This window comes from Neoarius graeffei, chromosome 12 (assembly GCF_027579695.1).
Source record: "Neoarius graeffei isolate fNeoGra1 chromosome 12, fNeoGra1.pri, whole genome shotgun sequence".
Classification (NCBI taxonomy): Eukaryota; Metazoa; Chordata; class Actinopteri; order Siluriformes; family Ariidae; genus Neoarius; species Neoarius graeffei.
In genome coordinates this window covers 62,575,483-62,863,840 of record NC_083580.1, presented here as the reverse complement: position 1 = coordinate 62,863,840, position 288,358 = coordinate 62,575,483, and the positions used below count along the sequence as shown (strand labels likewise).

The following is a 288,358-nucleotide window of genomic DNA, read 5'->3' as shown; positions in this document are numbered from 1 at the left end:
AGCTTTGCTCCAAAGAGTGTAGACCATGACAACATTCAAATAGATAAAGAATATTGCCAGTAAGGTTGCAAAAACAATTTTCATTATTGGTCCCTCGGCCAGTACAAACTGAAATATTTGTTGTACAAACAAAATCTCACTGCTTTCATTAGTAACTGACATTATATAATTGCAGAATATTTACAGACATAAAATAAAATATAAAGCCCCTACAAAATAACACCACTTCCCTACAGATCAGATTTTTTAAACAGCAAACAGAGTAGAGTGCAATTATACATCATGCGCATGTAAATTATAAATCACTGCATACAATTCCAGTCATAAGTGAATTTAGCTCTGAATATGAAGACGACTGTGTACTGATCTTTATAACGGGCACTTTGTGGGCCACAGGGAGAGATGACATATGCCTTATTGGATACAACTGGTCTGACCTCATCACATCTGTCTATTATGTTTCTCCATACAAGGGCATCTCAAACAATTAGAATATAATGAAAAAGTTCAATATTTCATTACACATAAACTAAAATGTTTCAAGCATTTTTCTATTTAAATTTTGATAATTATGGCCTACAGCACAAAACCTCAAAATATGAATAGTTAATTTCAAGTTTGAGTAAAACTGTCAGTATCAGTACTGAGAATGACAACGCTGAGCAAACTACAAACATGGCCGCTCAAGACTACGACATCCATGAGCCACAGCGCCCCCCCCCCCCCCCCCACCAGAGTATTGAGCACAGCTGAAGCTCATCATTAATCATGACCACACTACTTAAACCCCTCTCACACAAGCACTCACTATAAAGTATTGTTCTGTGTCTTTCCAGTGTATACTGAGCCATGGTTTCCTAACTGCTTACTGGTCTTCTGATTCTTGCTATCTTTCCTTGATTATTCTTCCTGCCTTGCCTACGTTGTCCAGCTTGCCGATCGATCGACCCTTGCCTGCAGTGGCGGCTGCTGGTTTTTAAAACAGGGGAAGCCCATTTTACGCATTCATCGTAAAACCTGTAGGCCGGATATCAAAGCATAGAAAGGTGTGCCCCATTAGCATAGTGAACTAGACAACCCTACCTAGTGGCAGAAAGTATTTTTGCTTTTACATTTCATGTTATAGTCTGGCTTGCCAGGCTAGTGCCTCATATCCTTAATCAAAAAATATCAAACATCCAAAAATCACTGGCTATTCAACGAAGAGCCTTGAACATCATACCCTGATATGCAACACAGAGTCTTTAACACAACACCCAGCTGTGCAACACATCCTTGAACATCTTCTGCAACACAGTCTGGAAATTCATAACCAGGTAGGCTATGCAACACACAGAACCTTGAATATTATACCCAGGTATAACCTATAACACAGAGCCCACCATTCTCTTAACATTACTGAACAATATACACACTTCAGATTCATGAACATGAACACTATTTATACACAAATTCTGCCCTCCGCTCCTTTTCCAGAAAATGGTCTGTGACCCTGTCATACCAGCTGGTTGTGCTTTCCAGAGACTTTACCAATTTCTGTTAGCAGCTAGCACTGCAGATCCCAATAAGGCTCAACCTAGCCTACAACCAGATTGAACTACAAATGAAATAAACGAGTGAATTCACGAATGATCAAACTGATAGAATGGATGAAAGTTAACAGAGCACAATGAGTAATATTTACATTTATTTACAGAGTAATGTACAGAGACATCAATGAGAAGAACCGTTTATATGAAAAGAAATTCGGACAGCACTTTGGCACACGACTACACTTTCTCGACATCCACTAGGGACTGACTGATCATACTTCCGTGTTCCTCGCCGAAGTACCGCCCTCCTCATGTCTTTCAAACACTACCTCCAATAATCCTTTATCAGCCCGGCTTCTTGTCCCTCCCACTGTCTCGTTTAGTCCCAGAGAAGCCCGGCTTCCCTCGAAGTGACGATTTTGTTGATTTTAACCAATAACAACTAGCCGAAATTGGCTGTTCAGAGCCGTCTCGTAGACTGCAATGGATACCCGGCCGCCAGTCAGTGTTGCCAGATACTGCTGACGTTTTCCATCCCAAAATATGTTCAAAACCCGCCAAAATGCACTTAAAACTGCCCAATCTGGCAACACTGCTGCTAGTCCATAGAGCCCATTGAAATAAGAAAGGTTACAGCCTGGCAGCAAAGGTGATTCTCGTAGCGAACTGCAAGTTCGTCAGACATCACTCAAATAAGTTACAGGATAGTTATGAACATAAATACAATCTTGGGCATATATTATGTTATGCAAGTTATTGTTTTAATGAGAATTCAACGTCGTAGATGCCGCAGTTTGGGGAGAGAATTTTAGGGGAAGCTTGGCTTCCCTTGTTATCTCTGAGAAATCGCCCCTGCTTGCCTGTCCCTGACCATGATTCACATCTCACAATTTGGCTTCATTACTGTTTGTTCCCTGCTCTCCTCTGCAATTACATCTGTAAGTGCCTGCACTGTGATAAAAACCATATAAATACCATATATCTCTTGGGCTAGTTCAGTACACACAATTATGGGAAGACTGCTGACTTAACAGTTGTCCAGAAGAAGATCATCAACACCCTCCAAAAGGTGGATGAACCACAGCAAGTCATTGCTGAAAAGGCTGGCTGGAAAAGGTACATAAGCAACAGGAATGTCCTCAGCCTTGAGAGGACTGTCAGGAAAAGTAGATTAAAAAACTTGGGAGAGCTACACAAAGAGTAGACTGAGGCTGGTGTCAGTGTATTAAGAGCCACCATGGATAGATGTCTTCAGGAGAGGGGCTACAACTGTCACATTCTTTAAATCAAGCCACTCCTGAACCAGACACAACATCAGAAGCATCTTACCTCAGCTACGGGGAAAAAGAACTGGACTGTTGCTCAGTGGTCCAAAGTCCTCTTTTCAGATGAAAGTAAATTTTGCATTTCATTTGGAAATCAAGGTCCTAGAGTCTGGAGGAAGAGTGGAGAAGTACAGAATCCACTGTATTGGAATTCCAGTGTGAAGTTTCTGCAGTCTGTGATGACTTGGGGTGCCATGTCATTTGCTGGCATTGGTCCACTGTGTTTTATTAAGTCCAAAGTCAATGAAGCTGTCTCCCAGGAGATTTTAGAGCACTTCATTCTTCCATCTGCCGATGAGCTTTATGAGATGATTTCATTTTCCAGCGAGACTTAGCACCTGCCAACAGTCCCAAAACTTCTACCAAATGGTTTTCTGACCATGGCATTACTGTGTGTGATTGGCTAGGCAAATTGCCTGACTTGAACCCCAAAGAGAATCAATGGGGTATTGTCACAAGGAAGATGAGAAACACCTGCCCCATAAAAACAGACAAGCTGAAGGCTTGAATAACACCTCAGCATTGCCACAGGCTGATCACCTCCATGCCACATCACACTGATGCAGTAATTTGTGTTAAAGGATCCACAACCAAGTATTGAGTGTATAAATGAACATGCTTTTCGGAAGTTGGACATTTCTGTACTATAAATCCTTTTTTGATTGATCTTAGGAAATATTCTAATAATTTGAGACACTGGATTTCTGATTTTCATGAGCTATAAGCCATAATTCAAATCGAAACAAAAAAAAGGCTTGAAATATTTCACTTACATGTATTGCAAATAGAATATATGAAACTTTTTTTATTTAAATTATGAAAAAAAATTATTTTCACAATATTCTAATGTTTAGAGATGCACCTGTCTATGAAGATTTTTAAAATGTTCAAACCACTGACATACATCTACATCTGAACCAATCACCTTACATTTACGTCACTCATGTTTCCTTTTGTGCTGGGAGAGTACCTCAAAACAGTAGCAAATACCCTTCAAAATAGTGTTCAAAGAATGATGAACATTCTCAGTTCCTGAAGTAAGGACCCAAAAAAGAGGGTACTCCATCATTTCTAGGAACTACGAAATGCTTATGTCACTCATGCTTCCTTGGGTGTTGACATCAAAATAGTAGCAAATACCCCTCAAACTAGTGTTTGAAGAACTGTGATCATCCTCAGTTTCTGCAGTGAAGACACACAAAAAGGGGTACTCCCTCCAGCAGTTCTAAGAACTACAAAAAAGTCAGAAAGAGCCTTTTGAGTCTGCTTTAATGGGAAGGGTGTGCAGTTGCATGTGGATTATAAAGACATGCACACCAGATCTGGCATTTTGCTCCCCAACATCAACTAGTAGTGAGTTAGGTGTATGTTTGGGAGCTGTGCCAGTGAATAGGGATCACCTGGCAAGAGGAAATCTGACAGGGGCAGGGTCGCCCTGAGAAAGGACTCATGGTGAAATGCTCCCAAAGGGAGGCACTTCAGGCTGGGGACAGTGGAGCTGTTCAGCCTCAGTCAGAAACAGGTTCACTCTGTACTATTGTATCACCATCTATTTCTTGTTTTTCCTACTTACACAATAATTGAATGAATGAATGAATTAATGAATTTATTTTTATTTCGAACATGTATACAAAAAATGTATGTAAGTATTTGTACATACAAAAGAAAGACAACAAGAAAGTGACAAAAAAAGAACTAAATAAAATGACATAAAGAGCTAAGACATTACAATACACCGCACATTGTTCGAAAAAGGAGTGGGAAGAAGTACAATACTTTTTTAATTTCCCACCCCTTTTTAACTACCCCAAAATCCAAACTACATTAATACACCTATAAAAATATATACCATATATACACTTCATAAATATCTATATAAATATTTAATTACAAAAATAAATATAAACTACATACCATATATACACTATATATATATATATATATATATATATATATATATATACACACTATAAACCATATATACACTTCGTAAATATTTATATAAATATATAATTACAAAAATAAATATCTACTACATACCTATCCCTGTAACTATGTAGATATAAACTATCCCCATAAATAAATATATACCATATACTAAGTTAGTTCTAATATAACAATCAACCCTATTCTATTTATCCCTCATCATTCTCCGTTAACATACCTCCTCTTCTATATACTTGTTTAAAAATATTTTTTGTACCTTTTTTTAAACAGATTTATATTTGCACTTTGTTTTATTTCTGTCTCCAGTCTGTTCCATAAAGTCACCCCACAGCTCGATACACACATGTTTTTCATATTTGTTCGAACCTTTGGTTTTTTAAAATTTAGGTCTCCCCTTAGATTATATCCCCCCTCTCTCTCACTAAACATTCCTTGTATATTTTTTGGCAATAGATTCTTTCTCACTTTGTACATTATTTGTGCTGTTCTGAATTTGACCAGATCCATAAATTTTAACATGTGTGATTTTATGAATAGTGGGTTTGTGTGATCTCTGTGTCCTGTTTTGTTTATTGTCCTTATTGCTCTTTTCTGTATTGTACATATCGGCTGCAGAGTGGTTTTGTAGGTGTTTCCCCAGACTTCGACACAGTAAGTCAGATATGGCAAAAATAATGAGTAATATAGAGTATGCAAAGATTTACAATCAAGAATATGTTTTGTTTTCCACAGTATTGCCGAGCACTTTGCCAGTTTTTCTCGTATGTATCCTACATGAGGTTTCCAGCAGACTTTATGATCCAAAATCACACCAAGAAATTTAATTTCCTGTACCATTTCTATCTTAGTATTGTCTATTATCAATTCTACATTACAATCTATTTTGTGTCTCCCAAACAACATGATCTTTGTTTTGCTTAGATTTAATGATCATTTATTTTTGTCAAACCATAGTTTTAGTTTATTTATTTCAGTTGTGATTGTCTTTAAAGTCTGCTGCAAATTCTCACCGGAACAAAAAATATTAGTGTCATCTGCAAACAAAACAAATTTCAGTACTTGTGAAATTCTACATATGTCATTGATATATAATATGAATAATTTCGGACCTAATATTGACCCCTGTGGTACCCCGCATGTAATGTTCATGAAATCAGATTTATGGTCACCTATCTGCACAAACTGTTGCCTATTTCTTAGATAGCTCGACAGCCAGCTCCACCCAACTCCCCTAACACCACACTTTTCTAGTTTACTTAATAATATACTATGATCAATGGTATCGAATGCTTTTTTTAGGTCCACAAATACTTCAATTGCTATTTTTTTATTGTCTATACAGTTTGTGATTTCCTCTATTAGTTCCATTAGTGCCATCGATGTTGATCTGTCCGTTCTGAATCCATATTGACTGTCTGTAAGGAGGTTGTGTTTTTCAATGAATTTGTCCAGTCTATCTGAAAAAAGTTTTTCGAGAATTGGGGGAGTAAAGAAACAGGCCTGTAGTTTGTGAAATGGTGTCTATCTCCGGTTTTAAACAATGGTATCACTTTTGCAATTTTCATTTTGTCTGGAAATGTACCTGATTGAAAAGATAAATTGCAGATGTGGGTGAGTGGTTTCACAATTCCCTCAATAACTGTCTTTACTGTTAACATGTCTATATCATTCTAGTCTGCAGAGGTTTTGTTTTTACATTTTCTTACAATTTGGATAATTTCTTCCTCATCAGTTGCAGTTAGAAAAATTGTACTTGGATTTCTGTCCCCCATATCTTCTATTTCCCCACATTGTGTTGTCTCGGGTTCCTTTATTTTTGCTGCTAAATCTGGTCCCACATTTACAAAGAATTGGTTAAAACCATTCACCACATCCTCCATATTATTTATGGTCTTATCATTTTCAGTGTAGTACTCCGGGTAATTTGTAGTTTTGGATCCATTTCTCACAATACCATTTAGTACAGTCCATATACCTTTAATATTGTTTTTATTTTTCTCCACTAATTTATTATAATAGTCTTTCTTACATATCCTCATAATATTATTAATTATTTTTGCTTGATTGTGTCCAGTATATAAACGAGTAGCCTAATTTAAATGACCACAAGCCTGACCAGGTAGTTACTGAGCATGAATGAAGGTATGAATGAATGACCCTTTGAAATGCATTGCACAAAGATTCATGTTCACATTAATGAATGTGATCTTTCTTTGTCCTATGTTCTTTATATCTGATTGCCTACATGACATTTAGTTGTCTGTAGTCTCATGTTGCACACCCCTTGTCTCACCCAGATGCTCCAGGAACCTTGCTGGCAAGTTTGTGAGTTTTGATCCACATTTATTAGCTGCCAATGTATAAAAGAGCAATTGATACCACAGTGGTATAGAGAAGATTTTTATAATAATAGAGAACATAAGAAGGAAACTATAGCCGTATATTAAGCTTTATATCAGTGTTTATATAATTTGACAGTTTATGACCTCTCCATACATATCTTTCCTTGTCTTCATATGTCTTATAAAACAAATGTTGATGCCAAAAGTCAAATCAAAGTGATTTGCACATCATTTCTTCCTCAAAGAGAGATAGCGTCTTAGTTTTAACCCTTTATATTCATGAAACATTAAAGCTTAGTTAAATACAGGTAGGAGTTAACTGCGAACAATGCCATCATTTTACTGAGAGTTATGAACCACAGTTGATGCCAAAGAAATACATTTACTCCAACACTGAAATGATCAATTAAATCTGAAAAGGCATTAATTGGTTCTTGAAGCATATCCTTCTTGGTCAAAAAGTCTACTCCTGGAAATGAATCTGTTGAAGCTGCTTGTATCCAATGCAACACTTTCAAGTTTATTTTATTCAGTCACAAACTTTCAGAAACTTTCACAAGAGGAAAAATAAATAAGTTAATTCACTGACTCAAAAGGGAAATTTACCAGTATATTTTAACGAATCTTTTAGATACTGTCTCTGCAGTATACACACACACACACACACACACACACACACACACACACACACACACGTGTATATTTGATGATAGACCAGAAATGTATTGAATATTATTTTACCTTATTCCCCTACTTTTGCTGTATATTAGCCGTCCAGCAGAACAGAGATTTTTATTATGAAAGAAAACACAATTTAATGGTGGTTAGCTATATCTGAGTGGGTACACAGACTGATGCCCAGCTTGAAACAAATCCCTCACCAGAGTGGGGTTACAAGCGATGCATAAACATTAATTTTTTCAAACACCAAAATATTACATTTAACAGGTTGATGTATGCAATTTGTAATTCAGTGTACATTAACAGTCGACCTTCGTTTGCCAGTGACAAAGCAGAAATAGTAGATGAATAAAGGCCGTACAGCATCATCTCTCAGACCGTAGATGAGTGGGCTGAGGCAGCGTGGCAAGATAAGCACAAACAAATAATTCAGAAAGCGCAAGTCCAAAAAGAGGGCACTATTGCCAACTTCTGCTGCAGCACGCTCTATGAAGTTGTAGAGAAAAGAGGAAAGACACAGGCCCAACTGAATGAGGTGCAGCAGCACAGTCTTATGGGCTTTTGCAGCAGAGCCTTTATTGGAGGAAATGGACCTGGCTGTGATCACAATGTTGATATAAGTGAAAAGAATAATCACAGACACTGACACAAAGTAAAATATGCTAAAGCCCTGTAAAACCTTCGCTTGCCATGGCTTAATGAAGAGTGGCTTTCTGTCACACGATATTTGTGAGGTTAAAAACTCAGAATCCATTAATGCGCCATAAAGGAAATCAATTATAAAGTTTATGGAACCAATAAACCAAACAACTCCAATAGCAATACAAGTGCTTTTTTGAGTGGCTATTTCTGCATGTCTTAGAGGGAAGCAGATGGCCACATAACGCTCAAGTGACATCACAGCCAGGTTTAAAGGTGCATTAAGGAAAGTTGTAACAGACACAAAAACTATAATAGCACAAGCAACCCTGATTAACTTTAGTAAAAACAGACTGAAGATGAACAACATGGAGGTAAAGAGAAGTTGAATCGAATCATTGAGAAGCATGTGGGTAAACAGAATGTAGCGTGGAGTCTCTTTAAAAACAGCCTTGCTCCAAAGAGTGTAGACCATGACAGCATTTAGATAGATAAAGAATATCGCCAGTAAGGTTGAAAAAACTATTTTCATTATCGGTCCCTCAGCCATCGCAACTTGAAATATTTGTTGCACAAACAAAATCTCACTACTGCTCTCATTAGTAACTGACATAGTATAATACAAAATATAAATTGCACAATACTTACAGATATACAATAAAAGAAAAAGCCTCTCCAAAAAGACACCACTTCCCTAAAGATCAGGTTTTTAAAACAGTAAACAGAGTAGACTACATTTATAAATTATGTGCATGTACAGATCTACTATGTCCTGCTTATACCGGTAATTCCATTCATAACTGAATTTAGCTCTGAATATGAAAATCACTGTGAACTGATCTTTATAATGTGTACTTTGTGGACCGCAGGGAGAGATGATGACATACCTTTTGGTGGATACAACAGGTCTGACATCACATCTGTCTATTATGTTTCCCTATACTAGTCTCTCAAAGCAATTAGAATATCCTGAAAAAAAGTTAAGTTTTCCACAAGCTATTTAAGAAAGTAAAATATAATATATTCTAGACTCATTACACATAAACTAAAATGTTTCAAACATTTGTTTTAATTGATAATTATGGCCTACAGCACAAAAAAAAGAAAAACACATTCAAAATATGAGTAGTTAATTTTCTGTTTGAGTAAAACAGTAGAAAAACCATGCATCTCTCAGTTTAGTTCAGTACATGCAACCACAAATCATGGGGAAGACTGCTGACTTGACAGCTATGCAGAAGACAATTGTCAACACCCTACAGAAAGAGGATCTGCCACAGAAGGTCATTGCTGAAAAGGTGCACAAGCAACAGGGATGACTGCAGCCTTGAGAGGATTGTCAAGAAAATTTGACTCAAGAACTTGAGAGAGCTTCACAAGGAGGCTGGTGTCAGTCCATCCAGAGCCTCCATGCACAGATGTCTTCAGGAAAGAGGCTACAACTGTCATATTCCTAATAATATAATGTAATATCAAGCCACTCCTGAACCAGAGACAACATCAGAAACGTCTTAGCTGGGCTAAGAAGAGAAAGAACTGGACTATTGCTCACTGGTCCAAAGTCCTCTTTTCAGGTGAAAGTGAATTTTGCATTTCATTTGGAAATCAAAGTCCTAGAGTCTGGAGGAAGAGTGGAGAGGCACATTATCCAAGGTGTTTGAAGTCCAGTGTGACGTTTTCACAGTCTGTGATGATTTGGGGTGTCCTGTCATTTGCTGGTGTTAGTCCACTGTGTTTTATCCAGTCCAACATCAATGCAGTTGTCTACCAGGAGATTTTAGAGTACTTCATTCTTCCATCTGCTGACGAGCTTTATGGAGATGCCAATTCCCTTTTCCAGCAGGACTTAGCACCTGCCCACAGTGCCAAAACTACTACCAAATGGTTTTCTGTCCATGATATTACTGTGCTTCATTATCCAGTCAACTAGCCTGCCCTGAACCCCACAAAGAATCTATGGGGTATTGTCAAGATGAAAAACAGATGAGCTGAAAATCAGAGATGTGAGTGGAGATCTATGTGTCAGAAGGAAGAAAAGAGAGAAACAGTTGGGTGTCATCAGCATAGCCATGGTAAGATAGACCATGAGCAGAGATAATTAGGCCAAGAGACTGGGTGTAGAGGGAAAAGAGAAGCGGAACAAGGACTGAACCTTGAAGGATGCCTACGATCTGCTCTGCCTCTAGTAGAGGTCACCATTCCTCCACAAACATCTGAGTCCCTAGATTTGTCTTCCATTCCTTTTGAGTATCATGATCTGAGTGAAGTTTTCAGAAAAGATCTAGCTCCATCTTTGCCACCACACTTATGATTGTGCCATTGATCTGCTACCTGGTTCCCACTCCACACTAGTCATCTTTACGATCTCTCCCATCCTGAAAGAGATGCTATGGAGAAGTATATTAATTACTCTAGCTGCAAGCATGATCAGGCCATCTTCCTCTTCTGTTTGTGCTGGCTTCTGTTGTGGTAGTCTGTACCTCAAAAGTAGCCACAAAAAAAAAAATTATATATACTTACACAAAAGAACTTACCTTAAAACATTGTTATTGCACAGAACAATACAAGCATGAGTGAATCCCAGAAAGCACTGAGCTCTAAGTTTCTTACATTAGTTTTTAAGTTGGATTCCTTTTTGGGAAACCTGCCCTAGGACTTCTCCAGGACTGTCCCAAAACAAAATGGCGGCTCCTATTAAAATCACTGTAAAAGGTCTTTGTTTGAAACACAGACTTCTGATTGGCTAAAAGATTTCCTGCTATTTTTCAAAAGAAAACAGACATACTAATTGTAGTATAGTTATAAAATGTGAGCTACGGGGGCCGGGAGAGTTCAGTTAGATTACAACCAGGCGTGCACGCCATGTCATGTTATAGGGTTCCAAATAAAGGAAACTAAACGAAGACAACATGTTTCGTTAGTGACCAACACTACATTTATGGCGACGAGGATAAACAAAGAATCGAGAGACATTGAAATGAACAGAAGAATGACACGGATTTAACGTTCCAAACCGACTTTGAAAACTTTTGGATCTGACTGGATTCCGCTGGCTAGCAGAGTTAGCTAAGTTGGAGCAGCGAAATTACGGACGAAGCTGGTGGAGATGTTGCTGCTGCTGGCCGTGGTCAGGGAGGTGCACCCCCTGCTCCTGCCCCTACGCCTGGACAAGCACAGCAAGGTGGGAATATGATTGTACAAATATCACCGCCCAACCCTTTGAACATGGGAGCTGCAGATCTGTACACGGAATATATGCTTTGGATGGACTCTTACAGGATTTTCGAAATAGCCAGTGGATCCATATGTAGCACAGATGAGGTGAGGAGAGCTACTTTGCTACATTGTATAGGGACTTCAGTCCAATGGATTTTTGCCAATCTATAAGGTCCGAAAGATACTTATCAACAGACGATAGCCACGCTAGACGCATACTTTACACCACGCAGAAATGTTGTGCTTGAGAGGCATAAATTCAGGCAGAGGACTCAGACTCAAGACGAGACTATTGATGCCTATGTAAATGCACTCAGAGAACTGGCTAGATCGTGTGATTTTGGAGCACTAGAATCAGACATGATATGTGACCAAATCGTGGAGAAATGTGTAAACAGAAAGCTACGTGATAAATTGCTGCAGGAGGAAGGGCTCACATTGGAGAGAACGCTTACAGTTGCAAGAGTTTTCGAAGCTGCACAAGCAGAAGCCAAAGCACTGTCAGACAGCACTAGACAAAAGGATAGCACTGTGAACTTCACCAAAGACAGATGCACACAGCCTCGACGGTCTGAAAAGAAAGGCGTCAGGAAAGGTAAGAGTGACAGTGAAGACGGTAATATGTGTTACAGATGTGGATTGACTAACCATAAGGCAGATGACTGCGGGGCCAGAACAGCTAAATGCATGTACTGTAAGAAAGTGGGTCATTATGCTCGAGTTTGCAGAAAGAAGAACAATTCTGCTACAGACAAAGAGAGCAGTAAGAGCAACACTAATTCAAAACAAAGAAAATCAGAGTCAGACAGAACCAAATCGGAGAAACTAAGAAATGTGGATGAACACAGCTCAGACAATTCTGATGAGTTTGTTTATTCAGTCGACCCTGAAGGAAAAGAACCAATTCATATTAATGGACAAAGAGTGAGAATGGTAATAGACACAGGAAGTAGCAGAAATTTCATAGCTGACAGTCTTTACCACAGACTATTCAAAACAAACACAAAGCTGAAAGTGACAACGAAAAAGTTTTATGCATATGGGCAGAAAACACCATTGCCATGCATCGGCTTTTTCGAAGCTGATCTTTGCTGGAAGGGAAGCAGAATAAAGGACGATGTCTATGTGATCAGAGGTGATGTTGAGCTACTTTTAGGAAGGATGTCCAGCTTTTCGCTGAAAATACTGAACAAGAGAGAGACAGTCAATGCAGTAGAACATTCTCAAAGATTTCAGAACCTGTTTGAGGAATATGGAGAACTATTCAAAGGATTAGGAAATGTCAAAGGATACGCACACAAAATAACTGTGGATAAATCTATACCACCTGTGGCACAGAAATTAAGACAAATTCCATATCACATGAAGGAAGCTGTGAATCAAGAATTAGACAAAATGATTGAAAAAGATATAATTGAAGAAGTTAATGAAGGATCTGAGTGGGTTTTGAATTTACTGCTTACACCAAAGAAAGACATGGCTGAAATGAGGCTCTGTGTAGACCTTAGAGAGGTGAACAAAGCTGTGATTAGGGAAAGGCATCCAGTACCGACTGTCGATAGCATTTTGCAAGCAGTCCAGGGATCTAAAGTCTATGCAAAACTGGATGCAAGGGAAGGCTTCTGGCAAATTGACTTAGACCCAGAGTCAAGACACCTGACCACATTCATTACACACAGAGGCTGCTACAGGTACAAAAAGGTACCGTTTGGATTATCTTCAGCACCAGAGGCTTATCAGAAGGCTATGGATTCTTTGCTTAGTGGTATGCCTGGAATTGTATGCTACAGGGGTCATCAAACTACGGCCCGCGGGCCGACTCCGGCCCTCCACCCCCCTTTGACCGGCCCCACAGCCCCTCTGCCCCCCACCACTTGAACTGGCCCTATGAGGCAATCCCCAAAAGTGGACATGGCCTATTTTTTTAAATTACTTTTTGGCAAATAATAACATGTCTGCATCTTGTATTTTGTTGATTTTATCAATTAAAATTGATATTTAGTTATAAAATGAACTATTCATATTTTCCGAATTTTCGTCATATGCTTGCGATCAAGCAGTGACAGGCAGCACACGCGCAGAGAACTGTCAGTGTTCAGGACAGCAAAATGGCTAGCAGTCAGCGAAAAGCTGACAGAGAGTGCAGAGTTTTTAAAGAACAGCGGACCACCGATTATTTTTTCGTTCAGTGTAAGGACCGTGCAGTTTGTCTTGTATGTAAAGAAAGTGTGTCGGTTTTCAAAGAATATAATCTGCATCGTCACTACGAAACCAGCCACAAAGAGTATGCTAGTTTGCGAGGGCAAACAAGAGAAGACAGGATTCGGAGGATGAAATGCGGACTGGCTGCACAACAGAATGTATTCCTTCGCCAACCCAGATCAACCAGGCTGCTGTCCGAGCTAGCTATAAGGTAGCTCACCTACTAGCTGCCCATGGAAAGCCGTTTACTGATGGGGACTTTGTTAAAGTATGCATGCTTGCTGTGGCCGAGGAGGTGTGTCCCCTACAAGAAGAAGACTCACCGCTCAACGCGGTGAGTCTCTCCGCACCTGCTATGACCAGGCGAACCGAAGATTTGGGGGACACCGTGTATGACCAGCTGAAGGAGAAAGCATCAGAATTCGAGCTTTTTGCTTTGGCCATGGATGAGAGCAATGACGTGCAGGACGCAGCACAACTGCTGTGATCTATTGATCTATTGCTCATATTATTATAATTTCACTGTTTTTTTAAATGTATTTATTTTATAGGCCTATTTATTTGACCTTTATTAAGTGCTGCACACAATTATTATTAATAATATCAACAGGCCTACCTACAATTTATAATTTTCCACTCACCTTTGCCAGTGTCAATCACCTCAACTAGGCAGATGTTTCTTACCTTGACAGCTTTGATGTTATTTTTATTAGAAAATAAATAAATGGAATATCTGTGGTATTTCAAATTAAAACAGTGTGAAGACTCGATTACTACTTTTGCAAACCACTAGTAAATATAAACAAATATGTGCCAGGAATCAAGTGTTGATATAGTAGTGTGGATATAGTAGCGTGGGATATAGTAGCGTGGGATATAGTAGCGTGGCTATAGTAGCGTTGATATAGTAGCGGGGATATAGTAGCGGGGATGGCTGTGCCAGGCTAGTAATCTCTACTACACAATGAGGCCTGCTGGTGGTCATATTTGTCTGGGTCATACAATTCTATGTTATATAGCTGACCCGACCCCGGCCCCCCATCACAGTCAGGAACAACAATGTGGCCCCCAGAGAAAAAAAAGTTTGGTGACCCCTGGTATGCTACATGGATGACATGGTCTTATATGCGGATGACGAGGAACAGCTGGAAGAGAGACTGAGGAGAGTGTTCAAAAGATTTCAGGAGAGAGGACTGACACTTAACAAAGACAAATGTGTGTTAGGATTGAAACAAATTGAAATACTAGGTCATGTGATCTCAGGAGAGGGAATAAAACCAGATCCAAGAAAAGTGAAAGCCATAAGCAAAGCACCAAGACCCGAGAACATTACACAGCTACGTTCATTCTTAGGCACATGTGGATTTTTGATGAAGTTCATACCAGATTATGCAAACCTGTCAGAACCACTCAGACGACTGACACGAAAAGGCAAAGAATGGCAGTGGACCACAGAGACTGAAAAGTCCTTTAAAGGCATGAAAAGAGCAATGGTAAGTCAACCATGCCTAGCTTATTTCAAGTTAGACGCCCCGACCACTGTAATTGCAGATGCCAGTCCAATAGGATTAGGAGCTGTCCTACTTCAGAAACAGTCCAATGGACAAAACAAACCAATAGCGTATGCAAGTAACTCACTGACCGCCACAGAAAGATGCTATTCACAAATCGAACGAGAGGCTCTTGGATGCATCTGGGCCATAGAGCACTTTAGAACATACCTATGGGGCGGCAAGTTTACCTTACAAACGGATCATAAACCACTGATATACATGTTCAATCCAGAAAAAGCAACAATGTTGCCACCACGAATTCAGAGACTGGGGATGAGACTGCACCCATTTGAATACAAAATACTGTAGAACACATGGTAGGCAAGTGTAACATAGCAGATTCTCTCTCAAGACTGCCTTTGTCTGCAGCAGAAGACAGTGAGTATGTTGACACATATATGGAGAGGGTACTCTCCATCATCACAAGTGAAGTACCAGCCATGACACTCGATGACATTAGAAAAGACACACAAGAGGATGATACTCTGAACCAGCTCATCTCAATTATCGAGACAGGACAATGGCCAACACAAATGACAGAGGAGTTGCAACCATATAGGAGATGTGCAGAGGAATTGTCAACACACAATGGACTGATCCTTAGGGCACACAGGATTGTGCTGCCCAAAAGTAAAATAAAGCAGGCCATGAACATAGCACATGAAACACATCAAGGAGTAGTGCGGACAAAACAGTTTTTGAGAAACAAATTTTATTGGCCAAACATGGACATTGAGAGATTGATTAGAAACTGCAATGCATGCATTCTGAACCAACCTTTGCATGAAGATCAACCGCTCCAGCCACTAGAGCTACCCCCAAAGCTGTGGACAAAGTTAGGCATAGATCTAGTAGGCCCAATTGACAACAAGCATATAATGACAGTCATTGATTACTATTCGTCTTACCCAGGAGCAGTTGTATTGTCAGATATATCATCACAGACAGTCACTGGAGAACTAATGAAGAAATTTGCAAGATTTGGATACCCCCTAGGGCGGCACGGTGGTGTAGTGGTTAGCGCTGTCGCCTCACAGCAAGAAGGTCCGGGTTCGAGCCCCGTGGCCAACGAGGGCCTTTCTGTGCGGAGTTTGCATGTTCTCCCCGTGTCCGCGTGGGTTTCCTCCGGGTGCTCCGGTTTCCCCCACAGTCCAAAGACATGCAGGTTAGGTTAACTGGTGACTCTAAATTGACCGTAGGTGTGAATGTGAGTGTGAATGGTTGTCTGTGTCTATGTGTCAGCCCTGTGATGACCTGGCGACTTGTCCAGGGTGTACCCCGCCTTTCGCCCGTAGTCAGCTGGGATAGGCTCCAGCTTGCCTGCGACCCTGTAGAACAGGATAAAGCGGCTAGAGATAATGAGATGAGATAGGCTCCAGCTTGCCTGCGACCCTGTAGAACAGGATAAAGCGGCTAGAGATAATGAGATGAGATGAGATGAGATGAGATGAGATGAGATGAGATGGGATACCCCCTAGAGGTAGTGACTGATAATGGCAGGCAATTTGTGTCCAATCTTTTTGATTCTTTTCTCAGAACCTGTGGAATCAAACATATCCGGGCATCCCCTTATTACCCAAAGAGTAACGGCAAGATTGAGTGCTTTCATCGTTACCTGAAGAAAGCCTTCAGGGCATCTACGTGTAAGGGAAAGAATGGGACAGAAGAACTGTCAAAGATCCTGATGGCGTATCGTACGACCACTCACAGAGCATCAGGAGAAACCCCAGCCTATCTCATCTTTGGAAGGAATATGCGCACCAAACTACCAAATTGGGAAGAGGAAGAAAATGAGAACAGCGACATCAGAAAGCATCATGACGAATACAAGAACAAAATGAAAGAGTATGCTGATAAGAAACACGGAGCAAAAGAACACAGTTTTAAGATAGGAGACGTTGTATACATTGCAAACCTGGAGAACAACAAGTTGGATTCAAAATACAAAGATGTGCGTTATGTCATACTGAGAAGTACCTCTGACACTTCTTTTGAGCTAGTCAATACTGACAATGGAAGTCATGTGAACAGGAATGTCAAGCACCTCCGACATGCACCCATGCCATTGGAGGTCAGCATCCCAGAACCAGAGATTCCGGACGTGGACATAAGAGTACCCAAGGATACACTACAGCCACCACACCTGCCGACTGCAGAGATACCACAAGAGACTGTCACGGTCCCAGAACCGAAACCTCCAGATGAACTTACCACCAGATCTGGGAGGGTTATCAAGAAGCCAGCTCGTTATAGAATGTAGCACTTGAGAAAAAAAAATTGGGGTTGTAGGCTCACAGAATTTATTTTTGTTTAAGTATAATAAGTTAATGGCTTGTTTAGAAGCATTTAAATAATACAAGATTTAATGTTGAAATGTTTTTAGGTCTCAGTGAGTTTGAATTTATTTAGGTTATGAGTTAAAATCTACAAGGGGAGGAAAATGTAGTATAGTTATAAAACGCGAGCTACGGGGGCCGGGAGAGTTCAGTTAGATTACAACCAGGCGTGCATGCCATGTCATGTTATAGGGTTCCAAATAAAGGAAACTAAATGAAGACAACATGTTTCGTTATTGACCAACACTACACTATTTACCATATGGCATTCTAAGTGTTTTACTACTTGATGACGAGTCTGTGTTTGTCATGCGAAATGCCTTTACAATGAAAATCAGTGATTGAGAACACAAATTTAATACATTTGAAGTTCTTCATACTCATATAATGTATGTAGCCTCGAAAAATAAGTCTACCCAGTTAATTCCATTGCTTATTATTTACCGGCCCCCGGGGCCATATTCTGAGTTTCTTTCTGAATTTGCAGATTTTATCTCAGATCTGGTTATTTCCTTAGACAAAGCTTTAGTTGTCGGAGATTTTAATATTCACTTCGATAACCCAGAAGACCCTTTAAAAACAGCGTTTGTGTCCATCATAGATTCAGTCGGGATTAAGCAGAATGTCATAGGACCGACCCATAATGGTGGTCACACCCTTGATCTAATACTAACATTCAGATTAAACGTAGACAATATAGTCATACTTCCACAGTCTGAAGTTATCTCAGATCATTATCTCATCTCATTCAAGATATGTCTGAGTAATAATATATGCACCTCACCACGCTACTGTATTAAACGTACTTTCACGTCAACTACTACACAGAGCTTTATAAATGATCTCCCAGAGTTGTCAACTTTGATTGGGTCACTGTCACCCCCTGCAGAACTTGATCAGGCAACTGAATGCTTAGAGTCAACATTCCGCCATACTTTAGATAATGTAGCTCCTCTAAAAAGGAAAATGGTCAGAGACAAAAAATTAGCACCCTGGTATAATGATAACACTCGCACATTAAAACAGACCACTCGAAAATTGGAACGTAAATGGCGTCAAACAAAATTGGTAGTGTTCAAATTAGCTTGGAAGGAGAGCTTCCTGAAGTATAGAAAAGCTCTTAGTGCTGCGAGATCAACATATTTCTCCTCCCTAATAGAAGATAACAAAAATAATCCTAGATTCCTATTTAATACTGTAGCAAAATTAACCAGGAATAAGTCCACTATCGACACATGCACACCTGCAGTATGTAGTAGCAACGACTTCATGAATTTTTTTAATGACAAAATTGAGAATATCCGACAAAAAATTTAACTACTAATTTAAGGTCAGACAATGAAAGTGACCTTGTAGTTAACTATATAACTGTATCAGATCATCAGTTAGAATGTTTTACTCCCCTTAAAGACACTGAATTACTTTCATTAATCTCTACATCAAAAGCCTCAACTTGCGTACTAGATCCCTTACCTACACATCTATTCAAACAGATAATGCCTGGAGTAATTGAACCGCTTCTAAAAATAATAAATTCTTCTCTTACGATTGGCTATGTACCCAAATCCTTTAAACTAGCAGTTATCAAACCCCTGATTAAAAAACCTGACCTTGATCCCTGTCAGCTGTCCAATTATCGGCCAATATCAAACCTCCCCTTTATCTCCAAGATCCTTGAAAAAGCTGTGGCACAGCAGTTATGCTCATATTTACATAGGAATAACATCCATGAAATGTATCAGTCAGGATTTAGACCTCATCATAGCACAGAGACAGCACTGGTTAAAGTAGTAAACGACCTACTGTTGGTGTCTGATCAGGGCTGTGTCTCGCTACTTGTGTTGCTTGACCTTAGTGCAGCATTTGATACCATTGATCATTCCATTCTTCTGGATAGACTAGAAAATGTTGTGGGAGTTAAGGGAATGGCCCTCTCCTGGCTCAGGTCTTATCTAACTGATCGTTATCAGTATGTTGATATAAATGGTGATATTTCTAGACGTACCGAGGTAAAGTTTGGTGTTCCACAAGGTTCTGTCTTGGGTCCACTGCTTTTTTCTCTATATATGTTACCTCTGGGTGATATTATTTGTAAACATTGTATTAGTTTCCACTGTTATGCTGATGGCACACAGTTGTATGTCTCTGCAAAACCTGATGAGAGACACCAGCTTAATAGAATTGAGGAATGTGTTAAGGACATTAGACACTGGATGCTTATTAATTTCCTTCTGCTTAACTCTGACAAGACTGAAGTACTTGTACTAGGACCACATACAGCTAGAAGTAAGTTTTCTGATTACACAGTGACTCTGGATGGCCTTTCTGTTTCTTCACGTGCAGCAGTAAAAGACCTCGGAGTGATTATTGACCCCAGTCTTTCATTCGAAACTCACATTGATAACATCACCCGGATAGCTTTCTTTCATCTCAGAAATATTGCAAAGATAAGAAATTTAATGTCATTGCATGACGCAGAAAAACTACTCCATGTTTCGTTACCTCCAGGTTGGATTATTGTAATGCCTTACTGTCTGGATGTTCCAATAAGTGCATAAATAAGCTCCAGTTAGTTCAAAATGCAGCAGCAAGAGTCCTTACTAGAACTAGAAAATATGACCACATCACGCCTGTCTTATCCACACTGCATTGGCTCCCAATCAAATTGCGTATTGATTATAAAATACTACTATTGACCTTTAAAGCACTAAATGGTCTCGCACCACAGTACCTGAGTGAACTTCTGCTCCTCTATGACCCGCCACGCCTACTTAGATCAAAAGGTGCAGGCTATCTGCTGGTACCTTGTATAGTGAAGGCTACATCAGGGGGCAGAGCCTTTTCTTACAAAGCCCCACAGTTATAGAACAGCCTTCCAAGTAATGTTCGGGAATCAGTCTCAGCATTTAAGTCTAGGCTGAAAACATATCTGTTTAGTCAAGCCTTTTGTTAATGGTGTTTATGAGGTAAAGGTGTAGATCTAGAGGGTCCTCAGACATAGAGTGTTTTGGTAAACTGGGATGTATGGATGCTGTCAGTCCCCACTCGCTTGCTCACTTGAGTTTGTTGATGGTGTAGTGGCTGGCTGCTTTATGTCCCGGGGCTCCCTCATGCCTGTGTTACCTTCTGGCTCTCTACTTTTAGTTATGCTGTCATAGTTAGTTGCCGGAGTCCCTGCTTGTACTCGGTGCAATATGTATACTGCTCCTACTTATTCAGGTGACATTGGGCATACCTAACAACCTGTGTTTTCTTTCCCTCCCCCCCACCCCAAATCTGTCCCTCTGAGTTACATGGAGTCAACAGGAAATCTTTTGGTGGAGAGGGTGGAGACCTCGACTGGCTATCGTAGCCTGCAGGGAATCGGCCGTCAGACTTTCTGTCGCATGTCTCAGACCCGGTGAAATGTAACTGAATTGTCTTGGCCAGCCCTAAGGGTCCCATCTGCATCTCATCATTGCTGAGGAGTGTGCTCCCATCACCCAATCAAGCATCCAGCCAGAGCAGGTCATGATATATTTTTTACCATATTAACATGCCATTGTTGTGTGTTATACCTGATGTAAAGACTCTCGTTTCTGCGAGCCTACCACACAGATTTAATACTTGTCATTTTTAGGGCATACCTAACAACATGTGTTTTCTTTCTCTCTCTCTTCCCCCCCCCCAATCTGTCCCTCTGAGTTACATGTTGGTCCTGGGATTGAGATGCTGGCCTCTTCTGCCCTTCGGACCTGCTTGATCCATCCTGGTGCCCTGTGTCTGGTCAAAGTTTTATCGCACCGCTCCTGTGAAGGATGGCCCCATGAGGACAGTTGAGGGTTATACCTGGAGGATGCTCTGGACTCTTACAGTAATGCTTTTATGGCTGAGGACTACAGTCGTCTTGCTAACTTTAGGACTGCAGTTATCATGAACAGTTTTGCACTCAAGTTTCCATCAATGAAGAGTTATAACATCAACGAAACTGTCCTCATGTTAAAACTGTTAATATTATAGTCAGGCTGTCTGTTGTTGCCCAAATGAGGCTGGGTTCCCTTTTGAGTCTGGTTCCTCTCGAGGTTTCTTCCTCATGTCGTCTGAGGGAGTTTTTCCTTGCCACCGTCGCCACAGGCTTGCTCACTGGGGATAGATTAGGGATAAAATTAGCTCATGTTTTAAGTCGTTCAAATTCTGTGAAGCTGCTTTGCGACAATGTTTATTGTTAAAAGCGCTATACAAATAAAGTTGACTTGACTTGACAAGATGATCGCATATACATGAGGTCCTCGAAACATTTAAACTCAATGTACTTAGGCTCAGCTTAAGGAGCTTGATGTTAAAATACATCCCAAGTATGTCAATCATAAATTCATGCTAAATAATACAACAATTTCACCATGATCTCAAAAAAAAAAATCATACACTCCAGACCTAGAACCCTTTGCTGGAGACATGGATAAATGCAGAGGTTTCCTCCTCCAGTGCTCCCTAGTGAACCATTTTGTATACCTTGACAGTATTCTGATCTTCTCTCAGAACATGTCTGATTGTGTCTGCCAGGTTCTCCAGAGGCTGCTAGAGAATACACTTTTTGTGAAAGCTGAGAAGTGTGAATTCCATGCTAATTCTATGAGCTTCCTGGGCTAAATTATTGAGAATAGGCAGGTGAAGGCTGACCCAGAAAAGATCAGAGCAATGGCAAAGTGGCCCAGACCCTCCACCTGAAAGCAGCTTCAGCAATTTTTGAGATTTGCAAACTTCTACTGTGGATTCATTTGAGACTACAGTAAGGTAGCAACCCCTCTCACCAACTCAATTCCTCCTCTGCCCAGTTCACTTGTATCCCTGGGGCTGAAGACAGATTTTCCAAGTTAGTCTCTTCATCTCCACTCCCATCCTGGTCCAACCTGATCATTTACACCAGTTCACTGTTGAAGTGGATGCTTCTGACACAAGAGTAGGGGCAGTCCTCTCCCAACACTCAGATCTTGACCAGAAACTCCATCTGTGTGCCTTCTTTGCTCAACGTCTCTCCAGCTGAATGCAACCATGATGTTGGCAACGAGGAGCTGCAAGCTGTTAAATTAGCAATAGAGGAGTGGAGACACTGGCTAGAGGGGGCAGAACAACCATTCATGGGATGGACTGACCACAAGAACCTGGCATACATCCAGACAACAAAAAGTCTAAACTCCCATCAAGTATGTTGGGCATTTTTTTTTTTGTCATTTTAACTTTATTCTTGCCAACAGACCTGGTACCAGAAACTTGGAACCTGATGCTCTCTCCCACCAACATGTCGCTGATGTGACTCCCTCCTGTCCAGATCCTATCCTCCCTTCAGCCGGTGTTGTGGTGGCAGTTTCCTGGGAGATTGAGTCCTTGGTAAGAGAGGCACAGCAGATGCAACCAGAGCATCTAACCACCTGTTTGTCCCAGACCATGCTCATTCCCAGGTCCTCCAATGGGTGCATACTTTTCATTTCACCTGGCATCCTGGGATGAACTGCACCCTAATTCTCCTCAAGTGGCATTTCTGGTGGCTTACCATGGAGACAGACACTTGTGCTTATGTCTCTGCTTGCACTGTCTGTGCTCAAGGAAAGTCCTCTCATCTCCCGCCTGCTGCGCCTGCTCCCTGTCTCCAGTCACCCCTGGTCACACATCAGTCTCGATTTTGTCACTGTTTTACCACCTTCACAAGGTAATACAGTTATTCTCACCACTGTTGACTGGTTTTCTAAGGCAGTTCACTTGGGGCTATTCCCATACTCCCCACAGCCTGTGAAACAGCGGATCTCCTGGTTCAACACACTTAACAGATTCATGTTAATGAATGTGGTCTTTCTTTTTCTGATTGCCTAAATGGCTTTCAGTTGTACAGTATAATTCCATGTTGCAAACCTCTTATCTCAACTAGATGCTCTGGGAATATTGCCAGCAAGCTTGTGGGTTTTCATCCACGTTAATTACCTGCCAATGTATCCATCCATCCATCCATTATCTGTAGCTGCTTATCCTGCACAAGGTCACAGGGAAGCTGGAGCCTATCCCAGCTGACTATGGGTGAGAGGCGGGGTAAACCCTAGACAAGTCGCCAGGTCGTCGCAGGGCTAACACAGAGAGACAAACATCCATTCACATTCACACCTACGGTCAATTCAGAGCCACCAATTAGCCTAAGCTGCATGTCTTTGGACTATGGGGGAAACTGGAGCATCCGGAGGAAACCCACGCAGACACGGGGAGAACATGCAAACTCTACACAGAAAGGCCCTCGTCAGTCACTGGGTTTGAACCCAAGACCTTCTTGCAGTGAGGCAACAGTGCTAACTACTACGTCACCATGCCACCTGGTCAAAAAGTCTACTCCTGGAAATTAATCTGTTGAAGCTACTTGCATCAAAATGCAATACTTTCTAATTTATTTTAAACTGTCACAAAATTTCAGAAACTTTCACAAGAGGAAAAATAGACAAAATAATTCACTGACCTGAAAGGAAAAATTACCAGTAGATGTTAATGATGCTTTTTATGTACTGTCTTTTGAGAAAAAAAAAACTATCTCTGTCATGTTTAATGATAGACTAGAAAATTATTGAATTGTACTTTACCTTATTCCCCTACTTTTACTTGCGAGAGCTTTACAGTGACTGAGGCTGGTGTCAATGCATCAAGAGCCATCGCACACAGACATCTTCAGGAAATGTGGTAGAACTGTCACATTCCTGAAATCAAGCCATTCCTGAACCAGAGACAACATCAGAAGTGTCTAACTTGGGCTAAGGAGAGAAAGAACTGGACTATTGCTCAGGGGACCAAAGTCTTCTTTTCAGATGACAGGAAATTTTGCATTTCATTTGGAAATCAAAGTACTAGATCTGGAGGAAGAGGGAAGACACACCAAATCCAAGGTGTTTGAAGTCCAGTGTGAAGTTTCGACAGTTTGTGATGATTCGGGGTGCCATGTTATCTGCTGGTGTCGGTCCACTGGGTTTTATCAAGTCCAAAGTCAACGCAGCTGTCTGTCAGGAAATGTTAGCGCAATTCATGTTCCATCTGCTGATGAGCTTTATGAAGATGCCAATTTCCTTTTCCAGCAGGACTTAGCACCTGCTCAGAGTGCCAAAACTACTACCAAATGGTTTGTTGACCATGATATTACTGTGCTTGACTGACCAGCCAACTTGCCTGGCATGAACCCATTAAAGAATCTATGGAGTATTGTCACAAGGAAGATGAGAAACACCCAACCTAAAAATACAGATGAGCTGAAGGCCGCTATCAAAGCACCCTGGGCTTTAATAACACCTCAGCATTGCCACAGGCTGATCGCCTCCATGCCACACCACACTGATGAAGTAATTCATAGTAAAGGAGCTGCAACCAAGTATTGAGTGTATGAATGAACCAACTTATCAGAAGTTGGACATTTCTGGATTGTAAATCCTTTTTTGATTGATCTGAGCAAATATTTTAATAATTTCAAATACTAGATTTTTGATTTTCATGAGCTATAAGCCATAATAATTAAAATTAAAGCAAAAAAGGCTTAAAATGTTTCACTTTACGTGTAATGGATATTGAATATATGAAAGTTTACCTTTTTGCATTAAATTACAAAAAAAAAGAACTTTTTCACGATATTCCAATGTTTTGAGATGCACCTGTATATAGAGATTTTTTAAATGTTCAACCAATTGACATACATCTACATCTGGACCAATCACCGTACATTTACGTCACTCATGTTTCCTCTTGTGCTGGGAGAGTACCTCAAAATAGTAGCAAATACCCCTCAAAATAATGTTCTAAGAACTGTGATCATTCTCAGTTCCCTCAGTGAGGACACACAAAAAGGGAGTACTCCAGCAGTTCTAGGAACTATGAAAAGTCAGAAAGAGCCTTTTGAGTCTGCTTTAATGGGAAAGGTGTGCAGTTGCATGTGGATTATAAAGACATGAACACCAGATCTGGCATTTGGCTCCCCAACATCAACTAGTAGTGAGTTAGGTGTATGTTTGGTAGCTGTGCCATTGATTAGGGATCACCTAGCAAAAGGAAATCTGACAGGGGCAGGGTCGCCCTGAGAAAGGGCTCATGGTGAAATGCTGCCAAAGGGAGACACTTCAGGCTGGGAACAGTGAAGCTGTTCAGCTCCAGTACTAAATAGGTTCACTCCATACTATTGTATCACAATCTGTTTTTATTTATTTTTCCTACTCACACAGTTATTATTATTTTTGTATGTGTCCACTATATAAACCAGTAGCATAATTTAAATGACCACAAGCCTGAATTCATTGCACAGTGATTCATGTTCACGTTAATGACTGTGGTCTTTCTTTGTTCAATGTTCTTTATATCTGATTGCCTGCATGACTTTTAGTTCTGTCGTTGCTCACCTCTTTTCTCAGCCAGATGCTCCAGGAACCTTGCTGGCAAATGTGTGGGTTTTCATCCACATTGATTAGCTGCCAATGTATAAAATAGCAATTGATACCACAGCGGTATAGAGAAGATTTTTATAATAATAGAAAACATACAGTAAGAAGGAAACTGTAGTCATATATTATGCTTGGTATCAGTGTTTATATAATTTTGGACAGTTTATGACCTCTCCATACACATGAATCCTTGTCTTCATATGTCTTTTAAGATAAAACAAATACTGATGCCAAAAGTCAAATCAAATTGATTTGCACATCATTTCTTCCCCAAAGAGAGATAGTGTCTTAGTTTTAACCCTTTATATTCATGAAACATTAAAGCTTAGTTAAATACAGGTAGGAGTTAACTACAAATAATGCTACTATTTAACACGGTTATGAATCACAGTTGATGCCCAATAAATATATTTGATCTAACACTGAATGATCAATTAAATCTGAAAAGGCATTAATTTGTTCTTGAAGCATATCCCTCTCGGTCAAAAAGTCTACTCCTGGAAATTAATCTGTTGAAGCTGCTTGTATCAAAATGCACGACTTTCTAAATTATTTTAAACTGTCACAAAATTTCAGAAACTTTCACAAGAGGAAAAATAAATCAATTAGTTAATTGACTCAAAAAGGGCAAATTACCAGTATATTTTCATTAAGCTTTTATCTACTGTTACTTGAGTAGAAGCTATGTCATGTTAAATGATAGATCAGAAATTTATTGAATTTTACTTTACCTTATTCCTCTACTTTTATTGTATATTAGCAGTTCAGAAGAACAGAGAATGTTTTTTAAATTGTGAAATAAAAGACAATTTAATAGTGGTTAGCCATATTTGAGTGGGTACACAGAGTTGAAACAAATCCCTCAACAGAGTGGGGTTACAAGCGATGCATAACCATTCATATCTTAACAACACCAAAATATGACATTTAACAGGTTGATGCATGCAATTTGATATCTGTAATTCAGTGTACATTGACAGTAGACCTTCGTTTGCCAGTGACAAAGCAGAAATAGTAGATGAATAAAGGCCGTACAGCATCATCTCTCAGACCATAGATGAGTGGGCTGAGGCAGCGTGGCAAGATCAGAACAAACAAATAATTTAGAAAGCGCAAGTCCGAAAAGAGGGCACTATTGCCAACTTCTGCTGCAGCACGCTCTATGAAGTTGTAGAGAAAAGAGGAAAGACACAGGCCCAACTGAATGAGGTGCAGCAGCACAGTCTTGTGGGCTTTTTCAGCAGAGTCTTTATTGGAGGAAATGGACCTGGCTGTGATCACAATGCTCATATAAGTGAAAAGGATAATCACAGATACTGACACAAAGTAAAATATGCTAAAGCCCTGTAAAACATTTCCTTGCCACTCCTTAATGAAGAGCCTTTTTCTGTCACACAATATTTGTGATGTGAAAAACTTAGAATCCATCACTGCGACATAAAACAAATCAATTATAAAGTTTATGGAACCAATAAACCAAACAACTCCAATAGCAATACAAGTTCTTTTATGAGTGACGATCTCAGCATGCCTTAGAGGGAAGCAGATGGCCACATAAAGCTCAAGTGACATCACAGCCAGGTTTAAAGGTGCATTAAGGAAAGTTGTAACAGAAACAAAAATTATAATAGCACAAGCAACCCTGATTAACTTTAGTAAAACTAGACTGAAGATGAACAACATGGAAGTAAAGAGAAGTTGAATCGAATCATTGAGAAGCATGTGGGTAAACAGAATGTAGCGTGGAGTCTCTTTAAAAACAGCCTTGCTCCAAAGAGTGTAGACCATGACAGCATTTAGATAGATAAAGAATATTGCCAGTAAGGTTGAAAAAACTATTTTCATTATCGGTCCCTCAGCCATCGCAACTTGAAATATTTGTTGCACAAACAAAATCTCACTACTGCTCTCATTAGTAACTGACATAGTATAATACAAAATATAAATTGCACAATATTTACAGATATACAATAAAAGAAAAAGCCTCTCCAAAAAGACACCACTTCCCTAAAGATCAGGTTTTTAAAACAGCAAACAGAGTAGACTACATTTATAAATTACAGTGGTGCTTGAAAGTTTGTGAACCCTATAGAATTTTCTATATTTCTGCATAAATATGACCTAAAACATCATCAGCTTTTCACACAAGTCCTAAAAGTAGATAAAGAGAACCCAGTTAAACAAATGAGACAAAAATATTATACTTGGTCATTTATTTATTGAATGAAAATGATCCAATATTACATATCTGTGAGTGGCAAAAGTATATGAACCTTTGCTTTCAGTATCTGGTGTGACCCCCTTGTGCAGCAATAACTGCAACTAAACATTTCCGGTAACTGTTGATCAGTCCTGCACACCGTCTTGGAGGAATTTTAGCCCATTCCTCCATACAGAACAGCTTCAACTCTGGGATGTTGGCGGGTTTCCTCACATGAACTGCTTGCTTCAGGTCCTTCCACAACATTTCGATTGGGTTAAGGTCAGGACTTTGACTTGGCCATTCCAAAACATTAACTTTATTCTTCTTTAACCATTCTTTGGTAGAACGACTTGTGTGCTTAGGGTCATTGTCTTGCTGCATGACCCACCTTCTCTTGAGATTCAGTTCCTGGATAGATGTCTTGACATTTTCCTTTAGAATTCACTGGTATAATTCAGAATTCATTGTTCCATCAATGATGGCAAGCTGTCCTGGCCCAGATGCAGCAAAACAGGCCCAAACCATGATACTACCACCACCATCTTTCACAGATGGGATAAGGTTCTTATTCTGGAATGCAGTGTTTTCCTTTCTCCAAACATAACGCTTCTCATTTAAACCAAAAAGTTCTATTTTGGTTTCATCCGTCCACAAAACATTTTTCCAGTAGCCTTCTGGCTTGTCCACATGATCTTTAGCAAACTGCAGACGAGCAGCAATGTTCTTTTTGGAGAGCAGTGGCTTTCTCCTTGCAGCCCTGCCATGCACACCATTGTTGTTCATTGTTCTCCTGATGGTGGACTCATGAACATTAACATTAGCCAATGTGAGAGAAGCCTTCAGTTGCTTAGAAGTTACCCTGGGGTCCTTTGCGACCTCGCCAACTATTACACGCCTTGCTCTTGGAGTGATCTTTGTTGGTCGACCACTCCTGGGGAGGGTAATAATGGTCTTGAATTTCCTCCATTTGTACACAGTCTGTCTGACTGTGGATTGGTGGAGTCTAAACTCTTTAGAGATGGTTTTGTAACCTTTTCCAGCCTGATGAGCATCAACAACGCTTTTTCTGAGGCCCTCAGAAATCTCCTTTGTTCGTGCCATGATGCACTTCCACAAACATGTGTTGTGAAGATCAGACTTTGATAGATCCTTGTTCTTTAAATAAAACAGGGTGCCCACTCACACCTGATTGTCATCCCATTGATAGAGTCAGGTGCTTTCAAATTTCCCCTTCAAATTAACTGCTAATCCTAGAAGTTCACATACTTTTGCCACTCACAGATATGTAATACTGGATCATTTTCCTCAATAAATAGATGACCAAGTATAATATTTTTGTCTCATTTGTTTAACTGGGTTCTCTTTATCTACTTTTAGGACTTGTGTGAAAAGCTGATGATGTTTTAGGTCATATTTATGCAGAAATATAGAAAATTCTATAGGGTTCACAAACTTTCAAGCACCACTGTATGTGCATGTACAGATCTACTATGTCCTGCTTATAATTCCATTCATAACTGAATTTAGCTCTGAATATGAAAATCACTGTGAACTGATCTTTATAATGTGTACTTTGTGGACCGCAGGGAGAGATGATGACATACCTCTTCATGGATACAACAGGTCTGACCTCATCACACCTGTCTATTATGTATCCCTATACTAGTGCATCACAAACAATTCGAATATCATGAAAAAGTTCAATATTTTCCATCAGTTATTTAAGAAAGTGAAAATTTAATATAATTCTAGACTCATTATACATAAACTAAAATCTTTCAAGCATTTTTCTCTTTTACTTTTGATAATTATGGCCAACAGTGGAAAAAATTTTAAAACAATCTCAAAATGTGAGTATTTAATTTCAAGTTTGAGTAAAACAGTAAAAATACCATGTATCTCTCAGTCTAGTTCAGTACACACAACCACAATCATGGGGAAGACGATCACTGACACCCCCCAAAAGGAGGGTAAGCCATAGAAGGTCATTGCTGAGCAGGCTGGCTGGAAAAGGTGCACAAGCAACAGGGATGACTGCAGCCTTGAGAGGATTGTCAAGAAAATTTGACTCAAGAACTTGAGAGAGCTTCACAAGGAGGCTGGTGTCAGTCCATCCAGAGCCTCCATGCACAGATGTCTTCAGGAAAGAGGCTACAACTGTCATATTCCTAATAATATAATGTAATATCAAGCCACTCCTGAACCAGAGACAACATCAGAAACGTCTTAGCTGGGCTAAGAAGAGAAAGAACTGGACTATTGCTCACTGGTCCAAAGTCCTCTTTTCAGGTGAAAGTGAATTTTGCATTTCATTTGGAAATCAAAGTCCTAGAGTCTAGAGGAAGAGCGGAGAGGCACATTATCCAAGGTGTTTGAAGTCCAGTGTGAAGTTTCCACAGTCTGTGATGATTTGGGGTGCCATGTCATTTGCTGGTGTTAGTCCACTGTGTTTTATCAAGTCCAACATCAATGCAGTTGTCTACCAGGATATTTTAGAGCACTTCATTCTTCCATCTGCTGACGAGCTTTATGGAAATGCCAATTTCCTTTTCCAGCAGGACTTAGCACCTGCCCACAGTGCCAAAACTACTACCAAATGGTTTTCTGACCATGATATTACTGTGCTTCCTTATCCAGTCAATGCACCTGCCCTGACCCCCATAAAGAATCTATGGGGTATTGTCAAGAGAAAGATGAAAAACAGATGAACTGAAAATCAGAGATGTGAGTGGAGATCTGTGTGTCTGAAGGAGGAAAAGAGAGAAACAGTTGGGTGTCATCAGCATAGCAGTGGTAAGATAGACCATGAGCAGAGATAATTAGGCCAAGAGACTGGGTGTAGAGGGAAAAGAAAAGTGGAACAAGAACTGAACCTTGAGGGACACTGGTGGTAAGTGGGAGTGGTGCTGATACAGTATGCCAATCTTATGCCAATCAAGCATGGACTTATCACCTGTACTGCTGTCTTTCGTGTTGTGCTCTCACCGATCATGAGACTGGAGTGACCTCTCTGAGGCACAGGCCTGGGCAGGGTGTATGGAGGTCTAGTGTGGCCCAATCATCATGGCCCTATTCTCGTCCACACCAGCAAGGTCCAAGGTGTTACAACTGGGGCTGTCTAGGCTGCAGGAGTTGCCGGAAGGAAGTCAAAAATGACAACCAACCACCTTCAGGTCTCCACTCTAGATTTTCTGTCTGAATTTATTTCCATAGCCTTTTCCATGTGTAGACATGGCTGCAAGCCAGCAGAAGTTTGGAGTCAGGGTTCCTTCCCTGGGCTAACGAGCTCTATCTGCCTGAAGCAACTGGTTTTAAGGCACCAGTAACCTGCCTTTTGCCCCTTCTCCTTGTCTGTGGAAACAGTTCCACCAAGTTAAGTCCAAAAGTTGGACTTTTGGTGTCAGGGGTTGTTTGGGATGCATGCTGTTGGGAGCATTTTATGACAGAGGGAGCTCAACCCTGCTGCCACTCCCAACTATGACAACCTTAGGAACTAAGCCATAAGCCATAATAATCAATTTTTTTTTAAGAAAAAAGGCTTGAAATATTTCACCTTAAGTGTAATGAATATAGAATACATGAAAGTTTACCTTTTTGAATTAAGTTATGAAAAAATTACTTTTTCACAATATTCTAATTGTTTGAGATGCAGTAGTATGTGGTCAAACGTATGTGGACACCCAACCAATCACACCTATTTGTGCTTTTTAAACATCTCTGTTGCAATGGTTTAAGGGAGCACAGAAGCATGGCAAGCCAGAACTGAGTTCTCAAACTCTATTTTTGCTTTTCAGCTGTTAATTACTACTCTCCCAGTCACACACACACACAAGTGTTCTGGTTGGGGAGAGCTCTCTTCCTCTGCTCTCTTTCTCCTTTTTATAGGGTGTGGTCACTGGGGTAGACACACAAACAGGTTAACTAACATCAGGTGTAGTGATTCTGCCACTTACCTTCCCTGACTCCGCCCTCCGTTCACAGACCGACGCTTGACCACGCCCCCGCTGCCACATACCCCCACCGCCCGACTCAGGCCGGGGAGCCATCCGGCCTGCAGCCAACCCCCCCCCTTGACGGGAGAGGAAATCTACCACGACCATCCCTGGCCTGTGGATCACCTTGAACTTAAACAGCTGGAGTGCCAGATACCAACGGGTGATCCGCGCATTGGCATCCTTTATGTGGTGGAGCCACTGGAGGGGCGTGTGGTCTGAACACAGGGTGAAAGGGCGTCCCAGTAGGTAGTAGCGGAGGGCGAGGACCGCCCACTTGATGGCAAGGCACTCCTTCTCTATAGTGCTGTAGCAGACCTCACGCACTGACAGCCTCCTGCTGATGTACAGCACTGGGCGGTCCTCCCCCTGAACCTCCTGGGACAGAACAACCCCCAGCCCTCTGTCCAACACGTCCATCTGCAAAACAAAGGGGAGAGTGAAGTCAGGGGAGTGTAATAGTGGCCCCCCACACAGTGCAGCCTTTACCTCAGAGAAAGCCCGCTGGCATTGCTCCATCCACTGGACCGGATCTGGTGCCCCCTTTTTAGTCAGATCAGTCAACGGGCTGGTGACATCCGAATAATTAGGTACAAACCTACGATAGTAGCCAGCCAGCCCCAGGAACTGTCTCATCCCCTTTTTGGTCTTGGGCCTCGGGCAGGCTGCAATCACTGCCGTCTTATTAATTTGGGGACGCACCTGCCCATTGCCCAAGTGGAAGCCCAGATACCGTACTTCCACCCAACCAATCGCACACCTCTTCAGGTGGGCTGTAAGACCCGCTCGCCTCAGCGACCTAAGGACGGCCCTCAGGTGTTGTACATGCCGTGGCCAGTCATTACTATACTGTAGATAATAATGTCGTTGAGGTATGCGGCCGCATAGGTGGCATGGGGGTGGAGGACCCTATCCATCAGCCGCTGGAACGTAGCGGGCACCCCAAACAGCCCAAAAGGAAGTGTGACAAACTGGTGTAAGCCAAACGGTGTGGAAAAGGCCGTTTTCTCTCGGGATAATGGAGTCGAGGGGATCTGCCAATATCCCTTTGTCAAATCCAGTGTCGAATAAAAACGAGCCGTGCCTAGTTGATCAAGCAACTCATCAATATGAGACATTGGGTACACATCGAATTTAGACACTGCGTTGACTTTTCTGTAGTCCACACAGAACCGGACCAACCCATCGGCCTTGGGAACCAAGACCACCAGGCTGCTCCAGTCACTGTGGGATTCCTCGACGATGCCCATGTCGAGCATGGCCTCGAGTTCTTCCAGAAACACTTTTTTTTGTGTTCAGGCAGTCTGTAAGGGTGGCTGAGCACTACCACCCCCGGAGGCATCTCAATGTGGTGTTCTATGAGGTGGGTGTGGCCGGGCAGGGGCGTGAATACATCAGAAAATTCTGTCTGCAACTGGGCAACCTCCGTGAGTTGGGTCGGAGAGCGGTGGTCTCCACAGGGGACCGGAGTGGTGGGCGATGTCAATTTTACTTTTTGAACCTCCGGCCCCAGCTCTGCCTTCTCTAGAATCACCGACACCAATGCCACAGGGACCTCCTCATTCCAAAGTTTTAACAGATTGAGGTGGTAAATCTGTAACGCCCCACCCCTGTCCATTCGCCGCACCTCATAGTCGACGTCCCCAACTCGCCGTGTGACCTCAAAGGGTCCTTGCCACTTGGCAATCAATTTGGAGCTCGACGTGGGCAACAGCACGAGCACTTTATCTCCCCGTGCGAACTCTCTAAGGTGTGTGCCCCTGTCGTACAGGCGGATTTGCCATTCTTGAGCCTGCTGCAAATTCTCCTGGGTTGGGTGTGTGAGTGTGTGGAGTTTTGCGTGCAGGTCAATAACGTATTGAATTTCATTTTTGCTCGGGGAAGGTCCCTCCTCCCAATTTTCCCGCAGCACATCTAGGATGCCACGCGGCTTACACCCATATAATAATTCGAACGGGGAGAACCCTGTGGAGGCTTGTGGGACCTCTCGTACTGCGAAAAGCAGGGGCTCGAGCCATTTATCCCAGTTACGTGCGTCCTCGCTTACACATTTTTTAATTATGTTTTTGAGGGTGCGATTAAACCGTCCGTTTGTGGGTGATAAGCGCTGGTGCAAATCGGCTTGATTCCTAGTAACCCATATAGTTCGCGCAGTGTGCGTGACATAAACGTAGTGCCTTGATCAGTCAGAATCTCTTTGGGGATTCTGACTTGGGAGATGACGTGGAAGAGTGCTTCCGCAATACTACATGCGGAGATATTGCGAAGCGGCACTGCTTCCGGATATCGCGTTGCATAGTCCATCAGAACTAAAATAAAGCGATACCCTCCTGTTGACCGACCTAATGGCACGACGAGATCCATCCCAATTTTTTCGAACGGGGTCTCGATTAATGGTAGAGGGAGCAAAGGTGCTTTTGGGATGGCCACTGGCTTTACTAACTGGCATTCGCGGCATGCCGTACACCACCTACGGACATCGCTGTGAATCCCTGTCCAATAGAACTGGGCCATTATCCGGGCTAGTGTCTTATCCTGCCCTAAGTGTCCAGCCATGGGATGAAAGTGAGCCGCCTGGAATACCAATTCCCGGCGGCTCTTTGGGATCAAAAGTTGTGTTATCGGCTTCTTAGTCTGAGTGTCCTGCGTCACTCAGTATAATCTATCCCTCATAATGGAGAAATAGGGGAAGGACAGGGTGGCGTTTGGCTGGAGCGTTTGACCATCGATTACTCTCACTTGGTCAAACGCATGCTGCAGAGTCTCGTTTCGTGACTGCTCTAACAGGAAATCTGCAAGGGATTCCCCGAGAGAGGGAGGAGGAGCCGGCGGCTCCTCACTCTGACACAGTGATGACGTAGACGGCTCTGTGACAGCTGGTCCCACCAATGCCACACTGGGACCTCCCCCCACTAAACTACGGCAGGACCCACTCTTCACTAAATGAGTCATTAGCTCCCGAAATCCCGGCCAATCAGTCCCCAAAATTATCGAGTGGGTAAGGTGAGGATTAACCACCGCCTTTACTCTAAATTTCTCCCCTCGAAATAGAATGTGGACCGACACTAAAGGGTAGTTGTGAACATCCCCGTGCACACACAACACCTTCACCAATTGTGCTCTCCCCAATGCCTCATCTTGCGCCAGGCTTTGGTGGATTGGGGTGTGATTACAGCCGGAGTCCACCAAAGCCTGATACATATCCCCTTGGATACTCACCGGTATGTGATACGCTCCGGCCCGATCGAGGGCGGTCCCTGGCACATCGGGGATCCAGACCACCGCGCCCACCTCCATCGCTGAGCACTGATGCTGGAGGTGCCCCGGCTCCCCGCAGTGCCAGCAAACCAGCCCAGGCTCTCTCTCTGCACCAGTGTTTTGGAGCTCACTCACCTGAGGGGGGAAAGACACAGACATGGAAGTAGGAAACGGTAGGGCACCGTGGGTGCGGCGGGCCGGCTGGGGTGGAGCCGGCCCCCGCCTCCGCGGTGGGGGAATGGGGTGAGGACGAGAAACAGAAGGGGAGAGAGAGAAGAGAGGGGAGAAGAGGAGACATGCTGTCCTGCCATCGTAACAGCCACCATATGGTCTTCCGCCAGCTCAATGGCCTGATCCAGCGACGCCGGGCGATGGCACTGGACCCACTCCGCTGCTCCTTCTGGAAGTCGGGCGATGAACTGTTCCAGCGCCACCAGGTCGATGATTCCCTCGGTGCCGCGGTTGTCGGCCCTCAGCCACTGCCGGCAGGCGTCCCGGAGTTGCTGGCCAAATGCGAACGGCCGGCCGGCCGACCTCCTCCAGGTGCAACGCGTGGAAGCGCTGCCGTTGCTGCTCCGGGGTGCACCCCACACATTGGAGGATGACCCTGCGGAGGTTGGCATAGGCCAGCTGGCTGTCAGCGGGGAGCTGTAGTGCAGCCAGCTGCGCCTCGCCCATTAGCAGGGGGAGGAGGCCAACCCCACACCTCTGCTGCCTGCTCAAACAGAGCGAGGAAGGCTTCAGGGTCATCATGCGGACCCATCTTCATTAGGGTGAGGTGGGGAGGGTCCGCGGCGGTGGTGATGGTGGACCCTGCTGACGCGAGCAGGTGCCGGAACGCCTGGCGATCTTCCTGCTGCGCCAGCACCAGGGCTTCAAACCGTTGTCCCTGCTCCTTCCGGAGGGTGACCAGTGCCTGGTGCTGGCTCTGTTGGGCCGTGGCGAGGGCATGGATCAGGTCCTTGAAGGGGGAGGACTCCATGAGGCTTTTCTCTTCTGTAGTCGGTCCCAGGTTTCGGCACCACTGTTGCAATGGTTTAAGGTGGGTGGAGCACAGAAGCATGGCAGGCCAGAACTGAGTTCTCAAACTTTATTTTTGCTTTTCAGCTGTTAATTACTACTCTCCCAGTCTCACACACACACACAAGTGTTCTGGTTGGGGAGAGCTCTCTTCCTCTGCTCTCTCTCTCCTTTTTATAGGGCGTGGTCACTGGGCAAGACACACAAACACAGGTTAACTAACATCAGGTGTAGTGATTCTGCCACTTACCTTCCCTGACTCCGCCCTCCGTTCACAGACCGACGCTTGACCACGCCCCCGCTGCCACAATCCCATTCCAGAATTAGTCCCCCTTTGCTGTTACAATAACCTCCACTCTTCTGGGAAGGCTTTCCCTTGATATTGAAATATTATTGTAGAGATTTGCTCATGCAGCCACAAGAGCATTAGTGAAGTCAAACACTTATGTCAGGCAAGAAGACTTGGCATGCATTTGGCATTCCAATTCATAGGAAAGATATTCATTGGTGTTAAGTTCATAGCTCTGTGCAGGCCATTCATGTTCTTCCACAACTTGGCACACCATGTCTTTATGTAACTTGCTTTGTGCACAGGGGCATTGTCATGTTAGTACAGGCTTGAGCACCATAGCTCCAGTGAAGTGAAATCTTAATGCTACAGCATACAAAGACATTTTAGACAATTTTGTACTTCCAACTTTGTGGCAGCAGTTTGGAGAAGGGAGATGCATGTGATGGTCAGGTGTCCGCTTTTGGCCATGTACTGTAGGTTGTTGTGAAGCTTTGGCAATAGTACAGTGCCTGGTTCCTCTCAAGGTTTCTTCCTCATGTCATCTGAGGGAGTTTTTCCTTGCCACCATCACCACAGGCATGCTCATTGGGGATAGATTAGGGATAAAATTAGCTCATATTTTAAGTCATTCAAATTCTGTAAAGCTGCTTTGCGACAATGTTTATTGTTAAAAGCGCTATACAAATAAACTTGACTTGACTTGACCTTAGAGGGAAGCAGAGAGCCACATAGTGCTCCAGTGACATCAGAACTAGGAACAAAGGAGCATTCTGGAAAGTACATGTAGAAATCAAGACAAACAGTGAGCAGATGGATTTGGCTGGTGGTTTTCTCATCAAGCAGAAAAGAACCTTGAATTTCTGGTCTTTTGTACCCTCCAATAGTTCATCAATTTCATTCATTGTGGGAGTGCAAGTGAAAAAATATACATGTGTATGTGTACCAGCAAGTCAAAAGCATGGTGATCATTTTTAACAACAGTATGATATGTAACTTGTAAATTAAAGATTGGTGAACTTTTACTTATTTGTAAATGAAAAAGGGAAAACAGTAATGTATATACAGTAAGGTCCATATATATTTGGACACTGACACAAATTTTGTTTTTTTACCTGTTTACTGAAACATATTCAAGTTATAGTTATATAATGAATATGGACATAAAGTCCAGACTTTCAGCTTTCATTTGAGGGTATCCACATTAAAACTGGATGAAGGGTTTAGGAGTTTCAGCTCCTTAACATGTGCCACCTTGTTTTTAAAGGGACCAAAAGTACTTGGACAATTGACTCAAAGGCTATTTCATGGGCAGGTGTGGGCAATTCCTTCATTATGTCATTCTCAATTAAGCAGATAAAAGGCCTGGAGTTGATTTGAGGTGTGGTGCTTGCATTTGGAAGACTTTGCTGTGAAGAAAACATGCGGTCAAAGGAGCTCTCCATGCAGGTGAAACAAGCCATACTTAAGCTGCGAAAACAGAAAAAAAACCCATTCGACAAATTGCTACAATATTAGGAGTGGCAAAATCTACAGTTTGGTACATCCTGAGAAAGAAAGAAAGAAAGAAAGAAAGAAAGAAAGAAAGAAAGCAAGCACTGGTGAACTCATCAATGCAAAAAGACCTGGACACTCACAGAAGACAACATTAGTGGATGATCACAGAATAATTTCCATGGTGAAGAGAAACCCCTTCACAACAGCCAACCAAGTGAACAACACTCTCCAGGAGGTAGGCGTATCAATATCCAAATCTACCATAAAGAGAAGACTGCATGAAAGTAAATACAGAGGGTTCACTGCACGGTGCAAGCCACTCATAAGCCTCAAGAATAAAAAGGCTAGATTGGACTTTGCTAAAAAAACTTCTAAAAAAGCCAGCACAGTTCTGGAAGAACATTCTTTGGACAGATGAAACCAAGATCAACCTCTACCAGAATGATGGAAAGAAAAAAGTATGGCAAAGGCGTGGTACAGCTCATGATCCAAAGCATACCACATCATCTGTAAAACACGGCGGAGGCAGTGTGATGACTTGGGCATGCATGGCTGACAGTGGCACTGGGTCACTAGTGTTTATTGATGATGTGACACAGGACAGAAGCAGCCGGATGAATCCTGAGGTATTCAGAGACATACTGTGTGCTCAAATCCAGCCAAATGCAGCCAAGCTGATTGGTCGGCATTTCATAATACAGATGGACAATGACCCAAAACATAAAGCCAAAGCAACCCAGGAGTTTATTAAAGCAAAGAAGTGGAATATTCTTGAATGGCCAAGTCAGTCACCTGATCTCAACCCAATTGAGCATGCATTTCACTTGTTAAAGACTAAACTTCAGACAGAAAGGCCCACAAACAAACAGCAACTGAAAACTGCTGCAGTAAAGGCCTGGCAGAGCATTAAAAAGGAGGAAGCACAGCATCTGGTGATGTCCATGAGTTCAAGACTTCAGGCAGTCATTGCCAACAAAGGGTTTTCAACCAAGTATTAGAAATGAACATTTTATTTACAATTATTTAATTTGTCCAATTACTTTTGAGCCCCTGAAATGAAGGGATTGTGTTTAAAAAAATGCTTTAGTTCCTCACATTTGTATGCAATCATTTTGTTCAACCCACTGAATTAAAGCTGAAAGTCTGAACTTCAACTGCATCTGAATTGTTTTGTTCACAATTCATTGTGGTAATGTACAGAACCAAAATTAGAAAAATGTTGCCTCTGTCCAAATATTTATGGACCTAACTGTATGTTCACTGGAAAAAGGAGCATAAATATTTTCTAGCATGACAATGTCACTGTGCACAAAACGAGGTCCAGAAGGACGTGGTGTGCCAAGGTTGGTGTGGAAGAACCCGAGTAACTCACACAAAGCCCTGACTTCAATTCCACTGAACACTTTTGGGATGAACTGGAACACAGACTATCTGCCAGGCCTCCTCGTCTGACATCAGTCCCTGACCTCAATCATGCTTTCATGGCTGAATGGGCAAAATTTAATCGCCTGTTATTATTATTATTATTATTATTGTTGTTGTTGTTGTTGTAGCAAAGGGGGACTAAATCTGGAATGGGATGTTCACCAAGCATATATGGGTTTAACTGGTCAGGTGTCCACAAACATTTATCCATCTAGCATATATAAATGTTTCAGATAAATAACTTATAACATTAATCAAACTAAAAAAAAAATCTACAACACTTTTAGTGTATTTTCTAATTCTATGATTTAAAAAAAGACCTCCACGTTATTACTTTCAACGCTGTTACTCATTTAAGAAAAAAATGTAGCCACTGTATGCAAAGAAACCTTGTTTAAAAAAAGAGAGATATTGTTATATGAGATGGGTTCACACATGTTATGAACAGTTCAATGAATGTTTTCTTAGATTCAATGTTGAAAATTATGTTTAAAAATAAAGTTTAATTTCTAAGAATTACAGGGGCTAAATGGAACTCTAATCATGGAATGACCCACCTAAGGCATCTACAGTCATGCGCCTGCAAGACCAATATCAAACCTGGCTTTCCGATTGAAAAAACATAACAGACTGTCAGGCTTCCATGTGTAGCAGCTGCTCGTCTCCCATCAAGCAGAAAACAGCCTTGCATTTCTGGACTTTTGTAGCCTACACAGGACAAATCTTCATTCCTTGTGGAAGAGCAGCGTGTGTGTGTGTGTGTGCGTGCGTGCGTGCGCGCGCACATATGTTTATGTGTGTCAGTGAGTTAACAGCATGTTCATTATATTTAACCAAAGTGATAGTTTCTGATATGTAAGTGATAAATTAAAGACATGTGAACTTTTACTTATTCATAAATAGTGTGCAGAGAACTGTAATGTAAATACAGTGTATGTCTTTATGGACGTTTTTTTTGTGTCATGTTTTGTGTAATAAGCTCAAACAAGCAATACATTTAACAATACTGACATGGCATACAGAAGTATTACAGCTAAAATATGAATTACTCTGGTTAATAATAACTGCTGGCAAAGCCACCTCCAGTAAGACTTCAAAAAATATATACAATGACGCTTGAAAGTTTGTGAACCCTTTAGAATTTTCTATATTTCTGCATAAATATGACCTAAAACCTAATCAGATTTTCACACAAGTCCTAAAAGTAGATAAAGAGAACACAGTTAAACAAATGAGACAAAAATATTATACTTGGTCCTTGAATTATTGAGGAAAATGATCCAATATTACATATCTGTGAGTGGCAAAATTATGTGAACCTTTGTTTTCAGTATCTGGTGTGATCCCCTTGTGCAGCAATAACTGCAACTAAACATTTCCGGTAACTGTTGATCAGTCCTGCACACCGGCTTGGAGGAATTTTAGCCCATTCCTCCGTACAGAACAGCTTCAACTCTGGGATGTTGGTGGGTTTCCTCGCATGAACTGCTCGCTTCAGGTCCTTCCACAACATTTTGATTGGATTAAGGTCAGGACTTTGACTTGGCCATTCCAAAACATTAACTTTATTCTTCTTTAACCATTCTTTGGTAGAACGACTTGTGTGCTTAGGGTCGTTGTCTTGCTGCATGACCCACCTTCTCTTGAGATTCACTTCATGGACAGATGTCCTGACATTTTCCTTTAGAATTCGCTGGTATAATTCAGAATTCATTGTTCCATCAATGATGGCAAGCCGTCCTGGCCCAGATGCAGCAAAACAGGCCCAAACCATGATACTACCACCACCATGTTTCACAGATGGGATAAGGTTCTTATGCTGGAATGCAGTGTTTTCCCTTCTCCAAACATAATGCTTCTCATTTAAACCAAAAAGTTCTATTTTGGTCTCATCCGTTCACAAAACATTTTTCCAATAGCCTTCTGGCTTGTCCATGTGATCTTTAGCAAACTGCAAATGAGCAGCAATGTTCTTTTTGGAGAGCAGTGGCTTTCTCCTTACAACCCTGCCATGCACATCATTGTTGTTCAGTGTTCTCCTGATGGTGGACTCATGAACATTAACATTAGCCAATGTGAGAGAGGCCTTCATTTGCTTAGAATTTACCCTGGAGTCCTTTGTGACCTCGCCAACTATTACACACCTTGCTCTTGGAGTGATCTTTGTTGGTCAACCACTCCTGGGGAGGGTAACAATGGTCTTGAATTTCCTCCATTTGTACACAATCTGTCTGACTGTGGATTGGTGGAGTCCAAACTCTTTAGAGATGGTTTTGTACCCTTTTCCAGCCTGATGAGCATCAACAACGCTTTTTCTGAGGTCCTCAGGAATCTCCTTTGTTCATGCCATGATACACGTCCACAAACATGTGTTGTGAAGATCAGACTTTGATAGATCCCTGTTCTTTAAATAAAACAGGGTGCCCACTCACACATGATTGTCATTTCCATTGATTGAAAACACCTGACTCTAATTTCACCTTCAAATTAACTGCTAATCCTGATTTTTGATTTATTAGCTTTGCCATAGCAAGATTTATATATGTACGTACATTATGGCTGGGAAACCACTCCAGCTTGCGCCAATTACAGTGTCCCCATTGTACCAAATCTGCATGTCTTTGAACTGTGGGGGAAACCGGAGCACCTGGAGAACATGCAAACTCCACACAGAAAGGCCCCTGTCGGCCATGAGGTTTGAACCCGGAACTTTCTTGCTGTGAGATGACAGTGCACTATGCCACCATGCCACCCAACTTCCTAGAGATTCGCATACTTTTGCCACTCACAGATATGTAATATTGGATCATTTTCCTCAAAAATTAAAGGACCAAGTATAATATTTTTATCTCATTTGTTTAACTGGGTTCTGTTTATCTACTTGTAGGACTTGTGTGAAAATCTGATGAGGTTTTAGGTCATATTTAAGCAGAAATATAGAAAATTCTAAAGGGTTCACAAACTTTCAAGCACCACTGTAACTCACTCATTGCTAATGGACACATGAGACATTAAAAAGAGTTCTTGTTTTAGTAGGCAAAGATGAATTTGTCTGGCATAATCTATCCATATCCAGATTTCTTCAGAGCTTCTTTGTGACAATAATTATTGTTAAAAATAAAACTCAGTTGAATTTGAGTCTGTACATTATGTTGCTTCCCTTTCTTCACATATGGCTTTGATGTTGTTTAAATGGAATGCACCGATGCACATGTACGGAAAATAACCATACCTTTTCTTGGATTATCTTACACAGTTTTAATGCTTTTCAATCTTGACAGTGGCAATGTATACAGTATAACCTGTACCTACAACCTATAAAATAAATTGAATGACTGAATAAAAAGTGTTTAGAGGCGAAAAGGTTTGATTCAGGTCGGGTAATTTCAGTTACATTGCAGCGCCTTATTTAATATGTGGAGACATTACCATTAATGATTCTCTCAGTGGGATCTAATGTATCTGGGAATGTGAGCATAACGTGAATAGGGGAAAACTTCACTTTTAACATATCAATAAAACATGTTAATATTCTTTTCTGAATACCTTTTTACTTCATTTCAGTCTGAAAGAGTGACTCACTAGCTTACGAGTCCTACACTTGCCCCACTGATCAAACCACATTGACTACAGGTTTTATTTTGTGAGATCTGTAACAAAAATAATATTTGAATAAGGGTCGCACTGCCTCATCTCGAAGGCCATAGATGAGCGGGCTCAGGCAGCGGGGCAGAATCAGGATGATGAGAAAGTTCAGATAGCGCAAGTGTATGAAAAGAGCACTACTGTTTCCAGTCATCATATAAAGTGCTCTCTCTATGGTGGCAAATAGAAATGAGGTGAGGCACAGGCCTAGCTGAATGAGGTGCAGCAGCACAGTCTTGTGGGCTTTTGTAGCAGATTCTTTATTAGAGGAAATAGACCTGGCTGTGATCATAATGCTGATGTAAGTGAAAAGGATGATCACAGTCACTGACACAAAAAAGAGAATATCAAAACCTTGACTCTTATCGGCCTGCCACTTGGCAACAAAAAGTTTCTCTTTGGTGCAAAATGTGATCTTAAGCAACTGACTTGGATCAGTGACTAAGTCATATGTTATGTCTGTCACAATATTCAATGAACTGGCAAACCAAACAATTCCAAGAGCAATGCCTGTGTTTTTCCGTGTGGCGATAGTGCAGTGCCTCAGAGGGAAGCAAATAGCCACAAAGCGTTCCAGTGACATCAGAGCCAGGGTCAAAGGAGCATTCTGGAAAGCACAAGTGGAGATCAGGACTAACAGTGAGCAGATGGCTCTGGCTACATTGGTAAGGGCAAGAGACATGGCGTACATTATAGTTGTGACCAGGAGGAGGATAGAATCATTGAGAAGCATGTGGGAAAACAGAATGTACCGGGGTGTTTCATGGAACATGGACCTACTACCTAATGCAAAAAGCATGATGCAGTTTATATAAACAAAAAACAGAGACATCAGAACTGCTACCACAATTTTAGTCACAGTAGCAGCATCAAAGTCCACCTTGTAGACCTGCTCATACATGAACGACAGCTTGGCATCTGTGATGTTGATTGTCGCCATATGCTGCAGAAAAACAGAAAGGCTCATGAGAGTTTACTAAATCTTCCAAAAACAGATAGACATATGGGTTATTCCACTACTGAAGTACCATTTGTGTCCCACTGATATTACATTTACAAATATACAATGTATGCATTTTGTTTGTATGCACAAGACATTTAAAACAGGTTGTCCTTCACAACAACATATGTACGGTATGTGCATGTTTCAGATAAATAACCTCAAACATTAACACAATAAACAAAATCTACAGCACTTTTTAGTATATTTTCTAATTCTATGATTAAAATGTTACTCATTTAAGAGCAAATTGCAGCCACTGTCAGCAAAGAAAACCTTGTAAAAATTGAAATATTGTTATCTGAGATGGGATTTTTTAACCATTTTTGAAAGGTTAAATCTAAAAACAGCATTTGTCAGATCCAAGTCCGCTATCCATACACCTTGTCTTTAAATATTATAATCATTAAAATACTTTTTTTTTGCATTATTGTATGAATCTATTTAACGTGCCTGAAACATGCTACGTCTTTTTTTTCATGAGTCATCTATTACATATTATGAAAAATGTAAAAAAAAAAAAAAGTTACCTCAAAACAGTCACCCCTTTGAAATGCACTTTAAAGCCAAAAGTATGTGGACACCTGACCATCATACCCATATGTGTATCTATTCTAAAACCATGCATATTAATACAGATTTTGCTCTCCCATTGCTGTTATAATAGCCTCCACACTACCGGGAAGGCTTTGTACTAGATCTCAAAAATTTTTACTAGATGTGATTTTACTAGATGTGGTTGGGGGATTTGTGCTCATTCAGCCACAAGAGCATTAGTGAGGTCAGAAACTAAGGTCAACTCAGAAAAACTGGTATGCAGTCAGCTTTCCAACCCATCCTAAAGGTGTTCAATGGGGTTGAAGTCAGGGCTGGGGCCACTTGACTTCTTCCACATCAGCCTTGGCAAACCATATCTTTATGGAACTTGCTTGGTGCACAGGAGCATTGTCATACTGAAACAGCCATTTAGTTAAAGTGAAGAGAAATCTTAATGCTACCAAAGACATTTGAGACAATTGTGTGCTTCCAACTTTGTGGCAACAGTTTGAGGAAGGCCCCCATATAGGTGTGATAGTCAGCTGCTCACATCCTTTTGGCCATATAATGCATTTGGAATATTCATCAAGTCACAAGTCATTATTTTTTCTTTATTTTCAATGATATTGTGATATTGATTGATGAGGTTACAAATTATAACCATGTTACCTAAAATAAAGATTACATCTAAATTATTAATTAAAAAATTTATTAATACATTTTAAACAAATCATAGAACAATAAACCATTCATCCATAATCATGGATGCTACTTCATCATATTTTGTGTATTTTCTAATTCACTGATTTAAAAAAAAAATCCTCAATGATGTTACTTTCAACCTTCATTTAAGAGCACAAGTAGCCACTGTTAGCAAAGAACCTTTGTAAAAGAGAGAGAGAAAAAGAAAGAGAGAGAGAGCTTGTTATCTGAAATGGGTTAACAAGTTGTTGTTTTTTAATGGTTGGATGCATGTTTTCCTAGATTTAATGTTGAAAAATTATTTAAAACAATAATGTTTAATTACAGCCTTGTGATAACCTGGCGACTTGTCCAGGGTGTACCCCGCCTTTCGCCCGTAGTCAGCTGGGATAGGCTCCAGCTTGCCTGCGACCCTGTAGAACAGGATAAAGTGGCTAGAGATAATGAGATGAGATGAGATGTTTAATTACAAGGGCTAAATGAAATCCCAATCATGGAATCACCTATATTTATTTTCATGATATTTATATATTTATATTCATGTGTCTGTAAGATGGATATAAAACTTGAAAGTGTTTTAGAAATATGCAAGATACCAACCTGGGTTTTAGATTTAAAAAAAAAAAATACCACAGTCTGTCAAAGTTCCATGTGCTTCAGCTGCTGGTCTCCCACCAAACAGAAAGGAGCCTTGCATTTCTGGACTTATGTAGCATCCATAGGACCATTCATCATTTCTTATGGGAGTGCGAAGTGAGAGAGGTGTGTGTGTGTGTGTGTGTGTGTGTGTGTGTGTGTGTGTGTGTGTGTGTGTGTGTGTGTGTGTGTGTGCATACCGTACATGTGTGTGTCAGCGAGTCAAAAAGATTTTTATAATTTATGAAAGTACTGATAATTTACAAAGATAGTTGAACTTTTACTTCTCCATAAATAATACATTAACCCTGACATTTAATCACAGCTTTCATGCAACTTGGCATGTTCTCCACCAGTCTCTAACATTGCTCTTGGGTGACTATATGCCACTCATGGTACAAACATTCAGTCAGCTCAGCTTTGTTTGATGGCTTGTGACCATCCATCCTTCTCTTGATCACATTCCAGAGGTTTTCAATGGGGTTCAGGTGTGGAGATTGGGCTGGCCATGGTAGGGTCTTGATCTTGTGGTCCTCCATCCACACCTTGATTGACCTGACTGTGTGGCATGGAGCATTGTCCTGCTGGAAAACCCAAACCTCAGAGTTAGGGAACACTGTCAGAGCAGAAGGAAGTAAGTTTGTGGCAGCGGGGGCGTGGTCTAGCATCGGTCTGTGACAGGAGGGCGGAGTCAGGGAAGTTAAGTGGCAGAATCACTACACCTGTTGTTAATTGATGTGTTTGTGTGTCTTCCCAGTGACCGCGCCCTTCTTAAGGAGAGAGAGTGAGAGCAGAGGGACTCTCTCCACAACCAGACGGCTGATGTGTGTGCGTGTGTCTGAGTGTGTGTTTGCATCTGAAAAGTGCAAATAAAAGAGAGTTTTGTTAAACAGTTCTGTCCTGCCGTCCTTCTGTGCTCCACCCACCTACATGGACCGTTACAGTGGTGCTGAAACCCAGGACCCGAGCACAGAAGACAACAGCCCCATGGAGTCCTCCACCTTCGCCGACCTGATCCACGCCCTCGCCATGGCCCAACAGAGCCAGCACCAGGCACTGCTCGCCCTCCGAAAGGAGCAAGAACAACGGTTCGAGGCCCTGGTGCTGGCGCAACAGGAAGATCGTCGGGCGTTCCGGCACCTCCTCGCGTCGGCGGGGTCCACCAACTCCACCGCCGCGGGCCCTTCCACCCTCACCTTCACGAAGATGGGCCCACAGGACGACCCCGAGACATTCATCACGCTCTTTGAGCAGGTAGCAGAGACCTCGGGGTGGCCGGTGGAACAGCGCGCGGCGCGCCTCCTCCCCCTGCTAACGGGAGAGGCGCAGCTGGCCGCGCTACAGCTCCCCGCCGACCACCGGCTGGCCTACGCGGACCTTCGCCGGGCCATCCTCCAGCGGGTGGGATGCACCCCGGAGCAACAACATCAGCGTTTCCACGCTCTGCGCTTGGAGGAAGTCAGCCGGCCGTTCGCGTTTGGCCAGCAACTCTGGGACACCTGCTGGCAGTGGTTGAGGGCCGACAGCTGCGACGCCGAGGGACTCATCGACCAGGTGGTACTGGAACAGTTTGTCGCGCGTCTACCAGCGGGAACCGCAGAGTGGGTCCAGTGCCACCACCCGGCGTCACTGGATCAGGCAATCGAGCTGGCGGAGGATCATCTGGCGGCTGTCCCGACGGCAGGACAGCAGATGACCTCTTCTCTCCTCTCTCTCTCTCTCTCCTCCTCCTGTGTCTTCTCCTCGCCCCATTCCCCCACCGTGGAGACGGAGGCCGGCGCCACCTCAGCCAGCCCGCCGCACCCGCGGTGCCCTTCCGTGTCTCCCTTCTGTGTCTGTCTCTCCCCCCCCTCAGGTGAGTGAGCCCCAGAGCACTAGTGCAGAGAGGAAGCCCGGGCTGGTTTGCTGGCGCTGCGGGGAACCGGGCCACCTCCAACAGCAGTGCTCGATAATGGAGGTGGGTGCGGTGGTTCGGATCCCCAACGCGCCAGGAGCCGCCCTCGATCGGGCTGGAGCGTATCGCATACCGGTGAGTATCCAAGGGGATACATATCAGGCGTTGGTGGATTCTGGCTGTAATCAGACCTCAATCCACCAAAACCTGGTGCAAGACAAGGCATTGGGGGGAGCACAATTGGTGAAGGTGTTGTGTGTGCACGGGGATGTTCACCGCTACCCTTTAGTGTCGGTCCACATTATTTTCAGAGGGGAAAAATTTATAGTGAAGGCGGCGGTTAATCCTCACCTTACCCATTCTTTAATTTTGGGGACTGATTGGCCGGGATTTCGGGGTTTAATGACACACTTAGTCAAGAGTGGGTCCTGCCATTTGACAGGGGGAGGTCCCGGTGTCGCTTTGGCGGGAGCAGCTGTCACAGAGCCGTCTACGTCATCTCCGTGCCAGAGTGAGGAGCCGCCGGCTCCTCCTCTCTCTATTGGGGAATCCCTCGCGGATTTCCCATTAGAGCAATCGCGAGACGAGACTCTGCGGCATACTTTTGACCAAGTGAGAGTAATTGATGGTCAAACGCTCCAGCCGAACGCCACCCCGTCCTTCCCCTACTTCGCGATTATGAAGGATAGATTATACTGAGTGACACAGGACACTCAAACGAAAGAGCGAGTCACGCAGCTTTTAATTCCGAAGAGCCGCCGGGAATTGGTATTCCAGGCGGCTCACTTTAATCCCATGGCTGGACACTTAGGGCAGGATAAAACACTAGCCCAAATAATGGCCCGATTCTATTGGCCGGGGATTCGCGGCGATGTCCGTAGGTGGTGTACGGCAGGGGTTCTCAACCTTTTGCAACCTGGGCCCCACCAAAGCTGGTTCATTGCAGTTGGGGGCCCCTCTTCTCGCCCCGCCCCCATCCCCCCCCAAACACACTCACCCGCAGTGATGCCACCCGACCTACAGCACCTTATATCGACCGATAGATAGATAGATAGATAGATAGATAGATAGATAGATAGATAGATAGATAGATAGATAGATAGATAGATAGCCCTGGGCAAGATTATTATTAGTAGTAGTAGTAGCATTATCCATTCCATAGAAATACATAGGCCTATTATCATTATTAGGCTATTGTTATAATTGGCAGTAGCACCACATTTCTAATCTGCTTTCGGGCATTATTATAATTATAATTATTATAATTATTATTATTATTATTATGGCCTATTATCATTACTAAGCTGTTGGCAGTAGTACAAGACTTATGTTCTTTCAGGCATTATTATTATTATTAGGCCTATTATTATTATTATTATTATTATTATTATTGCTGTTGTTGGTTGTTGATATTGTTATTATTATTATTATTATTATTAATAGGCATTATTATTATTATTATTATTATTATTATTATTAGTGTTTTTATTAGGTATTTTATTAGGCTTATCATTAGCTGGCTATTGATATCATTGGGAATTGGGACCAGGCGTGAATTTAGGTTTTACTTTTTACTGTGCCTTTGTGATCTGCATTTGCGTTAATGCGAGACCTGAGCCTGCTTTGCCTTACAAAGATCCTCGATTCTTGGCGAAATGTTTGACAAGCACAGTCTCAAGTCATCCTCAATTTGCGCACGATTGCGATATTTCGTTTTGAGCGCAGTCATTTTTGAAAATCCTGCCTCACACAAGTAGGTCAATGCGAATGGGATGAGCAGTTTCAAGGCTACGTCACACAGTTGCGGGTACTCCTGCATCAATGCTGCCCAGAATGTCGAAAGAGGGCATGAGGTGAAGACTGCCTTAAGTCTACTGTCACTCTTCAGCTCAATAAGCTGTTCCTGCATGTCAACTGGAAGTTCGTCAGCAGTACACACAAATGGATCTCGAACCCACGCAAAAGAGCGATAATCCTCTGTGAAGTATGCCGCAAACTGTTTTCTCATTACCGACAGGTGCTCTGACGCTGCTTGAAAGACAGATGAGAAATCGTGGGAAGTGCCTGCATTACTGATAAAGTCTGCAAGGCTTGGGAACATATCACAGTTCCCCCGACTGATGCGGCCACACCAGAGGTCAAGTTTTTGCTTGAAGGCATCCACTTTCTCTGCGAGAAGCAAAATGTGAGTTTCTCGGCCTTGCAAAGACAGGTTCAAGCCATTCAAGCGGTCAAATATATCGACCAAATAGGAGAGACACGCCAGCCACAAAGGGTCATCCAGATTTTTCGCCAGGTCTGAATTGATTTGTGTCAAAAACCGCTTCACCTCATCTCGCAGCTCATACAAACGTTGTAACACCCGCCCCCTGGACAGCCAGCGAACCTCAGTGTGCAGAAGCAGCTGTTCGTGCTCTGACCCCATCTCCTGACAGAGGACCTCAAACAAGCGAGAGTTTAGCGGCCGTGACTTGATGAGGTTGATCATTTTTACTGATTGGTTCAGCACGGATTCCAACAGAGACGGCATTTTTTTTGCAGCGAGTGCTTCGCGATGAACCATGCAATGGGTCCATTTTACAAGTGGAGCTACCTGCTTAACGCGAGCAGCTAGACCTTGCTCACGGCCCGTCATTGCTCATGCGCCATCCGTGCACAAGCCAACGCATCGGTCCCACGCCAACCCATTCTCGCGAATAAATGAATCAAGGACATTGAAGATGGCCTCTCCAGTTGTGTGTGACTGAAGAGGGCGGCAAAAAAGGACATCCTCCTCAATTAATTTATCCCTGACATACCTGACATATGTAAGAAGCTGTGCCTGTCCAGCAATATCGGTAGACTCATCCAACTGCAAGGCATAGTATGGACTATTTTTAATAAACTGTATTAATTGCTCTCTGATATCATTGGACATATCAGCAATTCTCCGAGCAACTGTGTCATTTGAAAGTGGCACGGTGCCTAATTTGGCTGCTGCACTATCCCCGAAGAATATTCTGCACATGTCCTGCGCAGCTGGCAAAACGAATTTCTCGGCATCAGTGTGCGGTTTGCCTAGCTTACCTATTCTTTTTGCCACCACATATGATGCCTCCAGGCACTGCTTAGATACAGTGCTGTGCACGGAAATTGTTGCCTGTTGCTGATGCAGGCCATCACGCTTTCTTTGAAAGTATTCAAGCGGTTTGTCCTTCAGGCCAGCATGTTTCGTTTCGAGGTGCCTTTTAAGTTTGCATGGCTTCATGCTTTTGTTTGCCAGCACCTCGGCACACACGACACACTGAGAACGAAGATCAGAGGTGATAGTAAAACCAAACTGCAGGTATGATTCATCGTACCTCCGAAGCTTTCTCGCAGCTGGTGGTAGACCTACGTCAGTGGTCTTGGGTTTTTTGACAAGAAATCTATCCATTTTGTTAAAGTATTTGTGAATAAACGTGTGTAATAAAGTTGTAACGATAAGTCTGTAGTAGGCTAAGTCTGTAGTAGGCTAAGGGGGCTAACCAGAGGGAACGTATGGGGCTTATCAGTGAGAAATACGATCGATATCTTTATTCGGGGATTTTATAGTTGCAAATTTTAACGAGATGTGAATGGTGTACTTACTCGTGTGAGTGTGTGTGTGTGTGTGTGTTAGTGTGTGTGTGTGTGGGACAGTTGGATTTTTCACACGCAGGGTGAAAAAGGCAAAGGGGTAGTAGACTAGCAGTAAGAAAACAACAAAAACAACAAATTATTTGGGTAGAGCTGAAATGGGGAAAGCAAAAATACAGTGTGGGGTAGTAGTCTTTAAAAAGACTGTTTGGGTTTTGCGCTGTATCGATGGATTGATGATAGTAGACTAGCAAGAGTCGGCACGAGTTAACTCGGCAAGAAACCAGACTAGTGTGTGTGTGGCAAGCACTCACACGGTGGCCACGGTATGCAGACTCACTCACGTGACGTTGCGTCATGTTCGCGTCACGGGCTTAAAATAACCTACACACAAGATTTTATGATAGATTGATGATAGATTTTATAATAGTATTGATTTGTATGTAATAGTCCAATGTCCTGCATTTTGACATGGGTAAATGTGTTGCATCTGCTTAGCTACTATAGCCTGTTAGCCCCAGATTTTTTTTTTCCTCCATACATGAAGCCTACTCGCGACCCCCCTGGAGTACCTCCGCGCCCCACCAGGGGGGCGTGCCCCCCCAGTTGAGAACCACTGGTGTACGGCATGCCGCGAATGCCAGTTAGTAAATCCAGCAGCCATTCCAAAAGCGCCTTTGCGCCCTCTACCGTTAATCGAGACCCCGTTCGAAAGAATTGGGATGGATCTCGTCGGGCCATTAGATCGGTCAACACGAGGGTACCGCTTTATATTAGTTCTGGTGGACTATGCAACGCGATACCCGGAAGCAGTGCCTCTTCACAATATCTCAGCACGCAGTATTGCGAAGGCGCTCTTCCGCGTCATCTCCCGAGTTGGAATCCCGAAAGAGATTCTGACTGATCAAGGCACCTCGTTTATGTCACGAACACTGAATGAACTGTATGGGTTATTAGGTATTAAGCCGATCCGCACCAGCGTTTATCACCCACAAACGGACGGCTTAGTGGAACGGTTTAATAGCACCCTTAAAAACATAATTAAGAAATTTGTAAGTGAGGACACGCGTAACTGGGATAAATGGCTCAAACCCTTGCTCTTTGCAGTGCGAGAGGTCCCCCAAGCCTCCACAGGGTTCTCCCCGTTTGAATTATTATATGGGCGTAAGCCGCGCGGCATTTTAGACGTGCTGTGAGAAAATTGGGAGGAGGGACCTTCACCAAGCAAAAATTAAATTCAATACGTTATTGACCTGTGCGCAAAACTCCACACACTCACACAGCTAACCCAAGAGAATTTGCGGCAGGCCCAAGAACGGCAAACCCGCCTGTACGACAAGGGTACGCGCCTTAGAGAGTTTGCACCGGGAGAGAAAGTACTCGTACTGTTGCCCACATCAAGCTCTAAATTAGTCGCCAAGTGGCAAGGACCCTTTGAGGTCACACGGCGAGTCGGGGACGTCGACTATGAGGTGACGCGAACGGACAGGGGTGGGGCGCTACAGATTTACCACCTCAACCTACTCAAACTCTGGAACGAGGAGGTCCCCGTGGCGTTGGTGTCGGTGGTTCCAGAGAAGGCGGAGCTGGGGCCGGAGGTTCAAAAAGGAACATTAGCATCACGTCCCTCTCCGGTCCCCTGTGGAGACCACCTCTCCCCGACCCAACTCGCGGAGGTTGCCCAGTTGCAGACCGAGTTTTCGGACGTGTTCTCACCCCTGCCCGGCCACACTAACCTCATAGAGCACCACATTGAGATGCCCCCGGGGGTGGTACTGCGTAGCCGCCCTTACAGGTTACCCGAACACAAGAAAAAGGTGGTTCGGGAAGAACTTGAGGCCATGCTCGAAATGGGCATCGTCGAGGAGTCCCACAGTGACTGGAGCAGCCCGGTGGTCTTGGTACCCAAGGCCAACGGGTCGGTCCGGTTCTGTGTGGACTATAGAAAAGTCAACGCGGTGTCTAAATTCGATGCGTACCCAATGCCTCGTATTGATGAGTTGCTCGATCGGCTGGGCACGGCTCGTTTTTACTCGACACTGGATTTAACAAAGGGTTATTGGCAGATCCCCTTGACTCCATTATCCCGTGAAAAAACGGCCTTTTCCACACCGTTCGGCTTACACCAATTCGTCACACTTCCTTTTGGGCTGTTTGGGGCGCCTGCTACATTTCAGCGGCCGATGGACAGGGTCCTCCGCCCCCACGCCACCTATGCGGCCGCGTACTTAGACGATATCATTATTTATAGTAATGACTGGCCGCGGCACCTACAACACCTGAGGGCCGTCCTTAGGTCGCTGAGGCGGGCGGGTCTCACGGCCAACCCGAAGAAGTGTGCGATTGGGCGGGTGGAAGTACGGTATCTGGGCTTCCACTTGGGCAACGGGCAGGTGCGTCCCCAAATTAACAAGACTGCAGCGATTGCGGCCTGCCCGAGGCCCAAGACCAAAAAGGGGGTGAGACAGTTCCTGGGGCTGGCTGGCTATTATCGTAGGTTTATACCTAATTATTCGGACGTCACCAGCGCGCTGACTGATCTGACTAAAAAGGGGGCACCAGATCCGGTCCAGTGGACGGAGCAATGCCAGCGGGCTTTTTCTAACTTTAAGGCTGCACTGTGTGGGGGGCCACTTTTACACTCCCCTGACCTTTCTCTCCCCTTTATGTTGCAGACGGATGCGTCGGACAGAGGGCTGGGGGCCGTTTTGTCCCAGCAGGTGGAGGGGGAGGATCGCCCCGTCTTGTACATTAGCCACAAGCTGTCGGTGCGTGAGGGGCGCTACAGTACCATCGAGAAGGAGTGCCTGGCGATCAAGTGGGCAGTCCTCGCCCTCTGGTACTACCTGCTGGGACGCCCTTTCACCCTCTGTTCAGACCACGCGCCTCTCCAGTGGCTCCACCGCATGAAGGATGCCAATGCGCAGATCACCCGTTGGTATCTGGCACTCCAACCCTTTAACTTCAAGGTGATCCACAGGCCAGGGGCGCAGATGGTCGTGGCGGACTTCCTCTCCCGTCAAGGGGGGGGGGGAGTCAGCTGCGGGCCGGACGGCTGCCCGGCCTGAGTCGGGCGGTGGGGGTATGTGGCAGCAGGGGTGTGGTCTAGCATCGGTCTGTGACAGGAGGGCGGAGTCAGGGAAGTTAAGTGGCAGAATCACTACACCTGTTGTTAATTGATGTGTTTGTGTGTCTTCCCAGTGACCGCGCCCTTCTTAAGGAGAGAGAGTGAGAGCAGAGGGACTCTCTCCACAACCAGACTGCTGATGTGTGTGCGTGTGTCTGAGTGTGTGTTTGCATCTGAAAAGTGCAAATAAAAGAGAGTTTTGTTAAACAGTTCTGTCCTGCCGTCCTTCTGTGCTCCACCCACCTACATGGACCGTTACAAAGTTATCTTCCAGGATGACCTTGTAAATGGCTTGATTCATATGTCCTTCACAAACAAAAATCTGCCCTATTCCAGCCTTCCTGAAGCACCCCCAGATCATCATGGATCCTCCACTAAATTTCACAATCAGTGTGAGACACAGTGGCTTGTAGGCCTCTCCAGGTCTCCGCCTAACCATTAGATGACCAGGTGATAGGAAAAGCTGAAAATTGGACTCATCAGAGAAGATGACCTTACTCCAGTCCTCTATGATCCAAGTCTTATGGTCTTTAGTGAACTCTCCCTCTCCTTTTAATTATTGTTATGCTTGTGTGTATTGGGCTATAACTGCTTAAAAGAGCCACAAACATGCCACAGAACCAATTATCTTGGGGTGGAAGGGGGGAAACAACCTGCACTGCACACTCCTGTGCGTGCATGCAAGTTTTCCGATGTTTTCCTGGCAAGCTGTGATTCATTCACAAAAATGGCTAAATGCAAAGCTAAATGCAAATATCAAGATGAGCACAGGACATTTCTCAAGGACTGGGAAGACGCTTACTTTTTTGTTAAACGAAAAGGCAAGCCTTTCTGTCTGATATGTGATACGTTGTTAGCACATTTCAAAGCTTCAAATCTTCAGTGTCATTTCAGCACGCTCCATTCAAACATCGACAAGGAATTCCCCAAAGGTACTGAACTTCGCAAGCACAAATTAAACACGCTGAAAAGTCTGGCAAAAAAACAGACCCAGATGTTCCAACAATATGCCAAGCATGCTGAGACAGTGACTCTTGCATCCTACAAAGTGGCGTGGAACATTGCCCGTGCTAAATAAACATACGACAAAGGAAATTTTATTAAACAGTGCCTCACTGACATGATTGAAACCTTGGCTCCAGAAAATAAAAAACTGAAAGATTCAATCAAAGACCTCCGTCACACCACACCATTGAACACAGAATATCTGACATAAATACGGCAATTGAATCATAGTTACACTCTGATCTTCAAAAATGTGCATATTTCAGTGTGGCATTGGATGAATCTTGCGACATTCAAGACAAGCCACAGTTGGCTATATTTGCACGGTCAGTGTCAGAAGATTGTGTAGTTAAAGAAGAACTCCTTGACATCGTACCGTTAAAGGACAGAACCCGCGGCATTGATGTGAAAGAAAAAATGTCTGATGTTTTTGAGAAAGCCAATCTGCCATTACAGTAGCTAACAGGAATAGCCACGGATGGGGCTCCCTCAATGATTGGATCTATGAATGGACTTGTGGGGCTATGCAAGGCTGATGACTCATTTCCCGAGTTTTGGAATTTCCACTGCATCAAGTCTGACCTGTAGTCTTGGGATGAGTTTAAGCCCATTTGTGTCAATCTCCTGTTTCATAGTGAAAGGTGTGTGACATTTGTGACATGGTAAATTGTTAATATTTCATTCTGTGTTTGTGTATACGTTTTTGAGGGAGAGAGAGGGTGTGTGTGTGTGCGTGCGTGCGTGCATGCGTACATAATGTGGCTCTTTGCAGTACCATAGTAAAAATTTTGGCTCTAAGTCCCTGGCTGGTTGGCCAACCCTGACCTAATCAGTACCTCATTAAGTAAAATGAGGTGTGCTTGTGTTGGAATTCCCGCACAGACACTGGAATGAAATTGCTGCTATGTATAGAGATGTTGATTTAAGAAAAAGAATTGAAGTGGGCTCTATTTTTTTTTGCAGAGCTGTATGTCTTTCTGGATGTCCATATAACATACTGTGTAATATTGACACTGAATAAAAACTTATGTAAAATCTGTTTGATAAAATCTTTAATATTTAAGTCACTGTTTGTTAATAGACTCTAAATCATTAAAGAAATGTACACATTAAAGGGTCTAGAGTTCTTTTTTTCACTGGGACTATTTTGGATTATGTCTAGCTCCAGTAAGTTGTGTGAACTAATTTCTTCTCTTTAATTCCAAATGTCATGACAAATTTTGGATATTGAACTCAAGTTTATAAGTTTGAAACTTAAAGCAATCCATTGTCTTGATCACATTTATGTTTTATATGGGTTTCAGTGTTCATTTAACCCATGTCTGTAATAATAATAATAATAATAATAATAATAATAAAATTCAACTTATATAACACCTTTCTCACACCCAATGTCGCTTTACAATTACAAAAAAAAAGTCCACCAAAAGAAGGTCAGGATGTAATTCCAGTGGCGTAGCTGCCCACAATCCCACCAAAAAGTGCATGAAGGTATGTCCCGCACCGCCTGCACCGCCTGCACAGCCACCATGCCGCCACCAGGCAACATTGCTCAGAACACCGCGCCATGGATCCACAAAGTGAGCACAGAAGCACCATCGCACAAAGCACTGGTATGTTCCAAACCACCTGCACAGCCACCATGACACCACCAGGCAACATTGCTTAGAATACCACACCATGGATCCAGAAAGCAATCACGAAAGCACCGCTACACAGAGCACTGGACAACCCTGATGTTAAAGAGAGCAATGAGCTCACTGCAGTCCATAGCGAGCAGCACAGGCATCACCCATGGTAAACCAAGGCCTGTTATAGTACTTGAGACTGGTCTCGGTCTCAAGACCAGTCTAAAGACCACTTTATGAAGGTCTCAGTCTCATCTCAGAATCGACCGCATTTTTACTCAGTCTTGTCTTCGAACCTAGAGGACACCTCATTCCCATCTCATCTCATTATCTCTAGCCGCTTTATCCTGTTCTACAGGGTCGCAGGCAAGCTGGAGCCTATCCCAGCTGACTACGGGTGAAAGGCGGGGTACACCCTGGACAAGTCGCCAGGTCATCACAGGGCTGATACATAGACACAGACAACCATTCACACTCACATTCACACCTATGGTCAATTTAGAGTCACCAGTTAACCTAACCTGCATGTCTTTGGACTGTGGGGGAAACCGGAGCACCCGGAGGAAACCCATGGGGACACGGGGAGAACATGCAAACTCCGCACAGAAAGGCCCTCGCCGGCCACGGGGCTCAAACCCGGACCTCCTTGCTGTGAGGCGACAGCGCTAACCACTACACCACTGTGCCACCCCTAGAGGACACTTGGATTTTATTTCAAGACCAGTCAAGACCCCAACTGATTCCACTTCCATTTCCAGTTGAGAGTGCACTGTGTGTGTTTTGGCTGCCGCTTCTCGCCAGAGCTTTTTGAATGTTCTCTGTTTGAATGTTTTGCTGATTTTGTCTCTTTGTCCACCAGTTGTGGTGTTGCTCCAGACCCAGTTTTAAACATCAGTTTCCCCAGCCCTTGGTCCACCATGAGTGATGCATGTTCTGTTCGCTATGGACTGCAGTGTGTTTGTTTCTTTCGGCATGGGGGTTGCCCAGCACTTTGTGCAGCGATGTTTCTGTACTCACTTTGTGGATCCATGATGCAGTGTTCCGAATGCTGTTGCCCGGTGACATTACAGCGGCTGTGTAGACAGTGTAGGACAGACCTTCATGTGCCTTTCGATGGGACTATGAGCAGCGATACCACTGGAGTTACATCATGGCTTCTTTTGGTGGACTTTTTTCCGCCATTTGTTTTGTAATTGTCACGCGACCTTGGGTGTGATAAATATAATAAAATTATTATTATTATTATCTCATCTCATTGTCTCTAGCTGCTTTATCCTGTTCTACAGGGTCACAGGCAAGCTGGAGCCTATCCCAGCTGACTACGGGCGAAAGGCGGGGTACACCCTGGACAAGTTGCCAGGTCATCACAGGGCTGACACATAGACACAGACAACCATTCACACTCACATTCACACCTACGGTCAATTTAGAGTCACCAGTTAACCTAACCTGCATGTCTTTGGACTGTGGGGGAAACCGGAGCACCCAGAGGAAACCCACGCGGACACGGGGAGAACATGCAAACTCCGCACAGAAAGGCCCTCGCCGGCCACGGGGCTCGAACCCGGACCTTCTTGCTGTGAGGCGACAGCGCTAACCACTACACCACCGTGCCACCCCCTATTATTATTATTATTATTATTATTGTGGGGACTTCACTAAATTGCAAATGCGTTGTCTGATTTATTTGTTAAAATTGTTACTTTGACTGGATTTAAAACTTCCTCCTTCAAATGCAACCAATAATGTGACTCATTGCTACAGTAGTGCTTGAAAGTTTGTGAACCCTTTAGAATTTTCTATATTTCTGCATAAATATGACCTAAAACATCATCAGATTTTCACACAAGTCCTAAAAGTAGATAAAGAGAACACAGTTAAACAAATTAGACAACAATATTATACTTGGTCATTTATTTATTGAGGAAAATGATCCAATATTACATATCTGTGAGTGGCAAAATTATGTGAACCTTTGCTTTCAGTATCTGGTGTGACCCCCTTGTGCAGCAATAACTGCAACTAAACGTTTCCAGTAACTGTTGATCAGTCCTGCACACTGGCTTGGAGGAATTTTAGCCCATTCCTCCGTACAGAACAGCTTCAACTCTGGGATGTTGGTGGGTTTCCTCGCATGAACTGCTCGCTTCAGGTCCTTCCACAACATTTCGATTGGATTAAGGTCAGGACTTTGACTTGGCCATTCCAAAACATTAACTTTATTCTTCTTTAACCATTCTTTGGTAGAACGACTTGTGTGCTTAGGGTCGTTTTCATGCTGTATGACTCACCTTCTCTTGAGATTCAGTTCATGGACAGATTTCCTGACATTTTCCTTTAGAATTCGCTGGTATAATTCAGAATTCATTGTTCCATCAATGATGGCAAGCTGTCCTGGCCCAGATGCAGTAAAACAGGCCCAAACCATGATACTACCACTACCATGTTTCACAGATGGGATAAGGTTCTTAGGCTGGAATGCAGTGATTTCCTTTCTCCAATCATAACACTTCTCATTTAAACCAAAAAGTTCTATTTTGGTCTCATCCAGCCACAAAACATTTTTCCAATAGCCTTCTGGCTTGTCCATGTGATCTTTAGCAAACTGCAGATGAGCAGCAATGTTCTTTTTGGAGAGCAGTGGCTTTCTCCTTGCAGCCCTGCCATGCACACCATTGTTGTTCAGTGTTCTCCTGATGGTAGACTCATGAACACATACATTAGCCAATGTGAAAGAGGCCTTCAGTTGCTTAGAAGTTACCCTGGGGTCCTTTGTGACCTTGCCAACTATTACACGCCTTGCTCTTGGAGTGATCTTTGTTGGTCAACCACTCCTGGGGAGGGTAACAATGGTCTTGAATTTCCTCCATTTGTACACAATCTGTCTGACTGTGGATTGGTGGAGTCCAAACTCTTTAGAGATGGTTTTGTAACCTTTTCCAGCCTGATGAGCATCAACAACGCTTTTTCTGAGGTCCTCAGAAATCTCCTTTGTTCGTGCCATGATACACTTCCATAAACATGTCTTGTGAAGATCAGACTTTGATAGATCCCTGTTCTTTAAATAAAACAGGGCACCCACTCACAACTGATTGTCATCCCATTGATTGAAAACACCTGACTCTAATTTCACCTTCAAATTAACTTCTAATCCTAGAGGTTCACATACTTTTGCCACTCACAGATATGTAATAGTGGATCATTTTTCTCAATAAATAAATGACCAAGTATAATATTTTTGTCTCATTTGTTTAACTGGGTTCTCTTTATCTACTTTTAGGACTTGTGTGAAAAGCTGATGATGTTTTAGGTCATATTTATGCAGAAATATAGAAAATTCTAAAGGGTTCACAAACTTTCAAGCACCACTGTACAGTCATGCGCCTGCAAGACCAATATCAAACCTGGCTTTCCGATTGAAAAAACATACCTGTAGACTGTCAGGCTTCCATGTGTAGCAGCTGCTCGTCTCCCATCAAGCAGAAAACAGCCTTGCATTTCTGGACTTTTGTAGCCTACACAGGACAAATCTTCATTCCTTGTGGAAGTGCAGCGCGTGTGTGTGCACGCACATATGTTTATGTGTGTCAGTGAGTTAACAGCATGTTCATTATTTTTAACCAAAGTGATAGTTTCTGATATGTAAGTGATAAATTAAAGACATGTGAACTTTTACTTATTCATAAATAGTGTGCAGAGAACTGTAATGTAAATACAGTGTATGTCTTTATGGACGTTTTTTGTGTCATGTTTTGTGTAATAAGCTCAAACAAGCAATACATTTAACAATACTGACATGGCATACAGGAGTATTACAGCTAAAATATGAATTATTCTGGTTAATAATAACTGCTGGCAAAGCCACCTCCAGTAACACTTCAAAAAATATATACAATGACGCTTGAAAGTTTGTGAACCCTTTAGAATTTTCTATATTTCTGCATAAATATGACCTAAAACCTAATCAGATTTTCACACAAGTCCTAAAAGTAGATAAAGAGAACCCAGTTAAACAAATGAGACAAAAATATTATACTTGGTCCTTGAATTATTGAGGAAAATGATCCAATATTACATATCTGTGAGTGGCAAAATTATGTGAACCTTTGTTTTCAGTATCTGGTGTGATCCCCTTGTGCAGCTATAACTGCAACTAAACGTTTCCGGTAACTGTTGATCAGTCCTGCACATCGGCTTGGAGGAATTTTAGCCCATTCCTCCGTACAGAACAGCTTCAACTCTGGGATGTTGGTGGGTTTCCTCACATGAACTGCTCGCTTCAGGTCCTTCCACAACATTTTGATTGGATTAAGGTCAGGACTTTGACTTGGCCATTCCAAAACATTAACTTTATTCTTCTTTAACCATTCTTTGGAAGAACGACTTGTGTGCTTAGGGTCGTTGTCTTGCTGCATGACCCACCTTCTCTTGAGATTCACTTCATGGACAGATGTCCTGACATTTTCCTTTAGAATTCGCTGGTATAATTCAGAATTCATTGTTCCATCAATGATGGCAAGCCGTCCTGGCCCAGATGCAGCAAAACAGGCCCAAACCATGATACTACCACCACCATGCTTCACAGATGGGATAAGGTTCTTATGCTGGAATGCAGTGTTTTCCTTTCTCCAAACATAATGCTTCTCATTTAAACCAAAAATTTCTATTTTGGTCTCATCTGTCCACAAAACATTTTTCCAATAGCCTTCTGGCTTGTCCATGTGATCTTTAGCAAACTGCAAATGAGCAGCAATGTTCTTTTTGGAGAGCAGTGGCTTTCTCCTTGCAGCCCTGCCATGCACATCATTGTTGTTCAGTGTTCTTCTGATGGTGGACTCGTGAACATTAACATTAGCCAATGTGAGAGAGGCCTTCAGTTGCTTAGAATTTACCCTGGAGTCCTTTGTGACCTCGCCAACTATTACACACCTTGCTCTTGGAGTGATCTTTGTTGGTCAACCACTCCTGGGGAGGGTAACAATGGTCTTGAATTTCCTCCATTTGTACACAATCTGTCTGACTGTGGATTGGTGGAGTACAAACTCTTTAGAGATGGTTTTGTAATCTTTTCCAGCCTGATGAGCATCAACAACGCTTTTTCTGAGGTCCTCAGAAATCTCCTTTGTTCATGCCATGATACACGTCTACAAACGTGTTGTGAAGATCAGACTTTGATAGATCCGTGTTCTTTAAATAAAACAGGGTGCCCACTCACACATGATTGTCATTTCCATTGATTGAAAACACCTGACTCTAATTTCACCTTCAAATTAACTGCTAATCCTGATTTTTGATTTATTAGCTTTGCCATAGCAAGATTTATATATGTATGTACATTATGGCTGGGAAACCACTCCAGCTTGCGCCAATTACAGTGGCCCCATTGTACCAAATCTGCATGTCTTTGAACTGTGGGGGAAATCGGAGCACCCGGAGAACATGCAAACTCCACACAGAAAGGCCCCTGTCGGCCATGAGGTTTGAACCCGGAACTTTCTTGCTGTAAGATGACAGTGCACTACGCCACCATGCCACCCAACTTCCTAGAGATTCGCATACTTTTGCCACTCACAGATATGTAATATTGGATCATTTTCCTCAAAAATTAAAGGACCAAGTATAATATTTTGTCTCATTTGTTTAACTGGGTTCTGTTTATCTACTTTTAGGACTTGTGTGAAAATCTGATGAGGTTTTAGGTCATATTTAAGCAGAAATATAGAAAATTCTAAAGGGTTCACAAACTTTCAAGCACCACTGTAACTCACTCATTGCTAATGGACACATGAGACATTAAAAAGAGTTCTTGTTTTAGTAGGCGAAGATGAATTTGTCTGGCATAATCTATCCATATCCAGATTTCTTCAGAGCTTCTTTGTGACAATAATTATTGTTAAAAATAAAACTCGGTTGAATTTGAGTCTGTACATTATGTTGCTTCCCTTTCTTCACATATGGCTTTGATGTTGTTTAAATGGAATGCACCGATGCACATGTATGGAAAATAACCATACCTTTTCTTGGATTATCTTACACAGTTTTAATGCTTTTCAATTTTGACAGTGGCAATGTATACAGTATAAGCTGTACCTACAACCTATAAAATAAATTGAATGACTGAATAAAAAGTGTTTAGAGGCGAAAAGGTTTGATTCAGGTCGGGTAATTTCAGTTACATTGCAGCGCCTTATTTAATATGTGGAGACATTACCATTAATGATTCTCTCAGTGGGATCTAATGTATTTGGGAATGTGAGCATAACGTGAATAAGGGAAAACTTCACTTTTAACATATCAATAAAACATGTTAATATTCTTTTCTGAATACCTTTTTACTTCATTTCAGTCTGAAAGAGTGACGCACTAGCTTACGAGTCCTACACTTGCCCCACTGATCAAACCACATTGACTACAGGTTTTATTTTGTGAGATCTGTAACAAAAATAATATTTGAATAAGGGTCGCACTGCATCATCTCGAAGGCCATAGATGAGCGGGCTCAGGCAGCGGGGCAGAATCAGGATGATGAGAAAGTTCAGATAGCGCAAGTGTATGAAAAGAGCACTACTGCTTCCAGTCATCATATAAAGTGCTCTCTCTATGGTGGCATATAGAAATGAGGTGAGGCACAGGCCTAGCTGAATGAGGTGCAGCAGCACAGTCTTGTGGGCTTTTGTAGCAGATTCTTTATTAGAGGAAATAGACCTGGCTGTGATCATAATGCTGATGTAAGTGAAAAGGATGATCACAGTCACTGACACAAAAAAGAGAATATTAAAACCTTGAGTCTTATCGGCCTGCCACTTGGCAACAAAAAGTTTCTCTCTGGTGCAAAATGTGATCTTAAGCAACTGACTTGGATCAGTGACTAAGTCATATGTTATGTCTGTCACAATATTCAATGAACTGGCAAACCAAACAATTCCAAGAGCAATGCCTGTGTTTTTCCGTGTGGCGATAGTGCAGTGCCTCAGAGGGAAGCAAATAGCCACAAAGCGTTCCAGTGACATCAGAGCCAGGGTCAAAGGAGCATTCTGGAAAGCACAAGTGGAGATCAGGACTAACAGTGAGCAGATGGCTCTGGCGACATTGGTAAGGGCAAGAGACATGGCGTACATTATAGTTGTGACCAGGAGGAGGATAGAATCATTGAGAAGCATGTGGGAAAACAGAATGTACCGGGGTGTTTCATGGAACATGGACCTACTACCTAATGCAAAAAGCATGATGCAGTTTATATAAACAAAAAACAGAGACATCAGAACTGCTACCACAATTTTAGTCACCGTGGCAGCATCAAAGTCCACCTTGTAGACCTGCTCATACATGAACGACAGCTTGGCATCTGTGATGTTGATTGTCGCCATATGCTGCAGAAAAACAGAAAGGCTCATGAGAGTTTACTAAATCTTCCAAAAACAGATAGACATATGGGTTATTCCACTACTGAAGTACCATTTGTGTCCCACTGATATTACATTTACAAATATACAATGTATGCATTTTGTTTGTATGCACAAGACATTTAAAACAGGTTGTCCTTCACAACAACATATGTACGGTATGTGCATGTTTCAGATAAATAACCTCAAACATTAACACAATAAACAAAATCTACAGCACTTTTTAGTATATTTTCTAATTCTATGATTAAAATGTTACTCATTTAAGAGCAAATTGCAGCCACTGTCAGCAAAGAAAACCTTGTAAAAATTGAAATATTGTTATCTGAGATGGGATTTTTTAACCATTTTTGAAAGGTTAAATCTAAAAACAGCATTTGTCAGATCCAAGTCCGCTATCCATACACCTTGTCTTTAAATATTATCATTAAAATACTTTTTTTTTTGCATTATTGTATGAATCTATTTAACGTGCCTGAAACATGCTACGTCTTTTTTTTCATGAGTCATCTATTACATATTATGAAAAATGTACAAAAAAAAAAAAGTTACCTCAAAACAGTCACCCCTTTGAAATGCACTTTATAGCCAAAAGTATGTGGACACCTGACCATCATACCCATATGTGTATCTATTCTAAAACCATGCATATTAATACAGATTTTGCTCTCCCATTGCTGTTATAATAGCCTCCACACTACCGGGAAGGCTTTGTACTAGATCTCAAAAATTTTTACTAGATGTGATTTTACTAGATGTGGTTGTGGGGATTTGTGCTCATTCAGCCACAAGAGCATTAGTGAGGTCAGAAACCTAGGTCAACTCAGAAAAACTGGTATGCAGTCAGCTTTCCAACCCATCCTAAAGGTGTTCAATGGGGTTGAAGTCAGGGCTGGGGCCACTTGACTTCTTCCACATCAACCTTGGCAAACCATATCTTTATGGAACTTGCTTGGTGCACAGGAGCATTGTCATACTGAAACAGCCATTTAGTTAAAGTGAAGAGAAATCTTAAGGCTACCAAAGACATTTGAGACAATTGTGTGCTTCCAACTTTGTGGCAACAGTTTGAGGAAGGCCCCCATATAGGTGTGATAGTCAGCTGCTCACATCCTTTTGGCCATATAATGTATTTGGAATATTCATCAAGTCACAAGTCATTATTTTTTCTTTATTTTCAATGATATTGTGATATTGATTGATGAGGTTACAAATTATAACCATGTTACTTAAAATAAAGATTACATCTAAATTATTAATTAAAAAATGTATTAATACATTTTAAACAAATCATAGAACAATAAACCATTCATCCATAATCATGGATGCTACTTCATCATATTTTGTGTATTTTCTAATTCACTGATTTTAAAAAAAAATCCTCAATGATGTTACTTTCAACCTTCATTTAAGAGCACAAGTAGCCACTGTTAGCAAAGAACCTTTGTAAAAGAGAGAGAGAAAAAGAAAGAGAGAGAGAGCTTGTTATCTGAAATGGGTTAACAAGTTGTTGTTTTTTAATGGTTGGATGCATGTTTTCCTAGATTTAATGTTGAAAAATTATTTAAAACAATAATGTTTAATTACAGCCCTGTGATTACCTGGCGACTTGTCCAGGGTGTACCCCGCCTTTCGCCCGTAGTCAGCTGGGATAGGCTCCAGCTTGCCTGCGACCCTGTAGAACAGGATAAAGCGGCTACAGATAATGAGATGAGATGAGATGTTTAATTACAAGGGCTAAATGAAACCCCAATCATGGAATCACCTATATTTATTTTCATGATATTTATATTCATGTGTCTGTAAGATGGATATAAAACTTGAAAGTGTTTTAGAAATATGCAAGATACCAACCTGGGTTTTAGATTTAAAAAAAAAAAAATACCACAGTCTGTCAAAGTTCCATGTGCTTCAGCTGCTGGTCTCCCACCAAACAGAAAGGAGCCTTGCATTTCTGGACTTATGTAGCATCCATAGGACCATTCATCATTTCTTATGGGAGTGCAAAGTGAGAGAGGTGTGTGTGTGTGTGTGTGTGTGTGTGTGTGTGTGTGTGTGTGTGTGTGTGCATACCATACATGTGTATGTGTCAGTGAGTCAAAAAGATTTTTATAATTTATGAAAGTACTGATAATTTACAAAGATAGTTGAACTTTTACTTCTCCATAAATAATACATTAACCCTGACATTTAATCACAGCTTTCATGCAACTTGGCATGTTCTCCACCAGTCTCTAACATTGCTCTTGGGTGACTATATGCCACTCATGGTACAAACATTCAGTCAGCTCAGCTTTGTTTGATGGCTTGTGACCATCCATCCTTCTCTTGATCACATTCCAGAGGTTTTCAATGGGGTTCAGGTGTGGGTTCAGGTCTTTTTGGAGAGCAGTGGCTTTCTCCTTGCAGCCCTGCCATGCACACCATTGTTGTTCAGTGTTCTCCTGATGGTAGACTCATGAACACATACATTAGTCAATGTGAAAGAGGCCTTCAGTTGCTTAGAAGTTACCCTGGGGTCCTTTGTGACCTCGCCAACTATTACACGCCTTGCTCTTGGAGTGATCTTTGTTGGTCGACCACTCCTGGGGAGGGTAACAATGGTCTTGAATTTCCTCCATTTGTACACAATCTGTCTGACTGTGGATTGGTGGAGTACAAACTCTTTAGAGATGGTTTTGTAACCTTTTCCAGCCTGATGAGCATCAACAACACTTTTTCTGAGGTCCTCAGAAATCTTCTTTGCTCGTGCCATGATACACTTCCACAAACATGTCTTGTGAAGATCAGACTTTGATAGATCCCTTTTCTTCAAATAAAACAGGGTGCCCACTCACACCTGATTGTCATCCCATTGATTGAAAACACCTGACTCTAATTTCACCTTCAAATTAACTGCTAATCCTAGAGTTTGCCACTCACAGATATGTAATATTGGATGATTTTCCTCAGTAAATAAATGACCAAGTATAATATTTTTGTCTCATTTGTTTAGCTGAATTCTCTTTATCTACTTTTAGGACTTGTGTGAAAATCTGATGATGTTTTAGGTTATATTTATGCAGAAATATAGAAAATTCTAAAGGGTTCACAAACTTTCAAGCACCACTGCAGATTTGTCTCTGATATCCTGTTTGCGCCTCACCCAACCCTTTTGCCTGTTATCACGTTTTTGATCTAGCCTGCCGTTTTTTGGATTGTTTGCCTGTGTGTATATATCTCTGTATAGTTTTGCACTTTGTATATCACTGCACTCATCATTAAACTGAAACTTCTGCACTTACATCTGCCTCCCTCACGTACCTGACAGAATACTTCACCTTACAATGGATGTAGCAGAAGCGTTTCAGTACGCAATTCCACACCACTTCTGAGTTTCCCTGTCTCAGCCCCTCGCCTTGTATTTTTGCCTGAAGTCTGACTGGAGCCCCCTGGCACCCTACTACAGAATATATCATGCTAGGGGATTCAAGCTTCAGTGTGAATTCTACTATGAGGACCTTCAAGAGCCCAAGCCACCCGAACCCATCTGGGTTAGCTTCATCCTAAGTTAACATTTATTGCTGGAAGAGCACGCAGATGAGTGGATTACCTAATTTGAGTTGAGCACCCATGCCTCCAAAGCTCACAGACTTTCTTTGCCATGCTCAAGTTCATTTTTGAATCATTGGAAAAGGAGGAATCCCATGAAAATTTTTTGGGAGGGACAATCATTCTGATGGCTGACTCAGTGGAGGAGGCCATTGCTCCAGAACTCCCTCCAGTGGCTGATGCAGCAGAGGAGGCTGTCGCTCCAGAGCTCCCTCCAGTGGCTGATGTAGAGACAGCAGAGGAGGCTGTTGTTCCTGAGCCCCTCTTAGAGGTTGTCTCTCTTGAGTTGGTTTCTCAGCCAGAACCAGCACCTGAATTAATGCCTGAACCAGAGTTTGTATCAGAACCCATGCCTGCGCCTGTTCCAGTGCCCTTGCCAGCACCCATTCCAGCATCCATTCCAGTGCCAGTGTCTGCTCCAGAACCAGTGCCAGAGTTGGAGCCAGAGTCAGCACCAGTGTCTGCTCCAGTGGCAGAGTCAGAGCCAGAGTCAGCGCCAGTGCCAGAATCGGAGCCAGAGTCGGAGCCAATGTCTGCTCCAGAACCAGTGCCAGAGTCAGAGCCAGTGTCTGCTCCAGAACCAGTGCCAGAGTCGGAGCTAGAACCAGCACCAGTGTCTGCTCCAGAACCAGCACCAGTGTTGGAGTCAGCTTCAGTGCCATCGTCAGAGCCTGTGCCAGTATCTGCTCCAGAGCCTATGCCAGCGCTGGTGCCAGAGTCAGCTCCAGTGCCAGAGCCAATGTCAGATCCCGCATCAGTGCTTACTCCAGAGCCAGTGCCCGGTTCAGCCAGAGCAGCAGAGCTTATGCCAGAGTCAGTACCTGCACCAGCTTCAGTGCCGATACCAGAGTTAAGGCCAGTGCCAGAACCAGGGCCTGTTCCAGAACCTGTGTCAGAGGATGTTGGAACGACCTCAGCTTCAGCTGGTTATGAAGACATCTGCGTCATCCCACCGTGGCCCAGCTATGAAGATGTCATTGTCCCGCCATGGCCCAGCTATGAAGACATCATCGTCCCACTGCCAGGTCCTAACCAGGACCTTAGCAACACGCTTACAGAGCTCGAGCCCATGCTTGAGTCCAGTTCTGAGTCTAAGCCAAGTCCAGCGTTTGAAAGAGAGCCAAGTCCACAGTCCAAGCCAAGTCCACAGTCCGAGCCATCCCATTTACTGAGCCTGAATACAGCCTGGAGCCTTAGTTAAAGCTCGCTTCCTGCTCTGAGCCAAAGCCAGTTCCTGAACCCCTACCTGAGTCTTCTCCAGAGCTTGAGCAAGAGTCCAGTCCAGAGCTCAGACCCATCTCCAGAGTACGAGTCATCTTCAGAGCTCGAGCACACTTCCAGCCCTGTATCCAAACCAGTTCCTGAACTCCAGCTCGAGTCATCACCTGAGCTGGAGCCAGAGTCGTCGCCGATGCTCGTCATCTCCAGAGCTCAAGCCCAGCCCCGAGCCCAAGCCAGATCCAGAGCCCAAGCCTGAGTCGTCTCCTGAGCTGGAGCCAGAGTCCAGCCCAAAGCTCAAGTCATCGCCAGAGCTCAAATCCAACCCAGAACTTGAGTCCACCTTCAGTTCCGGATCCAAGCTAAGTCCAAGATCCAGGCCAAGTCTGGAGTCTGAGCATGATTCTGGCCCAGAGCCCAAGTCAAGTCCCAAGCTCAAGCCTACTCCTAGCCAAGAACCCAAGTTGTGTCCTGAGCCCGAACCCCCACTGGGGCCAAGTATGATGGATTTTTGCTCCCAGTGGGAGCTCTTTGGGAGGGAGTTCTGTCAGTCCTGTGCACTGTGTCACGTGCACCTGAAAGTGTGTGCCTTGGGCTGTGTGCACGCCGAGTGGACTCCAGCATGCGCGCCGTGAACAAGGCACACCTGAGCTCAATTAAGGAACTATGTGTTTGCCTATTTAAGGACTGTGCTGATGTATTTGCATCGTGAAGTACAACGATAGGCAAGTACACATTACCGAGCCTTTCTACCCGTGTTCTTGATGGCCTCTTTCTCGATTCTTGTGCCTGTTTCTCATTCCTGTTCTAGATTTGCCTCTGATATCCTGTTTGTGCCTCACCCGACCCTTTTGCCCGTTATCACGTTTTTGATCTAGCCTGCCATTTTTTGGATTGTGTGTGTGTGTGTGTGTGTGTGTGTGTGTGTGTGTGTGTGTGTGTGTGTGTGTGTGTGTGGTTTTGCACTTTGTATATCACTGCACTCATCATTAAACTGAAAGTTCTGCACTTACATCCGCCTCCCTCGCATACCTGACAATCAATAGGACAAAGTATTTTTCTCAGTCTACCTACAATATTGGATGTTACAATGTGGACGTAACACTCCACAAAGTACATTGTGAAAATATTACTATTTTTATATGAGGTTGGTCATATATTCTGTGTATTGTGCATGAGTGACCTTCAGTGTATGGAATTTTAAAGCTCAATACATCAACTTCATCACCATGTGTTTACTTTTTTTGGAAAATGGAATAAAAGTTTAATAAATATGGCATGTCATTCATTTGTATCACCATGCAAACTGATAATCCTACACTTTTATGAGGTACTATATGCCACCCCATTGCTTCAATATTTCCCTACACATTATTTTCTTGGAAATACTTGATTTTAACAAGCAAAGGGGACAATGCATTGGAACAGGCCCAATTAAATCTCAAGTGCCCATTCATATTGTGTCCAAAATGTTCATTTGCTTGTTTTTGAATTGGAATGAAGATTTTCTAATTAGTATATAGTCTAGTTTATTTCTTTATTTATCTTGCTTTTTTTCATCTTTACTCATTCATTCTCAGTTACTTCTTTATTCTCGTCAAGGTTGTAGTGAATCCCGAGCCTATCCCAAGAACACTGGGTGAGAGAGAGGAAAACACCCTGGATAGGATGCCAGTCCACTGCAGGGTACTATGCACATGTATTTAATTTAGAGTAGCTAATTCACCTACTGGAATGGGAGTCATAGCGAGGGTATAGGTGAAACTTGAGAACCCAGAGGAAACCCATGCAGACACAAAGAGAACATGCATAGAAACTTTGTTCCCATGCTCAAGAACAAACCAGGGATCCTGGAGCTGTAAAGTGGCAGCACTGTCACTGTGCAGCTCCATGTCTATACAGTACAATAAAGTGCTTTCTTTGCATAACCCAATTAGGAATGGTGCTGGGATCATAGTGAAGGGGCAGCCATGAGTGAAAGTCAAGGTCCTTGCTCAATAACAAAGCTGTGTCTTTCTGACAACCCTGTGATTTGAACTCAAAAACCTTCCAATTAACGACTGCAGACTGCCCAGTTAAAGCAGCAAGATTAAGAAAACACTGATGGATAGGCCAAAGCTCATGGGTATAGGTGCATTAGCAATCTCCCAAACCCCAGCACTTCCCTTGTGCCCTCATTACTACATTCATGAATTATTTATCCATTAACTGTCTATCATGTGTGTTATCCTGTCATAGTTATGAAAAATACACTGTCTCCTGGGCCATAAACTAGGGTGTATTAAGACTCTGTGGACAAGAACTTGGGAACTACAGAACAATAACTTTAAGATTATTTATACATACACTTCAAATCTTTAAACAAGCAAAACCCAAGGAACATGATGTCCTGATGCATGAATATTCAGCATAGCCATACACAAATATCCCATGCAACCCTGAGTCATGGTACACTTTCCTCTTCTGTGCTACTCTTTTAACGATTAATAAGTTTGAAAGAGCACCATGGCTCCAGTCTCCAGTGTATCATCATTGTCTTCCCTTAGAGGACACTTGTTTTCCAGCTGCATGATGCATGTGCCATAAATGGCTATAAGAGAGTGAATGAATAATTAATACATTAATGATTATGCTTTGGGATGTTTTTAAAAGCTCTCTGATGTATTTAATTCTCCTATGTTTGACAAAACAAAAATATTTACTCTATAGAAGTATGTCATCAGGTTGCACCCTAGAGTATCAAACTACTCTTGGGTAGAATAATGAATGTTAGAGGCCTAAAATGCCATGTACTTTTGGTGGGGAAATGGAAGAAAACTGGAAAGTTGATAGTTTGTGGGGTTAGAGGTGGGTGAAGTCAGTAATGGCCTATGATCTTTAGCTCTTTATGTAAACATGTTGGTGGCTGGATTGAATAACAGAAGACCAATTTCTGAGGCATTACAAGACACTGTGTTCACTCCATCATCTGGAGAGCCAGACTTTCCAGCAATCTGTAACTGGGAGACCCTTATTCTAAGTGACACTAGCCAATCATGGCCATCTATTAATTTTCTGTATATGCAAGAGGGCAGTTATTGCTCTCCTCAAAGTGTCATATCGCACAGCATGAAGCAGCAGGTTGGAAAGATGTTATGGTGTCACATATTAGAAGGAAGCCTTGTGTTAGCCCTCATTTTACTTTATTGGTAGCTCCTGTGCAAAAGGGCATTGGATGCGCCTTAAACTGGGAGAATAATGAGAAATAGCCCCCCAAAAGGAAGAGACCAAAAGAAAGAAAAGCTAATAATTTGTGTCTTTTATAAAATTAAATTTGAATCAGTTACTTGGCATTAGGGCTACGTGCTCATTTCTGCCATTTACCTAGGTTCCAAGTAAATGATGGGAATGCGAATATCTAACCTATATATTGTTGGACCATATTTAGCTTTGATCACAGCACACATTCACTGTGGCATTGTTTTGACAGCCTTATCCAATGCCACAATATTTATTTCCATCCAGAGTTGCATTAATTTTTCATCAAGATCTTGTTTTGATGATGGGGTTGAGTCGAACCATGCCATAAAGTCTATTTAGCACATCCCAAAGACATTATTTGTGGTTAAGGTCAGGACTCTTGTGGTGGCCAATTCATGTGTGAAAATGATTCCACATGCTTCCTGAGCCACTCTTTCACAATTTGAGCCTGATGAATCCTGGCATTGTCATCCTAGAATATGCCCATGAAGGTATAATGTTGCTTGAAAGTTTGTGAACCCTTTAGAACAGGGGTGCCCAATACGTCGATCGCGATCGACTGGTCGATCGCAGGGCCAATGAGAGTAGCTCACAGAACTCCGCAAGAAAAAAAACGGAAAAAAAAAAAAAACGCGCGTTTTCAGAAAAGCAATTCATCCTATCACATAATGATATTATAATGTGCCCGCTAATTGACGTGTAGACAGGCCAGTCTGCTGGCTGCTAAAAAGTTTGTTACACCATTACCATAACAACCATAACATATCTCATAGCCTACTACAGACAAGCGCCAGTTGTTGCTTGCTTTCCTTTTACCACTGCATTTTCGTTTTCGCTGTAGCTCGATTCGCTGTGTAGTAGCCTACAAAAAATGATTCGGAAATGAATGAGGGAGATAAACAAATAAAAAAATCAAAGACTTACCATTTCCATCAAGAATGGGAAGAGGACTTCTTGTTCACGATGTCACACTCGAAGTGTGTCTGTCTGATCTGTCAATCCAGCATTGCACTTCCAAAGAAAGGGAACGTAGAGAGACATTTTCGAATGGTTCATCGAACCTTTGATACTGACTTTCCTCCAAGCACTGAATTGAGAAAGAGAAAGGTGAGGGAGTTGAAGTCTCAGCTTCTTGGACAGCAGTCTCTTTTCACTCGGCCAACGTCGAAAGCCAAGGCCGCCACAGAGGCATCGTTCCGGGTGAGTCGCACGATCATTAGGCACAAAAAGTGTTTCCAGGATGGAGTTATGGTGAAGGAAGCCTTCATCGAGGCATCAGATGCGTTGTTTAAAGACTTTAAAAACAAAACGGAAATAATGTCTGCAGTCAAAGCTGTTCAATTGACAGGAAATACAGTGACCAGGCGATGCGAAATGATGGGCGACAACTTAGTACAGCAGCTTGCTAAGGACATTGACTGTTGCGAGTGCTTCTCGTTACAGATGGACGAATCTACCGACATCACAGACAAAGCCCAGTTGTGCATTTTTATTCGGATGGTTCATGATATGACTGCAAAAGAGGAACTTTTAGCAGTTCTGCATATGAACGCACACACACGGGGGGAGGACATTTTTCAGATATTCAAAAACTTTATCGACAAGACTAAGATTCCAGTGTGCAAGTTGGTGTCTATCACCACGGACGGGGCGCCAGCCATGACAGGCAGGCGTAATGGATTTGTTGCCAAATGCCGAGAGGATGAAGCGTTTCCTGACTTTCTAAGTTACCATTGTATCATACACCAACAAGCGTTGTGTGCGAAAATGTTGAACATGAAAGAGATCATGGACGTAGCAACAAAAGTGGCCTGTTCTATCCGTGCAAAATCTCTCCAAAGACGACTCTTCCGCTTGCAGCTTGAGGAGGCTGACAGCGACCACACAGGACTACTGCTTCACACAGACGTAAGGTGGTTGAGTAGGGGGAAATTCCTGCAACGATTTCGCGATCTCCTTCCCGAGATAAAGCAGTTCCTTCAGGAGAAAAAACATGCAGAATACGAGCAACTTAATGATGATCGTTGGTTGCTTGATTTGGCGTTTTTAACGGATCTGTCAAACATGCTCAATGAGCTAAACGTGGAATTACAGGGCAAAGAGAAACTCGTGATCAATATGATAAGCACAGTGAATGCCTTCAAAGGAAAACTTAAACTGCTTTCTTCAAAGATCCAACGCAATGATCTGGGAAACTTTAGCAACCTTGCATCTGAGCTGAATAATCAAGGAAAGGACTCAACGGAGTTTGACAGTGCATGTTATGCAGAACAGATTGACACCGTCCTGTCAGACTTTGACAGGAGATTTCAAGACTTCGCTCTACTCGAGCCAGTTGCCATGTTCATGTGCTTCCCTTTTCGGGAGGATGCTGAGGTCGATGTCCTCGCTTCCAAAATCTCAACAATGTTTCAGCTCAGTTCTGCTGAAGTTGAGGATGAGATCTTGACACTGCAAGCAGACATTAACCTGAAGTCCAGGGCCAATGAACAGTTCTGGAGTTTGCTCACAGAAGAAAAGTATCCCAACATGAGAAAATGTGCAACATCTCTGACTGCAATGTTTGGGTCTACTTACTTGTGCGAGTCAGCCTTTTCACATATGAAAATTATAAAATCCAAATACCGCTCCACCCTGACCGACGATCATTTGGAGGCGTGTCTGAGACTGGCTATCAGTAGCTATATCCCGGACTATGCATCCCTTGTTGACTCCATCCAATGCAAGTCATCATCTGAATAAGGTAGCCTACTGACCACTGATGTGAACATGCCCCTGTGTATGCACAAAAAAAAGACTACATGCATAAAGTTAATTGTCTGAAAGTTTCAATGTTTCAACAGTGAATTGTAGTGTGAGAGGGTGTGTAATGTAGGCCAATTGCCACTCTATGTATGTTAAAAAAAAAAGTCCTAGTTTTAAAAAAGTTCATTTTCAATGTGTGGACTTTGATCATAAATGTAGGCCTGAATTTTATGGGCAATGTAATGTGAACCTGCCACATGCAAAAAAAAAAAAAGGCTACATGCAATGTACACATAAAGTTAATTCATTGTCTGAAAGTTTCAGTTTGAACAGTGAGTTCTAGTATGAGAGTGTGTACTGTGGGCCAAATGCCTCTATCTATGTATGTATGTTAAAAGAAAATCGTAGTGTTAAAAAAAGTTACATTTCAATGTGTGGATTTTTTTTATCATAAATGTAGGCTACTAAATTGTATGAGCAATGTAATGTCACTGTGTATGAAATCACATGCTGATTAGTAGCCTCTATTGTGGATGTTACTGTTGTTATTTCCAGGGTTGGTATGGAAATAAAACTCAATCATAAATGAATTCAGCTTGTGATTTAAATGTGAAACCTTAGTAAAATAGCCCGTATGACACTGTGTTCATTTTGGTATTGTAAATTTAAAAAAGACACGTAATGTGCGTAGTTAGTAGATCATTCTGAGTCAGTCACTTAAAAGGTAGATCACCATTCAGAAAAGTGTGGGCACCCCTGCTTTAGAATTTTCTATATTTCTGCATAAATATGACCTAAAACATCATCAGATTTTCACACAAGTCCTAAAAGTAGATAAAGAGAACACAGTTAAACAAATGAGACAAAAATATTATACTTGGTCATTTATTTATTGAGGAAAATGATCCAATATTACATATCTGTGAGTGGCAAAAGTATGTGAACATTTGCTTTCAGTATCTGGAGTGACCCCCTTGTGCAGCAATAATTGCAACTAAACATTTCCAGTAACTGTTGATCAGTCCTGCACACTGGCTTGGAGGAATTTTAGCCCATTCCTCTGTACAGAACAGCTTCAACTCTGGGATGTTGGTGGGTTTCCTCACATGAATGGCTCGCTTCAGGTCCTTCCACAACATTTCAATTGGATTAAGGTAAGGACTTTGACTTGGCCATTCCAAAACATTAACTTTATTCTTCTTTAACCATTCTTTGGTAGAACAACCTGTGTGCTTAGGGTCGTTGTCTTGCTACATGACCCACCTTCTCTTGAGATTCAGTTCATGGACAGATGTCCTGACATTTTCCTTTAGAATTCGCTGGTATAATTCAGAATTCATTGTTCCATCAATGATGGCAAGCCGTCCTGGCCCAGATGCAGCAAAACAGGCCCTAACCATGATACTACCATCACCATGTTTCACAGATGGGATAAGGTTCTTATGCTGGAATGCAGTGTTTTCCTTTCTCCAAACATAACACTTCTCATTTAAACCAAAAAGTTCTATTTTGGTCTCATCCAGCCACAAAACATTTTTCCAATAGCCTTCTGGCTTGTCCATGTGATCTTTAGCAAACTGCAGATGAGCAGCAATGTTCTTTTTGGAGAGCAGTGGCTTTCTCCTTGCAGCCCTGCCATGCACACCATTGTTGTTCAGTGTTCTCCTGATGGTAGACTCATGAACACATACATTAGCCAATGTGAGAGAGGCCTTCAGTTGCTTAGAAGTTGCCCTGGGGTCCTTTGTGACCTCGCCAACTATTACACGCCTTGCTCTTGGAGTGATCTTTGTTGGTCAACCACTCCTGGGGAGGGTAACAATGGTCTTGAATTTCCTCCATTTGTACACAATCTGTCTGACTGTGGATTGGTGGAGTCCAAACTCTTTAGAGATGGTTTTGTACCCTTTTCCAGTCTGATGAGCATCAACAATGCTTTTTCTGAGGTCCTCAGAAATCTCCTTTGCTCGTGCCATGATACACTTCCACAAACATGTGTTGTGAAGATTAGACTTTGATAGATCCCTGTTCTTTAAATAAAACAGGGTGCCCACTCACACCTGATTGTCATCCCATTGATTGAAAACACCTGACTCTAATTTCACCTTCAAATTAACTGCTAATCCTAGAGGTTCACATACTTTTGCCACTCACAGATATGTAATATTGGATCATTTTCTTCAATAAATAAATGACCAAGTATAATATTTTTGTCTCATTTGTTTAACTGGGTTCTCTTTTAGGACTTGTGTGAAAATCTCATGATGTTTTAGGTCATATTTATGCAGAAATATAGAAAATCATAAAGGGTTCACAAACTTTCAAGCACCACTGTAGAATAAATCCACTGATGTAATACCTGGTCATTGAGTACATTCATCAAGTCAGACTTCATTTTATAGCCACATAACATTGCTGAGCCTCAAACTAACTAATTGAAGCAATCCTAGATCAGAATTTTACAGTGTACAGTGGCCACTATGCATAAAGGGTGAATCATTTTATGCACTTCCCTTCTCACCCTGATGTGTCTATCACTTTGTAATAGAGTAAATCTGGACTCATCAGACCACATGACCTTTTTCTATTGCTCCAGAGTCCAATCTTTATGGTACCTAGCAAATTGAAGCCTTTTATTCCGATTGCCTCACTAACAAGTGGTTTTCTTATGACCACACAGTTATTCAGTCTCAAACCTGTGAGGGTTTTTTTTCTCATATTCTGCATGTTGAAATGTTTTTACTTTCACTATTAAACATAACCATTATGCTGTTGATTTTTTTTTTTTTTTACAATTTGACTTCACCAAGCATTTAAGTCATATTTGATCATGGTCAGTCAAGATTTTTTTCCAATCACATTTCTTTCATGAAGTTGATGGCTCACCACTATCCTTCCAAGTTTTAATAATGCATTTGATAGTTCCTTACCCAGTTCCAGCCATTTCAGCAATCTCTTTAGTTGTTTTTGTTTTTGTTTTTTTGCTTGATGCAGGCCAATAATTTAACCCTTCTGAAACACATTAACAACTTTTCCATGACCATGGGATACATCTTCAGACATAGTTGTTTAAGAAATGAAAAGCAACTCACTGCATCAGTTAGGGTTAAAAGAATTGTTGCCAGCTGAAACATATTCAGGATGAAAAAGGATGAAAAAAACAGAAGTCTTTGTCTTTGGGGAATATTTCAAACTTTAAGTACTGTATTTTCCGGACTATACATCGCTCCGGAGTTTAAGTCGCATCAGCCAAAAAATGCATTATGAAGACGAAAAAAACATATATACGTCGCACCGGACTACAAGTCGCACTTTTTTGAAGGGTTATTCTATCCATAGAATCTGTGATTCTATCTGATAAGCGTCGCGTGGTTACTGCGCGACTGCATTGTTTATTTAATAAACGAACAGCTGAGCAGTGATAACGCGCCCTTTGCCCTGTAAGTAGCCTAGTCTGATTATTTTAAATATCTACTACTATCTTTAATACTATCACTATCGTTATTACTAATAGCCTATATTATTATTATAACTAATATTAGTAGCCTATTACTGATGCATTAATCAGTTTGCTTTTAGAATATTTTTACCGGTAGGGCTTATTATCGCCCCATGGCTCTTTCATCTTTGTTATTAAAGCTGTAGTCATCATCGAGGAGTGTCATTCTTCATTTTTGTCGAATTTTATTTCATCAAATCAGAGGTCAAGTAGGCTATAGGTATATCATCTCCAAAGACAGGTACGGTAGTAAAAACAACCGTCTAGTGAAAAAAAAACCCAACAACAACCGCTCAGAGGAAAAAAACAGGCAGAAAGTGCGCCTGCCAGTTAACGTCATATCAGATAAAAACATTAAACGTTATTCAGACCATTAACACCATAACATCAGAGATGAAGAATAAAGTTCATCTTGGAAGGAGAGTTATTTTTAAAAATGCAAAACTAAATCATTTATAATAGCCCAGAGAAAAACTGGTTGAATATATAGCGTAACATCAAGTTATTCAATAGGCCTAAAATCAGGGCTTAATTTGAGCCGGAACATGACGGAACAAGATCCGTAACCTCCGTTGTCGGATCCGGCAGCTATTTTCATTTCATTCGGTATTTGTTAGATGCACTTTAATTACACTTTAATTGAATAAAGACATTTACCAGCTGTAGTTGTAGGGCTCTACATAGAACCTTTAAGGGTTCCCTCAGAAGGAGAACTAAGGAACCCTTAAGGTGTTTTTTTTTCTAAAAGTGTATATAGTTTTAAAAAGCTTCCTGTAGGTTAATGTCACTCTGAAGTTGCCAAATCCTTACTAGACAATCAACTGGAAATTATTAACTATAAATAAGAAACAAATAAAACACAACAGGACATGCTATTATAGGAAAATAATCAGTCATGAGGTGGTGTGATGTATTACCACACTGATAATAAAATAATTGTCATTATTACAGTCGGCGGCACGGTGGTGTAGTGGTTAGCGCTGTCGCCTCACAGCAAGAAGGTCCTGGGTTCGAGCCCTGGGGTCGGCGAGGGCCTTTCTGTGCGGAGTTTGCATGTTCTCCCCGTGCCCGCGTGGGTTTCCTCCGGGTGCTCCGGTTTCCCCCACAGTCCAAAGACATGCAGGTTAGGTTAACTGGTGACTCTAAATTGACCGTAGGTGTGAGTGTGAATGGTTGTCTGTGTCTATGTGTCAGCCCTGTGATGACCTGGCGACTTGTCCAGGGTGTACCCCGCCTTTCGCCCGTAGTCAGCTGGGATAGGCTCCAGCTTGCCTGCGACCCTGTAGAAGGATAAAGCGGCTAGAGATAATGAGATGAGAGATTATTACAGTCATTAATCACAAGAAGCCTAATCAAATATAACCTAATTTCTCCCTTAATAACTCTGTTTGTTTCAATTAGGCCCTACATCCATTGCTATCTTGAACAATTACCCAAAAACACTTTTCTACTTCTTAGGTTGTCTTACTACATTTTAAAATAATGTACGGTACTGTGTAAAAGTGCACATGCAAAGAAATTCTGTAGTGCAAAGATGCCTTCAAATATGATTAAATTAAGTGTTTCTACATTAAAATATACTATAAAGAGCAGTAAACAGGAATAAAATGAAACAAAGTCAATATGTGGTGTGACAATTCTTTGCTTAAAAAAAAAAATTAAAAATTGTAGTCTCCGGTACAGTGAGTGCAGTTTTATAAGGAAATGATCTGTAAGTTTTACTGAGCATCTTGCAGAACCAGCCACAGTTCTTCTAGAGACTTTGACTGTTGCACTTGCGTCTTATTTTTGCAGCAAAGCCCAGCAGCACTCATTATATTTTTTTTGTTTGAAAAGTGGTCTCTTACATAACATACTGCTTTCTTTACTGACATACAGTACAAACATTTTTCTGTAATATTTAATTTTGTGCTGGAAAACTAATGTTTGGAATCTAAAATGTTTTTTTTTTCCTGAATCAGTAATGTAGAAGTCATGAAAAAAAATCTATAACACAGTTTGTACTAAATAAATTATGGTGCCCAAAACTTTTGCCCAGTAGTGTATGTCTGATACATCACTCTGTGGCTTCAAGTCTCTTTTCTTTCAAAGCTAGCTCCTGATTGCACTTGTCAGATCTTATTTATTTATTTATTTATTTATTTATTTATTTATTTATTATTTATTCATAGATTTTACAGTTTTGTGGTTACAGTTTACATTTGAATTATACTGCTTGGGAAAACCAGTCCTGGTCAAAGAAAATCCAGAAAGAGTCAGTGAGGGAAGGTTCTGTTATTTTTATAGAGAAAAAGACTATCTCAATGAAAAAACAGAGGTTCTTCTCAAGTTCTGCTACCCCCTTGCTCATCTTTTGTGATTTTAGTTGTGGCTGTGACTGCTTCATTAGTCTCTTTCCCACCTTAAAGGGGACATATTTTGAAAAACTCACTTTTTTAGTGCTTGTGCACATATATTTGGGTATCTGGAGTGCCTACCATCCCACAAACTCTGAAATAAGACAACCCAGTCAGTTTTGCTTGGGCTGCCTGTTTTAGAAAACATGTGCTTCAACAAGCTGTTCAGATTTAAAGGAACAATCAAATCAGCCATGTTGAACAGGGATGTTTAGAGAGGATGAGAAGGGTGCTATGCTGGCTTTATCCTTGTATATATTCTGACCAAAGCTTATCACAGGCATTTCATTAAGACCTCGGGGAACTGTGTCAGCTTGTGGAAAAGGGGTATAATATGCCACCTTTAAATAAATCTGGCAGATTTTTTTTTTAATCTCACTGTTGGATTTTAGAACTGATACAAACTGCATCTGTGAGTGTGCAAAAACTAGTCGACTAATACATTAACTAAATACTGCTGTGAGGACGTTGACTACCTGAGGTAGTGTTAAAAACAGTAGCAAGGCAGAATCTAGTGGAAACCCACACAGATGCAGAGAGAACATGCAAAACTGAGAATCAAACTGAGAACCAAGAACCATCCATTTTCTTTACCACTTATCCATTGTGGGTCATAGGGGAGCTGGAGCCAATCCCAGCTTACTATGCGTGAGAGGTAGGGCATACCCTAGACCAGTGTTTCTCGACCAGTGTTTCTCAACCACTGGGCCATGAGGTTTGTTTGTTTGTTTGTTTGTTTGTTTGTTTTCAATTTTGAAGTCAAATACTAAATAGTTCAAGATGTCATAGTGTCCCAAATCCAGTAGCTGGTTTGCCGAACACTTTTCAAGTGGAATAAATACATTTGTGGGCAAATTAAGAAGCACAAGCCTTTATTTTGTCACATTTCTCCTCTACATTTAACCCACGTGTGCGTGAACACACATGCGGAGAGAGAGAGAGAGCGAGAGAGAAAGAGCAGCAGGCTGAATAAATAAATACATTTGTAGGTAAATTATATGGTTCTGTGATGCCTGCTGGAAGAGAAGAGCAGGGAGGATTGGGAATCGAGCAGCTGTGGTTTGTTTACACCCAATACTAAAACTTGTAGCGTTCTAACAACCATTGCAAAGATGCGTACAAAAAGCCTAGAAACTCCTATTTACACGGCCAAAAATGATACAGGATTTATCTTGTAGTGTCCTGATCCCCAGATGTTTAACCCAGCCACAAACAAAAAGTTGTTCTCCTCCATGCTGTTCCAGGTTTTCATCTGTGTGTCCGTGTAGAACAATGTCTGCAGCACCAGGTAGTTTGAGATGTCGGGGAACTCAACGGATGGATAAGTTTCCAACTCATAATGAATGAATGAATGAATGAATAACTTCATTTAAACACGATAAGTTGATCAGCAGAGCTGGTGGGGTTGTACATGTACAGATACAAATAATTACAAATACAAAAGGCTAAAAATATACGCAATCTTTAGAAAAAACTTAAATCTGTTGATTATCTGTTAATTGTCTTCACATTAAGTTAATTAATAATATGCATAACTATTGTCTTTGTATATAGTTATGGCTACAATAGGATCAAAATATATTCTACTAATGTCAAATTTAGCACATAAATTTTTCTTTCATAGGAAAAATCCTTCTTTGTTAGCGTGTTAGGAGCTATCCCACTGAGTGGTTTCTATATCCACTACTTTTGAGTGTACTTCTTGGTTTTAATAACTTGCTTGTTAACTGAACACAAACATGGCAATAAGTTCTTGTGTTAATGGACCAGACTTCACTTTTGGATTATTAATCCCTTTTGACTGAGAATGCCCTGCATGCATGGTTTGGCTTCTGGCACATCCATATTGTTTTTAATACAATACCTACAATTAAAATTGTTTTTATTGCATTTATTCAATTCCTGAGCTCCCACCTGTAACAGGGAGTGATGTTGCATTCCATTAATACACTTTACAATAGATTATTCGATTCTAATAAAATAGATGAGCCAAAATAATTGGGGATCTTTTTTGAGGGGCTCCAACTCATTACAAGTATGAATAGGTGGGCCTTACAGTAGAAAAGCTTGAGAACCCCTGCCTTAGACAGTTTGTCAGTCTATCACAGGGCTAACACAGCCCTGAGAGACAGACAGGCATTCACACTCATTCACACCGGTGGGCAATTTTGAGGAGCCACTTCACCGAATCCACAAGTCTTTGGACTGTGGAAGGAAACTGGAGCACCCAGAAGAAACCACCACAGGCACAGAGGGACACAGACAGGTTCAAACTTGGAACCTGCTTGCTGTGAGGTGACAGTGCTAACCACTGCACCACCATGCCACCCAGAACTTGGAACCCAAAAACTTAAATAACAAAAATAAGCAACCCAAGGATGAACTTTATGCAGTTGATCAAAATGACAGATTATACCTAATAATACTAAGGTCATGACATGTAAAAATTAATCCATACTGCTGTGCTCGATATATTTGCACCAAAACCACACACACTAGGCAAGGCAAGGCAAGGCAAGTTTATTTATATAGCACATTTCATACACAGTGGCAGTTCAATGTGCCTTACAGAAGTAAAGACAAAACAGTGAACAAAAAATTAAAATTACATAAAATAAAAAGGGAAGGAGAGAAAAATAAAAATAATATGAGAATTAAGCAATAATAGAAATAAAATAATAAAATGAAGTAAAAGTTCAGTAAAAAAAACAGCAGAATAAAATGAAGTAAAAGTTAAGCGTATCTGTGAAGATACTCAGTCATCCAGGTACATAGTAATCTGTGGTTGGTAGAAGAGAGCAACTGGACTTGCTTGAAAAGTCTTGAAGACGTTTCGCCTCTCGTCCGAAAGGCATCCTCAGTTCTGTCTGTCTAATAGGGAGTATCAAGTATTTATCCTCTCATGGATCATAATAGAATCCGAATCAGAATGCTGATGGCTGCATTGTAGGTGGCTGATAGATGTCATAGACACCCACCTCTGTTCAGTGATGGTCGTTCCAGGTTGACAAAAATGAACGATCCTCTCTGGCTAAGATGTCTGCCAGTTTTCTGGAAGTCCTCTCATACTCCTGCACTAGTCGAAGGAAACTCATCCCAAAGTGCGTAGAAACATATCTGTGAAGATACTCAGTTTCGGACGAGAGGCGAAACGTCTTCAAGACTTTTCAAGCAAGTCCAGTTGCTCTCTTCTACCAACCACAGATTACTATGTACCTGGATGACTGAGTATCTTCACAGATACATTTGATGACATTTATCAGTTAGCAGAAAGCATCTGAGAACAGCTTGGTCTTTAGTCTAGATTTAAAGCTGCCAACAGCAGGAGCATTTTTGATGTCCTCTGGAAGTTGGTTCCATAGCTGTACTGCATAGTAGCTAAAAGCTGCTTCACCACACTTTGTTTTAACAACAGGTTTTACCAGTAAATTTTGCTGCTGCGATCTACTACAACACTAGAGTCAATGCTGTGCTGAGAATGGTCCACAAACCAAAATAATTTCAGGTCATCTATGGTCTAGTGGTGGTCCCTTAGCATTGATGGGGCAGAGGAGGTAAAAGGAGGCCGACAAATTATGCATCGCAACAGGTGGGAAATCAGTAACTGAATACTTATGGTGTGCATCAATATGACAAGATAAACATGCCAACTGAGTGTGCACTAGTGTGGGTTTGTTTTCCTGCAAGTTCTAACTGGATACATTTTACAATCAGAAGTTTATCCCGTAGTACTTGTCTCAGTGCATTCAAGCTGCTCTCCCAGTTACTCCTCACTGCTTGTTAAGATCTGTAGTAGGATCTGATTATCTTCTGTCAATCTCACAAAGTTCCTGTATACCTGCACTATCTTCATAGGCAACTGTTCCAGCATTACATCCTAAGCAGAAAGGTGACCAGGGAGAAATACAGTAGACAAAAGGTGTTAAACACTGCCCTCTAGTGATCCTAAATAATATTGAATCAAATTTAATCTGTTAAACTTAATTCTGTTGTATTTGCTTTGGGAGGAAATTCTGGTATTGACTTCTAGTTTTGCTGATCTCTTTTTCTGTCTCTGAATGGTATGAGTGAGGATGTGAGTCTGGTAGTAGAGTTTGGCTGAGTAGAGTTAGCTCTCACTAACTCCTCAACCATACACACCTTATCTGTGACTATAAGGTCGTCCACGTTAAGTGACAAGGGAAGCTGAGTAGAAGGTTGAATTTGAACTGGGGTCACCGGTTTTATTTTTAATTAGACCAGTCGGGTGGGGCTGGATGCCACACAGTGCAGGAGTCAATTAGCAAAGAATGAAATGAAAGAAAATAAACTTGTTTAATTGATGTAAAGTTGTCTGTTGTTATTTATACTTTATACACTCATTGGCCACTCTATTCGGAACACCCATCCACCTGTTGTTTTATGCAGTTACCTATCAGCCAATCCCTTGACAGCAACACAATGCATCAAATAATGCAGATACAAATCAAGAGCTTCAGTTAATGTTCACTTCAAACATCAGAATGGGAAAACTTGTGATCTCGAAGTGTGACATTCTTTCACTGTGGCATGGGTGTTGGTTTGAGCCAGATGGACTGGTTTGAGTATTTCAGAAACTGCTGATCTCCTGGGATTTTCACACACACAACAGTCTCTCTCTAGAGTTTACACAGAATGGTGCGAAAAGCAAAAAACACTGAGTGGGTGACAGTTCTGTGGGTGGAAACATCTTGTTGATGAGAGAGATCAGAGGAAAATGGCCAGATTGGTTGGAACTGCCAGGTAGGATAGAACTCATAGCAACTCTTTACAACCATGGTGAGCAGAAAAGCATCTCAGCATGCAACAACAGAAGACCACACTGGGTTCCACTCCTGCAGCCAAGAACAGGAATCTTACAATCAAGAACAAGTTCTTATTAATGTGGCCAGTGAGCGTATATTCGATAAAACTTCATGTTTAATCATATAGGGTTATAAATATATTTCAAAACATTTATCCTGGCTATAGATAAAACAGGACATTTTTTTCACAGTATGTATTTTGAAATATTAGTAGTAATTCGGTGTGGTTCAGTATCGGTTGAAATACCATTAAAGTTCCATTTAAGTTTAGTTATGATTTCAATGTTAACCAAGTGTGCAAAAGTGGTGAAGAAGAATCAACACCTGAGTTCGACATTGATTCAGTGAAATAAATGTTGACCAAAAAAAATGTTGATTTAAGTTTAAGTTCAAAGTGTTTATTGTCATATGCACAGTAAGGACATGTCCACTTGCACAATGAAATTCTTAGTTTGCTGTCCACCATGAATGCCAGTTACAAATAAATAAATATGAGGAAGAAGTAATACAAAGTAAAGGCAATAAAGAAAGAAAGCACAACTTTATTCATCACACTTGTGAAATTCCTCTCTGCATTTAACCCATCTGAAGCAGTGAACACACACACACAAAGCAGTGGGCAGCCATGCTAACAGCGCCCAGGAAGCAGTTGGAAGTTAGGTGCCTTGCTCAAGGGCACCTCAGCCCAAGGCCATCCCATATTAACCTAACCTGCATGTCTTTGGACTGTAGAGCACCCAGAGGAAACCCATGCAGACACGGGGAGAACATGCAAACTCCACACACAAAGGCCCTCGCCAGCCTCGAACCCAGAACCTTCTTGCTGTGAGGCAACCTTGCTAACCACTTACACCACCGTGCCGCCCAGTATAGTGCAAAAATAAAAGCAAAAGCAACAAAACCACCCAGTATAGTACAAAATAAAGGTAAATGTAGTGCAAATAGGGGCGGCACGGTGGTGTAGTGGTTAGCGCTGTCGCCTCACAGCAAGAAGGTCCGGGTTCGAGCCTAGTGGCTGACGGGGGCCTTTCTGTGCGGAGTTTGCATGTTCTCCCCGTGTCCGCGTGGGTTTCCTCCGGGTGCTCCGGTTTCCCCCACAGTCCAAAGACATGCAGGTTAGGTTAACTGGTGACTCTAAATTGACCGTAGGTGTGAATGTGAGTGTGAATGGTTGTCTGTGTCTATGTGTCAGCCCTGCGATGACCTGGCGACTTGTCCAGGGTGTACCCCGCCTTTCGCCCGTAGTCAGCTGGGATAGGCTCCAGCTTGCCTGCGACCTTGTAGAACAGGATAAAGCGGTTAGAGATAATGAGATGAGATGTAGTGCAAATAGGTAGTGTAATACAAAAATAAGGCAATGATCAGACATAGCAGCAGAAGGGCAGTAATGTGCAAACATTTAACACTATGCAATACTTTTATAATGTGCAATACCTCACTCCATAATGTGAAACGCAACACATTCACCTCAGGAAAGTGCACCTTACACACAACACATACACCTCAGGACTGTGCACCTTACACACAGCACACACACCTCAAGTCTGTGCACCTTACCTTACCTTGCAATACTTCATAACAGTGTTGTGCCAGTTCACACCTTTTCTGAACTAGTTCAAGTTCAGTTCATACATGCTCAAAGTGAACAGTTCACGTTCAAAGTTCACAATTTTAATTCTGAACTAGTTCAAAGTTCAGTTCATTTTACTTTTTGGTGAGATATGAAAATAAAAACATTTTTCAGACCACGAGCTAGAAAATCACTATACGTTCTCTGAAACTGTTCACTGTAGACATTTGCTCATGACACTGCAGTTGTGGGTTTCTTACCAGGTGATGAAACATGCAACAGTACAGACAAGGTAGACCAGTTCTGTGTCGTTTCAAATTCGAGAACGAAGTTGTTGAAGTCCTTATTTGTTTTTTCTGAGCAGGTGGACATATCTTACACAGAAACACGGGCGCAGATAGAGGGTGGGACGGGTGGGATTCGTCCCACCCAGATTTAAATTCACCTCGTTCGGTCCCCCCCACTTATAGGGAGGAAAAAACGTCTATGCTGTCTTTCTTTGCATAAGGCAAACCTCACGGAAAAATCAAAAGACTAATTACCATTCGGTTTATTGAGGTGCACAGCAGTACATACATAGTTGCAACAACTCACATAAAACAAAACAAAGACTGATATTCGGTTGGTTGAGCTGCGCAGACCGCACAGGTTGCGAGCTCGAGCTTGGTTGCTATGGTTACCCACAACAAGTTTGACAGGCATATCGGGGACAGCTCCTAGTTCAGGACCCCAACACGGCATGATGAAGGGTGCCAAACCGAAAAGGCAGAAAACGATTGCATCGTTTTTTCAAAAAACAACGACTGTAAGTAAACTGTGCCTTACTTTATCATATCACCTTGCAATTTTTTGATAGTCTGTTCAAAGTAATGTAGTGAAAGTAAAATCGTACGGAGTAGAGATGCCTTTCTGGTAGCCTCCTTCTTTCGGTGGTAGCCTGTAGATACAGTGCTCAGAAGGCAGTTTTAATGTTTAATCTGGTGTTCCCTGCCATAATTTCAGCGAGCATATTGTTTCATAAGGAAACTTTGCGAAGAGTTGTTGACTGACTGCCGCTCACGCAACACACAGGCATAGTTAGAAAGTCAGGATGCACTGGTTTACACTTTACACACACACACGTAGCCCAGGCTCTCGCTATGTTTAACAGTTGGAACTTAGTGGTTTTAAAACTAGTTTTCTTAAAGAATAAGTGTGCTGAAAGTCAGTTAATGTTTAAATAAAACAGTTTTTGCATACGGCATATGGCATGCTTGGGGAGTGATTGGAATCAGTATCAGAATAAGCTTTATTTCTTTCAATGATGGGTAATTAAGTTTGACAGTCCAAGTCTCAATACATAGGATACACAGACCTAGATGCTATAGATAAATACAAAGGGTAGACAAAACAGTCAGCAGTCATCCAGAACACACACACACACACACATTCAACCCACATGACATCCTGTTGTGTCAGTGGTAAATAGCACATGAGAGCACCAGACATCACAGGTGTGCTCTATTCCTACTCTTTATTTATATTAGTAGGCCTAAGCTAACGGTTGCAGGGATGAAGGAGTGATGGTTTTTTTGTCTTAGGTGAGTAATGTCGGGCGGCACGGTGGTGTAGTGGTTAGCGCTGTCGCCTCACAACAAGAAGGTCCGGGTTCGAGTCCCGTGGCCAGCGAGGGCCTTTCTGTGTGGAGTTTGCATGTTCTCCCCGTGTCCGCGTGGGTTTCCTCCGGGTGCTCCGGTTTCCCCCACAGTCCAAAGACATGCAGGTTAGGTTAACTGGTGACTCTAAATTGACCGTAGGTGTGAATGTGAGTGTGAATGGTTGTCTGTGTCTATGTGTCAGCCCTGTGATGACCTGGCGACTTGTCCAGGGTGTACCCCGCCTTTCGCCCGTAGTCAGCTGGGATAGGCTCCAGCTTGCCTGCGACCCTGTAGAAGGATAAAGCGGCTAGAGATGATGAGATGAGATGAGTAATGTCGCCGCCATGAGGGCATCAGAGTATATTCCTCGCACAACACATGTTGGGGGTGGTTTGCTGGCAGCTTTGTCCCCCCCAGTTCAAAAAACATATCTGCGCCCCTGCACAGAAAGGTAAGGTTTTTGCCGTCGGGGTCTTGGTGTGACAGTGTGTAAAATTGTCTTAAATGTTCATAATCAGTGTCTGTGCTCTCCGTGCCATCACTTCCACTAGCCATTTTTTTAAATTGCAGCGCTTTCTCTCACTCTCGTCATTGGTCTCTCACACACTCCTCCTCTCGCTCCAGCCCATTCTCCTCCTCGCCCTCATCGTTGCCTGCTACGCCTACCCCGCCCTGCTGCAAGTCATCATGGGTAACGTAGTGCGGAAGCCAGTATGTTATTCAACTATTCTCGGCCGGACACTACGTTCCCCGCAATGCATTGCGCACACAATGTCAAAGCCATTTCTGTCTGGAGTGACACATGATTTGAGCGGCACCGGCTGCGAGAATACAGGAGGGGGAGACTTTCTCTCGTTGCGTTTCAAAAGAGAAAACAAATGCCACTCGAGTTATCAAGGGAAAACAAATTCCAACGTTCATTTACAGTGATGTCTGCCGTTCATGACACATAATGTGAACAAATTCACGTTCAAGTTCTTTATTAAAACGTGTTGCGTGCAGTTCAAAGTTCAGGAAAAAATGAGCGTGTTCAGTGAACGCGTTCTTTTGAACTCGTTCACGCACATCACTGCTTCATAATGTGTAATATTTTATCTTATAATGTGACTCTCTCGTGCAATAATTTATAATGTGACTGTCTCTGTGCAATACTTTATATGTGCAATACCTCACTCCATAATGTGTAACACAACACACACCTCAGACTGTGCACACTGAAAAAAATGGCCTGTTAAATTAACACAAGAAAAATCTTGTACATCGGTTGCACTTATTAAAATCATATCCACTAAGACCAATTAAGTCATGTTCAGTCAAACAGAACATGAATTAATTGGTCTTAGTGGATATGATTTTAATAAGTGCAACCGATGTACAAGATTTTTTTGTGTTAATTTAACAGGCCATTTTTTTCAGTGCACCTTACCCCCTTGTTTTTTTTCTTCCCCCTTCCTCTCTCTCTCTCTCTCTCTACGCTGTTTGCACTGTTATTGGAGATGCTTTAAATCTCATTGTACATGTGTATAGTGACAATAAAGGCATTCTATTCTATAACACTGTTTCAATGATTGTTTTTTTTTTTTTTGTCAGGAGTCCGTGTTGTTTAAATTCTCTCTGCGGATGAAAGCAATGTTTGCAGTGATGTCACAAGTGCCAGCGAGTTCATTAAGTTCGGTGACAACTTCATTTGGGCAGGTTTCCTGCTGCCCTGCCTTTACAGCTACACCTTTACCTGCTGAACAGAAGGGAACTAGTTATAGAACTGAACTAACGAGAAACGTCTTTATTTTATCATTTTTTGGGGTTCGAACTGACGGTTTTGTCAGGAACTATATTAACTTGCATTGGATTCTCATCGTACTTCAACTCCTGACACCTGTTCAGTCGAAGCAACAGACTGGGGCTTCCACTCAAACCGCAACTTAGCCTACTAAATAGTGTGCCAAAGAAGTATCCTACGCGTCCGGTAGTGTGAGCCTACCTCATAGGTTTGGTACTATTTTGATAACATTTTATCTTTTGTGAAATATTATGAGTTATAACATCCATTAAAGCCTTCTGCATCCAGGGAATACAATGGAGTCTGTCGGGAATGGAACTGAAGACCTCCCGAAAGACCCGGTATGTTTGACGCACTTGCAGTGAATGCTGGAATGAACACAATGGCTTGATAGTTACTAGACCGTTCAGCTTTGTTTCTAAGCTTAGCAGCTTACAGCTAGACAGTATGTTATAACAACTGGGATGTTAAAGTTTAAAAGAGGTTTATAATTGTAGGCATATACTAAACTTTGACATTCTTTGTCACTGGAGTGGTACCCTCAAGGGTACTCTTTTTTTTTTTGTACCTTTACTGTGTATCTTTTACATGACAATGTGAATGTAACTGCATCTTGAGGACCATTCTTGTACTTTTAATAATAATAATAATAATAATTCGCCCGTAGTCAGCTGGGATAGGCTCCAGCTTGCCTGTGACCCTGTAGAACAGGATAAAGCGGTTAGAGATAATGAGATGAGATAAGGTGTTCACTACATTGACTTTTCTAGGAAAAAGAAACACAAAAGATATATGAGATATGAGAGTACCATCCCAGTGGACAAGGAAAGCTATATGGTGGTGTACTGGTTAGCACTGTCACCTCACAGCAAGAAGGTTCTGGGTTCGAGCCCAGTGGCCGACAGGAGGGCTTTTCTGTGCGGAGTTTGCATGTTCTCCCCGTGTCCGCATGGGTTTCCTCCGGGTGCTCCGGTTTCCCCCACAGTCCAAAGTTATGCAGGTTAGGTTGACTGGTGACTCTAAATTGACCGTAGGTGTGAATGTGAGTGTGAATGGTTGTCTGTGTCTATGTGTCAGCCCTGTGATGATCTGGCGACTTGTCCAGGGTGTACCCCGCCTTCCGCCTGTAGTCAGCTGGGATATGCTCCAGCTTGCCTGTGACCCTGTAGAACAGGATAAAGCGGTTAGAGATAATAATAATTTAAAGGTGTTCACTACATTGACCTTTCTAGGAAAAAGAAACACAAAAGATATATGAGATATGAGGGTACCATCCTAGTGGACAAGAAAAGATATGGTGGTGTAGTGGTTAGCACTGTCACTTCACAGCAAGAAGGTTCTAGGTTTGGGGGCGTCGTGGCTCGGGTGGTTAAGGCGCCATGCCATGAATGCGGGCGACCCGGGTTCGATTCCGGCCCGAGGTCATTTCCTGATCCCTTCCCGTCTCTCTCTCTCTCCCGCTCATTTCCTGTCTCTGCACTGTCCTATCCAATAAAGGTGCAAAAAGCCCAAAAAAAATCTTTAAAAAAAAAAAGAAGGTTCTAGGTTCGAGCCCAGTGGCCGACAGGAGGGCTTTGGAGTTTGCATGTTCTCCCCATATCTGTGTGGGTTTCCTCTGGGTGCTCCAGTTTCCCCCACAGTTCAAAGACATGCAGGTTAGGCTAATTCTTCTTCTTTTGGCTGCTCCCGATTGGGTCGCCACAGCTTATCTTTCGTCTCCATTGCTCCCTGTCTTCCGCATCCTTCTCTACCACACCTGCCACTTTCATGTCCACTCTCACCACATCCATGTATCTCCTCTTTGGCCTTCCTCGTTTTCGTTTGCCTGGCAGGCAAAGAAAAGAAGAAGAAGCCTTTATTTGTCACATGCACACTCAAGCACAGTGAGATTCATCCTCTGCATTTAACCCATCTGAAGCCTGCCACTTTCATGTCCTCTCTCACCACATCCATGTATCTCCCCTTTGGCCTTCCTCATTTTCGGCTAATTGGTGGCTCTAAATTGACTGTGGGTGTGAATGTGAGTGTGAATGATTGTCACCTGCGATGATCTGGTGACTTGTCCAGGGTGTACCCTGCCTCTCACCCATAGTCAGCTGGGAGAGACTCCAGCTTGCCTGCAACCCTGTACAGGATAAGCGGTTATGGATAATGGATGGATGGATACACTTAGGAATGACGTGACATTGTATCATACAGCTACATGGGGTGGCCTTGGGCTGAAGTGCCCTTGAGCAAGGTACCTAACCCTGAACTGCTCCCCGGGCGCTGTAGTATGGCTTCCCACTGCTCTGGGTGTGTGTGCGCATGTGTTCACTGCTTTGGATGGGTTAAATGCAGAGGATGAATCTCACTGTGCTTGAGTGTGCATGTGAGAAATAAAGGCTTCTTCTTCTTTTTCTAATCATAATAATCAGGGGAGCCATGGTCTAATGGTTAGAGAAGCAGCTTTGGAACCAAAAGGTTGTTGGTTTGATTCCCTGGACCAGCAGGGATGGCTGAAGTGCCCTTGAGCAAGGCACCTAACCCTTAAATGCTCCCCAGGCTGCTCTGGGTATGTTGTTCTGGATAAGACTGTCTGCCAAATGGCTGTAATGCATTATCCCTATTTTTTTCTGAGAGTCACATATTTTATGTGTGTGTGTATATATATGACTGTTCAGTTTTGCTTTATGCACCCAAATCCTGAGTTTCAGTATTTCAGGTTTCTGAATGATAAGGAGATATTTTCACACTTTATTCCAAGGGTTAAAGTTTCAAAATACGCAATGTTTATTTTCAGCCAGCACTAATTTGAGCTGTGAATTATATTTCATAGTCTTGTAACTTCTTGCCACTAAAATGCAAATTTGATAAATACAGTTTGTGAGCAAATACAGATTGTAAGCAAGGCTTGCACCATTAATATAGTTTCCATAGTCCAGATCTTCATGTGTAGGATAATAATTGTTTTTGAATAATGTTAGTGACCAGTTCTGGACACCATTGTCATTGATATATTATACATATGTTATTAACCATCAACTTGTATACACCCAGGGTTCTCAAATAGTGTGGTTCGGCAACCCCCAGGGATATATGATTTTTAAATTTGTTACAGTGGTAGAAATCACAAGCCAACTTTATCATAAGTTATTATATTTACTACTGAGTTATTAATCTGGGTCATGGATCATTTGACTGGTCTCTTGAATTGATGGGTTTAATAGTGCTTATATGATTTGAATATCATTATATTTAAATATGCTGATAAAATAAATCTGTGTTGAGGGTGTCTTTAGAGTTAAAAATATGCAAGGTACAACATGTTCCCAGGGAAAAAAAACTTCACTGACATGACAATGAAAAGATTTTTTGTTATTTCTGTAAAATGTTGTCTTTTTTCTGAGATGTATGGGATTTTGGGCAGTCATTCAGTCTTAAATAGTGAAATTAATTGTAAATATGTTTCCGTGTATTGGTTTCAATACTATGTGCACATGAAATTTTGCAGTCTTTCAATTTAAATTTTAATTTAATTATTACATTTCTTGCATCAAAATAAATTGCATAACTTCTCTTTTTTATTTTATTTTTTAAAAATATCTTTGCAATTTTTACACCTTTTGTAGGATGAACCCGTGGACTCATCAGTGCAATTTCTCCCCGAGTCTGATGCTAAGGAAGTGAAGAAGAAATTACCCTTCAGAACCATCTTAGTAATCATTCTGATCGTATTGGCAGCAATCACTGCACTGATAGTAGGGCTTCTAGTCTGGAACTTTCATTGTGAGTATTTGCTCTGGACAATTTGCAGATACAGAATCATCGATTGTACTGTATTTTCCTAAAGTTGCTCTCTCTCTCTCTCTCTCTCTCTCTCTCTCTCTCTCTCTCTCTCTCTCTCTCTGTCTCTCTCATACAGTGAGAACAGATGGAAGAACAAAAAAGGTCTTCAGTGGTTCTCTAATGGTGGCCAATCGGAGATTCATAGACTCTTATGAAAATAGTAGCAGTGCTCAATTTAATGAGCTGGCTTCTCAACTCTCTAAACAAGTGAGTCATGGATGACATTTTATCCTGATCTCTTCGATTTAAGTACTTACCAGACTGCTAAAATTAAGGATTTGTTTTGATATCATACCAATATCAGAATGCTGAGTTACATTTATAGTATTTAGCAGACCTTACCCTTATCCAGAGTGACTTCCAGAAGTGCCTTGTAGGAATTGTCAAAATGCATACCCAAACTCTGTCCAAGAGGAGTTTCTACAATGAGTTAGTGCAGTAACAAAAACAGTTCGTATTAACTGCTTTATGTTGTTTGGTGTCATGGTGAACCCAGAGCCTATCCTGAGAACACTGGGTGTGAGGCAGGAATATACCCTGAATAGCACCCCAGTCCCTTATAAGGCACTATGCACACATGTTCACCTCTAGGGGTACACCAATCCAACTGCTGGCATGTTTTTTGGTGGTGTGAGGAAACTGGAGAGCCCAGAAGGAACTTGCAAGGATATGGGGCGAACATGTGCTCAAACCAGGGGTCCTTGAGTTGTGAGGTGATAACACAACCCACTGCATCACCTGCATCATTCTAATTCCAAGCTATATTTATGTCTTTCAGATGAAAAATATGTACAGTAGTGTGCCATTACTGTCCAGATATTACGTCAGCTCCAGCATTCAAGCCTTCAGGTATGAAAATTACAATTCTCACTTCTTAGTATTATTGAACTCTGAGTTCATTAGCAAGTTTTGAAATTAACAAACATCTTGTCTTACCTATCACAAGTTTTAAACTGACCTGATTTAAAACGGGTTTAACCATATAGTCTATCATAAAAATGCAGTTTGTAATGTTTAAATGTGTTTTAATGTTTAAATGTGATAATCATCCAGCCATCCAGCTAGCCATCCATTATTTAAACCATTTATCCATCAGGGTCACAGGGGAAGCTGGAGCCAATCACAGCTGACTTTGGTCAAGAGATGGGGTACCCTCTGGGCTTGTCACCAATCTCTGTGACAGTCATATAATTTAAACTTTTAGTTCAGGCTTGTTTATTTCTTTCTGGTCCAGAAATTAGTTCTTCTCCCACCTGGATCATGTATGCCCATTTTGTGAACCCATCCATTATCCGTAACCGCTTGTCCTGTGCAGGGTCGCAGGCAAGCTGGAGCCTATCCCAGCTGACTATGGGTGAGAGGCGGGGTACACCCTGGACAAGTCACCAGGTCATCACAGGGCCGACACATATAGACAAACAACCATTCACACTCACACCTACGGTCAGTTTAGAGTCACCAATTAACCCAACCTGCATGTCTTTGGACTGTGGGGGAAACCGGAGCACCCGGAGGAAACCCACACAGACACGGGGAGAACATGCAAACTCCACACAGAAAGGCCCCCGTCAGCCACTGGGCTCGAACCCAGAACCTTCTTGCTGTGAGGCGACAGTGCTAACCACTGCACCACCGTGCCGCCCATTTTGTGAACCAATCTTGTAAATCCACTTGTTACGTGGATTCCATGTATTTCACTGATTGGAAATAAAGGAAAATGTGGAAAACCCTTATAAAAGTACCTACTGAAATATTCTGTTTTTAAGGAATGAAGAAACTTGAAGTTAGCTGTCAAAGGCTTGGTAGGCTGGAGCAAAAAACCTAACTTAAAAAATGACTTTATATTTATTTGTCTTGATGAAACTGTGGCAAGTAAGGACAAGTAACATTGTTCTGACACAACTGAAGCAAAAAATATTACCAAGAAACAAATTATAGAAAAGATAAAATAATTTATTTTCCGTCTCAATACAAATGGTTTTTAGATTTTCTCACTTACAAAACATTGAACTTCATAATAATACCAGAATGTTATTCTCCATTTCAGTGAGTCCAGTGATGGTAGTGTTATAGCCTACTACATGTCTGAGTTCAGTGTGCCAGAGGCTCAGGTGTCTGCTGTGGATGAAGCCATTAGGTCTTCCATACGTACTGCGGGTCCAGGACAAACACGTAGGCTGAGCCTGCACCTTAAGCCCACCGGTGATCTGCTTATCAGCAATATGATGGCTGCAGGTAACTAAAACTGGTACCAACAATACTTAAGTTACTTTCATTACTTTTCTTATATGTGTGGTTTCCTGGAAAAACCCTTCACATGGTTAAATTTTGACATTTTCTAGTATATTTCTAAAAACTACAGACTTTCCTGAACTAAATGATATTTCTCTTTTGCATATACAGCCCCTTCTGAAAGTATTGGAACGGTAAAGTCAATTCTGTTGTTGTTGCAAAACACTGAAGATATTTGGGTTTGAGATCAAAAGATGAATATGAGATGATGGATCAGAATTTCAGTCTTCATTTCCTGATATTTACAATTAGATGTGTTACACGGCTTAGAACATGGCACTTTTGGTGGCAGATCACCCAGTTATTAGGAGCAAAAGTATTGGAACTACAGTTTAGTCTTAAACTGTATAACACTTACAACAGGTCAAGTTATGAAAAATGTAATTCTGATTGAGCATCTCATATTCGTCTTTTGATCTCAAACCTATATGTTTTCAGTGTACATTTTACTTAATGTTGTGTATATGGATGTATGTATTGGCTCTATGTTTTGTGAACTGTGCTGCTGCCTGTCTTGGCCAAGACACTCTTGTAAAATAGATTTTTAATCTCAATTATTCTTTCCTGATTAAATAAAGGTTAAATTTAAAAAAACGTATAGCAAGAGCAAAAGAATTGGTCTTGTTGTTCCAGTACTTCCTGAAGGGACTATATCTCATGAAAATGCATTTAAAGATTTAATTCCTATTCTAATGAAAGATGCCCCATCTACCTTTACATTCATAACCTAATCTATGCATAGAAAAATAATGTTATTTCCAAATTTGAAAGAAGTATAAGTTTATACTGGGAAAGGAGTTATCACTCCATACACATGGTCCCATTTTTGTTGTTTTTGGTTTTGTTTTGTTTTTACTTTTCCAGAATTCAGCCATATCCAGTGGTTTTTCCCAGACCACCACACAAGTTCCTTCCTTAAAATGATTACATTTGTCATTGGTTGCTATGTACAATACATTGACCAAAGAAATGCGGGCTGTATTTTTTATTAACTGATTAAATCCATTGTCACAGCTGTAGATCCTCGCTTGGTTGATTCAACTCTGAAAGGTAATATATTGTACCTCTGGTTTATAGTCCACTTATTTTACACTTTCATATACAGTTCCAAGTATCTACTAATCTTGTTACTAATGTCAGGTCACTATACGGAATTCCATCACTCTCGTGCGGGCGAGACGGGCATCATCCGGTCTCGAGGCTTTCCTGATTCTTCCTATGATGCCAACACCTACGGTCAGTGGCAGCTCCGTGCCGACCCCAACCACAGAATTCAGCTGGAGTTTACAGTGATAGACCTGGAGAATGATTGCCACAATGACTTCATTAGAGTGTATGATTCCCTTGTCCCCAGTGAGAATCAGGTTATGGCAGAGTAAGTATTCCTTTGGTGTTCGGTGGAATAGTGGGAAAAAAATTTTAAACAAAAATCAAGACATTCTGATTTCTGACAAAAGGATATTAATTGGTACTGAATGTAAACTTTTGCACATGCTAATCTAATAGTTTTCCCAGGTGGGTAATGGTGCAGTTTGTAATTTTTAGATCTTTCCTGCTAAGTGAATTTTAAAGAAATCTTTGACAAGTCTTCCCAATACAAGATTAGTACAAGGTTTTTGTTTATTTGTTTGTTTGTTTTTTTACTTGTATGATATAAATCATCAGCAAGATCATCTTTATGTTCCGAGCAGAGGATGTTTCTCCTCTGAAAATCAGTCAAATGTGATTTGAATATGGCTATTTAAATGTTTATGATTTTGCTGTGTGTAATTTAGTAATTATAATAATTGTTATGATTCATTGAACCGTCACTGTCACCATTCCTTACTTATACAGGAAATGTGGCCGCTACACCCACAATGAACAGCTGGCTTTCCTCTCCTCTGGAAATGTCATGTTAGTTACTTTGGTCACAAATGGAGAGAAGAATTTCCCAGGCTTCAGTGCAAAGTACTCTCAGGTACCTGCAGAAAACCAAGGTACAGTTACAAGGTGATGTTAGAAGAAGAACTCTGGAGAGCTTTTGGATTATATTGCAAAGTCCATACAATTAAGAAACTCTCTTGTCTCACCTTTCAGGGTGTGGTGAGAAACTAACGGGGATGAAAGGCATCTTTACGTCTCCAGGCTTCCCCTCCAGTTATCCTCTCCAAACCCAGTGTGTTTGGAACATTAAAGTAACAAAATAAATTCTTTAACCGGGCATGCACATTGTGCTGGGTCACTGGGTAACATATATATATATATATATATATATATATATATATATATATATATATATACACCGATCAGCCATAAAATTAAAAACACTGACGGGTAAAGTGAATAACACTGATTATGTTGTGATAATGTGTCGGCACAGTGGTGTAGTGGTTAGCACTGTCGCAAGAAGGTTCCGGGTTCAAGCCCAGTGGCCGACGGGGGCCTTTCTGTGTGGAGTTTGCATGTTCTCCCCGTGTCTGCACGGGTTTCCTCCGGGTGCTCCGTTTTCCCTTACAGTCCAAAGACATGCAGGTTAGGCTAATTGGTGGCTCTAAATTGACCATAGGTGTGAGTGTGAATGGTTGTTTGTCTCTATGTGCCAGCCCTGCAATGACCTGGTGATTTGTCCAGGGTGTACCCCGCCTCTCGCCCATAGTCAGCTGGGATAGGCTCCAGCTTGCCTGCGACCCTGTACAGGATAAGCAGTTACGGATAACGGATGGATTGATGAATGGATGTTGTTACAATGGCACCTGTCAATGGGTGGGATATATTAGGCAGCAAGAGAAGAGTCAGTTCTTGAAGTTGATGTTTTGGAAACGGGAAAAATGGGTAAGCGTAAGGATCTGAGCAACTTTGACAAGGGCCAAATTGTGATGGCTAGATGACTGGGTCTGAGCATCTCCAAAATGGCACATCTTGTGGGGTGTTCCCGGTATGCAGTGGTTAGTACCTACCAAAAATGGTCCAAGGAAGAACAATCAGTGAACCAGCAACAGGATCATGGCTGTCGAAGGCTCATTGATTCATATGGGGCACAAAAACTAGGCCATGTGGTCCAATCCCACAGAAGAGCTACTATAGCACAAAATGCTGAAAAAGTTAATGCTGACACCTTTCTGTTTTAGCCAGCATTAACTTTTTCAGTAGTTTGTAATTCACTTTAGCTGTCAGTGTTTTTACTTTTATGGCTGATCGGTGTGTGTGTTTGTTTGTTTGTTTACTTACTCTCTTAATCCATCTTGTTCGCCCTCTCTCAGGTTCCTGAGGGAAAGTACATCATAATAAATTTCAAAAAGTTTTCACTGACTGATCCAGGACAGAGTCCAGACAACTGTACTAAAGATTACGTGGAGGTTAATGGCAAAAGGTTAGACCTTTTTAGAAAGCAAAATTATTTTTATATGGTTTAAATAAGTGATTAAACAAAGCAGGAACTTCAGCATTAATAGCATCCATAGCAAGAAATGATAAAGTAAAAATTAAGGTACATGATGGGGTTGTATAATGTGGCACATTACCACTGTAAAATGTTTTGATGATTGTTTTCCAGTAACAGCATGTCCTGAAGTGTCTTATTCATTTTATTCCACAATAATTTGCTCACGTTAACCATTTTAATTTATTCAAACATGATAGATCATACAGTTTATCCATTTATAGCTACATTTAAAGTTATGGAATTACATTCTGGCAGCCATAAAACAGTTGCCCTCTAAACAACCTCTAGTATTTCTCTCTCCTGAAGTTAATATGGCACAAAAAATGCAGCTTATCATGTTATAGAAGAATCCCAGAATAGTTCAAGTTTAAACTTAAAGTTACAGATTTATGTCTCACAGTTACAATGCATCTTCACACAGAAAACTCAACACATGCATTTTGTTAATCAGTTACAAGTTTCCTTTTGGCAGCACAGTAGTGGAGTGGCTAGCACTGTAACCTCCCAGCAAGAAGGTTCTAGATTTGAACCTCACAGCCCACTGGGGCCTTTCTGTTTGGAGTTTGCTTGTTCTCCCAGTGCCTGTGTGGGTTTCCACCAGGTGCTCTGGTTTCCTCCCACAGTCCAAAGACATGTGGATTGTGTTAGCCCTGTGATAGATTGGTGACCTGCCCAGGGTGTACCCTGCCTCTTACCCAAAGTTAGCTGGGATTGGCTCTCTGACAGCTAAGTAGTATAGATAATGAATTGATGAATGAAAGTTTCCATGTAAGTAGTTACGATAGAAATGATAATGTATTAGAATGAGTGATATGCACTGAGATGCTTTGCAGCCATCACTAATATCAGAGGTGCTCATCTCATCTCATCTCATCTCATCTCATCTCATCTCGTTATCTCTAGCCGCTTTATCCTGTTCTACAGGGTCACAGGCAAGCTGGAGCCTATCCCAGCTGACTACGGGCGAAAGGCGGGGTACACCCTGGACATGTCATCAGAGGTGCTGTTATAGAAAATTTATCAACACCTTCTGACCAGTCAGACTGGAGAATTCAACAGCACTATGGTATAAAGTAAAATAAATTAAGGTAAATTAACAAAACGTAAGCATTTTCCTGTTACTAAATGCCCTAAAACTTCCTGAACTCAGGTCTCAGTATTGGAATTTGCTTTTCAGTCTCAGTTCAGAATTTTGCCAGTTAATAACCACAAACATTTTCAGGTTAAACATTTTAGGTTAATGTTACGGTACTTACTTTGTTAATGTTACTTACTATGTATTAATGCTGAAGTTCATACAAACACATTAAAATGGTTATGTCTTCATATTGCAAAATATTTTTTAATGAAGATAATATAGTAAACATTTCCACATAGTAATGCTAGGAAGTATACTGAATTTCTTGTGTTTTAGGATATGTGGAGAAAAATCTGGAAAAGTATCCCAAATCATCAAAACCAGTAAGACAGATATCACATTCTTCTCTGACATGCCCTATGTAGACAAGGGCTTCTCTGCAGAGTTTGAAGCCTTCGAACCCTCTGATCGTATGTTCACTACTTACTCTAAATGTGTATTTTTTTTTTTTTTACTGAAATGAGATTTAATAATATGCATGGGGAAAATATGAACATGGAAATGTAATAATTATAATAGTACAGTTGTGGTCAGAAGTTTACATACAGTGACATGAATGTCATCTTGGATATGAATGTCATGGCAATATTTGGGCTTTCAGTAATATCTTTGAACTGTTCTTTTTCTGTGGTAGAATGTACAGCATACATGTTTAATATAAAAAAAACCCTAGAATTTGGTGCACAAGTTTTAATTTTCTTTGGGTTTTCTGAAATCAACACAGGGTTAAAATTATACATACAAGGTCAAAAATATTCATACAACACACTTAATATTTGGGTAAAATGTCTCTTCGCAAGCTTCACCTTTCCTAAACATTTTTGTTTACCATGAACAAGCTTCTGGCAGAATTCTGGTTGGATATTTCATGACTCTTCATGGTAGAATTGGTAGAGTTCAATTAATTTTTTTTTTCTTGGCATGGATTCGACTTATAAGCATGGTCCATACATTTTCAATAGAGTTGAAGTCAGGACTTGTTTTAAGCTTAATGTTAGCCTGCTTTATCCTCCACAACCAGCTCTGATGCATGTTTGGGTTCACTGTCCTGTTGTAAGTCCCAAGTCATGTTCAAGTTTCTGATGGTTTATGCTGAAGAATTCTGAGGTAGTCCTCCTCCTTCATTATTCCATCCACTTTGTGCAATGAACCAGTTCCACTGGCAGCAAAACAGCCCCAGAGCATGATGATCCTACCACCAGCTGGTACAGTGTTCCTCTGTACATCGTGGTCATTGTGGCCAAACAACTCAATCTTTGTCTCATCTGACCATACAGCTATCCTCCAGAAGGCTTTTTCTTTGTCCATGTGGTCAGCTTCAAACTTTAGTTTAGCTTGAAGGTGTCAATTTTGGAGCAGGGGATTGTTTCTTGGATAGCCGCCTCTTAGTCCATGGTGATCTAAACTGCAGACAATGATCCATCAGCTTCCAGTTCGTGGTAGGGCTGTGCCATGGTGGTTCCCAGGTTGTTCTTGACCATCCAAACCAGTTTCCTTTCAGCTGAGAGTGACAGTTTGGGTTTTCTTCAAGCAAAGTGGCTGGGCAAAGTGACTACACCTCACAATAACTTGGATACAATTGTTTGAACTGATCTTGGAATTTGCAGTTGTTTAGAAATGGCTCCAAGAGACATTCCAGAGTTGTGTATATCTGCGATCCTCTTTCTCAGATCTGCACTGAGCTCCTTGGACTTTCGCATTTTACTGTGTGTTGGTTAAGGCAGCTGGGCCATAGAAGGTTCACGCTGCACGCTGCATGCTGCACACTACACGCTACACGCGTGTAAAGAAAAGTGGACAAACGTAGCATGACTTGCTCTGGGCCATAGAACGGCGTTCACGTTGCACGCTGCACACTTCACGCGTGAAGCGTGAAATGAACATGCACACTTTTTTCTAGGCGTGAAGATGGAAATTCCAGTCAATGCATGCGGTCACCGCCGCGCCAGCCAATCAGAACGGGTCTAGGGAGATAACTCTATGCTTTCAGGGGAAAACTTCAGAAAAAATATAATTGAATGGTATAATTGAAAAATAGTTCTTCATCGGGATTGTCAAGCAGATTATAGAATGTTCGGTGAAATTCACCACGGGTTTCTCTCAGAAGGAAGTGTTCTCGGCTCCAAATTCTGTTCCTTTTTCTCTTCCTCTGTCTCAGTAAAAGCAGAATGAGGCAATCGTCGTCATCCGAAGAGTCCATATTGTTGGTTACTCGGTCAAAGTAGAACAGACGCAACACGTGAACATCCAAGCATGAAGTTTAATGGCCCAGGGTCCGGTTCTTCACGTGAACGTGTAGCGTGTAGCGTGCAGCATGCAGCGTGCAGCGTGAACCTTCTATGGCCCAGCTGCCTAAGCCAATGAGTGCTGTAAATAAATCCTTTTTATGAAGGCACAGAGAAGCTACCAGCTATAGTCAATCATAATCACTAACAGGAAGGCCTTGGCAAGATAAGAGACATTTTGGAAGTTTCAGCACCTCTGAATTAATAATCTGAGTTAGCATATGTAAATTTTTGACCCTGTATGTATAATTTTGACCCTGAGTTGATTTCAGAAAACCCAAAGAAAATTAAAACTTGTGCACCAAATTCTAGTGGTTTTTTTGGGGGGGCTTTTTTCACCTTTATTGGATAGGACAGTGTAGAGACAGGAAATGAGGGGGAGAGAAAGATCGGGAAATGACCTCAGGTCAGAATCGAACCCGGGTCCCCAGATTTATGGTATGGCACCTTATCCAACTGAGCCACGATGCCCCTGCTAGTGTTTTTTTTGTTTGTTTTGTTTTTTTTAATTAAAGATGTATGCTGTACAATCATTCTGCCACAGAAAAAGAACAGTTCAAAGAAATTACTGAAAGCCCAAATATTGCCACGACATTCATATCCAAGATGACATTCATGTCACTGTATGTAAACTTCTGACCACAACTGTATAAATATGCTTGTCTTTCAATGTGTAGGATGTCCTGAAAAATTCCTCTGTGAAAATGCTGCCTGCATTCCTCAGAAACTGAAATGTGATGGCTACAATGACTGTGGAGACATGAGCGACGAGAATGACTGCAGTCCGTTCAAATCCATTACTTTTAAATTTAAAGGCCATAAAATGAAATGTTCATGATCAGCCAAGACATGTTTGGTATCTGAAGTTTGCTTCTTTAGTTTAACACCGGAGCTATGAGCTTGATCTATTAACAATATTTTATAGCTACTAGTTTAACATTGCTTAAATCACACACTTGCCTTAAATGATTGTATAGATCATGTGTAATATCCATCAGTAATAACATGTGGAATCAACTGTAGCTATATTAGAATTTGAGTCACTTATAAAATATGTAGACTGATAAATTCAGAGTTTGGGCTACACCTCCTTACAGAGAGCTAAGCCAGAAAGTAATAATGTTAGTTAAGGGAAATGTAATCTACAGTATTACCAATATATGATACAAAAACATGTTTAGTAATGATGTTTGTCACCAGAGATCTCCTTTTATCTGCACAGTCTGTGATGAGTCTCAGATCAAATGTAAGAACGGCTTCTGCAAGCCCAAATACTGGCGCTGTGACAGAGTGAATGACTGTGGTGACAATACAGATGAGGAGAACTGTGGTAAGAATGGAACTGAAACATTGATTATACAAAAAGCCTTACAGTTTGGTAAGAATGCATAGTGAATATTTGTCCTGTCTGCAGGATACTGTAAAGCTGGGGAAATAGCCTGTCGAAATGGCCACTGTATCTCTGAGCAGAAGAAGTGTGATGGCCATAATGACTGTGAGGATGGTACAGATGAATCCCAGTGTCCTAAATGTGAGCCCACCCACCACAACCTTTTTTTTTTCTGTTTTGTGACTAGAGAGCATTTGGAGGAGTGTCCCTTATGGAGGACTAGAAGTAACATCATTTTTATTTGCAACTAATGTTGTTCTCTTCCAAAGTGGATGGTAAATAGAAAAGAAGTTTCTCCAAAGAGCTACCGGTTTCACTCTCTGTGATGGTGTGATAAGCTCAGGGAGAGATTTGGAGTAGAGCTGCTCCTCTTCTGAATTTAAAGGAGCTAGTTGAGACGATTCAGGCGCCTTAAAAGAATGCCCCCTGGTCAGCTACCATTAGAAATGCAGCAGGCACATTCTACTGAATGAAGACCTCAGGGCAGTCCCAGGATCCTTTGGATTATATTTCACAGGTGGCTTGGGAAGAACTGTTTATCAGGACTAGCTGGAATCTGTAGCCAGGAATATAGAAGTAAGGACAGACGTTCTCAGCCTGTTGCCAATGCAGCCCTGAATAGGATATGTGGAAGGAAACTGAATGAATGGATGAATGAATGAACACATTTCACTAAACAGGCTTTCCATCTTTTTATCAGCAAAGTTAGTGTCCTTGCTGATCCCACATTTCAATTGTACTTCTTTAATGAAAGAAATCCAGTATGTTTCCTATGAAACTAATGAGATTGGGCAAGCTAGAAAAACCCCAGTTCATCAATTGTGGCCTTTTTCTTTTATCAACTACTGTATAGACTGGTAGAAAAGACAAATGAGCTGTCCCACTGCCTGTTGCACAGTGATACTTGGGATAGTATAACATGACACTAAAAACATATTTGATGTTCTATCAAAGCGGCTTATTCAGAAATATAATAATAAAACATAGATATATTTTATCAGCTATAATCAATTAAAAGGTACCAAAAAGGTTCTTTAGGTGTATGACCACTTTTGTTGGTGCCACAGAGAACTGAAAAAAAATGGCACTATAAATGTTATTGTAATGTGGAAGGACCTTTGTGAAGGGAAATTATTCAGTTTATTGTGTCCACCCAGAAAGAATTATGAACTCAAAGGTTCTTTAAGGAACCATAAATACAACGCAAAAACACAATTCCAAAAAAGTTGGGATGCTGTGTAAAACATAAATTAAAACAGAATGCAATTATTTGCAAATGGTTTTCGACCTATATTCATTTGAATACAATACAAAGATGAGATATTTAATGTTCAAACTGATAAACTTTATTGTTTTTTTGTAAATATATACTCATTCTGAATTTGATGCCTGTAACACTTTCCAAAAAAGTTAGGACAGGGGCAGCAAAAGACTGAAAGTTGTGGAATGCTGAAAAAAAAAACCACCTGTTTAGAACATTCTACAGGTAAACAGCTAATTGGTAAATGGAAAGGCTTAGTCATTCATAGGTTGGCAAGGCAAGGATGGGTGAGGTTTGCACTTCGTGAAAAACTGCATGGGCAAATCATCCAACAGTTTAAGAACAATATTTCTCAACATTTAGTTGCAAGGAATATAGGTATTTCACCATCGACAGTCCATAATATCATCAAAAGATTCAGAGAATCCAGAGAAACCTCTGCATATCGGGGTAAAGCCAAAAACCAACATTCAACGCCTATGACTCTTGATCCCTCAGGCAGCACTGCATTATAAATTGACATGATTGTATATTATATCAGGATAATTCTAAATGGGCTCAGGAACATTTCAGAAAACCGTTGTCGGTAAGCACAGTTCATCGGTGCATCTAACATGCAAAGCGAAAGCCATATCAGTAACATCCAGAAATGCCGCCAAATTTTCTGGGCCTGAGCTCATCTGAGATGGACTGATGTAAAGTGTGCTGTGGTCTGGAAAGTCCATCCATCCATTATCCATAACCACTTATCCTGTGCAGGATCGCGGGCAAGCTGAAGCCTATCCCAGCTGACTATGGGCAAGAGGCGAGGTACACCCTGGACAAGTCGCCAGATTATTGCAGGGCTGACACAGAGAGACAAACAACCATTCACACTCATACCTACAGTCAGTTTAGAGCCACCAGTTAGCCTAACCTGCATGTCTTTGGACTGTGAGGGAAACCAGAGCACTCGGAGGAAACCCACACAGACATGGGGAGAACATCCACACAGAAAGTCCCTCATCAGCCACTGGGCTCGAACCCAGAACCTTCTTGCTGTGAGGCAACAGTGCTAACTACTACACCACCATGCCACTCTGGCAAATCCATGTTTCAAATCTGGGCTCAGCCCGAAGCGGTGACGTGGGCCCGACCTCCTGTGGGTTCACCACCCATAGAGGTAGCCATAGGGGGCTGGTGCAGTGTGGATTGGGCAGCAGTTGAAGGCAGGGGCCTTGACGACCTGATCCCCAAACACAGCAGCTAGCTGTTGGGACATGGAATGTCACTTCACTGGGGGGAAGAGCCTGAGCTTGTGCAGGAGGTTGAGAGGTACCAGCTAGAGATAGTCGGGCTCACCTCCACGCACAGCTTGGGCTCTGGAACCCAGCTCCTCGAGAGGGGCTGGACTCTCCACTTCTCTGGAGTTGCCCATGGTGAGCGGTGGCGGACTGGTGTGGGCTTGCTTATAGCTCCCCAGCTCAGCCACCATGTGTTGGAGTTTACCCCAGTGAATGAGAGGGTCGCCTCTCTGCGCCTTCAGACTGGGGAGAGGGCTCTTGCTGTTGTTTGTGCCTACGGGCCAAATAGCAGTATAGAGTATCCGGCCTTCTTGGAGTACCTGGGAGAGGTACTGAGAGGTGCTCAGACTGGGGACTCCATTGTTCTACTGGGGGACTTCAATGCTCATGTGGGCGACAACAGTGACATCTGGAGGGGCGTGGTTGGGAGGAACGGCCTCCCCGATCTGAACCCGAGTGGTGTTTTGTTATTGGACTTCTGTGCTAGTCACAGTTTGTCCATAACAAACACCATGTTCGAGCATAGGGGTGTCCATAAGTGCACGTGGCACCAGGACACCTTAGGTCGGAGGTCGATGATCAACTTTGTTGTCGTTTCATCTGATCTCCGGCCCTATGTCTTGGACACTCGGGTGAAGAGAGGGGCTGAGCTGTCAACTGATCACTACCTGGTGGTGAGTTGGATCCGCTGGCGGAGGAGGAAGCCGGACAGACCTGGCAGGCCCAAACGTATGTTGAGGATCTGCTGGGAACGTCTGGCCGAGCACTCTGTCGGGGAGGTCTTTAACTCCCACCTCCGGGAGAGCTTCTCCCAGCTTCTGAGGGAGGCGGGGGACATTGAGTCTGAGTGGACCATGTTCTCTACCTCCATTGTAGACGCGGCTGTTCGGAGCTGTGGCTGCAAGGTCTCCGGTGCCTGTCGTGGCAGCAATCCCCAAACCCGGTGGTGGACACCGGAAGTAAGGGATGCCGTCAAGCTGAAGAAGGAGTCCTATCGGGCCATGTTGACCTCCGGGACTCCTGAGGCAGCTGACGGGTATCGGCAGGCCAGGCGTGCCGCAGCTTGGGCAGTTGCGGAGGCAAAAACTCGGAACTGGGAGGAGTTCGGGGAGGCCATGGAGAAGGACTATCGGTTGGCCTCGAAGAAATTCTGGCAAACTGTCTGGCGCCTCAGGAGGGGGAAGCAGTACTCTGCCAACACTGTTTACAGTGCAGGTGGGGAGCTGTTGACCTCGACTGGGGACATTGTCGGGCGGTGGAAGGAATACTTTGAGGATCTCCTCAATCCCACCATCATGTCTTCCATTGAGGAGGCAGAGGCTGATGACTCAGAGGTGGACTTGTCCATTACCCAAGCCGAAGTCACCGAGGTGGTTTACAAGCTCCTCGGTGGCAAGGCACCGGGGATGAATGAGATCCGCCCTGAGTATCTCAAGTCTCTGGATGTTGTGGGGCTGTCAGCCAAGACAGCCTCCTCTCCAGTACAATTCAGCCAATAGTTGAACCTCGGATCCAGGAGGAACAATGCGGTTTTCGTCCTGGTCGCGGAACACTGGACCAGCTCTATACCCTTCATGGGGTGCTCGAGGGTTCATGGGAGTTTGCCCAACCAGTCCACATGTGCTTGTGGATCTGGAGAAGGCATTTGACCGTGTCCCTCGTGGTATTCTGTGGGGGGTGCTTCGGGAGTATGGGGTTCGGGGCTCTTTGCTAAGGGCTGTCCGGTCCCTGTACGAACGGAGCAGGAGTCTGGTTCGCATTGCCGGCAATAGGTCAGACATGTTCCCAGTGCATGTTGGACTCCAGCAGGGCTGCCCTTTGTCACCGGTTCTGTTCATAATTTTTATGGACAGAATTTCTAGGTGCAGCCAGGGGCCAGAAGGAATCCTGTTTGGGAACCACAGGATTTCATCTCTGCTTTTTGCGGATGATGTTGTCCTGTTGGCTTCTTCAAACCAGGACCTTCAGCATGCACTTGGGCGGTTTGCAGCCGAGTGTGAAGCAGCTGGGATGAGAATCAGCACCTCCAAGTCCAAGGCCATGGTTCTCGACCGGAAAAGGGTGGCTTGCCTTCTCCAGGTTGGTGGAGAAGTCCTGCCTCAAGTGGAGGAGTTTAAGTATCTCAGGATCTTGTTCACGAGTGAGGGAAGGATAGAGCATGAGTTTAACAGGCAGATCGGTGCAGCCTCCGCAGTGATGCGGTTGCTTTACCGGTCCGTTGTGGTGAAGAAGGAGCTAAGCCAAAAGGCGAAGCTCTCGATTTACCGGTCGATCTATGTTCCGACTCTCACCTATGGTCATGAGCTTTGGGTAATGACCGAAAGAACAAGATCATGGATACAAGCGGCCGAAATGAGTTTCCTTCGCAGGGTGGCTGGGCGCTCCCTTAGAGATAGGGTGAGAAGCACAGTCACTCGGGAGGAGCTCGGAGTAGAGCCGCTGCTCCTCCACATCGAGAGGAATCAGCCGAGGTGGCTCGGGCATCTCTTTCGGATGCCTCCTGGATGCCTCCCTGGGGAGGTGTTCCAGGCATGTCCCCCCGGGAGGAGGCCCCGGGGAAGACCCAGGACACACTGGAGGGATTATGTCTCTCGGCTGGCCTGGGAACGCCTCGGTGTTCTTCCCGAGGAGCTGGCCGAGGTATCTGGGGAAAGGGAAGTTTGGGCTTCCATGCTCAGACTGCTGCCTCCGCAACCCGGCCCCAGATAAGCGGAAGGAGACGAGACGAGACAAGAAATCTGGGCTAAATAGGAAAAGATCCATCCAGATTGTTACCAGCACAAAGTTCAAAAGCCAGCATCTGTGATGGTATGGGGGTGTGTTAATGCCCATAGCATGGCTAAGTTGCACATCTGTGAAAGCACCATTAATGCTGAAAAGTACATACAGGTTTTGGCACAACATATGCTGCCATCCAGACGATGTCTTTTTCAGGGACGTCCCTGCTTATTCCAGCAAGACAATGCCAAGCCACATTCTGCACGTGTTACAACAGCATGGCTTTGTAATAAACGAGTGCAGGTGCTAAACTGACCTGCCTGCCTCCCATTTGAAAATGTGAAATACAAAATACAACAACAGCAACCCTATACTGTTGAGCTACCAAAATCATTTATCAAGCAAGAATGGGAAAGAATTTCACATTCAAACATTCAAGAATAAGTGTCCTCATTTCCTTATGCTTGCTGAGTGTTGTTAAAAGAAAAGGGATGTAACAAAGTGGTAAATATGTCCCAACTTTTTAGGAACGTGTTGCAGGCATCAAATTCAGAATGAGTGCATATTTACAAAAAAATAATAAAGTTTATCAGTTTGAACATGGCGGCACGGTGGTGTAGTGGTTAGCGCTGTCGCCTCACAGCAAGAAGGTCCTGGGTTCGAGCCCCGGGGCCGGCAAGGGCCTTTCTGTGTGGAGTTTGCATGTTCTCCCCGTGTCCGCATGGGTTTCCTCCGGGTGCTCCGGTTTCCCCCACAGTCCAAAGACATGCAGGTTAGGTTAACTGGTGACTCTAAATTGACCGTAGGTGTGAGTGTGAATGGTTGTCTGTGTCTGTGTCAGCCCTGTGATGACCTGGCGACTTGTCCAGGGTGTACCCCGCCTTTCGCCCGTAGTCAGCTGGGATAGGCTCCAGCTTGCCTGCGACCCTGTAGAAGGATAAAGCGGCTAAAGATAATGAGATGAGATGAGGTAGACAATAAGTGGTTTACCTGTTGTCTTGTGTGTTTAGCTATAGTCCTCACCTGCTCCGAGTTTACCTTCAAGTGTAAGAACAACATTTGCATCAGCAAGCAGAATCCAGACTGTGATGGACACAAAGATTGTGAGGATGGTTCAGATGAAGAAGGCTGTGGTAAGTTTAGTTTAATTACTTTACTTAGTCACTTATTCATGACTACTCCAATGCCACCTGCATTTGTGGCCAGGAATAAGCAAAATGTATTGTTATACATACATGCTGTACATACATATATAATGCCCCAAATGTAAACACACCAGATAACCTCTCAAATATTGTAACTAAACAGCTCCAGGGTCTCTGGTTTGATCTTGACCTCAGGTTAATATCTATGCATGTTCTCACTGTGTCTAAATGGGCTTTCCCTACATTTTCTGGTTTCCTTCAACTTTCCAAAAAATATACCAATAGATGGATTAGCTATGCTAACACTAATACTAGCACTAGGTATTCTTCAGAAAGCACACTAGCGGTCTTTATTACATCAGATGTTATATTTTTCTCTTATGTGTTACCAAGAACTTTACATACAACCCCGATTCCAAAAAAGTTGGGACAAAGTACAAATTGTAAATAAAAACGGAATGCAATGATGTGGAAGTTTCAAAATTCCATATTTTATTCAGAATAGAACATAGAGGACATATCAAATGTTTAAACTGAGAAAATGTATCATTTAAAGAGAAAAATTAGGTGATTTTAAATTTCATGACAACAACACATCTCAAAAAAGTTGGGACAAGGCCATGTTTACCACTGTGAGACATCCCCTTTTCTCTTTACAACAGTCTGTAAACGTCTGGGAACTGAGGAGACAAGTTGCTCAAGTTTAGGGATAGGAATGTTAACCCATTCTTGTCTAATGTAGGATTCTAGTTGCTCAACTGTCTTAGGTCTTTTTTTGTCGTATCTTCCGTTTTATGATGCGCCAAATGTTTTCTATGGGTGAAAGATCTGGACTGCAGGCTGACCAGTTCAGTACCCAGATCCTTCTTCTATGCAGCCATGATGTTGTAATTGATGCAGTATGTGGTTTGGCATTGTCACGTTGGAAAATGCAAGGTCTTCCCTGAAAGAGACGTCATCTGGATGGGAGCATATGTTGCTCTAGAACCTGGATATACCTTTCAGCATTGATGGTGTCTTTCCAGATGTGTAAGCTGCCCATGCCACACGCACTAATGCAACCCCATACCATCAGAGATGCAGGCTTCTGAACTGAGCGCTGATAACAACTTGGGTCGTCCTTCTCCTCTTTAGTCCGAATGACACAGCGTCCCTGATTTCCATAAAGAACTTCAAATTTTGATTCCTCTGACCACAGAACAGTTTTCCACTTTGCCACAGTCCATTTTAAATGAGCCTTGGCCCAGAGAAGACGTCTGCGCTTCTGGATCATGTTTACATACGGTTTCTTCTTTGAACTATAGAGTTTTAGCTGGCAACGGCGGATGGCACGGTGAATTGTGTTCACAGATAATGTTCTCTGGAAATATTCCTGAGCCCATTTTGTGATTTCCAATACAGAAGCATGCCTGTATGTGATGCAGTGCCGTCTAAGGGCCCGAAGATCACGGGCACCCAGTATGGTTTTCCGGCCTTGACCCTTACGCACAGAGATTCTTCCAGATTCTCTGAATCTTTTGATGATATTATACACTGTAGATGATGATTTGTTCAAACTCTTTGCAATTTTACACTGTCGAACTCCTTTCTGATATTGCTCCACTATTTGTCGGCGCAGAATTAGGGGGATTGGTGATCCTCTTCCCATCTTTACTTCTGAGAGCCGCTGCCACGCCAAGATGCTCTTTTTATACCCAGTCATGTTAATGACCTATTGCCAATTGACCTAATGAGTTGCAATTTGGTCCTCCAGCTGTTCCTTTTTTGTACCTTTAACTTTTCCAGCCTCTTATTGCCCCTGTCCCAACTTTTTTGAGATGTGTTGCTGTCATGAAATTTCAAATGAGCCAATATTTGGCATGAAATTTCAAAATGTCTCACTTTCGACATTTGATATGTTGTCTATGTTCTATTGTGAATACAATATCAGTTTTTGAGATTTGTAAATAATTGCATTCCATTTTTATTTATAATTTGTACTTTGTCCCAACTTTTTTGGAATCGGGGTTGTACTAGCTTGATCATATCAACTGTGCCAGCTAGCTTGCATCCAGCTTGCTAGCTAGAGAAATGTAAGATGCATAAAAATAACATTACTGATTATTTAACTGGTTTTAGCAACATGCTGGATAAAAGGGAATCACACAATGTCTCCTTTCCCTCCCTTTAATATATATCTGGTATTGCATAGCAATAGAGAAAATGACACATCGTGTGTTTTTTTTCCATTTATAGTTACAGTTAATGTTGGGGAATGTCCACTGAACAAGTTATGTTGTAGTTCCTGTTATAAATTATATTATTGCAGAGTTAAACTTCCCTCACCAGTTTTTCTTTTTCTCACTACTGAGCATAATAAGACAAAAAAAAATCCTCTTTCTACCACTTTGCTGACTGAGCATTGACACTGGAGACCCGTTCTATTAATGTTAAATGAACATAACCTCACAGAAAGCACTACTGTGTGAGCTGCTGTTATAGCACGTAAATCAACATCAGAACAAAAATGAGAATTCAAAAGAACACGAAACCAAATATCAGAAATACTGTCCATCTTTGGATATTGCTGTGTTCATGTTAAGTAGTACCTCAACATATTCCCTGAATAGTTATGTGTTTGTGCTGATTTCTCTACAGACTGTGGTATAAGGCCATACCAGTCCTCTCAGATTGTGGGTGGTAAGGAAGCCAGTGAAGGCGCCTGGCCCTGGCAGGTTAGTCTTCATTTAAAGGGAAGGGCTCATGTGTGTGGAGCCTCCCTAATTAGCAACCTCTGGTTAGTCACTGCGGCACACTGTATACAAGAGACTAACAGGTATGTCTACTCCATCTACTTTAAGTACTCATTCATTTTTATTTCAATTCTCCTATTTAATGTTAAGCAGCAAAGCCCTTCTGAGATTAGTTTCTTGTTTTTGGGGCGGCTCTGAAATATTCACAAAAACATTAAGAAATCAAATCATCACCGGTTGCAGAGATGATTATAAATAATAGAATTAAACAGGTAAGGAGTAGGAAAATAATCAACAACAGGGTGGTGTGAAACAACTTGAGTGGAGTTACTGTTACCACAGCATAGGTACTATATTATTTTCAAATAAAAGTGTGCCTTGAAGTGTTTTATTTTGCTTATGCAGAGCAATTGACAACACTTTTTTTTTTAAATCCAGTTATAGTTGTGTTTAATGTTCTAGAACAGGGCTTTTCAAAGTGTGGGGCGCGCCTCCCCTAGGGGGCGCCAGAGTTCTTCGGGGGGGGTGCAACGTGAGGAAAAATAAACCAGAATAAGTTACTATTGCGGACATTTAGCGAACTTCAGCTAGCCTTTGCCAGAGACAAAATGGACCGATTTTTAGTACCTAAAGCTACAGTGAGTGAGGAAACAGAGTCTGGGCCAAGCAAAAAAACAGACCCTCCAGGATTTCGCGATTTGCAACTTCAATGCAAATTCAACCAATCCCCGCGAATTCAGGGCGGTGTTGCTATTATATCCAATCACCGCAACTTTCCCGCAAATTTGACCAATCGTTGGCGTCGTCTTGAGGTGACGTCGACAAACTACCTTCCGCCTTACTTCCATGTATATGTTCAAGAGAAGCAGCATGCGCGCAGTGTTGCCAGATTGGGCGGTTTCAAGTGCATTTTGGCGGGTTTTGAACATATTTTGGACTGGAAAACGTCAGCAGTATCTGGCAACGCTGCATGTGCAAGTCAGTGTTTATGTAGGCTTAAATTCTGTTACTGAAAGTGTGTGATGTTTACAGTGAAGGACTGTGTGCACTTTACATTATTTTTTTACTTAATACAAGAAATTAATGGATGCCAACATTTTTGTCAAAATGGTATTTTATTTTCCATTGTTTAGGCAGCTTCAGCATTATACTGTGAGATTCTGTTCAAATTGTTTTGTTTTGTTTTTTGTTCTATGAAGCCTGAGCCATTTATTCTACACTAAGTAACTTTAAAAATGCACATTGATAAAACTTGCTGAATTCGTGCTGAGTTTATCTCAAGAAGAAAAGAAATATATCACAATGGAAAAATAACTTCGTTCCGCCCGAATAAGTTCCAAATCTGTGCTCAAATCAGAATTTAAGGGAGTTGTACTCAATAACGTACAATATGACTCGGGTAGTCAATGACATGGACAGGCTTTAATTTTCAAACAAATTTTGCATACACTGTACACACACAATCTTGCCTATAAATACCCGGGGGAAATGATGGGAAAATTGTCATTATTGAAGATGCCACGCCTAAGCCAAAATCAACGTGAACAGGCCATCGGGATGTTGCGTGCCGGAAGTACACAAACAGAGGTCGCCCGGCACGTCGGTGTTCATCATTCGACCATTTCCCGTTTGAGTCAGCGTTACAGACAGACAGGGAGCACCAGGGATCGTCCACGCCCTGGTCAGCCTCGAGTCACGACGCCAGTTCAGGATCAGCACATCAGGCTAGCTCACCTCCGTGACAGATTCCTGACACCCTCAGTCACTGCTGCTGAGACCCCTGGACGACACAGACCCAGAATCTCCAGCATGACGGTCCAAACATGGACCAACTGTCACTTTGAATTTTTTTATTGTGAATTAATTCTTGAGTTTGACAATAAATGTCCTTTATCGATGTTTCAAGATGTGTGTGCATTACATACAATATCATAAATTTCAAATATATGCATGGATCTAAAGTGATATCGTGTTGAATTCCATTGTGCGTTTTTAAAGTTACTTAGTATATTAGTTTATAATTATTGTTTAATTTAGTCTTCAGGAGAGACTGCCTGCACACAGTACTAGTATTAATAGTTTTTTTTTTCTTACATGAAAGCTGAGGCATTTATATTATATTTTAAGGTAACTTCATGTTGTGCTGTGAGGTTCTATGCACTTTAACTTTTGAACCAACTGTCATGGTCCTACCTGTGGTTTTCCTCTCTTCAGGTAACATTTCCACTCCTCTCCACTCAGTATTACCTGCCACGCCCGCATACTCATCCTCTTATTAACTTTCAGTAGCTGTCATTGGCTGTTGCCCATCACCTGCTCCTCCTCTGTGGGTATTTAAACTGCGGTCCTCCCAAGCTTCAGTGTCAGATCGTCTTCAAGGCATCGACTCCGTCAACTCTTCAGTCCTGGTAACCTGACCCTGCATTTCTGTCCCTAATCTTGCTATCTGTTCTGTGACTCTGTGTTCCAGCCTGTTCCCTACTCCTGCCTGTTGTGCTGTCCTGTCTGTCTGCTGAGGGACTGCTTGCTGGGAGACTGCCTGAAATCCAAGTGCTGTCAGCTTATAGCCACGCTACTCTGACAACGCCTGATCATGTCTGATCTCAGAAGCTAAGTAGGGTTGAGCCTGGTTAGTACTTGGATGGGAGACCACAGACATCACCACCATGCTCCCACCAGCCATCCCTGCCTCTCAGTCTTCTGGCCATTGAACTTCGCACATCCTCCCTTTCCCCTGCTATCAATAAAACTCAACATTTAACTTGCGCTCTTGGGTCCTCGTCTGTTTATCCTGACAGAACGATCTGACCATCATGGACCTAGCGCCCTCCCTGACCAGCATGGTGATTGAGCCCGAAATGACTGCCCTGCAGCGACTGGAATGTACAGAGGGAGACATAAACCGGATGTCCGATGACATTGCATCTCTGCTCCAGCTTGACCACCAACAATGACAGCAGTTCAACCAGCAGCAACAACTGTTTCAACAACAACAGCATCAACTAACCCAGGTCCTGCAAGTACTCACCACTCCATCTGCTCATGTTCCTCCTGCTCTGGCCCCCGGTGACCCGGAACCAAAGATTGGTAATCCGGAACGTTTCAATGGTGACCCAAACCAGGTCCGGCTATTCCTGACCAGCTGCTGTATCCAGTTCTCTCTGCAGCCCAGGACCTTGTCAACGGAGGGAGCCAAGGTGGGGTACGTCATCACTCACCTGACCGGCCGGGCTCGGCTGTGGGGGACAGCAGAATTCGACTGGCAGACCCCGGCCTGCGCCTCCTTCAGTGCCTTCGCTGAGGAGATGTTAAAGGTGTTCGACCTGGGCTCGTCAAAAACAGAGGCGTCATGAGCACTGATGAGTATCCGTCAGGGCAACCGGACGGTGGCGGACTACTCCATCGACTTTCGTACCCTGGCGAGGTGCAGTTCGTGGAACATGGCGGCGCTAGTGGACGCCTTCCTCCACAGTTTGGCGGACTATGTCAAGGACGAGCTCGTTTCCCATGAGCAACCCCCGACACTCGATGAGGCCATTGCCCTTGCCATGTGCATCGATCATCGTATCCAGATCCGTAGACGAGAGAAGGGGCGTCCTAGTCAACCTGCCACCTGCATTCGGGGGGAGTCTTCCGCTGCCCAGTTCCCGCCTGTCATGCCCCAAAGCCGACATAATCAGTCTGAGCCCATGGAGATCGGCCGTGCCTCCCTCTCCCCCGAGGAATGACAGCGCCGCCTGACCTCCATCCGTAAACCCCTGCTTCAGCTCCGCCTTCAGCTTCCCGACACCACTTGTGCCCTGACCGCCCTGGTGGACTCTGGAGCCGAAGCCAACATCATGGATACAGAGTTCGCATGGCAGCTGGGTCTGGGTCGCCACCATCTCACTCCACCCTTTCCTGTACGAGCGCTGGGTGGAAATCGTCTCGGCACAGTTACACACATCACAACCCCCGTGACCATGTTGCTGTCAGGAAACCACCAGGAGTCCATCCAGTTCCACCTCCTACACTCACCTGGCCAACCACTCATCCTAGGGTACCCGTGGCTCTGTCTACACAACCCCCAACTTGACTGGGAGACTGGCACCATACGAGAGTGGGGAAGGGGCTGCCATCAGACCTGCTTGAAGAGAGCCGTCCTGCCAGCCAACCAGGAGACCACCAGCTCCACCCCCGACATATCCAAGGTTCCTGTCTGCTATCACCACCTGAGAGAGGTGTTCAATAAGTCCAAGGCCACGTCGTTGCCCCCACACCGACCATACGACTGTGCCATCGACCTCCTGCCAGGCACCGCACCCCCTAAGGGCCGTCTCTACTCCCTGTCAGCCCCGGAAAGAAAGGCCATGGAGGACTACATAAACAACTCTCTGGCTGCTGGCCTAATCCATCCATCGTCCTCTCCTGCCAGAGCTGGATTTTTCTTCGTGGGAAAGAAGGATGGTTCTCTTCGCCCATGCATAGATTATCGGGGCTTGAATGACATTACAGTTAAGAACCGCTACCCTCTGCCACTACTCTCCTCCGCCTTTGAACTGCTGCAAGGGGCCACAGTGTTCACCAAGCTAGATCTCCGGAACGCTTACCATCTGGTGCGAGTAAGAGAAGGCGATGAGTGGAAGACTGCGTTCAACACCCCGACGGGACATTATGAATATTTGGTCATGCCATTCGGTCTCACCAATGCCCCAGCAGTGTTCCAGGCGCTGGTAAACTACATCCTTAGAGACATGCTCAATAAGTTCATTTTCGTTTACTTGGATGATATTTTGATCTTCTCAAAAACCCTGTCTGAACACACCCACCACGTCCAGTTGGTCCTGCGCCGCCTGCATAAAAATTCGTTGTTTGTGAAAGCAGAGAAGTGCGAGTTCCACGCTCAGTCTGTCTCGTTCCTGGGATATGTGGTGACCGAGGGCAGCATTCAAATGGACCCTGTGAAGGTGTTGGCAGTGACGTCATGGCCGGTTCCAGAGAGCCGTAAGAAACTGCAGCAGTTCCTGGGGTTCGCCAACTTCTATAGGAGGTTCATCCGGGGCTACAGCACCGTGGCAGCCCCACTCACCGCACTGACCAGCATCAAACAGCCCTTCCAATGGACTGCAGCAGCTGACAAAGCCTTCGAAACCCTCAAGGCCCATTTCACTTCAGCTCCCATCCTCCGGATGCCTGACGCCGAGCGGCAGTTTGTGGTGGAGGTAGACGCTTCAGATGTGGGAGTCGGGGCAGTGCTTTCCCAGCGAGCAGCAGAGGATGGAAAAATGCACCCCTGTGCCTTCTACTCCTGAAGACTGACCCCAGCAGAAAGCAACTACGACATCGGCAATCGTGAGCTACTGGCTGTCAAGCTTGCCCTCGAGGAGTGGCGCCACTGGTTGGAAGGGTCTAAGGTTCAGTTTGTGGTCTGGACAGACCACAAAAACCTGGAATATATCCGGACAGCCAGGAGGCTAAACTCCCGCCAGCGCTGGTGGTCACTATTCTTCACCCGATTCAACTTCCTTTCCTACCGTCCTGGCTCCCACAACATCAAGCCCAATGCACTCTCCCGGATGTTTCAGAGGGATGAGGCATCCAAGGAGGAATTAACACCCATCCTCCCAAGCCCCTGTGTTGTTGCTGCCCTGACCTGGGACATTGAGGAGCAGGTTCGAGAGGCCATCAGGGACCAGCCAGGCCCCAGCACTTGCCCCTCCAACCGTCTCTATGTTCCAGCCGACCTGAGGTCTCAGGTGATTCAATGGGGACATGACTCCCGCCTGGCCTGCCACCCCGGGGTCACACGCTCCCTCCATCTGCTGTCTCAGCGATTCTGGTGGCCGTCGATGAGGAAGGACATCCAGGATTTTGTGAGAGCCTGCCCCACTTGCAACCAGCACAAGTCCCCCAGTCAGCCCCCAGCTGGGTTACTCCAGCCCCTGCCAGTACCCATGCGTCCCTGGTCCCATGTCTCCCTGGACTTTGTTACTGGTCTTCCTCCATCGGAAGGTAATACAGTCATCCTCACCATTGTGGACCGCTTCAGTAAGATGACCCACTTTGTGCCTCTCCCAAAACTGCCAACTGCGAAGGAGACTGCCCGGGTCGTCTTAGAACACGTCTTTCAGGTCCACGGCCTGCCCAGGGATATCGTTTCTGACCGAGGACCGCAGTTCTCCGCCAGTTTCTGGAGGGAATTCTGACACCTCCTCGGGGCCACTGCCAGTCTGTCGTCCGGGTTTCACCCACAGTCAAATGACCAAACGGAGCGCATGAATCAGGAACTGGAGAAGGCACTTAGGTGTGTGGCTTCACGCAACTCCCACGCCTGGGCTCAACATCTGCTCTGGGTGGAATATGCCCACAACTCCCTCACCAGCTCTGCCACTGGACTCTCCCCCTTCCAGTGTGTGTATGGCTATCAACCACCTCTGTTTGCCAGCCAGGAGGGAGAAGCCACCTGCCCGTCTGCTCTCGCCTACGCCTGCCGCTGCTGCCGCACGTGGGCCCAGGCCCACACCGCACTCCTGAAGTCCAGTACCAGCTATGCTATTGGGGCTAACCGGCGGAGGACCCCTGCACCCATTTACCACGTCGGCCAGAAGGTATGGTTGTCTGCTCGAGACCTACCACTACGGGTGGAGTCACGCAAATTGGCGCCTCGCTACATCTGACCCTTTCCCGTACAGAAGGTCATCAGTCCCACGGCAGTTCGGCTGCTACTGCCCAAGACCATGAGGATACATCCCACCTTCCACGTCTCCAAACTCAAACCAGTGCACAAGAGCCCCCTGGTCCTGGCAACACCGCCGCCTCCTCCTCCACGCTTCATTGATGGTGGACCAGTCTACACGGTCCAGCGACTGCTCCGCTCTCGACGAAGGGGTAGGGGCATCCAATACTTGGTAGACTGGGAGGGTTATGGTCCTGAGGAGAGGGCATGGGTCCCCGCTGGAAGGATTTTGGATCCGGCCCTCATCGCTGACTTCCATCACCTACACCCCGACCAGCCCTCCATCCGACAGGGTCGATGTAGGGGTTCTCACCATACGGAGCCACTTCCGGACCCTGCCGCCACCCCTGCTCCAGCGTCCGAGTCTTCCGACAGCGAAGATGGTGTGGAGACTATGGACACTGACTGGTCAGAGGAATTCTGACCCTCCACCAGTATTCCCCCTCCTCCCGCCCGTCTTGGTGGGTCTGCACCTAGGGACTTCTGGAGCCGTCCCTTGAGGGGAGGGTTCTGTCATGGTCCTACCTGTGGTTTTCCTGTCTTCAGGTAACATTTCCACTCCTCTCCACTCAGTATTACCTGCCACGCCCGCATACTCCTCCTCTTATTAACTTTCAGTAGCTGTCATTGGCTGTTGCCTATCACCTGCTCCTCCTGTGTGGGTATTTAAACTGCAGTCCTCCCAAGCTTCAGTGTCAGATCGTCTTCAAGGCATCGACTCCGTCAACTCTTCAGTCCTGGTAACCTGACCCTGCATTTCTGTCCCTAATCTTGCTACCTGTTCTGTGACTCTGTGTTCCAGCCTGTTCCCTACTCCTGCCTGTTGTGCTGTTCTGTCTGTTTGCTGAGGGACTGCTTGCTGGGAGACTGCCTGAAACCCAAGTGCTGTCAGCTTACAGCCACACTACTCTGACAACGCCTGATCATGTTTGATCTCAGAAGCTAAGTAGGATCGAGCCTGGTTAGTACTTGGATGGGAGACTGCAGACATCACCACCATGCTCCCACCAGTCCTCTGGCCACTGAACTTCACACACGCATATCCTCCCAACTCCCTTTCCCCTGCTATCAATAAAACTCAACATTTAACTTGCGCTCTTGGGTCCTCGTCTGTTTATCCTGACACCAACAGGTGCATTTGGATAAGTAAAGCCTATTTTTCTGCATTTTTGTAGTCCTGGTAATCTTTTATATTGGTAAAGTTGTTTATAGGACCATTTCTCAGTGTCTGTTTTTTTTAATCAATAGTTTTTCAGTAATAACTTAATATTTAACATATCACTCAATTTTAATCACAAAAAGAGAAAATCGCAACAATTTCTCGCAACTTTCACTTCCTCCTGCAATGTAATCGCAACAAAAACCTAAAAAGCACCGCAACTTTCATCACAATTTTTTGGAAAAACCCCCGCAACATCAGACATTTTAGCCCACAACATCCTGGGGGGGGACACACTGAAAAAAGAAGGAAGTATGACCACGATTATTTAAAGTTTGGATTTTCATGGACTGGATCTGAAGATGCTCCACTGCCACAGTGTGTTGTCTGCCAAGAGGTGCTAGCTAACGATGCTATGAGATGTTTAAAATGTGGAAAACAAGATGTTTTTAAAAAGCACAGATGTTTAAAATGTGTAAAAGAAAAAAATAAAAATGTGTACAACAACCATTTTTTTTAAAATACGAATGGAACATTAAGTATAGCAACAACAAAAATTGTAAGGGGGGCGCTGTTGTTTATTTGCTGTCTGAGGGGGGGCTGACTCTCCCACACTTTGAAAACCCCTGTTCTAGAACATTATATATAAAAGCAGTAGCTTAGTGGTTAAGACCTTGAGCGTCTGTTCAGAAGGTCATGAGCTCAAATCCAATATTGGCAGCTTGGCTGTGCTGGAATTTGACCTCATAACTTTCCAGTAATATGCCCTCAACTGCTCAGTTGTATAAATGAGAAAAATGACAGTCACGCTGGATAAGGGTGTCTGTAAAATCTAAGCTTTATTATGTTATGGCTTACATTACAGACAATATGAACAGTTTTTCTCTCACCAGGCTCGCTTTTCTCTCTCCTAAAGTGACAAAAAAAAAAATACACCTTGATAGTCCTTGTTAGTGTTCCCCCAGCTGGAACGGTCAACTTCTCGAGACCAATGCCCCCATGCTACCTGCAGAATTCTGGGACGGAACACCGCAAAAAAACAGAGAACCAGAGATCGGTTTCACTGCTGTTTATTCACAGTTTTCTCGCCAAAGATGAAATATTACAAACACCTTTTATAACAAATTATAATCTCTCTAAACGGCCTATTGTGTCTGTCGAATGTGTGTGTGTTTGTGTGTGACCTCAGAGAGGGGTGGGTGTAAGATGTGTGTGTGTGTGTGTGTGTGTGTGTGTGTGTGTGTGTGTGTGTGTGTGTGGATATCTTGTGCTAAGTCAGCAAATCACATCTTAATTCCAATTCCTTAATATGTATGTGTGTAAGTGAAAATATATCCTGTATACATTTCAGATGTTCTAACAGATCAACATTTACCTCATGTTCTGATAGAATGTTCCAAAACATGTCTCGAGCAATGTGTCTAGCTTAGACAGAAGGTCACACAGTAACTTACAAGTTACACAGAATTCAATGCCTTCTAGCTGGCATTCTAACTACAATATTAAGAATAAGTATTAAGTATTAAGAATTACTGCCTTCTTGGTCAAGAATAAATATTTACAATTATTTATCCTTACAAAGGAATAAAACCTTACAATATGTGTGTGTGAATGAAACCTTCAATCATAAGCAAAATAATATTCATATCAGCAATTCAGCAATTTCAGCATTTATGCACGTCAAAGCGTGCGAGATATTTTTACGACAATTCTACTATGTTTAGTCTTAGCAAAGAAGTGTGTGTCTTCTCCACTGGAGGAAGGTCAGGTTACACAGGGGTAGTTTAAGATCACTGTTATAATAAAGGATCTTAAAAAGCTCTAAAATATTAAATCATAAAGTCTTAACAATCCTAAATCACGTGTAACTATAAAACTAACTTAAATCATGGCTTTAAATCTAACAGTCCTCTATCCTGAAGACTTTCTCCTACAGGGAAACATAGTTACAGCTTTACTTCTGACTAAAGTGCTGACACTGGAGACCACTTACAAAAATCCCAAATATGTATTTATAAATAAGCATTTCCTCACAAAATCAAAAATGACACATATTCTTTAAAATTTGTTTATGTGGCACTTCTATCACCCAATGGTAGAATGGGATACGAGCTATTACTATGGAAATACTAACATATAATTAACAGTTATTCCACGAAATCGAGTCGTATATGAGCTGATAGCCAATGAGGCACGTAATGCGTACATGGCTTATAGCCGATTCAGCTTATAGCGCTGAATAGGCTATAAGCCATGTACGACAAGATTGAGTGGAATAACTGTTTTATTCTATCCACATTCACTGGCTTTTGAGAAACAGAGCGTTTTTATTTTTATGTTTTGTAAATTCGATAAATAAATACTTTATACAAAACGTCTGCCAAAATCATTTCCGCTGAGAATGTAAACAAACCGGTGAAATGACAGTAGCAGTTTGTGAAAAATGCTATAATAATAATTCTTGAAATGCAAAAAAGATACATTCTTACCATGAAATACTTGCATTCAATATTTTGTTGCCTTTTTTTGTATTTTTCGGGGTTTTGTTTTCGAGTAGAGTTTTTATTTCGTCCTCGCTCCATCATTTTCCTCTTCTTCTTCTTCTTCTTCTTTAAGTGTTTTTTTTTTTGGCAGTTGGCAAACTACAGTGGTGCTTGAAAGTTTGTGAACCCTTTAGAATTTTCTATATTTCTGCATAAATATGACCTAAAATATCATCAGATTTTCACACAAGTCCTAAAAGTAGATAAAGAGAACCCAGTTAAACAAATGAGACACAAAATATTATACTTGGTCATTTATTTATTGAGGAAAATGATCCAATATTACATACCTGTGAGTGGCAAAAGTATGTGAACCTTTGCTTTCAGTATCTGGTGTGACCCCCTTGTGCAGCAATAACTGCAACTAAACATTTCCGGTAACTGTTGATCAGTCCTGCACACCGGCTTGGAGGAATTTTAGCCCATTCCTCCATACAGAACAGCTTCAACTCTGGGATGTTGGTGGGTTTCCTCACATGAACTGCTCACTTCAGGTCCTTCCACAACATTTCAATTGGATTAAGGTCAGGACTTTGACTTGGCCATTCCAAAACATTAACTTTATTCTTCTTTAACCATTCTTTGGTAGAACGACTTGTGTGCTTAGGGTCATTGTCTTGCTGCATGACCCACCTTCTCTTGAGATTCAGTTCATGGACAGATGTCCTGACATTTTCCTTTAGAATTTGCTGGTATAATTCAGAATTCATTGTTTCATCAATGATGGCAAGCCGTCCTGGCCCAGATGCAGCAAAACAGGCCCAAACCATGATACTACCACCATCATGTTTCACAGATGGGATAAGGTTCTTATGTTGGAATGCAGTGTTTTCCTTTCTCCAAACATAACACTTCTCATTGAAACCAAGAAGTTCTATTTTGGTCTCATCCATCCACAAAGCATTCTTCTAATAACCTTCTGGCTTGTCCATGTGATCTTTAGCAAACTGCAGGCAAGCAGCAATGTTCTTTTTGGAGAGCAGTGGCTTTCTCCTTGCAACCCTGCCATGCACACCATTGTTGTTCAGTGTTCTCCTGATGGTGGACTCATGAACATTAACATTAGCTAATGTGAGAGAGGCCTTCAGTTGCTTAGAAGTTATCCTGGGGTCCTTTGTGACCTCGCCGACTATTACACACCTTGCTCTTGGAGTGATCTTTGCTGGTTGACCACTTCTGGGGAGGGTAACAATGGTCTTGAATTTCCTCCATTTGTACACAATCTGTCTGACTGTGGATTGGTGGAGTCCAAACTCTTTAGAGATGGTTTTGTAACCTTTTCCAGCCTGATGAGCATCAACAACACTTTTTCTGAGGTCCTCAGAAATTTCCTTTGTTCGTGCCATGATACACTTCCACAAACGTGTTGTGAAGATCAGACTTTGATAGATCCCTGTTCTTTAAATAAAACGGGGTGCCCACTCACACCTGATTGTCATCCCACTGACTGAAGACAGCTGACTCTAATTTCACCTTCAAATTAACTGCTAATCCTAGAGGTTCACATACTTTTGCCACTCACAGATATGTAATATTGGGTCATTTTCCTCAATAAATAAATGACCAAGTATAATATTTTTGTCTCATTTGTTTAACTGGGTTCTCTTTATCTACTTTTAGGGCTTGTGTGAAAATCTGATGATGTTTTAGGTCATACTTATGCAGAAATATAGAAAATTCTAAAGGGTTCACAAACTTTCAAGCACCACTGTAACTTAAAGGTGCATTACTGCTATCGACTGAGCTGGAGTGTGGAACAGGAGCTTGGGGGGGACATGACACGACACTATATTCTTTTAGCTATTTCTGTTTCTTTTAAATAATTGAAAACAAAGTGATATATCTGACTTGATGCGTTCCGCCATTTTTTTCTCTACTTACAGTATATGAGTATATACTACTCATATCCTAGTAGTAGAGTAGCCAATCAGAGCATGTGATTGCTCATATCCGATGAATGTGGATAGAATAACAAAAATTATTATGTCTGTACATCTGAGCAGATATTCTGGGCCAGAACAGTGGGATGTCTACCTGGGACTACTCATTCAGAGTCAGGCCAACACGGCCAACACAGTGCACAAGCAAGTGAAGCGGATCATCTGTCATCCTCAGTATAACACCCTGACCTTTGATAATGACATTGCTCTGATGGAGCTGGACAGCCCTGTGACCCTCAACCAGTATATTTGGCCTATCTGCCTACCTGCAGCCACATACGTGTTATCTGAAGGCCAGTCTGTGTGGATCACAGGTTGGGGCAGAATCAGAGAGGAGGGACGTAAGTATGAATACATTAAGCGACAGAGTGTTTTATTGTCTATGGAAAATAATAACGTGAAGGAATGTATGCGTGCAATGGAGTGAACAGATTCTTAGAATGTTAATTCTTATTGAACCAGGGAATATTTGGGCAAATTACTTCAAATGGACATTATGCATTTTTTGTGACCCCAAAATTGGAATCTTTTATTATGTTAGAAACATATGTGCAACTTAGTGACTTAAAACCAAAGAAATAGTCCTTGCATGTTACCAGTCTAGTAGGAAGAGTGAACTTATATTTCTTAACACGCCTTTTCCAAAATTCAGAAGGTGCGTTTACTCTCTTTCTGTTGTCATGTCCAATCTCTGAATGATACATAAGGAATAAAACATGGCAGGGCATGTTGTTAAAGGAAGATTACCCAGGCCAGGGTGTTGCAATACAGCCTGTCATGAAATAAATGAGCATGTTTTGTACATGATGCATGACTTTGCATTACGTGTGCAGAAGCAGCAGTTGCGCAAGTGATGATGTGTACAAATTCACCTACATGTGAAGGATTATGAAGGATTAACAGTGGCAGTCACTAGATGGCACGTCATAGCCAAAACATTGGTGTCCATCAGGTTTCCAAGTCAAGCTATAAAATATTTAGCGAGTTCATGCACAGAGATATTAAACACACTGAGCACCTCCATCTCTCTTAAAACTTTCTGCCATCATCATGATTGTTGCAATGAGCAGTGTCTCAAATGTACCAATGTTGAAAATACAGAAGACAGGAATGTAAAACAGACCTTTCAGTAGGTTTGAAGGCTACATGAGAGGTTATTAAAATTCACTAAAACCACTAAGTGCAATAGGAAACTAGTTAGTATTAGTACTCGATAAAGGTCTAAACAAGTACAAACCTTGTTTAAAATAGGAGCTTACAAAATCCTTCTTTGTAGTTAGTGATGTTTCTAAAAATAATTTGTAAAGCAAATTAATAAAACAAAAAAGGAGATTGTGAAAGGTCACGATTGTTAATTTGGGAAGCCCTACATGGTCACATGAACCAGTAAACTGTTTGAACAAGCACATGAGCAATAAAAAGTGAAGGACTAAATTTCAGTCATTAATTTATCTTCAGTCACTGCTTTATCCTGGTCAGGGTTGCAGTGGGGATACCGGGTGTGAGGTGAGATTACACCTCGGATGGGACACCAGTACATCACAAGGCACCATGGACACACATTCACATTTTTTGGGAGGTGAAAGGAAACCGAAAAAAAAAAAAACCCAGAGGAAACATGCAAACCTCAGGATGCACCCTGATCTTGACCAAGATAAAGCGTTTGTCTGGTAACAGGATAATCTGGATATTCCTGTTTCTTGTAGTTCTACAACAAGTAAACAGTACGTAAGACAGAATAAACCCCAACATATTTTGGAGAAGAAAAAAAAACGGAGCCTCTCCCTCTCCAGAGCTGATTTGAAAAAGGGAGTGTACCGTAAAACAGGTTTGTCATGAAGAGTGTGCAAGGTGATGAAGGAATAGAGAGGATCCAAAAGTTTCTTAGAGGATACTAATAACGTTAGAGGCGGTTATAAAGGCATAAATTGGGCATACAGGTTGTCATGTTCAAAATGGAAGATGCAAAATTTTGAACTGGTATCAATTTGTTTTTATATACTATTAAGATCTTTACACTGTCGTTGTGAAACCGAACGCTCTGAATAGCTTATCAGTTCTAAGGTTACTGTATGCAACATTTTGCACTTAATAATTCTGTTTACAGCTTTCTTCTCCACAGCTGTATTTGCTCACTGTACACACTTAAATAACTTCCGCTGTTAGCTCATTTTAATGCACACAAGAAAGGCTGTTGCATTTATACTTTAAATGGAAAATTACGTTAAGGTGGACTTGTGCTTCAAATACATTTTTTATTTACTTTGTGTTTGCTCTTGGCTCAGAGTTAGCATCAGTGCTACAAGAAGCAGAGGTGCGTATCATCAACAAAACAGTGTGCAACCAGCTGGTTGAAGATGAGATCACACCACAAATGATCTGTGCAGGAATTCTGAGAGGAGGAGTGGATGCCTGTCAGGTAGAGAAAAGCAACTGCCTTTTCTCGTACTGCTTTTTCTAAGTCCATTAAATCTGCTCTTATTATAAAACCATTCCTCTCTCCACTCTCAGGGTGACTCGGGTGGGCCCATGTCCTTTGTAGACCCAGCAACCAACCGCTTTTTTCTAGTCGGGGTCGTGAGCTGGGGTGAAGGCTGTGGTCGAAAGGGGAAGCCTGGCATTTACACACAGGTTACCAAGTACCGCAGTTGGATCCAAGAGAAGACTGGAGTATAAAGTGCACATCTGAGGTGTGTGACAGACTGTTGTTTTAATCCCACTCTGCCCACTCCTGACTCCAACCTGCTTCCAAAGGAATTCTAACCAATTCTGCCTATTTCCACAGACGATCTAGACCAATCCCTCCTGCTCCTGAAGAAATGCGCTCCTGTGTTCATGAACATAGTCTTTGTTGCCTCATGAACTTGTTTCATTCGCATCAGTATGAAAATAAAAACTACCTGTTCTTGCAACTATTTTTGGTGGGTCCTACAGGATGTCATTCCTCACACACACACACACACACACACACACACACACACACACACACACACACACCCCCCTCTAATGCACTCTAGTAAAATTCTCATGGTTATTTTGGTAGACAGGTAAATTCCCCTTTGGAATGAAACAGGATGCAATCAGACAGGATCTATTCATTTTATTACAATTTTGAATTACATAAGTCCAGTTTTATCATTCTTGAGTCCTATTAAGTTTTTACACTCACTGGCCACTTTATTAGGAATACCCAAACACCTACTGTTTTATGCAGTTCTCTAATCAGCCAATCCCTTGACAGCAGCACAGTGCATAAAATCATGCAGATACAAATCAAGAGCTTCAGTTAATGTTCACTTCAAACATCAGAATGAGAAAAATTGTGATCTCAAAGTGTGACTTTTCCTGTGGCATGGGCGTTGGTGCCAGATGGACTGGTTTGCTTTTTTCATATCTTTTTTTTTTTAAATATATGTAAATACTTAATTTATCTAGAAGTTTTCTCTATTTTATTTTCTCTGTTTATCCTGTAATGATGCTGCTGGAATTTTTCATTTCCCTGAGGGAACCCTCCCAAAGGGATCAATAAAGTTCTATCTAATCTAATCTAATCTAATCTTCAGAAACTGCTGATCTCCTGGAGGGCGACATGGTGGTGTAGTGGTTAGCACTGTCACCTCACAGCAAGAAGGTTCTGGGTTCGAGCCCCGTGGCCGACAGGGGCCTTTCTGTGTGGAGTTTGCATGCTCTCCCCGTGTCTGCGTGGGTTTCCTCCGGGTGCTCCGGTTTCCCCCACAGTCCAAAGACATGCAGTTAGGTTGACATGGGGCGGCCTTGGGCTGAGGTGCCCTTGAGCAAGGTTCCTAACCCCTAACTGCTCCCCGGGTGCTCTGGTGTGGCTGCCCACTGCTCTGGGTGTGTGTGCATGTGTTCACTGCTTCAGATGGGTTAAATGCAGGGGATGAATTTCACTGTGCTTGAAGTGTGCATGTGACAAATAAAGGTTTCTTCTTCTTCTTTCATGTTCTCTCTGTCTCTGCATGGGTTTCCTCCAGGTGCTCTGGTTTCCCCCACAGTCCAAAGACATGCAGGTTAGGTTAATCGGTGGCTTTAAATTGACCATAGGTGTGAATGTGAGTGTGAATGGTTGTTTGTCTCTATGTATCAGTCTGTCGATGTGTCCAGTGTGTACCTTGCCTCTCGCCCATAGTCAGCTGGGATAGGCTCCAGCTTGCCTGCGACCCTGCATGGGATAAGCGGTTACAGATAATGGATGGATGGTCTCCTGCAGTTTTCACACAAAACAGTCTTTAGAGTTTACACAGAAAGGTGCGAAAAACAAAAACACTGAGTGAGTGACAGTTCTGTGAGTGGAAACACCTTGTTGATAAGAGAGGTCAGAGGAAAATGACCAGATTGGTTCAAGCTGTCAGGAAGGATATAGTAACTCGTATAATTACTTTTTACAACCGTGATGAGGGTGTAGTGGTTAGCGCTGTCGCCTCACAGCAAGAAGGTCCGGGTTCGAGCCCCGTGGCCGGTGAGGGCCTTTCTGTGTGGAGTTTGCATGTTCTCCCTGTGTCCGCGTAGGTTTCCTCCGGGTGCTCCGGTTTCCCCCACAGTCCAAAGACATGCAGGTTAGGTTAACTGGTGACTCTAAATTGACCGTAGGTGTGAATGTGAGTGTGAATGGTTGTCTGTGTCTATGTGTCAGCCCTGTGATGACCTGGCGACTTGTCCAGGGTGTACCCCGCCTTTCGCCCGTAGTCAGCTGGGATAGGCTCCAGCTATCCTGCGACCCTGTAGAACAGGATAAAGCGGCTAGAGATAATGAGATGAGAACCGTGATGAGCAGAAAAACATCTCAGCATGCAACAGCAGAAGACCACAATGGGTTCCACTCCTGCAGCCAAGAACAGAAATCTTAGAAATCAAGAACAAGTTCCTATTAAAGTGTGTATATATATATATAGTCTGTATGTATGAATGTTGTTTGTTTTAATTTTCTTACTGAATATGATAAATGTTTTATACATCAGTATTCAAATGAGCTATGCTTTCAGGTACCATGTTATAAAGGGTGCAGATTACCTGTCTTAAAATGTAATATGCAATGTGTAGATTTTGTGAAAATTAACAGAAGGGTAAATTGCTCTATTATATGCATTTAAGTTCATTTCCATCTTTAATTTATGTTACTAAAAAAACTTATTAATTTTAGTTGATTAATTTTAGTTTAATAATTTTGGTATTAATTTTCTCTGGCAAAGAAAAATGTCCTAGAAACCATTATGTTAACTTTATATGTGTAATGGTTTTAGATTCCAAATCACACAGGTCCTTTCAGACTCTTGTGGTCTTTGATGGTGATCTTGTGGTAAAGGGCATTTGATGATTTAATGGTGTCTAATGGTGAATAAACCAAGTGGCTGCCTTTGATCAGTCATGATGCTGTATTTCTCTGCATTTATGGATTAGACAACAAGAAAATGTTTGTCGTAAAAGCTACTGTAGATAGAACTGGCAAATGGTTTAAAAAGATACAATTATTCAAAGATATACATGCTGTCCATATCCCCAATAAAGGAGTGGAAATCATTAAAACCACTGGATTGTGATGAAGAATGGTTCATGGACCCAGTAAACCCATACTCAATCAGAGGTTGGTGTTATATATAAGCATGGAGGATGTACTGTGAGTTTGGGAGTTAGTGTAATTATAAATTATTGAAGTGTAATTATATTTTAATGGTTTGTTTTGTCTTTCGAATATGTTTTATGTATTGGCTCCATTAATTCAAACTCCTCCATGTGCATGATCACAATGTGCTTTATTTCCGTTATGAATGTTGGTTTACAGAATAAATGTATTAATAGTTTTGTAGTTGTGCTATTGTTGTTTTTAATTATATTCATCGGGATGTTGACTTATCTGACATTAGACATTTTCTGAATGGGCAACATTTTTTGAGAAGGGGAACAAAAACAAAGTCGGCACCAGAAGAACCGGAAACGCGGAAGGATGGTGCAGCGCTGTTATTGTTCCTACCCGGTTTTCAGAATGCTAATTCGAGGTTTGGCTAGTTAGCTAGCTGGCATATATATTTTCTTTCTTTCTTGACGTATGGTAAGTTGTTTTAATTTGGTGTGAATATCGAATATAAAGTAGATAAAAGAACTAAATTATGCGACTTTGCTTTGACTAAAGTAGTTTTTGGAAAAACTAAGTTTGAAGAAGCTAGTAGTAGCTAACAGAAAGCTAGCAGAGATATCTAATTCCCTTAAACTCAGAATATTTTAGTTACACGTCAGAAATACACAGTTTGAGTTAAGTCTAAGGTTTAACTTTTGCGTAAAGTTGAGCTTTTAATTGTTGTGAATGTGATTCATATGGAGGTTTGCTTGCTTGCTGGTTAATAGAAATATATGCAAGAATAATAATCAGTGTTTAACTTTGCCTGTTTACTGTTTGCTTCTGAATGTAACTCGCGGTAGGTTTGTCCAATCTAAGCTACATAATTAATTTGAACGTATAATGGGTCCGTCTCAGAAACTGGCCCCTCCTGGGGACTCCCTAAAGTGAATGACGCATGAAATGGAATGACGAATGACAGGTAGTAAATTTGAACAATAAATGGTCCCTTGTCATTCAAATTCTTACAAATGGAATAACGATTGAAATCTTCACTTTAGAATTTTACTTTTTTTTTTTGCATTTACCTAACACTTAGTTTCTTTTGTCATGTTTGTCCTATTGACAAATAAATAAAAAAAGATAGTATCTTGCTTTATCTGGCCTCCACTGTGGAAAATCTTTTTGATTACAATTAAAATGTTTTTGTAAAATTAATTTACATATAAAATAACTACATCAGAGGGTGGCACGGTGGTGTAGTGGTTATCACTGTCACCTCACAGCAAGAAGGTCCGGGTTCGAGCCCCGTGGCCGGCGAGGGCCTTTCTGTGTGGAGTTTGCATGTTCTCCCCGTGTCCGCGTGGGTTTCCTCCGGGTGCTCCGGTTTCCCCCACAGTCCAAAGACATGCAGGTTAGGTTAACTGGTGACTCTAAATTGACCGTAGGTGTGAATGTGAGTGTGAATGGTTGTCTGTGTCTATGTGTCAGCCCTGTGATGACCTGGCGACTTGTCCAGGGTGTACCCCGCCTTTCGCCCGTAGTCAGCTGGGATAGGCTCCAGCTTGCCTGCGACCCTGTAGAACAGGATAAAGCGGCTACAGATAATGAGATGAGATGATGACTGAATTGATTATTCGCTTAAATATGAATAATATGATACATTTTGGGTATTTGATATGGCGAAATAGGACACAATGGAAAAATCAAGAACACAGCGGAAAGATGAGAATAACAGCGGTGGTAAAAGAACAGCGACTGTACCGGCTGAAGGTCGCGTGGGTCTCTGTTGCGGCACACAAGCAACGGGACATCACTACCGCACTGGACGGAGCGTGAGGCGGGGGCGGGGCAAAATGACTGGCTGTAGATTCTATCATGTCTGGGTTCGAGCCAAAATCAAAATTGACCATGGTTGCAAAATATTGGCCAAAAATACACAAACACTACGAAATATGAAAGTAAGATGAAAAAGAAACATTCTATTGCCTTATACTGCAAGACTAAAACAAAATAAAACTGTCAAAACTCACCTTTTCAGTGATAACATCCGAACAGATCACTCGTGTGACAGAAAGGCCGCAAATGGAAGCACGATCAACTAACTGTTGCAGTGGAAAATTCCATTCTACACATGCAAATTGTTAATGTGTGTCCTTCCCCGCACACAAATAACACGCTACGGTAAAAAATAGACCACAACTCATTTTATAGCTCAGAAATTCATACAAGACCAGCTACTATTGTAACATATTCTGTAAGAAACATATTCTCTACCTAACTTTCAGCTTTCGTTTTAAAAAATAAAATCGCAGATTTATAACTAAATTTTTATATGGCGTAGTGATTTTAAGTTACTCCTTTTGGTGAGGTAGTGACCTTGACCTTGAGGCTTTCCGTTTAGATCAAAACATACGATTGTATTGGTTTTGGGTCTGCGGAAAATGGAGTTACAACGGTGATCAAATATTTTGCATGATGTTTTATTACGGTTATGATTATTCTGTGAGCGCACCAATCCTTAGGTGTATAAAGTTACAACTTAAAATACAATTAGTGATAACTGTAGACTTTTCAGTGGACTACAACCTTCTTAAGGGAATGCGATGTAGTCAACCATTTATCATGTCCCAGATCAAGCCGCCATTTTTCCACAAATTTGCAGAATTTTTTCAAAATTCTGAATATTCACATCAAAGATTGTTTTATCTGTATTATTCCTTTCATCATTTTATTTCAAATTAAAACCAACGTCACTATTCAAAACCATATGGTTTATTGACTGTGAGTATATTTAGTGGGGTACCCCCACAGTACCCAGTTTCTGAGACTGACCCATATATAAATACCTTAAAGGAAATACACTCTGAACAAGTTTTATATATTTTATATATATATAATATATATATGGGTGGTTGACATATTTGGCCAAAAAAAAGTTTTTTTTTTTTTAAATCTCAAATTTAAGTCATGGAAGTCATTGGATTATATTCTACCAACTCTTATATTTCCAAATATGTGGTCTTGCAGATTTTGTCCTGAAATTTACATTTATTCACTAGTTTACGGACTTAGTGATTAAAATTGTCATATGGTGTGACATGAACGTTATTGTGCATTAAATTAAAAAAGGGTAGAATGTGATATTGTAAGTCAATTTATCCTGATTCTTTGTCATTATTATATAAAAGTATATCATTTCTTATGTGCAAATATGTTACATTTTGATTGTTTTACTTTATCAACACTCATAGAAGGACGATTACTTGTAATCTTTCAATATACTTCAAATTAATTTGGGTATACCTTGTTATAAAAGTACCAAAATGCTTGTAACCTTTGCTGGCACTATTCCCCATCTGTCACACTGATGAATTTATGATTAATAACCAAAAAGCCTTTTTTTTTTTTTAAATTCTGAATGTCACCCCAAATTACATGGTGTCACGCCATATGCATTTACTTTGCATTCAAGAGTGATTGAGTGAGTCTGCATGCATGTCTGAGTGAGTGAATGAATCTGCATGAGTGAGTGAGTGTGTGTGTGCATTAGGGCTGTAACGATACACCCAACTCACGATTCGATTCGTATCGCGATTTTTGACCCACGATTCGATACGCCCACGATTTTTTTTAAAATGTTTTTTTAAAGTAGTAAATTTGACTTATTAACATTTACTTACTTACATTAACTATTTAATAACAAATAATTCAGACCACTGCAGAGAATGAGTAATATGTATGCAAAAATGAACAAATGTATATCCAAAGATTGTTTTATTTCTCAAAATAATACTGTTGAGCCGGAAGCTCTGTTCTTTTCGGTTCTGAAAAAGTCATTTTTCCAAATCGTGTAAATCCGTTAAGATTTTTTTTTGGGGGGGGGGGTGGCTCTCTCACTGTCTCACTCTCATAGGGCCAATGATTTTCTGTGATCGCGGAAAACAGATGGAAATTATGGAATTTTTATGGTGAAACATTGCTCGCGTGTCAAAATGTAACTGCCGCAGAAGGCTTCCGCCCAAGCAGACATGCCTTCAGTGTTGCCAGATATTGCTAACGTTTTCCACCCCAAAATATGTTCAAAACCAGCCAAAAAGCACCTAAACCTGCCCAATCTGGCAACACTGCATGCCTTTCCGGTCAAGTGATTGTGATTGGCTTGTGGCACACCTAGCCAGCCAATGAGCTGCTTGTTTACAGATTCGCTCCCCGCGTCGCAACCAGAATGGCGACCGCTTAAAAGAAATGAATGCTCTGCCGTTGCGTGACTCGCAGAAGATTGTCGCAGGTCGGCGAAAAAACAACTTACTAATAGATATAAAAAAATAAAAGTAATTTAAGTAAGTTTAAAATGTAATTTAAATAAAAAGTAAAGTATTCATAAATTGAAGTTTGGAAGCGCCTCTGTTTTTGGGCTGAGGAGAAGTTTGAAAGGGTGTACCGCGATTCTGCCTTCTTGTATCGCGATACGGATCGTGGCGATACGGATTGTGGCGATACGGATCGTGGCTCTGCGTATCGCGATTTCGATTTCGATACGCATATCGTTACAGCCCTAGTGTGCATGTGCCTACTCGTGCAAGCGTGTGTATGTTTATCTGTAGAGCTTTCTTTGAACTGAGTTTTTCCAAGTATAATGTGCTTTTCAACTTGGTCTCAACATAACTGCACATTGTACAACTGGCATAGGCTATTTGATGCAGCCCCCTGCATCACTATCAATAAGTTGCTAGTCTCTTCCTCAGGACCTCCTCTCTCCTTACAGAATCTGCATTTAATCTCTCCCTGTATTTCCTTGTTCTTTCTTTACTCGCTATCTACTGAAATCTGCCTCAAACTGAAAATAAATTAATAAAGGGAAACATTTAAGTGGCAAAATACTGTAGTTTAACATGTATTCAGCTTCAAAATGGGATCTTGTGGAAGTAGAGATTCACCAAATTGAGTTCGTCTATAAATATTAAATTTGTGAATAATATAGTATCAAAATGTGTTAAAAGGACAAAATATTCAATAAACTTAATTATTAGTTATAAAATATGTATCTAAGAGCATTATGTATTTAAATGCAGTTCATATCATATAGTGTGACAAAATAATCATATGGTGTGACAAGAAAACCCTGTCACACCTTATGATGTTGTCACACCATATGAGGATTCATGTACTTGGCATGATATTACGCAATGTGCCTTTATGCTAAAACCATGCTAGCTACAATATGACAATATAGTTTTAAAGATAATATTGACTGAAAAGTAATTTCATTTTGGCAATTTTGTGTAAAATGAGTCACACCAAAAGACAGTGCAAAAGGGAAGTGAAGCAGGAGTGCCAGATATACTTGATTTTTTTTGAAAACATGAAGAGAGAGAACTCACCTTCTAACTTTCAGTGTCCTCCTGAAAGAAGGAAGACCCCCACTCCCCAAAGGTCTCCAAACAATTGCCCGTTTAATAAAAGGAATATGGCGGCACACCATATGATATCCATTTTTGGGACAAAATGTTTTAGTTAAGGGTGGCTTCAAAATATTATGTCTGAACTTTTAGCCAAGTAGTCTCACAAGTAGACATCTGGGTTATCAACATATGATTGAATAAACAGAAAATGAATTCATTTTTTGTTTTTATTCAAAATCAAACTTTGCGAAATGTGCTTGGGACAGTCACGCCATATGAGTTTTTTCTGGTTTGGTTGAAAATTGTGAAAAAATGGAAACTTAATCACATGAATGTTCTGTATGTTCATATAAAACAGCACTTTCTGAACAATATCACCACAGTTTTTGACATTTTTCTATAATTTACTTATCTTTGACACATATATAACTTGTTCAGAATAATTCAGTTGTAAATAATCTTGCACTGTGTATTTCCTTTAAGGCTTCTGAAAGATGGATTCTTTAGATCACATGCTCACAGACCCTTTAGTCTCAGGGATGGGCTACGATGGCTGTGTGATGGAGGAGTGCATGTTGGGAAACTGCAGAGTTCGGATACCAGAAGATTTTCTAGAAGATGTGAGTACTAGAATGTTCTGGTTCTTGGGATACACCAAACACAATAGAAAAACACAACTGTAGTGTGCTTTAGTACAAATTAAGTCAGTGACATACCTGTTAATATAAAACATTCAAGGCATTAAAAGGAAAAATCCACCCTGAGAGTCTTGCACATTAATCTTTCTAATTAAGTTAATTGTGAACTCCACTGCCATCGAAGACCTATTTTGTAGATGATTTTCTATATTTCCCACAATGCTCTTCAACTACTTGCTAAATAGTGGCACCAGTGGGATTTCAATTTTTTTTTAATCATCTTTACCTGAAGGAACTGATGCAGCGGCGCTTTAGTCCTTTCTATACACTCTGCAGAAACGGACCAGCTTCCAAAGCTTCAACTTTCATACTAACACTGCCTTCAAGTTTTTTTTTTTTTGGGGGGGGTGCTTTTTTCACCTTTATTGGACAGGACAGTGTAGGGACAGGAAATGAGCTGGAGAGAGAGACGGGGAGGGATCGGGAAATGACCTCGGGTCGGAATCGAACCCGGGTCCCCGGACCCATGGCACGGCGCCCTAGTCGACTGAGCCACGGCGCCCCCGCCTTCAAGTTTTAGTTCATTATCTCATATATCTCTCAATAGCCAAGCTGAGTTTCTGCTGTAACTCTTTGCGACTGTATCGTATAGCTGTGCTGGATTCTGGAACTTTGAGTCCAGTGTTTGCTGCCTCTGCTACTTCACTGTTGCATTAACAGCAGTCCAACTGTCCAGGACGACCAAATGTTTGGTCCAGACAAGTCAAATCCGCCTCTGCCTGTCCGACGGGACAAGTTGAACATTTGTTGAAAGTCACCATTTTTATCATCATTATTCCAGAGTTATGTCATTAAAGTTCCAACAAAACTAGTTCAGTCCTCTCAGGGCTCCGGCCATGTTATTGTTTACAAAATTCCAGGGAAGCCGAGTACAGCAGGTGTGGTGTAAAAATAACCATGTCGTAATATCTAATTATAGATTATCAGACTTTGAATTCATCAAAATCTGAGAAATGATCCGCTACCTCAATAAAATAAATATCTGAGGTGAATCTTCATTTCATTCGGACATTCATTGTATTTTTCTTTTGTATGGTTCACATTAACCATCACAAATGTCGTAAAATCTTTTGTGGGAATTTTACGACAGTGCCGAACTCACTTACGGTTTTTCTTCATTCACAACATGATTCTGTCCCCCTCATCGTGTCCAATTTGTTTTCTTTCAGTTTAATTTCATAAAATTAATTTATACTTCAAGTTTTACTGGGTTCATCAAGATTTAACTTTATTTCCTCCAGAAGCTTTGAGTTTGGGTGAGTCTGACTCTTAAAGTGCATATTCTGGACCGATTTTTTTTTTTTTATGAAAGTATGTCCCTTTACACACTTATCTAGAAGGGTAATTTTGCACAAAGCCATCTGTCTACAGCAGAAAAAAATAAAATAATAAAACGCGTCTGGAAAAATCCCAAGAGAGTCTGGAGCCAGATTCGTGACGTTACCTGCGGAAGCACCAGCAGGCTGCGCGAGCTTGCACGGTTTCAGTGCGCAGCCTGTGTACACCAAGCACTCCCATTTCTCTCTCATTGTCCGGTCTTTTGGAAAACGATGAGTACTAATCCCGTCAAGATTGGTGTTGCTACACCCTCCTACGATACATCTGTTAACCATTTTTTAATATTTACGTGATAACGTTGAAGAAATTTGCAGAAAACCACCAGGTCGTTTTCTCATAAACAAACCAGCGCTGACGTAGGATTCAGAGGGAGGCGTCCCGCACGCGACATCACAAAAATCAGTGTTTGCCGGGAAATCCAAATGCAAGTTTTTTCAGAGGCGGACCAATTCGGCTCAAATGGCTTGATTTCAACTGAATTTTTCTGGTATTGCGCAAGGTAAAAAAATTGCACAAAATGCAAAATGTGACAGATATTTGACCAAAGTTTAATATAAAATAGGAGAATTACATTGATCTTGCTCCTGAATTTACCCGTGATATGCACTTTAAAACTGCAGATCAGGTAATGGGTTAAAACAACACACGCACCATAATGGGGCACCGGATAGTTTTTGTTTATTGTTACAGTTAAAGTTTGAGTTCTATTGAAAAATTATAAATCATTAAAGCATAATGATGATCATAACTATACCTGCTTTTTGATACACTTTGTTAGCCACTTTCCTTTCACTGAACTAGTAAATACATAGTAATAAAAAGGTTATGGTCAGGACAAGTGAAAAATCTTGTTGCTTGTCCGACTGGACAAGTGGATTAAAAAACTAATGTTGAGCATTGCTGGAAAATGGTGAGTGAGAAAAGAAGCTCTTGCTCTTTTGCTTTTAAAAGGTAACAACAAAACGTGATTGTTGTCCCATACATTTTGAGATATGACATTTTACCATTCTAAATTAACCATGCTAGCAGTGTCACTCTGATGTCAGCCTGGCAGACAGCTTCTCACAGGAATAACAAAAGTAAATCATCAACCAACATGTTAAGATAAGAATTACGAAATGCATCACAAATATTTCAATGTAAACACATTTAATGTGTTTCAGGGTGGAGGTTTCCTCAATATGTCAATGTTTAGAAGGTATGCTGTAGATTAAATCCAGTCCGCTGCCAAGTCAGCATTTCGGGCCAATAGCACCACCTATCGTTATGACAAGAATAAAAAAAAAAAAATTTATATATATATATATATATTCTTGTCATTAAAGCATGTGTGTTTGTGTGTTATTGTGTATCTGAGCAGCCAGAGATTTTCTTCTCTGTGATGAGTGAAAGCACCTGGTCTGAGGTTCTGACTGATGGCCAGAGACAACATCTTCGTCAGCTCCTACCACACTTTCCAGAGAATAACAGTTCAGAGCAAGACAGGGTCATTAGTGACCTATTCAAGGGCCAGAACTTCTGCTTTGGAAACCCTTTGCACCTTGCCCAGAAGCTCTTTAGAGGTATTTCTGTTTCACAATCCCACTGATGGATACTGCTACTCATAGAGATCAGCTCTTACCATTGACTCACCATGCTTTTCATATGATAAGACTTACTCTTTCACAAGAGGCATGACTTGGAAGATATGGCAAATATAAACGGATAAAACCTGTTTTTATTTAACAAAGAATAACCTATAATTGTTGATGTGGCGTAGTCTTCTGTAAGGTAATGTTTATTTAAAATGTATGGAAAGAGTCTTCAAGACGGAGTAGTTTACGCTTTCTGAAGTAAATGTTTAAAATGCAGTACCAGTCAAAAGTTTGGACACGCCTTCTAATTCTTTTTTTTTTTTTTTGGGGGGGGGTTGTTTTTTTGTTTTTTTATTAATTTTAAGACAAAATGCCTTTCAGTAATGATAGATGTAATTTCTCTTTACTTATAGCCCGGTCACACCGCCCGAACTTTGCTGGAGCGTTCCTGGAGCGGTGAAAAAAATTCATCACCGCTCATAACCGTTCACCACCGTTTAACAAAAGTTGGCCCCCGTTAAAGCAACGCCGTATACGCTTGGCCACCGCTGATGTTTCTCGAGGGGCCCTCCTACCGCTCCGAAAGTTTTGAGCTGCACAAAATATTGCGAGCGGTGAGGAGGGGGCAATTTTCCGCCCCGGCAAAGTTCACCGCCGCTCCACCAACGCCCAGTCAAAGTTTGGCACCGCTAGACGCAAGTTCGTGGACGTTTGGGTCCGCTAGGCCAACGCAGAAATCTTGAACGCTGGACCACCGCTGCTTCGCCAGCGTTGCCCAGGCGGCGATTAAACGTTGCACAAACTTCGGTGGAGCGGTTGTAAGCGTTTTACGAGCGGACACGGGGTTGCTGGAACGGTGTCAGGCGTTGAAGCAGCTATCCATGGCGGCGATGAACTTTGGTTTGGCGTTGGTATAGAGGTGTCGGAGCGGGACCAGAATTTGGCTATAAATACGGGGAGAAATGGACCAGGAGCTCATTTGGAATCGAGCTGCCGTTGAGTTCAGACCTCATCTATATCGAATTTGCTCAAAGTTACAGTAAAACTGTATCACCATGGATGCTGAGAGACTTGCTATGACTGGTGCACTAGTCCAGCAGCAGAATCAGAACCTCCTCAGATTGCAACAAGCTGTTGACAGAAGGAGAAGAGAGAGAAGAAGGAGAGACAGAGTTGTGTGGGTCAGACAGTGGATACTGAGAAGGCCTGAACATGGACTGTATGACAAGCTGATGATGGAGCTTCTATCAAAAATCTATCAGAACTTGTATCAAAACGATCCGTTCAGCTCCGTAGTCACAAGCGGTATGCCGCTAAACCAACTTTATACCCCCGCCGAGCCAAAGCCCGCATGCGCAGAACGCCGCTATACCAACGCTCGCGTCACCGCTAAACCAACGCTCGCTACCGCTAAACCAACACTAAAGCAACGCCGGCTTCAGCGGTGCACCGCTAAGCCAACGCCCGTGTTTTCGATTTTTTTCCCATTTTGTGCGTGGTGACGAGCGTTGTCGAAATTCGGCCCCCCCTCCCTACCGTTCAAGGAACGCTCCAGCAAAGTTCGGGCGGTGTGACCGGGCTACTAGTTGAATAGTTCTTGACAATGTGGATTACTACAGTTGTGGAATAGGGCTACTTACTGTTTTTTTTATGATTTATTGTTTGATCTCAAACCCATTAAGAAGGTGATGTTCCACTAATTAACTTTTGACGAGGCAGACCTGTTAATTGAAAAGCATTGCAGGTGACGACCTCATGAAGCTGGTTAAGATAATGCCAAGTGTGTAAAGCGTCATCAAGGTAAACATTGGCTACTTTGAAGAATCTAAAATATGAAACATATTTTGCTTTTGTTTAGTGCTTTTTTGTTCGCCACAAAATTCCATATGTGTTCCATATGTTATTTCATAGTTTTGATGTCTTCAGTATTGTTCTCCAATGTAGAAAATAGTCACAATACAGAAAGGCCTATGAATGAGTAGGGGTGTACAAACTTTCGATTGGTACTGTATGAACTGCAGTAACAGGAGGTAACTTGTTTCACAGATGTCCCACAGCATTAAGTGTAACTGTAAATAGATAAAAGTACGATGTATTCTTAAATAAGTAATCACTGCTACCACTAATTACTGCTTTCACACATTGTCAGTTGACTTGGATGGGAACAGGCCAAAACAACCAACTATAGTGCAAAACATTACGCGTGTGCAAGGGTAGCTCCATGCTGAAGGTGTAGATTTCATCCTAATTATATCATTTAATAGTTCTGGGATTTTAATCACTTGTACCATTAAGTGATTTTAGACTTTTGCACATTTTATTCACATTTGTAAATTACAGTGATCTCATGGTGTAGTCCTTTTCATTTGAATTGAATCTTTGTATGTACACACAACCATCTGCATTATAACATTGCTTAAAAATCTGCTCTTTAGATGGCTACTTTAACCCAGAAGTGGTCAAGTACAGGCAACTCTGCACAAAGTCCCAGAAAAAGCGTCAAATCTACTCTCTTCAGCAGTACTACCACAAGCTGCTCAAGCAAATCCTCATCTCCAGAAAGGTATGTTAAACAAGCTGACGATAGAAAAATATATGTAAATGAAATTCATTTTAAATTAATATTCCTTCTTCTATTGTGTGGTATCCTTGTTTTATTTCTGGGCAGGAGTTGTTGGATATGGCTGTTCGCAGTGGGCCTGAGCTGGCAGTGAAACGGCGTTACCCTCCTCCTTCGCACAGAGAGGAGCGAGAGCAGCGCGTGAGGAGCAGAGTGAGCCGTATACTACGGGAGGTAAAGACCGAGTGTGGGGATAGCAACGTGTCGTCTGATGAAGATGGTGAGTCTGATGAAATGTAGTCTCTACCATGTGTTTCCAAAGCGGCTACAGGTTAGAGGAAGCAGAATAAGTTAGAAGAATCAGAGCACCTGCAAGAAGAATTGCAACACTTGTTAGAAGAAGCAGAGCACATTCGTGAGAAGAATTAGAATATGGGCTACAAGAAGCAGAACACTCTGTTTCCCACAGGTCTGAAATATACTTGTTGTGGCAGAGATGCCTACTAGTACGGATTGGCCGTATTTTGTACGGAAAAGTTACGTAAATACGATGTTACGGCAAACAGTGTTATTCTGTACGAAATTATTATAAAGTCTTAAAAAATTCCAGTGAGTTGTTTTTAAATGTCCAAGCGACTTTTTCAATCCATGCGCGATTCATGGCTAGGCTATTTTATTTTGACGACAACTACACATGCTGTGTGTGACATGCGTAGATTCCGCACATGCTGTGTGTGACATGCTCAGATTCCGCACATTTATTTGCGCTATTTTCGATACGGTAGAATGGCCATGCATTACACCCAGTCAAAAGGGCAATGGATACGCGCACTGCAAACTGTGTAGAACTGACATTAACATCACTCATGGTGGTCGCAATGACTGCACGCAGCATGTCAACTACAAAAAACATATGGAGTATGTTGAAATGGCGAGTCAGGCGGAAAGTAAATCTGGGGGTATCCAGCAGTTTTTTACGAAATCTGTGGATGAAAAGACACGGAACGTGACACGTGCTGAAGCGGTGATGGTTGACCTATGCTTGGAGTTGAACTTGCCAATTAGTGCCATGAAATGTGAGTTAAACTTATTCAGTTTCTTTTTACATGTATGATTTTTATTCACTGAAATATCAAACACTGGCTGTACTTCTTTAATTCAAAGTCTTTTCAGTGTTGCAAGTGCAAATGTACATGTAGTATGATCAAAAATAGAATTTTATGATTAGTGCTGTTGGGATTGTGGCAAAAAATGGATCATTCCACTGTTTTAAATACAATTATAAATGTCATTTTATTCAATGTCTCTTCTGAAGCGTTATGCTGAAGTATTTATATATTGGGACATTAAGATAACAATGTCGGACTCTCTTTGGCATGAAATAAGAAATTTTTTTTTAATTTTATTAGAATCTGTTAACAGGTAGAACATTTTGCCAGGCAATATAATATAATACTTTTGAGGAGTTACATTCAATACCAATGACTGGTAGTCAACCGTAATGTCTGCAAACAGGGAACACTATTGTATTTATAAAAATGTGATGTATTGTATGCTCTAGAAATTTGTTGAGTGGAAATTCAGTTGAGATGGCTGCTCACGTTTTGTTTATTCAATTCACACAACAGTTCTTTTTAATAATTTAAATGTTAAACATATTGGTATATACACCTCTTATAATGGAAATGCGCATAAATTAATGTTACTGAAAGTTATTCCAAAATACTGAAAAATGTTTTCAAGAATACTGAAATTCAAAATTTGGGGTAGGCATCTCTGTTGTGGTAGCTGGTGGAAAGGGCGGTGGTTGACAAAACACGGTTAGGTCACGGATTATGGAAATATCATAAAGGATGCAAAATGCGGCATGCTTACGGATTTTAATACGGATGCTAGTAATTTATAGATTGGTCACGGACGTTTAAGTATATTACGGATTTCATATGGGTGGTTAATTTTGCGGATGTTGCTACAAGTCTACGGAATAATGACACGAACATCACAAAGATTATCTCCACGATGACATTACCTGCCAATGGTAGCTACATGATTGAGGTAGAAGCGGCAGATAAAGTCGAGCCAATACTAACTAATCAGCAGATGAGTCTTTTAATAAGAAATGTGGAACATCTAATAATATACAGGGAACACAACTCTGAAATGCCATTTTTGCCAAAAGGGGGTGAAGTTTACATATTTCACCCAAAGAATGATGTACAAAGTAGGGATTGGATAGTAAATGGTCACAGGTAAATTCTAATAAAAAAAAAAAAGATACAAAATACAGAGTGGGTACGGATATTAACTAATTAGTAATTTACGGATTGGTCACCGACGTTTCAGCATATTATGGATTTCATATGGATGATGCATCACGGATAAGACAAATTAAGAAGTCTAAAACAATTAAATGGACTGCCGAAGTTCATAATTAAAATAACTTGCCTGCATTTATATGTTTATTAATTTACTATTGATATTTCACGGAAAATGTCACACATCCGTGAATAAAAGATCCGTAGTTTGTATCCTATTTTTTATTTTCCATCAATCCGTATTCCGTGACTCATCCGTATTTTGTAAACGGTGCGAAAGGGCTGCCGTTACCTGAACACACAAAGTAATGTCCCACCCAAACAAAGTCAGGAAATGTGTGGGAAACATTGACACTCATTAGAAATCAGAACACTTGTTACAAGAATCACATCACATCACATCACATTATCTCTAGCCGCTTTATCCTTCTACAGGGTCGCAGGCAAGCTGGAGCCTATCCCAGCTGACTACGGGCGAAAGGCGGGGTACACCCTGGACAAGTCGCCAGGTCATCACAGGGCTGACACATAGACACAGACAACCATTCACACTCACATTCACACCTATGGTCAATTTAGAGTCACCAGTTAACCTAACCTGCATGTCTTTGGACTGTGGGGGAAACCGGAGCACCCGGAGGAAACCCACGCGGACACGGGGAGAACATGCAAACTCCACACAGAAAGGCCCTCGCCGGCCCCGGGGCTCGAACCCAGGACCTTCTTGCTGTGAGGCGACAGCGCTAACCACTACACCACCGTGCCGCCCCTGTTACAAGAATCATCAGCTATAAACAGAAAACTCATTAAAATAATTTTTAGTTGAGTCATACTTCTTAGAAGAAACAGATCATCACTGGAAGAACCAGAACACTTTATAGACAAATTAAAACAGTTGTTAGATTAATAAAAAAATTTTGTTTGCCATACTTGTAGACACAGCCTCTTGGCTGTCAACGCCTCCATCCCCGTCTTCTCCGACACCGACAGTCTCTCTCAGGGTTTTGCCCAGTCTCTCCACCCAGGACATGAAAACTATAGGTGAGTGTCATATCCTATGTCCACTCTCATCTTATATCGGCTAATATTGGCAAATTGAGAGTCTCTCTCTCTCTCTCCATACAGATAAGCCTGAGCTGGGAGAGAAAGACTTGAGAGCCATGCTGAGAAGACATAGAGAGAAGAGGAAACGACAGCCAGTTAGTTTATTCAAACTTCTAATCACTGCATCTGCACCATTGCTATAACACATCATCTGAAATGTTCTGTTAGTTAGATTGTGTAGCAGAGGTGAGCAAATTTATCGAATAAGGCCAGTGTGGAGAAAACCACCTAATTTAACAAACATTTCCATTGATCCTAGTACATTTCCTCTGAAATGTTAGCAACTAGGGCGGCATGGTGGTGTAGTGGTTAGCGCTGTCACCTCACAGCAAGAAGGTCCTGGGTTCGAGCCCCGGGGCCGGCGAGGGCCTTTCTGTGTGGAGTTTGCATGTTCTCCCCGTGTCCGCGTGGGTTTCCTCCGGGTGCTCCGGTTTCCCCCACAGTCCAAAGACATGCAGGTTAGGTTAACTGGTGGCTCTAAATTGACCGTAGGTGTGAATGTGAGTGTGAATGGTTGTCTGTGTCTATGTGTCAGCCCTGTGATGACCTGGCGACTTGTCCAGGGTGTACCCCGCCTTTCGCCCGTAGTCAGCTGGGATAGGCTCCAGCTTGCCTGCGACCCTGTAGAACAGGATAAAGCGGCTAGAGATAATGAGATGAGATGTTAGCAACTATTATCTAGTACATTTACAAAGCAGCTTCCATTACAGTACATTTTCTCCACTTAATAAAATATTTAGGATCATCCTGACTTGATGACATCGGACTTGCACCTTGGTGACATCATGTCACGAGTAAATATAGGCAGAAAAGGATCCAGTATAGGTGAGATTCATGAGCAGATTTGTTTGTAAACTGTTACATTTTCTTAATCTCATGGATCGAGGTAATTTCTGTAATGTGCATTATTATTCCTGCATGTAGCCTTAATTGACTTGGCCTTGTCAAAGAAAAAGATGAGGGAAGAGAAAAGGAGGAAGAAGATGCGGCCTATTAAAACCGAAGCTGACGACGGCTGTGAGGGTCAGACACCAGCAGCCTCGTTGTCTGCCACCATTAGCGACAGCACACCTGCTCTTCTGCAGAGCGTTAAGGAAGAGTGAGCATGTCCTCCAGCACACACGGTTACCAGAGTTTGCAGCTTAAGTTAACAGACTGATTAATGTGTTTTCTGTTCATTACAGAGCTATGGAGGAGTCTCAGAACAGCCCTGACACAGTGGAGGAAATAGCCATTAGCTTCTTTCATCTGTTGGAAGACATCCTTAGACAGGAGAATCTGGCATCCTCGTCACTGGTATAATCACTAAAAATGCTTTGAGCAACTACTGTTGCTCTTTATGAACACAGTTACTACACAGATAACAACACGGGTAGGAAAAGTCAAGCACTGCTTTCAGGGTTGGTCTTCTGGGCATGCATCAGTAGAAGATGTGAATAATTTCTGTCTAAGGTGGTTAGTCATCATTTTAAGCTTTTAGTAAAATTACACACTCAAATCTGAGCAAACTAGCAAATAAAAGCTACAAGAGAAGTCAAGCCTGCTCTGATAATTACCGTATATAATTTGTGTTAAAGCTGGGTGATGTGACATTTAATATCATTGTCATGGTAAATTGTGGCACAGTACACTTTTCAGAAACATGGATATTTTTTCAGGATATTAAAAAAAAAGTTTAATTACAAACTGACTAGAAGCAGCTTATTTAATGAAAAAAAATGTACTTAAAAATCTACTCTTGAATGTATACAGGTTTCATTTTTTTTTTCATTTTTATATAAAATAATTTATTTTGTGGACTTACAAATCATATTTTTTGAATGCAGTAATATTATATTTCTGACAGTTATTGTGTAGAAACAAAGTTTATTGAGAATCATATGTTGGTTTTGTCATCACCTGTCCTAATTTGTATGTTTGTAAATGTCGTATTTAAAAACCCCATCACTTACTTATGCTTGAGTGGCATGGCTGTCTGGAAGTCTTGAACAGAAGCCAATTGAATATGTTAATTTGAATATTAGGAAACATCCCCCCCACACACACACAGTTCCCTGATCTGTTCATCTGTTTTGTTTATCTAGGACTTTAAAGGAACAGTCCACCGTATTTCCATAATGAAATATGCTCTTATCTGAATTGAGACGAGCTGCTCCGTACCTATCCGAGCTTTGCGCGACCTCCCAGTCAGTCAGACGCAGTCAGACGCGCTGTCACTCCTGTTAGCAATGTAGCTAGGCTCAGTATGGTCAACGGTATTTTTTGGGGCTGTAGTTAGATGCGACCAAACTCTTCCGCGTTTTTCCTGTTTACATAGGTTTATATGACCAGTGATATGAAACAAGTTCAGTTACACAAATTGAAACGTAGCGATTTTCTATGCTATGAAAAGTCCGCACTATAATGACAGGCGTACTAACACCTTCTGCGCGCTTCGGCAGCGCATTGATACGGAGCTCAGATATCAATGCGCTGTCGAAGCGCGCAGAAGGTGTTAGTACGCCTGTCATTATAGTGCGGACTTTCCATAGCATAGAAAATCGCTACGTTTCAATTTGTGTAACTGAACTTGTTTCATATCACTGGTCATATAAACCTATGTAAACAGGAAAAACGCGGAAGAGTTTGGTCGCATCTAACTACAGCCCCAAAAAATACCGTTGACCATACTGAGCCTAGCTACATTGCTAACAGGAGTGACAGCGCGTCTGACTGCGTCTGACTGACTGGGAGGTCGCACAAAGCTCGGATAGGTACGGAGCAGCTCGTCTCAATTCAGATAAGAGCATATTTCATTATGGAAATACGGTGACTGTTCCTTTAAACATTGCAACAGTGATGGAAAATCATACCATATATGCCATCAGGCTCATTATTGACTCATTATTCACTATATACGCTTAATAGGCATGTTATGTTGTAATGTTAAAACCCCTTTGATATCCTGTCTTGCAGATTGAGGAGAAGGTACAGCAGTGGCAGGCCTCTGCTGCTAGTGCACTCAATCCCTGGTTCTCCATGACCCCCTGCTGGTCAGAGCTAATAATACCGGCACTACAGTTCTTAGCTGGGGAGAGTAAGTGTACGTTAATGCAGAGGTTTGTGTTTCTTGAAAATGCTGCTGGGAGGATTATTTTAAGGTGGCGGGGGGTTTATTTATTTGTTTGTTTGGTTTTTTTTAATTAATCTCTTGCAGCTGGCTCTATGGCTTTACCGAGTGGCTTCACTCCATATGTGGAATTCAGAGAGCTCACCCAACAGTGGAAATGGATTGGTAAGACGATTTTTCTCTTTTTTTGTTTTTCACGATGACCACTAAAAATATTGCAACAGCGGAAAAGTTTCAACGTTCAAAAAGTTTCTGGCTCTAGATTTACTAAAACGTTTTTCTTTTTATGTGCAAGAGTTGTTCAACAATCTCAGATATTGATTGTAGTTACAATGCAGACATCTTAAGAAAGAAATCACTTTCTTTCCCTGGTGTCACTTGGTTATTTAGCTAATAATATAGTCGCAAACTCACGTTGGATTTTTTTTTTTTATTGGCCTGTTATGTCATGGAAAGTCTGACCAACTGAAACATTTGGCGAATTGGTTGGGTAAAATAGTTTAATTTTTTTAATCTAATCTGTTATTTTCATGTCCTAGATACACTTCCTTATTTGTTTGTGCTTTTCTGCTCATTTTTTCAGGACCCACTCAGGACAGTGAAAAGGATCTCGGTGCTCTTTGCATGCTTTGGTTGGAATCAAAAGACCATGTTGTAGTCAAGGTATTTTTGTGTGTACCACCAGTACTGGAACTTTTGGCACTCAAGTACTGTACATGTGCTTTTTCCAGCTTACGTCACCATCCTCTCGCTGGGTAACATGGCTTAAAAATTGTACGCTCGTTTCTTTGAAAAATTTAGTTACACCACTGGTCCAGGTCCACAGGTTCTTTTTTGGTTATTGCTTTGTGTATCATACAATTTGGAATGTTATGAATGGCTCTGGAATCTCCATATACTGTATCTGCTGTGTTTTTTATTTTTTTTTTAACAGCAAGAAGGGGAAGAAGCAGCAGAATTGACTCCTCCAGCTCCCAGAGTGTGAGTAAGCTTTCAGGGACAGCCTCTTTTAGTATTATTCTATCTTGTGTTGAAACAAAATACCTTTCATTACCTTTTTGTGTGTGGGTGGGTGTTTTTTAAATTATTGGCCACTCTGTTCTTATTCCAGGTGGACTGATTATGTGGTGAGGCCCAGCACAGGAGAGGAGCGGCATGTCTTTCAAGAACAGGTATGTATTTATCCTCTACTTATGCAAGGTGTAGTGCTGCAAAATTTTGAAGTATGTTGCTGTGCAAATAAAACAATTGAACTCTTTATTCATGTCTCTGACATAGGAGCAGCAACGGTATGACCAGCCTCACAAAGCCTTCACCTTCCGTATGCATGGCTTTGAGTCTGTGGTGGGGCCAGTCAAAGGAGTTTTTGATAAGGAGACCTCCCTCAACAAAGCCCGTGAGCACTCACTGCTGCGCTCTGACCGTCCAGCTTACGTCACCATCCTCTCGCTGGGTAACATGGCTTAAAAATTGTACGCTCGTTTCTTTGAAAAATTTAGTTACACCAGTGTCAAATATCATACCAGAATTAATGTGTGTAGTCAATATCATCCCTTCATCTACAAATTTCTGTAGTTCTGTGTCACTTTTGAAGTGAACAGATTGTTTCTAAACCATTGTTTGTATGTTGGGGTTGCGTGTTGATATTTAACTATCAAAGTTCAACGATTCAAAGTTATCATTTATCAAAGTAAGCTTCGAACAAGCACTAAATTTGTGCCCATACACCCATGAGAATTGGTATTTTATCACAAGTCTGTACACACAGCTGGACACAATGTTAGTTAAGTTAAAGTTAAAGTCCTTCCCACGCCATGTGGCGCATCGGGCGGCACCGATCTCCGTTTCCACAGCCCTCGGCCTCTCGCCTATTACATAGCTAGGGTTACAGTGGGGGGCTAGTCCTCTGGTAACCACGAGAGTTTAATGGACACAATGGCCATTGATAAATCCCGCATGTTCAAAATGGATGTTCGTGCACAGCCACACTCATTTGCATAAAGATATACCATCAAATCTCCATATATGTCAAACAACTTCCCTTTTAAAAGCACAGTAGTCTGCTCACAGTGCTGCTTGCTTCAGATGACTTTGAACATACCAAAAGGTCTAAATAAATATGTAAATAAATAAATGTATGTGGGCGGCACGGTGGTGTAGTGGTTAGCGCTGTCGCCTCACAGCAAGAAGGTCCGGGTTCGAGCCCAATGGCTGACGAGGGCCTTTCTGTGTGGAGTTTGCATGTTCTCCCCGTGTCCGCGTGGGTTTCCTCCGGGGTGCTCCGGTTTCCCCCACAGTCCAAAGACATGCAGGTTAGGTTAACTGGTGACTCTGAATTGACCGTAGGTGTGAATGTGAGTGTGAATGGTTGTCTGTGTCTATGTGTCAGCCCTGTGATGACCTGGCGACTTGTCCAGGGTGTACCCCGCCTTTCGCCCGTAGTCAGCTGGGATAGGCTCCAGCTTGCCTGCGACCTTGTAGAACAGGATAAAGCGGCTAGAGATAATGAGATGAGATGAGATAAATGTATGTAATGGCAGCACGGTGGTTTAGTGGTTAGCACTGTCGCCTCACAGCAAGAAGGTCCTGGGTTCGAGCCCAATGGCTGACGAGGGCCTTTCTGTGTGGAGTTTGCATGCTCTCCCCGTGTCCAAAGACATGCAGGTTAGGCTAATTGGTGGCTCTAAATTGACCGTAGGTGTGAGTGTGAGTGTGAATGGTTGTCTGTGTCTATGTGTCAGCCCTGTGATGACCTGGCGACTTGTCCAGGGTGTACCCCGCCTCTCACCCATAGTCAGCTGGGATAGGCTCCAGCTTGCCTGCGACCCTGTAGGACAGGATAAAGCAGCTAGAGATAATGGATGGATGGATGGATGGATGGATGGATGGATGGATGGATGGATGGAATAAATGTATGTAAGTTCTATTTTCCCAATTGCATTAGGATTGAGATCAACTAAAACCACACTGGACAAACGAAATTGACTGATGATCCATTTCTCACTTGCAACATAGCATTGCCAGTGGTGCAAAAAAACACATTACTTTTGCAAAGCTGCATGAGACAAACCTTCAAAGAAGGCATAACCCCAATTGATCTTTAAATATTAATTTTCGAAGATTTTACTTTACATTCCGTCTGTTATCTGTCTGGATCTTGCGAGTTCCCCAAAATCAGTGATTGCTCTGTTGTGCTGATATGATGGATAGTATGTGATATAGAAGCTCAGCATTGTCAGTTTACCTGTTAATACACTTTTCCATCACTAGCATACGCATGGTCAGGGGTGTCTGGAAATATGCACGTATCCTAACACATGAGCAAAACTTGATAAAATCTCACTCGGTGCATAGAACCTTTCGTACACACAGTTTATGCATATACATGGTTGAAAATTAGGCCCTAGATCCTAAATTGATAATTTGAGTAGCTGGTGTACCAGTAAAGTAAAAACTCCAGTGTGCTAACACTTTTACCTGGAAGTTCAATTAAACAGATTAAAAAAATGCCTCTAGTTTATCGTTCATGTTGAGCCTACCTCTTCTGTGTTCTCAGTGCGGGATGCAGCTGCCAGACTGCCCAATGGTGAAGGCACCCGAGCTGAGATCTGTGAGCTGCTAAAAGACTCTCAGTTCTTGGCTCCTGACGTCACCAGCGCGCAGGTCCAAACCCCACTCTACACTGATCTCTGGCTACCTGTTTTCCTGGTTTATTTCAAGGTCTAAATTATCCAACTTTATGCTTAATTACAGGTGAATACAGTTGTTAGCGGTGCTCTAGACCGCCTGCACTATGAGAAGGACCCATGTGTGAAATACGACATTGGTCGCAAGCTGTGGATCTACCTGCACCGTGACCGGAGTCAGGAGGAGTTTGGTAATCCCTGAACAACATATGTAACAGTTGCTGAAACTTGCTCTGCACTGAGGGCAATGTGAGAGATGAAATGTGACAACAGGATGTCCCTCCAAGCCTCAGATGTAAATGAAAAGAAGATTGTAAGCAGCGGCCTGTGTGCTTTAATCATCCTGCAGAAGGACAGTCAGATTTACAGAACAGAGAGATGTTGTATAAGGATGGAATGGAAAAGCAAGTAGTTACAAAGAACCAGGTTAAAATGATGGTGTAGTGCTATATTACCTGTTACTAAGGATCGGCAATATGACATTTATATTGTGAAATTTCCGTCACATAATGCTCTGAATATTGCAGGGATGAGAGTTTTCTGCTTTTTGGCGGATTTCCGCTTTTTCCGAGTAAAAAACGAGCTTTTTATATTATGCCAAATCCGTTGAGAATTTTTTTTTTTTTTAAATTAATTTCAGGGGGTTGGGGTATGTTCCTTCATGCTGTTCAAACTTTATTAACTCCAACGATGTTTACACATTATTTGTAAGTCGCCATCTTTAGTCTCGTTTAATCTCGTTCAATGTGATGTAAAATTCGTGTTATCTACATTGTTATTGGTCAAAACATTGATTTCGAGACCATAATAGCCAATCAAAACAGTTTTTACAAAGACACCCACATCCGCTTTCTTTTATCAAAACTTACACATGTTCGTGAGCTGCATATCAAAAATACTTTCCTCTAATCGGCGTTTTTTTTCTCAAGATGCCGAATACCACCGGCGCGGGAACCGGGGGTGCGGGGGGTGCGGCAGCACCCCCTGGTGGTGGACCCTCAAAACTGACGTGAACATAAAACAAAACTTACGTGAAAATATATTTGTTTATTTATTTGTTTTCATTTGGCTCTGCTGATTTTATATGTCATGTTTTAGATGTAGGATGATGAGGGCTACATTTTAGTTATTTAAAAAAGGATTTAATTAAAACTTATAACTTAATATGTAGCCTAGTGGACCATCAGAATTTTTTTTGTCGTGACGTTGACGTTCAGCTTTTCAGCGCGCGAAATTACAACAGGAAGCGAGTACGAGTCGACCGTCTGTAGAGAAGAGTAAGAGTTAGTTAGTTGATACTTAATAGTTACTATGTCTCAGAAGAGAACCGTGTGGATTTAAGTGGAATAATTGCGAGAAGTCATATGATCAAGACAGCGTTTTAAGGTAAGGCCATTTGGTTATTAATTTTGCCCGCTGTGTCGTGTTCACTTGAGCCTATTTGGTATGCCTTGAACAAGTGCAGGTGTTGCTAGCATCGTGCTTTGAAGTTGACTCAGATGTAACTACAGTCTTAAAAAATGTTCGTTTAAAACGGTGTGTCCATGCTCATCATGTTTTACTTTTACTTTTCTTAATGGAGAGTGTGAAATACCGCTGCATCACTTTTATGAGTGATTTTTGCAATAGAACACTAAGTGTCACTAACCCATAGTAGTAGGATGAGTGGGTTCATGGATTTCGGTCTGTTGATTGAGAGAACCATGGTGTTTGTGTTGTTCCAGCGAGAGTGTTGTTCTGTTTCATATGTGTGTGTGTGCGTGCGTGCGACTAACTACTGTATTTGAAATGCACACTCGCTTGACTGGATCTGGGTATGTAAGGCTGTAATCGGGTGGAATCCACGTCTCCTTCAGTTTATCTAGAGCAGATGTAAAACCTGCGACTGTTAAACCACAGCTGTGCGCTTCTGCTTCTAAAATAACCTGTCCTTCGTAATCGTGTTAACTGAGAATTGTCATTGACATACAGGCTTCAGATTCTTCCGTCATCACTCAAAAAAAAAAAAACGTCGTTTTTACGGATTAGGCCTATAAGTAGTAGGCAGTTTAACGAAATATTGCAATTGCAAGCTTAAAAGGATTTCGGACGCCTGATTGGTTAAAATGCAGGAAATTGCATCTAAGAAATACAAAATTTTCTGGGGGAGGACCCCCAGACCCCCCTTCAAAAAAATGTCCCAGGTCACGTCACAGCACCCCCTGCCGACAATGTCTTCCCGCGCCGCTGCCGAATACTATTGACAAGCAAGATGAAGCGAAGGTACGTGAAATTGATGCTGGTATAAAAAACAAGTTTAGCAAAGCAAAAGGAAAGCAAGAGAGGAGTGTGAGAGAGAGCGCAGAAGAGAGCCAGGTTAGAGCATGTAAAAACACAGGAGGAGCTGGCTAATGAAAGAAAAAGGAAAAAAGAGAGGACTGATAAGCTTTTGTCTTTGGCCAAGAAGCTGAAGTCTAAATGATCAAATGAAGATTTGTTTCAAAAATAACTGGGAACTGTAAATAACTTTTAACTGTAAAAAGTGTAAATGGACATTTTCCTTTTGAAGAAAACATACAAGTGATGTGGACAATAAGATAAAGACAGTCCCCATAAAATATGCATTTGTTTGATCCAATACATTGAATATATGATTTGAATTATAGCTGACAGTGTTGATAACTATATAACTTTAAAGTTTAAATAGACATTGTGAAGAAATCATATACAAGTAATGTGGACATTAGGAAAAGGTCAGTTTCCATAAGATATGAAATGTTTTTATTTAATTCAATATATTGAATATATGAAAATTTGAATTATTAATGGAACTGTAAATAACTATGAATTTTAATCGACATTTTTTTAGAAAAACAAGTGATGTTGACAATGAGTAATAACCAGTCCCCTTAAAATGTAGATATTATTTTGAATTAATGCAATACACACATATTGATTTTGATACATATTGTTCTATATAATAGTGTTTTTATTTCAATAAGTATTAAAATAGGCATCAGGTGTTTTAATTAACTACAGCTCAGATTGCAGGAAATAGGGTGTGTAAGGTCTCATTTTGAAAAAAAATTCCCGGGGGGTGTCCCTTATTACAGATTTTCTGCTTTTTTCATCAGCACCCACTCTCATCCCTGATATTGCTGGTATTATTTATGCCACTCAGGCGGCACGGTGGTGTAGTGGTTAGTGCCGTCACCTCACAGTAAGAAGGTCCGGGTTCGAGCCCCGTGGCCGGCGAGGGCCTTTCTGTGCGGAGTTTGCATGTTCTCCTCGTGTCCGCGTGGGTTTCCTCCGGGTGCTCCGGTTTCCCCCACAGTCCAAAGACATGCAGGTTAGGTTAACTGGTGACTCTAAATTGACCGTAGGTGTGAATGTGAGTGTGAATGGTTGGCTGTGTCTACGTGTCAGCCCTGTGATGACCTGGTGACTTGTCCAGGGTGTACCCCGCCTTTCGCCCGTAGTCAGCTGGGATAGGCTCCAGCTTGCCTGCGACCCTGCAGAACAGGATAAAGCGGCTAGAGATGATATGAGATTTATGCCACTGATCATCTTCACTGGTACTCAGAATAATGAATCAATTACTGACTGAATATTAAAATCTGTGTACTAGTTGTTTCATTCTTAAATAATCCATAAATTATTTGATTTAGTGTATTAAAATATTGTATTGCGTATTTATAATGCACCACATCATTGACCTTTTGCGTTGTATTGTTACATGTGACAGTAGGAGGAGCCTTAAAAGGGTGATTTCTAACTTTTTTTTTTTCTTTCCAAGATTTCTAACTGTCTGTCATATAATACTTTGGGCATGTGAAAGCCTACATACGGCCTGGTACAGTAGCTGATATTTGACCTTTGATTAGCAGTTTGATTTCCTGCAGTGTTCTTATTTATTTTCAGTATGTCAGCCTATCATGGTTCATTAGCTTATTGTTGATGATGAGGTGCTCTTTCTGTGCAGAGAGGATCCACCAGGCTCAAGCAGCTGCAGCCAAGGCACGAAAAGCTCTGCAGCAGAAACCCAAACCAACCCCTAAGCCTGTAAGTCCCACTGCACAGTTTTCATGAAGCAGTTTGTTTCCAATCGAGCTACTGTCAGTAATCGAGCTAAGGGTCCCAGCAGGGGTGCCAGAGAAATCCAATCCTACATGCACACAAGGAAATCGAGCTATTGTGTGAGGTACATTGTGCACCCGAGCCACAGGTGGCGCTACACGCCCCATCGTATTGGTACACTTCCGGTTGTCATCATGAAGAAGAGCTATTCAAGAGTATAAACAAAGTTATACATTGCTCCAGAAGTGCACGTTTCTGCTCGCCATTTTCTCTTCTTCGTTCGTTCGTTCGTTCTCCTTGTTCCTCCTGACCTCTTCTGCTGCTCGCTACTACTACTGTTGTCATGCCGACCGAGGCTGTTGTGTTTCCCGCTTGTGGTCTCGTCACTCGTCACTTCCGGAAGGGGCAGTGCTGAAGTAAGTAGCTCGACTACGTAGCTCGATAGGGTTTACATGCACTAAGTAGCTCGGCTACAATCGCATAATCTAGGTCGCGTAGCTCGATTACGAGAAATCCAGTTCGGTTCGATTTCAGCCGAGCTAAGGTGTTTCCATGGCATTTAGAACTTCGATTTCAGTCGAGCTACGGCAGAAATTCGATTTTCTCTATGTGCATGTAAACGCACTGACAGACTGTTCATTAGAATTTACACTGCGCATGACTGACAGGTCTGCCTGCGTAGATAGCATAAGGGATCCTTTTATCCAATTCATAATGCTTGCATTCTGTAGATGCCCCAGTGGGAATAGAAAAACGGTATTATGTTTTGTTTTGCTTTGTCAGATGAAAATATTTTTTTAATTGAATGAAATAATGCACAAATAGTTTTATGTCCGTGGAACGAGGGAGGGGCAGTTATGATTACAGTATACAACCTCAAATCAGAAAAAGTTGGGATGGTATGTTGAAGTTAGAACTGAAAACAATGGCTAATAAATAATCTTTCACCTGTATTGCACTCAAAACAGCATGGCAGCACATTTTTTCATGTTGAACCTCAAGAATTTTTTGTTTTTTTCAAACTAATTTAAATTTTGATTTTTGCAACACTTTTCAGAAAGAAGTTGATAGAAAAAAAAGCATTTACTCCTTTATAATGTTGTCATTCCTTCTCACAACACTTGAAAGATGTTCAGGGACTGAAGACACCAAGTGATGAAACATTTCAGGTGTTATTTTGTCCCATTCTTCCTACAAACAGGTCTTAAGGTGTGCAACAGTATGGGGTCGTCATTGTCATTTTTTTATTTCAAATTTCACTTTCTCTATTGGGGCGGCACGGTGGTGTAGTGGTTAGCGCTGTCGCCTCACAGCAAGAAGGTCCTGGGTTCGAGCCCCGGGGCCGGCGAGGGCCCTTCTGTGTGGAGTTTGCATGTTCTCCCCGTGTCCGCGTGGGTTTCCTCCGGGTGCTCCGGTTTCCCCCACAGTCCAAAGACATGCAGGTTAGGTTAACTGGTGACTCTAAATTGACCGTAGGTGTGAATGTGAGTGTGAATGGTTGTCTGTGTCTATGTGTCGGCCCTGTGATGACCTGGCGACTTGTCCAGGGTGTACCCCGCCTTTCGCCCGTAGTCAGCTGGGATAGGCTCCAGCTTGCCTGCGACCCTGTAGAAGGATAAAGCGGCTAGAGATGATGAGATGAGACTTTCTCTATTGGGAACAGATTGGCCAGGCGCCCTCTTCTTCTGCAGCCATGCCTTTGTAACATGTTCAGAATGTGGTTTTGCATTGTCTTGTCGAAATATCCCTAGAAAAGATGTCGTCTTGAAGGCAGAATATATTGCTCCAAAATCTGTGTACTTTTCTTCATTAATGCTGCCATCACAGAAGTGCAACTTACCTTTGCCAACACACGTTTCCACTGTGTGATGGTCCGTCCCAGATGCCTCTGAGCCCAGAGAAGTCAATGGCACTTCTGGACACAACATAAGGCTTCCTTTTTGCACAAAAAAAAAGAAGTTTTAACTGGCATTTGTTGTACCTCTGTATTGTAGTGCTTGTCAAAAGTTTGACAAAGTAATCCCAAGGCCATATGGTTATATGAGTGACAGTTCTTGATGCAGTGCTATCTGAGGGATCAGAGATCACAGGTGTTCAGCTTAGGCTTGTGCCCTTATCCTTTATGCACAGAAATTCCTTCAGATTCCCTGAATCATTTAATGATATGCACTGTTGAGGGTGAAGTATCCAAATCCCTTCATATAGCTTTCTCTGAGGAACATTTTCAATAATGTTCTCATTGCATTTGTTGACAAAAACATGAGTTGGCCTAGTAGTCAGCATGTCCACCTCTCGACCAGGAGATTGTGAGTTCTACTCGCGGTCGGATCATACCAAAGACCATCATAAAAATGGTACCTACTGCCATCTGATGAGACACACCGCAATAAAGATGTGAGTAGGGAGTCAAACTCTTGCGTTTACCAGAGGACTGGCCACCCACTGTAACCCTAGCTATGTAATAGGCGAGAGGCCGTGGGCTACTGAAACGGAGATCGGCGCCGCCCAATGTGCCTTGTGGCATGGGAAGGACTTTGATTTGTTGACAAGCTGGAGATCCTTGTCCCGTCTTTTCTCCTCAAAGGGCCTTTCCTGGATACTGAGTTTGTACCAAATTATTATTACAGTCACCTGTTGATATCACCTGTTTCAAATTACATCATTATTTAATTGTTTTACCTCATTATTAGCCCTAAATTGCGCCCATCCTAACTCGCCTGAAATGTAGGAACGTATGTATCTTAATAAATTAAATGTAGCTGACCAGACAAACATGAAATATCTTGGGTTCATATTGTCTACAAGGAAATACAAGTCAAAGTAAATTTAGAAATCACTGCTTTCTTTTTTTATTTGCATTTTCCATACCGTCCCAAATTTTTCCTGATTTGTGGTTGTACTTCAGAATGTTATGAAACGTGTGATAGTCCTGGATACTGTATATTTGTACACAGGATCTGCCACTGTATTCTACATAATCACGCTGCTTGACACATTCACAGTATGTTGACTCAGTCTGTGTGTATGTGGGGTGTTTTTTGTTTTCTTTTTTGTGTTTTTTTTTTTTAAACACATTTGCACCAAATTCACAATGGACGTGTCCTGCTGGTGTTGTGCCAAATGTCCTTAGTCAGTCTATGCTTGACACATTACAGCTTCATTTCTGTACGAGCTACTAACAGGAGAAAGATGATCATTAATCTGTTTTCCAGCACTTGGTTATCAGTTATGAGAAGGTAAATTCACATTACATTTGAGATATTAACTGTTTTTTTTTTTAATGTTAAATTGTTCATCCAGTAAATCTAGTTCAATAGCCACCAGAATCCCCTACCAACAACCACACACAGCTCTTAGCCAAGCTGATTTTTTTAAGTGTTATTTCTGAACTGGGGTCATCACCTTTCTACAATGACATCGTTCCTTTGCTTATATTATACATCTGCTTGAAATGGTAAACATCTGTGGGCTGAAGATTTGCATATGGTTATATTTGTATTCAGAAGTCTGGAAACAAGGAAGCAGCTGTGAAGAGCAGTACTACAGATGGCCAGAGCTCAGCACCTGAAGGGGTTTCTATGCCTGCTGTCAGCTTACCTCAACCCCCCAGCACACCAACACCAAGCACCCCAGGCACACCAAAATCTCCACTACCCCCTACTGTGTCTACACCAACCAAAGCAGCCGTGCCAGATCCAGTCAAAACCAGTCCAAGGTGGCTAATCCTTACAAATATCCTCATAAATTTGATTTATCTAAATGTATTTAGTTTGAAAGGGGTACTCCAACATTTTCTTTCTTTTCTTTTGAATAGAATTTATATTTATTGCATCTATTGTGCATGGGCTGTTACCACAGTCAAGACTCGATGGGTGTTTCTGTACTAAGATTTACTCAGAACTCACTTAAAAATATATTGATTTGGGGGCGTCATGGCTCAGGTGGATAAGGCACCATACCATAAATCCGGGGACCCGAGGTCATTTCCCGATCTCTCCCGCTCATTTCCTGTCTCTACACTGTCCTATCCAATAAAGGTGAAAAAAATGCCCCCAAAACATCTTGATATATATATATATATATATATATATATATATATATATATATATAGAGAGAGAGAGAGAGAGAGAGAGAGAGAGAGAGAGAGAGATGCAGTGAAGGGCAGTTGTTGAAATTTGTCAAATATTCTTAAATACAAATTCAAAATTACTACTAAATGATTACATTCAAGACAAATGAGAGAAAGTCTTAACATGTCTGGTTCTTAATAAATAGGTATAATAAATTGCTCATGTGGTACAGTTGCTGGAGTATCCCTTTAATTGTATTACCGCACCTGGTGGGAGTGTGGTTAGCATGGGTCTGCACTGAGAGGAAGGTGTTTGGTGATGTCCTAGAGGAGTAATGACTAACATGGCACATCTGAGCGTTGCTGTGATATTTCTGTCTATCTGAGCAGAGAGTTAAGCATGTGCCACGTTGGTGATTATCCCTCTAGCTTGTCCCCACATGTCCCCCGTCATTGCAGATCACATTAAACCACACCCCATCTTCTACAATTATGTTATTGTGCAGAGATTATAAGTGTTTGTTTGTACATGCTCTTTGCAGTGTCCTGCTGGTGTCTCCTCCCTCCATGCCTCAGCTGGGTACTTTACTATCTGCTGCTCAGGTCGCTCCTCAGGCCTCCCAGCAGGCCTCAGTGCAGCCTGCAGCTCGAGTGGTAGCTCATTCCGCTTCAACGGGGTCTCTGCCACAGGTGCGCGTAGTAACTGCTCAGCCTGGCCTTCCGGCTGCTTCTGCAGGCCAGGCAGCCACACTGATCCACCACCAGACCCCCCACCATATCAGACTGCCTGTTAGTGTGGCCCACAGTAAGGGCATTGCCCAGGTGAGATCAACAATCAAGTCACCATTTGTTTAGTCATTTTAGTAATGTTGTAAGTGCTTGGCACTATATCTAAAATCACTTCCTGACTCACACGTGCACTATTTACTTCAGAGGTAGGGGTGTAGCAATACACTCTGGTCATTATTCAATTTGATTTCCAATACCGGCTTCAGAATTTCTATTTGATTCAGTTCTCAATATATTTTGAAGAAACTTTTCGTGAAGAAGTATTATGACTGAAAAGGCTCCTTTTTTAATTCTGAATCAAAAACAATATGCATTTTTGTATAAGTCAGTGTTGTTGTCGAGTCACTAAACCTCGAGTCCGAGTTCAGTCTCGAGTCCCCAGTGGTTAAGTCCAAGTCAATAAAAAAAATTTCAAGTCGAGTCCTAGAACAAGACTCCAACTGCATTATTTGACGGTGGCTGTTTTAGCGCCATTAACATTAGTTTATTCCTGAACATGACGAACAGGTCAGTGTGCATTCTCTTTGTCAGGGAGTGCGAAGTATTCTGTCAGAGATAGTTGGGAGACAGATGTAAGTGCAGAATGTGTGTTTATTAATACAAATGAAGACAGGTAAACAATCCAGAACGGCAGGCAAAATCATAAAACAGTGAAACAGGCAATAGGTTGCGTGAGGCACAAACAGGCTATCGTAGACTCGGCAGAATCAAAGACGAGAAACAGGAAATCAGGGATCAGGAAACCAAACAAGGAAATAAGGCTTGGTAATGTGTCAGCAACACAACTCAATACTTCGCAAAGGAAGTGTTTTTTTTTCACAGTTTTTGTATAGGCGCGCTAATTGCACATTAATCCTGTGCAGGTGCGAGTCCGCTGTCCAGAGCGCACCCGAGAGTTTATCTGATGCACGTGCCAAGGCGCGCAGGTGTGACCAGGGATGAGAATTTTTCCGACTTTTTCAGACCAAAATGATCGTTTTTGAGCGTGCGCGCGCAACATTAAGGTCTGCATCACGCATCTTAGAATGTGCGCGCGCGAGGGAGACTGTGTGCTTGTTCATGTAGCGCATGCCAGACAAAGAGCATCCTGATTGGGTTACTCAGCAAAATAAGCCAATCAGCTTTCAGTGTGGGCGGGCTTTTATCTCTTTTCTCGAGGACCGGAGTTTTCAGCTGAGTTAGCGCAGCCTACAGGATCGGCATGGCAGAGAGAGCACGCGCACGCCCCAAAAAACCAAAGCACAAAACCCACTTCAGCTCAGATTACACAAAAGAATCTCCCTGTCTAATAATAATCTCCCTGTCTAATAATCTCCCTGTCTAATAATAAAGAAAATAAATAAATAAATAAAAATAGCCAAAAATCATTAGCTCCTGGGCCCCGCCCCCCTGGGCCATGGGCCCCGCCCTGGTTTTTTCAGACTTTTTAAATATTTTTCATTCTCATCCCTGTGTGACACTCTTGCACGAAATTAGTACAAAAATTAATGTAGATATAAATATCTTATGCCAAATTATTATGGCCTGTTACAAAAAAATCTGAGTCCTCGTCTCCAATTTACGAGTCTGAATGCAGTTAATACACGAGTTCGAGTCATCAGTGCTCAAGTCCAAGTCAAGTAACGAGTCCTTAAAATTAGGACATGAGTCAGACTCGAGTACTACAAGCATGGTATGAATAAATCAAATATTGCTGCACATAGAGGTTTAATACTGTAAATTGAATATACTGTAGGTTCACTATATCTTAAAAGTAAATAAATGTATGAATTCTCCCAAAAATGATGAATGAATAAAGAAAATGTCTGACCTGTGGAATGTGAAAATGATTGACTGAAACATAATGAGCTCCATAGAATATACAGAGCACCAACATCTGCTAAAATGCCTGATTTCCAGTGCCTCTGTTTGAAAACTACTGGAAAGCTCTTTTGGTCATGTAACTGGAAAACGTATGTGTTGGTCTTTGCAGCCTGACTGGAAAACGTACGTGTTGGTCTTTGCAGCCTGGAGTTATTGGGCTGTTAGACACAAGCACAGATGATCTCACGGGCTTTCCACTAAAGAATGTGATCACATGACCAGCGTGCTCTCTGTGTATTTTAACTCCTTCGGTTGTGTAGATTGAGACCACTGATGTTTAAACAGTGCAACTGCATCACATGCGTAATTAATAGAACGTGGAGTTCCACGATGTGAATCACACGTTTCCATGATGCACATCATTACATTTTTGCATCACAATGCGTTGCGTCACAGTATATACACCCCTATCCAGGGTATTCAGCTAAAATTTGTAATGGTGCAGTTGACATTTTTGTAAACATACTGTCCACTGGTGGTGTACTGGAGCATTATAGATTATAATAAAGTGCACTATCCAAGGAATATAATTTAAAATTGTGTTTTAAATTGTCAGGATAGCTTTTAATCTGCTACATCAAAAACATTTTATGAAACCCTCTCTGGGAACATATTAACGTTGTAATAACCTTCTTCTCACTCAGAAGATAATTATGATACCAGACTCATTATTCTTGTTTGATGATATGGGCTTTTATCATGTATGCAGGCTATGGTGACTCTTCCTTTGAGGAGTCAGTCCACAGCAAGTCCTATCCAGGTGCAGGCGTCAAGAGCTCAAAGCGGCATCTCTATGCCAGGCCTGGCTTCTGCTGTTGCTGTCAGTAAAGCTCAGAGCAGTTCGCCAGGAAGCCCAACTCCCAACACTCCGTCTCCTGCAGTGCTACAAGGGGTCACCAGCCAGAACATCATCAAACAGGTGCAAACATGTACTCGACCTACCATGAACTCTGTGTAATTTCTTTTATGTAGATGTACAGTACTATGCAAAAGTCTTGGGCACATGTAAAGAAATACTCTAGACCAAAAATGGCTTAAAAATAATGAAATGAAATGTTTCAACATTAAAACAAATACTATAAACAGCAGTAAACCATAATAAATGAAATAAAGTCAGTATTTGGTGTGACACGACTCTTTGCTTAAAAAAAAAAAATAGTAGTCTCGGGTACAATGAGTGCAGTTTTATAAAGAAACAAGCTGTGGGTTTTACTGAGCATCTTGCAGAACCAGCCACAGTTCTTCTGGACACTTTGACTGTCATACTTGCTTCTTAATTTTGTAGCAAAACCCAGTAGCCTTCATTATGTGTTGTTTGTTTGTTTTTTTGTTTGTTTTTTAATCTGAAAAGTGCTTTCATATGTAATATGCTGCTCAGATACAAACTTTTTTTTTTCCCTGTAACATTTAATTTTGTGCTGGAAAATGAACGTTTGGAACTCTAAAATGTTTTTGTACCAGCTCAATATTGTAGAAGTCATTAAATCGAAATCTGTAAAAGTTTGTATAAAAAATAGGGTGCCTAAGACTTTTGCACAGTATTGTATGTGTCTCACTGTGTGCGTTTATATGTATAAAAATACCTCTGAAATATTCTTTGCTCCTACACAAAACCTCCAGGTTGCCATTACTGGTCAACTAGGTGTGAAAGCCCAAAACCCAGCAGGCATCCCACTGACTGCCACCAACCTCCGAATTCAGGGTAAAGATGTGCTGCGCTTGCCGCCCTCTTCAATCACCACCGATGCAAAAGGACAGACGGTGCTGCGCATCACCCCAGACATGATGGCTACTCTCAAACTCACCCCTGACATGCTGGCCAGCGCCAGCAGCACTACTGCTAAGGGTATTTCTGCCACTCTGCACGTGACCCCACAGCAAGCCCCTCCCACCGTTTCATCTAATCCCGTCCCCCCATCCAGTGCCGAGGCCCTGCCTGCCAAGGCTCCGTCTTCCCTGCCAGCACCAGGCACCGCTACCCTGGTAAAGGCCACATGTGACACTGCTATCCGCCTCATGCCTGCCCTGGCTGTCACCATGGCAGACCCCAAAGCCCGCACCTTCTCCACCGTCACCTCTTCGGACTCCAAAGCTGGCGGGACCACCATTCGCATTGTGCCCAGCCTGGGTGTGATACCACCGAAACAGGGACAGACAGTTCCAGTCACCACTACTACAAGCTCTAAGCCTGGAACTGCTTCTTCAGGGGCAGCTACAGTTACCATAGCAGCCAGTGGAGTGGCAGGTGCTAAAGGGGTATCACTGGGCAACCCTGCTGTGGGTTCACCACTCTCTCTGGGCTCTGCAGCAGCCACAGTGAGACAAGTGCCTGTCACTGCTACAGTGGTGGCCACACAACCAGTAAGCATTTACATTTACATCATTTGGCTGACAATTTTATCCAAAGCGACTTACAGAGGATACAACTGAGCAGTTGCAGGTTAAGAGCTTTGCTTAAGGGCCCAAGAGCAGCAACTTGGCGATGCTGGGATTTAAATTCACAAATTCTGATCAGTAGTTCTGCATATCTTTTTAAATGTATTTGTATTATTAAGAACGGGCCTAGAGAAACCTTTTGAAGGAGTAGTTTGGAGGAAATTGAAATGTTCCCAAGAAGAATTTGCTGTTCGAAGTTTGCTTCAGTCTCAAACTCGAGCTGCAAGGTAGCTCTTACTAATAACTGAGGGATGTTTATAGTTTCCAATGTACCACTGTGCAGACCGCATGTCAGAATAATTAAACAATCAGTAATATTTTACAAGTTGTCTTTAAAATTGAAAAAGTGAATACATTTGGAAAGGTATTAAAATTGAGCTACATTTCCAACTTGAGTCTGAGCCTCACATATGCCCCTTTTCCACCAAAGCAGTTCCAGGGCTGGTTCGGGGCCAGTGCTTAGTTTGGAACCGGGTTTTCTGTTTCCACTGACAAAGAACTGGCTCTGGGGCCAGAAAAACCGGTTCCAGGCGAGCACCAGCTCTTTGCTGGGCCAAAGGAAAGAACCGCTTACGTCAGCGGGGGGGCGGAGTTGTTAAGACCAACAACAATAACAAGATCGCGAAAGATCGCCTTTTTTAAGCGACGAGAAGCAGCAGCTGTACAAACGCGAAGTCATCCATTATTATTGTTGTTGTTGTTGTTGCTGCTGCTTCTTCCGTGTTGTTTTTGCTTCGATATTCGCGCCAAGGTTTATGCAAACGTAGCGACGTAACTGACATATACAGTGACGTAACGACGTATACAGCGACGTAATGACGTGGCTTCCCTTAGCACCGCGAGCTATGGAAACGCAAACTGGTTCTCAGCTGGCTTGCAAGTTGAACGAGTTGTGCACCAGCACTGGCCCCGAACCAGCCCTGGAACTGATTTGGTGGAAAAGGGGTAATAGTGACGCTGAACTTTCTGAGGAAGAAATTCTTTGAGATATCCATGTCGGTTGTTTTTTCCACTATGGCTTTTTTCTTTTTTTCAGAAACCACTTAAGCAAGTGGGTTTGAGATTATGAAACGTGATGAGATTTAAAGTGGTGTGCTGTGTGATGATTTAGTTATGCGATTTGCACAGTGATAAACTGGAAACTATAGGCTTTCCATTAATCCTTGTTACTAACTGCCTCTTTTCCTCCTCAGGGGAAGTTACCTGCAAGGATCACGGTGCCTTTGTCCGTTCTTAGTCAGCCTCTTAAGAGCAAAAGTGTGGTCACTACACCAATACTGAAAGGAAACATCAATACCAAGTGAGCTTTTTTTTCCCTCCCAATTTCTACTTCAGGTAAAATAAATAATCAAATATGACGGGGTGTGCTGTTCTAGTAAAATAATCAGTGACAGGGTGGTGGGAAGCAGTTATTGTAACCACCCTGAATGTATTTTCCAGTAAGTGCGTTATTCCTCTTGTACCACAGACGTTTTTCAGTGATTTTAAATATTTTTATTCTTTAAATATCCTTTTTGACTGAAGACTTTCTCATGTCAGAAAACGTACAGCTTTGCCTCTGATTGCTACAGAGAACAGACACTGGAGACTCCTTCCAAACATGCTAAATAAAGATCTCCTCACACAAAACATTGTCGACAAATTACACACTTTTTTAAAAATCTGTTCATGCGTCATGTCCACTATACAAGTCCCTGTGTAAGTTATAGAAATAATGTATTAGCACAAGCACCTTAATATAAACCTCACAACCAGAACCATTGCCAGAGCTGCAGTTACAGAAAATTAACCAACACCAATCTGACCAATGAGAATCGAGCATTCTACAGCACTGTGGTATAAGAATGGATAAGACACCCACCCTGTTAGGTTATAACCTGGTGTAGGATGAGAATATTAAGATTAGTTATAGTTGTTTGAATGCTCATTTTGTCCTCAACTAATTAGTAAGATCTGTGTGTGTGTTTTTCCTGACAACCATCAGCCTGAATGATAACGTTAAAATTAGTCTGTGTTATTCTTCAGTGTTTGTCTGAGATGGTACAGTCAGTGCCTTCATTTTGTGCTGTGAGCAGTCAGGAGATGTTTACTCACCATCTGTTTATGTTTATTTCCTGTTTACATTTTATTTCAGTTCTTGCACTTGATAAGGTCATTGTTACTGAAGTGTAGTTTCACTCTAGGCTCAAGCTGTCTGTGTGACTGTTTTGTTTATATGCAAATGTTGCAGATGGTACAAGAACAACTAACTGCAGGAGAGAACAAGCACATGATAAGCAAAGAAGTCAGCTGAACATTGTTTTTCATTTTAGCAAACAGATTGGAATAACTTTTATGCCACTAAATTTTAGGCTCTAACAAGCCCTGAGGTGTTAGACAAAATACAAATAATTTTTTGGCCACAAAAGCTAAACCTAAATGTGAAAGCATCTGAGAATACACACCAAAAAAAAAAAAAACAATTTACTTCTTGTAGTACTTTTAATGTCAAGTTCAGCTTCTGATGCCAAGTTTCATTATTAGAAGAAGAAGAAACCTTTATTCGTCACATGCACACTTCAAGCACAGTGAAATTCATCCTCTGCATTTAACCCATCTGAAGCAGTGAACACATGCACACACCCAGAGCAGTGGGCAGCCACACCAGAGCGCCCGGGGAGCAGTCAGGGGTCAGGTACCTTGCTCAAGGGCACCTCAGCCCAAGGCCGTCCCATATTAACCTAACTGTATGTCTTTGAGGATCCCACTCTGGGTGCGTACCGCTATTTCTGACCCTAGGCTGACACTTGCACGACTTTTGGCCACGATTTTGTCGTGGCAAGTCGTGCCATTTTGGGGCACGAACTGGGAGGCTCCCGCACTGTTCACGCATAGTTCACGACAAGTTCACGAATGCGTGCCCGTCCACATTCACGAACTGGCACGACGAGTTCATGCATAGTTTGCGCACTTCCCGCATTGGCACGACGAGTTTGCGCAATTCGGACGGTGTCTTGCCGACTTGGGCACGCCTGTGTCATGCACAACCTCATCCTCATCAGATACCCACACGCAATTTCAGAAGTGGACCGCGAAGATCCGGACACACATGATCTGATCCCTGGTGGATGGAGGACTGACCGACACCTGCAGGGGCTGCTGCCTCTAACCGGCCATCATACCCAGAAGGATGCAAAGGATCAGCGAGACTACCTGTCACATTACTACATGTCCCCTGCTGGTGCTGTCCCTTGGCAAGAAAGAATGGTAGTAGCTTCATGAGCTGCATCCACAGTTGTTCCATTTTTGAAATAAAAGAAACGAAACTCCCCCCCCCCAAAAAAAAAAAGTCATGAAGGAATAGAAAATAAAAGACATTAAAGAAAAAAGCAAGAAAAAAAATTGCGAATGGCGAGAAGTGTCCGGGAAGCCCTATATATACCCCCGCACCGACGCGAGCGCCACTGTCACGCAGTAATCGTGAACTGCCCGTGAACTGCTCGTGCCATGCGCAAACTGTTCGTGAAGTGCGTAAACTAGTCGTGAACTGCTTGTGCCATCAATGCGTGACCGTGTCAGTGGGAAGGCACGGCCACGCTGCGACACGCACCAATTCGTGAACATGTCGTGAACTACTCGTGAACTCGACGTGAGCTGTTCGTGAACTATTCGTGGCAGTTCGTGACAGTCGTGGCATGGCGCGCACTTCCACGCACTGGCACGCATCCTCCCGCATCGTCCCGACGAGTTCACGACGAGATCACGAACAGTTTGCGCATAGTTCACGACCCGGTCGCGAAATTTTGTCGTGACCGAAATTTTGAACATTTCAAAATTCTCATCCCGACATGGCGCGCAGTCACGACGGGTTTACGCACACTTCACGCCAGTTTACGACTAGTTTGCGCACTGGCACGACTCGAGTCGTGCCAATGCGTGCCACGGAATCGTGCAAGTGTCAGCGTACCCTGACTCCTGCTGCTTATTGACGCATGCTTTCATCATCACAGTTGCCATAAACACAGCAGAAAAGCAATATAGAGGGGAAAAAATGGAAACAACTGTTTTCCCAAACATATTTTCTAATATTATTCTTTAATATTGGGGGAAGCCATGGCCTATGGTTAGAGAAGCAGCTTTGGGACCAAAAGGTTGCCAGTTTGATTCCCTGGACCAGCAGGGATGGCTGAAGTGCCCTTGAGCAAGGCACCTAACCCCCAACTGCTCCCCAGGCTGCTCTGGGTATGTTGTACGTCATTCTGGATAAGAGTGTCTGCTAAATGCCATTCATGTCATGTCATGTAATATTCTACTTAAACGCCTATTGCTGTTTTTCTTTAGATGAAAGTGGGGGGTGTTGATTTCCTCCGACTACATCCTGGTCCAAAATTTTGACCTTCATTCCAGATGAGCCAATCAGCATGTCAGTCTGTAATGACTGACTATTGAGTTGTTCTTGAATTCTCTGATGGAAGCCCTACCCCCATCTTAGAGTAGTAATTGTTATTTTTATACCCCCGCTTTGGGGGGTGGGGGGGTATACTGGTTTACCACCCTTTTTCTCAGCAACCACAAATCATAGCCACTTGGTACCAAATGTCAGCTTGGGGTTCTATACCGTGTATGTTGTTTTCAGGTCTGTCACACGTCAACTTCCTGTTTACCAACTGAATGTATTTTCGAAACATATAGCGTGGATTTACAAATTTTTCGTAACATTTTTCTCAGCAACTACAAATCACAACTGCTTGATATTTGGTACTGAGCTTTAGCTTGGGGTTCTATACCGTGTGTACCGTTTTCAGGTCTGTCGCACATTGACTTCCTGTTTACTGACAATGTATTTACGAAACATATAGGGTGGATTTTGATGCTATTTCAAGAAGCAAAATGCTATTTCAAATGACAGTTTACAGGGATGCTATTTGAAACCCCTGGGGAGAGACACTGCTCTTTACTTGTTTCAGGGTTAATTCTTTGTTGAAGTCATCATTCACAATAAGTGTCCTATTCCTTCGATTGCTTGCATTCTGATATAAGCGAGAGCGGGGGGGATACGTAAGTGAGCAGTTGATCTTGTTTGTCTCGTTTTTCTTCATTGAAAGATTTGGCCTCACTTTCTGTCAAGGTGAATGGATGCCTTAGTCAGAAATGGCACATTTTTGGACAAAAGGGAAGAAAAGCAAAACATTATACCTGGAAAAAAAAATTAAACATGTCTGCAACGAAGTGTCAGATGTTCCAAATAATTTTAATGTTCATGATGATTATAAAGTGATGAAAAATACTATTTACTGTCATATTTCCATCAACACAGGCACATTCAAATAGTGCAATGTATAGCGTTTATATTTACAGGATTTTACATTAATCACTGTGAACTGGGGGGGGGGGGGGGTTTGCTGTCACTCTTGTGTTGGTAGTTAAGATGCAGCCTAGTATTCTCATAGCTGCCCAATTGTCTGATGCGACCCTCTCTGTCTTCTGTATGCAGTATTGGTAATCTTGGCAGGAATATTATCCTGACGAGCATGCCAGCAGGTACCAAGCTCATTGCCGGGAATAAGCCTGTCAGCTTCGTTACTGCTCAGCAGCTGCAGCAGCTGCAGCAACAGGGCCAGGCCACACAGGTCAGCATGTTAAAACTTAACCCGCACTACTCCCACATCCACCGTCATCTCATGTCTGCACCTTCCGGAAGATTGAAAACATTTAAATAATTCCCCCTTTCTCCTCTACAGGTTCGTATCCAGACTGTCCCAACACAGCAACTGCAACAGCACTCAGCATCCAGCTCCCCTAAATCTACAGTGTCCACTGTGGTGGTGTCCACTGCCCCCTCAGCCAAAACAACCCCTGACCCATAGTAATTCCACCAACATCTTAAATCAGACTACAGCACCATTCTGTGGAAAGCCAGTGTTTGCCAGAGCTCTCTGAAAGTCTGAAATATTGGCTTTCATTTCACAGGGAGCTGTAGTCAAGTGTAGTATAGAGTCTGCTGTTTTCATGCTCCATGCTGGGCGAAAAGGTAAAGAAAACCAACACAAATACAAGTTCACCTTCAACTATGACATTTTCCATAATAAAGAGACGTCCTGTTTTGTGAACTGACTTCCTTCTTATGTTTTGCGTTTCCTATTCATTAAAATTTTTGTGAAATCTGAATGTCTAATAATTTATCTTAAATAAAGTTTATTTGGTTTACCATTTCTACAATGCTAAAATTACGAGGCCTTTTATTCAATTTGTCAATAAATTTATAACTGCCATGAATTAACTTGAGCTCTGCCAAAAAAAAGAGAATTCTAAAATCTCACAAAACACAAGGACAAAAATGGATGAAATTAAAAAAGTTGTAATAAGTGATGGATTGACTTTCTGCAATATAATCAGCTATCTATATTAATGGAGATACAAGGCCTGTTAGGTGGCACGGTGGTGTAGTGGTTAGCGCTGTCGCCTACAGCAAGAAGGTCCGGGTTCGAGTCCCGTGGCCGGCGAGGGCCTTTCTGTGCGGAGTTTGCATGTTCTCCCCGTGTCCGCGTGGGTTTCCTCCGGGTGCTCCGCTTTCCCCCACAGTCCAAAGACATGCAGGTTAGGTTAACTGGTGACTCTAAATTGACCGTAGGTGTGAATGTGAGTGTGAATGGTTGTCTGTGTCTATGTGTCAGCCCTGTGATGACCTGGCGGCTTGTCCAGGGTGTACCCCGCCTTTCGCTCGTAGTCAGCTGGGATAGGCTCCAGCTTGCCTGCGACCCTGTAGAACAGGATAAAGCGGCTAGAGATAATGAGACGAGATGGTGAAACCAACATCTACTGTATGCAAATAAGATATATGGAACACGTCACTACAAAATGAGTCCAATTGGTGAAAAAAAAAGTTTTATTGGGTATTCTAAATTTGCAGTTAATTATATATAAAATAAAGGGGTCATTTATTAAATTTGATGCAGCCAATCCAGAGAAATTGGCAAAAATTTTGAAGGTATCATCATCGTCAGAGAAGATCAAGTTTAGAGAGAATCAGTAGTAAACTTTGATGTGTAAATTAAAATTAATACCCAACACATTTATTTGGACTACAAATTCATATTTATTGGTTGTTTTACAGTATAATATTTTGGTGATGATAGATTAAGGAATGTATTTTTGGCAAAATTAGAAAAACGATATGTGGATCATGTTTGACGCACTCATTCACTATATCTTAGTCAATCACTATATCTTAGAATGAATTTTGCTACACTGGACTCATTTTGTGTCGACACACCCCATATATTTCTTATGCTAATTCCCTATGCTGTGTTTAACAGGAAGATTCCAAAATGTCCTTGGTTGAAACTCACTGACGGTTTGATCCTGGGTACAGCCCTGATCTGGACCATAGATTGTCTGCTGACCTTGAGCTTCTGTTCATGTCATACCATTATACAGAATACACTAATGAATAATAGCAATGTTTTTGAATATGCAGTGCAATCATTCCTTATTTATTATGTGTTCTAAGGCAATAGATTCATGTAATAATTTAAATGCAAACATGAATGTTTGTACCTCCTGAGTGCTCAATTACAGCCTCACAATGGAAGCATGTCTATCTCATTTGTTTCTACTTTAGGAGCTTGATGAGAAAATCAGCCTGCAATTCAAGTTTTTCCCAGGTGCTGAATAAGACAAAGCACTTCACCAGCACTTAGAAAAAAATCCATTTTTTATTCACAGGTTCAGTGAAATAATGCTTCTAGGCACTGACAGTTTTCTCACATAGTTTTTTTTTTTTTGAGATACATTATTATGGCTTTAACTTACAGGAAAGCCTTCTGATGATTGATTTGTTCATTATGAACATATAGATCATTTGAATAACATTGGATAAAGCAGTTCATCTTTTAATTAGTTATGTATTAGGTATGCATTGTTTCTAACTATACTAAAGCAGTGGTTCTCAAAGTGAGGTACAGGGACCCCCATGGTGGGTTTTTGTTTTGTTTTTTAACAGTGATGGAAATCACAACCAACCATTATCAAAATTATTCTATCATAGAGTTCTTATAATTATTAGCTTATTTGGCTAGTCACTTGAATTGAATGGGTTTAATATGAACTTCAATAAGTTAACCTATAAATAATTGGACCTAATGTGTTGGTGGAAAGTTCAGGAATAAAAAGCTCTATGGTGCCAATAAATAGAAGGTCCTCGATATAATTTTACTCATTTAATGATAATCCTAATATTTGGATTATGTTCACTTGAGGAGGTCTGTGAAATTTATTTAAAAGTTAAAGGGTTCCTGGCTGCAAAAAAATTGAGAACATTGTTTCTAGTGATGTTAATTGGGACTGGGATGCCATGGGATCCACCAAAAAAATAAAGCATGGATAGTGTTTACCCTCATGCTGGCAGGAACAAGGTAGTGAAATATGAAGGTTGTAGGACTTACATGGGAGCATAGAGAATGCAGCAGGGTATTCATTTATGTATTCATGTACAATAACTGCTTTATCCTGGTGAGCATCGCAACTAGGTAGAAAAATATTGCAGGTGAGTACAAACAAAATTGTAGAAGTTAGCAGGATTGGTCAGAATTCCTGCAGGAGTGTAATTTAAAAACTCCTGCTCACATCCCTACTGCACCCACTGATATCAGCTGAAATCTTGGCATGCTAGTAAGTCTATTCTTCATCTGATTCCTGGAGCAAAGCCTTCTGGGAACTAGAATCCAAGTGAATGGTTTTCCGGAGACTGATTTCTAAATCCGTCCTCTGCCTCTGTCCGTACCTGTTTGTGATCCTGGAAGATGAGAAGAAAAGTATTACATTTGTATAGGTTAATGATTTACAACTGTGATTCCCTGCCTTCCTCTGCCTCACAATCTGTAGTGTTTTCCTGGCTCCAACACACCTGATCTAACCCATCAGCTATAGACGTGGACAAATTTGTTGGTACCCTTCACCCCCACACACAATCTCTGAAATAACTTGAAACTGACAAAAGTTAATGGCATCCATCATTGTTTATTGCATCTTTAACATAAATCAGACTTTGCTTTTGATTCCATTGAATATTTTACATAAAAATGAAAATGGCATGGACAAAAACGATGGTTAACTTTAGCCATCGTTAATGACCCTTAACTTAATATTTTGTTGCACAACCTTTAGTAGCAATCACTGCTAACAAGCGACCTCTGTAGCTTTCAATGAGACTTCTGCATCTACCAACAGGTAGTTTGGCCCACTCTTCCTGAGCAAACTGTACTAGCTGTCTCAGGTTTGAAGGGTGCTTTCGCCACGCTACATGTTTCAGCTCTTTCCAGAGGTGTTCGATAGATTTCAGATCAGGGCTCATAGAAGACCACTTCAGAATACTCCAATGTTTTGTTCTTTGCCATTCTTGGGTGCTTTTAGCTGTGTGCTTTGGGTCTTTATCCTGTTGGAGGACCCATGACCTGTGACTGAGACAGAGCTTTCTGACATTGGGTAGTACATTTCGCTCCAGAATGCCTCAATAGTCGAGATTTCGTTGTGTCCTGCACAGATTCAAGGCACACTGTGCCAGATGCAGCAAAGCAGCCCCAAATCATAATCAAGTCTCCTCAATGTTTCACAGTAGGTATGATATTCTTTGCTTTGAATGCTTCAATTTTTCTTCTGTAGATATAGAGCGGATGTGCCTTGCCAATAAGCTTGAGTTTTGTCACATCTGTCCGAAAGGACATGCACCCAGAAGTATTGTTGCTTGTCGATATGCATTTTAATAAGTTCCAGTCTGGCTTTTTTTTTTTTAGGTTTTTCTGTCAACAATGAAGTCCTTCCATTGACCCCACTGTCGCTCAAAAAGTGACCGATGGTGCAATCAAACATTGATGTACCTTGACCTTGGATTTCAACTTTTATCTCTTTGGAAGTTGTCCTTGGCTCTTTGTCTGCCATTGGTACCATCCTTCTGCTTAATCTGTAGTCGAGTTTCCATTTGCAGTCACATCTAGGAAGGTTGGCTACAGTCCCAGGGAACTTAAACTTCTTAATAATATTTGCAACTGTAGTCACAGGAACATCAAGCTGCTTGGAGATGGTCTTATAGTCTTTGCCTTTAACATGCTTGTCTATAATATTCTTTCTGATCTCCTCAAACAACTCCCTCCTTTGCTTTCTCTGGTCTATATTCAATATGGTGCGCATGACTATACTAAACAGCAGAGTGACGACTTTTCTCTATTTAAATAGACTGAATGACTGATTACAGGATTGAAGACACCTGTGATACTAATGATGGTTCAACAATTAGTTTGAAATATCACTATCATCCATCCATCCATCATCTGTAGCCGCTTATCCTGTAGCTGGAGCCTATCCCAGCTGACTATGGGTGAGAGGCGGGGTACACCCTGGATAAGGTCACCAGGTCATCGCAGGGCTGACACACAGAGACAACCATTCACACTCACACCTACGGGCAATTTAGAGCCACCAATTAGCCTAAACTGCATGTCTTTGGACTGTGGGGGAAACCCATGCAGACACGGGGAGAACATGCAAACTCCACACAGAAAGGCCCCCGTTGGCTGCTGGGCTCGAATCCAGGACCTTCTTGCTGTGAGGGAACAGTGCTAACCACTACACCACCTTGCCGCCCACTATAATCCAATTATTTATCATTTTTTCTAGGGGTAGCAACAAATCTGTCACGGCTATCTTAGAATATCCTTGTAAAATAAACAAATAATTTATTTTCACACTATTTGCATTACTCTTAGATAATAATGAGATTAAAAGCAATTTTCTCATGTATACTTGCATGCCTTTTGGTATGTCAGAGTCTATGACATACCAAAAGGCATGCAAGTATACATGAGAAAATTGCTTTTAATCTCATTATTTATCAGGAGAAATAAAGCACTGGTGCAACAAGCTGTAAGGGCACCAACAAATTTGTCCACGTCTGTAAATAACCTGACACCTGAGTGGACATGGGTGTGTTTGAGCCGAGAAAAGTGTGCAGGGCAGAGAAACTCCAGGACCAAAGCTGAGCATTAATATTCAATCAAGCTCTTTGTATCTTGATATCTTTTTACTTCACATAATGATTTGTGCCAGATTTGAGTCTGATTTGTACTCACCACCACACCACGCTGTAGTTCACACCCACAATCAACAAAGCTACTACGTAATGCCAACAGTAGCACATAGTAATAAACATGATGTTGCCATGGTCACTCTGGTCCCACTCTTTTCCATTTAGAGGATACAACACGAAACCAATCTGGTGTAGGAAATAACTGTTAGTGCAGAGCTTTAAAAGGCAATAAATTACATCCTCACTGATCAGATTTCCACTATTCAACTCCAGTGGACCACAAGGTAAAATGAAAAGTGAATTGACTGTGCTTTGACATTGAGCATACCTGATAGAACCAGGTTCCTTGCAGAATAGCCACACTGCACCTGAACACCTCAAGCATAGCATTATCCCTCAGGAAGATCTCAAGCATTGTGCTGGCTGCACCACCAAATACAGCCACTAGCAGCAACGAGTGAATGTGCTGGTCCAGAGCAGGCCGATTGTGTACATGGAAATAGAAAAGGAACCCTGGAAAAGAGAGGACAGGAAAACTATTCTAGCTTCCATTCATGACTGACGGATGGACATCATTCAGTCAATACATTAATTATATTCTATCCACATTCACTAGATATGAACAATCACATGCTCTGATTGGCTACTCTATCACTAGGCCATCAGCTCATATACCTTGAGTAGAGAAAAACAAAATGGCGGCGCATGTTGCTGAACCAACCAAGGATGAAATAAAAACTCTACTCGAAAACAAAACCCAAAAAATTATCACGCATTTAAAATAAACAGAAATAGCTAAAAGAATACAATCATCATCGTCGTCCCACCCCCCCAACATCCATCCATCCAATATCTGTAGCCACTTATCCTGTGCAGAGTTGTGGGCAAGCTGGAGCCTATCCCAGCTGACTGGGAGAGGCGGGGCACACCCTGGACAAGTCACCAGGTCATCGCAGAGCCGACAGAGAGACAACCATTCACACTCACATTCACCCCTACGGTCAATTTAGAGCCACCAATTAGCCTAACCTGCATGTCTTTGGACTGTAGGGGAAACCAAAGCACCCAGAGGAAACCCATACAGACACGGGGAGAACATACAAACTCCATACAGAAAGGCCCCCGTTGGACGCTGGGCTCAAACCCAGAACCTTCTTGCTGTGAGGTGACAGTGCTAACCACTACACCACCATGCTGCTCACAATAACAACATTCATTTCATCTCATTATCTCTAGCCGCTTTATCCTTCTACAGGGTCGCAGGCAAGCTGGAGCCTATCCCAGCTGACTACGGGCGAAAGGCGGGGTACACCCTGGACAAGTCGCCAGGTCATCACAGGGCTGACACATAGACACAGACAACCATTCACACTCACATTCACACCTACGGTCAATTTAGAGTCACCAGTTAACCTAACCTGCATGTCTTTGGACTGTGGGGGAAACCGGAGCACCCGGAGGAAACCCACGCGGACACGGGGAGAACATGCAAACTCCACACAGAAAGGCCCTCGCCGGCCCCGGGGCTCGAACCCAGGACCTTCTTGCTGTGAGGCGACAGCGCTAACCACTACACCACCGTGCCGCCCACAATAACAACATATCTTAAAATATTAAGCTGGGAGCCTATCACACTTGACTTATGCTACAAGTCATGACTGAGTGAATTTTTAGAGTAACCCTATAATAGTCAGTTGAAAAATGACAATATTTGAGTGCTTGATACAGCAGGTGTGTTTCTGCTCCTCCTCCGATCACGGAGCAGTATGATTCCTGCCCCAACACACTACTAGTGTTTGCCGCAGTTCCTGTTTTGAGAGAGAGAGAGAGAGAGAGAGAGAGAGAGAGAGAGAAAAGCTTGGTTGATTGGTTGTACCTTCTACAAAGAGTGCAAGAGAGAGGCCAAGTCGGTCAAGTCCAACTGGGACAGGAAGTGAGGACATGCTGAGAACATCTGCAATGCCAGAGATGCCATAGAAGAGGTACATGGTGCTGTGTTGCCAGTTCATTAGTTTCACCCACCCCCCATTATAAAGGTGAGCATGAGGTCCATCAGGTACAAACTGCTCTGCCATGATGCCTGGAACAAGAGTAAATGTTGAAATGTGATCTCGTTCCTTCAAAATACACGTCCAAAACCCAAAAAATGTACATGAGTGCAAGTTCACCACTCACCAACAAAAGCAAAAAAGATCTTTAGGCTCCCCTCAATGAGGTCTATCCTGTTAAAGAACAGAGGCAGACTTTGCCTTGTGCCATGCTGTCTCTTCTTCCAGCTGTGTCGCAGTGGATATTTCACAGACCACCAGAAACCAAACAGCAAGAAGAAAGTGCCAGGTAGTGCATGTCCTTTGAAGTTGGCCATCTTTTAAGATCTGCTTCTAGTCCTTTCTTCAAGACAACACTACATGAAACATGAAGAAATAAATTCATTAGAGAATGAAAGAGGATTCAAAGTATTGACACAGAATAGAAAATACCATCTGTGCTTCACTATCTTCAAATATACAGTGCTGTTTATCAGTTTGCACAAGACAGTGCAAAGTTTATCTTGGTGAATTAGAGTTGTTTACTACTAATACAGCAGAGTGATAAAGCTCTCCAAACTGATAATCTCAGGTCACCTTTATACACTGCCGTACTTTGAACTGCGTGCATTTATTTGGTATGGTAATTACAAAATGTCAGTTTTGTAAAAGCTTATTTGATCACATACAAATGACATACTGTACAAAATCATCCAAACTACACTCCCAGTCAAAAACACACCCGCTTATTGAAGGGGTTTCTTCATTTTTACAATGTGCTACGATTTCAAAATAATAAAGGTATTAGAGGAATACTTCACTTAAAATACAACAATAATTACATTAAAATGTACACTCACTGGCCATTTTATTAGGAACACCCATCCACCTGTTATTTTATGCAGTTATGTAATCAGACAATCCCTTGACAGCAGGACAACGCATAAAATCATGCAGATACAAATCAAGAGCTTCAGTTGAGAGAAAAAAGAAAAAGAAAGCACAACTTTATTCATCACACAGTTGTGAAATTTCCTCTCTGCATTTAACCCATCTGAAGCAGTGAACACACACATGCACACACATACCCAGAGCAGTAGGCAGCCATGCTAACAGCACCCGGGGAGCAGTTGGGAGTTAGGTGCCTCGCTCAAGGGCACCTCAGCCCAAGGCCATCCCATATTAACCTAACTGCATGTCTTTTGGAGTGTGGGGGAAACCGGAGCACCCGGAGGAAACCCACGCAGACACGGGGAGAACATGCAAACTCCACACAGAAAGGCCCCCGCAGGCCGCTGGGTTCGAACTCAGAACCTTCTTGCTGTGATGCGACCGTGCTAACCACTAAACCACCATGCCGATGTTCACTTCAAACATCAGAATGGGAGAAATTGTGATCTCAAAGTGTGACTTTCTTTCAGGGTGGTATGGGTGTTGGTACCAGATGGACTGGTTTGAGTGTTTCAGAAACTGCTGATCTCCTGGGGTTTTCACACACAACAGTCTCTAGAGTTTACACAGAATGGTGCGAAAAACAAAAAACATTGAGTGAGCGACAGTTCTGTGGGCGGAAACGTCTTGTTGATAAGAGAGGTCAGAGGAAAATGGCCAGATTGGTTGGAGCTGCTAGGAAGGATATAGCAACTCATAGCAACTCTCTACAACCGTGGTGAGCAGAAAAGCATCTTCTGCAATAGCAGAAGACCACACTGGGTCACTCCTGCCAGCCAAGAACAGGAATCTTACAATCAAAAACAAGTTCCTATTAAAGTGGCGGGTGAGTATGTTTTTATTTGTTAAATACCATGTCTTTTAACCAGGGCTTTGAACCGGTTCAAGGAACGAAAACCAGGAACTTTTTCTATTTCACATGGAACAGAAACGAAACCAGAAACTATTATTTTTTATGTTCTGGAACAGAAACGCTTATTAAAAATAATGGTAACCGGTTAATACCGGTTTTTATTTCGTTCCTCAAAGTTTCCGTAGCCTACAAATAAAAAAGTCATTCTTCTCCTGCACAAGTTTCTATGACCCGCTGGGGTTCACTTCCTGTGTAACATTCGCTGACTGAATGGAGAGAGTGGGAGGGTGGACTACTATCACGTCTCCACGTGATAATAAGTGAGTAAGTGCATTACTGAGTGTCTGAGCAAAGAAGAGCCTGAACGTTGCAACCTCCCTATTGGCTGTTTGTAAAAATGTATCAATTGTTGCCCTTCCCACGGGAATCATCGCGGGCTCGAGAGACGAGACCTGACGAGTTAGTTCGTTGGTAGCAGAACAAAATATCTGGACACAAATCGGGTTTTCAGAAAAGGAAAGAAAATAAACGGAGGGTCGAAAATACAAAAAAGGAGGCAGAAAATGCAAAACGAGTTTTAAGGTAGGACAAATGGTTACTTTTTAAGGCAGCCCGCCATGGCTGCAGGCTTTCAGTTGTGTCACTGAATGGTTACTTTTCTGAGGCAGCCCGCCGTGGCTGCCTGCAGGCTTATTTATTATAGCCCATTTAGTTAAAAATAGTTGATATAAAATGTTTATAGTTATAGTTATGTGATGGTTGTCCTGATTTAGACTGGTGTTGTTGTTTTTTTTTTTTTTGGGGGGGGGGGGTTGCGCGATGTTGCACCCGGGTCCAGATTAGGGCAGAACCGGCCCTGGCTACATTTCAGGTGTAGTTTGTTTTATGTATGTATGTACTTGCATAGATGTGTACTTGGTCTTCCAATATGGCGCCTAACAAAATCTTGCGGTGCGGTGACGTCATGCGGTAGCCCTCTATAGGGCCTGACTAGCCTTTGGTAACACACTAAACGAATTATCTTTCATTTTTGGCACTTTTTCTGTTTGTGTAGATGGGAAGACATACTGAGAATCCAAATCGCCAACATTTGAAATAATAATTGTTTTGAATTATTTCTTGTCTTATTTAATGAAGGTTGTAATAGAATTAGCCTACATTTGGCTTAAGCTGGATGAGACAGAGACATAATTTTATAGCCATTTGTTAAACAGCTGACAGGGAACATAATTAACCGTTCCGGGAACGAAATTTTTTTATTCTAACTGGTTCGGGAACGTCTATTTAATGGTGGAACCCAAAACCGGAAACGTTAAAATTCCGTTTCTGTTTGGAACAAACCAATAGGAAAAAAATTCTGGTTCAAAGCCCTGCTTTTAACCTGTATATTTTCTTCAATTATTACTTGGCTTTGTTGAATACTCAATTCTGATTGGTCAATTACAGCTTTCTACAGTCTGTTATTTCTGAATAACAGACCATTGATATGAACACAGTTCTGAGCCTACATTCTGGAAGACCACGGAGTTGACAATCAGAGGAATCCACAGAATGAAGTCCAGTAAAGTGTATTGCTTTAAATGATCAAATTAACAAGTTTTGCTCACTTGATTCTCACTTGTTTGCTCATACTAAAAAAGTACCGTAAAATAATGACACATAGCAAGAAAAGTACTTGGAAAACACTAAGGACATAGCTGAGAGGGATATACAAACCTTTCACCAAGTGATCACTACAAACTCTAGCATGCTTCGACTCAGCTCCCTTCGATTTCAGTGAGAGGTTCAAAAGCCACTTTTCTCAATGTCTTTTTGTGAAATCCTGTGTTCATTCACCCTTTTTTATTAGTTCACGGGGAACCCTGAAGAAACTTATCACTTTCACGGTTTGATCAATTTGAACAACCTAAAACAATGCAAGCATAAAGCATTTTTCATGCAAGCAATGCACCTTCTCCATACAAACGCTTTGTCAACCGAGCTTTGGTTGACTACCAGCTAAAGTTTTGAATAACTAATGAGGCGGATGTGACGTCACGTGCAACCCAAGAATATGAGCTGATAGTAGAGGGTAGTAGAGCAGCCAATCAATCAGAGCATGTGATTGTCATATCCAGTGAATGTGGATAGAATAATACAGTATCTCTTAGCTTACTTAATGTGGAGTGTAAGCTGTACGAGTCCCTGTGAATGAGATTTTACTTTATAACTTTCCAGAACCAGCTCACTGATATAAACCTTTCCATTATCAGCCTGCTAAAAATCTTCTATAGGAATCCTACAGAAAACTTAATGGAAATCCTGTAGAACTTTAGTGCCCAAGTTCTATAGTAAAAAAAAAAAAGTTCTATAGGCACATTCTATAGAAAATAATTCCTACAGAACAGATCATTTAGACCAGTTCCATATACCCAGCAATTCCACAGCTACTATTGCTACAGGTTCTTTTACCATTCTTCCATGCAAGCTGAACTGTTGATCAGTCCCTAAAATTTGTCATCTCGATATACACATACTAGTAAATACTTGCAGTATATTTTGGAGTGAAAATTGTTAAATATTTTAAGATGGGTCATTGTGTATCCTGCTAATGGATTTATACTCATAGATGCAGTGGTTTATTTCCACTAAAATGCAATTACTGCAGGTGGTGTGAAGTTTCAACAAGTACAAAATGTATAAATTTAATAAACGACCATATTTTCCCAAAGAAAAATAAACCTACAATTGTAACTAATTTTTAGATGTGTTTTTGTTGTTTTGCTTATTTTGATTTAATAACATCACCATGGTCATGACATTTTAGCCATACTTACAGCCTAAAGTTCAAAAAGACAAATCATATTGCATGCCAGCAAACTGTATAATGGTCTGGGGTCCTCTGGGCTCTCTCCAGTTCCTTTAGTATGGTTTACCCAACAGTGGTGCCACCACCATCATATAAAGGAAATATTCTTGAGTAGACACAAAACCATCAAGCCAATACATCTTTTGGCTGCTTCTGATTAGGGGTCGCCACAGTGGATCTTTTGTCTCCATTGCTCCCTGTCTTCCGCATCCTTCTCTACCACACCTGCCATGTTCATGTCCCCTCTCACCACATCCATGTATCTCCTTTTTGGCCTTCCTTGTTTTTGTGTGCCTGGCAGCTCCATCCTCAACATTCTCCTTCCAACATGCTCTGCATTTCTTCTCAGGATATGCCCATACCATCTCAGTCTCATTTCTCTTAGCTTAATTCCCAAGCTTTCCACATGTGCTGTCCCTCTGATGTCCTCATTCCTTATCCTGTCCAACCTTGTCATTCCCATTGCAAACCTTAACATCCTCAACTCCACCACCTCCAACTTTGCCTCCTATCTCTTCGTTAAGGGTACAGTCTCCAATCCATACATCACAGCTGGTCTCACTACTGTCTTATACATCTTACCTTTCACTTTTGCTGGGACTTTCCTATCACAAATGACTCCCGAAATCCTTCTCCAACTACTCCACCCTACCTGTACTCTGTTTCTCACCTCATTATCACAGTCCCCATTTTCCTGCACAGTTGACCCCAGGTACTTGAATTCACCAACTTTCTTTATGTCTACTCCTTGCATCTTCACTACACTCATCCCCATTCTCATTGATGCACATGTATTCTGTGCACCAAGCCAATACATAATGTTCAAATATAGATTTCCTATAGAACTTGAGTTCCATCCATTACCTATAGCCGCTTATCCTGTTCTACAGGGCAAGCTGGAGCCTATCCCAGCTGACTATGGCCGAGAGGCAGGATACACCCTGGACAAGTCGCTAGGTTATCGCAGGGCTGACACAGACAACCAACCATTCACACTCACGGTCAATTTAGAGCCACCAGTTAACCTAACCTGCATGTCTTTGGACTGTGGGGGAAACCGGAGCAAACCCACACAGACACGGGGAGAACATGCAAACTCCACACAGAAAGGCCCTCGCCAGCCACTGGGCTCGAATCCAGGACCTTCTTGCTAACCACTACACCAGCGTGCTGCCTAGAACCAGAGCAAACCCACACAGACATGGGGAGAACATGCAAATTCCACACAGAAAGGCCCTCGTCGGCCACTGGGCTCGAACCCAGGACCTTCTTGCTAACCACTACACCACCGTGCTGCCTAGAACCGGAGCAAACCCACACAGACACGGGGAGAACATGCAAACTCCACACAGAAAGGCCCTCGCCGGCCACTGGGCTCGAACCCAGGACCTTCTTGCTAAGCACTACACCACCGAGCTGCCTAGAACCGGAGCAAACCCACACAGACACAGGGAGAACATGCAAATTCCACATAGACAGACCCTCGTCAGCCACTGGGCTCGAACCCAGTACCTTCTCGTTAACCACTACACCAGCGTGCTGCCTAGAACCAGAGCAAACCCACACAGACACAGGGAGAACATGCAAATTCCACACAGACAGCCCCTCGTCGGCCACTGGGCTCGAACCCAGTACCTTCTCGTTAACCACTACACCAGCGTGCTGCCTAGAACCGGAGCAAGCCCACACAGACACGGGGAGAACATGCAAATTCCACACAGACAGCCCCTCGTCGGCCACTGGGCTCGAACCCAGGACCTTCTTGCTAACCACTACACCAGCGTGCTGCCTAGAACCGGAGCAAACCTACACAGACACAGGGAGAACATGCAAATTCCACACAGACAGCCCCTCGTCGGCCACTGGGCTCAAACCCAGGACCTTCTTGCTAACCACTACACCACCGTACTGCCTAGAACTTGAGTTTTAAAAGATTTTTTCTATCCTTAGCAAGTTCTACAGAATGCTGAGAAAAGCATATCGAAACTTCTTGTTCTATAGGGGACAATTCACAGTCTCCTATAGAACACTGGAGTTCTATAGGACAATTTTTGCAGGTAAATGCTTTCAAGCCCAAACTTTTAAATGTTTCTGAATGTTGAATGATACATTTTATAATGAAGGTTGGCTTTAAACAGAAACTGCTCATTTCTCATCGTAATTTCTATTTTAAAAAAAGGTAATAGAACAAACCATCCGGTGTTACCTGAACACTTCTGCACTGCCTCAACCGCAGACTTCCAGCATCACCAGCAGAAACTTCCCCTCGTTTTAACTCAAGCTCTGTGATGACTGGCTTTTCCTTGTCACTGAAACTTGTCTTCGGAATGCTCCTGAAGAAAACCGGTTCCTTTCCTGGTCCCAAACCGACGCGACAGGTTTTCCAAAACCTAATTGTTGCTATTGCGCGGTCACGACCTGCGCGTTCACGTCGCGTCCTCGTGATTAATTAATAGCTAAACTCTTCCTCTTGATAAACTGCAACCTGATGAAAAGAGAAATCACATGTTTACATTCTTTTATATTTCAAGTAGGCTGTATTAACTTAGTCTAGGGCCTGTAAGTCTTATTTACAAACCATTAAATCTCTAGAACAATAAAAAGCAATGCTGTTTTTATTGGGTTTTTTTTATCTATTTGTGCATACCCTTGCTTTGGTCCGTGTTGAATACACTGGAGTAACCAGTGGACCTCGCTCCTATGTGTGTGTGTGTGTGTGTGTTGAGATGGAAACACACTGAACTTACCTGTCTACCTGCTCATCGGCCCCGCCCTCTCTGACGCGGATCACCTCTAGGATGAACAAACTCCTACACAGTACATCTGCAGCACCGTTTCCTTTGTGATTCTCCAAACAAGTCCTACAGATGGAAAATCTTTCGGTTTTGTTTAAATAGCTCATTCACTCGGCTAAATAAACTACATGCGATCACGTTTTTCACGTACGATTATATGAGTAATGTGATCACGTGGGTGGGAAAAAAAAACGTGAAGTTGCATTTCACCATCATGCGCTGTGAGATCAAGTAAAAGTAAACACTTGCATAATATGCGATCATACAGTGGTGCTTGAAAGTTTGTGAACCCTTTTAGAATTGTCTCTATTTCTGCATAAATATGACCTAAAACATCATCAGATTTTCACACAAGTCCTAAAAGTAGATAAAGAGAACCCAGTTAAACAAATATTATACTTGGTCATTTCTTTATTAAGGAAAATGATCCAATATTACATATCTGTGAGTGGCAAAAGTATGTGAACCTCTAGGATTACCAGGTGTTTTCATTCAATAGGATGGCAATCAGGTGTGAGTGGGCACCCTGTTTTATTTAAAGAACAAAGTCTGATCTTCACAACACATGTTTGTGGAAGTGTATCATGGCACGAACAAAGGAGATTCCTGAGGACCTCAGAAAAAGCGTTGTTGATGCTCATCAGGCTGGAAAAGGTTACAAAACCATCTCTAAAGAGTTTGGACTCCACCAATCCACAGTCAGACAGATTGTGTACAAATAGAGGAAATTCAAGACCATTGTTACCCTCCCCAGGAGTGGTCGACCAACAAAGATCACTCCAAGAGCAAGGCGTGCAATAGTCAGCGAGGTCACAAAGGACCCCAGGGTAACTTCTAAACAGCTGAAGGCTTCTCTCACATTGGCTAATGTTCATGAGTCCACCATCAGGAGAACACTGAACAATGGTGTGCATGGCAGGATTGCAAGGAGAAAGCCACTGCTCTCTAATGCCGCTTTTCCACTACAAACGCGGCTGAGCCGTGCCGTGCCGAGTCGAGCTGAGTCGGGCTGAGCGGGGCTGTTGGAGTTGCATTTCGACTACAACCGCGCTGAACCGTGCTGGCTGGAAGTGGGTGGACACATTGGGTGGAGTTAGCGAAAGTGGGTGGACGTCATGTGATGTCGTTAAGCAGCGCAAACAGTGACATCAGTGACAGTGGCGGAACAAGTCAGAGCCGGGCCGGGGGCGGGGCAAATGACCGGGCCCTTTATTAAAGCTTATCATAACATCATTTTAGGCTACAAAATGTCCGCAACTGCGGTGTTTACCAATTTCAACACTACCGGGTGCAACTATGTTATTTAGTACATCAAGTCCTTCAAACGAACATGTAACTCAGAAACAAAAAACATTAGGATACTGGACATGGCTCATAATAAAACATCAATAGCCTATACTGCGCACATTATTTGAAGGGCATACGAATGAGCGCTCAGAGGTTGCAGCAGTGACAGGAAGAGTCAGAAATAAAAGGAGGGCGGTGCAAACCTCACTGAATGCACTGTGTTTACCAATTTCAACACTACGGGGTGCAACTATGTTATTTTGTACATTAAGTCCTTCAAACGAACATGTAACTCAGAAACAAAAAAACATTCGGCTACATACTGTACATGGCTCATAATAAAACATCAATAGCCTACTGCGCGCATTATTTGAAGGGCATACGACGAGCCTTGCGCGCCGCGAACTCGTCCACGATGCTCTGTATGTCACTGATTCAGTGATCTTTTAAGCAGTAGTCTCACGACCCGAATAGTAAACAATAAACATGGAGTCGTTAGTGTTGCTGGTCTTGGTGCTGTGGCTTGACAACGCCAACAGATACTGGCAAGAACGTATAGATGAGGCGAGGCGCATAAGGCTTCAGAAATTCTCGTAATTCGCAATTATTCTTCTTCCGGGTTTGCGGTGTTTACAGATCCCAGCGCGCTCGCGGGGCGTGTGTGGGCATGTGAGGACACTCCTCCTCACCAATCAGTGCACAGGGGAGTGTCTGCTCACGCCCCCAACCTCAGTCAGCACGGTTTGGCTCGCTTCAGCCCCACTCCAAAACGGTGCGAGTTTTAGGGGCTAAGCAGGGCTGAAACGAGCTGAGTCGTGCTGGTTTTTGGTAGTCGAAACGCGAGCCGTGTCGGGCTGAAGTGAGCTGAAGCGAGCTGAAGTGAGCTGAAAAAGGGTAGTGGAAAAGGGCCATTAAAAGAACATTGCTGCTCGTCTGCAGTTTGCTAAAGATCATGTGGACAAAGATCATGTTTTGTGGAAGGATGAGACCAAAATAGAACTTTTTGGTTTAAATGAGAAGCGTTATGTTTGGAAAAAGGAAAACACTGCATTCCAGCATAAGAACCTTATCCCACCTGTGAAACATGGTGGTGGTAGTATCATGGTTTGGACCTGTTTTGCTGCATCTGGGCCAGGACGGCTTGCCATCATTGATGGAACAATGAATTCTGAATTATACCAGCGAATTCTAAAGGAAAATGTCAGGACATCTGTCCATGAACTGAATCTCAAGAGAAGGCGGGTCATGCAGCAAGACAACGACCCTAAGCACACAAGTAATTCTACCAAAGAATGGTTAAAGAAGAATAAAGTTAATGTTTTGGAATGGCCAAGTAAAAGTCCTGACCTTAATCCAATGGAAATGTTGTGGAAGGACCTGAAGCGAGCAGTTCATGTGAGGAAACCCACCAACATCCCAAAGTTGAAGGTGTTCTGTACGGAGGAATAGGCTAAAATTCCTCCAAGCCGGTGTGCAGGACTGATCAACAGTTACTGGAAACGTTTAGTTGCAGTTATTGCTGCACAAGGGGGTCACACCAGATACTGAAAGCAAAGGTTCACATACTTTTGCCACTCACAGATATGTAATATTGGACCATTTTTCCTCAATAAATAAATGACCAAGTATAATATTTTTGTCTCATTTGTTTAACTGGGTTCTCTTTATCTACTTTTAGGACTTGTGTGAAAATCTGATGATGTTTTAGGTCATATTTATGCAGAAATATAGACAATTCTAAAGGGTTCACAAACTTTCAAGCAACACTGTATGTAAAAATAAAATTTCATGCATTAGATGTTGAACAATTCATATGTTAAAAATAAATGACTCATGTGCACTACACACTCACTAGCCACTTCAGTAGGAACACCTGTACCCCTTGCTTGTTTATGCTTTAATCCCATCAGCCAATCATGATGTAACAGCAAAGGCATAAAATCATGCAGACATAGGTCAAAGGTTTCAGTTAGGGTAATTATCATATTAAAAATCAGAATGGAAAAAATGTGATCTCAGTGACTCATGCTTGCTGGTGCCAGTCTGGCCGGTTTGAGTATTTCAAAAACTGCTGATCTCCTGGGACTTTCACACACAACTCTCTCTAGAGGTTACACAGTATGCTGCAAAAAAAAAAAAAAACAACAACATCCAGCAAGCAGCAGTTCTGCAGGTGGAAGCACCTTGATGATGAGAGCGGTCAGAGGAGAACAGCCAGCCTGATTAGAGATAACACGTTCTTGGAATGCAAAAAATGTCCAAAGTTGAGACGGACGGGCTACAATAACAGAAGAAGCACAACAGATTCCACTCCTATCAGCCAAGAACAGGAATCTGTGGCTACAGCAGGTACAAACTCACCAAAACCAGATGGGTGAGAATCAAAAAATCTTCACCTGGTCTTTTTCTTATTTTCAGCTGTCCAGTTTTAGTAACTGAAGTGCTGTACCTGCATGATTTTATGCATTGCACTCCTTCCACATCAGTGGCTGTTTGGATACTTGTATAAATGAGCAGGGATACCAGTGTTCTTATTAAAGTACTAATTTTGATACAATCCATGTGTAAATTCATAGTGTACATTTGTGATGATTGTCCTCATACAACCCCAAATCAGAAAAAGTTGGGAGAGTATGGAAAATGCAAATAAACTTTAAAAAAAGAAAGAAAGAAAGCAGTGATTTCTAAATTTACTTTGACTTGTATTTCATTGCAGACAGTATGAACCCAATATATTTCATGTTTTTTCTGGTCAACTTCATCTCATCTCATCATCTCTAGCCACTTTATCCTTCTACAGGGTCACAGGCAAGCTGGAGCCTATCCCAGCTGACTACGGGCAAAAGGCGGGGTACACCCTGGACAAGTCGCCAGGTCATCACAGGGCTGACACATACAACCATTCACACCTACAGTCAATTTAGAGTCACCAGTTAACCTAACCTGCATGTCTTTGTACTGTGGGGGAAACCGGAGCACCCAGAGGAAACCCACGTGGACAACATGCAAACTCCACACAGAAAGGCCCTCGCTGGCCCCGGGGCTCGAACCCAGGACCTTCTTGCTGTGAGGCGACAGCGCTAACCACTACACCACCGTGCCGCCCCTGGTCAACTTCATTTAATTTATTAAGATACATACATTCCTGCATGGGCGGCAAGGTGGTGTAGTGGTTAGCGCTGTCGCCTCACAGCAAGAAGGTCCAGGTTCGAGCCCCGTGGCCGGCAAGGGCCTTTCTGTGCGGAGTTTGCATGTTCTCCCCGTGTCCGCGTGGGTTTCCTCCGGGTGCTCCGGTTTCCCCCACAGTCCAAAGACATGCAGGTTAGGTTAACTGGTGACTCTAAATTGACCGTGAGTGTGAATGGTTGTCTGTGTTTATGTGTCAGCCCTGTGATGACCTGGTGACTTTTCCAGGGTGTACCCCGCCTTTCGCCCGTAGTCAGCTGGGTTAGGCTCCAGCTTGCCTGCCTCCAACAGGATAAAGCGGCTAGAGATAATGAGATGGGATGAGACATTCCTGCATTTCAGGCCTGCAACACATTCAAAAAGAAGTTGAGCCGGGGCAATTTAGGGTTAGTAATGAGGCAAAACAATTAAATAATTGTATCATTCAAAACAGGTGATGTCAACAGGTGATTGTCATCATGATTTCATGAAAAAAAAAATAGTATCCAGGAAAGGTCTAGTCTTTGAGGAGCAAAGATGGGCCGAGGATCTCCAGTTTGTCAACAAATGCATGAGAAAATGCGTAAAATGTTTAAAAATAATGTTCCTCAAAGAAAGATATGAAGGGATTTGGATATTTCACCCTCTATTGTGCATAATATTATAAAACGATTTCAGAAAGCTGGAGGAATTTTTGGTGCATAAAGGGAAAGGGCGCAAGCCTAAGCTGAACATCTGTGAGCACCGATCCCTCAGACAGCACTGCATCAAGAACCATCATTTATCTATAGCTGATAAAACCACATGGGATCAAGATTACTTTATCAAACACTACAATGCAGAGTTATATCCACAAATGCCAGTTAAACTTTACTGTGCAAAAAGGAAGCCTTACGTTTACTGTGTCCAGAAGTGCCATCGACTTCTCTGAGCTCAGAAGCATCTGGGATGAACCATTACACAGTGGAAATGTATATTGTGGTCAGATTAATCAGTATTCCAGATCTTTCTTTTTTTTGTAAGAAATAGACACCATGTGCTTCAGATCAAAGACGAAAAAGACCATCCAGTCTGTTACCAGCAACAAGTCCAAAAACCAGGGTCTGTCATGGTATGGGGCTGTGTCAGTGCCCTTGGCAAAGGTAACTTACACGTCTGTGATGGCAGCATTAATGCAGAAAAGTACAATGAGATTTTGGAGCAATGTATGCTGCCTTCAAGATGACATCTTTTCCAGGGAAGCCCATGCATATTTCAACAAGACCACTTACAAAACCACACACATTACAAAGGCATGGCTGCAGAATTAAAGGCTGCCTGTCCCCTCTGTCACCAGTAGAGAATGTGTGGTCAATTTTGAGATGAAAAACATGACAATGATGACCCCGTACTATTCCACACCTTAAGGTCTATTTGAAGGAAGAATGGGACAAAATAAAACATTTCATCATTTGGTGACTTCAGTCCCTAAACATCTTTTAATTGTTGTGAGGAAGAATGGCAACATTACGAAGTGGCAAATGCTTTACCATCCCAACTTTTTTTTAAATGTGTTGCAAGAATGAAAATTGAAATGTGTTTATTTTGAAATAAATAAACAAACAAACAATAAAATTAATGAGGTAAAACATTGAATAATGTGTGGCTGTGTTGTTCTGAATGCAATGCAGGTCAAAAATTATTTACAAATCATTGTTTTCAGTTTTAATTTCAGTTTCAACATATCGTCTCAACTTTTTCTGATTTGGGGTTGAATAAGAGACAGCTGTAGCATTGTATCATCCATCCATCCATCCATCCATCCATCCATTATCTATAACCACTTACTGTGCAGGGTTGCGGGCAAGCTGGAGCCTATCCCAGCTGACGATGGGCGAGAGGTGGGGTACACCCTGGACAAGTCACCAGGTCATCGCAGGGCTGACACATAGAGACAAACAACCATTCACACTCACATTCACACCTACGGTCAATTTAGAGCCACCAATTAGCCTAACCTGCATGTCTTTGGACTGTGAGGGAAACCGGAGCAGACACAGGGAGAACATGCAAACTCCACACAGAAAGGCCCCTGTCAGCCACTGGGCTTGAACCCAGAACCTTCTTGCTGTGACACAACAGTGCTAACCACTACACCACTGTGCCGCTCAGCACTGTATCACTCATTTGGTATTCTGTATACCAGCTGATGCTATATTAACAAATGTAAAATATATTGTCATATTTTTATATACTCTTAAGAAAGGTCAAATTTAGAATCCTGAAGTGTTTTCTTGTTCATATGTCTAGAGGGAGCTTTAAAGGTTCTTTACCAAACCTCACAATATAACATCAGTTAAGAATGAGGAAGACGTCTTCCTTTTTTCCTAAGAGTGTATATTCTTCAGTACTTATATTTGTTACTAGCCATTGATTCCTTGTAAAAAAATATTAACTGTCAGGTTCCTGTATCTCATGAGACATATACAATAGTGTACTAAGTGTGTAACAACATTTGTGTAGCTGATAATAGGTAATATTCATATTTCGTATAAAGTAACATTCTACTGCATGGCATTCATGTCTTAAAATAAATATAGACCTAGTTTCCTATATCTGTTTATCAAATACAAATGAAATAAAGTGACTGTTTTTTACTGAGTACAGTTCTTGATCTGTGTTACATCCCACATTGATGTTATGCCATGTGAAAGTTTGAAATTGATGTAACACTTTCCCACATTGGACAAAATACATATCTGGTTGTCTTTTTTAGAAGACAAATCTTTGATAGGAACAACACACATCTCATCTCATTATCTCTAGCTGCTTTATCCTGGTCTACAGGGTTGCAGGCAAGCTGGAGCCTATCCCAGCTGATTATGGGTGAAAGGCGGTACACCCTGGACAAGTCGCCAGGTCATCACAGGGCCGACACATAGACACAGACAACCATTCACACTCACACCTACGGTCAATTTAGAGTCACCAGTTAACCTAACCTGCATGTCTTTGGGGGAAACCGGAGCACCCGGAGGAAACCCACGCAGACACGGGGAGAACATGCAAACTCCGTACAGAAAGGCCTTCGCCGGCCACGGGGCTCGAACCCGGACCTTCTTGCTGTGAGGCAACAGCGCTAACCACTACAAAACCGTGCCACCTGGAACAACACATATTTGACTTAATTTTAATTTTATGATTAAGTATAGATAAGAACCTAAAAAGTGAAATAAAAGTCAGAAAGTTAAACGAACCATCTATAGCAGACATTTGCTATGAGTACTATACAGACACTTAGGTTTGCACTGCAAAAAAAGTTATTTACCACACTGGCTTCCTGTTACAACTCTGCCTAGTACACACTTCTGAAATGTGGCTATTGAGGAATTTCACTCACGTGACCAAGTCATGTGACGCTGCCATTTTGGACGGCACGGCTCGAATCAGTTTGAATGGGAGGAAGGCGACAAACGAAAAACATAAAAGAAAAAGGAGCGAGATGCAGAAAACACCTTCACTATCCAGCGACGTAGGGCATTTACAGGGCGAGCAGAGGGAGAGGCATTTGCAAAAATTGAGGTTAGCAGGCTTGGAGAACGACGTTTACCTGCTTCCACCACGATTGTTCACTGACAGCTAAGATTTGTTCACATTTTCATTTACTTTCGGTCCTCAGGATAAACAAAATGTTATTAAATGTCATTGAAATAACTTATTAGTCTGTTGAGACATGGCCCGTTATAAGTTTTTCCTTTACTGTATTTACTAGTTTACTGAGCGCGCTCCGGGGCGGGCCGGCTAGCTAGCGCTCCGGGGCCGGCTGGCTGGCGCTCCGGGGCCGGCTGGCTGGTGCTCCGGGGCCGGCTGGCTGGCGTTCCGGGGCCGGCTGGCTGGCTAGCGAGCGCTCTGGGGCTGGCTGGCTAGCGAGCGCTCCGGGTCCGGCTGGCTGGCTAGCAAGCTAGCGCTCCGGGTCCGGCTGGCTGGCTAGCGAGCGCTCCGGGGCCGGCTGGCTAGCGCTCCGGGGCCGGCTGGCGAGCGCTCTGGGTCCGGCTGGCTGGCTAGCGAGCGCTCCGGGGCCGGCTGGCTAGCGAGCGCGCCGGGGCCGGCTGGCTAGCGAGGGCTCCAGGGCCGGCTGGCTAGCGAGGGCTCCGGGGCCGGCTGGCTAGCGAGGGCTCTGGGGCCGGCTAGCTAGCGCTCCGGGGCCAGCTAGCTAGTGCGCCGGGGCCGGCTAGTGAGCGCTCCGGGGCCGGCTAGCGAGCGCTCCGGGGCCGGCTGGCTGCCTAGCGAGCGCTCCGGGGCCGGCTGGCTCAGTAAACTAGTAAATCCAGTAAAGGAAAAACTTGAGACTGAAAGGTTTTAACAGTCATCCAAATGACTGAACGTAAACATTGCTACAGTAACATACCAGCTACTGTTGTTGACATTAGCTAGCTTGCCGTCCAAAATGGCGGACACCGGGGTGTCACGTGACCCTGTGACGTCAGGTGAAATACCTCAATACACAGCCTACTATTGGTTACTGCTAAAGAAGAAAAGGGGAGGGGGGGGAAGTATTTTTTGTGCTTGATATTTTTATATTAAACTGACAATTTGGTAAGGTGATAGAATTTTTTGGACTGTTAAGCCTTTATTCATCACATGTACATACAAATTCTTTCTCTGCATTTAACCCATCTGAAGCAGTGAATACACATACTCAGAACAGTGGGCAACCCAGGGAGCTCTGGGGCACTTCAGCCATGGATGTAGAGAGGGGGAAGTGCTGTTCATTTACTCCTCCGACCCACACATTTTTCTGCTGGTCCAGGGAATCAAACTAGCAACCTTTTGGTCCCAAAGCTGTCACAGAATGCCATATCTTTATTTAATTGTCAGGTTAAATGAATGTATACAGTATATTAGGTCTGGGCGGCACGGTGGTGTAGTGGTTAGCGCTGTCGCCTCACAGCAAGAAGGTTCAGGTTCGAGCCCCGTGGCTGGCGAGGGCCTTTCTGTGCGGAGTTTGCATGTTCTCCCCGTGTCCATGTGGGTTTCCTCCGGGTGCTCCGGTTTCCCCCACAGTCCAAAGACATGCAGGTTAGGTTAACTGGTGACTCTAAATTGACCGTAGGTGTGAATGTGAGTGTGAATGGTTGTCTGTGTCTATGTGTCAGCCCTGTGATGACCTGGCAACTTGTCCAGGGCACCCTGCCTTTCGCCTGTAGTCAGCTGGGATAGGCTCCAGCTTGCCTGCGACCCTGTAGAACAGGATAAAGCGGCTAGAGATAATGAGATGAGATGAGATGGTCTTTTAAAGTCTTTTCAAATGTACACTTCCAGTCAAACATTTTTAAACCTTCTGTATTAACATTTTTGGTTCGACTTTGGTTAAAGAAATGGGTTTATATTAATACACTAGAATTTGGGGGGAGGGAGAGAAGCAAGAAATAGGTATAGTCAGTTACAGGTAAGTGAAATTAGAATTTTTTTAGGACTTTTTATTTAATGGAAAAAATCTACCTCTAGCCGGAAAAAGTCTGGTCTGCATCAATCTACTTAGGCACTTGTAGCACATGACAGACTAACGCTGTCTAATAGCAATTAGAATAAATACGCAGGTGATTACAGAAAATCACACGCGCTGACTGGTCGAGAAATTCAGACTATTTCTCGATAATCACCTCTAGCGACTTGGCAAAATGGCAGCCAATCGCTTTGTCACCATAAGTGAGGAAGAATTACAAATTACGAAAGAAAATGCTGTTCCTGAAAGCACTAAAGATGCTACGAAGTTTGGTCTAAAACTATTCAAAGGTAAGATGGAATTGTGATTTATTTTATTGATTTCAAAACAAAATATTTTTTGCGAGTCGGCATAGATAAGTGATACAAGTCTGCACACATTACATTTGAATGCTGCGTTTGAAGTTTGAAATAAATTATTTTTTAATAAGATTTTTTTAAAATAAGCACCTGCGTATTTATATGAAAACAATTATCTGCCTCAGGCTCAGTGAATATCAGTGAATAATAACCTCAACTTTGTTTCAGTTATTATTCACCGATATTCACTTCACCTTCAGCAAATAATTGTGAAATGTAAGACAAATCTTGGATTATATTTACTTACAGCTTTGCAGCAACTGCTTGACTAAACACATTCACTGAAGTATAGTAACTTTAATAAAGCCCTTAGAGTCCCATTACAATCTGAAAATGGATGAAGTCCTAAATGCAAAGATTTAAGGAATTGATTGATGACATTTGTTTTATTTTCCCTTATTTAATTGCTAGTAGTGGGAAAACTGTTTAAAAGAATGTCTAGTGCATCTTCACCCATTAATCCCATCTGCAAATGTAATGTTTTAGTCATCTATACCAACTGGGCATTATAATTTATATTTTTAATTTCAGTACAGTTACATATAATAGCATGTAGGATGAGTTATGAAACAGTATATTTTTGCACGTCTGTGAAGATTCTCAGTCATCCAGGTCATAGTAAACTGTGGGTGGTAAAAGAGAGCAACTGGACTTGCTTGAAGATTCTTGAAGACGTTTCACCTCTCATCACCAGTCTTTCGGATGAGAGGTGAAACGTCTTCAAGAATCTTCAAGCAAGTCCAGTTGCTCTCTTTTACCACCCACAGTTTATATTTTTGCACATATCTCTCCAGATCTTGATTGTTGAATGGGCGAGGCTGTTGTATGTCATGTTAATGTTTAAACCGCCTTCACGGAAGTTAACAGACACGACGTGACTGAATGAGCAGAGACCAAAAGGAACTTTGCTCCCGACCTCAAAATGCATCTTTAATTGAGCCACGCAGAAGAAAGCCTTAGTGTCACCTTAATGTGAAATGAATCTGATGAGTCATCCATTACTGCTTGCAATCAACAGCTCAGAGCACAGATTTAAGATAATATCTTCCATGTCCATGTAGATACTGAACATGGGACGGCAATCTGACAAGCTTGAGAAAAGGTATTTAAATCTTTTATAGTATTTGTGTCAGTTTCTTGTGAATGAAGCTTCTACAGACCTTAGTGTTGCAGATGCTGAGGTGAAAATTAAGCACGAGGGCATCTTGAGTGTACAGTGTACATGTAAAAAAGAGTGCTGAATAATTTAAGAGCCCTACATGAAATTACAACACTTACAGAAATATCACAAAAACTTCACATGTGAATAATCACAAGATGAATATGTAAAATTTAGACAATATTTGATTGTAGTATTATAAGGTTATAATGCTGAGGTCATGATGTCTTTGTTAGACATGTAGACTATTTCTTTTTCACATGTGGTGCATGTGACTTTATTTTTCACGTAATCACTCACACACACACACACACACACACACACACACACACACACACACACACACACACACTCTCTCTCATCACATTTCCTTGAATTCACATGTTTAAAAACTCACATGATCACGTGAAAAGCTTATGATGACATGTGAAATGTATGTGGTTTTTCTGTAAGGAGAGATACACCAAACAAATCAGACACAATAAAATATGTTTCCATATACAGTCCTGTGCAAAAGTCTTAGGCACATGTAAAGAAATGCTGTCGACCAAAAATGGCTTAAAATAATGAAATTAAATGTTTCAACATTCAAAAAAATACTATAAACAGCAGTAAGCCACAATAAATTAAACAAAATCAATATTTGGTGTGAGATGACCCTTTGCTTTAAAAAAAAAAAATAGTAGTCTCAGGTACAGTGAGTGCAGTTTTATAAGGAAATGAGCTGTAGGTTTTACTGAGCATCTTACAGAACCAGCCACAGTTCTTCTGGACACTTTGACTGTCAGACTCGCTTCTTAATTTCGCAGCAAAACCCAGCAGCCTTCATTATGTTTTCTTTTTTAATCTGAAAAGTGCTCTCTTATGGAATATGCTGCTCAGATACAAACTTTTATTCTGTAACATTTAATTTTGTGCTGGAAAACGAACGTTTGGAACTCTAAAATGTTTTTGTACCAACTTGATAATGTAGAAGTCATAAAATAGAAATCTATAACAAAGTTTGTATGGAAAAAAAATAGGGTGCCTAAGACTTTTGCACAGTACTGTATCTCCACATATAACATCAATACAGTTCCAATGGAAATTTTGGAAAAGTCACTATAAAACATGTTCAGCTGAAAAGAGGCTGGGACAGCAATTTCAAATTTAAAAAATAATGAAACTCCTAAAAAATTGCAGTTGAGCTAAATGTATTCGTGGATATAAATTCCATTCAGCTGAATGTGATTAGGTGAGTGAACTGGTAACTACAAAATTGCACAGAAAATCTTCTTCTCTCTAAAAGGGTTTTCAGAATTGGGCGCAGGAGAGACGAGCGGATCTTCTTTGGCGTGAGATTCACAGTATGACATGAGCTCAGCGGCTGCTTTAGACACCTGAAGAAAGGAAATGTAAACTCAGTTGAGCAAATAGATCACATGCACTCAATGGTCTTTTTATTACATATGTCTACCTTATATCTACACTCATTAACTATTTATCAGGTACAACTATATACTGTACATATAGAGGACATTTTGTAGAGAAAAAAACAACTGATAACAGCCCAGCTGTTGGTATACAATATTTCAGCCACCCTCTGAATCATCTATCGGTAAAATGGACCACTATGGGTCCATCACTAAGCAGATGTTATTTAGGTGTTGTAGCATTCTCAGCATAGCAGAGACACTAACAGGGTTGTGTATTTGTGTTCCTGGTGTGACACAGCTTTAAAAAAAATTAACACAATTTGTGTATGAAAGAAGATTATACTAGTGATTTATTTTTTTAATGCAAAAAAATGTAAGTGTTTAACACAATATTTAAACCCCAACAACACTGCAGCCCAGCACCACACACACACACACACACACACACACACACAGTGTCAGTGTTACTGTTGTCATGAAAACGAACTGCCATCAAATCTTATGGTGTTTTTTTTTCCAAGGTAGAGGGGTATCAAAAATATTTACATAGCAACAGGTGAACTTAACAAAATGACCTTGTGTATTGATATATTGCAAAATGGTGGACAAATGGTGGTCCCTTTAGGATTGCAATGTCAAAAAAAAAACAATATCAACAACAACAACAACAAAATGTTGGACATTTAAGAATATAACAGTCCCAACATTATTAAAATACACTACAGAGACTCATTTATAGTGGGCTTCATCATAATTTCACGGACATTTTGTCAATAAATGTGGCTAAGGCTCTCCTACTTTCACAGAAAGAAGGAATCTGACTGATACGGTACACAATCAGCCACAGACGTTTTCCAAATCCAGTTAGCACATACGATTCTCTCATTTACTCACCACTAACTGCTTTAGTAACATTTAAGGATGGAATCCTGTGAACATTTTTAATGTCTCAAGAAAATGTCTCATTCTTATTTAATGTCTCATTCGTATGTCTCAAGAAAAAAAATGTATGCCTGTTTGGAGCGCCAATAAGATTGCAGCCTTTAGGATTCTGAAGCTTCTGGCCAGAAATGTGTACAAAACACATCAGACACTCAGTGGCTTATGGGAGGAGCGTCTGAGCCTGAGACTATCTTCATTGCAACTTGTGTTTTCCTTAAACATTTGGCATTAGCATTGTTGCAGAGATTATTATTACCTCCGCCAAGGAGGTTATGTTTTCGGTAGCGTTAGTTTGTTTGTTGGTTGGTTGGTTGGTTGGTTGGTTTGTCTGTTAGCAACATTACGGAAAAAGTTATGAACGGATTGCTCTGAAATTTTTTCCAGAGGTGTGACTGGGCACAAGTAACAATCCATTAAATTTTGGCGGTGATCCGGATCACCTTCTGGATCCCAGATTTTTTTAAAGGATTCTTTATCATTGAGAGATAGGCCCATTTTTGGAATTTGTGCATATAACTCCATAACAAATGACCAGAGTGTTTGGTGAAAAAAATACCCAAAAGGATCTCCATGAGCTCTATAAAGTATCAAAGTTTGATCCGGATCCAGAAAAAAGTCTGGATACTATGATCCAGAACACACAAAAATGAGGGGGTCATTAGAATTTTTAACGCTGTAAGGTAACAAATGAAGATACAGACATGCAACCAACTCCAAATTGTAGCCAAGACTCAGCTGAATCAGTAGTATGTCAATGGATTTGATGTACACTACCATTCAAAAGTTTGGGGTCACTTTGAAATTTCCTTATTTTTGAAAGAAAAGCACTGTTCTTTTCAATGAAGATCACTTTAAACTAATCAGAAATACACTCTATACATTGCTAATGTGGTAAATGAGTATTCTAGCTAAATTCTACTAAATGTCTGTTTCTTGGTGCAATATCTACATAGGTGTATAGAGGCCCATTTCCAGCAACTATCACTCCAGTGTTCTAATGGTACAATGTGTTTGCTCATTGCCTCAGAAGGCTAATGGATGATTAGAAAACCCTTGTGCAATCATGTTAGCACAGCTGAAAACAGTTTAGCTCTTTAGAGAAGCTATAAAACTGACCTTCCTTTGAGCAGATTGAGTTTCTGGAGCATCACATTTGTTGGGTCGATTAAATGCTCAAAATGGCCAGAAAAATGTCTTGACTATATTTTCTATTCATTTTACAACTTATGGTGGCAAATAAAAGTGTGACTTTTCATGGAAAACACAAAATTGTCTGGGTGACCCCAAACTTTTGAACGGTAGTGTATCTTCAATAGCTATGGAGCTAGATCCAGAAGAAAACCGCCATCTCACACGTATGACACAATATCTCGTATGTGAGACTTAGTATCTCATTTTAGGTGCAAGTCTCAATATGTGGTGAAATGAGCTGCTTGGAGGAGGTCTGCGCTCTCCGAGTGGTTTTCTAGTTCTAAATGAAAATTTTCTGCTTTAAATCTTTTCTGAATATGCAGTCTTTTGAAACAGCAACTCTTCAAGACATAACAGTGGAACAAAAGGTATTTCAGATAATTAACAGCCTTACAACACAAAGACACACTTCGATCCATATGTAAGCACAAGTCAGAAGAAAACAGAAATAGGAGTAAGGTGTCTAGGTGGTGTCTGAGGTATATTATTAGTCTCTCACCATCATCCTGTCGATGTTAACTTCCAGCTTTAACTGTTCGACTGTCTTCCGAGCATCTGCAATCTTGGCCATGTTGTTGGACATTCTGCTTAGCGCACTTCTTAACCAAACTCGATTCTAACCAGGTTGTTCAGCTTAGTCCTATGGTCAGGTATTACAGGAATACTGTAAGTTTAAGGCAAAAAAAAAATTCTCTGGTCATATTTATAATTTTTGTGATTTGTTCCAGAATGTATCCTGAGCATGCAGTTCAGGAAAAGAAAGGCATCGAATCTCAAAACACAATGCATTCAAATCTTAATAGCCTTTTTTTTGGAGCTAATCTATTTAATTTTCACCTGTTGCTTTCTAACTGTTCTTTTTTCCCTCCTCTCATTAGAGGCTGGGGTGAGGTGGAGCAGCAGTAATTGTTTTGTTGAGGCTGTCTGAGTCTCAGCTGGTCGTACCCAGCATGAGGCTCAGTGGGAGAAGACAAACACAAGTACAGATATCCTCATGAGGCTGCCAATAAGCTGCTCAGCGTCCCATGTCTACGACGACTTCCCTTCAGTAACCTTTTATATTAATTGTAGCTTAAGCTGAGTTGAATTATTAAAACCATACTGGTGCCTGAGATTTCAGGAGAAAATGGGGTGAAATAAATGCAATGAAATGGAACTAAAACTTAATAAATTCATTTCTGTATAATCACAAATTCAATCTGTGTATCTGATTCTTTTGCACACATTTCTTATTTTCCCATTTTATAGATATAATTATAGCCTAAATATTCTGCATGGTCATACATTTGATTATAATACATTTGTAATATTCCTACAATTTTAATTTGCATTTCACAGTGTGTCATGATTGTTATCTTTCCTGTTTAGCCCCATTTAAAAAAATGCCAAGGTTAAAATTCACATACCCACTTATACCTTCCATATTCTGCATGAAGAACATTTTTTAAGGTTTGATGACAGACTTACCGCAGAGAAGCTCCAAGAATGTCCGAGGTTCCAACTACAGAAACTGAGCTTTATTGTCGGTTATACGAAGCTCACATTACCAATGTTACAGAAGCAAATGAGGAGACACTGAGGAGTTAAGTGGGTTGGAGGGATGGGAAAGGTTGCCTCCTCTCATAATTAGCACTTATTCCTCCCCCCATATCAGACTGCATAGGTGAGTCCCAGACTTCATGTGGTGTGACCTTCTATTGAGTCTATCTATCATGGATGGAGAAAAAGAAAATGGAGTGATGTTCATTTTTTTTTAAATTCATGGTTATTATGAGCTAATAGTACAAGGTAATGTCCTGATACAGAGAAAAAATACCGAATTATACTTTTTTTTTTCAGCTCAGTATGTCCTCGATATGTAGTCTGCCAGAAACCAATTCAGTGGGTGTTACTAAGAGCCTGTGGCTCGCCAGAGTCACCAGAGATACAGTCTGTTTTTCTGCTCTCCACTTCCAAATATTTACCTGTTATCCAAGACTCAGTAATCTAAGCATGATTTCACTACTTCTCTAAAATGTATAAAACATTTCTCTTAAACCTATAAAAGAAAATGCAAGCTTCATGCAGATCTCTAATCATTTGAGTGTTATAGGATCTGGGATTGAAACAAAACCTGTCAGAGAGCTCTTTTTCTGTCATGTGCATACACACCCTCAAAGGACTTGAGAAAAAAGTCAGATCTTTTTGTCACTTGTCTCACAGCCTGTCAGCAGTGGCACTAGAGTTGTGGATCTCACCACAGGGGTCTGGATTCCACCTCCGGACTTTAATGTCAGCTACCTCATTAGCCACTGTTTTTATTCATTTATTGGTCTTCACACTGCAAGGAGCGCAAGAGTGCTACAGGGAAGTCATACAACTCAGCTTGATCCCTTAGACAAGCCTAGACATCCATGGACCTTCAAAAAAAAACTGCCCATTTTTTTCATACCTCACATACTAGAATAAGACATCTTTGTGATGTTTGTATTTGTAATTTCGCAGGATTTCTAGCTAGTGTTTCTTTTGACACTGTCTACTAGTAGAGCATCCATGCATCATTTCAGATTTCAACAAAGTGTTTTAAGTACATAGGTGTACTGTATCAATTATATTTATTTAAACTATTAGATAAATACTTTCTGACTTTAATTTTGCTCTTGAGGCAATTTGCCAGTAACTTGCCTATAGATATACAGGGTTAGATCACGGTCATAGAATGAGTAGACTGAATGCTGAAAATAATACCATTTATGTAATCCATAAAAAACAAGATGCTACAAAGTCTTTGACAAGCACTTATAAACTCCTCTGGTAATATTAGCTTCCATCCATCCATTATCCGTAACCGCTTATCCTGTTCAGGGTTGCAGGCAAGCTGGAGCCTATCCCAGCTGACTATGGGCGAGAGGCAGGGTACACGGTCAATTTAGAGCCACCAATTAGCCTAACCTGCACGTCTTTGGACTGTGGGGGAAACCAGAGCACCTGGAGGAAACCCACGCAGACACAGGGAGAACATGCAAACTCCACAAAGAAAGGCCCCCGTCGGACACTGGGCTCAAACCCAGAACCGGCTTGCTGTGAGGCGACACTGCTAACCACGCCATGTTAGCTTGCTCATCTCATCTCATTATCTCTAGCCGCTTTATCCTTCTACAGGGTCGCAGGCAAGCTGGAGCCTATCCCAGCTGACTACGGGTGAAAGGCGGGGTGCCCTGGACAAGTCGCCAGGTCATCACAGGACTGACACATAGATACAGACAACCATTCACACTCACATTCACATCTACGGTCAATTTAGAGTCACCAGTTAACCTAACCTGCATGTCTTTGGACTGTGGGGGAAACCAGAGCACCCGGAGGAAACCCACGCAGACACAGGGAGAACATGCAAACTCCACAAAGAAAGGCCCCCGTCGGACACTGGGCTCAAACCCAGAACCGGCTTGCTGTGAGGCGACACTGCTAACCACACCATGTTAGCTTGCTGATAAATAATATTATTGTTAGAACTAAATGCAGCTAATGCTAGAAAGCATTCATCTGTTTTGGCACTTTTTTATACCACTGTTTATTAAATTGGCTACTTATTTAACCCATTGCATATATTCTCTTCTTCTCACATATTCATATCATGACTCTTCTCCATCTTCATCATGTGACCTATTTTTGCACATTCCGGGACATACTGTACAGCTTGGACTTCAAGAACTCATGGATTCATTATCCATCCATCCATTATCTGTAGCCACTTATCCTGTCCTACAGGGTCGCAGGCAAGCTGGAGCCTATCCCAGCTGACTATGGGCGAGAGGCGGGGTACACCCTGGACAAGTCGCCAGGTCATCGCAGGGCTGACACATAGAGACAAACAACCATTCACACCTACGGTCAATTTAGAGCCACCAATTAACCTAACCTGCATGTCTTTGGACTGTGGGGGAAACCGGAGCACCCGGAGGAAACCCATGCAGATACGGGGAGAACATGCAAACTCCACACAGAAAGGCCCTTGCCGGCCGCTGGGCTCAAACCCAGAACCTTCTTGCTGTGAGGCGACAGTGCTAACCACTACACCACCGTGCCACCCTTAAATTTGTCCACTTTTCAAATTTTTTATATTTTAGATTCTTATTTTTTAATCAATGTATAAAGCTTCTTTTGTCTTTTGCTAAATTCTTCTATCTTACCTGTTCATGCACCAATCATCAAATCAAATTCCTTGTATGTGAGAATGTACTTGGCAAGAAACTCGATTCTGCTAGCTTGCAGCTGCGAACTGTTGAAAGGGTCTGGATTCAACTTTAACTGTGAGCTGCTTCATAGCCAATATTTATTGTTCTACACACAGTAAGGAGCGCAAGAGTGCTACAGAGATGTCACACAACTCAGCTTGATCCCTTAGACAAACCTAGACATCCCTGAGCCTTCCAAAAAACTGCCCATTTTTTCATACCTCACATTTGCAGAATAAGACATTTCTGTGATGTTTGCAATTCATCAGGATTTCTAATTAGTATCTCTTTTGAAGCTGTCTACTAATAGAGCATCCATGCATCAGGTCAGATTGCAGAGGAAACAGATTTAATGTTTAATTCAACATGAAAACATTTAAAGTCTGAACATTTTCATCTGACAGATTGCACAATTAATTCATTTGATTATTTGAGTCAGTGGTTGATTTTCAGTCTCCTCTTCTGGTTGCTTCAGCAGCATCTAGCATACGCAGTAATATGCAGAGATGTCATTCTCCCAGTTTCCGAACAGGCCCTGCTGCACATCTTTAAGGCGGTACACGATGCCAGAAGAAAACCTTTTCTTGCTTCCATTCTTCTTGACACGAGACCACACAGTGAGGGAGCATAGCTTGTTCACCACCAGAGAAGAAATGCGGTTGTTCCAGCGCCATGGAATGATAGGGACATCTTCATTTGGATAGGCATCGATGTACTCTCCCCCACAGCTTTGATCATAGTAGTAGTTGCTGTCTTCAAACATGCGAGCACAGATCTTATTGCCCGTAGTGTCTTTCAGGGTGTTCGGTTCTGGGCATTGAGCATCCAGGCCCAGGAAACACAAAGCGCAGAGAAGCAGAGCAAAAGCAACCTTCATGGTTTCAATGTGTAAGGGCTGTGAGTGGTTTAGTGCATGCTTATATACACAAAGCACTCATCAGTGTGTGAATATCAACAGATGGGGTGGAGGATTTTCATGAGAATTTCAACATATTTTCTATGGAACGTCTTATCTTAATCTAAAAAAAGTGTTTTATGTACACAGATTTAAGTACTCTATTCTATTTATTAACTATTAGATAAATACTTTCTGGCCTCAAGTTTGATTTTTCCAGTAACTTGTGTACAGATACACAGGGCTAAGTGACTTTCATAGAATGAGTAGAATGAATGCTGAAAAAAATTTTTTTTAATGTAAATCCATATTGAGGAAAGGTTTGTGAGATTTTACACAGGATTTGTCTGGCAGACACTCATGGCATACATGTGCAAAGCTCCATAAGAAGATCTTCAGGACAGATAACTTTGCGCTTTGCAGTTTCTTAGACCCCGTCCACACGTAGCCGGGTATCTGCTAAATCGAAGATATTTTTCTACGTTTTGGCCTGTCATCCACATGAAAACACATCAAAAACGAATATTTAAAAAAACTCCGGGCAAAGTGAAGATTTTTGAAAACTCCGTGTATGCCTTTTCGTGTAGACAGAGATTTAGTCACATGACAAGCTGCATTTTGTCTTACTGACTTCATAAGAGACAAAGAGAGGCTGGTGAGGGAAATACAACCCCAAATCAAAAAAGTTGGGCTGGTATGTTGAAACCGTGCCACCTTTTTCTGATTTGGGGTTGTAGCTGCTATAGCATACAGTATGTGATAACAGGAATTATTCTATCCACATTCACTGGATATGAGCAATCGTGCTCTCTGATTGACTACTCTACTATTTGGATATCAGCTCATATACTGTGAGTAGAGAAAAACAAAATGGCAGAGCGTGTTGCTGAACCAACCGAGGACAAAATAAAAACTACTCAAAAACAAACCCCCAAAAAATACAAAAAAAGCAACAAAATATAGAATTAAAGTATTTGATTGTAAGAATCAAATTTGAATAAGAATTTGATTGAAAGAAGTGTATCCGCGAGCTCCTCTACGCCAACGACTCTGCTCTGGTGGCACACACGCTGGACGGTATTCAACGGCTGTTAGAAAAGTTTGCCAAAGCGGCCAGTGCTTATGGTATGACCATAAATGTCAAGAAAACCGAGGTACTCTACCAGCCGGCACCTGGACAGCCGCGTGCCCCACCACGGGTCCTGCTGGGTGGAATGCCACTTGTCGAAGCTGAAACTTTCACGTACCTGGGATCCACAGTGGCAAATGATAATTCCATGGATAGTGAGATCGACGCACGGGTGCAGGCCGCCTCAGCTGCGTTCGGACGCCTAAAGGATCGGCTGTGGAATGCAAAATTGATACGACTGAACACGAAGCTAAACATCTACAGAGCTGTAGTGCTGAGCACATTTCTATATGGACTAGAGGTGTCAACCCTGTATGCCTGACATGTCCGATGATTGACTGTCCTGGTTCAACGCCATCTCCGCGGGCTGATGGGTATCACCTGGAAAGACAGTACTACCAACGTTGAAGTCCTGAGGCAGGCGAATATGCCGGCTATGGAAGCTATGATTACCCACTCGTAATTCAGATGGACCGGACATGTCATCAGGATGTCTGAAGAACGACTGCCGCGGGACCTGCTGTTTTCTGAACTGAAGGAGGGGACAAGGCCCCATGGTCGACCGCAACTGCGTTTCAAGGACACTGTAAAACGTCGTCTGGGCCTGGCGGGTATCAGCTATCAGCAGCTGGAGAAGCTGGCGAATGACCGGGCCGGATGGTGCACAGTAGTGAGGGAGGGCGCCGAAGCAGTTCACAGAGACTGGGAAAACCAGGAAAACGAACGAAGATGCTGACAACATGCAGCTGACATAGACCCCCGAAAATGAACACTGAACTGTTCTTGAACATTGAACTGCTCTCTGAACTTTCAAACTGTTTCTGAATATTTTCTGTTTTTTTAACTTGAAACTGTTTTTTGTGCACAGTACCATGTCCTAGTCTGAACTAGACTGACTGACAGTGAGTGAGTGAGTGAGTGAGTGAGTGAGTGAGTGAGTAAGAATGTATCTTTTTTATTTTTCAAGAATTATTATTATAGCATTTTTCACAAATTGCTACTGTCATTTCGCCAGATTGTTTATATTCTAAGCGGAAATTATTTTGTCAGACATTTTGTATGGGGCTGCACAGTGGTGTAGTGGTTAGCGCTGTCGCCTCACAGCAAGAAGGTCCTGGGTTCGAGCCCCGTGGCCGGCGAGGGCCTTTCTGTGCGGAGTTTGCATGTTCTCCCCGTGTCCGCGTGGGTTTCCTCCGGGTGCTCCGGTTTCCCCCACAGTCCAAAGACATGCAGGTTAGGTTAACTGGTGACTCTAAATTGACCGTAGGTGTGAATGTGAGTGTGAATGGTTGTCTGTGTCTATGTGTCAGCCCTGTGATGACCTGGCGACTTGTCCAGGGTGTACCCCGCCTTTCGCCCGTAGTCAGCTGGGATAGGCTCCAGCTTGTCTGCGACCCTGTAGAACAGGATAAAGCGGCTAGAGATGATGAGATGAGATGAACAATGTCCGCATCACCATCGGGTTGTTGTTTACATGTGTCATGTTACACGAACTTGGTCAGGGCTCTGCAGGTCTTAACTGAAGCACTTCAAATTCAGGGTTAGCGGGCTGCTAAAGTTTGCAGGCACTTCACAAGCAAGACTCGGTGCAATATTAGCCAACATTAGCACAATTTGATATGATTTAATAATGTCTTTGTGACCTTAATGAACACCAGTTGTTGTCAGTATCAAGTCGGATTGTTATTTACATGCCACACAAACTTAGAAAACAGTCATATTCGTATGTTGTTGTCGTCGTTTTTACACAGTGAATATGAAATGTTGTTAACTGATTCATTTTACAAGCTAGTCTAACGTTACATTCCTCAAGGACAGTTTGCTAGCTAGCAGCCGGTCACTGCACTGCAACCGCACATGCTAATTGACATGGTAGCCAAACTTGCTTGCTGTTTTCACGACCACGCCCCCCAGAGCGAATATTCATAAGCGAATTTTGCATGGTGTTTTGCCCAGTGGAAACCTACAATAACAATTTGTGTACCACGCACGGAGTGTGATTTTTTTCTTCAATCAGAAATATTGGTAGGGACATTTCAACCATAGTTTGATATTGGTAGGGACACGTCCATACCATCCATACCCAATTCTACACCTATGTTTGTCTCGATGTGTCAGCCCTGCGATGGTCTGGCGACTTGTACAGGGTGTACCCCGCCTCTCGCCCATAGTCAGCTGGGATAGGCTCCAGCTTGCCCGCAACCCTGTGCAGGATAAGTGGCCACAGATAATGGATGGGTGCTGTTTCCAAAAGAAACTATTTTTCCCAAAGTCCATTCGAAAAAACTTTATAAATTGCATAATTTTTCAATTATGCACACCCCACCAATTTAAACGGATATAGACCAATGGCACTGACCTCTCACCTGATGAAGGCTCTGGAAAGACTTGTTCTGGCATATCTCCGCACATTGGTGGGGCCAGCTATGGATCCCCTGCAGTTTGCCTACCAGCCAGGCATCGGGGTGGAAGATGCAGTCATCTACCTGCTTCACAGATCTCTCTCTCATCTTGAAAAGGCAGGAAGCACTGTTAAAATCATGTTCTTTGCTCTATCTAGTGCCTTCAACACCATTCAGCCGACTCTTCTGAGGAGTAAGATGGAGCTCACAGGGGTGGACCATCATCTTACCTCATGGACTATGGACTATCTCACAAACAGACCACAGTATGTGACACTGAAGGACTGTGTGTCAGACACCATTCTCTGCAGCACAGGGGCTCCACAGGGGACAGTACATTCTTCAATGGAAGTATGATGCATTGCTCCATTAACGAAAGGATATCCCTTGTAAAAATAAACAGTGATAAAAATACTGGTAAGTGTTGGTACATATAATATTCAGCGGGCTCATAATATCTCAATTGGTAACCTGGGGGGGGATTCCCTTATCCTATATTCCAGCAAGTCTTTTGCTAACGTTCCACTCCCAGTTAATTCCTAGGACAATTTCTCAAATCCCAGTCACTATTATTATATGTCTTAATATCTCAAATTACAAATATTTATTTGGCCATTTCTATTTCTCTGAAAAATATTACCAGTAGGCCAAATGTTGATGCTAGGAAAAGGGTCCTATCCTAGATCCAAGGGAATTATTTTTCCAAAGTTTGAGTTTGCAAACCCCATATCTATGGGAATTGAAATGTCATTTCCTGGTTCTTTTTGCCCCCAGTGAGTTCGTAGCTTCTGTCCCACATGAGAAATGCCAGGAAGATCTGGTTGTTTCTGATTTGTTAACTTCCACATGTCCAATACAAGACAACTTGTACAATGTGCAGACTGCAGAGATCCAGCCAATTCATATGAACTTGTTGCATTGTTATTAAATGTGATTTATGTGTGCAATACAGAAACATTGCTCAAACAGTATGATATTAATAAATGAAGTATCGTCGTGCATGGTGTGTTGACTTGATAATGTATATTAGCATATCTTAAAAACAAAAAATCCATAGCAATCTGGTAAAATTTGTGAAAATATTTCTGCAAATGTGCATCTGTCAGATTCTTGGGCTGGATCCGTCCCTGATATTTTCATATCACTGCAGCCACATGTGTGACTTGCAGGTTTAAAGTGACCTCAACATTGACACCTATCACAACCATCTGAACGTTCACAGCTGTGCACTGCAGACAGAAAGGACAAAAAGAGATTATCAGAAGTCAAACTAATTCAGCATTGTGGATAATGTACACTGTGTCTATTTTTATCTCTGTGAAGGTGACAGACCTGGAGCTCGATTGCCTTTTAGCTAATTTTTAGCCTGTTTTGTCAGGGTCAGTCTCATCAAGTTCTCCTCCTCCCCATTACATGATTTCCTGTTATATATTATAAAATTCTGCTTCTGAAAACATTTTTAAGACTTTACAAGCTCAAAGTTTTATATGCTTTGCAGTTGTGCCTGGAAAGTCAAAACACAAATACTTTCATATATTATATATGAAATACAGTGAAATACAGGTGCATCTCAAAAAATTAGAATAAGGTGAAGAAGTTCAATTTTTTATAATTGAATTTAAAAAGGTAAACTTTCATATAGTTTATATTCATTACATGTTAAGTAAAATATTTCAAGCCTTTTTGTTTTAATTTTGATGATTACGGGATGATTGGATGGTTCATGACAATCAGAAATCCAGTATCTCAAATTATATATTTCATTTTAAGTTTGAGTAAAACAGTATAAATACCATGTATTTTTCACTCTAGTTTAGTACACACAACCACAATCATGGGGAAGACTGCTGACTGGACAGTTGTCCAGAAGACCTAAAAGTATTGTAATTGGATCAGAGTCCAGCTCAGCTCTAGTAAGTCTCAAGAACATACAGTCAAAAGCCATGCAAGATGTTGTATTCAATATAGTCCAAATGGTAAACAATCTGCATAAGTCAGGAGTTATTATTCAAGTTGTATGGGTTCCAGCTCACATAGCTAGCAGATACGTATGCAAAGCAAGCAGCAGGGTAACCAAACATATCTACTGATGTTAAAGGCAGGGTAGGTAATTTTGGAGAAACCAGCAAGAGTAAGTGAGATTTTGAAAGTATCCAATTGAAAAATCCCACCCCTCCCTTCAGGTCTCCCTCCAAAGCCACCCCTCCAAAACACATGAACGTGCACTGCCTGACTACTGCTGGAGAATGAGGCAATGAGAGAGAGCCTTGGGGGTCCATGAGAGACCGCATTATGTCTGTATAGCCTTCTGGAAGACTCCAGTCATGTGTAATGAGTGCCAGAGGTGGAAAGTAACGAATTACATTACTCACGTTACTGTACTTGAGTAGCTTTTTTGTGTACTTATACTTTTTCAAGTAATTTTTAAAGAGTGTACTTTTACTTAAGTATGTTTTCTTTTAAGTAGTGTACTTCGGTACATTTTACATCACAACCATTACTGAGTAAAAATAAATAAATAAATAAATAAATAAAAAGGCTAAAACGGAGAAGGGGAAATGCGTTCTGGAAATGAATCACGGGAAGGACAGTTGTCGCGTGCGCGAGTCTCACACAGACGATGGCGGACATGGAGGAGACCGAGGAACCTGTGGTGGACGACCCTGCAGAAAACGCAATTTCTTCCAGTAATGAAGTGCACCCCTGGCCCTACATACGTGATCACTTCAGCTTCGTAGAGAAAAGGGGTGACAGTTTCATTATGCAATGCAGATTATGTGTGCCCAAGAAGACAACCATTGCGGCATACAAAAATTCGATGTCTAATCTGCGCAAGCATGTTGAGGTAAGTATTGTCATTGGCATCATAATGTTTCCTTTCCATAGTAAAACCGACAATAGGCTGGTTATATTCCAAAAATAGTGGATGGCATTGCTAATGTTGAAGTAGCAACCTGTTGGTACTGTAATATAACGGTAACTAGTCTGTTATTCGGTTGGCTAATCATGCAAGCAAGTTAGCTCGCCAACCTGACGTGATCAGTCCTCCTACCATTCTACATCCAACAGGCCAGAAAGGAATACTAAGCAAAACAAATAATGTTTGAATTGAAACGGTTGCAACGGTTTTCGGTGCTGAAACCAACCTTTCGTTACCCCTAGCATGGTTTATTAATCCTTTTCATTTGTTCAATAACACACAGTGCACACAGGCAAGCTACGAGATTTCAGCGCATCATTTCACTTTCATATTTCGTGTACAATGCTTGTTTCCTCTTCTTTTTCATTTTTGCACAACACAATGGAGGCAGAAAACACCCATTGTTAAAAGTAACGTTTTACTTTTACTCAAAGTACATTTTAAATGATCTACTTTTTACTTTTACTTGAGTAGATTTTTTGTCTGGTAACTTTACTTGTCTCATCTCATCTCATTATCTGTAGCCGCTTTATCCTGTTCTACAGGGTCGCAGGCAAGCTGGAGCCTATCCCAGCTGACTACGGGCGAAAGGCGGGGTACACCCTGGACAAGTCACCAGGTCATCACAGGGCTGACACATAGACACAGACAACCATTCACACTCACATTCACACCTACGGTCAATTTAGAGTCACCAGTTAACCTAACCTGCATGTCTTTGGACTGTGGGGGAAACCGGAGCACCCGGAGGAAACCCACGCGGACACGGGGAGAACATGCAAACTCCGCACAGAAAGGCCCTCGCCGGCCACGGGGCTCGAACCCGGACCTTCTTGCTGTGAGGTGACAGCGCTAACCACTACACCACCGTGCCGCCCAACTTTACTTGTACTTAAGTAAAATTTCATCAGAGTAACAGTACTTGTACTTGAGTATAATATTTTAGTACTCTTTCCACCTCTGATGAGTGCACAGATAGAGTGCCACAGGTAGGTAGGTAGACAGACAGGCAGGGAGGTAGGCCTCATTTCATTCATGATCATTTCATTCAGTGATTGGACAGGTTTTTTTATAGCACTGCCATTGCCAAAGATGGATTTTTTTTCCTTTTTTACTGTCCGAGCATTTGATTTATTCAATGCTGTCCGCATGTAAAGAGAAATTCAAGAAATATAACAAAAATAATTCTAAATAAATTACTACTCTAGCTTTAAGTATAGTAAAGTTGAATTTAAAAAAGTATGATTAAAGCTAAAAATAAAGGAGAAATGGCAATATCAATGGGATTATGACAAGACTAGAAGACAGTTTTATAGTATTCAAAGAAAAGTGGGTTAGAAGAGCCTCAGTAGAAGCTAGCAAGAAGTTGTTTCAAGAATGTGATATGGACATACAGGGTTAAATAGTACAAGAGAGTGGGGAGACTTGAGTCAAGTTTTCAGCTTTTGTAGGTTGTGTGAAATTCTTTGTAGGTCACGTCACATTCATATTGCATTAGAGAATACTTACTATACCGTCTTACCACAACATTAGTTTCTCAGCTTGTCACACATACTGGCCTTCAGACTTCACTTTTTCTGTCATTATTTTTTGCAAACATTGAGGGGAGACATGGGATGTTATGTTGGGAGACTTGGGACATAGTGGGGAGATATGGAACAAAAATAAAATACCCCAGCCTGCATGTTTAATTTTTATTTATTGTCAAAACTTGTAACATATGAACTGTATGAACACACAATGCTGGTACGGTGATAGAAAAATGTCAGTTTACCCAAAACCAGACTCGACAAAACAGTTTCATTCTAAAGAAGAAATGAAACTTAGGGCCCGTTTACACGAGGACGCTGTCGGGTAAAAACGACTAAATATTTTATCGGAAGTGCCTTTCGTCTACACGGGGACGGTGTTTCTGAGGCTGAAAAACGGAAAAAAATTGAAAACGCCTTCCAGAGTGGATAAGTTAAAAACAGCCCCCGTTGCATATCCGTCTAAACTACCCAATACGCGAAACTCTGCTCGGATCTGCTCACGTCGGGTACGCGCTTACGTCATACATATGCCATATACTGTACATGCCAGCCCGGGAAATAAGAAAGTAAGTAAAAAAGTAAGAGCATGTCTGATTACATAGATCCAACGGACCTTCAAGCTGCTCTGGCAGCTTTAATAAATGTCCAGGAGTCCTTCGAACATCTATACCGAATCTGCACATATACCGTTAATGAACAGAGGCAGGTATAGTATGCGCTTACTTTTTTACTTACTTTCTTACTTACCATAGCCAGAGTAGTCAAAGTTTTCGCGGCGCAGATGTGCAGATCAGACAAGACGGAAGACGTTGCGCATGCATGCAGACATAGCGGAGGTCTTTCACAGCACCACCTAGCCGCCTGGCATGCACGTCCAATTGAATTCCACACATTTATGCGTCACCGTATAGACGCAGATTTCCTCCTTGAAAACGGTCGTGTAGACGCGGAAAAAAGTGAGAACGAAAACGGACTTTTGCGTTTTTGTTTCAGACTGTCCCCGTGTAAAGTGGGCTTTAATCCTCATACAGGGACATGCCCACATTTTTAACAAAAAATATTTGAACTATTTTAATGTTTGCAAACCACAAGAAAAAAACCTGTAACATGAACTGTCCCAACTCACCCTATCTGCCCATTTTGGAAAGAAAAAAAATCCTTAAATATTTTTCCCTAGAATTTAAGTTTAATAAATAATACTATATATGGTAACTCTAGGCTACATACTTTAATTCCTAACAAATCCCAAATTCACCAGTGTACATTACACCAGGGCTTTTCAAAGTGTGGGGCGCGCCTCCCCTGGGGGGCACCAGAGTTCTTCGGGGGGGCGCAACGTGAGGAAACATAAACCAGAACAAGTTACTATTGCGGACATTTAGCGAACTTCAGCTAGCCTTTGCCAGAGACAAAATGGATCGATTTTTAGTACCTAAAGCTACAGTGAGTGAGGAGACAGAGTCTGGGCCAAGCAAAAAACCAGACCCTCCAGGATTTCGCGATGTTGCGATTTGCAACTTCAACGCAAATTCAACCAATCCCGGCGAATTCAGGGCGGTGTTGCAATTATATCCAATCACCGCAACCTTCCCGCAAATTTGACCAATCATTGGCGTCGTCTTGAGGTGACGTCGACAAACTACCTTCCGCCTTACTTCCGTGTATATGTTCAAGAGAAGCAGCATGCGCCGTAGTGTTGCCAGATTGGGCGGTTTTAAGTGCATTTTGGCGGGTTTTGAACATAGTTTGGACTGGAAAACGTCAGCAGTATCTGGCAACATTGCATGATGTGCGAGTCAGTGTTTATATAGGCTTAAATTCTGTTACTGAAAGTGTGTGATGTTTACAGTGAAGCACCGTGTGCACTTTACATTATTTTTTACTTAATACGAGAAATTAATGGAGGCCAACATTTTTGCCAAAATGGTATTTTATTTTCCATTGTTTAGGCAGCTTCAGCATCATACTGTGAGATTCTGTTCAAATTGTTTTTTTTTCTTCTATGAAGCCTGAGCCATTTATTTTATTAGTTTATAATTATTGTTTAATTTAGTCTTCAGGAGAGACTGCCTGCACACAGTACTAGTATTAATAGTTTCTTTTTCTTACATGAAAGCTGAGGCATTTATATTATATTTTAAGGTAATTTCATGTTGTGCTGTGAGGTTCTCTGCACTTTAACTTTTGAACCAACAGGTGCATTTGGATAAGTAAAGCCTATTTTTCTGCATTTTTGTAGTCCTGGTAATCTTTTATATTGGTAAAGTTGTTTATAGGACCATTTCTCGGTGTCTTTGTTTTTTAATCAATAGTATTTCGGTAATAACTTAATATTTAACATATCACTCAATTTTAATCACAAAAAGAGAAAATCGCAACAATTTCTCGCAACTTTCATTTCCTCACGCAATGTAATCGCAACAAAAACCTAAAAAACACCGCAACTTTCATCGCAATTTTTTGGAAAACCCCCCGCAACATCAGACATTTTAGCCTGCAACAATCACAAAAAAGGCCCGCGGAATCCTGGGGGGACTGAAAAAAGAAGGAAGTATGACCACGATTATTTAAAGTTTGGATTTTCATGGACTGGATCTGAAGATGCTCCACTGCCACAGTGTGTTGTCTGCCAAGAGGTGCTAGCTAACGATGCTATGAGATGTTTAAAATGTGTAAAACAAGATGTTTTAAAAAGAAAAGCACAGATGTTTAAAATGTGTAAAAAAAAAAGATGTTTTAAAAAGCACAGATGTTTAAAATGTGTAAAAGAAAAAAATAAAAATATGTACAACAACCATTTTTTTTAAAAATACGAATGGAACATTAAGTATAGGGGCGGCACGGTGGTGTAGTGGTTAGCGCTGTCGCCTCACAGCAAGAAGGTCCTGGGTTCGAGCCCCGTGGCCGGCGAGGGCCTTTCTGTGCGGAGTTTGCATGTTCTCCCCGTGTCCGCGTGGGTTTCCTCCGGGTGTTCCGGTTTCCCCCACAGTCCAAAGACATGCAGGTTAGGTTAACTGGTGACTCTAAATTGACCGTAGGTGTGAATGTTAGTGTGAATGGTTGTCTGTGTCTATGTGTCAGCCCTGTGATGACCTGGCGACTTGTCCAGGGTGTACCCCGCCTTTCACCCATAGTCAGCTGGGATAGGCTCCAGCTTGCCTGCGACCCTGTAGAAGGATAAAGCGGCTAGAGATAATGAGATGAGACATTAAGTATAGCAACAACAAAAATTGTAAGGGGGGGCGCTGTTGTTTATTTGCTCTCTGAGGGGGGGCTGACTCTCCCACACTTTGAAAACCCCTGCATTACACCATAGAATGGAGGTGAGGCGAAGTAGGACATACAAGTTCTGGTTGATAGAAATATTGAACTGCACAGACCTTACTGCAGTGTCCAGCTTCATGGCTCCAAAAGAAGTAGGTTACTCTATGGGGCAACATCTAACTACTGATATAATCTAAAACCTGATTGGTTGAAATTAGTTTATGGGAATACAAACTGTCTCAAGTCTCCCCCATTCCAAAGTCTCCTCTATACTGTTTTTAATGGGGAGAAACCATGCTGAAGGTAGCTATGATTATTGTAGAAATCAAGAAACTATAGAACATGTAAAAGTACACTGTCCTAATATCACCCAGACTTGAAGAAAACAAAAGACTGAATTTAAATAATATACTACAAAGGAGCTCAGGTGAAATGTGATTAAAAGCATTTTTACTTTCTCAGGGCAACAGGGTTAATAAAATAATAATTTAAATCGCACTCCTTTTCAAAAGGTGGGGGTAATGCCCCAAAGGTTGTTCGCCAACCGCCATAAAAATAAAAAAATAAAGACATCACTGAGCTCAATATAAAATCTGGAATGCTCATAGGCTCATCGGAGTGAAGCCATCTGGCCGCCATCTTACCACTCTCATCGTGTGTAAACCGTCGTATCCGATCAAACTTGCCCCAAGAAAAGTATCTCCTGAGTCCTGACTTTTCCCCTTTCATTACAGCCTCTTATTTTCTGACCTTTATCCCCATTCCTTGCATATCTTTATAGAGATCCCCTTCACTGTTATTGTTTTTTTTTTCCTTTTCCAGTTCAGTCTCTGATCATTTTTTTTTAACAGCTCTTTTACGACTATAATTATTTTTAGGGAGATTATTTCAGTTTTTCTCTTATACAGCATATCTTTCTCTTTCATATGGTTCTTCCTTCCTTTCTATCTATCTATTGATTGATCAATCGATTGATTAATTATACCAACACAAAGGCTGTACAATGCTTCCTTTCTATTTAGGACAGTTGTTGAAACAGGATTATTTTCTCATGTTATTTGCCATTTTCACTTCATTCTCACAGTCATGTCTTAAAAGTATTAATTAGTTACATAATTCACTGTCACAATATTCATGCAGCTTGCGACCAATATGACCAATAAATATATATTACTTACCAGCTGGGAGGTCCATATCGTGACATACCGTGACTGAGGTCTTGAAAATACTGACCAAGGCCTCTGGGCCGAGGATTCTGAGCTGACTACGGGCGAAAGGCGGGGTACACCCTGGACAAGTCGCCAGGTCATCACAGGGCTGACACATAGACACAGACAACCATTCACACTCACATTCACACCTACAGTCAATTTAGAGTCACCAGTTAACCTAACCTGCATGTCTTTGGACTGTGGGGGAAACCGGAGCACCCGGAGGAAACCCACGCAGACACGGGGAGAACATGCAAACTCCGCACAGAAAGGCCCTCGCCGGCCATGGGGCTCGAACCCAGGACCTTCTTGCTGTGAGGCGACAGCGCTAACCACTACACCACCGTGCCGCCTATTTATTTTTTTCTTTACCAAATTCTAACAGAAAATGAGAGCACCCAAAAGAGAAACCATATTTAGAACAACCCTGCTACTCGGCTTTCTTCTGAAATGTTTTCTTTTATTTCGTCTTCATCAGGGTAGTAAAACTCGCTTTTGCTGTGAACACTGTCATTATCGCTACCCATGCTGTAAAATTAATGCTATTATACTGAGAAATGCGAAAATAAATGTTGACAAAAAAATTGCTACTATGTTTGTTGTTGTTGTGAATGTCTGAGTGGCCAAAGGTCCATAACCAGGGTCCAGATCGTAGGATTCCGGACCGCTCGGGAGCCAATCAGAGCGCATGATTTGATGGAAACCGGACTGCGAAAAAAATAAATACTGTTAAGACATGACTGTGAGAATGAAGTGAAAATGGCAAAAAGCATGTTAAAATAATCCTGTTTCAACAACTGTCCTAAACAGAAAGGAAGTATTGTACAGCCTTTGTGTTGATATGATATGACTACACAAAGGCTGTACAATGCTTCCTTTCTATTTAGGACAGTTGTTGAAACAGGATTATTTTCTCATGTTATTTGCTCCCGAGCGGTCCGGAATCCTAAAAAATCCCTAAAAAAAACCTGAAATAATCTCCCTAAAAATAATTATAGTCGTAAAAGAGCTGTTCAAAAAAAAAAATGATCAGAGACTGAACTGGAAAAGGAAAAAAAACAATAACAGTTAGATAGATAGATAGATAGATAGATAGATAGATAGATAGATAGATAGATAGATAGATAGATAGGAAGGAAGAAGAAATATATGAAAGAGAAGAAAAACTGAAATAATCTCTGTTGAAATAATTATAGTAGTAGTAGTAAAAGAGCCGTTCAAAAAATGGTCAGAGACTGAACTGGAAAAGGAAAAAACAATAACAGTGAAGCAGAGCACTGTAAAAAGATGTAAGGAATAGGGTAAAGTTGAGAAAATAAGAGGAGGTAATGAAAGGGGGGAACAAAAAGTCAGGAGATACTTTTCTTGGGGCAAATTTGATTGGACACTATGGTTTAACACACAAACCAAATACACGCAATGTGAGTGGTAAGATGGCGGCCAGATGGCTTCAGTCGTCTCTACAGCGAGAAATAGGCTATGAGTGAAATACATAAATAAAGGAAGAAAGAAGAAGAAAATGTTGGAGGAAGTGACGTTGCTTGACGTGGTTTCCTGTGTAGCTGTGGCGCGGGAAGGTCTGATACTGCAGGAATCATCATGGACGTGGAGATGAAAGAAGCTGATGGTGAACAAAATCAAACAGACGCACAGAATAATAAAAAAGATGCTACAAAGTCTTCGACGAGCACTTACGAACTCCCCTGGTAACGTTAACTTCCGGTTAAATTATATTATTGTAATGCTAGCTTCCGGTTTAATAATAATATTAGCTTCTGATTAAATGTTACTGTAAATACATGCAGCTAATGTTAGAAAGCAGTAATCTGTGAGCTGTTGAAGGGTTTTAGTATCGATTTGTGACTATAAAACTAGTAATTCAGTCGTGTTCAACATTAGAGAATTAAAATGAACATGGAAGACCTTCCTTAGCCAAGCAGCACAGTAAACAACATAGCTTTGAGCTAACAGGATATTCCCTTTCGTACTTCCGGTGGTTTGTTTTTAGGGTTGAAAAATACAGACCACTGAAGTTGAATGAAGTAGTTGGAAATGAAGAAACTGTCAGCAGACTGGAGGTGAGTCAGAAAGTTAATGTAGAAAACACCAACACAACCACCTTTATCTGCTTTTATACCACATCGAGTGTTAATGAGGAATAAGACACTTGGTGGTGGGAATAATAATGGAATATATTTATTTAGGATAGCCCAATTATGTGCACAGTTCACAATGTCATAAGTTATGGTGGTGTAGTGGTTAGCACTGTCGCCTCACAGCAAGAAGGTTCTGGGTTCGAGCCCAGTGGCTGGCAGGGGCCTTTCTGTGTGGAGTTTGCATGTTCTCCCCGTGTCTGCGTGGGTTTCCTCCGGGTGCTCCGGTTTCCCCTACAGTCCAAAGACATGATGCAGTTGCGTTAATATGAGGCGGCCTTGGGCTGAAGTGGTCTTGAGCAAGGTACTTAACCCTTGACTGCTGCCTGGGCACTGTAGTATGGCTGTATTTGCGCATGTGTTCACTGCTTCAGATGGGTTAAATGCAGAGGATGAATCTCACTGTGGGTGGCACGGTGGTGTAGTGGTTAGCGCTGTCGCCTCACAGCAAGAAGGTCCGGGTTCGAGCCCCGTGGCCGGCGAGGGCCTTTCTGTGCGGAGTTTGCATGTTCTCCCCGTGTCCACGTGGGTTTCCTCCGGGTGCTCCGTTTTCCCCCACAGTCCAAAGCCATGCAGGTTAGGTTAACTGGTGACTCTAAATTGACCGTAGGTGTGAATGTGAGTGTGAATGGTTGTCTGTGTCTATGTGTCAGCCCTGCGATGACCTGGCGACTTGTCCAGGGTGTACCCCGCCTTTCGCCCGTAGTCAGCTGGGATAGGCTCCAGCTTGCCTGCGACCCTGTAGAACAGGATAAAGCGGCTAGAGATAATGAGATGAGATGAATCTCACTGTGCTTGAAGTGTGCATGTGACAAATAAAGGTTTCTTCTTCTTCCTCATACAGTCATACACATGCCACCTGTTTTTGATCTGTGGAGAAAACCCACACAGACACTGGGAGAACTTGCAAACTCCACACAGAAAGGTCCCCGGTCGGCCACTGGGCTCGAATCTAAGACCTTCTTGCTGTGAGGTGACGGCACTACGCCATGGTGGCATGCTATTACAGGAAAATAATCAGTGATGAGTGCAGCCTGCTGCAAAGCAGAATCCCTGTTATCGCCCTGGCGTGGATTATTTTCCAAAAAGCACACATGCTGAAGTGTTTTCTTCCTCTACCACAGCGGTTTGCCCACTATTATGGTTACAGTATTTACTTTTCCACTTACAGTAACAGTACAGTGGTGCTTGAAAGTTTGTGAACCCTTTAAAATTTTCTATATTTCTGCATAAATGACCTAAAACTTCATCAGATTTTCACACAAGTCCTAAAAGTAGAAAAAGAGAACCCAGTTAAACAAATGAAACAGAAATATTATACTTGGTCATTTATTTATTGAGGAAAATTATCCAATATTACATATCTGTGAGTGGTAAATGTATGTGAACCTTTGTTTTCAGTATCTGGTGTGACCCCCTTGTGCAGCAATAACTGCAGCTAAATATTTCCGGTAACTGTTGATCAGTCCTGCACACCGGCTAGGAGGAATTTTAGCCCATTCCTCCGTACAGAACAGCTTCAACTCTGGGATGTTGGTGGGTTTCCTCGCATGAACTGCTCACTTCAGGTCCTTCCACAACATTTTGATTGGATTAAGGTCAGGACTTTGACTTGGCCATTCCAAAACATTCACTTTATTCTTCTTTAACCATTCTTTGGTAGAATGACTTGTGTGCTTAGGGTCGTTGTCTTGCTGCATGACCCACCTTCTCTTGAGATTCAGTTCACGGACAGATGTCCTGACATTTTCCTTTAGAATTCACTGGTATAATTCAGAATTTATTGTTCCATCAATGATGGCAAGCTGTCCTGGCCCAGATGCAGCAAAACAGGCCCAAACCATGATACTACCACCACCATGTTTCACAGATGGGATAAAGTTCTTATGCTGGAATGCAGTGTTTTTCCTTTCTCCAAACATAACTCTTCTCATTTAAACCAAAAATTTCTATTTTGGTCTCATCCGTTCACAAAACATTTTTCCAATCGCCTTCTGGCTTGTCCACGTGATCTTTAGCAAACTGCAGACGAGCAGCAATGTTCTTTTTGGAGAGCAGTGGCTTTCTCCTTGCAACCCTGCCATGCACACCATTGTTGTTCAGTGTTCTCCTGATGGTGGACTCATGAACATTAACATTAGCCAGTGTGAGAGAGGCCTTCAGGTGCTTAGAAGTTACCCTGGGGTCCTTTGTGACCTCGCTGACTATTACATGCCTTGCTCTTGGAGTGATCTTTGTTGGTCGACCACTCCTGGGGAGGGTAACAATGGTCTTGAATTTCCTCCATTTGTACACAATCTGTCTGACTGTGGATTGGTGGAGTACAAACTCTTTAGAGATGGTTTTGTAACCTTTTCCAGCCTGATGAGCATCAACGCCTTTTCTGAGGTCCTCAGAAATCTCCTTTGTTTGTGCCATGATACACTTCCACAAACATGTGTTGTGAAGATCAGACTTTGATACATCCCTGTTCTTTAAATAAAACAGGGTGCCCACTCACACCTGATTGTCATCCCATTGATTGAAAACACCTGACTCTAATTTCACCTTCAAATTAACTGCTAATCCTAGAGGTTCACATACTTTTGCCACTCACAGATATGTAATTTTGGATCATATTCATCAATAAATAAATGAGCAAGGATAATATTTTTGTCTCTTTTGTTTAACTGGGTTCTCTTTATCTACTTTTAGGACTTGTGTGAAAATCTGATGAGGTTTTAGGTCATATTTATGCAGAAATAGAGAAAATTCTAAAGGGTTCACAAACTTTCAAGCACCACTGTAAACAGTTGTTCCCACTCGTTTTCTCAAAATTAATGATCAAAAAAAAAAAAAAGAGAACCCACAGCTTGTCATGTTACCAAGAAACCAGAAAACCCAAATTCCTCTGCCCTGAAATCTTTCCTGTGACAGAAAACTTGCTGACTGTTTCACAGGACAGACGCCTGAGATTCCTTACCTACAACCCCGATCTCAAAAATGTTGTGACTTTGTGTAAAATGTAAATAACAGGGATGAAAGTCTTCCGGATTTACCCGGAAATCTGGATATTTGACAAAACTCTTGAAAATCTCCGGTTTTCCGAATGGAGAAATTTATTTTTCGGATTTTTCGCATTCCTAGACGTGGCGTAATACATCTTCGTATTGTCCTTGCATGGGCGCGGTCCTTAAATAGCCCAAACATAGTTCATTGATTAAAGACAGGTGTTCTTTGTTAATGGTGCGTGTGCTAAGGTGCGCAGGACTGACACCGTTCTGTGCAAGCGCAACACAATCGCACTAGAAAGCATGTTCAAGCTGCCAGTGTAGCTGCAGTCTTTTTAGTTGCAAATTACAAGTATTTCCTCGTGTTAATAATTCGCCATGTCAAAACAAGCAAAACTTTCCTCCTTCTTTCGATGTGAAGAGAGGTAAGCAATTTATTTTATATATATAATTTTTTTTTTTTTTTTTCTCCATCGAAGTTGCATTTTGTGGTTTCGAAGCTAAATTTTGGTGCCGTTTCTAGAACACAACATCAAGAAAACGTGGAAGAAACAGCAATAATAGAAGAGCCGGTTTCTAAGCTGCCTAAAACTAGCAATGGTAATTACTTTTTGTTACATAATGTACTCAGGCTGCCAGTCAGTATGTGACACACACACACCCCCTTTGAAAAATCCTAGCTACACCCCTGATTTACATGAGAAATTTGGTATTCATTGGTGTGTTTAAATTTACAGACAATACAAACTAATGTAAACAATTGGCTTCAACTCGCATAAATATATATTGGAAATTTTTAGTTCACTGTAGTTAATGCAAACGCACAACTCTACTAAAAGATTGATAAACAAGGCTCAATGTCCCCAACATTAAAACCTGAAAGCTTTAGAAATTCTATGGCCCTTTTCCACTACCCTTTTTCAGCTCACTTCAGCCTGACACGGCTCGCGTTTCGACTACCTCAAAGCAGCACGACTCAGCTCGCTTCAGCCCTGCTTAGCACCCAAAACTCGCACGGTTTTGGAGTGGGGCTGAAGCGAGCCAAACCGAACCGAGTGGGGCTGGGGGCGTGAGGAGACACTCCCCTGTGCACTGATTGGTGAGGAGGAGTGTCCTCACATGCCCACACACGCCCCGCGAGCGCGCTGGGATCTGTAAACACCGTAAACCCGGAAGAAGAAGAATTACGAGAATTTCTGAAGCCTTATGCGCCTCGCCTCATCTATACGCTCTTGCCAGTATCTGTTGGCGTTGTCGGTGACAACAAGCCACAGCACCAAGACCAGCAACACTAACGACTCCATGTCCTCCATGTTTATTGTTTACTCTCCGGGTCGTGAGACTACCGCTTAAAAGATCACTGATGTCACTGTTTGCGCTGCCTAACGACATCACGTGACGTCCACCCACTTTCGCTAACTCCACCCAATGTGTCCACCCACTTCCAGCCAGCACGGTTCAGCGCGGTTGTAGTCGAAGTGCAACTCCAACAGCCCCACTCAGCTCGACTCAGCCCAACTCAGCACAGCACGGCTCAGCCCAACTCAGCCGCGTTTGTAGTGGAAAAACGGCATTACAGACTTTAACAGTACTGTTTTGGGATTTTGCTGAGTTTACCTTCAACTGTCTGATTTTTTTTTTTTTCGAAGTAATGAACTGTGTAGCCAGGAAAATCACCGCGTTTTCTAAATGCACTCCTGAAAATTACTCATTAACTAGGGGAATTAAATTTGATATTTTTGACATGTTAATCATTAATGTACATGAAAGAAGAAGGCTTAAGTTCTAACTTGTTTTAGTGAAAATAAGCACTAAAATGCACTAGAATGCAGGGTTTTGCATGTTATGTTATTAAAATATTTTCGGGGGACGTGTCCCGTCCCCCCCCCCCCCGTTTGACTTTCAAAAGTTCAGGGTTTTTTCTTTGCTCCACTTTCATCTCTAAAATAAAAAGAGAATGCAATGATTTGCGAATCATTTTTGACATATATTCGGTTGAATACAATACAATGATAAAATATTTCATTTTCAATCTGATAAACTTTATTGTTTTTTTGGAAATACATAGTACTCATTCTGAATATGATACCTGCAACACGTTCCAAAAAGTTAGGACTGGGGCAACAAACGACTATGGAAGTTGTGGAATGCTGGGGGGGAACCCTATTTGTAATATTCTACAGGTAAACAGGTAATTGGAAAGGCTCAGTCATTCATAAGCAAGGATGGGGTGAGGTTCACACTTTGTGGAAAAACTGCATGGGCACATAGTCCAACAGTTTATGAACATTTCTCAAGATACAGTTAGAATAGAATGCCTTTATTGTCACTATACACATGTACAATGAGATTAAATGCAACTCCAATAACCGTGCAAACAGCGTGTAGAGAAGAAAAAAAAAGGAGAGGGTGTAAGGGAGTAAGGTGCACAGTCCTGAGGTGTATGTGTTGTGTTTCACATTATGGAGTGAGGTATTGCACATTATAATGTGACTCTCTCTGTGCAATACTTTATAAAGTATTGCACATTATAAATTATTGCACGAAGAGAGTCACATTATAAAATAAAATATTACACATTATGAAGTATTGCAAGGTAAGGTGCACAGTCCTGAGGTGTATGTGGTGTGTGTGTGTGTGTTTTGTTTGTGTGTGAGGTGTATGTGTTGCATTTCACATTATGGAGTGAGGTATTGCACATTATAAATTATTGCACGAAGAGAGTCACATTGTAAAATAAAATACTGCACATTGTGAAGTATTGCACAGGGGGGTTAGACTATAAAGTCAGAGCATATCTGAGTTCAGGGCAGTTATGGCTTTTGGAAAGAAGCTGTTTTTGAATCTATTTGTTTTTGTCCTGATGCACCTGTAGCGCCTCCCTGAGGGCAACAGGTCAAACAGATCAAAGCCAGGGTGGGAGCTTTCCTTGATAATGTTCTTAGCTCTGCTAAGGCAGCGGGAGGTGTAAATATCCATCAGGGAGGGGAGAGGGCAGCCAATGATCTTCTGTGCTGCCTTTACTACTCTCTGGAGCCTCTCCCTGTCTACAGCAGTGTAGCTGCCGTACCATACTGTGATACAGTACGTCAGCAGGCTCTCGATGGATGAGCGGTAGAAGGTCAGCAGCAGGTTGGAGTTTAGGTTGTGCTTCCTGAGGACTCTCAGGAAGTGTAGCCGCTGCTGAGCCTTCTTAATGACTGCTGTAACGTTTTCTGACCAGGAGATGTCGGCAGAGATGAGGACGCCGAGAAACCAGAAGGTGTGGACCCTCTCCACGTACTCGTTGTTGATGTAAAGGGGGGCTAGGTCGGTGCTGTGCTTCCTGAAGTCAACAATGAGCTCTTTGGTTTTCTTGGTGTTCAGAGCGAGGTTATTCTCTGAACACCAGGCTGCCAACTTCAGGACCTCCTCTCTGTAGGCTGCCTCGTCTCCCTTTGAGATGAGACCGACCACTGTGGTGTCGTCAGTAAACTTGACGATGAGGTTGTTGTGGGTTGAACTACAGTCGTGGGTGTAGAGGCAGTACAGGAGGGGGCTCAGCACACAGCCCTGTGGAGAGCCGGTGCTCAACGTGTGGGTGGAGGAGAAGTGGGGTCCAAGTCTCTCAGTCTGGGGCTGGTTGGTAAGAAAGTCCTTTATCCAGGCACATGTGAGAGGGGTGAGGCCGAGAGTGTCCAGTTTACTGATGAGGATGTCCGGGATTATTGTGTTGAAAACTGAACTGTAATCCACAAAGAGTATGTGGACGTATCTCTGCTGCTTCTCCAGGTGGTTCAGCGCAGAGTGTAGAGCTACGGCGATGGCATCCTCTGTGGATCTGTTCATGCGATATGCGAACTGGTAGGGGTCGAAGTCTGGGGGGAGGTGGTCCTTGATGTGCTAAAGAACTAGTCTCTCGAAGCACTTCATGATTACCGGAGTGAGGGCCACAGGACGGTAATCATTCAGGCTGGTGACGGGAGACTTCTTCGGCACCGGGATTATTGTAGCTGATTTTAGGCAGGGCGGGATGACTGCCTGAGCCAGGGAGAGGTTAAAGATCCTGGTGAAGGTAGGGGCGAGCTGGTGGGCACACGCTCTGAGCACCTTACCAGGTACTCCATCCGGCAGCTTTCTTGGGGTTCACTGCCAGGAGCACCCGTCTGATATCGTGCTCCTGTACAATGAATGGAGTGGTGTAGGAACTGTGTGGTGGTGGGGGCAGGGCTGGAGCAGATGAGTGCTGCTGAGATGTTTCAAAGCAAGCAAAGAAGCAATTTAGCTCCTCTGCCAGCGGCGCACTCCAGTCTCCTGTTGACGCATCACAGTCTCTGAATTTCGTGATGTCTTGTATGCCCCGCCACACCTCCTGTGTGTTGTTGCTGGACAGGTGGGACTCTATACGCAGCCTATGGTCCGCCTTGGCTTTTTTAATTTCTCTTTTCAGATCAGCTCGAGCGGCTCTGTACAGAGCTCTGTCACCTGACCTGAAGGCAGCGTCGCGAGCCCTGAGGAGTGAGCGGACCTGGCTGGTCATCCAGGGTTTCTGGTTTGGGAAAACCCGGATGTTTTTATCCACCGTCACATTTCCGATACAGAACTTGATATAGTCCAGTACCGTTCCTGTGAATGTTTCCAACTCCTGGTGTTCAAATAAGTCCCAATCTGTCCATTTAAAGCAGTCCTGTAGTTTGGAGAGTGCGTTGTCAGGCCAGGTTGTGATAGTCCTTGTGGTGGGCCTGGCTCTGCGTCTGAGGGGGGTGTAGGCTAGGGAGAGCAGGAGGGAAAGATGGTCTGACTGGCCGAGGTGGGGGAGGGGTATGGCTCTGTACGCGTGCTTGATGTTGGAGTAAACATGATCCAAAGTGTTCTCCCCTCTAGTAGAACACTTAACATGTTGGTAAAACTTCGGCAGGACAGTCAAGTTGGCCTTATTAAAGTCTCCTGCGATTATGCGAACACCGTCAGGGTGGGCCTGCTGCTGTTTGTTTATGGTGTTCAGCAGGAGAGCGCGCTGTGTTAACACTGGCGTCGGGTGGAATATACACAGCTGTGACAATCACCACAGATATCTCTCTCAGTAGAAAAAAAGGCTGGCATCTTACAGACATGTACTCAAGTTCTGGGGAACAGTGTTTGTTCCGTTGTTACACCAATTGTCATGCACGTAAATACAGAGTCCCCCTCCTCTGCTCTTACTGGAGTCCTCAGTCCTGTCCCAGCGGAGCAGAGTGTGACCTGCTAGCTGCAAGCTAGCATCGGGTATTTCCAGATGAAGCCAGGTTTCGGCGATAATTAAAACATAGCAGTCACAAACATGGCGATTTCCAGCGAGTTGTAATTCCAGATCATCCGTTTTATGCACCAGGGATCTGGCATTGGAGAGATACAGGCTCGGTAGAGGTGGCTTGTGTGGTTGTTTTCTTAGCCTTAGCATAGCACCAGACCTGCGGCCCCGCTTCTGCTTCCTGTCCCTCCTCCATCTGTGCCGCCTCCTAGACCCGACAACAATCCACGGAGAGCCCGGTGGTCTCGCTATGTCATCTGGGATGTTATGCGTGTAGTGAAAGTCGCTCGAAACAGATATCTGGTGTTGGTCAACGATGGCCAAAAGTGTCTGGGGGTGTACTGGGTGTTCGCAGAACCGATGGTGCACAAACAAGCAAGAAAGAAATATTTTTAAAAAAAGCACTGAAAAGGTTGCAAGGTATTTAGACATTTCACCATCGATGATTCATAATATCATTCAGAGAATCCTGAGAAACCTCAGCATGTAAGGGGCACGGCAGAAAACCAACATTGAACGCCCTTGACCTTCAATCCTTCAGGTACAACTACATTAAAGACTGCCATGATTGTATAAAGGACATTACTACATAGGATCAGAACCCATAACCTTAATAAAACGTTTATGATTAACCGTTGAGCCAGCACTGTTTGTTTCTCTGATGTTTTAACAGGTGTTTGCCAGAGAGGGAAATGTCCCCAACATCATTATTGCTGTAAGTAGTCATTCATTTTTGTCATATAACAGTTAATTACATCACTGTGAAATATCTAATAATGACAGGTTGTTGTACTTTCAGGGACCCCCTGGCACTGGAAAAACAACAAGCATTTTGTGTCTGGCCAGAGCTCTTCTGGGTCCGGTAATGAAGGATGCTGTGCTCGAGCTGAATGCCTCAAATGATCGGTAACTACCTCAGAGTTCATATTGTTGAAAGTGTAAACTCTCTGTGATTTAGGAGAATCGTTCATGAAGTAAATGTCAGACATTACGGTATTTTGCAGACACTGTTCTGCAGAGAGTTTCAGAAACATATCCTTGTGCTAGTACAAATAGTTCAGGGACAAAGAGTGCCATCTGATTAAACCCCTGTTAGAGAGCAAGAAAAACACACAAGTCAAAGGAGGGTTGGTTGTAAATCATAAACTGCAGTGTGTGCTAAACAGTGGATTCTTCTATTACAGTGATTCTCAAACTGTGGTACGCGTACCACTAGTGGTACGCGGGCTCCGTTCTAGTGGTACGCCAAAGAATCACTTAATTAAATATAAATAAATTTTAAAAAATAAAATAAAACGTGAAATACTATCCATAATATCCGAATGGATGAAAATATCAACAGATGACAAGAAAATGAAAGGAGATACAAATTAAGTTAATAATTTTAAAAAGTTTGCAAGTGCTTCTGGGTAGCCATACGTAGCGTACGTACGCATTCCCGCCGGTTCCGCTGACAGACGGTTATCCGCCATTGGTAGATTAGGCTGTGATGGGAAAAGGTGGAGGTGGCTTTGCTAATTATGACGAGTACGACAAAATTACTGTCGTGGCTTAAATCCGCGAATGGGAGCGTGGATCAGGAGAGAGGGAGAACTGAAGAGGACGTGTGTGAGCCGAGCGTAGATGCTAACGACAGTGGCAAAACCAGCCCCAGAACTGCTAGCAAACGGCAGAAACCAGTGAGGAGGAAGTATGACGAAAAATACATAAAACTGGGATTCATTTGGAGCGGGACAGAGGAGCTGCCCAGGCCGCAGTGTGTTGTATGCGGGAACGTTCTGAGCAATGAGTCCATGAAACCATCGCATCTCAAACGGCATCTTACAACCAAACACACAGCACTAAAGGACAAACCAATGGATTTTTTTTTTTTTTTTTTTACAAAAACGTGATGAACTGAAGCAGTCCAAGTCCACCATTCTGTCCTATGGTACACCCATCGCCAAAGCACAGGGAGCTTCATATCGTGCCAGCCTCCTGATCGCCAGAGCCGGTGAGCCGCACACAATCGGGGAACTGCTGTGTTTACCATTAGCCAAAGAGATGACACGTATCATGTGTGGAGAGAAAGCTGCCAGAGAGTTAAACTTGGTGCCGCTTTCAAATGACACCGTGTCAAGGAGAATAAATGACATGGCTGACGATGTTAAAAAGACACTGATTGAGCCCATTAAGAGCAGTAGATATTTTACCATACAGCTTGATGAGACTACAGATGTTGCAGATTTGGCCAGTTTATTTGATTCATTATTTAAGTACAGTGTTTTATTTTCCTATAGTGTTACTGTTCAAAGTACTGTGTGTAATGTTACAGTGGCCAACAATATTAAATATACTTGTTAAATAAAACCTCCGCCTTGTTTTTAATGAATACTTAGGCCTACTACGCTACTGTATTTTAATGTTGGTCATTATGGTGGTACTTGGAGAGCCAAGTATTTTCTGAGGTGGTACTTGGTGAAAAAAGTTTGAGAACCACTGTTCTATTACATATACTTGTCTTGCAGCAAGGTTGCATATGAAATATTCATTCTTGGTTGTTGTGTTCAGTGCAGTTAAATGAAAGACTTAGCAAAAAACTATTGTACACAGTCACAGGGCATGAAGATTTTTAAATGGTCCAAAGCTAATTGTTTATGACCGGAGTTAACTAAATGTAATGTATAATGTTTATATTGTCTTCATACATAGTTGTATCATTTGTTGTCCAGGGCACCCATAAAGTCAGGAACCAATAAGAGTTAAACTACATATACTATACTTAACTTTTTGTATTTATTATTTACGACATATGCTGTACATGTTCCATTATTACTTGCGAAAATCAGAGATTTTTGCAAGTATGTTGATTTTTCCGTTTGTTTGCTGGTGGTCTAGCATCGTCATTTCTTGACCAGTCTTCACCAAAATGCACAGGACAACTCACTAGGGTCACACAAAGACTTCATTAGCTTTTGGTGTGTCAAAGTCACCAAGGTCAAATCTTGTAAAACCACCTAATCGGCCATAACTTCCGTTTCTTTGTGATTTTCGCAGGTTTCATGCTCTTTGTTTCCTCTTTGCTCAATATATTTGGTTTGATATTTGCTCAGCATATTCCCATTGGTTACTGACTTTTCTGACACCCTGTATTACTTCACTGGGTACCAAGACAAACTCAAGTACACACTTGAATAGAAGATAAAGAGAGAGGGTTTGTTTTTTGCTTTTTTTTTTTTTTTAAATCTTCTACTTACTGATTTTGTTTTCCTTCATAAAGCTGATCTTTGCATGGAACTCTCCCAAACTTTGTTTTTTGTCGCTTCAGAGGTATCGACGTTGTCCGAAACAAAATCAAGATGTTTGCCCAGCAAAAAGTTACTCTCCCTAAAGGACGTCACAAGATCATCATTCTGGATGAAGCTGACAGGTAAAAACCCCAAAAACTGCAAATTCCTATTGCATGTTGAACATCTTTTTTTAAAGGCTGCGGAGTTATTTAAGTGTGTATAATTGAAAGATGCTGACATGTGCTGTTTTTGAAATAAGCATGACCGATGGAGCACAGCAAGCTCTGAGGAGAACAATGGAGATCTATTCAAAGACTACCAGATTTGCTTTAGCCTGTAATGCGTCAGATAAAATTATAGGTAAGTGTCTGCATTTATAATCCCATTTAAATGTTAATTGAGCTGGCCAAACGTGTGCAAGTTCCAAAGCCAGGTCCATGAAGTGTCTCATCATCTCAGATATTATTCTGCGACTCTGGTGTGTTTCTGTAGAGCCGATTCAATCACGCTGTGCAGTGCTGCGCTACAGTAAGCTGAGGGATGAACAGATCATGATGCGGCTGATGGAGGTGGTGGAGAAAGAGAACCTGCACACCACCAGTGATGGACTGGAGGCCATTATCTTCACTGCCCAAGGAGACATGAGACAGGTCGGTGAAAACTGTTCAGTTAGCTGAACAGTTTTTAGTTAAAGGAGAAGTTCAGAAAAAGAAACTTGAACAGATTTACCTCTAAAATAAGACGGGACACCAAGACATGTGGTGGCACGGTGGTGTAATGGTTAGCGCTGTCGCCTCACAGCAAGAAGGTCCGGGTTCGAGCCCTGTGGCCGGCGAGGACCTTTCTGTGCGGAGTTTGCATGTTCTCCCCGTGTCCGCGTGGGTTTCCTCCGGGTGCTCCGGTTTCCCCCACAGTCCAAAGACATGTAGGTTAGGTTAACTGGTGACTCTAAATTGACCGTAGGTGTGAATGTGAGTGGTTGTCTGTATCTATTGCCGCTTTTCCACTACAAACGCGGCTGAGCCATGCCGTGCTGAGTCGAGCGGAGTGGGGCTGTTGGAGTTGCATTTTGACTACAACCGCGCTGAACCGTGCTGGCTGGAAGTGGGTGGACACATTGGGTGGAGTTAGCGAAAGTGGGTGGACGTCACGTGATGTCGTTAAGCAGCGCAAACAGTGACATCAGTGATCTTTTAAGCGGTAGTCTCACGACCCGGATAGTAAACAATAAACATGGAGGACATGGAGTCGTTAGTGTTGCTGGTCTTGGTTCTGTGGCTTGTTGTCACCGACAACGCCAACAGATACTGGCAAGAGCGTATAGATGAGGCGAGGCGCATAAGGCTTCAGAAATTCTCGTAATTTGTAATTATTATTCTTCCGGGTTTGCGGTGTTTACAGATCCCAGCGCGCTCGCGGGGCGTGTGTGGGCATGTGAGGACACTCCTCCTCACCAATCAGTGCACAGGGGAGTGTCTGCTCACGCCCCCAGCCTCACTCGGCTCGGTTTGGCTCGCTTCAGCCCCACTCCAAAACGGTGCGAGTTTTAGGGGCTAAGCAGGGCTGAAGCGAGCGGAGTCGTGCTGTTTTTTGGTAGTCGAAACGCGAGCCGTGTCGGGCTGAAGTGAGCTGAAGCGAGCTGAAAAAGGGTAGTGGAAAAGGGCCATATGTGTCAGCCCTGTGATGACCTGGCGACTTGTCCAGGGTGTACCCCGCCTTTCGCCCGTAGTCAGCTGGGATAGGCTCCAGCTTGCCTGCGACCCTGTAGAACAGGATAAAGCGGCTAGAGATAATGAGATGAGATGAGATTTTAGGCAGGATAGTTGCATCAGACCTTGGTAAATTGCTGCATTTGAGCCAAGTTGAAATTCTGTCATTGGTGGGGTTTTTTTTTTCTTTTCTTTCTTTCTTTCTCTCCTGGTAAAAAAAAATAATAATTTAAATACAAACAGTATTTGCTTCGTCAGTGTTGTAATGTTCACTGTGTGTATCCAGGCACTAAACAACCTGCAGTCCACCCATTCTGGATTTGGTTTTATCAACAGTGAAAATGTGTTCAAGGTGGGTCTTTTTTTTTTTTTTTTTTTTTTTAAATATTCCACCTCTGAAGTAAATTATTAATTTAAACAGACAGTAAGTGTGAGAACCTCATTTACAGAGTGCATGTTATCTCCTCTGTTCAGGTATGTGATGAGCCACACCCCCTACTGGTTAAAAACATGCTTGAGCACTGTGTCAGTGCCAACATCGACGAGGCTTACAAGGTAATGACAACTCGGGTTTCTGTCAACATAAATCAATAGGAACATGCACTTGAAGTAAACAGTATTTTACAGCACCGTGATCAAGTCTGTATTCTCATTCATTAGGTAATCTCACAGCTTTGGTCACTTGGCTACTCTCCTGAAGATATAATAGGGAACATCTTCAGAGTGTGTAAGACCTTCCAAATGCCAGAGTACTTGAAGCTGGAGTATATAAAGGTAAATCTGATTTGGTTCCCCCCAATAAATTTGATTTAAGAAGTGTTTGTGCAGCTGTAATCTACATCTAACTACGCTGTATGTGTGTCTTGTTCTGAATTATTTCACACTTGATGTAGTAGATAAAATACTGATTTTTGTATATCTACTTAATTATGCTGCTAGCTTATGAAAATGTGTCTTTCTCAGGAGATTGGCTACACACACATGAAGATAGCAGAAGGCGTAAACTCTCTCCTCCAGCTGGCTGGACTGTTGGGACGTCTGTGCAGTAAGACTGCAGCACCCGAGGCCAGCTAAAGCCGACTGCTTCATACTAGGCTGAGATTCAAACCTGTTACTAAATTAGTATGAACACATTTAACTGTAAATAGTTTAAGAAATCTTCAATAAAACATACGTTTTTCACTTATTCATCATGTATTGCCTTTGAGACAGAAAATGCTATCTATCTATCTAATGCTAAAAACTATCTTTGTGGTTCTACACCTATTCTTCTCTCACATAACCCTTCAGCAATGAAAGCTGAAAGTGAAACTTGAATTGTCTCAGAAACTCAACTAAAATTCAGTTAATAATTAAATATTTGCATTTCTCAAACACTGAATTAGTTGCTTATGCCAAACCCTTATGATATTTTTATTAATGATTTTAATGGGTTCTTTAAAGGAGTAAGAGGTATGATTCCTGTGAAGTAAATTGCAACTGGGGGGAAAATCTCCTTTACCCTCCAACTGACCTCCCTGCATCTGTTCATGCCTGTGTGTTGCTTTGTAAAAAATGTGTGAGCTGAGCAGGGCCCTCTTCTTCATATGTTGCATTTAAATGTGCACACCCATACATACAGGCTAATGCTGGTATGGATTAGTTTAACCAGAATAAATTGATGATTGCTCGGAAGTGAGTCAACAATTGGCTAATAATTCTGGAGAGGTCCCCCCACTGTTCACAGTGTAATTAGACATGCACTGTTTAGTTTAATGTAGCTACAGGATATTTTATTGGTGTTGGAAAATCATAATATCTGCAGTTTACCTACATTTATTTGTGCTCCGTTTGCTTGTTCAGGTGCTTGATTTAATTAAATTCTGGCAACATTTTGGTTTATTTTTGCTCCGTAAGAGAGATTGCACAATTTTTCAGTGAAGTAGATGTAGTTCAATCTCATCCTACTGCTATCCTCCAAATTATGACTTCCATTTTATAACCTCAGTTTAGATTGTTTTTCTTCCCTTTTTATATGCGAGTTGTATAACCAATTAACAAAAAGGGTCTTATTCCAGTCTACAGTTTTCTGTATCTGTATTCCATCACTAAACATACCTGAGCCATCAGCGTTCTACTGCCTTTAATTACTTCTCTCAGGTGGTTGGGCTTAGGCATGAACTGGACTGAGAAATAATTTAACTGAAGGCCGTGTTGCACTAATTTCAGTCTGTTTCGTTTTAATTAAGAAGAAACGTGTTGAGACAAATGCTCACAATCTTTACATTTACAAAAGCAACATGTCTAAAATGCGTGTGTGTATAAAAATATAAAATGAGATGGTAGAAATTTGCAACATAGGTCACCATGTTAGTATATGCATATATAATATAAAATGGGTTTATTCAATCTCGTTAGCAGTATCTAGATTTCAAAGCAGTTTTAACATTTTATTTTAATCATACCATATCTTAATTTCAGTTACTGTGATGATACAGTAATTATGTAAATCAAGCCCCATACCTGAAATTTTTTTTCTTTATACAGGAAAATTAAGCTGTTTATAAATGTCAACAAATGATATGATGCATCACATTAAACAATATAATATTAAAATATGTAATATAAAGAAAATGTTAGGAAATGGTCATGGCTACTATGACAAAAATCAGGAAGATTTTATTTTCAATGTAGTGACAAAACAAAAATTATACTATTTTCAGTCCATAAAAAGAAATGTACTTGCTCTTCACAGTGGCATGGATTTATTACATGAATAGTTTCACTAAAAGTTCAAATACGACCAACATACAAACCATGAAACATTAAATTAGTTTACAATGCATTGGTTCTGTGTTATTAAATATGCCAATCTATTCTCATGTATATTTAATCTAACTTGAATAACAGCATAAAACTTTGTGTTAGTTGTCTGCGTTGACATAATCTGGCTCCTCTGTTAGAAAGATAAAGGTAAATGTGAGTGTTAGTGTATCATCATCCATCAACAACAGGATTATCATTAAATAACATGTAACATTACCATCGTCGTCTATTTTGCTGTGTTCCAGGAATTCTGCGTTTTCATAATCGTAACTGTCTGTTACCACATGGGTAGGAAGAACATTTTTTGGTTTCAGATAAAATACACAACAATCACAACACATTGTGTAGTTTGTGTGTGTATATATATATATATATATTTAAAACAAAGTTATAATACTTACCTGAGTCATGTTGGATATGTTGCGTTCGGAAAATGTTTGCATAGTCACCAGTGTCTATAGATACATATACGTAGTTGCATATGCTAGTGTTTGTAGAAGTAGTCCACACAAAAATGATTTTACCAGTGGCAACTAAAATTAGCAACTGAAAACCGTCGTCCTATTAAGTGATACCTAAACATTTTTGGTAGGCAGACTCGATCTTCACACAACCTGAAAGTTTGTAATGCAGTCTGCAGTTACAACAGAACGTGTGTGTTAATCTTCATCTAACTTACAGGTGCCGTGGTTTCTCATGACATTTCACTCAACAGCACAAGGGCAACATGAACACTTCCTTTCTTCTCTCATTTACATACAATCAATATACAAGAGTGGTGAAGAGAGAATAAACCACTACTGTTCTGATGTTCTTACTCACCATCATCCAAAGCACTTTTTTGCTGTGGCGAATTTGCTATGGGGTGTCTAAAAGCAAATCAAGGTATGAATAAAGTTAGTTGGCTATTCAAGAATAAAGACTAGATGTATAGTTTAGCCAGATAATAAACGTATACAATGGCAATCCTTAGCCAAAAAAAAAGTCAATGAGGTAAGACAGCTTTGGTATCTAAAGTTGCTTAGTGTTTAATTGGGGCTACGAGGTTAATGTACTGAGCATGTAAGTAAGCAGTTTAGCTCTGAGCAAACCACACACCAAAACTGTAACACATTCACCTCAAACTGTGTCAAGTTCAGTAAATCAAGCATAAGTTCATATGGTTTATGACACTGTGTTACTGCTATCCGAAAAAGAAAAGGTGATGGAACTAATACACACACGTTGCGGCCATCTTGAAGCCAAACGTCATACTTGTGCCAAAATGGCTTACTTGTACACTGTATAACACACACTTTCCTTATAGTAGTACGCATTATTGTATGAATGGATGTAAAAATTATTAGGTATTAATTACTACACATTATCTTCAGAAGTAACATTGTTTCTTTGTTTTCACAATTACTGCCACCCAAAATATACTTACTTTTTGTGATTGAAACAAAAAATTAATGAAAAGTGTATAGCCAACTAATTAAATCTTTAGCATTCATTTTTGAAATAAGGTAGCAACACAAATATACTCATTTGGTAATTAGCATAGCCAGCTAATTTTCATGTCTGTAGCGAGCATTAAGCTGTTACAGGCAAATAAAAAATGGAGATTTTATTTAAAAACAATGGATGAAAATATTAGCCAATTCCTAGTGAACTAATATTTATTTAATAATTAATATATACAGTATATTCATCAATTTATTCCAGAATTTGTTTTATTAATACAGTAAGAAATTCACATACAAGAATAAACACAGAACAAACACACACACAGTACAAGTCAAACATTTGGACACATTCATAGGTTTTTCTGTATTTTGTGTTTTCTACATTGTAGAACAATACTGAATATATCAAAACTATGAAATAACACGTGGAACATGTATGGAATTATGCAGTAAACAAAAAAGTGTCAAAAAATATGTTTCATATTTTAGATTCTTCAAAGTAGCTACTGTTTACCTTGATGACACTTTGTACACTATTTTCATTATCTTAACCAGCTTCATGAGGTCGTCACTTGGAATGCTTTCCAGTTAACAGGTATGTCTCATCAAAAGTTACTTAGTGGACAAGTTTCTTGCCTTCTTAATGTGTTTGAGATCAAACAGTAAATAACAAATAATAAAAATACAGTAAATAGCCCTATTACACAACTGTAGTAATCTATATTGTGTCAAGAAGTGCTCAACTAAGTAAAGGGAAACAACAGCCATTATGACTTTAAGACATGAAGTGTATTTTAATTAATAAAAATCAAGAAAAACCATTGAATTAGAAGGAGTGTCCAAACATTTGACTGGTACTGTGCGCACGCCCACACTGCCTGGCCAAAAAAGTCATCATTTGGCTTTAAATAGACAAATACTTAAGAGCATTTGATTGGATAATTACTGCAGTGATTAATATGTTTCAGTTGGCATCAATTCTTTAACCCTAATTGATGCAGTGAGTAGCTTCTCATTTCTTAAACAAGCATATCGGAAGAAGGATCTCATGGTCATGGAAAAGATGTTACTGTGTTTCAGAAGGGTTAAATTTTTGGCCTGCATTAAGCAAACAACTAACAACTAAAAGTGATTGGTGAAGTCACTGCCATTGGGTAAAACCTGGAAGGATAGTGGTGAATCATCAAGTTCACAGAAGAAATGTGGTCAGAAAAAAAATCTTGACTGATCATGATCAGAGATCACTTAAATGCTTGGTGAAGCTGAATCTCATCTCATCTCATTATCTCTAGCCGCTTTATCCTGTCCTACAGGGTCGCAGGCAAGCCGGAGCCTATCCCAGCTGACTACGGGCAAAAGGCGGGGTACACCCTGGACAAGTCGCCAGGTCATCACAGGGCTGACACACAGACAACCATTCACACTCACATTCACACCTACGGTCAATTTAGAGTCACCAGTTAACCTAACCTGCATGTCTTTGGACTGTGGGGGAAACCGGAGCACCCGGAGGAAACCCACGCGGACACGGGGAGAACATGCAAACTCCACACAGAAAGGCCCTCGCCGGCCACGGGGCTCGAACCCGGACCTTCTTGCTGTGAGGCGACAGCGCTAACCACTACACCACCGTGCCGCCCTGGTGAAGCTGAATAGTAAAAAAAAAAAAAATATATATATATATATATATATATATATATATATATATATATATATATATATATATATATATATATATATATGTTTAAGAGCATGTCCATATGCACAATGTGATGAGAACTCACAGGATTGGGACTAAACAGTTGAGTGGCCATAAGAAAACAACTTGTTAGTGAGTCTACTCAGAGAGATGGGTGTGTCAGGGTTAGAAGGAAAGTGCATGAAACAATGAGATGCATCATGCATAGTGGCCACTATACAAGCCTCTGGAGGCAGTGTTATGATCTGTGGTTGCTTCAGTCGGTCAGGTTGAGGCTCAAAAATGTTATGTGGCAATAAAATGAAGTCAGTTAATGTACTGAATGACCAAATTATCACATCAATGGATTTTTTTCCTCCCCTGATGGCAGAGGCATAAAATTAGGGCTCAAAATGTGAAATAGTGGTTCAGGAAGCATGAGGAATCATTTTCACACATGAATTGGCCACCATAGAGACCTTAACCCTTGCAGTGTTCCAAACTTTATTTTTTCATTTTGTATGAAGTAATCTCATTGTAACGCAAAGCTCTGCTCGAGCTCTGAACCATTCTTACACTTGATGTCATTATTGAACACTGACAACCTATTTATATTTACTCATTTTTCTTTTATAGATTGTGTAAAAGCCTTTTTTCCAAAACCAGGTACATAGTGGCTTCACAACCTCCACAACTTTCCATTCACCAGCTCAGCACTTTAACCACTGGCCTAAAACTGCCCCCAATTTCCTCTGATACCAAAAAAAGTTAATCACTTACACATAGGTGGGTTCCACACAAACTTCTGTTAAAGGGGGATATAAAGGAAAGAGAGATTTAGGGTGCAATTATTTATTACATGAGTAAATACTGAGAAAGCTTATAGCTGGAATATAAACCTACCCTTTGGAATATTCTGGTAACTGCTCCCCGTGTCCTGGGGAGCTGCTGGAAAACAAGCCAAGAAATATAGTGTGACTGCTGATCATTTCTGACTGTACAAAATCAAATTTGTCCTTGTACTTACAGTTCAGCTGGCTGTTAGATGTGTCTGCAAGATTTCTGTCAAAATGAAATGTTGTATGTTAGTAGAGTGATTTCGTTAATATGTGGATTAGTAAGCAATAAATGTGACAGTGTTCACAGTACATTACCCTGAGCTCGAACATGGAGTTGTGCCCATCTGGTTAGTTTTCGTCACTGTCAATGAAAAACACATCACACACACATCACATCACATTATCTCTAGCCGCTTTATCCTTCTACAGGGTCGCAGGCAAGCTGGAGCCTATCCCAGCTGACTACGGGCGAAAGGCGGGGTACACCCTGGACAAGTCGCCAGGTCATCACAGGGCTGACACATAGACACAGACAACCATTCACACTCACATTCACACCTACGGTCAATTTAGAGTCACCAGTTAACCTAACCTGCATGTCTTTGGACTGTGGGGGAAACCGGAGCACCCGGAGGAAACCCACGCGGACACGGGGAGAACATGCAAACTCCGCACAGAAAGGCCCTCGCCGGCCCCGGGGCTCGAACCCAGGACCTTCTTGCTGTGAGGCGACAGCGCTAACCACTGCACCACCGTGCCGCCCGAAAAACACATCATTTAAGTTATATGTAAATGAACATTCAACCCACTTTACACTTGGGTTTATCAAATGTTTCCATGAAAGACAATTCAGTGTCAAACCAAATGCTGCTCTGTATAACTCTATGTATCTCGCTCGTAAATGTCAAGATGAATAATACAGTTTAAGAGAAGAGGGGCAAATAACACATCACAGCTTTAAAGAAATTAAAAACTTTTCTTGACAATATTTTTACAGATGTTTACGATATCAGGCCGGCTATAAGCAATAGAATGATTACCAGCAGCCACTACAGTTTCATTCATATCCATGTTCTTAATTTATTATTTGGCTTGATGTTCATGCTTCATAGTTATTCACACTGTAGATTTAATGAACTAAATCTCAGTTACTCAGACAGCGTCTTGACATTAAAGACGCTTTACAAAGTATGCTGCATTTCTGAAGAGAACTTTTACCACTCAATAAAATCAGACATGATATCGAATTATATCAAATGCTTTAAAATCACTGGTTCAGTCGAAGACTTGTATCTTTAAATGGATAAAACTTTCACCATGTTGAACTAAATTCCTACAGATACAATTTTCTTTTTTTAAATGTGAATAAAGACTAAATCTGAATCCGTTCATTCATTCATTCATTTATTTATTTATCTGACATTTCACAGGCGGCACGGTGGTGTAGTGGTTAGCACTGTCGCCTCACAGCAAGAAGGTTCTGGGTTTGAGCCCAGTGGCCAATGGGAGCCTTTCTGTGTGGAGTTTGCATGTTCTCCCCATGTCTGTGTGGGTTTCCTCCGGGTGCTCTGGTTTCCCCCAAAGACATTCAGGTTAGGTTGATTGGTGGCTCTAAATTGACCATAGGTGTGAATGCGAGTGTGACTGGTTGTTTGTCTCTATGTGTCAGCCCTGCGATGACCTGGCGACTTGTCCAGGGTGTACCCCACCTCTTGCCCATAGTCAGCTGGGATAGGCTCCAGCTTGCCTGCAACCCTGCACAGGATAAGTGGCTACAGATAATGGATGGATGGACATTTCACACTGTTTTTAAGTAAAATCAGTCACACTGGTCACAAAAATGGCACATTACATAAAACTGGGAAACATCCCCAATAACCAATAAAAAGTGAGACTACAGAGCCAGGAATAAAAAATAAACTGCTTTTCACCTGTTTTTGACCTTGTCACAGCAAACCTGCTCCCCTCTCGGTGACTGGGCAAGGCCAAAATAAAACAATATAAAAACTTAATCCTGCCCCATCATTTACGCATAGATCATTAAATGGAAAAAAATAATTTCTAATTTATAAATTACTTATTTAAGGTTATAATCATAAAAGCACTATAAAAATCATCTCAGACAACTTACAATACATGTGGAATATAGAGTTGGCTATTCTCCTGTACAATCTCTGCAAAAGAATATATATAAAGGATATTACACGGTGGCGCGAAGATATGAAGTTTATCTTCGAGCAGTGAATATATTTCATGAGCGAGTGAAGTGAACGAGTGAAAATATTTTCAACATGAGAAGGTAAACTTTATACACTACCGTTCAAAAGTTTGGGGTCACTTTGAAATGTCCTTATTTTTGAAAGAAAAGCACTGTTCTTTTCAATGAAGATCACTTTAAACTAATCAGAAATCCACTCTATACATTGCTAATGTGCTAAATGACTATTCTAGCTGCAAATGTCTGGTTTTTGGTGCAATATCTCCATAGGTGTATAGAGGCCCATTTCCAGCAACTCTCACTCCAGTGTTCTAATGGTACAATGTGTTTGCTCATTGCCTCAGAAGGCTAATGGATGATTAGAAAACCCTTGTACAATCATGTTAGCACAGCTGAAAACAGTTGAGCTCTTTAGAGAAGCTATAAAACTGACCTTCCTTTGAGCAGATTGAGTTTCTGGAGCATCACATTTGTGGGGTCGATTAAATGCTCAAAATGGCCAGAAAAATGTCTTGACTATATTTTCTATTCATTTTACAACTTATGGTGGGAAATAAAAGTGTGACTTTTCATGGAAAACACAAAATTGTCTGGGTGACCCCAAACTTTTGAACGGTAGTGTATCTTCGCATCACTGTATAATGTTCTTTATATTATATGGACACAGCTACAAAAAAATGTGCAAGTTTATCAAAAGAACTTTAATTTTGAACCTGTTCACCATTTTGACAACGCACATCTCATCAGCGGGAAAACACTGGGAGTGATGTCATCGGAGTGAAATATCAGGAATTATTCTATCCACATTCACTGGATATGAGCAATCGCGCACTCTGATTGGTTACTCTACTACTAGGATATCAGCTCATATACCACGAGTAGAGAAAAACAAAATGGCAGAGCGTGTTGTTGAACCAACCAAGGATGAAATAAAAAACTCTACTCAAAAATACCCCCCCAAAAAAAAAAAATATGGAATGAAAGTATTTGATAGTAAGAAAGTATCTTTTTAATTCTTCAAAAATTATGATCGCATTTTTCACAAATTGCTCCTGTCATTTCGACAGTTTGTTTCCATTCTAAGCGGAAATTATTTTGTCGGACGTTTTGTATAAAGTTTTTAATTCATCGAATTCGCAAAAAATAAAAATAAAAATGCTCTGTTTCTCAAAATCCAGTGAATGTGGATAGAATAAAACAGTTATTCCACTCAATCTCATTGTACACGGCTTATAGCCAACTCGGTGCTGCGTGCCTCATTGACTATCAGCTCATGTATGACTCGATTTCGTGGAATAGCTGTTCAATATGTCACTCAGATCTATGATCTATTTCGTATAAAAAATGTGAGTTTTTCAACATGAAAAGATAAACTTCATATCTTCAAGCCAATGTGTGATTTTCTTTTTATTATATAGACACATTCACAAACAACAAGTACCCAAATTTATCAAAACAATTAATCGATTTCCTCACAAGTGAACATATTAGAAAATGTGTTACTCAATGTCCTGGATGTAGTTCGGGTGAAAAATACGAGTGGCGTTTTCCCAGTAAAACACTTGTGTGTGTGTGTCACCATGGAGACATGAAAAGATTGTGTGCATGTGTTTGTGTGTGTGTGTGTGTGTGTGTGCGCACTCACTGGATTTCTTTCTACAGCATATACACAGAGCACAGATGAAGCTCATGGTGGAGACAGACAGGAAGGCGAGGACAGCACCTTGCTGGCTTGTGACCTCAATCATAACTTGAAAGTAAAGACATAGCTGATTGATTATTTTACTGAATGAATGGGTTTTCATCCCATCGGAAGATAATATGATGTTTTATAGTAAATTTGCCGTCACAGCACAGCCACAAAAATATATGGCAATAATACTACAATAACAAGGCCTACTCAAGTACATAAGAATACCAAAAGTAAAGCAGTGGTGTTTAGCAAATCATTTAACAGGCCTTTTTGATGTATTTATTAGACATACACTACCAATCAAAACTTTTTTCTTCTAAATTAAACAAGTACAGAATTGCACATGTAATAAGTAAGGCATAAAACATGACAGAGCGTGATATTATCGGAAAATAATCAACACCAGGGTGGTGTGATGCAGTTGCTGTTTCCACCCAGAAGTTGATAATTTTTCCAATAACAATAAATCCTGGAACATCTACAAAACAAATTTTCCTGTCAATGTATTTTTAACACATTTCCTGTTATCGCTTCTGTTATCATGTAAACAGTCATTCACTCAATAGCCTATTTTTTTCCTGTCTTGAAGTTATAAGCCTAAATAAAATACTGCTTGTCATGTTACTAAGAAACCAGAAAACACAAAGCCCTCTGCTCTCAAGACTTTCCCATGGAGGAAAACTTTTTAAAAGCGCTGACACTGGAGACTCCTTCTATAAATGTTAAATAAATATCTTCTTCCAGAAAGCTTCACCATACCAACAATTAAGCATTTTTCTTTGGTAAATAACAACAATTTTAAAAAAATCTCTGTGTTATTAGGATTAGATTATATAGAGTGTCTGGTATACAAGTCCCTGTGAAAGAGTTGTTACAACAGAAACGATAATGAATTAGAGCGAGCGCATTAATAAGGCCTTGTTGTCCGAGCCACTGTTATTGAAAAATGAATCAATACTTTCTGACCAAACAGATTTCAGATTGGAGAATTCAGCAGTGCTGTAGGAATCATTTTAAACAGAAGTTCCATCAAAGACCTAAATATTTGTATTTAAGGTCTTTGCTCACTCCCATTAAATGAGTGCTTTATTCAAGGGAGCTGCATTTGGACGGTAAACCCATTAAGCCTGTTGATAAAAGATCAGAGACAGTATTTTGTATGTGCCATAGTCTATGTACCTGTCTAATGAATAGATAATAATGAGCTTTTTCAATAAAATCACACTTACTTCTCAGTTTTTTTGTGCAATTTCCACATTTTCACCTTCGAACATAATATGAGCCCATTGCTTATCATATAAAATATCAGACAGACTGAGCCTTACCTTCAGCTAAAATGTTGGGGAAATGTAATCAACAGAGGCTTATTGGACATCTAGACATAAAAGTAATATACAATAACCATGCTAGTTGCTAGTTTAATTCCTCTTATGCCCTCATTTTGTTTGTTTTCCTGTAAACTACGAGCAACCATATGATGCACGTGAAATAATCACTCAAGTATTGAGTTCTGTTTTATAATAGGATATGCAGGACACCGTTACTTTTGCTTTCTTCTGATATTAGTAATCACCATCTAGTTCTGTTCATCCTTTACAAGTGTCTTCCTCATGTTATACACTGACGTAACTGATTAAACACTGTATTATGTGATTTCTTTGTTTTTCCTTGTTAATCACCTTTCATTATTTATTAGTTTAACAAGATTTAAGTTACCTTAAACGTGCCAGTGTGCGCCGTGTTGCACTTGCGTACAGTCTCTGTCTCAAAACTGATAAAAAAAAAAAAAGTACAGGGCGATAAATGCTGTTTCCTGTTTCAAACTGAACCTCACCACATCCGTGTGTTCATATACCGGACACCGGTTAGGAGACCACCACAAAGCTTGTGTGCTGACACATCTGCTGCTACCAGGGTTTTTGTTTGTTTTTTTTCCTTTGTAGGTCGATAAAGAATTTAACACATTTTATAATCCTGTAATTATATTCCAAATGATATACTATATTGGATTTTATAAGAAAGCCTGCCAAGACTGATGAAATGTCTACATTTGAGGTTCCTCAAAGTCATTAACTTTCTGAAAGGGTTTCATTTTGAACCCTCTCCGATATGTACACACTGCTGTAGGGTTCTACAAAGAACCTTTAAATAGTTTAGGTGATCAGTTAGGGTACCAACTTGAATCTTTTTTTTTTCTTTGAACGTATTTATGTTCTTACAAAACATGCTATAATACTTGTTCAACTGAAAATCGTACAGTAAATAAAAGAAGCAAAATAAAAAAAATGATAATACAGGGTGTTTCAAAAAATTTGATATTATTTGAGATGTAAATATCCCAGAATGATATAAAAAAAAATTTAATTGGAAACACCATGTATATTCACTATGGCATTTATACGTTTAACATGTATCCAAAAATCAAGAACAAAGTTAAACATAATTTAAATAATAAATAAGTAGTCATGTCAGTGCACTGTTCTTTATTTTTTATTTATTGTTAACTAATTTATTTTTTTAGGAAAGGACACTTCGGCATCTTTGTAAACCATTCAATAACTGGAGAGATATTTTTCACTGAAAGACCCACTTCATCCTGAAATTAAGAATGTATCCTTATTGTATGTTGAACATGTACAGCCCCGATTCCAAAAAAGTTGGGACAAAGTACAAATTGTAAATAAAAACGGAATGCAATGATGTGGAAGTTTCAAAATTCCATATTTTATTCAGAATAGAACATAGATGACATATCAAATGTTTAAACTGAGAAAATGTATCATTTAAAGAGAAAAATTAGGTGATTTTAAATTTCATGACAAAAACACATCTCAAAAAAGTTGGGACAAGGCCATGTTTACCACTGTGAGACATCCCCTTTTCTCTTTACTGTATTATGTCTGTAAACGTCTGGGGACTGAGGAGACAAGTTGCTCAAGTTTAGGGATAGGAATGTTAACCTATTCTTGTCTAATGTAGGATTCTAGTTGCTCAACTGTCTTAGGTCTTTTTTGTCGTAGCTTCCGTTTTATGATGCGCCAAATGTTTTCTGTGGGTGAAAGATCTGGACTGCAGGCTGGCCAGTTCAGTACCCGGACCCTTCTTCTACGCAGCCATGATACTGTAATTGATGCAGTATGTGGTTTGGCATCGTCATGTTGGAAAATGCAAGGTCTTCCCTGAAAGAGACGTCGTCTGGATGGGAGCATATGTTGCTCTAGAACCTGGATATACCTTTCAGCATTGATGGTGTCTTTCCAGATATGTAAGCTGCCCATGCCACACGCACTAATGCAACCCCATACCATCAGAGATGGAGGCTTCTGAACTGAGCGCTGATAACAACTTGGGTCATCCTTCTCCTCTTTAGTCCGAATGACACGGCGTCCCTGATTTCCATAAAGAACTTCAAATTTTGATTCGTCTGACCACAGAACAGTTTTCCACTTTGCCACAGTCCATTTTAAATGAGCCTTGGCCCAGAGAAGACATCTGCGCTTCTGGATCATGTTTAGATACGGCGGCTTCTTTGAACTATAGAGTTTTAGCTGGCAACGGCGGATGGCACGGTGTATTGTGTTCACAGATAATGTTCTCTGGAAATATTCCTGAGCCCATTTTTTGTGATTTACAATACAGAACATGCCTGTATGTGATGCAGTGCCGTCTAAGGGCCCGAAGATCCATACTTGCACCCAGTATGGTTTTCTGGCCTTGACCCTTACGCACAGAGATTCTTCCAGATTCTCTGAATCTTTTGATGATATTATGCACTGTAGATGATGATATGTTCAAACTCTTTGCAATTTTACACTGTCGAACTCCTTTCTGATATTGCTCCACTATTTGTCAGCGCAGAATTAGGGGGATTGGTGATCCTCTTCCCATCTTTACTTCTGAGAGCCGCTGCCACTCCAAGATGCTCTTTTTATACCCGGTCATGTTAATGACCTATTGCCAATTGACCTAATGAGTTGCAATTTGGTCCTCCAGCTGTTCCTTTTTTGTACCTTTAACTTTTCCAGCCTCTTATTGCCCCTGTCCCAACTTTTTTGAGATGTGTTGCTGTCATGAAATTTCAAATGAGCCAATATTTGGCATGAAATTTCAAAATGTCTCACTTTCGACATTTGATATGTTGTCTATGTTCTATTGTGAATACAATATCAGTTTTTGAGATTTGTAAATTATTGCATTCCGTTTTTATTTACAATTTGTACTTCGTCCCAACTTTTTTGGAATCAGGGTTGTAAAATATGATTTTTTTTAGTAGTGTAAACCTAATAGCGTCATGTATGCAATAACTTGTAGTAGATATCATCTCAGTGCTCTCTAAAAACAGCACTCATAATTGTATATCACAATTAACTGTGAATCTGATAAGTGCAAAGATACTGTATGAATTATGAACAGAAACAGAAGACACTCCTCGAAGTCTTGAGCAATGCGTTTCCCTTAAGCTTGGTTGCGATAACTGTTATATATGACACTGCTGCATGTGACAGTGTGTTTAATAACATCTAGATCTGGTTTTTGAGAGAAACTTCAACAACTTTTCTGATGGTGGAAAAATGTATATGCATGCTTTGACCACACACAGATATGTACTGTAAGAGTGTGACTCTGTAGGGTTTAAGGGGGTCAGTCTGCTTTCTGCTGATGAGACAGATTCAGTGGTTATGTTAGTAGCATTACATCAAGGCATCTGTCAGAAATCAGATAAAAACTGAAAGCCTGCACTGTTACATGCAAAGATGTGTATATGGTAAATTTATTTTAGGCCTTGATAACCCCCTTAACGTCCAACTGCTCAGCACGACATTCTTTAAAAAAAAAATCCTCATTCTTAAAAATCTAAGCTTCATCAGTGGCTTCTACTTGAAAGTGAAGACGTTTTAAGGCTTCAGGACTTTTTTCACATCAGAGTCTGTGCATGGATTGGATTCAGTCTCACTTCAAAGCCACTTTTGATAAAAGCACTTGACAAATGAAAAAAAAAAGTCTATGTTCATGTTTCAGCTCATCTCACATCAATTTAAAAAAGATATACATTACATCATTAATGAACATTGTTTTATTGGGTCTTACCACAGTATGGATTTAAAAAGTAGGAATATGTTATTAAACATGAAAATACAACACAACCCAGTAACATAGAGTCGTTGGAATCTTGAAGCATTTAAGGAGTTAGAAGTATTTTAGGAGGCAATATTCAGGCCAGTGTTTTGCTTTTTGCCATTCAGTGTTTTAAAGAAGCTGGATGGTTTTGTTTCTTCAGTAAACACTGGTTGAGACTGTGAAGGAAAAAGAGCATGTCATTAATTACTCTTTTTTTAACATATCAGATTTATTAAAGTTACCAAAAGACCAAAAGTTTTCCTAATGAATAATAAATCTGGTTCAGGATTTTTTTTAAATGAAAGATTCAATAACAGAAACTCTTATATACTGTATTACATTTGGTGATTCAGTAGGCCTGACACTTGTTGTATGTGCAATACTGAGCCATTCCTAAGAGATTTAATCATGAAAAATCATTTTGTATTGTTCAAGGTGACTTCAATGTATTACCCAGTATTTTTTTTAATAATTCACATTTTAAAATAATTCTCACAGATGAGTATCAGTGACATTACAAAAATAATTAATCTTGTCTAAGGGGATAAATACTTACAAGTACTGCTGCTCAAGCTGGAGGATCCATAGCTTCTCCCACCTGCTCCTAGACCAAGTCCTCCTCCTACCACTCCCACTCCGACACCACCTCTGACACCACCTCCGACACCACCTCCGACACCCAGGTCTAGGCCATAGCCATATCTACTTCCAAAGGCAAGGCCAGCACCACCTCCCAGTCCTCCTCCTCCGCCTCCTCCTGCAGCAAGAGCCAGAGCAGCTCCAGCACCTCCTGCTGCTCCTCCTACTGCTGTCTTAGACATGTGCACCGTGACACCACCCCCAGACTTCAGCCTAGGTCACAACACACACACACACCACTGACATTCACTGCAGGATCAAGAACTGACATTTAGAAACAAATGGCTGAATGAGAAACAATACACAATAACTATAACTTATGTAACAGATGCACTCTAGCTTTTAGCATAATTCTTTCAATTACCTTATTTTAAATACTCAAAAATGTAATAATCTAACCAAATAACAGATATGCAGTACCAGTGAAAAGTTTGGATACACTTACTCATTACTGTGAATGAGAAAGCATGTTCAAACTTTTGAGTGGTAATGTAAGGACACCAATATATGTGTATTATTAAAGGTCCCATGGCATGAAATGTTCACTTTCTGAGGTTTTTTTAACGTTAAAATGAGTTCCTCTGACCTTCTTAAGTCACCCCAGTGGCTAGAAATTTCATAATGTGTAAACCAAACTATGCCCAACATTTGAGAATGGCGCGTCAAAACGGCGCGTTGATAAACTCTTCCCTTTACTATGTCAGCAAGGGAGATGATCCCCATGCCCCCCCTCTGGATTCCCACCCACTGTATGGATTGCCCCGCCCAGTTGTAGTGAGGAGACCATAGAGGACACAACATGGCATCACCTAAGTGAGCGAAACATGGAAATTGCGCTGTACATGGATGTGACAACACAGAAAAGAGTCTGTTTTTACTGCCGACGGGAGAGCCCCTGAAGACGCAGTGGCTTAATTTTATTTACTCCAATAATACGCCGTCGAGTCTACCTAAGACGGTGTATGTTTGTCGGAAGCATTTTCCTGATGAATGTTTCCACAACTTGGGACAGTACAGGGCAGGTTTTGCACATCAACTGTCACTGAAGCCTGGGTCCATACCAAGCATCCCTGCCGCATCAGCCACAAACAGCGAACAAGTAAGTGTATAACTGTTAAGTCGTTTTGCCGTGTTTTAAAATCGGTGCGTTAGCCTTGCAATGGCTACATTAGCTGTGCAGCTAACCGCTTCCTGCAGTTAGCCAGGTACTCTGCGCTACAAAACCAAAAAGCATGTAGCATGCTCTGTTAAACTGAATTTAGTCTGGAAATTGACTGTAACTTATGAGCTTATGTTTTGCCGTGTTTTAAAATCGGTGCCACGTTAGCCTTGCAATGGCTACATTAGCTGTGCAGCTAACTGCTTCCTGCAGTTAGCCAGGTACTCTGCGCTACAAAACCAAAAAGCATGCAGCATGCTCTGTTAAACTGAGTTTAGTCTGGAAATTGACTGTAACTTATGAGCTTATGTTTTGCCGTGTTTTAAAATCGGTGTCACGTTAGCCTTGCAATGGCTACATTAGCTGTGCAGCTAACCGCTTCCTGCAGTTAGCCAGGTACTCTGCGCTACAAAACCAAAAAGCATGCAGCATGCTCTGTTATAATAGCCAATCAAAACAGTTTTTACAAAGACACCCACATTCTTTTTTTAAGTCACTCGTTCATTTTATTTGTTTGTTTGTTCAGTAAAAACCCAAACATTTGTTGAATTTATTTTATTTCCTCGCATCGCACCTTAATGATGTCAGCGCGCGGTATTTTTCCCTTCGCGGTTTGTTCCTTCTCTCTCGCCATAGTAAGACACCCACATCTGCTTGTTCTGAACCACTGGAGGTAGCGTCACAGTGCTGTTAGCCAATCAGAGGTAACACATTTACATGTCATGAATATTAATGATAAGACCCGCCCCCACCCTCTACCCTTCCCCGCCTCCTGCTTCTCATTAGCAAAACGACGCACTGGGAAAAGCACTGAAATGGGGCTTTCTCCCAGGAGGCTATATCTACGTGCCGAGGGTTCATTTCGAGAAAGCCTGCGGATATAACATCCGGAAACCTCCACGAGCCCATTTAAAGCATCAACAAACCACCATGCCATGGGTCCTTTAAATATTTAGTGACTTGAAAAATTGTTAGAAATGACGTTTTTTTGGAGCATTCTCAGTCTACACCGATCAGCCACAACATCAAAACCACTGAAGGTGAAGTGAATAACATTGATTATCTCATTATAATAGCACCTGTTAAGGGGTGGAATATATTTGGCAGCAATGAGCAGTCAGTTCTTGAAGTTGATGTGTTGGTAGCAGGAAAAATGGGCAAGTGGAAGGATCTGAGCGACTTTGACAAGGACCAGATTGTGATGGTTAGACAACTGGGTCAGCACATCTCCAAAATGGCACATCTTTTTGGGTGTTCTCAGTGTGTGGTGGTTAGTATCTACCAAAATGGTCCAAGGAAGGACAACCAGTGAACTGGTGACAGGGTCATGGGCACCCTAGGCTCATTGATGAGCATGAAGAGTGAAGGCTAGCCCATCTCGTCCAGTTCCACAGAAGAGCTACTGTAGCACAAACGGCTGTAAAAGTTAATGTTGAGTATGATAGAAAGGCCAGCCAGAGACCGTTCCCCGACCCCAAGGCACAGGGAAACGACCCTCTCATTTACTGGGGAGAACTCGGATGTAAGTTGGGGCTAGAACTGGGGGGCTAGCAATAGCCCCACCCTGCCCAGCACCACTCACCCTTGGCAACTCCAGCATGGAAGAGAGTCCAACCCCTCTCCAGGAAATTGGTTCCAGAGCCCAAGCTATGCATTGAGGTGAGCCCAACTGTATCTAGTCAGTACCTCTCAACCTCACACACAAGCTCAGGCTCCGTCCCCACCAGAGAGAACACATTCCATGTCCCAAAAGCCAGTTTTATCAGTCAGGGATCAATACGCCAGGGCCTCCGCCTTTGGCTGCCACCCGATCCACAATGAATTAGACCCTTACGGCACCTCCTGCGGGTGGTGGGTCCACAAGAGAGTGGTTCCGTGTTGTTCATTCGGGCTGGGCCAGGCCCCACAGACATAGGCCCGGCCACCAGGCACTCACCGACGAGCCCCTCCCCCAGGCCTGGCTCCAGGGTGGGGCCCCGGTATCCCTGGTCTGAGCAAGGGCACTTGGATCCCTGCTTTTTCTCTCATAAGGGTCTTCAGAACCACTCTTAGTCTGACCTCTCATCTAGGACCTGTTTGCCTTGGGAGACCCTACTGGGGCAAATGCCCTGACAACATAGCTCTTAGAATCGCTGAGGCACTCAAACCCCTCCACCACATTAAGGTGGAGATTCAAGGAGGGGAACAGTCTCTGACTGTCATTTGTTCTTATGTGCCAAATGGTAGTTCAGAGTACCCAGCCTTCTTGGAGTCCTTGAGTGGGGTACTAGACAGTGCACCATGAGGGGACTCCATTGTTTTACTGGGGGACTTCAATGCTCACATGGGCAATGACAGTGAGACCTGTAGGGGTGTGATTGGGAGGAACGGCCTGCCCAATCTGAACCCGAGCGGTGTTCTGTTGTTGGACTTCTGTGCCATGCATGGTTTGGCCATAACAAACACCATGTTTGAGCATAAAGGTGTCCATAAGGGCACATGGCACGAGGACACCCTAGGCCATAGATCGATGATTGACTTTGTAGTCGTTTCATCTGATCTGCGACTGTATGTCTTGGACACTCGGGTGAAGAGAGGAGCAGAGCTGTCAAGTGATCACTACTTGGTGGCAAGCTGGATCAGATGGCGGGGGAGTAGGCCAGACAGACCTGGTAGGTGCAAACGTGTAATGAGGGTATGCTGGGAATGTCTGGCAGAGGCTCCCGTCGGCTCTTCAACTGCCACATCCGGCAGAGCTTCAACTGCATACCGGAGAAGGATGGGGACATTGAGTCCAAGTGGACCATGTTCCATACCTCCATCACTGAGGTGGCCCTGCGGAGCTGCGGCCGCAAGGTTGTTGGTGCCTGTCATGGTGGTAATCCCTGAACCCAGTGGTGGACACCTGTGGTGAGGGGAGCCATCAAGCTGAAGAAGGAGTCCTATCGGGCTTGGTTAGCCTGTGGATCTCCAGAGGCAGCTGACAGGTACCTACAGGCCAAGCAGAATGCGCCTCTGGCAGTAGCTGAAGCAAAAACTCAGGTGTGGGAGGAGTTCGGTGAGGCCATGGAAAGTGACTTTCCGTCAGCCTCAAAGAGATTCTGACAAACTGTCTGGAGGCTCAGGAAGGGGAAGTAGTGCTCTGTCCCGACTGTTGACAGTGGGGATGGAGTGCTGTTGATCTCAACTGGGGACGTTGTCTGGCAGTGGAAGGAATACTTCAAAGATCTCCTCAATCCCACCTTCATGTCGTCCAAGGAGGACACAGAGTCTGAAGGCACTTGGGAGGACTCGCCCATCACAGAGGCTGAGGTTGCCAAAGTGGTTAAAAAGCTCCTCAGTGGCCAGGCTCCAGGGGTGGATGAGAGTCAGCCCGAGTCCTTGAAGGCTGAAGGTTATATCCATAGTCAGCTGGGATAGGCTCCAGCTTGCCTGCGACCCTGTACAGGATAAGCGGCTACAGATAATGGATGGATGGATGTTCTAAAAACAAATTAGTTTCTGTTGTAATTTATTTTATAGCAGCTACAAATAATTGTTCCCTTACTGGCCTCTCTTTTTGTCTCTGTCTAAGACAGAAAAGTCCAGCTTATCACCTTACCCTCTGTCCTGAAGAATTTCCTGTTGTGGAAAACTTACTGATTAGTGATACATTGACAATGGAGACTCCTTCCATAAATATTGTTATATATGTAATCTCTTGGCGGCACGGTGGTGTAGTGGTTAGCGCTGTCGCCTCACAGCAAGAAGGTCCTGGGTTCGAGCCCCGGGGCCGGCGAGGGCCTTTCTGTGTGGAGTTTGCATGTTGTCCGCGTGGGTTTCCTCCGGGTGCTCCGGTTTCCCCCACAGTCCAAAGACATGCAGGTTAGGTTAACTGGTGACTCTAAATTGACCGTAGGTGTGAATGTGAGTGTGAATGGTTGTCTGTGTCTATGTGTCAGCCCTGCGATGACCTGGCGACTTGTCCAGGGTGTACCCCGCCTTTCGCCCATAGTCAGCTGGGATAGGCTCCAGCTTGCCTGCGACCCTGTAGAAGGATAAAGCGGCTAGAGATAATGAGATGAGATGTAATCTCTTTATTATTAGTCTTAGGTTATGTGGTGCATCCACCATACAGTTATCAGTTACTATAGAAATAATAACGTATTCAAACAAGCACATTAATATAAACCTGCGATTTGAATTACAGCCAGAATCCTTGTCAGAGCTACTGTTATAGAAAATTAATCAACACCTTCTGACCAATCAGATTTGAGAATTCAACAGCATTGTGGTTTAAAGCTATACGCCTTTAGATTTCATAAAATTGGTGAAATGTATTTCCCTCTGAAATTTGGCCATTGTGCTATATGTTTATTTTTGTAATATCTATGACAAAAAACAAGCCATTCTGTGGCTGGGAAGTTATTTAATTTGAGTGGGTTCCCTAGCAAATAATGTGCATAAAATCACTTGCTTCGCGCAGTCAAGCAGACAGAGGATTCCGTGTGCGCATGCGCAAGTTTACCTTGACCGTGCACTGACAGTTCCATCACTAAACAAACAGCTGATCACACAGAGGTGCTCGCTGACTGCTGATATTTATTAGTTTGGTCCTTTCCTTCACAACATAATGTCTTTTCTTCTCACTTTCCGTTACTGTAGTAGGTCTTTCACATTTCATTCGCACACTCACATCCTCCATTTTTCTCTCCTGTTTCTGATGCATGATGTAGTATCTTGAATTGGGTCATGGTGAAGCAGGAGAAAATAGCGGAGAATTTAGGGCCATGTGGCCCTAAATTCATTAATTATTCTATTTTTAAAAAAGCAAATAAAATTGGAAGTCTGTGATTCAAATTCAGTAGCTTTCGGTCCACTAAACAAAAATAATTGGCTGTTAGGGAAAATTCTTTTTATGACCTACACTTGAACAATCTGAAAGGCAGTCTACCTTTAATCTGTAATAAGACATTAAAAATCTCCAGGAGTTAACAAATGTTTTACTGTGAGTCGATATTTATGGTATATATTTTACAATATAAGCTATTTGCATGTGGGCTGAGCGTAGTTATGACAGAACTATTTCAAGATTTCCAAGGTTTCCAGATTGAGATTTTAAAGGCCGGTAAATGCATTACGAAAAATGAAAAACCTGAAATGTGATATAGAGAGGCTATGTTAATACAACATATCAGTAAATACTGTATGATATACGAAAGACATTAAGAACATTAGTGTCTTGTCTCTTAAATTGAGAAAATAATAAATACTGTTTTACAGTGCCTTGCAAAAGTATTCATACCCCTTGAAATTTTTCACATTTTTCCACCTTACAACCACGAACTTAAAAGTCTTTTATTGAGATTTTATGTGATAGACCAACACAGAGTAGCACATAATTGTGAAGTGAAACGAAAATAATAAATGGTCTTCAAAATTTTAAACAAATAAAAATCTGAAAAATGTGGTGTGCATTAGTATTCAGCCCCCTGTCCTCTCATACCGCTAAATACAATCCAGTGCAATCAATTGCCTTCAGAAGTCATCTAATTAGTTAATAGAGTCCTACTGTGTGTAATTTACTCTCAGCATAAACACACTTGTTCTGTGAAGGCCTCAGTGGTTTGTTAGAGAACACTGAAGAACAAACAGCATCATGAAGACCAAAGAACTCACCAGACAGGTCAGGGATAAAGTTCTGGAGAAGTTTAAAGCAGGGTTAGGTTATAAAAAAATATCCCAAGCTCTGAACATCTCGAGAAGCACTGTTCAATCCATCATTCAAAAATGGAAAAAGTATGGCACAACTGCAAACCTACCAAGACATGGCCGTCCACCTAAACTGACACAGCGAGCAAGGAGAGCACTGGTCAGAGAAGCAGCCAAGAGGCCCATGATCACTCTGGAGGAGCTGCAGAAATCCACAGCTCAGGTGGGAGAATCTGTGCACAGGACAACTATAAGTCGTACACTCCACAAATCTGGCCTTTTTGGAAGAGTGGCAAGAAGAAAGCCATTGTTGAAAGACAGGCATAAGAAGCCATGTAGGGGGCACAGCAAACATGTGGAAGAAGGTGCTTTGGTCAGATGATACCAAAGTTGAACTTTTTGGCCTAAATGCAAAGCGCTATGTGTGGCGGAAAACTAACTGTAGGACTCCCTATGTGTGGGTGGCGCACAGAGGACGGCAGGAAAGAGATCAGGTTTATAACTTGGCTTTATTGCCACACTTTTCAGTCTAACAATAATCAATCTAGCACAGACACACACACAACCGGCGTCTGGTTCAGGGATCAGCCCCTTCCGCTCTCGCTCTCCCTCCTCATATAGGGCGCGGTCACTGGGAAGACACACAAACACAGGTTAATTGCTCTCAGGTGTAGTGATTCTGCCACTTACCTTCCCTGACTCCGCCCTCCTGTCACAGACCGGCGCTTGACCACGCCCCCGCTGCCACATACTCCCACCGCCTGACTCAGGCCGGGCAGCTGTCCGGCCTGCAGCCGACTCCCCCCCCCCCGTTGACGGGAGAGGAAGTCCACCACAACCATCTGCGCCCCCGGCCTGTGGACCACCTTGAAATTAAAGGGTTGGAGTGCCAGATACCAACGGGTGATCCGCGCGTTGGCATCTTTCATGCGGTGGAGCCACTGGAGGGGCGCGTGGTCCGAACAGAGAGTGAAAGGGCGCCCCAGCAGGTAGTACCGGAGGGCGAGAACCGCCCACTTGATGGCCAAACACTCTTTCTCTATTGTGCTGTAGCGCCCCTCACGCACTGACAGCTTCCTGCTGATATACAGGACCGGGCGGTCCTCCCCCTCCACCTCCTGGGACAAAACCGCCCCCAGCCCTCTGTCCGACACATCGGTCTGCAACATAAAAGGGAGAGAAAAGTCAGGGGAGTGTAATAGTGGCCCCCCACACAGTGCAGCCTTTACCTCTGAGAAAGCCCGCTGGCATTGCTCCGTCCACTGGACCGGATCTGGTGCCCCCTTTTTAGTGAGATCAGTCAGCGGGCTGGTGACGTCCAAATAATTAGGTATAAACCTACGATAATAGCCAGCCAGCCCCAGGAACTGTCTCACCCCCTTTTTGGTCTTGGGCCTCGGGCAGGCTGCAATTGCTGCCGTCTTATTAATTTGGGGACGCACCTGTCTGTTGCCCAAGTGGAAACCCAGATACCGTACTTCCACCCGCCCAATCGCACACTTCTTTGGGTTGGCTGTGAGCCCCGCTCGCCTCAGCGACCTAAGGACGGCCCTCAGATGTTCGAGGTGCCACTGCCAGTCATTACTATAGATGATGATGTCATCTAAATATGCGGCCGCATAAGTGGCGTGAGGGCGGAAGACTCTGTCCATCAGCCGCTGAAATGTAGCGGGCACCCCAAACAGCCCAAACGGAAGGATGACGAATTGGTGTAAACCAAACGGTGTGGAAAAGGCCGTTTTTTCTCGGGATAGTGGAGTCAAGGGGATCTGCCAATATCCCTTCGTCAAATCCAGTGTCGAATAAAAGCGAGCAGTGCTGAGTTGGTCGAGCAACTCATCAATACGAGGCATTGGGTATGCGTCGAATTTAGACACCGCATTGACTTTTCTATAGTCCACACAGAACCGGACCGACCCATCGGCCTTGGGTACCAAGACCACCGGGCTGCTCCAGTCACTGTGGGACTCCTCGACGATGCCCATTTCGAGCATGGTCTGAAGTTCTTCCCGAACCACCTTTTTTTTGTGTTCGGGTAGCCTGTAAGGGCGGCTACGCACTACCACCCCCAGGGGCGTCTCTATGTGGTGCTCTATGAGGTTAGTGCGACCGGGCAGGGGCGAGAACACATCCGAAAACTCGGTCTGCAACTGGGCGACCTCCGTGAGTTGGGTCGGGGAGAGGTGGTCTCCACAGGGGACCAGAGAGGTACGTGATGCCAATGTCCCTTTTTGAACCTCCGGCCCCAGCTCTGCCTTCTCCGGAACCACCGACACCAACGCCACGGGGACCTCCTCATTCCAGAGTTTAAGCAGATTGAGGTGGTAAATCTGTAGCGCCCCACCCCGTCTGTTCGCCTCACCTCATAGTCGACGTCCCCGACTCGCTGTGTGACCTCAAAGGGTCCTTGCCACTTGGCGATCAATTTGGAGCTCGACGTGGGCAACAGTACGAGTACTTTATCTCCCGGTGTGAACTCTCTAAGGCGCGTACCCTTGTTGTACAGGCGGGCTTGCCGTTCCTGGGCCTGCCGCAAATTCTCCTGAGTTAGGTGGGTGAGCGTGTGGAGTTTTGCGCGCAGGTCCATAACGTACTTAATTTCATTCTTACTTTGTGAAGGTCCCTCCTCCCAATTTTCCCGCAGCACATCCAGGATGCCGCACGGCTTACGCCCATATAATAATTCAAACAGGGAGAACCCCGTGGAGGCTTGGGGGACCTCTCGCACTGAGAACAGCAAGGGTTCGAGCCACTTATCCCAATTACGTGCGTCCTCACTTATGAATTTCTTAATAATATTTTTGAGGGTGCGGTTGAACCGTTCCACTAAACCGTCCGTTTGTGGGTGATATACACTGGTGCGGATCGGCTTAATCCCCAATAACCCATACAGTTCGCGCAGTGTTCGTGACATAAACGTAGTGCCTTGATCAGTCAGAATCTCTTTCGGGATTCCAACTCGGGAGATGACGCGGAAGAGTGCCTCTGCAATACTGCGTGCTGAGATATTGCGCAGAGGCACTGCTTCCGGGTATCGCGTTGCATAGTCCACCAGAACTAATATAAAGCGGTACCCTCATGCTGACCGATCTAATGGCCCGACGAGATCCATCCCAATTCTCTCAAACGGGGTCTCGATTAATGGTAGAGAGCGCAAAGGCGCTTTTGGAATGGCTGCTGGATTTACTAACTGGCATTCGCGGCATGCCGTACACCACCTACGGACATCGCCGCGAATCCCCAGCCAATAGAATCGGGCCATTATTCGGGCTAGTGTTTTATCCTGCCCTAAGTGTCCAGCCATGGGATTAAAGTGAGCCGCCTGGAATACCAATTCCCGGCGGCTCTTTGGAATCAAAAGCTGCATGACTCGCTCTTTAGTTTGAGTGTCCTGCGTCACTCGGTATGATCTATCCTTCATAATCGCGAAGTAGGGGAAGGACGGGGTGGCGTTCGGCAGGAGCGTTTGACCATCGATTACTCTCACTTGGTCAAACGCATGCCGCAGAGTCTCGTCTCGCGACTGCTCTAATGGGAAATCCCCGAGGGATTCCCCAATAGAGAGAGGAGGAGCCGGCGGCTCCTCACTCTGACGCGGAGATGACGTAGACGGCTCTGTGACAGCTGCTCCCGCCAAAGCGACACCGGGACCTCCCCCTGTCAACTGGCAGGACCCACTCTCTACTAGGCGCGTCATTAAACCCCGAAATCCCGGCCAATCAGTCCCCAAAATTAAAGAGTGGGTAAGGCGAGGATTAACCGCCGCCTTCACTATAAATTTTTCCCCTCTGAAAATAATGTGGACCGACACCAAAGGGTAGCGGTGAACATCCCCGTGCACACACAACACCTTCACCCCTTGTGCTCCCCCCAATGGCTCGTTTTGAACCAGGCTTTGGCGAATTGAGGTCTGATTACAACCAGAATCCACCAACGCCTGATATGTAGCCCCTTGGATACTCACCGGTATGCGATACGCTCCGGCCCGATCGAGGGCGGCCTCTGGCGCGTCGGGGATCCGAAACACCGCGCCCACTTCCATTGCTGTGCACTGCTGTTGAAGGTGGCCCGGTTCCCCGCAGCACCAGCAAACCGGCCCAGGCTTTCCCTCTGCACCGGTGATCTGGGGCTCACTCACCTGAGGTGGGGGAGAGACAGACACAGAAGGGAGAAACGGGAGGGCACCGCGGGTGCGGCGGGCCGGCTGGGGTGGTGCCGGCCCCCACCTCCGCGGTGGGGGAATGGGGCGAGGACGGGACACAGGAGGAGGGGGAGAGAGAGAGAGAGAGAGAGAGAGAAGAGGAGAGGAGAGAAGAGATGTCATCTGCTGTCCTGCTGTCGGGACAGCCGCCAGATGATCCTCCGCCAGCTCGACTGCCTGATCCAGCGACGCCGGGCGGTGGCACTGGACCCACTCCGCGGTTCCTGCTGGTAAGCAGGCGATGAACTGTTCCAGTACCACCTGATCTACGATTCCCTCGGCGTCGTGATCGTCGGCCCTCAGCCACCGCCAGCAGGCGTCCCGGAGCTGCTGGCAGAACGCGAACGGCCGGCCGACTTCCTCCAATTGCAGCGTGCGGAAGCGCTGGCGCTGTTGTTCCGGTGTGCGCCCCACGCGCTGGAGGACGGCCCGGCGGAGGTCCGCGTAGGCCAGCCGGCGGTCGGCAGGGAGCTGTAGCGCGGCCAGCTGTGCCTCTCCCGTGAGCACTCCCGTGCTCTCCCGTGAGCGCACTGCTCCATCAGCCACCCCGAGGCTTCGGCGACCTGTTCAAACAACGTGAGGAACGCCTCGGGGTCGTCCTGCGGGCCCATCTTGGTGACAGTGAGGGGAGACGGGCCCGCGGCCGGAGCGCTGGTGGGCCCCGCCGACGCGAGGAGATGCCGGAACGCCTTGCGATCTTCCTGCTGGGCCAGCACCAGGGCTTCGAAGCGCCGGTCTTGTTCCTTTCAGAGTGTGACGAGCGCCTGGTGCTGGCTTTGCTGAGCTGTGGCGAGGGCGTGGACCAGGTCGGCGAACGGGGAGGATTCCATGGGGCTGCTGGGTTGGTGCTCCACTTTCCCGGGTTTCGGCACCACTGTAGGACTCCCTATGTGTGGGTGGAGCACAGAGGACAGCAGGACAGAGATCAGGTTTATAACTTGGCTTTATTGCCACACTTTTCAGTCTAACAATAATCAATCTAGCACAGACACACACACAACCGGCGTCTGGTTCAGGGATCAGCCCCTTCCACTCTCGCTCTCCCTCCTCATATAGGGTGCGGTCACTGGGAAGACACACAAACACAGGTTAATTGCTCTCAGGTGTAGTGATTCTGCCACTTACCTTCCCTGACTCCGCCCTCCTGTCACAGACCGGCGCTTGACCACACCCCCGCTGCCACACTAACACTGCTCATCACCCTGCACACACCATCCCCACTGTGAAACATGGTGGTGGCAGCATCATGCTATGGGGATGCTTTTCTTCAGCAGGGACAGGGAAGCTGGTCAGAGTTGATGGGAAGATGGATGGAGCTAAATACAGGGCAATCCTGGAAGAAAACCTGTTGGAGGCTGCAAAAAACTTGAGACTGGGAAGGAGATTCACCTTCCAGCAAGACAATGACTCTAAACATACAGCCAGAGCTACAATGGAATGGTTTAGATCAAAGAATATTCATGTGTTAGAATGGCCCAGTCAAAGTCCAGACCTAAATCCCATTGAGCATCTGTGGCAAGACTTGAAAATTGCTGTTCACAGACGCTCTCCATCCAATCTGGCTGAGCTTGAGCTATTTTGCAAAGAAGAATGGGCAAAAATTTCAGTGTCTAGATGTGCAAAGCTGGTAGAGACATACCACAAAAGACTTGCAGCTGTAATTGCAGCAAAAGGTGGCTCTACAAAGTATTGACGCTGGGGGCTGAATACTAATGCACATCACATTTTTCAGATTTTTATTTGTTTAAAATTTTGAAGGCCATTTATAATTTTCGTTTCACTTCACAATTATGTGCTACTCTGTGTTGGTCTATCACATAAAATATCAATAAAAAACTTTTAATTTTGTGGTTGTAAGGTGGAAAAATGTGAAAAAGTTCAAGGGGTATGAATACTTTTGCAAGGCACTGTAATTCCAGACTTTTTCAGGCCTGCATGAAAACCCTGTAAGATATCTCTGTACCTGTTCTCCTCACTGTCCAGGAGTTTTTTGTAAGCTGTGATTTCGACATCCAGAGACATTTTGCTGGCCAGAAGTTCCTGGTATTCTTGTCCGTAATGTGTGATTTGCTACGAACCAAAATAGAAGTGGTTAAGTGGAACCACAAACACACAAACTAGACTATCATGCTGTATTTAGCTTTAGATGAAAATGAAAACCTTTCTGAGGTCATCCAGCTGGGACTTGAGGGTTTGTACTTGTTCCTGGTAGGTTCCGGTGTGTGAGTTGGTCTGAGATTCAGCTTCATCCACCTGAGTTTCTAGCTGGATGTTCTGGAAGAGAAAAAATACCATCCAGATAACAAATCCACATTAAATTAGACTGCCTTTCAGATTTTTCAAGTTTAGGTCATAAAAAGGATTTTCCCTGACACCAAATTATTTTTGTTTAGTGGACTGAAAGCTACTGAATTTGAATCACAGACTTCCAATTTTATTAGTTTTTTTTTTATAGAACAATTATTCTCTGCTATTTTTTCCTGCCTCACGATGACCCGATTCAAGAGACTACATCATGCATCACATGGTGGGCTTTCCCCGTTCACGCAAGGCATTGTGGGATACAAATTTGAAATAGGAGAGAAAAATGGAGGAAATGAGTGTGCGAATGAAATGTGAAAGACTGACTACAGTAACGGAAAGTGAGAAGAAAAGACGTTATGTTGTGAAGGAAAGGAAACGCAAGACCAAACTAATAAATATCGGCAGTCAGTGAGCACCTCAGTGTGATCAGCTGTTCGTTTAGTGACAGAATGACATAACTGTCAGTGCACAGTCAAGGTAAACCTGTAGATAGCAGTAACGCAACACTGTGGATGCCAGCTGCCGTAAAACCCCAAAAAAGATGGTAAACCTACACATGCGCACATGGACTTCCTCTGTCTGCTTGACTGCATGAAGCGATTGATTTCACGCATATTATTTGCTCAGGAATCCCCTCAAATTAAATAACTTCCCAGCCGCAGAATGGCCTGATATTTTGTGAGATATTGCAGAAATAAACATTTATCACAATGACCAAATTTCAGAGGGAACTAAATTTTACTGATTTTATGAAATCGAAAGGCCATCTAGCTTTAAAAAACACACACCAACCCACCCATGCCCCCCCAACACACAAACACACACCACAAACATTTATACACAGTCTCAGATATACAACCCCGATTCCAAAAAAGTTGGGACAAAGTACAAATTGTAAATAAAAACGGAATGCAATAATTTACAGATCTCAAAAACTGATATTGTATTCACAATAGAACATAGACAACATATCAAATGTCGAAAGTGAGACATTTTGAAATTTCATGCCAAATATTGGCTCATTTGAAATTTCATGACAGCAACACATCTCAAAAAAGTTGGGACAGGGGCAATAAGAGGCTGGAAAAGTTAAAGGTACAAAAAAAGGAACAGCTGGAGGACCAAATTGCAACTTATTAGGTCAATTGGCAATAGGTCATTAACATGACTGGGTATAAAAAGAGCATCTTGGAGTGGCAGCGGCTCTCAGAAGTAAAGATGGGAAGAGGATCACCAATCCCCCTAATTCTGCACTGACAAATAGTGGAGCAATATCAGAAAGGAGTTTGACAGTGTAAAATTGCAAAGAGTTTGAACATATCATCATCTACAGTGCATAATATCATCAAAAGATTCAGAGAATTTGGAAGAATCTCTGTGCGCAAGAGTCAAGGCCGGAAAACCATACTGGGTGCCCATGATCTTCGGGCCCTTAGACAGCACTGCATCACATATAGGCATGTTCTGTATTGGAAATCACAAAAAATGGGCTCAGGAATATTTCCAGAGAACATTATCTGTGAACACAATTCACCGTGCCATCCACCATTGCCAGCTAAAACTCTGTAGTTCAAAGAAGAAGCTGTGTCTAAACATGATCCAGAAGCGCAGACATCTTCTCTGGGCCAAGGCTCATTTAAAATGGACTGTGGCAAAGTGGAAAACTGTTCTGTGGTCAGACGAATCAAAATTTGAAGTTCTTTATGGAAATCAGGGACGCCGTGTCATTCGGACTAAAGAGGAGAAGGACGACCCAAGTTGTTATCAGCACTCAGTTCAGAAGCCTCCATCTCTGATGGTATGGGGTTGCATTAGTGCGTGTGGCATGGGCAGCTTACACATCTGGAAAGACACCATCAATGCTGAAAGGTATATCCAGGTTCTAGAGCAACATATGCTCCCATCCAGACGACGTCTCTTTCAGGGAAGACCTTGCATTTTCCAACATGACGATGCCAAATCACATACTGCATCAATTACAGCATCATGGCTGCGTAGAAGAAGGGTCCGGGTACTGAACTGGCCAGCCTGCAGTCCAGATCTTTCACCCATAGAAAACATTTGGCGCATCATAAAACGGAAGCTACGACAAAAAAGACCTAAGACAGTTGAGCAACTAGAATCCTACATTAGACAAGAATGGGTTAACATTCCTATCCCTAAACTTGAGCAACTTGTCTCCCCAGTCCCCAGACGTTTACAGACTGTTGTAAAGAGAAAAGGGGATGTCTCACAGTGGTAAACATGGCCTTGTCCCAACTTTTTTGGGATGTGTTGTTGTCATGAAATTTAAAATCACCTAATTTTTCTCTTTAAATGATACATTTTCTCAGTTTAAACATTTGATATGTCATCTATGTTCTATTCTGAATAAAATATGGAATTTTGAAACTTCCACATCATTGCATTCCGTTTTTATTTACAATTTGTACTTTGTCCCAACTTTTTTGGAATCGGGGTTGTTGAGTAAAAAATAATGCTATGGGGAAAAAAAGAATTGAAATGACTTTTTCCAATACAGAACACTTTAAATATAGTTATACCACGGTGCTGTTGAGTTCTTGATTCTAAGTAGTCAGCAGGTGTTTATTTATTTTTTTATAACATGATGTCTGACAGTAGTGTTAGCTGTAATTCAGATAATAGGTTTATATTATATGTACACTCATTCTAAAATGTTATCTTTCTATAGTAACAAATAACCCGTTTAACTTTATGGCAGATGTTCCACATACACAGATGGGAAAGCTGTAATTGTTGATATGGTGATTAACTGTGAGAGGGTGTTTATTTAATGTTCAGAATAAAATGGATGATGCCATTCTTTAATTAATAAAAATGCTAATTGTTGGCGACCATCTGTGTGGTTCAAGAGAAAGAGAGTACTCAGACATGCTCATCTCTCATCTCATCTCATTTTCTTCCACTTATCCGGGGCCGGGTCACGGAGGCAGCATTCTGAGCATGGAAGCCCAAACTTCCCTCTCACCAGACACCTCGGCCAGCTCCTCGGGAAGAACACTGAGGCGTTCCCAGGCCAGCCGAGAGACATAGTCCCTCCAGCGTGTCCTGGGTCTTCCCCGGGGCCTCCTCCCGGGTGGATATGCCTGGAACACCTCCCCAGGGAGGCGTCCAGGAGGCATCCGAAAGAGATGCCCGAGCCACCTCAGCGGATTCCTCTCGATGTGGAGGAGCAGCGGCTCTACTCCAAGCTCCTCCTGAGTGACTGTGCTTCTCACCCTAAGGGAGCGCCCAGCCACCCTGCAAAGGAAACTCATTTCAGCCACTTGTATCCGCGATCTTGTTCTTTCAGTCATTACCCAAAGCTCATGACCATAGGTGAGAGTCGGAACGTAGATGGACCGGTAAATCGAGAGCTTCGCCTTTTGGCTCAGCTCCTTCTTCACCACGATGGACCGGTAAAGCGACCGCATCACTGCGGAGGCTGCACCGATCCACCTGTCGATCTCACGCTCCATCCTTCCCTCACTTGTGAACAAGATCCTGAGATACTTAAACTCCTCCACTTGAGGCAGGACTTCTCCACCAACCCAAAGAGGGCAAGCCACCCTTTTCCGGTCGAGAACCATGGCCTTTGACTTGGAGGTGCTGATTCTCATCCCAGCCGCTTCACACTCGACTGCAAACCGCCCCAGTGCATGCTGAACGTCCTGGTTTGAAGAAGCCAACAGGACAACATCATCTGCAAAAAGCAGAGATGAAATCCTGTGGTTCCCAAACAGGATTCCTTCCAGCCCCTGGCTGCACCAAGAAATTCTGTCCATAAAAATTATGAACAGAACCGGTGACAAAGGGCAGCCCTGCTGGAGTCCAACATGCACTGGGAACAGGCCTGACTTACTGCCAGCAATGTGAACCAGACTCTTGCTCCGTTCGTACAGGGACCGGACAGCCCTTAGCAAAGAGCCCCGAACCCCATACTCCCGAAGCACCCTCACAGGATACCACGAGGGACACGGTCGAATGCCTTCTCCAGATCCACAAAGCACATGTGGACTGGTTGGGCAAACTCCCATGAACCCTCGAGCACCCTATGAAGGGTATAAAGCTGGTGTTCCACGACCAGGACGAAAACTGCATTGTTCCTCCTGGATCCGAGGTTCGACTATTGACTGAATTCTCCTCTCCAGTACCCTGGAGTAAACCTTCCCGGGGAGGCTGAGAAGTGTGATTCCCCTATAATTGGAGCACACTCTCCAGTCCCCTTTCTTAAAAAGAGGGACCACCACCCCGGTCTGCCACTCCAGAGGCACTGTCCCCAACCGCCACACAATGTTGCAGAGGCTTGTCAGCCAAGACAGTCCCACAACATCCAGAGACTTGAGATACTCAGGGCAGATTTCATCCACCTCGGTGCCTTGCCACCGAGGAGCTTGCAAACCACCTCAGTGACTTCGGCTTGTGTAATGGACGAGTCCACCTCTGAGTCATCAGCCTCCGCTTCCTCATTGGAAGACGTGATGGTGGGATTGAGGAGATCCTTGAAGTATTCCTTCCACCACCCGACAATATCCCTAGTCGAGGTCAACAGCTCCCCACCCGCACTGTAAACAGTGTTGGCAGAGTGCTGCTTCCCCCTCCTGAGGCGCCGGACGGTTTGCCAGAGCTTCCTTGAGGCCGACCGACAGTCCTCCTCCATGGCCTCACTGAACTCCTCCCAGTTCCAAGTTTTTGCCTCTGCAACTGCCCGAGCTGCGGCACGTCTGGCCTGGCGATACCCGTCAGCTGCCTCAGGAGTCCCGGAGGCCAACATGGCCTGACAGGACTCCTTCTTCAGCTTGACAGCATCCCTTACTTCCAGTGTCCACCACTGGGTTCAGGGATTGCTGCCACGACAGGCACCGGAGACCTTGCGGCCACAGCTCCGAACAGCCGCGTCGACAATGGAGGTAGAGAACATGGTCCACTCAGACTCAAATGTCCTCCACCCCCCTTGGAAGCTGGCAGAAGCTCTCCCAGAGGTGGGAGCTAAAGACCTCCCCGACAGAGTGCTCGGCCAGACGTTCCCAGCAGACCCTCACCATACGTTTGGGCCTGCCAGGTCTGTCCGGCTTCCTCCTCCACCAGCGGATCCAACACACCACCAGGTGGTGATCAGTTGACAGCTCAGCCCCACTCTTCACCCGAGTGTCCAAGACATAGGGCCGGAGATCAGATGAAACAACAACAAAGTCGATCATCGACCTCCGACCTAAGGTGTCCTGGTGCCACGTGCACTTATGGACACCCCTATGCTCGAACATGGTGTTTGTTATGGACAAACCATGACTACCACAGAAGTCCAATAACAAGGCACCACTCGGGTTCAGATCAGGGAGGCCGTTCCTCCCAATCACGCCCCTCCAGGTGTCACTGTCGTCGCCCACGTGAGCATTAAAGTCCCCCAGTAGAACAATGGAGTCCCCAGTCTGAGCACCTCTCAGTACCTCTCCCAGGGACTCCAAGAAGGCTGGATACTCTATACTGCTATTCAGCCTGTAGGCACAAACAACAGCAAGAGCCCTCTCCCCAACCCGAAGGCGCAGAGAGGCGACCCTCTCGTTCACTGGGGTAAACTCCAACACATGGCGGCTAAGCTGGGGAGCTATAAGCAAGCCCACACCAGCCCGCCGCTGCTCACCATGGGCGACTCCAGAGAAGTGGAGAGTCCAGCCCCTCTCGAGGAGCTGGGTTCCGGAGCCCAAGCTGTGCGTGGAGGTGAGCCCGACTATCTCTAGCCGGTACCTCTCAACCTCCCGCACAAGCTCAGGCTCTTTCCCCCCCAGCGAAGTGACATTCCATGTCCCAACAGCTAGCCGCTGTGTTTGGGGATCAGGTCATTGAGGTCACTGCCTTTGACTGCTGCCTAATCCACACTGCACCGGCCCCCTATGGCTACCTCTGTGGGTGGTGAACCCACAGGAGGTTGGGCCCACATCACCGCTTCAGGCTGAGCCCCGGCCGGGCCCCGTGGGCAAAGGCCTGGCCACCAGGCGCTTGCATATGAGCCCCAACCCCGGGCCTGGCTCCAGGGTGGGGCCCCGGCTGCACCATACCAGGCGACATCACGGTCCTTGATTTTTTTATTTCCATAAGGGGTTTTGGTGAACTGATCTTGGTCTGGCCTGTCACCTAGGACCTGTCTGCCTTGGGAAACCCTAACAGGGGCGTAACAGGCCCCCGACAACATAGCTCCTAGGATCATTCAAGCAGACAAACCCCTCTACCACAATAAGGTGGCAGTTCTAGGAGGGGTCTGAGACATGATTTTATATGAAAATAGTCAGTCAGAATGGTAATGGCCCTCCCCTTCATATCACACCATATAACAGTACACCTTGTTGTGTTTTATTCCTTACATATCCTGACATTTGTTGCCCTCTTGAGTATTGAATAATCAAAATATTGAGTATTGAGCCTATTGTCTCATGCAGTATAAACTAAAAAAAGACAAACCAACATGGAAGTTTGGGCAATCACCAGCAAAATTTGGATTTCTACCAAAAGAAATATGATTATGTTATGAAATAGGTGCCAGTTACTCTACCTTTTTACATCTGGCCAAAAATAGCTAATTGAGCAAATGCTACATTACTTCTTTGCTTGTAATTCTTACTGTAAATCTTTCATTCTCTTCATCACCACTATTTCCTCTTTTTTTCCTCTTCTTGTTTTCTCTTCCTCTTTTTATGTTCTGGTAGGTAAGTACTTTTCAGTTGAACAGTACCACATGGATGTTTATAACTTATTTCATGGACATTCTTCAACTTTAAATATGACTATAAACACACAAAAAGTATGATGTGTTGTTCATTTAAAAATACTTTTTTTTGCATGGACAAATTTCTCAAGCATAAAATAAATAAAATACTTCTACATGTGTTGTTTTTGTAAAATAATCAACTTCAGTGTGGTAACAGTAACTCTGCTTCACATTGGGATACATCACACCATGCTCTTGTTGATTATTTTACTATAAAGCATGCCCTGTATCTGTATCACGTGTGTGATTACCAAGGACAAGACAATTTTGACACAATTTCCTGTCATGAGAAAAGAGCTTAAAAAAAATCGCTTACTCCAAATGTATTATAATAATGGATGTCTAAGTCCAGTTGTTGAATTTCTTCAGTATATTTATACAAAGCACATGGTTTTTGCTTATTGATTTAATGAATTTCTATTTGTAAAATAAACTCTAAATCTGTATTTAATTATTTTAGACGTAAAACTAATGTTTCAAAATATGCACATGCATTTTTTGTACTTTGTTCTTTTGTCCGTACAAGGATATATGTTCAAATTCTGTCATAATCATACATAAGCGACACATACGTTAAATAAATATTAAGTCAAAAATGATGGTGTAAACCTATGTACCTATAAATGGTGAGTACACACCAGTGATTTGAGTCGGTCAATTTCTCTCTGCACAGAGTCAATCTGTAGTTTGTAGACTCGCAGCTCCTCTTTGGCCGCAGTGAGGGATTGAATACCGGGCTGAGATGAAACGGTCATCATGGAGAGCTGCAGTCACAAAAACAACAGTGATGGTATAAAAATATCTGAGTCAAATATTCCTATATCAGTATTGAAGTTTTCCACATTTTGTAGTGTTACAACTTGAAACTGAAGTCTCATGAATCTAGAAGCATGAATGCATACTTTGAAGCATGGTGGTAGTAGCACCATGTTAAGAGTTACTCTTGGCCTCTGGGTTGCTTCAGATTTATTGGCTATTTTGTAAAGATTCATAAGATGTAATCAAAATCAATTCCATTTCAGTTCCAGGTTGTAACTCTTGAATGATATATCCATCCATCCATTATCTGTAGCCGCTTATCCTCTCCTACAGGGTCGCAGGCAAGCTGGAGCCTATCCCAGCTGACTATGGGCGAGAGGCGGGGTACACCCTGGACAAGTCGCCAGGTTATTGCAGGGCTGACACATAAAGACAAACAACCATTCACACTCACATTCACACCTACGGTCAATTTAGAGCCACCAGTTAACCTAACTGCATGTCTTTGGACTGTGGGGGAAACCGGAGCACCAGGAGGAAACCCACGTAGACACAGGAAGAACATGCAAACTCCACACAGAAAGGCCCTCGCTGGCCGCTCGGTTCGAACTCTTGCTGTGAGGTGACAGTGCTGACCACTACACCACCGTGCCGCCCTTGAATGATATATTAAGGAAGTAATTAAGTCCTAAATTACAAAATTATTATTCAGAATAAGGCATTCCAGCAATTAATGTTTCTTTGAATGACCTTTTGGTCTTTAATTATCTCATCTCATTATCTCTAGCCGCTTTATCCTGTTCTACAGGGTCGCAATCAAGCTGGAGCCTATCCCAGCTGACTACGGGTGAAAGGCGGGGTACACCCTGGACAAGTCGCCAGGTCATCACAGGGCTGACACATAGACACAGACAACCATTCACACTCACATTCACACCTACGGTCAATTTAGAGTCACCAGTTAACCTAACCTGCATGTCTTTGGACTGTGGGGGAAACCGGAGCACCCAGAGGAAACCCACACGGACACAGGGAGAACATGCAAACTCCACACAGAAAGACCCCCATCGGCTGCTGGGCTCGAACCCAGGAACTTCTTGCTGTGAGACGACAGTGCTAACCACTACACCACCATGCCGCCCTATATTATATTATATTATATTATATTATATTATGGCGGCACGGTGGTGTAGTGGTTAGCGCTGTCGCCTCACAGCAAGAAGGTCCTGGGTTCGAGCCCCGGGGCCGGCGAGGGCCTTTCTGTGCGGAGTTTGCATGTTCTCCCCGTGTCCGCGTGGGTTTCCTCCGGGTGCTCCGGTTTCCCCCACAGTCCAAAGACATGCAGGTTAGGTTAACTGGTGACTCTAAATTGACCGTAGGTGTGAATGTGAATGGTTGTCTCTGTCTATGTGTCAGCCCTGTGATGACCTGGCGACTTGTCCAGGGTGTACCCCGCCTTTCACCCATAGCCAGCTGGGATAGGCTCCAGCTTGCCTGCGACCCTGTAGAAGGATAAAGCGGCTAGAGATAATGAGATGAGATATTATATTATATTATATGCTTATATTAGAATGTTTTTATTTTAAACGTCCACTAGGGGGAGACACATGCATAAAATTATGTAATCTATGTCAACGCCCAAAAAGAGTGTAGGTTTTAATTTCAGCAGACACTCTGACTGTTTCTGTAGTATGATTCTGAGGATCTGGAGGAAGGTCTCTTACACTGTCCTGCACAGAGTGAAGTGCATCCTGTTTGCTGAGTTGTGCCAGGGCTTCATAGTGAGCTTTAACATCGGCAAGAGCAGAGGTTAGGTCCTGTGCCTGTGCTGCGTTATCCACTGAGATGGAGACAGCTGACTTCACGCTGCCAGTCACAATGTTCCTGACCTCTTTAACTTTCTGAAAAGTACAAACAGTACACACTGTGAGATGATTGTCAGTGGAAAAGTCAGTTTTAGATAACTGTGTGTGTGTGTGTGTGTGTGTGTGTGTGTGTGTGTGTACTCACACTATCGTACACCTGCTTGGACAGAGCAATCTGATCTTCCAGGCTAGTGATGCCAGCTTGCAGCTCAAAAATAGTGAGGTAAAGGTTGTCCACCTCCTGTTACAATTATAAATAAAACCGTGAATATTCAGTGTCTTACATAAATATTAAAAACCCCTCCCCCAACTTTTCCATATTTTGCAGTGTTAGAACCTGAAACTGAAATATCATGAATCTAGAAACATAAAAGCATTCCTTGAAGTATGATGGTGGTAGCATCATGTTGGCCCTCGGCCTCTTGGTTGCTTCAATATTATGAGCTATTTTGTGTACATTCATATCTCTCTCTCTCTCTCTCTCTCTCTCTCACACACACACACACACACACACACACACACACACACACACACACACACACACACACACATATATCTTAATGTTTCATTTCAGTTCCAGACTGTAAAATTACAAAGTGTGGAAATATTCAAGGGATGAATACTAATCTAAATTTCAATTAAAAATTCACACCTCCTTTAATGTACTCCAGTCCAACTCCAGAGATTTGGTCTGAGCCACTTCTTCCTCATATCTTAGATTGAAAGACAGGAAATAAACGTTTTACTGATCTACATTCTGTATCTCTCCCACACCAAACTGAATACAAACTCATGTATATAGGTCTCATTAATTGTCTGGAACACATTTATTACCTGGCCTGCACATCAGCAATGATGCCTTTATAGTGTTCGATCTCAGCGATGATGGCCTCTTTAGTGGCAGTGAGACCATCAATCTGAGATTTGTAGCTTCCGATAGCTGACGTGAGCAGGATGGAAGTGCTGGCAGGACCACCCTGGTCAGGATTGGTGAACATGGCAATCTTGGCTTTCAGTATAGCATTGTGCTGCTCCAGCGACCGAGCCTGAATCACATCAGCCACACAGAACTTCAGGGTTAGATATCTGTAGACATTTTACTGTAAACAGCATTAACTGAATGACAGCTGTAATGAGTGACAGCTGCACGATGCTTCTCCTGGGGCAAATGTATGAGCATGGAACAGATTTATTTTATGAATTTTATGAGCATATCTCTTGACTTTTCCCACAGTTTTTGCTTTCTGATGCTGAGTTTCTTCATAATAAGACACAAACTTTCTTGAGGAAATGAGAGATGATTAATTGATTCCTACAAAGAAGATTGCTCTAAAAGCTAAAATTATTATGCGATATATTTACATTAAGAAATAAGAGACTGTCAGAAAAAAGGTTTGTGCTCAATGCTATTGCGCCCCAAGGGACAACAATGTGCATACCTGGACTCTAAGAGATACAACAGTGGTTCCTTTGAGTCAAATTATGTTCTTCTAAGGTACAAAAGCTATACTATTGATGGTACCATCCTCGTGACAAGCAGTTAATTCTTACAACCACAATATGTACCTTTTTTTGAGAGTGACCTTACCTTATCAATGAAGGATGCAAATTTGTCATTGAGGACTTGCAGCTCTTCTTTCTCCTTCAAGCGTGTGACCTGCACCATGTCCATAGATGGGAGTGTGGGGTCAATGGTGGGCACCGGACTGATACCTGCATCCACTGTGGTGCTGGTATTAAAGAAGGCTGGGTTAAAACCATAACCTCCGATCTTGAAGACACGGCCACCCAGACGAGCTCTTAGAGGAGCCACACCAGCCCTAAAGCCTGCAGCTCCCAGACCCAAACCACTACCTAAGGCAAATGCGCCTCCGCCCAGGCCAATACCTGCTCCACCAGCAAGTGCGCCTCCGCCCAAGCCGATACCTGCTCCACCAGCAAGTGTGCCTCCATACAGGCCAATACCTGCTCCACCAGCACGTGCACCAGCACCTAGACCTAGACCTCCAAGCCCAAGTCCCAAACCAAGAGCTCCACCAGTGGCTCCTGCTCCCCTTGCCAGGCCAAGTGAACGGGACAGAACTATGTGAGAGCCTCCACCTCCTCCTCCTCTGGCCCCTGTGAACAGACGGTTGCTTCCATAAGTGGCTCCAAATCTGACTGACCCCCCACTGAGTTTAGTGCTTGTGTCAGCCATATTGTCTCAGAGCTAGGGTCTAGGTCTTTGCAGAGGAGTCTTGGTGCTCAGTCAGGTTGTCCCACACCCTCTCCGGCCTTTAAATAAACCAGCATTTACACAAGCTACTCACGTTGGCTGCTGCTGATTTGCTGTAGCTCTGTGCCAGTGTAAGTCACATGTTTAAGCTTCACTCGCTGGCAGGCCAGCATCCCCCCTAGAGGCACTGAACTGCCTCAGACATGTTAGGACTGACTCAACAACCCATGACCTGAATACAGTTGAGCTGTTTCTGTTTAAGCTTTTTATGTATGCTGAAAAGCTCCCTATTATACTGCCCAAATCCCATAACAGCTTGACTGACAGACTCTTAAAATCTCACCTTTGGTTTTATGATAATAAAAGAAACATTAAGAGCATTGCTTACCATGAAAGATACCTCCTCTCATAAATCAGATTGGTTTTGATAGTGAAAGGCAAGTCAATGCTTTATTTCAAAGTAGCATTTTTGCCCAAAGGAAAGAAAATAATACCTGTGGCACAGTTGAATGGTATGTTGCATGTGGGAACAGAAAAACGATCTGCTGGCAATATTGGATCATGAAGGCTTTTTCACCCTACTTTAACCTGTTATGTAACTGTAAGGTTTGACAAAGTTTTTGGGTAATTCCAGGCCCTGCACTGGAATAGTACTTATAATTGTTTCTCACCTTCTGAAATCCTCCAAAAAACCTTGACATTTTGAGTAGCAGGGGATTTTTATTATTATTATTATTATTATTATTATTATTATTATTATTTTGCTAGCTTCTTGCCTCATGCTAAAAAATGAATAGTAATATTGGCAAAGTCCCAAGGGTACTGGTTTGAGGAATCATTAACAAGCTTTTCTTGGAGGCTGCAGAGGGCTGAGCGTTGCCTGTACAGGCCTCTCTCATTATAAACTAGCAGACACCATCCTCAAGTATCAAAAGAGTCACATATCAAGTATTGTTTCTATGCAATTTGTGAAATTATTCAATTCCAAGTTTATTTTGGATTCCTACATTGGATTCATTCATAATCTATTACATTTACATTCACAGTCTAATACAATGAAAAATGCACACAGCACATTTATATTGTAGTATATTTTGGTAGACAGTTAAGACAGTTATAGTAGACATTATGCATTTGGAGCATCTTTTGAGATATAATTAACAAGGAATTATGTGCTGTTCCATGTTATTTTTGCTCACTGTATTAAATAAAAATCACAAACTGATGCCTATTATAAATATGTCAAGAGAAAATAGTAAAAATAGTGACTTTCAAGCTGAGATCAAACTGGGAACAAATTATTAGTGGACTGTATACCCTCTGAAAAAAAATCATGGGCTCTATTTGGAAATTTTTCTAAGTCAGTTTTAGGGTTCTACATTATAACCTTATGGGTTCTCCGAGATGTACAACCAATGAACCTTTGATGGTTCTAGATTTACCCTTGTAGGTATGTCTATTGTATGTATCATGCAAATTTCACCACACTTCTGTTATGGATGGATGGATAAGAAACACTATGTGTGATTTCCATGGCAGAAATTCATTATGAATAATTTCCCATGTGCATAGATTAATCTGCTTTATTTAGCATGGATCATTTGCAACTACAGTAGCTAGCTTCCATTACTACACTATAAAATAGTCAAAAAAATAGAAATACAATAGTAAAACTTTATACTATTTCTTTAAACATTAGTCTCTATTTCCTTTCATTTCTTTCAACTGGTTAGGTGTGCTGCTAAGGCAGGTTATATTTTAGTAAACGTGTCATGTACAAATGACTCCTTATTATATAAGTTTGGTATAATTGCTGTTTGACTAAGCTGAATTCTAAAATGGCATATGACAAATTAATAAATAAAGGCATAAATGAGCCAGAACAATTCACGTTATTTTAGCCAACACTTGTCAGGAGCTTTATCACATTTCTCACTCTTTATGTAAGTTCAGGAAAAAACGATGCTGCTTTTTCATACCGTGCAGACCTTAAAGCCTTTCAGTGGATTCAAAAGGAGTTTGTTAGAATTCGTACGGGTATTACATTAAAAAAAAAAAAAAAAAAAACTTTATTTTTTCCATCAGAAACGCTCTAGTACAGGAGGCAAGTCAGTGTGGAGGATCATATGATCAGCACCTTGGACAGCAGCATTCAGTAAAACTGCAGCTCAAGGTTGACGAGCTTCATTACAGTCCACAGCTGGCCTGATGTTCAACTTCTTTACACCATTAATGTCCACACACAGTGCAGTATATATAGATGGCTATCGAATATATTGAAAGCAGGAAAAACATTCACATAGCCTAAATGAGTGCTGCTGTTTGTTGATGTTGTTTTTAACTCCTTTTCCTATAGTTGAAGAAAACGGGGGGGAAATTGCAGACATGTCCCACGTACGTTATGAGTAACACGGAGCGGCATGGGTGTTTCACAATGCATCCAGGACACATACAAGTCCCATATAGTTTTAGATCTGCATGTTATCGTGATACAGCTACATCCTCGAGGGCTCCGGCCTCCACGGCTCCGGGGTGCGCGGATAAAGCGGCGGGGTCCTGACGGCCAGGCGGTGATTCAGTGCGTCCGGCGGCAGGACGCGCGATCACGCAGTGATCAGCTTTTCTTGCGGCCGGAACAGGGCTGAGCTGATCCCTCTCATATTCCTCCTGAGCTCTCTGGATCTTCCGCCTCTTCATTTTGCCTTTGTGGCAGTGGTGCGTGGTGAGAGACAGCGCCACGACGCCGACGATCGCGACGCCAAGGAGGATGAGCGCGAAGGTGGAAGAGAGCGGCGGCGGGAAGGGATCAACTTTCTCCGCGCAAGTGCCGTTAACGCAGCGCCAACTCTCCGTGCTCCTGAAACTCATCTCCACCATCCCACGCTGTAAATTTGCCGGGCTGGGTGTCAGTTACGCGTCGGTTTCTTTCTGTCCCCCAAAAGCCCGGCCGGTTCCACCGACAATCTCGCCGGTCAGCTTTGGACACGGGATAAGAGTGAATGTCCTGGTACTGATCAACAAATCCTGGTTAAATCAACGAATACCACAGTGAAGAAACTTAATTTCTGATCGTCTTATATAAAACGTTTCCAAGTGAAAACAAAGCGGTGGAGTGCAGAGTCCCTGCTCAGAGTGTTCCAGCGGTCCGGAGCTGATAACCAACCTGCGGGCGCAGCGCTGTCCGAGTCCCCCTGTTCTCTCTCTCTCTCTCTCTCTCTCTCACACACACACACACACACACACACACACAGTTTGTTTTCCGATCCTTGTGAGGACTTTCCACTGAAAAACATTAATGTAGCTTGCCTCATTAATACTATATTACAGCTAAAATCTAACTCTAACCTGAACCTCTGTGACCAGAAGGAAACCTTTTGGCTTTGGCGATCAGCCAAATGACCCCACGAGGTCAAAACTATTAGATATTCCTGTCCTTAGTGGGCCATTTAGTTCCCACCATGATATAAAAACATGCCCACATACTTACATACCCCCTCCCACACTCTCAGAACGCAGGCACTGATTACATCATCGTCATCATCATCATCCCGACGTCCCCGTGTCACCACAGGTCAAACGGTGCACTCACTCCAGTTGGCAGTTACAAATAATCAATACAGTACATCAATGAATGCTTAATGAAGGACTTCGGTCTGTCTGGGAATCCTTTGGAGTTTATCCCAGTAAGGGATTCCTTGGGCGGCATGGTGGGTTGCCTCACAGCAAGAAGGTTCTGGGTTCGAGCCCAGCAGCTAGCGGGGGCCTTTCTGTGTGGAGTTTGCATGTTCTCCCCGTGTCTGCGTGGCGGGTTTCCTCCGGGTGCTCCGGTTTCCCCTACAGTCCAAAGACGTGCAGGTTAGGTTAATATGGGACGGCCTTGGGCTGAGGTGCCCTTGAGTGAGGCACCTAACTCCCAACTGCTCCCCGGGCACTGTTAGCATGGCTGCCTACTGCTCTGGGTATGTGTGCGCGCGCAAGTGTGTGTTCACTGCTCCAGATGGGTTAAATGCAGAGAGGAATTTCACAAGTGTGTAATGAATAAAGTTGTGCTTTCTTTTCTTGAGACCTTCCCGAGTCCTAAAGCTACCCTCTTCAAAAGCAGTTAAAGTCCTCATTATCTCTAGCCGCTTTATCCTGTTCTACAGGGTCGCAGGCAAGCTGGAGCCTATCCCAGCTGACTACGGGCGAAAGGCGGGGTACACCCTGGACAAGTCGCCAGGTCATCACAGGGCTGACACATAGACACAGACAACCATTCACACTCACATTCACACCTACGGTCAATTTAGAGTCACCAGTTAATCTAACCTGCATGTCTTTGGACTGTGGGGGAAACCGGAGCACCCGGAGGAAACCCACACAGACACGGGGAGAACATGCAAACTACACAGAAAGGTCCTCGCCGGCCACGGGGCTCAAACCCGGACCTTCTTGCTGTGAGGTGACAGCGCTAACCACTACACCACCATGCCGCCCCGCAGTTAAATCTAAAATGCTTAAAAGGTGTACTGGTTAGCACTGTCACTTCACAGTACGAAGAAGAACAACTTTATTCATCACATGCTTGTGAAAGTCCTCTCTGCATTTAACCCATCTGAAGCAGTGAACACACACACGAGCAATGAGCACACACACATACCCAGAGCAGTAGGCAGCCATGCTAACAGCACCTGGGGAGCAGTAGGGAGTTAGGTGCCTCGCTCAAGGGCACCTCAGCCCAAGGCCGTCCCATATTAATCTAACCTACATGTCTTTGGACTGTGGGGGAAACCGGAGCACCCGGAGGAAACCCATGCAGACACGAGGAGAACATGCAAACTCCACACAGAAAGGCCCCTGCCAGCCGCTGGGCTCGAACCCAGAACCTTCTTGCTGTGAGGCAACCGTGCGAACCACTTACAGCCCCATGTCTTTGTGGGTTTCCTCCACAGTTCAAAGACATGCGGTTAGGTTAACATGGGGCAGCCATGGCCTGAGGTTAGAATTAAGTGCCCTTGAGCAAGTCACCTAACCCCCAACTGCTCCCATAGCAGCCCACTGCTCAGGGTATGCGTGTACAGTGGTGCTTGAAAGTTTGTGAACCCTTTAGAATTTTCTATATTTCTGCATAAATATGGCCTAAAACAACATCAGATTTTCACACAAGTCCTAAAAGTAGATAAAGAGAACCCAGTTAAACAAATGAGACAAAAATATTATACTTGCTCATTTATTTATTGAGGAAAATGACCCAATATTACATATCTGTGAGTGGCAAAAGTATGTGAACCTTTGCTTTCAGTATCTGGTGTGACCCCCTTGTGCAGCAATAACTGCAACTAAACATTTCCGGTAACCATTGATCAGTCCTGCACACCGGCTTGGAGGAATTTTAGCCCATTCCTCTGTACAGAACAGCTTCAACTCTGGGATGTTGGTGGGTTTCCTCACATGAACTGCTCGCTTCAGGTCCTTCCACAACATTTCAATTGGATTAAGGTCAGGACTTTGACTTGGCCATTCCAAAACATTAACTTTATTCTTCTTTAACCATTCTTTGGTAGAACGACTTGTGTGCTTAGGGTCGTTGTCTTGCTGCATGACCCACCTTCTCTTGAGATTCAGTTCATGGACAGATGTCCTGACATTTTCCTTTAGAATTCGCTGGTATAATTCAGAATTCATTGTTCCATCAATGATGGCAAGCCGTCCTGGCCCAGATGCAGCAAAACAGGCCCAAACCATGACACTACCACCACCATATTTCACAGATGGGATAAGGTTCTTATGCTGAAATGCAGTGTTTTCCTTTCTCCAAACAGAACGCTTCTCATTTAAACCAAAAAGTTCTCATCCGTCCACAAAACATTTTTCCAATAGCCTTCTGGCTTGTCCACGTGATCTTTAGCAAACTGCAGATGAGCAGCAATGTTCTTTTTGGAGAGCAGTGGCTTTCTCCTTGCAACCCTGCCATGCACACCACTGTTGTTCAGTGTTCTCCTGATGGTGGACTCATGAACATGAGCCAATGTGAGAGAGGCCTTCAGTTGCTTAGAAGTTACCCTGGGGTCCTTTGTGACCTCACCGACTATTACACGCCTTGCTCTTGGAGTGATCTTTGTTGGTCGACCACTCCTGGGGAGGGTAACAATGGTCTTGAATTTCCTCCATTTGTACACAGTCTGCCTGACTGTGGATTAGTGGAGTCTGAACTCTTTAGAGATGGTTTTGTAACCTTTTCCAGCCTGATGAGCATCAACAACGCTTTTTCTGAGCTCCTCAGAAATCTCCTTTGTTCGTGGCATGATACACTTCCACAAACATGTGTTGTGAAGATCAGACTTCGATAGATCCCAGTTCTTTAAATAAAACAGGGTGCCCACTCACACCTGATTGTCATCCCATTGATTGAAAACACCTGACTCTAATTTCACCTTCAAATCAACTGCTAATCCTAGAGGTTCACATACTTTTGCCACTCACAGATATGTAATATTGGATCATTTTCCTCAATAAATAAATGACCAAGTATAATATTTTTGTCTCATTTGTTTAACTGGGTTCTCTTTATCTACTTTTAGGACTTGTGTGAAAATCTGATGTTTTAGGTCATATTTATGCAGAAAATATAGAAAATTCTAAAGGGTTCACAAACATTCAAGCACTACTGTGTGTATTCACTGCTTCAGATGGGTTAAATGCAGAGGTTAAATTTAATTGTGCTTGTGTGTGTGACAAATAAAGGCTTCTTAAGGGTTCTTCACTTGTCCCGCTGATGCACCTCCTATGCAGAACTCTACAAACGAATCTATAAATGTATATTTTTAAGTGTATAAAGTAGAAACTATTTAGGATCTTCTTCCTCCTTGTGCCGCACTGTTGCCAGGTCCAACAGTCCTAATGATCCACGTCATTATTTGGAGCATAGTTTTATGCTGGATGCCCTTCCTGCCACAACCCTCCTATTTCTGAGCTTGGGAAACAGTCAGTCAGTCATACCTATGGACAATTTAGAGTAGCCAGTTAACCTACCTGTACGTCTTTGGGGGAAACCGGAGCACCCGGAGGACACGGGGAGAACATGCAAACTTCACACAGAAAGGCCGCCGTCGCTTGAACCCAGAACCTTCTTGCTGTGAGACGGCAGTGCTAACCACTACACCACTGTGCCACCCGCTAGAAGGTATTTAGAACGCCAAATATTTTTTAACTCAACTAAAAGGAACTGTGATGACACTCATACTCTTAAAGAAGAAAAGACACTTGTAATGAGATATGTAAATCTCATAAGAACAGAAAGTTATGACACGTTCCGTGATGTTGGTTCACTGCACAATTTTCCAGTTAACCCAACATTGTTACCTTTCATTCATCTACAGTAACTACTTTAGCTGGGTCCAGAACCTATCCCAGGAACACACACACCCTGGATGGGATGGCAGTCCATCACTGGGTGCCACATGCGTGCACACACTCTCCCTCTGTAGATTCTATTCACAGCTATTGGCATTTTAGCACAGATAATCTCATTTACTGTACGTTTTTGGGAGGTGGGAGGAAACTGAAGAACCTGGAGAAAATCACAGGGAGAACATGCAAAACTCTGTCCAAACAGTAATCTGAGCTCTGTGAAATGAGACACAAAACCCAGTCCTTGTGATGTTAAAACATATGTCAGTCAGAAAGTGTCCTAAAGCAACCTTATATTAAAACATCCATCACCTGACTCAGGTGTTATATCAGTTTGACATCAGAATTCACAAAGTTGATGCCTATTGGAATAAGCCTAAACAAACGTTTATCAGTTGGAATGAAGGGCTAATAGTGTCATGTAGACCTATGAACACTGCCCTTAAGTAAAGTTGTACAGACCCCCTGTGACTCAACACTATGCCTTTATAGAGATCTCACTGTAAACGGTCCAGTGCTGAAGGCATTTTTCAAATATATGCTTGAGGTTGGCCAAACCAGTGATTACCATCCCTGTCCATGGAGTCCCCCTGCCTTACACATTTTGCTGTCTTTTCTGCTATAATACACCCATCCAACTAATCGATCAGCTGGAACAGGGCTGCCACTGGGCACTGTGACAGGACATAAAGCGCCAAGTTCCATGTAGTGACATTCTTGCATCCTCAGAACCCATCTAATTGTGCTCGATTTCAGCAGCTGGTCTTGTGCCAGATTTATCCTGTCAGTCCAGAACATCAGAGAGCCTGAAGACCGACAGCCTGAGACAAAGAACTAACACTCAAGCAATTTCAGCCTTGATGTATTTTTTCAAAGCCCTTTCATGCATGGTGTCTACATTCATGGACTGTTGAGAAGGTTTTATATATATTATATATTAGCTTATTCTAATACATTATTGTTTCTATGGTAACAGCTATTTCACAGAGCATACGCTCCACATAAACAGACTTTAAAAATATGTGTAATTATTGATATGGTGAAGTTTTCTGTAAGAAGATATTTATTGAGCATTTTTTGGAAGGAGTCTCCAGTCTCAGCATTTACTAACAGTCAAAGGTAAAGTTACTTTAGGTTTACCGAAATGGAAAAGTCTTCAGCACGGACGAATTTGGGCTTTGCAGTATCCCAGAACTATGACAAGATGCATTTTTGTATTATTACCTTCAACCGGGGGGGGGGGGGGGGGGGGGGGGGGGGGGGGGGGAGTAAGACTGATTAGAGTGACTGTTTATAACTGCTATAATGTGAGGAGAGAAACTAACCTATTTCACTGACATTCCAAAACTTCAAAATGTAAGTGTAAATGGACAAAATATCTCATCTCATTATCTCTAGCCACTTTATCCTGTTCTACAGGGTTGCAGGCAAGCTGGAGCCTATCCCAGCTGACTACGGGCGAAAGGCGGGGTACACCCTGGACAAGTCGCCAGGTCATCACAGGGCTGACACATAGACACAGACAACCATTCACACTCACATTCACACCTACGGTCAATTTAGAGTCACCAGTTAACCTAACCTGCATGTCTTTGGACTGTGGGGGAAACCGGAGCACCCAGAGGAAACCCACGCAGACACGGGGAGAACATGCAAACTCCGCACAGAAAGGCCCTCGCCGGCCACGGGGCTCGAACCCGGACCTTCTTGCTGTGAGGCGACAGCGCTAACCACTACACCACTGTGCCGCCTGGACAAAATATCTGCATTTTGACATTTTGAATTAATAGCATTTTTTAAATTGTTGGCAAATTGCTGGGGTATAAGAGAAATAATACACTTTGGAACATGCTATTACAGGAAAATAATCAAATTCAGTTGAGTAACAGCCCTCTGCTTCACATCACACATCAGTCATTGATTATTTTCTGATAACAGCACACCTTGTCATGTTTTTTTCCCTCATCCTAATTTTGCTGCCCCTTTGAGTACAGACACTCTCAAACAAACATAACTGACAGTGGAAAAAAAAACCATAAGTCTCTGCTATACCAGATGGTGGGGGGTGTCACTTACACAAGAAGACTGGTTTTATACGCTACAGGCTCCCTACAGCAGATTATTATGAGATTATTATTCTTAATATGCTGTTTCCAGTCCAGTAATTATTTTGTTGTGATAGTGCAAACTGATATGACTTTACATGTAATATTAAGTAAAACAGTACCTTTGAGTCTTCTCATTCTATATAAACTCTAAAATGGCTGACCAACAAGGCAGCTTGCGCAGTCACTGGCAAAGTGCAGATTTCTACCATAAAAATTAAATTATGTTCTAAAACAAAAGCCAGTTCTGCTAGCTGTTTATTGCTGCTGGCTGAAAACCATCTTGAGCAAATGTTACATTACATCTGGTCTTCCAGTCATACTTAAATCTTTTATCATCTTAACTACTTACCATTTACCATGGACAAGTTTCCACACATCCTGTTCTTATTTTCGTTTCCTCTTTTAACATCCTGAAAAGTGCCACAGGCACATTTACTGACATCTCAAATACTGTTTCAGAGACCATAAATATTCAATGTATCCCTGGATTTTGACATTTGGCATTGACGTGGATTTAAGTGATCATCCTTTATGGACACGTTCCTGTCCTGGCTGCTGTGTCGCTAAGCTTTTGTTTTTGACAGTGTGCAATCCCTATTCAATTCGACAATATTAACACACTATTAGTACCAGTCCTTGAAGAGAGAAAGGAGGAAAAGCACTGAAATGTCTGTGGTGATTTTATATGCACATATGTAGTCACAAACACACCTTAAGTGATCACAAATGTATTCTGATTCATATAACTATATATATATATATATATATATATATATATATATAAAAACACACACCTTAATGTAATCACGAATGTATTCTGATTTGTATAAAACACACATACACTGATGTCTTTTTATGCTGATTATATATTAATTCAAAGCGGAGTATATTGATTTTCAGTAAAGAATCAATGAAGTTAATTCAATTAAAAGTAATCATAAATTGATTTATGAATGATCATAATTACAGGAGGGCGGCACGGTGGTGTAGTGGTTAGCGCTGTCGCCT

The 288,358-nt window shown here is 42.4% G+C and overlaps 15 protein-coding genes and 1 long non-coding RNA gene across 25 annotated transcripts in view; 5 read left to right on the top strand and 11 right to left on the bottom strand.

Moving 5' to 3' along the window:
- The window catches only part of LOC132894973 (odorant receptor 131-2-like), a 960-nt gene extending 798 nt beyond the window's left edge, over positions 1–162 (bottom strand). The window contains exon 1 of the mRNA XM_060935122.1: positions 1–162. This exon is cut by the window's left edge and continues 798 nt beyond it. Within this exon, the coding sequence (XP_060791105.1) occupies positions 1–162 (162 nt within the window).
- Positions 163–8,116: 7,954 nt separating this feature from the next.
- Positions 8,117–9,079, bottom strand: LOC132894972 (odorant receptor 131-2-like). The gene has a single exon (XM_060935121.1). The coding sequence runs from the start codon at positions 9,077–9,079 to the stop codon at positions 8,117–8,119; it is 963 nt and encodes a 320-aa protein (XP_060791104.1).
- An 18,086-nt stretch (positions 9,080–27,165) lies between these two features.
- Positions 27,166–29,188, bottom strand: LOC132894971 (odorant receptor 131-2-like). 2 transcript variants are annotated; one of them, XM_060935120.1, is made up of 2 exons: positions 29,174–29,188; positions 27,166–28,110 (listed from the first exon to the last, which is right to left on the bottom strand). In XM_060935120.1, exons 1-2 carry the CDS (start codon positions 29,186–29,188, stop codon positions 27,166–27,168), a joined length of 960 nt encoding a protein of 319 aa, XP_060791103.1. The 2 variants fall into 2 exon arrangements, with proteins under 2 accessions (XP_060791103.1, XP_060791102.1); XM_060935119.1 differs by lacking the exon at positions 29,174–29,188 and having other exon boundaries at positions 27,166–28,128.
- Positions 29,189–43,499: 14,311 nt separating this feature from the next.
- LOC132894793 (odorant receptor 131-2-like) lies at positions 43,500–44,471 on the bottom strand. Its single transcript, XM_060934908.1, has one exon. It carries the CDS (start codon positions 44,469–44,471, stop codon positions 43,500–43,502), a length of 972 nt encoding a protein of 323 aa, XP_060790891.1.
- A 19,581-nt stretch (positions 44,472–64,052) lies between these two features.
- On the bottom strand, positions 64,053–65,024 carry LOC132894792 (odorant receptor 131-2-like). The gene has a single exon (XM_060934907.1). It carries the CDS (start codon positions 65,022–65,024, stop codon positions 64,053–64,055), a length of 972 nt encoding a protein of 323 aa, XP_060790890.1.
- Positions 65,025–74,156: 9,132 nt separating this feature from the next.
- LOC132894791 (general transcription factor II-I repeat domain-containing protein 2A-like) lies at positions 74,157–75,851 on the top strand. Its single transcript, XM_060934906.1, has one exon. The coding sequence runs from the start codon at positions 74,157–74,159 to the stop codon at positions 75,849–75,851; it is 1,695 nt and encodes a 564-aa protein (XP_060790889.1).
- Positions 75,852–91,439: 15,588 nt separating this feature from the next.
- Positions 91,440–130,327, top strand: st14b (ST14 transmembrane serine protease matriptase b). Of its 3 annotated transcripts, none has more exons than XM_060936176.1 (21): positions 91,440–91,767; positions 91,848–91,900; positions 95,171–95,327; positions 95,464–95,594; positions 96,166–96,236; positions 97,435–97,622; positions 98,694–98,729; positions 98,820–99,054; positions 99,516–99,658; positions 99,759–99,856; positions 100,922–101,031; positions 102,518–102,651; positions 105,204–105,308; positions 105,749–105,856; positions 105,941–106,057; positions 112,189–112,311; positions 114,961–115,138; positions 127,476–127,753; positions 129,698–129,831; positions 129,924–130,102; positions 130,198–130,327. In XM_060936176.1, exons 2-20 carry the CDS (start codon positions 91,856–91,858, stop codon positions 130,086–130,088), a joined length of 2,556 nt encoding a protein of 851 aa, XP_060792159.1. In that variant the 5' UTR covers positions 91,440–91,767; positions 91,848–91,855; the 3' UTR covers positions 130,089–130,102; positions 130,198–130,327. The 3 variants fall into 3 exon arrangements, with proteins under 3 accessions (XP_060792159.1, XP_060792160.1, XP_060792161.1); XM_060936177.1 differs by having other exon boundaries at positions 91,834–91,900; XM_060936178.1 differs by lacking the exon at positions 112,189–112,311.
- Positions 130,328–133,382: 3,055 nt separating this feature from the next.
- nfrkb (nuclear factor related to kappaB binding protein) lies at positions 133,383–174,079 on the top strand. Of its 2 annotated transcripts, none has more exons than XM_060936172.1 (26): positions 133,383–133,479; positions 138,873–139,009; positions 141,786–141,987; positions 144,435–144,562; positions 144,668–144,839; positions 147,811–147,915; positions 148,000–148,073; positions 148,719–148,803; positions 148,903–149,077; positions 149,163–149,274; positions 150,934–151,054; positions 151,175–151,252; positions 151,671–151,750; positions 152,022–152,068; positions 152,199–152,259; positions 152,366–152,540; positions 154,644–154,750; positions 154,841–154,964; positions 158,735–158,814; positions 162,333–162,544; positions 163,441–163,720; positions 166,260–166,469; positions 167,171–167,911; positions 169,180–169,286; positions 173,460–173,595; positions 173,707–174,079. In XM_060936172.1, the coding sequence occupies exons 2-26, from the start codon at positions 138,884–138,886 to the stop codon at positions 173,830–173,832; spliced, it is 3,864 nt and encodes a 1,287-aa protein (XP_060792155.1). In that variant the 5' UTR covers positions 133,383–133,479; positions 138,873–138,883; the 3' UTR covers positions 173,833–174,079. The 2 variants fall into 2 exon arrangements, with proteins under 2 accessions (XP_060792155.1, XP_060792154.1); XM_060936171.1 differs by having other exon boundaries at positions 150,934–151,060.
- Positions 174,080–175,661: 1,582 nt separating this feature from the next.
- tmem45b (transmembrane protein 45B) lies at positions 175,662–188,693 on the bottom strand. Of its 2 annotated transcripts, none has more exons than XM_060936175.1 (7): positions 188,472–188,693; positions 187,931–188,209; positions 181,221–181,449; positions 180,922–181,125; positions 179,374–179,558; positions 179,089–179,231; positions 175,662–176,759 (listed from the first exon to the last, which is right to left on the bottom strand). In XM_060936175.1, the coding sequence occupies exons 3-7, from the start codon at positions 181,408–181,410 to the stop codon at positions 176,642–176,644; spliced, it is 840 nt and encodes a 279-aa protein (XP_060792158.1). In that variant the 5' UTR covers positions 181,411–181,449; positions 187,931–188,209; positions 188,472–188,693; the 3' UTR covers positions 175,662–176,641. The 2 variants fall into 2 exon arrangements, with proteins under 2 accessions (XP_060792158.1, XP_060792156.1); XM_060936173.1 differs by lacking the exon at positions 188,472–188,693 and adding an exon at positions 188,372–188,459.
- A 3,212-nt stretch (positions 188,694–191,905) lies between these two features.
- Positions 191,906–204,715, top strand: LOC132895490 (uncharacterized). The gene is made up of 2 exons (XR_009655759.1): positions 191,906–192,180; positions 199,877–204,715. It is a non-coding gene; the product is annotated as an uncharacterized LOC132895490 (long non-coding RNA).
- Positions 204,716–208,220: 3,505 nt separating this feature from the next.
- LOC132894970 (syncollin-like) lies at positions 208,221–208,616 on the bottom strand. The gene has a single exon (XM_060935118.1). The coding sequence runs from the start codon at positions 208,614–208,616 to the stop codon at positions 208,221–208,223; it is 396 nt and encodes a 131-aa protein (XP_060791101.1).
- A 14,025-nt stretch (positions 208,617–222,641) lies between these two features.
- On the top strand, positions 222,642–237,668 carry rfc2 (replication factor C (activator 1) 2). The gene is made up of 11 exons (XM_060936167.1): positions 222,642–222,798; positions 223,101–223,170; positions 232,178–232,219; positions 232,304–232,410; positions 234,812–234,913; positions 235,033–235,133; positions 235,266–235,423; positions 236,769–236,834; positions 236,957–237,037; positions 237,143–237,256; positions 237,446–237,668. The coding sequence occupies exons 1-11, from the start codon at positions 222,692–222,694 to the stop codon at positions 237,554–237,556; spliced, it is 1,059 nt and encodes a 352-aa protein (XP_060792150.1). The 5' UTR covers positions 222,642–222,691; the 3' UTR covers positions 237,557–237,668.
- Positions 237,669–239,209: 1,541 nt separating this feature from the next.
- On the bottom strand, positions 239,210–248,947 carry si:dkey-183i3.6 (LAT2 domain-containing protein). 3 transcript variants are annotated; one of them, XM_060936168.1, is made up of 12 exons: positions 248,877–248,947; positions 247,113–247,217; positions 245,381–245,423; positions 245,181–245,224; positions 243,565–243,610; positions 243,438–243,472; positions 243,314–243,358; positions 243,191–243,215; positions 240,110–240,156; positions 239,689–239,742; positions 239,505–239,561; positions 239,210–239,417 (listed from the first exon to the last, which is right to left on the bottom strand). In XM_060936168.1, the coding sequence occupies exons 2-12, from the start codon at positions 247,213–247,215 to the stop codon at positions 239,386–239,388; spliced, it is 531 nt and encodes a 176-aa protein (XP_060792151.1). In that variant the 5' UTR covers positions 247,216–247,217; positions 248,877–248,947; the 3' UTR covers positions 239,210–239,385. The 3 variants fall into 3 exon arrangements, with proteins under 3 accessions (XP_060792151.1, XP_060792152.1, XP_060792153.1); XM_060936169.1 differs by having other exon boundaries at positions 243,314–243,355; XM_060936170.1 differs by lacking the exons at positions 245,181–245,224; positions 245,381–245,423.
- Positions 248,948–252,219: 3,272 nt separating this feature from the next.
- Positions 252,220–277,920, bottom strand: si:dkey-183i3.5 (uncharacterized protein LOC566445 homolog). The gene is made up of 10 exons (XM_060936163.1): positions 277,227–277,920; positions 276,473–276,684; positions 276,291–276,351; positions 275,784–275,879; positions 275,498–275,674; positions 273,653–273,778; positions 266,108–266,221; positions 265,911–266,017; positions 252,835–253,130; positions 252,220–252,454 (listed from the first exon to the last, which is right to left on the bottom strand). The coding sequence occupies exons 1-10, from the start codon at positions 277,833–277,835 to the stop codon at positions 252,435–252,437; spliced, it is 1,818 nt and encodes a 605-aa protein (XP_060792146.1). The 5' UTR covers positions 277,836–277,920; the 3' UTR covers positions 252,220–252,434.
- LOC132895485 (uncharacterized) lies at positions 253,137–265,904 on the bottom strand. Of its 3 annotated transcripts, XM_060936166.1 has the most exons (4): positions 265,073–265,904; positions 263,711–264,833; positions 260,437–260,906; positions 253,137–259,979 (listed from the first exon to the last, which is right to left on the bottom strand). In XM_060936166.1, exons 2-4 carry the CDS (start codon positions 264,068–264,070, stop codon positions 259,853–259,855), a joined length of 957 nt encoding a protein of 318 aa, XP_060792149.1. In that variant the 5' UTR covers positions 264,071–264,833; positions 265,073–265,904; the 3' UTR covers positions 253,137–259,852. The 3 variants fall into 3 exon arrangements, 2 of the variants coding, with proteins under 2 accessions (XP_060792149.1, XP_060792147.1); XM_060936164.1 differs by having other exon boundaries at positions 263,711–265,904; XR_009655758.1 differs by lacking the exons at positions 253,137–259,979; positions 260,437–260,906 and adding an exon at positions 260,237–260,377 and having other exon boundaries at positions 263,711–265,904.
- A 1,916-nt stretch (positions 277,921–279,836) lies between the features above and the next one.
- si:dkey-183i3.9 (uncharacterized protein C11orf87 homolog) lies at positions 279,837–281,041 on the bottom strand. The gene has a single exon (XM_060935117.1). It carries the CDS (start codon positions 280,728–280,730, stop codon positions 280,335–280,337), a length of 396 nt encoding a protein of 131 aa, XP_060791100.1. The 5' UTR covers positions 280,731–281,041; the 3' UTR covers positions 279,837–280,334.
- Between the last annotated feature and the right edge of the window lie 7,317 nt (positions 281,042–288,358).

Excerpts from the sequence above, each read along its gene's own strand:
- si:dkey-183i3.9 (XM_060935117.1), bottom strand. The coding sequence starts at position 280,730 with ATGGTGGAGATGAGTTTCAGGAGCACGGAGAGTTGGCGCTGCGTTAAC.
- tmem45b (XM_060936175.1), bottom strand. The coding sequence starts at position 181,410 with ATGGCCAACTTCAAAGGACATGCACTACCTGGCACTTTCTTCTTGCTG. Across the intron at positions 179,559-180,921 it reads TCTTGCACTCTTTGTAGAAG|GGTTCCTTTTCTATTTCCAT; the intron begins GTACAACCAATC and ends TCTCTTTTCCAG. Across the intron at positions 176,760-179,088 it reads AACTACAGCGTGGTGTGGTG|GATCACAAACAGGTACGGAC; the intron begins GTGAGTACAAAT and ends CTCATCTTCCAG.
- nfrkb (XM_060936171.1), top strand. The coding sequence starts at position 138,884 with ATGGATTCTTTAGATCACATGCTCACAGACCCTTTAGTCTCAGGGATG. Across the intron at positions 154,751-154,840 it reads CTGACGTCACCAGCGCGCAG|GTGAATACAGTTGTTAGCGG; the intron begins GTCCAAACCCCA and ends GCTTAATTACAG. Across the intron at positions 167,912-169,179 it reads CAGTGGTGGCCACACAACCA|GGGAAGTTACCTGCAAGGAT; the intron begins GTAAGCATTTAC and ends TTTCCTCCTCAG.
- st14b (XM_060936176.1), top strand. The coding sequence starts at position 91,856 with ATGGAGTCTGTCGGGAATGGAACTGAAGACCTCCCGAAAGACCCG. Across the intron at positions 95,595-96,165 it reads CTTCTCAACTCTCTAAACAA|ATGAAAAATATGTACAGTAG; the intron begins GTGAGTCATGGA and ends TATGTCTTTCAG. Across the intron at positions 99,659-99,758 it reads GGTACCTGCAGAAAACCAAG|GGTGTGGTGAGAAACTAACG; the intron begins GTACAGTTACAA and ends CTCACCTTTCAG.
- LOC132894792 (XM_060934907.1), bottom strand. The coding sequence starts at position 65,024 with ATGGCGACAATCAACATCACAGATGCCAAGCTGTCGTTCATGTATGAG.
- LOC132894791 (XM_060934906.1), top strand. The coding sequence starts at position 74,157 with ATGGTTCATCGAACCTTTGATACTGACTTTCCTCCAAGCACTGAATTG.
- LOC132894971 (XM_060935119.1), bottom strand. The coding sequence starts at position 28,128 with ATGTCAGTTACTAATGAGAGCAGTAGTGAGATTTTGTTTGTGCAACAA.
- LOC132894793 (XM_060934908.1), bottom strand. The coding sequence starts at position 44,471 with ATGGCGACAATCAACATCACAGATGCCAAGCTGTCGTTCATGTATGAG.
- rfc2 (XM_060936167.1), top strand. The coding sequence starts at position 222,692 with ATGGACGTGGAGATGAAAGAAGCTGATGGTGAACAAAATCAAACAGAC. Across the intron at positions 222,799-223,100 it reads AGCACTTACGAACTCCCCTG|GGTTGAAAAATACAGACCAC; the intron begins GTAACGTTAACT and ends GTTTGTTTTTAG. Across the intron at positions 232,220-232,303 it reads TCCCCAACATCATTATTGCT|GGACCCCCTGGCACTGGAAA; the intron begins GTAAGTAGTCAT and ends TTGTACTTTCAG.
- LOC132894972 (XM_060935121.1), bottom strand. The coding sequence starts at position 9,079 with ATGTCAGTTACTAATGAGAGCAGTAGTGAGATTTTGTTTGTGCAACAA.
- si:dkey-183i3.5 (XM_060936163.1), bottom strand. The coding sequence starts at position 277,835 with ATGGCTGACACAAGCACTAAACTCAGTGGGGGGTCAGTCAGATTTGGA. Across the intron at positions 276,685-277,226 it reads TTGCATCCTTCATTGATAAG|GCTCGGTCGCTGGAGCAGCA; the intron begins GTAAGGTCACTC and ends GATGTGATTCAG. Across the intron at positions 253,131-265,910 it reads CTGGACAGTGAGGAGAACAG|GCTGAAGTCTGGGGGTGGTG; the intron begins GTACAGAGATAT and ends GTTGTGACCTAG.
- LOC132895485 (XM_060936164.1), bottom strand. The coding sequence starts at position 264,070 with ATGACATCTCTTCTCTCCTCTCCTCTTCTCTCTCTCTCTCTCTCTCTC. Across the intron at positions 260,907-263,710 it reads CCGGAGCGTATCGCATACCG|ACCGATGTGTCGGACAGAGG; the intron begins GTGAGTATCCAA and ends TTTATGTTGCAG. Across the intron at positions 259,980-260,436 it reads GGAGGGCGGAGTCAGGGAAG|ATTCTCCCACCTGAGCTGTG; the intron begins GTAAGTGGCAGA and ends TCCTGTGCACAG.
- LOC132894970 (XM_060935118.1), bottom strand. The coding sequence starts at position 208,616 with ATGAAGGTTGCTTTTGCTCTGCTTCTCTGCGCTTTGTGTTTCCTGGGC.
- si:dkey-183i3.6 (XM_060936168.1), bottom strand. The coding sequence starts at position 247,215 with ATGATTGAGGTCACAAGCCAGCAAGGTGCTGTCCTCGCCTTCCTGTCT. Across the intron at positions 245,225-245,380 it reads CTCTATATTCCACATGTATT|TCACCGAGAGGGGAGCAGGT; the intron begins GTAAGTTGTCTG and ends GGCCTTGCCCAG. Across the intron at positions 239,418-239,504 it reads CAGCAAAATAGACGACGATG|AGGAGCCAGATTATGTCAAC; the intron begins GTAATGTTACAT and ends TCTTTCTAACAG.